Source organism: Acanthochromis polyacanthus, chromosome 4, assembly GCF_021347895.1.
Source record: "Acanthochromis polyacanthus isolate Apoly-LR-REF ecotype Palm Island chromosome 4, KAUST_Apoly_ChrSc, whole genome shotgun sequence".
Lineage (NCBI taxonomy): Eukaryota > Metazoa > Chordata > Actinopteri > Pomacentridae > Acanthochromis > Acanthochromis polyacanthus.
The window spans coordinates 8,845,858-9,058,876 of record NC_067116.1 but is presented as its reverse complement, the minus strand read 5'-3'; the positions used below and the strand labels follow the sequence as shown (position 1 = coordinate 9,058,876).

Genomic DNA, 213,019 nt, shown 5'->3' with positions numbered 1-213,019 from the left:
CCTTTACCAAATAATCTGCACAGTTCTTGCGCTATTTTACTTTTACTTTACTTTACTTCACATCATTCAATAAGCCACATTTTCCATCCTACACTCCTGAACATATTGTGATTGTTATTTGTTTATCATTATATTGTTGTGTATTGTTGCTTATTGTTCCTCTATTGTATGATGTATGCTGCTGTACATGGGAAATTTCCCTGGACACGGGGAGTAAAGGATTATCTTATATCATTTTACACGCTATTTTGAATAATTTTGTTTTTGTTTCTCACCAGTCCGATGGCAGCTTTATTGCAATGAATTTCTTTCAATTGTGCACCAGCTGGTGTATGTTCTGTTTGACAATAAAAGTGGCTATTCTATTCTATTCTGTTCTATTCTAGCCGTAACAAACAGCAATACAGCCTTTCTCTAAACCAAAGATTTTGAAAAAGTTTTTGCTTCACATTGTGTTCAAATATTATAAATATGAAGGTAAAAGCTGTTTCATGTCACTTTCTGTGAAGAAATTCCCAAGACACTCTGTATGACAACGCTGCTCTTTTCAAGCTGTGAAACGCTTTTTAAAAGCATTATAAAACAGCAACGATGCAGTTGTAGGATGGACCAGGGGTGAAAGTAAGCCGGAACGGTCCGGAACTGCGTACCGGCAAAAGATCTGGTGGCGGAACGCCACTCTTCCACCGGTATCTATGGGTATGCCCAGTGCGTAATTAGGCCTATTTTAGGGGGGCTTCAGCCCCCCTAAAATATTCTCAAGCCCCCCTAAATAATTTTATGTTCATTTATTTTTTTAAAAGTTGTTTTTTTTTTTTTACAAAAAAGTGCCAAAAAGTTCCATATAATGTGACCAGAATATGAGTTTAAATACATAATCACATAACCAGTCATTTTTAACTTAGATACGATCATAAATCTTAGTTTCTCTTCACTTCCTGAGTCGGTGCGTCGTTATGCATTAGGAGAACGTGAACAAGAATGGATATGCGAAATGTTTTCAGGAGAGTAAGTATTCATCACTGCTGATAGTAACAATAAGTTAGCTCCAGCCCCCCAGCTAACAGCAGAAAGTGCCATGTAATTAATGAACCAAATGCTCCCTGTTTGACAAATAAAACCTGGCTTGTTCACTCTGTAGGAGAGAACCCCCTGTAAAGGAGGCAGTGTGAGATGCTGCTGTATCTCTGTGCACGTCTTAACTTTGTTGTTCTGCGGTCAAAAGTTACATTTCAGCTCTAAAAGAACGCTGCTACTTAGCTAGCTAGTTAGTCTGAAATGCACTGTGATGGTTCTGGTTGTTCATAGAGTTGGGTGTGCACTCTTTTTTTTTAACCATATATACTATCTTTGGGGTGACTTCCTTCTGGAGCATCAGCTCCAGCATCAGATGCACACAGTGAAACAGGAGCTGAGCTCATTCACGTATGATTATGTGAATAATAATAATAATCACTCCACCACCCCTATTGACCTGTAGGAGTCAGGGCAGAGGAGCAGAGAGAGTGAGAGGGGAGAAACCTCTACTGGAAAGGTGAGTCTAAAGGATTTTACAGGAGAGAGTCATTTGTGATGCAGACAGTCTTGGATTTTCATGGAACTTGATATGAATATGAAATATGAAACATTTCAGTCCAGGTGCACCATATAAGACTTATTTAACTTGAGGTTTTATTTATTAGAGTAATGATTGGAAAGTGGAGATAGCCAAGAGACAGATATATCAGCCAAATTAGCCTGGCCCAAATATATGTCATAAATAAATAAATAATTTTGCTAGTTTTGGACCTAATATGACTCTGTTTTCACTGGTTGGACTAAAGAAGACTAAGACCAGGAGCACTGTGGCTCTAGAGGGAACACTCTCCTCTATTATGACTATTAAAATGGCTGGTTTGGAGCCATGCAATAAATGGGAACCCACCCCAGAGATCATCAAGGCTTCAAAAAAGCCACCAGGGAGTACAACATGGCTCACAAAAATTTATTTTCCCTGTTCTTTCCTGTTCCTGTTTATAGTTGTGCCATTTATTCTGAATTTACAGTCTTTGTTATTTACAGTCGTTGTTCATTCATTTAGTCCTGGGTTTAGTCCATGATACCCTACTCCTGTGATATCCAGTCAGATCTGGTTTAGTCCTGATTTTAGTTCATGTCACCCTGCTCATGTGAGACAGAGTTTAGTGTGTGATTGTAATTCTTTTCAGTGAATAGATAACTTAAGTTATAAAGATGTTTTGTTTTTGCTTAAGCACTTTTTATTGTTTAGTTGCTGATGTGGTCAAATTGAAGCTGTTGTGCATTAGAATCCTCCAAGACAAATGCTACAAGTGGTTGCTGGAATTATGTCAGTTCTGCAGATATTTATGGAAAATGCTGAAATGTGTTGTGCTCATCCAGCCACAGAACTTTCATCCATATTTTACATGAAGAACCATTTTTAATACTGCCTGCCGTTGCAGTTTTGTTTTTGTTTTTTTGCCTTTTTTTTTCGCTCAGTGTTGTTTTTTTTTATTATCCCTCTATAATAAGATTTTAACAAAATGCTCTTAAAATACACCAGAATGCAGGAAATAGGATCAGTAATTTTCAAAATTTTCTGGGGGAGGACCCCCAGACCCCCCATCAGCGTCCTGCACAAACCAAATCTCACTCTGAGGTCTGGTCACAAGTTGGCAGCTCTGAGTGATTGTGTTGTGAGCAAAAGTCATGGACACTATGGTGTAAAACATTTACACAGTAAAGTATCTCTGAATAAATCTAAATCTTAATGTGGAAAAGCAATTTCTCAGTTTTTGTTAGCTGTAAAATTAAATGTTCGCTCACATCCTGTGCATCTCCTGGGGGCTAAGCCCCCCCTGTCCTTAAAACCTAGTGACGCCTCTGGGTACGCCCATAGATATACGCCGCCCGCCTGCCTGCTATCGACCGGAGTTCACATATGGGAGTTCACTCAGCAGTACGCGGGTTCCGGGTAAGATGGCGGAATGAGCGGTTGCATTTTCTGCAGGCTCTGTAAACTTTCTGAAAGTTTTCTTTAAACCGTCCTTAACTAATTTTCACTAGGAAAACAACCAGATACACTGAAAGCAACATAGGTAACTCCTGAGTCATACAGAGTTTTTTTTTTTATACGAGACAACCATTTTTTGCTCTCGTTTTTTTTCAACATCATTGAGATGACTGACGCTAGCAAAGCTGCTAAAACTCAAATGCTATCGGACCATGACTCTGACAGGAGGGTCCTCCAAGAGGCATATGATGATGAGGATGTGGAAGAAATGTTCGACATGGAGGAGATGAATGGTACAAACCCGAAAATGCCTCATGATCATACACCACTGCCCAGCCCAAATCCCAAGAAACAGAAATCAAAGGCTAAGAACAACCAGCCCAGTGAGGTTACTAATGAAACCATCTTAAATGCAATTCAAGCTCTGATAAAAAGATTTGATGAGCAAGACGACAGAATGAAAACCTTTGAAAGTCGAATGGAAGCAAACGCACAAGCTGTGAGAGAAAATAAAGAAGAAATAACCAAAATAAAAGAAGAAATGGTGTCACTGAAAAAAAAAAACCTCACTGAAGCAGATGTGTTTGGAACAAGCAAGATATAAAAGAAGGTGGGATCTAAGACTGATGGGCCTTCCCGAAAAAGAAAAGGAGAACACAAGAGAGGCTGTGATTGGCATCCTGACACGAGTGATCCCGCTGTCAGTGGAGAAGCTCCGCGATTCAGTAGACACAGTACACTACTTGGGAAAGAGGAACGATGCAGCCACCAACAAGATGCCTCGACCGATAATCATACAATTTGCCTTGTGAACTATCCATGACGAAATCTGGAAGAAATCAAGAGAGGTCAGGGTCTGCAGAGAGATGAACATTCAGTTCAAGGAAGACTTCTCAAAGGAGGATCGTGAGGCTCTTGCAAAGCTGTGGCCCAAGGTGCAAGAAGCTAGACAAAACGGGAAGAAGGCCTCATTAAGGGAAGGGTTTGCACTCATTGGTGGATGCAGAGTTGACCGATAAAAAATGCTTTATGAAGCTAATAATAGGGCACTTTGGTTTAACAGACAAATGCTTCTACAAGACAGGAACTTAAAAGTATGGTAAGATATTTGTTTTTATGTTCACAGATATAATTCTCTGTTAATACAAATCTTACCAGTTGGAAGTTAAAATTGTTCAAAGATGTATTAAGAGTTGAATGTTAAATTGCTATGTTTTTCTTCTTTTGTGATATATTATGATGCTGTTAAGGACAACATGTTCATTCCTGCACGGAAAAAGCGAAGTTTAAGCGCATCTTGAACAATCATAATTTCCTTTATGTCATTAAATGTTAGGGGTTTAAAAAATAGTCCTGAGAAAGCCATTTTTCTGTTTTGTAAGGATCAAAAATCACAATGTGTTTTTTTACAGGAGACTCACTCAGTTAAGACTGATGAAAAATTATGGAAACTTCAATGGGGGGATTATGCATTTTTTGCACATGGAACGTCACACTCAGCGGAAGTCATGATATTATTTAATAAATTTTCAGGCACTATCATTGACCATAAATGGGATACTGAAGGTCACTGGTTAATGGTGGTAGTAGAGACAAATGGCAAATGTTATATCTTAATATGCATTTATGGCTATAACAACAAAACAGTTAATGTAAATTTTTATACAAAACTAAGTGAACTTATAAAGGAATGGAAAATGACATTTTCTTCAGATAATGTGATATTGGGAGGAGATCACAACATAGCCCCAGATTCCTGGGGCCTGTTTCACGAAGCAGGTTCAAGAAACTGAGTTTCTTCCGCAACTCTGAGTTGATCATGGCTGAATCCCAAACCACCCCCTACACACTATCCCTACACACTACCCCTCCGTTTGCGTGTTCCCGCGGAGGGTCCTCCATATTAAGGGCCATCCCAAACCGCGTAGTGCGGAGGGAGAGTGGACTGTTCAGCCCTTAAATAGCGAGTCTGCATCGATGCTCACTCTGGACAACTTTTTCAGGAAGTGCAACGTCGAAATGGAGGAGGAAACAAACATATTGATGTAAGTTCCACATGCGTCCATTATTTCTCCCACACCTTTTTCACACTGACAGAACATCACAAAAAGAGTGGTGAAAAAAGATAAAACAAAAGAAACAGATCTTCTTCTCTGCTGACGTTTGATTTAATTGTGCGCCCCCTGACACCTTAAAATTTGAACACAACTGACAGAATTCATTTATTCATTCATTCATTTGTTGGATTTGAAATGCCAGATAATAGGATTGGAAAACATGTGAGTGAAAAAAAGTGGGACGCTTTCGTCTTCTGGAAGCAGCAGCGATCCTTGTTAGTTGCAACCTGTGCCACAGCGCTACAGCCATGCACAGTAGGCGTCTTTGTGTTACCATGGCAATGACGTCTTCCGTTTTCCGGTGAGGCGACAGGGCATCCCATTCCTGACGATCGTATTTATACCCTCCCCCTTCAGTAATAGGTGCCCTCCACAGCTGCGAGTGTGACTTCTTTTGGAGTGACACTCGGTAGTGGAGGGGGAGTGTGTAGGGGGCGGTTTGGGATTCAGCCTGAGATAGAAAACTCTGAGTTTTCGGTTTCACAACGGCTGATATGAGTTGGGTTAATTAACTCGGAGTAGGCTGACCCGGAGTTACGCGCGTGCACCGCAACTCTGAAAAGACAGCATCAATGGAACCCCGATTCGACAAGTCACCATGGAAACGGGGAAGCGAAAGGCTGCGTTTTTGAAATGGAAGTTTTTAACGCGCTCATATGGGGAGTTTGAACATGTTTTTAGAAAGAAGTGCAACACCGCTGCAGCTGCAAAAGAGAGGGAGACGGTGTGGAGAACACTGCTGCCTGGATCAATGTGTAAGTTTAAATGTAGTCCTTTGTAATCGTAATAATATTACAGGGAATAACTGTCTGAATGGTAGCCTAGTAAGTTATTTCATTTACTGGTAGGTGAAATCTCGCGGGGGAGAAGCGCACGGGGCAGCAGCTTAAGATGAAATATAAAAACATTGTTCAAACAGGTCAGACCTCGGCATTATTTCATGGAGGTACTTCGTGTTGATCATGTTTTACATTGTAAAGTAGCCTAAATATTAAGTGGCTGTTTGACTGTGCAGTTGTTTTATTCACACATAGCCTAAATGTCTGCATCCATATCATGTCCTGTTAAATAATTAAGCCTATTTAGACTAACACAAACTTCTGCTCAGCCAACAGAAAGAAAGCAGATGCCTGTAAAACAGGTGGAATAAAAGGTCATGGATACACACACACACACACACACACTATCATATAATCTATCAATAATCATATATATATATATATATATATATATATATATATATATATATATATATATATATATATATATATATATATGATTATTTAGTTCTCTTTTGTGTCTTTTTTTGTCTTTTGGCCCCTTCACACCACAAGAGACCTTGTAATTGTAAGTAGGCAACACTCCAAAGATTTATCCAAATGGTAGTTTAAGTTTACTGAAACATGTCACTGATCTAGGATGAAGAGGATGAAACTGTGTCTGCTGCCTTTACAGAGGGGGTCCAGAAAGGCATAAAGAGGTATGTTACTGATAGTTCTCTTCTCATTCACATTTTGGTGGAATATAGAGTGTGACATTTAGCCTACACTGAAGTATGCACATTCTCATCTTTTTAACAGAGCATGCTGGACAGCAGCAGGATGATCCTCAGCTTCCACTGCACAGACTGACACAGTGAGATGGATGTTCAGGAAACGTTCATTCTGTGGAATTCATGTGCAACTGTATAATTTAATTCCTCTATGTATTCCAGTTATCAGTAAAACAGATTTACAAACTGCATTTGCTGAGAAAAATCCAAAAAACAGATTAGGATGGCAGATCTGGAAATTGAAATACTGGAGCACAAGTTAGAGGGGTGATGGTCACAGGTGAATTATGTTAACTACTGGAACATGAACTGAACTATCTCTTTTATTTGTAGGAAATAAAGAAGACCAAATGAAATGTGTATCATGTCTTTATTTGCTGTGGTGGTGATGATGGTTACTTAAACTCTAAAGTGATTATTGCATATGGTGTCTCTGACTGCTCTGCTGTCCTGGATAGCTGCAGGTGGATGGGTCATCATCTGGGTCTTCAGTTTGTAGGGCAGGGTGTTGCTCTCCTCTAATAGTAATATTATGAAGAACAACACATGCCACAGTAATATCACAGGCCCTCTCAGGGGTCACCCTGAGGAGACGTAGGCTGGAAACGGGCTTTCAGCAGGCCTATGGTCATCTCCACCCGGGCTCTGGTCCTGCAGTGAGTCCGGTTGAAGTTCTGTTGGGGCCTGGTTCAGGGTCAGGGTATGAGGTCATCAGCCTGGGTTGGCATGGTAACCCCTGTCACCCAGCAGAAGGCCATCAAACTCTCCTGTAATGTATAGTGGATACATCAGAGTATATTAAAGGAGGGAGACAAGAGAATTCTATTGTGAAAATCTTTAGCTGCTGACCACGCTGCAGTCTGTTGCTCAGGTTAGACTTCCATAAATCCTGGAGTCATGAACAGACCCAGATCACTTGGCCTCCACATTAGAAATGATGTATGCAGCATCACATTGATCTGGACAGTGCAGAGAATGACAGATGTTGAACTATGATGCAGTCTTTAACATTTAGAAACAGTAGTCAGTCTACCTGTAGCCTACCTGCATTTATGCTGTGAATGGACTTCCTATTCATGATGTGAGGGAGCTGTGATGGGGAAGTGTGCATCTATCATAGTGGGAAATCCTAAAAGAAATTAAAATGACTAATCCCAGTCTGAGGTTGCAGCACAATGTCATTAACAGAATATGATTTAAAATGAATTAACAGATCTCTACATCATTCACCTGTAATCCTGTGAAACTGCTCCTTGATGTTCTGACAGGTTTGTGTCCACAATGATGAGTAAAAGTCGTTTCAGAGCCAGGAAAACTTTTCTGACTGTCCTGCATACAGTTGTCTTACTGTAGTGCTCTGCATCTCTGACATCATATAAAAACTTTCATTTGCAAAGAACCGCAGTGCAACACACAATATCTGCTGGATGTGAGAGCATGACTGCGGCTGGTAATGTAAATGTAAGGACGGATTAGGTTGTTTATGTAGATTATGGACTTGAAACGATTACGAAACGGTACCGCTCAAACCGACAATTGTCCGGAAATGCGAGACATTTATGCTCGGTCTGATAACAATCTACCGACGAATATTTAATTATCTGTGCAGTAATGCTGCTCCTTTATCCACTGGATCGTTAATAAAAGCTGTTCTACGCCAAAACTCGCTCGCTTACTGACTGAATGAATGAGGAAATGAAACAGCGTGTGTGGCTGAAAGAGGGCGGAGAAAGAGAGAAACTCGAGGTTTTCTCAGAGGTTGATGCTAGAGGTACGGACCCGTACCCGTAGCATCTGTACTAGAGGTACGGACGTGTTAAGGTCACTGAAGAGCTGGCGCCGGTTAACTACTATTTGCTGCACATTACAGGCAGTTTACATGAATGACTTTGACGGCGAACATTGTATAATTTAACTAAAAATACACCGTCTCCTCTCACACTTTACGTAGACAATGTAGTTTTTACGCTTTTAGACGCCGTGTATAAATTGTTTGAAGTCCAGTTCCTATTAATTAGTTTACCGCGTTCAGTGGTGGAAGCGGCTGACGAACTCCATTGCAAATGTTCCCATTTAATTTCAGACGCTAATTTACAAGATAAAATTAAGGATGTCGAATATGAAACAAACACTCGTGAATGGTGAGGAGCAGCTCTTTAATTCGGCATGAATTAAAAAAACCCACAAACTCGATTTACTGTGATATTGTGAGATTTGTTTGTGGTGATGTAACTTAGCCATTCAACAGAGTCCGCTAACATTAAAGTGACTGTGACAGGGTCTGTGTTGACAGACGCAGAAAATACGTCAGGGTTTTGTTTAGGTTGTTAATATGTAATAGTCTGTCGCTACTTTTGAAGGTAAAAAAATACTTATAGTTTGCTGGCTGTTAGTTCCGCCATTCATTCCGCAGATTCACCTCGAATCACGGAAGCGCTTTCATCAGCGTCGCCGGCTCATTAATATTTATGTCCGTCGGATTACCAGCCAATCACGAAGCGCGTTCATCAGCCGGCTCATTAATATTTATGTACGGCTCATTAATATTTATGTAAAGGGAAAGTGCCGTATCCGTAGGCCACAGGCTACGGGTACGGGTCCGTATCTGTAGACACTACCTTTCTCAGATAAACCTGCTGCCGACCAGGTTCAAGTCATAGAGTCTGTTACTGCGGTAACTGACCGAGAGTTTAAGTTACCCCTCTTTGTGAACAGGCTCAATGTTACCCTCTGTACTCAGGGTTTAAGTTACCCTCCCTTTCGGAAACGGAAAACTCTGGAGTTTCCCCTTCATTTCAGGGTAAGAAACTTCAAGAGTTTTCAGTGAACCTGCTTCGTGAAACCAGGCCCCTGGTAGATAGGTTACCCCACAGATAATCTCAACCTGTTTTACAGTGGGACACAATATTGAATTTAGCGCACAACAACACACATAATTGATTTACTGGAGATCATTAAATCCAACATCTGTCCAGTATACTTGGCACAACTCTGCAGGTAATGGCCAATGCCGAGATTAGATTATTGGGCTGATTTCAAGCAAGCTATGCAATGATATTTCAAAATGTGACATTTCAGCTTCTCCACTCACGACCATGCATGATAAGTCTTAAATTTAGAAATATCCAAGCATCATCAAAATTCTCCAAATATTTGGAAGTTAACAATGACTTACTAAAAGATGTTTGGATTTTGTGATCAGGTGAAGTCTCTTATCTCGGGAAGTTGAGAAAATAGAAATGAGCGATACTAGTAAATGGGAATGGTTTAAGTTTGAGGCCAAATGTATAGCAATTAACAGAGGTAAAGAACTGTCACACATAAAGAAACAAAACAAAAGATTAGTTCATCGAAAAAATTAACTCTCTAATAATATTCTCAACTATCCCCAGAGATGAAACTGAACTGAAGTTACTGCAGTCCCAGTTAGATGACATGTACACAGCAAAGGCAGGTGGAGCTTATATTCGTTCAACGCGCTAGATGGATTGAAAAGGGTGAAAAGAGTTCAGCATACTTTTTTTGGGACTTGAAAAACAAGACAGACAAAGAGAAACATAAGCAAGCTTATGACAAAGGACGATGTCGTATCAGAAGATAAGAAATTGATCCAGGATGAAATTAGTCTATTCTATAGTAATTTATATCAGTCAACAATTTTAATCAATCAGAATGTGACATTCTATTTGAAAGCATCAATGGAAACATTAAAAAAATGGATGCAGATGACAAACATTTACTAGAAGAGGAATTAACCCTACCAGAAATTGGAAAAATGCATTAAGCAAATGAAAAACAATAAATCACCAGGGATTGATGGTTTATCATCTGAATTCCTCAAAAATTTTGGGCAGACCTTAGTAAATTACTGTATAAAGCTTTACTGGATTGTATTCAGAAGGTTGCTTGTCCCCCACTATGACAACAGGTTTGATATCCTTGCCTACCTAAACCACAAAAGATCTGTTGAGGTTCGATCACACAGCTTTTCTGGAAAGATGTTTATATGGCTGAATATTGATATAAACAAGTTCTTTGTTTAATAAGCTTCAAGGTGATGGTTTATATGTATGGTCTGCCAAAGAACATTTCTAAAATGGTGAACATTATTTCATTATGGGGAAGTTTCATATACATCAAAGTAAATGTACATGAGTGTGCATGCTTCTCTACTTCCATAACATAGCGATTGTTATGGCCAGTAGCAGTCAATAGCAAACAGGTGCGCTTGATTTATGCACTGGGACATTTTCCACAACTAGTCAATAGACGTCAACAAGCGCCGCTTGCGCCGGGACGGGAGCAGCAATAAATTACACCCTGAATTTCCACACGTTCTTGTGATTGGCTAAAAAACTTTCAACAGGATTTACAATGGTTAGCAGCGACGGACATTCAGGGGTGAAAGTAAGCCGGAACGGCAAGAATTTAAAACTACTTTCACCCCTGGGATGGACAAAAAACTTTTGGCTGCACAATACATTAAAATTGATTGAAAATGATGAACTAGCTGTTTTGAATCACTTTGTGTCATGGAATTCACTGGACACATTATATAATAAAACAGTTTTGTTTTTTTTACAAACCAAGACCTTGATCAGAATATATTCAACTATGATAAATACGAAAGAGGTAAAATCTCTTTTAGGTTCCTTTCTGTAATAGAATTCACAAGACAGGTACACTTCAGACTCAAAAGGAATGATTTTCTGAGAATATTTTATTTGATGCATATGAGCCAGTGAAAAGGAACTTTTCTTAGCTGTCTCGCTTGCACATGGAAGGTCAGTAAAGGAAACACAGAACATCTTTACATTTTTCCACATATTCTGTTTTACAAACAATAAAATTTAGCTTCATTCATTAAGGCCATCAATTAACATAATGACTAGTCATTCAATCATTGTAAAGATGCTTTGTGGTTTTTCTCAGGACTGGCTTGGTTTTGGGTCCGTGTGAGATCCAGGAAGAGACCAGGGACAAATGGGTGAAGGGCTTGGTCAGTATTGTTTGAGAATCCAAGGCAGGGATGGGACCTCTGTTGTGGTGTTCCTGGGTCAGACGTAGGCCCTTGAATGTGAGTTGGTGACGCCTACATAAGGGCTCTTGTTCACCAGGGCCAAGTGCAGTAGTGTTCTGAGAAAAGAATCAACAGAGAGTTAGATAAAGTGTATCCCTGCATATTATAACTAAATATAACTGCAGATATTAGAATAAAAGGTGCAAAGTTAATAATTTAGAGTTTAACAAGACATGCCACTGGACAACCTAAGTTTGGTACAGAGAGAGAAAAAAGTATACAACAGGAGTAATACACCCCTGTGCAACATCACTTAAATGTCCAATGATTCAAAATTATATCACCTTTGAATAACTGCATTACTTCTAAGCTGGCGAGCCACACAAGAAAGTCAGTGCAACTAAAGTCAGTGCACCTGTCATGACTGAGACGACATGAGACGTAAATCTTTTATTTTTTCATACAAACACAGTCCCTAGATCCAAAACTGAGAAGGTTCCGGAGTTCACCACTCATTTTATAAACATGTCCATGCCGTTCAACTAACTGGAAACCACAGGTGTAGTCAGTTTAATTTCAGTGTCACAGGTTTGCCAGCTCGTGTGTCAGGTATCACAGGTGTATTCATTTTGTGAACTGTATTTTCTTTCTAGCATTTTTCTAGTTTTTGATTGTTCCTAAGAGGAAATAATGTACTTGGCAGTTTAGAAATAATGCAGTGATTAAGAGGTGATGCAATTTCGAATAATTTGACATCAAAATTGTACTTCAATGGGGTCCTCTCTCTGTTGTGTTCCTGTACATAAGTTGATCACATACACTTATTAAGTACTAAGGATACCTGTGCAATGCAGCTCGACACCATCTAGACTCGATATTCTACTTTAAAAATGCTTTACATGTGCACTTACCGAAGGGGGATAGAAATTACACTCAACAGACTGGATTCCATCGTTTGCGGAAAAAGATGAATCACAGAAAGCATGATGCTTTAGAGAGAGAACAAAGACACAATGAGATAAACCAGGAAACTGAATGACCAACAAACTTTACAATACTACCCTCCTAGAACAATGGAAGGACTGAACCCACATATCCACAAAAAAAATTAAAACTGACTTACAACTGTGCAGATATTAGGAAAACAATTTGGTACAGGACAGTCTTTTTTAAAAAAATAAATAAATAAATAAATTAAAAACCTCAGAACAGCACTAAATATAAACTCCACTGCTGAGTTGCAGTGATTTTTCTTAGCAGTTTGTCTTATGACATTCATAACATTTATATTAATAATTTTTCCATGACATTTATGGGAAATTGCAGAAACCCAGTGGTCTTTGGAGCCCTATTGCTCCAACATTTCAGTAGTACAGTAGAAGCTTCATTCAAACTTTAATGGTTGCAAGGCTTAGGATTTTATTTGACTGAAACTGTGACTTTTATCTGTCAGGATTTTTATGAAATTATAATGTTACTTCTTGTATTTTTTAACCATTTCCAAACAAGTTAAGTGTGTGTGTTGTTTATGCTGGTAAAGTCACACATTAAGTACTAAGAAAAAATTGAGGTTATTTATTATTTTTTAAACTCCCCTCCCATTCAGAGCCAGAACAGCCATTGACTCAGCAGTTTGGAGTCCTTTCTGAAGTCCAGTATCACTCAATGGCAGCCTCCATGGTGCCATGGTGCCCATTTAAGCTCCTGATATTCCACAGGAACTTACCACGGATGCCTCTGGAGCTGTATAAGAATTTCTGTATTAGTCTATATTTCAGTGGCTAACAGCATCATGAGCTCAGTAAAGCAGAATGGAACTGAAAGAAGCCAAAGATGGGATTATGTAAAAAGCTGTTATAGTGTCTTCTTGGATGAAAATGGTATTGTTCTGTATTATTCTGATGCTCTCCTGAAAAACATAGTTCATGCACAGCAAGAGCTGAAAAGCTGAAAGTTGTAGTACATGGTCGTGAAAATTAAGACTCCAGAAACAATTACATCCAATATATATACATATTCCTAATTTATTTGATATGTAGATCTAAAATCTGTCATGGTAATGGCCATTTATTATGTCTGCCACTGTGTCATTTCTCAGGAAATTCAATGCCACTAGTAGAGTTGGTGATTCCAACTTTCTTAAGAAATTCTAGTTGTTATTGCTCCAGCAGTTTATCAGGTTTTTATTATGTTTATGTTTTATAATGAAGAACAACCTTTCCTTTACATGTTGCATGAACATGAAAAAGATGAATACTGCTATTTCTCAATTTGTTTGGACAGAGTCCCAGTGTAAGATAGGGCCAACTGTTTGTCTGTCTTTTAAAAAGCTACCCTAAGAAGGAGGGAAAAGGCTCTAATTTCTAGAAAAGATGTTTTAATCAATTATTAACAATATCAGTAGTTTTTCCCTAATTCTGAATTAAGTGCTACTAGTCTATAGTTTGAGGGTTCTAATGGATCTTTAACCTGATTTCAAATGATTGGCAATGACTAAGTGTTTCCATGCCACTAATATTTTGTCTGAGTACCAAACTTCATTAATATATTATTACTAGAAGGAATGCAACTGTCTCCTAGATGTGCTAACAAGTGAGGTGATTGTAGCTCATTTAAAATGGCTCTCTTTAAATCAAGTAAAGTGAAAGCTAAGTCTAAACTTTCTCTTTACGGAACAAATAGTGATGCCCATTGGAGGGCAAAGCATGGATGAAATACATCTGTTTCCATTTACATGCCCAAGTGTGGCTCTGTCAAGGTTCTGTTTATAGGAATTGTACTTACAGCTCTGTCAGGGCAGAGGGGGGTGCACGCCTTGGGAAGGATTTTAGATCCCACTGGGCAATTAGTCTCCACAAAGACTAATTCACCAGAGTATTGCATCCCTGTAAAGGGGATGTACTGAGAGACGAGAGTAAGAGAGTAAATCAAGAAAAACAACCAGATTAGATTCACAACATTAAGGGCTCTACCTTTTGTCCAGCCCACCATTCCCCAACACATGCTGAAATCAGTTTTACATCAATAAGAGATTTTGACCAGAGAAATTCTTTACCGAAGAAAGCATCCGTCCCACTTCCAGAAGAGTGTAGAGGTGCTGGTGGCTGGTGTTGGCGTTGATTTTTGTCAGAGTTTCATGAGCAATGTTGACACTTTCGGGACTTTCGATTGGATCCAGGGTAGGACAGTCAGGGCATATCAACATAGCTCCTTGTTAGTTTTTGCTGGCAAACAAACCAACACAACACACACCACCCACACACACACACCCACACCACACACACACCACACACACACACACACACACACACACACACACACACACACGAGTTTGGCTGTAAGCACTTTAGCATTTAAAGGTTTCTCTCGCTCATAACCATCATCTTAATTGGATTATATCACAGTGGACTACGTACAATCAAGAGGCTCAGGTGGTAGAGAGATTGTCCACTAACTGCAAAATGACATTTCTTGTCCTGTTATCCAAATAGAACATTTTGATGGTTCTTATGGAATTTTGGTAGGTTCCATCTGTATGTCAAAAAATGTCCAGGCCCTACCCTTCTGTGTGTCACACTCATATTTACTGATTTGGCATCGCCATTTTTTACAGTCATCCCAACAGTGCAGTTTGGCCTTCACTATCTACAGGAACCAGACAGAGAAGAAATTTTACTGTGGATTATTCACCTTAACATTACAGAAAAACAGTACTAAAGATTCTTCATTGACTAATTTTGCATCTGTAACTTTGTGTATCTTGAAGCAGACATTTCTAGCGCCTGACTTGTCTGTAATTGAAAGAAGTTCAAAAAATGTTAATAAACACTCAGCAACTGTGTTCATTTGCTTGCTTTTCAATCTACAAAGAATAAATTGCATAGACAAATGTATAACAGTGTTTTGTGAACATTTTTTTTTTTGCTTAATTTACGCCATGGTTGGCTATATCGCCAAAGTAGGCGGAAGACGAGTCACCTGATTGGTTGAAGTCCGGTTTGAAGCGGAAAAGAAGCCTCCAGTATCCATTTTGAATCGCGAACAAAGGGAATAGGACCGTGTATGATAAAGTTATAATAGAAAGATGCAGTGAATATGAAACGCACAGCGCCACCACGCGCCGCGTGCACGCGCACGGAGCCGATCGTTTTGTGGATTTTTTACCTATTTCGAGACATGTTTTGGCCAAAGTATTATACTGGATTGTTTCCTCTGGATGGCTAAGCTTGGGTTCTGGCCAGTTTTTGTGGATTATCTTCTTTTATGACCAGAAACGAGCGTCCAAACTGCGTCGACAGGTGAGCTGTGCACGTTTACATGACTTGTTGTTTGTTGGATAAATGTGTTTATATTACCCGCTGTGGTAATCACATCTGAAAGTGGTTTATACCGGCGGATTCATGAGAATCTCAGCTTTCTATGTGTGTATAGTGTTTGTATAATCGTGTTTGCAGTGTCCTTCTATTTTAAAAAAAGCGTATACCGATAAAAAAACGGCCCGCCCGCGGGCCGGCGTACTTTAACGGGTATCATTTCAAATAGTTTCTTGCCTGAAGACATTTCCTTAAAGATTCTTTTTTTTTTTGTCCAAGAACAGCTTGTTGACTCTTGAGGTACGTGTATCTGTTCTTTAATGAACATCTTGCTAAAACATTCTTTTTGGATCAAAAAAAATGTTCTTGTATGGCATCATATTTGGTTCCAGTTTGCACCTTTATCTTTCTGAGTGTAGGACTGATAAAGGGGAACTGGATCAAACTTATAGTTATTAAGCAAACAGTTCTGTAGCATTTACACGATCAGTGTCCTCACGGATTTCACAGTCCTCAAAGTGTTTTGGGTTGACGACGTGGCACTTTGTCTCTAGAAGTTCCAACTGCAACTCAAGATTACACCCGTCATCAATCTGTAAACAACAGACGGTAAGAGTGTAAATTGGACTTATGGAGGTATTATGACATTTCAGATGTTCCCAGCTTAGACCTTTTTTCTGAGGCACAAACAGTATTTTTTTCTTTTCATGAAGTGCTGGAACAATGTACAATACTCAATAGCTGTTCCGAAAAATTTTAAGACAAAATAATAAAACATTTATCTGTACATACACATTCCCTGAGGCTTATTCTAATGGTGGTAGTCTGTTGCTAATAGCCTTCATTACATTAATGAGAAATGCTGCCGAACAATAATAAAACGCCAAATGAGTGGTGGCATCTTCTGGATTACCAAGTGGTGTTGCTGATAGGCCTGACACCTCGAAGGTTCAGCCTAACTAGGAAAGCTATATAAGTGAATCTAATAATGCCCTTGATGAATTTAAATTGTATGCATTTCAAGATGAAATAACCTCCATGTGTTTTCTGCCCCTCATGGTGAAGATGAGTGGAGTTACTGAGCAAAGTAGCCTTGTCAATTACACATCACTTATTGTATGTTCAAATACAAATGAGAGAGGACTAGGGAGGCCTAACTTTCAGTGAACTAAGTAAGAATGAAGACATGCCAAAACCACTGTCCTGCATAGAGAAATCAGTGCAAAAGAAGAAGAAAGATACAGAATGAAGAAAAATAGTACACTCATAATAAAGATAAGAAACACTGTAAAATTCTTGAATAATATTTTAAGGTCATTGTGATATGAACCAAATAAAGCTATAATTCAGAGAAGGTGAATGGAAGGTATAAAATACACTTAAACAGACATACTCAAAATCACAACAAAAATTGAATCGTAAATGTAAAGTTAATACTCAGTTAGTGACTTCCATAACCTGTTCCACATTACTGCCAGTGATTTGACTGAGTCTGAACTTGTAGCCATGGTTAATGGTGCTCATTGATATGAATCACTGCCATACGTGCCGCCGCAAAGCTGCTATTGTCACTGCACGATAAGGCTCCAGAGCTGGAGCAGCACCGCACAGCAACACCGCTGGAAAAAGCAGTATGAAGACAGGTGATTACCTTCATGGTGCAGAGGAGTAAGAAAGTGCAGACTACTGACGCCAAGGGTTTTATATAGCCATGGACAGGTTACCAAACTGGAGTGGGAGGGATACAGAATGACAAACAAGACAAGAGACAAAGAGTCAATAAGATAAGAGATAGAAGAGAGGTTCCATGAGGACACTGGCACAGGACAAACATAAAATTTAACCAGAGCCTCCATCCATCCTGATGAGGACTGGAGCAGCTACATTTTTAAACAAAATTTTCCATACACTTCTAAAGACCATGCATATCTTGGCAGTCTTGACATTCCAGTGACTCCTACAGCTCTTTAATTTTCTATGATAGAATCTTTAACAACATGCATCTTATCACAAAAAACAATTGTTGTATTTTGGTTCTTCATAGATTTATTATAGATCTTCTGGAAAACACAACAAAATCTGCAGTCAAAAAATATACAAACAGCAAACTAATGTAGAAAGTTATCTTTATCATATTTTTGGATGGGCATGGTCTTTTAATTATTGTGAATGAATGACAAATGACTGCAGTCCTCTGAGTCAATTTAAACCCCTTGACACCTATTGTTGCAAATTCGCAACATCCTACTTTCATTCAGACTGCAACCGACATAGTGTATCCGTTCCCGCAACATTGGTTGTGCATATTATATACTGTACGTACCTCGGAACCTTTTGCGAGCACTGGTTTCTCGTAGGACCAGTTCTGGAGTGGGACCTAATTATTATATATCTGTTATTGTTATTATGCATTTGTTCTATATGTAAAGATAAGATAATCCTTGATTACTGACAGTGGTCCAGGGAAATTTCCCATGTTACAGCAGCATACATCATACAGTAGAGCAACAATAAGCGACAATAAACAACAATATAATGATGATCATAATAACAATCACAGTATGTTCAGGAGTGTAGGATGGAAAAAAGTGGCTTCTGGAATGATGTGAGTACAAGAAGACTCAAATAGTGCAAGAACTGTGCAGATTATGTGGTAAAGGATGATATGATAGAGTCCAGTTTTGTGTTTAACATCAGCCAGTAATGCTGATGTTATAAAGTCTTATAGCAGATAGAATGAATGACTTGTGAATAGCGCTCCTTCTTGCAGCTTAGGTGTCTCAGTCTACTGCTGAAAAAGCTACTTTGAGACACCACAGTGTCAATGCAGTGGGTGGGAGGGGTTGTCCCTGATGGATGGTGAGCTTTGCCAACATCCTCCTCTCACCCACCTCCTCTATGGAGTAAAGGGAACAGTCCAGCACAGAAATGGCCCTCCTGACCAGTCTGTTCAGTCTCTTTCTGTCCCTTTCAGAGCGCCCTGCTCCCAGCAGACCACTGCATAGAAAACAGCAGGACTCTGCACGGAGTCATAAGAATGTTCTGAGGCAGAGTCCTGCACACTCCAAAAGGACCTCAGTCTCCTCAGCAGGTGGAGACGACTTTGGCCCTTCTTGTATAGGACCTCTGTGTTGTGTGACCAGTCCGGTTTGTTGTTGAGTTGAACACCCAGGTATTTGTATGAGTCCACTATCTCAATGTCCATACCCTGGATGTTCACCGGTGCAGTCTGAGGTGTCCTCCTCCTGCGGAAGTCGATGGTCATCTCTTTCGTCTTACTGGCGTTGAGCTGCAGATGGTTTCCGCTCACACCAGTCCGACAAAGTCAGAGATGACTGTCCTGTACTCCATCTCGTCCCCAATTAGACAACACACCCAACAATGGCTGTATCATCAGAGAATTTCTGGAGGTGACAGCTCCCAGAGTTGTAGTGGAAGTCCGATGTGTACAGGATGAAGAGAAAGGGAGAGAGCACTGTCCCCTGTGGCGCCCCCATGCTGCTGACTACTACATCAGAACACAGTCCTGAAGCCTCACGTACTGTGGTCTGTTGGTGAGGTAGTCGATGATCCAAGCAGCCAGGTGACAGTCAACTCCCGCTCCCTCAAGCTTCACCCTGAGCAGAGAAGGCTGGATTGTATTGAAAAGCACTGGAGAAGTCGAAGAACATGACCCTCACAGTGCTGCCAGTGTCCTCCAGGTGAGTCAGCGATCTGTGCAGCAGGTAGACAACTGCATCATCCACTCCAATGTTCGGTTGGTAAGCGAACTGCAGTGGGTCCAGATTAGGGCTCACCAGGGGGCGTAGATTCCTGAGAATGATCCTCTCCATCGTCTTCATCAGATGAGAAGTGAGGGCCACAGGTCTGAAGTGGTTTGGCTCCCTGGGGTTCCTGGTCTTTGAGACAGGAACCAGGCAGGAAGTCTTCCACAACACAGGAACTCTCTCCAGACTCAGGCTCAGTTTGAAGATGCGGAGCAGCACCTGACAGAGCTGGTCTGCACAGTCTCTGAGGATTCTGGAGCCGATTCCATCAGGACTTGCGGCTGTCCTGGTCTTGATCTTTTTTAACTCACTTCTCACCTGATCAGCTGTTATTGAGAGGCTGGGGGTGGAGGAGGATGACAGGAGACGGGGTGATGGGTGGTGGGGGGTGGGGGGGACAGGGAGAGGTGAGGGGCTGTATGTGGAGTCCAGAGGTGGTGGAGGGTGGGGAGAGGAGGAGAGGTGCTGTTGGTGGTATAGAGCTGGCTGGTCAGTGCTTTGATGAGAGGGGGGAGGAGTGGGAGCAGAGTCAAACCTGTTAAAGAACAGATTCAGCTCATTTGCCTACTCCCTGTCTCCTTCTGCAGCTCCCCTCTCATGGCCTCCGCTGTAGCCAGAGATGGATCTCAGGTCTTTCCAGACCTCCGTTGTGTTATTGTTCTTCAGGTGAGATTCCATTTGGTCCTGTAGCTGGCCTTGTCCGCCTTGATCTTCTTCTTTATCTCCTTCTGCACCCTCCTCAGCTCCTCTTTGTCCCCAGATCCAAAAACCCTCCTCTTCTCCTTCAGCAGGGCCTTCAGTTCTGAGGTCACCCAGGGTTTGCTGTTAGAGAACACAAATTAACAATTTCTACTTATTTTAGTGTCAGCTGAAAAAGCAAATACACACAAAGTTTTTTTTAAATAATTGTAAATAAATTCAGGCATCAAGAGGGTAAATAGGAGCCATTTGATACACTCATTCAATTCAGTCACAAAAACTATAATGAGAAGTTCTGAGGAGCTCAGCAAAATCTGATACAACTAATTATTAACTTGAACAAGTCAGGACAGTCACTTGGAGCCATTTCAAAGCAGCTACAGATCCAAAATCAACAACTGTGTTTAGAAATTGTGTGTAAAAAGTGCAAAGTGCAGTTGTGTCATTGCCATGATTGAGAAGAATACACAAACTATCATCTGTTATTAAGAGACAGTCAATCGGGATGACGAAGAGTCAACCAAGAATCAGTCACCAAAAAACAGGTCTACAATGAATTAGAAGCTGCTCGAACACAGGAATTAGTGTCCACAGTCAAATGTGTTTTCCAGCACCATGGAATTAGATGGTGTTGTGCTAGAAGGAAGACCTTCCTCTAGATGTGGCTCCTTAAAGTTCAACTGAAGTTAGCTGTGGATCACATAGACAAAGAGAAAGGTTTCTGGAAGAATGTCCCATGGTAGATGAAACAAAAATTTGTCTTTTTTTCATAATGATTAGAAATGTTCGGAGGAGAAAAGGTGAGACCTTTACCATCAAGCACACCACACCTACTATCAAGCATGGTGGTGGACATATGTCTGGGGTTGTTTTGCTGCCAGGAGCTTTACACAAAGTATAGGGAATAATGAACAAGAAGTATTACCTCCACATTCTTCACCCCACATTCCTGACCCAGCAGATTTATCAAATTTTCAAGAAGACTCATCATGAATTTCATGTTTTTTGTGATAAAGATGCATGTTTCAATCATTTCATCATAGAAAATAAAGAATTGTAAGAGCTACTGGAAACTCAATACTGCCATGAAATACATGGTCTTTACCGGTGAATCCAAACTTCTATTCATGACTGTACATGAACAGGGGGAATCCTGCCCTTAAGTCATTGTTGGTGTAGGTGATGAAGTGCCTCCTTGAGGGTAACAATGTCTCCTTGCTCGTCAGGAATCATGACACAACCAGTTAAAATATGGAGAGATATTTGTATTTTGCGATCCACGGATTCAGTCATTATGTTTTTCAGTTCTTCTGCACTTTAAGGTTACCCCAAGCAGGTTTTTCATGAGGTTGTAATGTTGAAACAAAGATTAAGGTCAAATGTAGAAAGTAACTCAATGCTCCTCTAGCAGTGCATACCAGCATATTCTGCTCAGGTTGCTGAGCGAGAACAATGTTGTAAGTACAGCTCATTGTGGCTCAAGACACAATTCTAAGTCTGTCAGCAAGAAGTAGGCGTAATGATGTGGGCTGGAATATTGAAAAAGACAGATAATAGGTCCCTGAGGTCCCTGGGGACTTTGGAAGGCACTATAGGTCTCCTTAAACGAAACACAGCAACTGGAGACACATCTACAAGTTCAGTAGATATGAGAGTTATTTAAGTGATAGAAGAGGTCGTAATATGTAACTTCATCTGTATTTTTTTAAATTATGTTCATTTTTGAAGATTGCCTTGTCATGCAACATCTACAACTGATTTTTACATTTATATAACCTACTTAAATTTTTCTGAAAAATAATTTGAATCATTATCATCACCATCATCCCATTGGCGGTGTGATGTGTCCATCTAGTAAATCAGTCAAATATGCTCTCTATATGCTTTCTAATTGAATCTTGCTGTCATCTTCCAAATGCAAAGACCAGTATTATGCCACTGCACCCATAAGCCAATTTCCGATTTTTTGTGTTTTGACTCAGGGGGTTCTGAAGTCTTTTGTCTTTAATGCAGTGTTTCAGCTGTCACTGGTTGGAGTACACAAAGAAACCTCACTGCTGACTAATGTTTTAATGACTCTCTCTCTCTCTCACACACACACACACACACACACACACACACACACACACACACACACACACACACACACACACACACACACACACACACACACACGTGTGTGTCTTGCTATCATTGTGGGGACATACCATTGACTCCCATTCATATCTAACCCCTAACCCTTACCCTAACCCTAACCTTGACCAAACCTTAACCCTAACCAAAACAATGGCTAACCCTAAAGAAACGTTTTTGCACTTTTACTTTTTTCAGTAACAACAACATGGCCAAGAAAACACTGTTTAAACTTGTGGGGACCAAAATGAGGTCCCCACAAGTGACATAGTTTTCGGTTTTCCTACAGTTGTGGGGACATTTGGTCCCCACAATATAGCAAAAACATGGGCGCGCACACACACACACACACACACACACACACACACACACACACACACACACACACACACACACACATATAAAAATAAAAATGTATACTTCTAAAAAGGAACCATCAAAACTACAGCATTTATCAGACCCAGAAACTATGAAAAATAACAAATCTATAAATTTTCACCTTTTTGAAGCTACTTCAACTATTTACGCTGATGTAACGTGCCATACAGTTGGAAAACAGAACTAAAGCCAGGAGTTAAATCATCAAAATCACTTTTTCTACATGTCCCTTTTTAAAATTTTATAAATTTTAACTTAGAAACACGTATATATCTATTCATTGACTCATATGTCAACCAAAATGTATTTGAATTGAAAAACTTTACTTATTGCAGCAACTATTGCTATTTGACAAAAATGCAAATAATTACAGAGCCTCTAATTAACTAGATAATTTTTTAATCGCGCTCCACCACTAAAAACAACGCAAAGCCAGATTTTCTTCTGTGACACTTTCTAGTCAATCCAAGAACGTTTTGGCAGACTCTCTTAATGCAAACAATGCTGTTTCTATGGAGTTATTTGATGTCTGACCTTTATCACCTCCATATTTAACATTTTTATTCAAAATTTACATACTGGTACATTCTATATCTTTCATTTAGTATAAAATCAAAAACAACTTTTTTCACTGTCATTATACCAATTGTAATTAAATAATATCCCTTTAGGGACGCGACACTTTAACACCCAACTTAGGTGAAGTGATAAACATTATCTTGTCACAGTGGCACACATCAAAGGAGCGGTTGCATGAGGCAGCATGGGGCAGGTCTGGGAATCCTGGTGCAGACACAGAAGCAGACAGACTGGTTTGGGCAAAGAAGGGATTTTTGTTTGACCAAAGAAAACCTAATGACACAAACAAGGAGGGGGAACAGGAAATGCAGGCATCCTGACTGGGCAAGCAGGAAAGAGTTGAACTCATATTAACCAAAAACTATTTCAGAAAACAGGAAAAACGACTAAACCAACAAAATCTCTAAACTAACAGAAGACAAATCAAGAAAACCACTGAAGAATTAACTAAACTATCACAACAAAAAGGGGTACTCACAAAAGGAAAAAAACTAAACTGAAGGTTGTAGGCAGGCTCAGGGAATCTGGGTCGGCAAGAAGGGTCATAGCAGGCCAAGGCTTAGGGAGTGGAGCCGGTGACAGGAACAGGCAGGATTCGGGGTGGCAAGTGTGTCACCGATACTGGGCGGTCAGGCAGCAGTGGCCTGAGGGAAGCAGGCTGGAGGCAGTCGGGGACCAGCAGAAATACAGGAATGTGATTCTTTGAACTGGCAGCACAAGGATGAATGAACTGGGCTTTTCTTGAAGGCGGTGATTACAAGCAGGTGAGCCGATCCCCACAGCTGTCTCCAATCCCTGCAATGAGACTGGCTAGATGCAGCTCAGGAATGACAGGAGAGGGAGAAGATGAGTGAAAAAGAGAGATGGGGAGAGAAAAGAGGGACCCAGCAGGGACTGAAGCAGAGATCCTGACACACCCCTTCATGGCAGCAGCATTCTCTGATGGTAGCAGCATCTGTCAACACAATAATGCTCCTTTCACACTGCACACATTGCTCAGGATGGTTCGAGGAACATGAACAAGAGTACAAGGTGTTGTTCTCTAAATTCTCCAGACTTCCAATTGACTGAGCATTTGTAGGACGTGCTGGAAAAACACATCAGAATCTTGAAGACCTGCTGCTCAGAATGCCCTGAATCATCCCTTCATTGTGCTGCTGTAGACCTCGACTGCTGGAGGATTTCCCATGATACACTGAGCACCTCTGGCCTACTGTCCTTTCCTTCACCTTCCTTATATGCGATCGTTGCATTTCACTTTGTGTCTTCTCTTTCCAGCAGTTGATGTTTTGTTTTTGCTCCACCTATCTGTGTGCACGTTTCTGATCTGTAGTCACTGGTCACACCAACCTCCCCAGGGTTTATTGTTGTCTTGTGTTTTATGTTTCTCTCTAATATCCTTTCTGTCTTCCCATTTCCCACATCCTAACCAGTCAAGGCAGATGTCTGCCGTCCCTGAGCCTGGTGAGTCTTGTAAAAAGTAAAGAGTTTCTTGCTTCCCAGTGTTGCCAAACAGGAGCTTGAAGAAAATCATTTGAATTTGTAGCGTGTCTCTCTATACTGTAACGTTGTAAGGTTTTGGATCACTGTTAAGTGTTCTGAGATGACTTCTGTTGTGAAATGACATTATCTAAATAATAATGAAGTTAATGTAATAGAGTGAACACGAGGGCAAAAATGCTGACCATTACTATGAAATGTTTTTTCAGCTCAATAATGTGATTGTATTTTAGCCTTTTTGTTGAAACAAAGAATTCACATACATGCTAAACTAAAAGTGCAAATGCAAGCCTTTATTCACGAACAATTTTCTCTCTGCTTTGGAGTCACAGACAGTCCAACTGCTGAAATGAATTTCTCATTCATAAAAGCTTGTTCATCCTGAACACGAAAATACAGATCATGTGGATAAGACATCTGCCTCTTTCATCAGAACTCAGCTGGACTACAAACCACGGAGGAATCGAGATTCTTGGTCCTTGACATCCAGGACCACCCATGTTAGGCTCAGTGAAGACAGGTGGCTCTGAGAGCTAGGGGAAGTTGAACTCACTTTGTGCTACAGACCCCAGAGACCCCAACCCATTGTTGGTGTCTGGAACTGGACAGAACATTAAGCAGAGCTGTACAACAAATCATGAGAGAATAAGACTCACATTTCAGATCAGAATTTACCGATAAGATCCTTTCTCTTTGATGATTACCATGTTCCTGCACTTTAAAATAAATAGCTACAAAATTCATCTGTTGCTGTCGTACCCTCACTGTATTTGCTTCAGGTGCTCCTGAGCCTGAGATTAAATTAATACATGTCCAGATAATAACAACAGGTAAATAACACACAAGGTTTCCCACATGCTCAGGAAATGGAAGATTGCTCAGTTCCCTCCTTAATATAGTCACACTGCCAAGGAGTTCAGTTCTTGAGAGGACAAATGTTAACTTTTGCACAGTAATGATGGTGAAAGGTTTCTGATATGAAAGCAATTCTGATATCATAGTCATGTGGGACAGTTCAGTTGTGTGTAGCTCACAACATGTCTGAGTCCAGTTAACATTGTCTTTGAAGGTATGACCATCTACCCACTCACCTACTCTCCAGTCATTTCTAGGCATGCACGGCCATGGCATGCCACATAGAAGTCTCAGTGTGTTCTCGTGTAAACCAGATTTTGAGCTCTGCATGTAAACCTCCTCCACTCAGATCCCACACTGTGGATGAGTCTTACAGAGTCAGTCCTTCCACAGCGATCAGTACTTCTATTACTTGTTGGTAGATTTCAGTAGTGGCCCATTGATTTGGAGCAGACAGGTAAACCTTTGTGCCTCACAAACACAAAAACCCTCTGTGTTGTAGTAGATTCCCTCCCTCCTTCAGCAGTGGATTTCATAGGCGATCTGAGAGTCCATGAACAGGCCTGTGTGGTTAAGAAACATCCCTTCAGCCTCTGATGTGATCACAGGCTCCGCCTCCCCTCCTTCCCCTGCAATTCTCCTCATGGTCCGTGTGTCACCGTCCTGTTGTTGCTGCTGCTGTTTGTTGGGGGCCAAAGTGGGACTCATGGTCTGGCCCAGCCCTGAGGAGAGGGTGTGGCTCGATGTATCAGACGTTGCAGGACAACCCAGGTTAGTGGTAGAGACAGCTGTCGGTGGAGCCGGAGGAAGCACAGGCTTGGCCCTGTTGAGGACGTACATTTCATGGCCACGCTCGTCACGGTACTCCTCCAGCTGGGCGAAGGTGGTGGGGCCATCAGAGTAGTCATTCACATACAGGATGCTCTCCTCCTGCAGAATGAAATTCACCTTCATCACTTTTAGAATACAGGTATAAACAATGGAACGCCAGAGAGTTTAACACTTTACAACTGTTCTGTTGTGCACATATTTCAATGTAATCAGGAAAAACGCTTGAAACAACTTTTCTATTTGTTTGTTTGTTTAGGTACTATATGTTTATTATTTCAGTTTTAGTGATTTAAACCAGGCTTAATACTATTGTATATTCTGTAAGGGAGAAATATCCTGCAATGGGGTATACTTCTGTTATTTTCCTGTACCGCTATTTACTGCTCTTGTGGCACTGTGGGGTACAGGGTAGTGTTGTCTGACTGGTAGTGTTGTCTGTCAAAACTTCGTTTTGCTGTACCAAGTAACTGAAATGTAAATGCAGTTAGTGAAATACATTTTTAAAATGCTTAATTTTTATAGTTAATTTACTTTGACATAACAGAATCAGTTGTGTGATATGCAGCTGTCTAATGTTTATAGTCCAGTCACTATCACTGACAACCCCAAACCCACATGTACTGATTGCACACTGACACACCAAGAAAATAGCAACCCAGAGTCGCCATACATAAAACAACCAGGTGCATATTGCTGCTATTTTGCTATATGTTTATCATGCATGTTATATGATTGCTTTAGGTGACAGTGTCAACTTTCTTTCTAATTTTTATACCATATGGAAATTCCTTACTTTAACAACATTGCAAATTATCAAGTTATATAAAAGTTAGTTCAACAAAACATATTATTTTGTGAAACAGTAAGCTTAGTATGATGATAAATAAAATGAACAAAATTGTCTTGTTTTAGGGGGGAAAGTTTGTTGTTAGGATGAGAAAATGTGTTGCTAAATTAGAAATGGAGATAAAATTATTTTTTCCCTTGGTGGCAGCAACATGCTGCTGTAGAGGGCCATCCGTGTCAAATTCTGCGTTGCGCCAAAATCAGGCGTAAACTAACCGTGACGTCACCCGTTGGTTTCAACGCAGAGAAAATGAAGCCTGGATTTTGCTACTTCCTGGTCGCCGTTTTGGATTTTTTGGAGCCAGTGACGTAAAAAGCGTCATCAAACAGTCTGGACCGGAGAGCAACTAGGGGCAGGATTGGCTGAGGACTCTCTTATCCCGCACACATTTTACCGCATAGGCTTCTGTTGCTGTCTATCAAGTATAGCCACGCCCCCTGGCTCCGCCAACTTTAACAATTTATTTAAAATTCAGTATTGATTTATTTTAAGATCGGCCACTTGATCTCTCATTTTGACCATGAAAACTAACGGGGAAAAAATCCTGAGCTGTAGAAAATCAGTCTATCAAATTTATTTTTTCCAAAAATGAATTGGGGTCTATGGAGCAAAAGCTTTTTGGAGCCAACCCTAGCGGACGGCGTGATATTGCAAGTTTTTGACACTTCCGGGTTGGCTTCAATTCTAGAGCCAGATGCTACGTCCATTATATATACAGTCAATGGCCAAAATGATGTCTCCCCTAAGCTGTGACTATCAATGGTTAAAGGGGAACTTTGGTTTTTTCCAACAATCGCTCTTTGTTGTGGTCTGTATCCAATCGTACGATAGCTCGCAAAATGGCGCGAGCTATCACACGATTTCGGAACGAGATTTGCTTTCTAGCGTCCTGACCTTTGGATACAGACCACAACAAAGAGCGATTGCCAGGTAATCTGGAGGTTTTCGTTCACTTCTCATCTCTAGTATGTTGTGGGACATTCGTTGAGACTATCCGAGCCGGTCAGTGTGGGAAAAAAAGCACGTTAGGGCGGACTTTGACGCGGGGGGCCAGCTGCCCCATACTTTTCGCTAGCTGAGCTGCTAGCTGAGCTGCTAAGCTGCCTGCCTGGCTAAATACTGGAGCTATGTTGAAAATTCATTTCTCCATCACTCACATGTATGAAATGACATATGTTCCAACATTTACTTTTGTAGTTTCAAACAGATAAGCACCTTTTCAGCACCATCAGCCTCCTTGTCGCGTTGGTGATGTCGGCTGTAGATCATGGCGACTAGCAGCAGAGCGGTCAAAGCCAACAAGGAGATTCCCACAGCAATGGCAGTCTGAGTGGCAGCTCCCAAAGCACTGAAGGCCATGCTGCCGAGAGCATACAGGGGCTCCCGGCTCACATCGGAGCCCAAAGCAGGACCGTGGCTCCTCAATCGGGGCCAGGCAGGAGAGTACGGTGAAGACACCTGGGACCATGAAGCCCAGATGGAGGAGGAAGAGGAGGAGGAAGATGTGGATGAGTTAATGGCCAGCTGAAAGGTCACCCTGGCCACACCTCCTGCATTCCAAGCTTCACACTCATAGAAGCCTGCATGAGCCACAGTCACATTACTGAGAAACAGCATGCCACTGCCAGTGTCGGGGTCAAAGCGTTCGCCATCAGTCTTCTGCAGACTGACTCTGCCTTCCTCTGAAGGCTCCTCTGCTCCTCCCACTCCACCGCCTCCAGCACCCAATTCCTGAACCAGGCCTCTGGGAGAAAGCACTACTTTACCCTGGGATGCTTTCCTCCAGGTCACCTGCAAAGAGATTCAAGGTGTTACGGTGACTTTTTAATCATCACATCACACACAGTGAATTAGCAAAAATAAACAGACTGCTGGTTTGTGCGGTCTACCTGAGCTGAACATTCCATGGTTGTTTTACTGTCAGAAATGATGTCTGCCTTCATTTTTACAATGTAAGTGATAAAACTAAAGCATTGATCCAAAGTTATTAAAGGTTACCTGGATTTAAAATCACATCAATACAACCAAACTGAGTAGCTGCATGCAGTTTACAGGCAAACCTTGAGTACAAAGCAGCATTTAGCAACAGCACAAGCTCATAAAAACTCCAGGAATGCAGGTGAACATAGAGAAGAACAGACGCATTTCTCCCTGATAACGTGTCTACACACAGTCAAAATGTTTTGAGTCAAAAAAACAAATAAAAAAACTAAACAAGCTGAAAGACTGAAGGGAAGTCAGAGAAACCACTTGAGACACTTGACTAGAACGTTAATACACAGTGTATTCAGGGCAGTAAAACCCTGCCCAACAGTCCCAGCCCACATCTTGATCAAACTGCAGGTATTTAAGATCTATAAATATACAAAAAGGGGAGGACAAGCAGCAAATCTTGCCATGTGTTGGAATCAATCCAGGGCCACTGTGGTACGGACTAGCAACTCCTACTCAACCAGCTGAGTACTGGGGTGCCCTGACTATACACAGTAATCATCAGAATCCTAAAATCAGTTGTTAAAATAAGACGAGGCGGTAAAGGAAGAGAAGGATGAGTGTGATCTGTATTCTTTTTCCTGGTGTTTGTTAACAATGGCTAGTGGAGTTTTCAAGGAACTGAGGAAGACATCTGAATGAAGGGAACTGCAGCTTTCATGAAAAAAATCCACGAAAATCCAAATGATTGTTGGTTGAAGTCCTCAGCTGAAGAAGGCACAACTGAAAAACCCCAGTTACTTGACCGTCTAATGTGAGGTTGGAGCAAAATATTGCTCCCAAATTGTGTTGAAATGAATTATTTTCATTTGAGTAGACAGTAGTTGTGTCATGTCAGCAGAAAAATTTAAAATAGTAAGATTAGAAAGTTAAAAAGATCAAAGAGCAAAGGTCATTAATACGACTATAACCCAATTCAGCTCTGTTCCCATGAGCTGTTATTCACAACAGATTTTGAATTATTTGTCAATTACTGCATTACAGTTCATTTTTTAGTTTGGTTTAAAAGGCTATTCTCACTTAGCCTAGCCGCGCTAGACAACCCACGGCAACGAATTTAATTCTCTGCCAGGGTGGGTCTAGTTACTCTCCATAAGGCTCGAGGCTGGATTCTCCTAAAACTGGCCGGACGAATCACCATGAAGTGTAGAGTCAGAAGGCGGGCGTAACGAAGTGATGACAGAGGCGCGACGATTCTGACAGAAACAACCAGCGCACAATAAACAGTTATCTTTCGACTCGGCTTTGGCCACAGCCCTTAAAGATTTGAAGCTAAAATTCAACTTGAAAGATAAACAAAGGACGGCACTGAAGTGTTTCATTGAGAAGAAAGACGTATTTGGACTTATGCCGACGGGATATGGCAAATCCTTAATATACCAGTTGGCTCCGCTGGTTGGGAAGCTAATGAGACGTAGCCACAATCTAGGAACTACGTCAGCCTATTCGTTGCGCTGATTGGTTGTATACCTACCCAATTGCTGCAGAGTGATTTGAAAGACAACCTTTTAGCCCGCCTCCCTCCCTGTCGAGCGGCCCTAGACCCTTGTGCCTTCAGAAACATGGGTCTAGCGCGGCTAGGCTAATTCTCACTATGTATGTCTGTCAAAATTAATTCATAATTATTGCTACAAGTGACAAAAGTGAGAAAGGCTAAATGCATTCAACCTTTGGATGTAGGTGTTTCAAAAGTATTTAAAATATATTTTTATGAACACTCATTTCGAATTAGGCTATCAGCAGCTGTGATAAGGTCTGTACAGTCACCAGATCTCAAACCAATTACAATAACTGTTACGATAACTCATTCAGCTCTCTGTCTAATAGAGTAACAAGAGTCACAGCTACCATGGTTCAGAAATGTCCAAAATCATTAAACTACATACTGCATAGTGACACAGTAGTCCGTCGCCTCACAGCTAGAACATCACTGGTTTACTTGCCGATCTGGGCCTGGGATCTTTCTGTGTGGAGTCTGCATGTTCTCCCTGACACCCTGAGGTTAATTGGTGATTCTAAATTATCCGTAGGTGAGTGGGATGTGAGTGTGACTAGTTGCTCATTTCCATATGTAGCTCTGCAACACACTGGTGACCTGTCTAGGTGTCCCCTGCTTTCACCCTAAGTCAGCTGGGACAGACTCCAGCCCCCCACCGTGCAACTGATCATCAAGCGGTGTATAGATGATGGGTGGATGGATTATACTACATGATTCAGGTCTACTTTGACTTTTTTTTTTAAACTGTTAGATGTCAAACTTCACCGTTTCTCCTTACCTGTGGCCGAGGGTAACCAGAGGCGTGGCAGGACACCCTGAGACTCTCTCCCAGGCGTACAGCTAGTCTCCTAGGCTCCAGCTGCACTAGAGGAGGGATACACACCAGGCTGTTGAGAGGCACCTCCACCAAGCTGAGGTGGGAGAGGCGTGGGGGCTCGGTGCAGACCAGCCGACGTTCTGCAGAGCTGAGCAGCCGCTGACCTTCCTCATCAATCCAGCTCCTCAGCCAGTGAAGAGCACAATCACAGCGCCATGGGTTGTCTAGAGCAGAGCAGAGGAGGGAGGCTTTTGCTGAAATGCCTTGTTGGTGAACCACTTCAGGTTCTAGTCAGGTCTAACTGTTCTGAAAACTCAAGACTACTTTCATGTTGAAAAGCAACTTGTTTTGGTTCTTAGATGTGCTCAGTTGAAAAGTATCTGCTTGCCTGACTCAGTCTGCTCAACAACCCTTAAGTTAGAGACATGGCAGTTACCATAGTAACAGGCTTCTTTATGAGCTGTATAACACAATGCCAGTCATTGTGTAAAAAACAGTAACTCCACTTTTAAAAGCTAAAAAGACCAACGTGACTGTTGTAGACAATAATAGTCTCACCTGTGATGCGCAACACCTGCAAGCTGACCAGAGGTCGCAGTGACGCAGGGCCGATGGTGTGAAGATTATTTCTGCTCAGGTCCAGCAGAGCCAGAGATGTCAAACCAACTAGAGCCTGGTCTGCTAACATTTCTATGCTGTTGTGCTGCAAATGAAGCTCCTGCAGACGCTGACATAGAGAGATTGGTATATTTAGTCTGTGGTACATTTTGTAAACCTGCCAGAGATCCCATAAATGTGGTTGTTATTGTTCTATGGGTTGTGCTAAATGTGTACTTACAATCAGCATTTTACAGAATTGGACAACAGAAAATTTGCACAAAACAGTATATTAGGTCATGCAGTGTGAGCCTCCTGAATTGAAGAGTTTTGGAGAAATACAAGAATGTTAAGCACGCTTGTGTGAGAGTTTAACTGAACCCTGCAGAAGAATCCTGCCATGCCTCATACTAGCATGGCAGGTTTCCAAGGAAACCCAGAAGACTAAATGTGATAGCAGATAACTCTGTTAATTGTAATGAAGAAAAAGCAACAACTTTTTCCCCTGGTGGTCCTCGTATTCACCTGATATGTCAGATAAGAAGCTAAAAGTGGGAAAGAGAGAAAACATTGCCAAGGAAAACACAACTGGGAAACTTGGATGCTGCTGTGGTCACTGCTCTCTACCGTCATCTGAGGTCAAAGACTTTTCCTGAAAGTCATGGGACCTGTTGATGCCAGAAAATTACATGTGTCCATGAATAAGAGTAAACAATTGAGTTTGCAGAAGTTTTTTGTCCTGAAACTTCCACAAATAAAAATAATATGATGTCTCAATGCAGAACTTTGGTCAGACTTGCCAAGCAATGATCCATAAATAAAGTGTTATCATCCAACAGCAATAGCACTGTTTAATAAGAACCACATGGCACCATGGAACCTCTGTGAAATCATTGAAAAATACAATATGTTGACTTTTTCCAATTACATAAAGTTCTCTTTCCTAAAAGTTGTTTTTAAGTGTTTAAATGGACTGGCCCCACAAGTGATGTCTCAGATCTTTAAAAAGACAGACAGCTCCAGGACAATCACAAGGAGCAGAACCAAGCAGAACTGCCAAATTCAAAGATGCAGAACAACGTTTGGCCAATCATCTCTATCAGAGCAAAGTACATACCTATGGAATTCCTTACCACCAGAAATTAAATCCCAGACAGAATTGAAGAGGTTTAGTGTGAAAGTTAAATACTGGCTCAAGCAGCAGCAGAAGTGCAAACATTAATTTCTTACAAGTCATTGTCAACATACCAGCATTTTGCTAATGTTCAGTGTTAAATTCAACTTAGTTTTCTTTTGTCAGTAATTGACGACTGCAACTGTGTTTATTTATTTATTGTATTATTCACTGTATTTGTTTCACTGCATTTTTAATTGTATTTAGGATATTTCATTGTATTTTAAATGCCTGATCAGGGACAAAGACTTCAAATTAGCCGAAGCTAGACGTCTTATATGCATCGCATTTTCCCTTTTTTGTGGCAATGTTGTATGTATTGTCCCTGCCAAATAAACATTCAAATAAATACATAAATCTTGTCTTTTTGCTTTTCTGAGACAACCACACTGAAGGAAAAACTATCCACAGCTTCACATTGTCAAACAGTGCATATGTTGTTCTGGATTTAACTTTGTACCTATGCATTACACCAAAACAGCCACAGTGTGTCGCTGTTTTTACTTTACATTCAGTCAGACTCACAGACAAATGTTTGAAAAATGCTCAAATTATTTTAAACCGAGAAGTTGTAGGAGGTCCATACTGTTTGATGTGATATATATTGGTCAGCACAAGTTCTACAAATCTCGGTAATAGGTGAGTGCAAAATTGGTACAATGCACAGAGCTATAATAAACACATTACTGGGCAGTATGCCAGGTATAAAATATCCAGAATTATCCTTCAAATTTTTAAAATAAACCCCTTGATGCCTGAATGTATTTACAATTAAATTAAGAAAAAAAATGTGTGTATTTGCTTTCCAGCTGATGCTAAAATAAGTGGAGACTGTTAATTTGTCTATTACACATAGAACAGATACATAATAATAATAACAGATATATAAAAATTAGGTCCCACTCCCACCGGTCCTATGAGAAACGAGTGCTTGCAAAAGGTTCCAAGGTACGTATTGAATGTGCACAAGCTGGCACTGGGGGAATGGGTACGCTATCTCGGCTGCAGTCTGAATGAAGGTGGTATGTTGCGAATTTGTGACAATAGGGGTTAAAATGTTATAGGCGTCATGTGTTCTATTTTTTTATTAACCTGTAAGCCACGGAAAGTGTAGTCCAGTAGGCGCGTGATGTCATTTCCTGCCAGGTACAGAATGCGGAGATGTTCAAGTCCCTGAAACATGTCAGCCGTCACCAGGTGGATATGGTTTCCATTCAGTGCCAACTCCAACAACTGACCCTGATTCTGGAAAGAGCCAGGCTCCACTGCTGAGATGGTATTATTCTGAAGGAGAAGCGTGAGAAGGAAAATCAGCAAAACTCTGTAGTAGTTAGACTTTGTAATAGTTTAGTAACTGCAGCTTCTGTTGCTGTTTTTGTATGACGTTTGTTGTTTCTGTTTTGATCCTATAGTGCCAGAACAGAATGACATTTGACTTTGCTTCATCTTGTTTGGAATTTTGTTTCACTCACAGCACAATATGGAGTGGCACTTATCTCTTTGTTTGCCCATCTGAACATCACAAACTGTAGATATTCAAGAATTCTACAATTTCATTTAGCAAATATTTTTATCCAAAGCAACATACATCTGAGAGTAGATACAACACAAACAATGATCTACTCAGGAGAAAACAACCTGGATAACAGCTATTAAAGAAGTTCAAGTGTGAAAATAGGACTGTAATGTCTACAGGTAGCACGAGAGGTAATAGATTTTATTTTTTAATCAGATATTAGTGATTAAAAGATGCATTCATCTATTTCCACAGGTCAGATTTTCCACATCATGGCCTGTCTAAAGATTAGCCCGACGCTTGGAAAAACCAATAGAGAGAGAGAGATATATATCCATCCAACCATCCTCTACAGGTAAAAGCCAGAAAATTAGAATATTTTCATAAACTTGATTTATTTCCGTAATTGCGAACAAAAGGTATAACTTTTACATTATATGTAATCATTGCACGCAGACTGATGCACTTCAAATGTTTATTTATTTAATTTTGATGATCATAGGTGGCAACAAATGAAAATCCGACATTCCGTGGGTCAGAAAATTAGAATATTACCTGAGGCCAATACAAAAACAGGATTTGTAGAAATGTTGGCCAACTGAAAAGTATGAACGTGAAAAATATGAGCATGTACAGTACTCAATACTTGGTTGGAGCTCCTTTTGCCTCAATGACTGCATTAATGCGGCGTGGCATGGAGTCGATCAGTTTCTGGCACTGCTCAGGTGTTATGAGAGCCCAGGTTGCTTTGATAGTGGCCTTCAGCTCTTCTGCATTTTTGGGTCTGGCATTCTGCATCTTCCTCTTAACAATACCCCACAGATTTTCGATGGGGCTAAGGTCGGGCGAGTTGGCTGGCCAATTGAGTACAGAAATATCATGGTCCTTAAACCAGGCACTGGTAGATTTGGCACTGTGTGCAGGCGCCAAGTCCTGTTGGAACATAAAATCCCCACCTCCATAAAGCAGGTCAGCAGCAGGAAGCATGAAGTGCTCTAAAACTTGCTGGTAGACGGCTGCGTTGACCTTGGATCTCAGGAAACAGAGTGGACCGACACCAGCAGATGACATGGCACCCCAAACCATCACTGATGGTGGAAACTTCACACTAGACTTCAGGCAACGTGGATCCTGTGCCTCTCCTGTCCTCCTCCAGACTCTGGGACCTCGATTTCCAAAGGCAATGCAAAATTTGCTTTCATCAGAAAACATAACTTTGGACCACTCAGCTGCAGTCCAGCTCTTTTTTTCCTTAGCCCAGGTGAGACGCTTTGCGCGCTGTTTCTTGTTCAAAAGAGGCTTGACACGAGGTATGCGGCAGTTGAAACCCATGTCTTTCATGCGTCTCTTGGTGGTGGATTTTGAAGGACTGACTCCTGCAGCAGTCCAGTCCTTGTGAATCTCCCCCACATTTTTGAATGGGTTTTTTTTCACAATCTTCACCAGGGCGCGGTGATCCCTGTCGCTTGTACACTTTTTCCTACCACAGTTTTTCCTACCCTTTGCCTCTCCATTAATGTGTTTGGACACAGAGCTTTGAGAACAGCCAACCTTTTCAGCAATAACCTTTTGAGTCTTGCCCTCCTTGTGCAATGTGTCAATGGTTGCCTTTTGGACAGCTGTCAAATCTGAAGTCTTCCCCATGTTTGTGTAAGCTTCAGAACTGGACTGAGAGACCATTTAAAGCCCTTTGCAGGTGTTTTGAGTTAATCAGCTGGTTAGTGGGTGGCACCAGGTGTCTTCAAACTTGACCCATTTCACAATATTCTAATTTTCTGACCCACGGAATGTCGGATTTTCATTTGTTGCCACCTATGATCATCAAAATTAAATAAATAAACATTTGAAGTGCATCAGTCTGCGTGCAATGATTACATATAATGTAAAAGTTATACCTTTTGTTCGCAATTACGGAAATAAATCAAGTTTATGAAAATATTCTAATTTTCTGGCTTTTACCTGTATACTCCACTTTATCCTCACTAGGGTCACGGGGGGTGCTGGAGCCTATCCCAGCTGACTTGGGCGAAGGCAGGGGACACCCTGGACAGGGCGCCAGTCTATATATATATATATATATATACTACCTGTCAAAAGTTTAAAAATTTTGGAATGCTCCAATTTTTCCAGTTTTTTATTGAAATTATTATGCTTTTTTTGCTGGTTCTTTTTATGATGGGCAATTTATGTTACATTGGTGGATTTCCAGTAAACCTTTTAGGCTTCCATAGTTCCAAAAAATAAAATAGAACCAATCTGCATAGAAGCTCTGACCTATTGACTCAAGAACAAAACATTAATGTTTTAGGAAACATGAGAGCCCTTCTTGAATTATAGCAGAACTATGGCTATGAAAGGGCCGCCTGGACTGAGTGGGAATTAAGTGGCTTAAAGTAATAATAGTTTGCTTGTCTGCTAATCAAATTGCCAGTATGTATTTTGCCTTTTTTTATGTTTTCTTGAAGTGGGGTTTCTTCTTTAGACTTTATCATTCAGATCAGCATTTTTAGGTTCTAGCACGTTTCTATAATATTACAACCTCATCCCCTTAACAGAGTCCTGTACTGAATTTTTGTAAAGTTATATGAGAAAGAAAGATTTCCAGTTGATTCATAAATAGTTTTCAATCATCAGGGACAACTTATTTAGAAAATTGGCTTCAATTAAAAAAATGAGAGATGGAAAAAATTTGAATATACTAAAATTTTTCAACTCATTTTGGTTTACTGTTGATACCGTAGTCTGACTGGAGGTCGGCTACAGGTATAGCCTACCTCCACTATCTATGTGTTGCAGTTTTTCCTTGTAACAGGAAACAACCAGCTCCAGCTACATGCTATCACACTGAAACTGAAGCAAAAGTTTTGCCGAGGGTTTGAATGTGCAGTAAGGCAGCTCTGCTAGTTTTTGTTGGTGGATTATCCATTTTAATCACAGTACTCGTCTCACTACTGCATATGTTCCACTACAGAAATTCCCATCATCACCATTTTGAGTAAACACAAAAGTCACATCCTTAGCTTAGCCCCGTCCACAACAACTGTGAGTGGCTAAAAGAAATACAAACAAATCAGAGTGTTTTCCCCTGTAGCAGAGTCAGACCATTCTGTTCTACAGAATACATGGGATATGTCCATACTTCATTTTATAGTTTTTATCTTTTGATATCAGTGATGATGCATTTAATCGTGCATCCCTAATAATAGATGGATATTTTCATAATGGAAAATTATAATGCACTCGTGACAGCTGTAGTATTACATGTGTGTGACATTCTTAGTTGCTGCATGGAGCACTATTTTCAAGAAGATTTCCACTCTTGCATCAAAACATTTAGTATGAAGCTAAATACACAAAACATACAAATGCAGGCATGGTATAACCTATGGTATAGACAGGAGCTCAGCAGGTCCAAACTTAACACTAAAGAATCTCTGTGTAGATGATATGTGTTTGTTACCTGCAGGTACAAGTAGTGCAGGTGCCTCAACAGAGTGAGGTCCTGTCGACGAATTTGACCAATCACATTGTCCTGGAGGAAGATGGTCTGGATAGAGAAAAGACACAAGAAAGAGGCACAAATGAGGAACTTCAGTCATTATATGTGAATGTACTGAAAGAGATGTGATATCCTGTACTGTGAACTCTTTCAGAACAACGAGGTACCTGTGTGGATGGAGGGATGTGTTTGGGGACATCCCTAAGCCCAGTGGAGCCACACTCAACAGTGAGGCTGTAGCAGCGACAGCCCACGGGGCAGGAGGGCAAGGCTCCACCAGGAGTGTGCAGCGACAGGAGTAGCGTGGAGACAAGAAGTACCAATAATGCAGCCATCACATCAAGAGACCGGACTGAGGAAGAGTTGAGAGCAGTGAACACAAAGGTCAAACATGATCAACAGTATTCTGACTTCCTGTTTGTAAAAAAAAATAAAATCTAGTGTTTAATTTAAAGAAAAGCCATGAAATCAAATTGAGTGGGAAGTCTGTTCTACAAAAAATAGTCTCACTACACCCCATTATAGCTGTAGTAGGCAGAAATCTGGAATAGAAACGATACATGCATGGATGGAAATATTGGCACCCCTGGAATTTTTCCAGAAAATATACCATTTCTCCCAGAAATTGTTGCAATTACAAATGTTTTTGGTTTGCGTGTGATTATTTCTTTGATGTGTATTGGAAAAACACAAAAAAGCAGAAGAAAAAGCCAGAATTGGCATAATTTTACACAGAACTCAAAAAACGGACTGGACAAAATTGTTGCCACCCTTTTAAAACTGTGAGAAAATCATTTTATTTCAAACATGTGATGCTCGTTTAAACTCACCTGTGGCAAGTAACAGGTGCTGGCAATATAGAAATCACACCTGAAGCAAGTTAGAATGTATAAAAGTTGACTCAACCTTTGTGTTGTGTGCCTATGTGTGTTGCACCAAGCATGGAGAAGAGAAAGAAAAGCTGAGAAGAAATATGAACAATCTCTAATTCAATCAAGACCTTTATAACCCATAAAACTGTGGTTAATCTCCCTGGACGGGGACAGAAGAGAAAAACTGACGAAAGAATGGAACGCAGAATAGTTTGAATGGTGGACAAACATCCTCAGTCAACTTCCACACGGATTCAGGCTGTCCTGCAGACTCAGGCTGCAAAAGTGTCAGTTCGGACCACACGTCATCATCTGAATGAGAAGAAGCGCTATGTCAGGAGACCGAGGAGAACCCCAATACTGACAAAGAGACATAAAAAAGCGAGAACTGCAAAACTGTACCTGAGTAAGCCTCAATCCTTGTGGGAGAACATTTTATGGACAGATGAGATTAAGGCAGAGCTTTTTGGAAAAGTACGTCATTCTACTGTTTACAGAAAATGGAATGAGGCCAACAAAGAAAAGAACACAGTATCTACAGTCAGACAGCGGAGGTTCAAAGATGTTTTGGGGTTGTTTTGCTGCCTCTGGCACTGAGTGCCTTGACAGTGTGCAAAGAATCATGAAATCTGGAGACTATCAGAATATTTTGGCCTGCAATGTAGGGCCTAGCATCAGAAAGCTCGGTCTGCGTCAGAGGTCATGCGTGCTGCAGCAAGGACAATGACTCAAAACATGCCTCAAATAGCGAAAAGAAATGGTTGGAGACAAAGCGCTGGAGAGTTCTGAAGTGGCCAGCAATGAGTCCAGATCTAAATCCCATTGAACATCTATGGAGAGATCCCAAAATTGCTGCTGCAAAAAGGCACCCTTCAAATCTGAGAGACCTGGATCAGTTTGCAAAAGAAGAGTGGTCCAAAATTCCATTTGAGAGGTGTAAGAAGCGTGTTGATGGTTATAGCAAGCGATTGGTTTCAGTTATTTCTTTCAAAGAATGTGCAAACAAATTTTGAGTTAAGGGCGCCAACAATTTTGTGCAGCCCATTTTCTGAGTTTTGTGAAAAATATATCAGTATTGGCTTTTTTGTGTTCTTCAATGCACATCAAGGAAATAAACACGTCTAGCAAAAACATTTGTAATTGCAACAATTTCTGGGAGAAATGGTACATTTTCTGGAAAAATTCCAGGAGTGCCAATACTTTCGTCCATGACTGTACAGCTCTTGTCCTGCAGCTTGTGGGAACTTAGTTGTAACTTCTAAAAAGGATGGCCGGACATCGCTCTTGTCGTTTCGTTCACTTTACTTCTGAACACATAACGCATTACAACAGGATAGCATGGCGTACTCTTCTGTTTCTTCCATTAAGTTCTGTTACATTCTCAGGTATAATGCATCACCTTTACGACACTGCTTTTCAGCAGATAGAACTGTAATTTCAAAAGATCAACAGATGCACATTGCCACCTCGTGGTTAGTAGAAGTAACTCTCAAACAGTTGAAACACATTAACTTAAGTGTCTTTAACCTAGAAAACTAATTTTAGCCCTTGAACTAAATGTAAACAACATAAATGACTGTCTCAATGAATTAAAGATATAACACAGCTCTTCCCTCTATGTTTTAAGCTCCACCAGACGGGCATGTGCTTCACAGACAGAGACAGGTCATTCTCCAAATGCATCCTCCTGTCATCATGGACTTTGTTGCTCTTTACACTCTTGTATCCGCTCTGGATGAAAAGGCCTCTGATTACCTAAAATCTTCCATCACAGTCCAGATTTTCTAAAGCCTGAAAATAAAGCAAGAAAAGTCCTTTTTCCACAGATTTCCCCAAACAAGTAGGTCAGGGTTGTGTGAGGTTGGAACACACAGTCAAATAGAACAAATACCAAATTTGTGAAACATTAAAATGCTTCAGCCTCAGTCACATAGCAAAAAAAATATTGGCAGCTATTTTGATCGATGATTCATTTGTGTCTTTTTTCAACCAAAAAGTGAAAATTTATGCATACTCTAGGATTTTAAATCCTCTGTTAGCTTTATGGATGTTCTTAGGTTTAGGGCTTTTGGTCAGACAAATCAAGATGTTTGAAGATGCTCTGGATAACTTCTGGAATATTTTCACTATCTTTCCAATGTTTCAGACACCAAACAACTACCTGAGTAGTCTAAAACATTGAATGAAGAATCAATAATGAAAATGTTAGTGGTAGTCCTTCTTAAGCAAAAAGTACTCAAAACATTTCTAATTCTAATATCATTAACATAGACTTTGGTATTCATATTGACTTCATAAGGGCATCATCAAATCACTGCAATTTCACTTCCTTACATAAATGGAAATATTTTAAAGACTTACCGTAATTGTATTTTTTTGACATTTTGTAGTCATCACTTATTGTCCTCTATTTCATCATACAGATTAAATCAAAGTACAATCAATTCAGCAACAGTCTTCATAAAAATGTTCCCGTTCTGTGTTAGCTTATGTTAAACTGCATGCATTGTTTTTGTTAAAACACAAGATGCTTACGTTTCACATTCTCATACAACAGTAGCAAACTCTTTAGTATCAACATGGATGATACTAATCAGATGACATGGGCTTATCACAGACGAACTAAATGTTAAATTAACGAAAACAATACTTTCTGTTTGCACTCAGTGGCTGTTCTCTCTTCAGAAGATGCACATTCTTTCAGCCAAGGAAAGATTTTGGGTGTAGAACATGTACATTTATATAGTGCAGTATTGTCAAGGATATGTTTAACTATTTAAAATATCAAAAATGTTTTAAATATTTTCAGTGGAGATATTTTATGACTCTGGGAAGCTAGAATGAAATGTAGTCACTGTTTGACGGTTTGAAACATATATTTTGCAGTAGATGAGTCGACAAATCACATATACTGGACATGTTGGAGAAATTTGCAGTTAGAGTACTGCACATGTGGTTTTATTCAGCAGGACTGTAACTATGTTGAAAACTATCATCAACTTAAGAGACAGTGTGACTCACTCGGGCGGTTGTATATTACTCAGCTTTCTCTCAGTCTCGATGGATTTTTCTTGCATTCAGATGGATTTCAGAGGACACAGGAGCTGTGAAATTTTCACTCACATAGCAAGCTCGGCCTGACCTTCTGAGATGACACTATGTCAGTCACATGACAATTATCTGTTTGACTGCAGCAATGTAGGAAGGTCTGGAACTACATACAGACCGCTGTGAAACAAGTACATTTGTGCTCAAGCAACTACCACTGCTCAAAATAAAAAGCATGCCTGTAAACTCTGAGTTTAACTAAATCATTTTACTGCTCACTGTCATTTTCTCTTCCAAATAAGCTGGAAGAGAGAAGTCAGAGTTGTTTGAAACTTGTGTGATAGTGTGACTACACTTGTTTCTCCATTCTCACATATTCCCAGATCTCTGCCATTAACTTAGTGTGTGCACAGTTGTCAATAGCTCTCAGTTTCTGAGTCCTTGTTATATTTTGACTAATATATTAAAATGCCACATATGCACGCTAAGATAGTAAAATGAGGTTCACACGCAAAGTGTTTACAGTCAAGCCATGAATGTGAATGTATGAGAACATACCTCTCTGACTGTGAAAGAATAAAGCCATAACTACCCCTGAAATCTCACTGGCTATACTGTGGCGACCTCAGATCAAATAATTCAAGTTTTTTCACTGAAACTTTGATGTCCAAGTTACAGTAAATACAACTACAGAGTCCAAGTGCAAGTGACAACAACATCAGATGACTGGAGCTATGCATATGACAGCAGCCAGTCAGCTGTGTATCTCATTCACAAACATCACAAAAGTCACAGTTTGTGCTTGTAGTTGATGGAGACCCACACAGACTTCAAAATATTAACAGGAGCTAAAGTTTAGTTTAGCTGCTTGTAAGAATCTTTCCTTTGAGTTCATGCAGGAGCTGCAACTCCAGGGTGGATATGAATGTTTACAAAGAGAGAAAGGTTTGTTAATGTCTTATAACCACAAACAATCCCTGACATGGAGACAGGATGGATCAGAATCTAGCAGTGAATGACACTATGTACTTTCCTTCACCTCAGACAAGTGAGCTTCCACACACGGTGTCACAGGTTATCAGCTACAGGTGACCCACGTGCTACAGCTCTATCCTGAGCCCTATCACTGCTGGATTTTACTATACTCTGAAAAAAATCATTCATTTATAAGGAAATATTTAACTGTCATATAAACTATTTTATTAGGGAGAGTTTTTGGTTCCAAAGCAGGACATTTGCAGCAGTGACATCCTAGGATATGATGCCTAGTAACAATAAAAGAGATTTTTATGAAATGATCATCACAAACAGAATTGCCAGACTTGAAATTATGAGTAAACTATGGATGTTTTGCTTTATGTGAATGTTTTCTCCTGCAGTACTCTGCGGAAGCTTTTCTTCTGACCTATTTCGAATGGTGGTCACCCAAAAAACCAAAACATTAACTGTACCTGTATTAGTCTGTGCACATCAGATCACCGCTAGCAAGATAAGAAACCAAAGTATATTATTAGTTAATTGTTAACTGTCATTTTTACATAATTTTCAATCAACATCTACACTGAAGTAGCACAACAAAAAGCCTAAATTTCAGTTTCAGTTTTTGGTTTCCTGGTGCCACTCCAAATGGCCTCACCTGACTATCCCAGTGAAACATTTCTGGACGTGCTCCTCACTCGCTGTTAACACCACTATGAATTAGCTACAACTCCTCTATTCATCTGGCTCTAAAAATCTCTGTCACCATAGAAACAACTCATGCTATGAGGCATTGACATGCATAAGAGGATCTGTCATCAAGGCCTTTCCTTTGTTTCTTCAGCACATAGACACCTGCACAGCATCACTGCTGCTGTTTGTCTCAGAAACTGTTTTTTGGGGACTGTTGTTATTGCAAGGCTGCTGGATGAACTCTCTCACTGTACTGGCAGGTGCAATATGCAAACACGCACTCGTTCCCATTGACTGCTGTGGACAGAAGGTAAAATAAAGCCATGTTGTGCACAGCCATGTAATCCTGAGAGCTGACATGGTTGCAGCAGGCCACCTCAGCACAGTAACACATCAACACACATCTGATCTAACGGGATCCTTTCATTCTCCGTGCTCACCAACCTGTGCTCAACCGCACACTTCATCACTGTAGGAATATGCACATCCGAACAAAAAAAAAAAATGCAGACTAAGTACAAACGGATCAGCAAGATAATTCCAACGACGTTTCCTTGTTGTTACCTCGCTGAGGGACGCAAAAGACTCCGACAGTGATGTCTGTTCTGCACGAAACCTTTTTACTCCCTCTCTCACACGATCAGTCTGACTTCTGGTGCTGAAAATGGAGCTCCACGCAGCCAGAGAGCAGCCAGCAGCTGATGGAGGTGTCCACGGTGAGGAGGGAAGGATGGAAGCAGAGGCTGTGAATCAAGCGGCGAGCAGCGGACCATCAGGTGACCGTTACTCTGCAGCACTGCGTGGAAAGCTGCGTGGAAAGGCTCCGATGTCTTTGTGAAATCCCCGACATCCAGTTGGTCCGTCACTGTTTCTCCCCAAGCGCCCTCTCATCCAATCACCCCACGCTGGAGGACCGCCGTCAATCCACAACACTTCCCCCAGATATTCACAATAAAACCCGCGTTTTACCAATTCTATCAAATTCACATGAAATATGCCAAAATATTCCTCATGTGATCCTACAGTCAGGAGGAAATTAAGCACGACTCATAGCGGTTGTTGTTTCAGTGCAGACCTTTAATCACACCTTTAAATCCATCAAATTAGAGTCTGATGTCCCAGATTACACTGTAAAAACACTTTCTGCATTTACAGTAAGGAAATGGATTGATACTGTTGGTTTTAGGGCTAAAAAGTGATTCATTCCATGTTTTACAGTACAAAAAAGTTTGAACATCAAAAAAATTGAAAATTTACATGAAAATGCAAGACAAAATAAAGTTTGTGTAATTTACAAATATCACACCATTTTTCTATTATCAGCTCAACAGTTAGTGTATTTCTCATTAAATATATGCATTTTTTTTTTTTTAGCAAAAATTGCAATTAAAGCTGTCATAAATATTCAAGCATATGGCCATTGTTAACACAAAAGTACATCAATTTGACTGCTAACTGTAATTTTTACATGTAATAAAAGAAATTGTCATGCTATTTGTTATATAGCAGCAAGTTTCCATTACTAGTACAACAATATGGACATTTAACTGTAAAAATTGTATTATTTTCAAGAATTAAATGCAAAAATGACAGCATTGTTACACACATTGTGGCACTTTTCCATTAAAATCTGTGCAGTAGTTGGGAAATGTGTTTTTTCTAAAGAAAAAATTCTATCAAAAACACATTTTTCTCCTGATTAATAGATTTTTACCGTCATGTTTTGACAGTTTCTCACTGTAAAATGTACAAATATTTTTAACAGTGTAGGTGCTCAGATTTAGGTTCATCATCTACAAACACATTTCAAACAACCGGGCATTTGTTCAGGACAGGCTGCAAGTCCAGCCAAAGAGCAGAGTGCTTGCTGCAGAAAGGATTTCCAAAATTGCAAGCTTTTCTGACAGGATCTGCAAGCAAGTAACTGCAGCTGTTCACAGAAAGAGATCACACTTTGATTTTCATAGGAGGTGTGTCAGGAGAAAGCCTTTGCTGTCCAAAAAAATGTAGCAAAACCCCAGGGAACATACAAAGAGCAGGCCTTTACCATAAAATGTGCCCTGGATAGATGAATGTGAAGATAGAGACATTTGACCACAGTATACAGGTAGACACATTTGGTGCTTTCAAGACGAAAATCATGTCAGCCACAGTAGTGGAACTGTAGGCTGGAGTCACTTCTCTGCCACAGGAAGAAAGCAGCTTGCAGCTATTGACTTGACTATGAATTCTGAATCATACAAGTGTTTGAAGATAGTGTGAGACCATCTGTCCAAAAGCTGAACTGAAAGTGGAGATTTCAACAGTATGGTGATCTCAAGCACTGTAATAAATCCACAGAGGAATGAATAAATGGATGATGGAATGTATGGAATGTACATATAAGAAAACCTTTAAACATCTTGCAGCTGAAGGAATCTATGCCAGACACTGGCAGACAAGTACCCAAAACACAGACCAGAAGTTACTTTTGCAATTCCAAGGCCATTTAGAATTAGTACTGCCTCTACTTTTCCCACAGAAAATTATTACATCTGTTGCTGTTCTCTTTCAATAAATTATAAAAGCTATTTCCTTACAGTATTGTTTGTCAAGGTGGTGGTTGGTGAATCCAGGCATAGAACACAGAGAAGCCTGACTGGATCAATAGGGCATTCTCAGAGTTGTCAGAAGGACAGGGAAAACCTGCACAGCTGTAAAGCTGGGTTCACATATAATATTTATGACATGTGAACACATTTCTATGCCAACACATGACTGTACACATTGTTTATCAACAACTGCAGTGTTGCTGTTAATCATTCTCTGAACCAGCAGGTCAGGCCAGGTCAGGTCGTGTTTCCTGTGACTGGTACAATGTAACCGAGTACAACCTGCCGGATTGAAAATGGGTAGATGGTTTACCCAGGACGTCGTTTCCAAAGGGCAGATGAACTCAACAGTCACCGGCCAACCATCAGACATGGAGTGGGGCCCCATGTATATGTTAGGTGTAAAGCTGCCATTCCAACTTAACAGCAGCACCTGCAGGGCATTGCAGACGTATTGGCCGTGTCTCTCCTCTGATTAAGATGTACTGCAGGAGAGAGAAGCACTTGATAAGAACGAGGACAATCCGAGTTGCTTTAAACATCCTGGCTTGAAGATCAGCCCATCAGCTAACCTTTAACCATCTCTGGTGGTCTGGGCACTTACACAGAATGCTTAAATCCCGCCTGCCTCAACAGATCTTACACAGTGTTCTGAAAGAGGATACAAGGCCTGTTGGCAGACCTCGTCTCAGGTACAGGAAAGTTTTGAAGAGGGACCCTAACAACTTCAACATGAGAGTATAATGGGACACTTCTCATCAAATTTTGACAGGTCCCAATCAGAAGCTGCCACATCACAAGGGAGCATGACTTTGAACTATGGGGTCCAACCAGAAACTGCCATGTCATAGGGCGGGCTATAGTATATGGTCTAATGAGAGGCTACCACATCATAGAGTCCCTGACTTATCCACATTCCATCAGCCATATTTGCTTTTCTTTTTTTTTACAAAGAAAATGCACAATTTAATAACATTGGAAATGATAATTTTAGAAAAGGATTTACAAATAAAATTCCCACACTATGATCATCCAATGAGGTGTGAGGGGAAGGGTTATTGAGAACCAATGGGAAGAGGAGTACGGGGGCTTCTTCATACAGTGCCTTGTGAAAGTATTCGGCCCCCTTGAACTTTTCAACCTTTCGCCACATTTTAGGCTTCAAACAAAGATATAAAATTTTAATTTTTTGTCAAGAATCAACAACAACTGGGACACAATCGTGAAGTGGAACAAAATTTATTGGATATTTTAAACTTTTTTAACAACTAAAAACCTGAAAAGTGGGGCGTGCAATATTATTCGGCCCCCTTGCATTAATACTTTGTAGCGCCACCTTTTGCTGCAATTACAGCTGCAAGTCGCTTGGGGTATGTATCAGTTTTGCACATCGAGAGACTGAAATTCTTGCCCATTCTTCCTTGCAAAACAGCTGGAGCTCAGTGAGGTTGGATGGAGAGCGTTTGTGAACAGCAGTCTTCAGCTCTGCCCACAGATTCTCGATTGGATTCAGGTCTGGACTTTGACTTGGCCATTCTAACACCTGGATACGTTTATTTGTCAACCATTCCATTGTAGATTTGGCTTTATGTTTTGGATCATTGTCCTGTTGGAAGATAAATCTCCGTCCCAGTCTCAGGTCTTTTGCAGACTCCAACAGGTTTTCTTCCAGAATGGTCCTGTATTTGGCTCCATTCATCTTCCCATCAATTTTAACCATCTTCCCTGTCCCTGCTGAAGAAAAGCAGGCCCAAACCATGAGGCTGCCACCACCATGTTTGACAGTGGGGATGGTGTGTTCAGGGTGATGAGCTGTGTTGCTTTTACACCAAACATATCGTTTTGCATTGTGGCCAAAAAGTTTGATTTTGGTTTCATCTGACCAGAGCACCTTCTTCCACATGTTTGGTGTGTCTCCCAGGTGGCTTGTGGCAAACTTCAAACCAGACTTTTTATGGATATCTTTGAGAAATGGCTTTCTTCTTGCCACTCTTCCATAAAGGCCAGATTTGTGCAGTGTACGACTGATTGTTGTCCTATGGACAGACTCTCCCACCTCAGCTGTAGATCTCTGCAGTTCATCCAGAGTGATCATGGGCCTCTTGGCTGCATCTCTGATCAGTCTTCTCCTTGTTGGAGGTGAAAGTTTAGAGGGACGGCCGGGTCTTGGTAGATTTGCAGTGGTCTGATACTCCTCCCATTTCAATATGATTGCTTGCACAGTGCTCCTTGAGATGTTTAAAGCTTGGGAAATCTTTTTGTATCCAAATCCGGCTTTAAACTTCTCCACAACAGTATCTGGGACCTGCCTGGTGTGTTCCTTGGTCTTCATGATGCTCTCTGCACTTTAAACAGAACCCTGAGACTATCACAGAGCAGGTGCATTTATAAGGAGACTTGATTACACACAGGTGGATTCTGTTTATCATCATCAGTCATTTAGGACAACATTGGATCATTCAGAGATCCTCACTGAACTTCTGGAGTGAGTTTGCTGCACTGAAAGTAAAGGGGCCGAATAATATTGCACGCCCCACTTTTCAGTTTTTTATTTGTTAAAAAGGTATAAAATATCCAATAAATTTCATTCCACTTCACGATTGTGTCCCAATTGTTGTTGATTCTTGACAACAAATTAAAATTTTATATCTTTATGTTTGAAGCCTGAAATGTGCAGCATCTCCGAGAGACTTCTCAGGAAAATATAGCCCAGTCTGTAACCTCTAAATCGCCGAGGTTGGATAACCTTCCTACTTGTACAAAGGTGCTCCTGAAAATAGTGGTCTTCAGCACAATACGGCAGTCCAAAGTAGCAGGATCTGGTAGATGGTACTTCAGAACCACCTTCCCATCAATGGGAAAGCAGAAACTTGCAGAGTTCCTTGTCCTGGAGAGTCATAAGACTGGCTGTCGGGTATTCCGTACTGCCGTTGGGTGCATGGATTGAGTGGATGGAGAAGGCCACAGAAAAGATCACCACTCTTGAAATGTGGTCCTGGTGGAGAGTGAGAGTCAACGACTACAATAAAAGAAGCAAGACTGGAGCATGGTAATAGAAATATTCCATTTAAAATGTATAACTTTTATGTCTTTGCGTATTATCAGTGACAAGATTGCAACCATATTTTGAACTATGAAGACTCAGGTATTTGATGAGTGATTCATGGAAAGAAATTAGGTGCTTTGCCTTGAGTAACCTCAAGGCACCTCAAGAGACTTTAGAATGGGCAAGACACGTGAGGACAAAATCACTGTTGTATACAGTCACTTCCTACATTTACAGTCTTTTTATTATGTCATCTGCTATGTTTTGTATATTTATGTCTATACATTTTGTGGATTTTGTATATTACTGTTCATGTTGAGTTAAAAATTCTGACAATTTTGCAACCAGTCTCAGCTAACTGACATTAAAGTGGCAAGAGACAAGGTTTTTGTGAACTTATCAATATGAAGTAAAGTTGATTGCACAACGTAATGGTAGTAGAAAAATGGCGACATCCATGGTATTTTTTCACCACAGTAATATCATTAGCTAATCTAGACATCTGACATGACTGATGGTGATTGAAACTGAGGTCAAACAGGAGAGACCCCTTAGAGCTCTGGGACTCAAGAAGGCTCAAAAACAAACATTTACTTGACAGAATTCCTACTGGAACAGTAAGTAATAAAATCTGACTACTTATTAATAGAACGTCTGTTTACCTCTTCCTTAATCATAGCACTGAGACTGAGGTTTCAAACAGGTCTCTGAGTTTTATACTGTGACGTTGATCCCTTTGAGCAACGAAACAACGGAAAGTGATCCAGTGTTTGCAGCAGCAGTTCCAACAGTAAGACCACTTGCAAATATGAGGAGGGGAGTTAAAGCATTGTCTGTTTTCATTGTCAGACAAACTGTCTGTGGAAAATGTTTTGCTGCTCCTCTGATAAATAAACTAAGTTATATCAGAACTAATCCAAACAAGGAGAACTGAGCTTACAGTGAATGAGCATTCAGGCTGCCTCCTCCATAGGACCTGTCAGTCATTCCAGACCACACTGTCAGTCAAATGCCCCCCCCCCCCCCCAACCCCGACTTAACAAAACTTTAACGCTTTATATAAAATTCAATATTGATTTATTTTCAGATCAGCCACCTGATCTCTCTTTTTGATCATGACAACTAGAGTGACTATAATTATATAGGCACTCTAATGAAAACTAATGAAAAAAGATCCTGAGCAGTAGAAAAGCAATCTATCGAGTTTTAGTAGTTTTTTTGTTTTGTTTTGTTTGGGTTTTTTTTTTTTTTTTGAGTAGAGCTGGAGTCTGTGGAGCCACAGCTTTTTGGAGCCAGCCTCTGGTGGATGGAGTGATGCTGTAAGTTTTTGACACTTCTGGGTAGGCTTCATTTTAAGAGCCAGGTGCTTTGTCCAATTTTATTATATGGTCTATGGTTTGTACTTGAAGCAAACATATAGGGATAAGAATCTATGGGAATGTCACAGTACATCAATTACCGGCTGAGTTATGGACACAGGGCAGGAGATTAGCATCAACACAAGAAACAAACATGAGACATTACTGACAGAGATAGGAGAAAGGACCAAAGACTAACCAAAACCAGGTATGAATAGGCAATGAGAGCTACTGGAAGTAATACAAAGGAAATTACAAGGATTGACAGAGTGAACAATGGAAAACCAAACTGTGTGAAAGCATGAGTGTAGGTTGAAAATCTGGCAGACAGCAAGGTCTGAGCCAGAGTTTTACTGCGTGGAGTGATACATGGAGGCAGGTGAGCAAACCTCTGCACAGGAATCTGAACTTATTGCTGAATAGGCAGCAGGTCAGTCATACAGAGAGGGAGAGAGGTTAAAAAGAGACTGCCATGTTCAGGGTAGAGGCAGGGATCCTGACATTCCTAGTGACTCCACTTGTTTTATATGCATGTTGAAGAACATCCTGGTCAAAAATAACTACAAGCTTCTTTACAGTAGAACTGGAGGCCAAGGCAATGCCGTCCAGAGTAACTACCTGGTTGGATATCGTTTTCCACAGTTGTATACAATAATGCCCTATGCTTTAAAAAAAAAAAAAAAAAAATATATATATATATATATATATATATATATATATATTTATTAGGTATGTACAAACTTAAAGGCGTCTGTGCCAGCACAGAATCTAGTGGAACTCCATGGCTAACACTAGTTTGAGTGGAAGAATCACTGTTCACATGAACCAACTGGAATCTCAAAAACAGGATTTAAATTAGCCCAGTGCAGTTCCTTGAATTCCAGTAACATGCTGCAGTCTGTTTAGTAAAAGGCTGTGATCAGTGGTTTCAAATTTAAGTCATAGTTTTTTTTTTTATTTGTTTGCAAAACACAATCTTAATAACTTGAACCAACAGTTAGTTTTACAGCAGAATCAAAATGAAGTCAGATCTATTAAAATAAGTTTGCAAATTCACAGCTTGATTAGAATAAATGACAGCAGACAGCAGAGTTGAGTTTAATTTATTTCAACATCATCATCCTCACATCTGGTATAATATAAAATAACATAATGGAAACTGGAAATCTATGAAAGAGTCCATCCACAGATCTGCATAATTACAGCTGTGGGTAACAAAGCTGCCTAGCAGCAAAGTCACCATTCCACCTGCTAATCACTGGCATCATATCCTTGAATGACAGGCCAGTGTTCATCACCACTTCACTGTCTATGTCCATCTTTGGCACAGTTGGCTGCATTGTTTCAGTTCACACATGACAGTCCTACATTCAAGGGTCCTGTAGTATCTGTAACTTGGAAATATTTAACAATCACTGAGCCAGCTGTTCTTCTTGATGATTCTGGAACACATAATTTAGTGCCATTCTCCATAGCAGGACAGAGTCAGAGTCCATACAGCCAAAAAACAAGATTTTACTTTGTACAACCAGAACGACAGTCAGTTTTGTGTTGTAGCAAATGGGCTCTGGTTTCTGAAGTGCCATCCATTCCAAGCAGGTTTTAGTGCTGTAGTTGCAAGCAGATTAAGATTGTTTCTGTGGGAAGACAATGGGGTAGATTTGGCTGTAGTGGTCAACAAAGTGGACCTCCAGGCCCTGGGTGATGTAGTCTGGCAGGTCAGAGAAGTCCTTTCTGTTCTCATTTGGAAGGATGATGCAGGTCACACCAGCACGACGTGCCTAAAAGACAAAGAATTCAGTTCACATTCTGGACTAAATAAGGTGGATTCATTCTAAATTCATTTTAAAATGACTTATCCTGAAACAACCATGTTTCTGCCCTAACAGAAGCGGGGTCTAAGGATTGTCATCAATTGGACTGACATATTAATGACTTAACATTACATGCCAGACTGTCAGTAAATCTACTGTAGATACAGACAGACAGATAAAGAGACAGTAAGAGGGATACAGGTAGACAGACGGTTCACTGCTCCCTAGGGAATGTTCTCCATAACTTTTGTGACCTCTTGACTCTAGACCAGTCATTGCACAAACAAAATCCACAATTCAGCAAGCAATTTGAAGTGATGAGAGTTTATAGATTTCGTAGTCTTGTTAAGGTTGAAGGTATACGCTACTTTTAGTTCATCATCACGGATAATGTGATGCTCCCAGAGTCTGACCTTCTGCCTGACGTGTCCCTTATAAAAGGAACCTCGGTGTGTGTGTGTGTGTGTGTGTGTGTGTGTGTCTCTTGAACATACAGCAATAGTTTTCTCTTTGATTCCTCCTACAGGCAGTATTTTGCCAGTCAGTGACACCTCCCCAGTCATTGCTACGTTCTGACGCACTGACTGGTTGGTTGCCAGAGACAACAGTGCTGTGACAATGGTGCAGCCAGCGCTTGGTCCATCTTTAGGAGTTGCCCCCTACAAAGAAGTGACAGTTATAATAAGGTAGGTAAGAATAAACATTGCTGCCAGCCCTGTATCTCTTTGTTATTGTCACAAAAGGATATTTTCAAATCTACACATAAAGGATATAAGAATCAGAAAGAAAGCGTCTTTTCACTTGTATGCTGTGTAGCAGCAAATACAGAATAAGTAAATGGATACAAAAACAAGCAATTGCAATTAGTATGTATTTAAATTACAGAACTGTATCACCACGGTTACCTCAGGGACATGCAGGTGAAGGTGGGAGTTGACCAGGAAGTGATTGCCTGGGTCCTGGGTCATGAGGAAGGCTCTGGCAAAGGTTGAAGCGATTTTTGCACTTTCCTTCATTACGTCACCGAGCTGACCTGCAGGGATGAAGCCACACCTTCAATATGCCCAGTTCAGCATTCACTTGCATTAACTTGCATTACTGCAAACTGCTAAAAAAAAAAAAAAAAAAAAACAGGCGTACACAGTCTGCAGATGAACACCAGTTATAAATGTTCAACTCAACTCCTGCAGAAAAAGTTCATCCATTATCTATACACCGCCTAATCCTCATTAAGGTTGTAGGGGGTTGGAGTTTATCCTAGCTGACTTAGGGTGAAGGCAGGGGACAACCTGGACAGACCACCAGTCTATCACAGGGCTACACATAGAGACAAACAATTACACTTACATTTACACCTACAGACAATTTAGAATCACCAATTAATTGTGACCGATTGTGACTGTGGGAGGAAGCTGGAGTATCCGGAGAAAACCCACGCATGCACAGAGAGAACAGGCAAACGCCATGCAGAAAGATCCCAGGTCCAGATCAACCTGGGATCTTCTAGCTGCAAGGCGAAAGTGCTAACCACAAACCACTATGCAGCCAAGAGTAAAAGTGACTGATTAAAATCTGCACTGAAGTACTAGTGCATATATCTCTGCAAGGACTTAATGTTTAATAAGCAGCATGTGAAGGTGGAGACGTGAAAATGAAAAGAGCTGCTCTTAATGAAGACCTCCTCTGTTTCTGCTTGGATATGAAAATGTATGAACACACTATGACACAACAATTTACTCCTAATGTTTTATGGGTTCTTTTCACATCCTCATTTGCCTTACATAAACATTGTCAAAATATTTTCTTTTTTTCCATTTAAATACCACAAATGTCCTTTGCTTTATTTCATTGCTTTTTCTGAGGTTTTAGGATTTTGCAGGGCTGCTGTTTTATAGCCCAGCAAAATCTTAAAACCTCAGAAAAAGAAGCAGATATTGTATCAAAGTCATTTTTTGCTATTGTGAATACAATATTCATCACCAATTAATTGTGACCAAAACAATACTCATCTGTGACCTTCCTGACTGACCTGTAACCTCCAGTGTGCCCTCTCCTTTAGATTCTGCTCCTCCTGTAGGGCGTCGGAGTGAAGTCTCGATAAACAGCGTTGATCCTCCTACAAAGCCGATAAGTGCAGGTAGATGATCAGTGTGTTCCATTTTCTATTGGTACTGGTGTGTCTGTGCATAGGTGTGTCTCTCTCACCCAGAGCAGTCCACGCGAGCCCCATAACCACTCCTGGAGGGGTGACATCGTACATCCGATCTACTGTGAAAACAGGTTTACCCACATACTCCTGCAGATTCTCAGGTGTAACAGTCACCGTGGTTTGCTTCCCACTGACAATGCAGAAAGCCACCTTCCGCAAAACCTGACAGACAGATGGAAAAATAGAATAGCAGACAAACTAAACAATATAGGATGCATTGATATGAGAGAGAACTGAAGATAGTCTCTCTGCAGTGAGCCTGCTATTAAAGAGAGAAATAATATTGCTTTAGTCACGTGGAGCCAGTGTTCATGTGCAGTCACCGGCTTCCAAAAAATACCAGTGACTTCAGGTGAACAGCAGAATGTCCGTTTCTTTCTGACCTGTACCAGCCTGTTTCACCCACTCAAGCATGATGTTAAAGCAGGGTTACATTTTTGTTCCATCCAGACTGTTCAGCTGATTAGGACCAAAATCTTTGCTCTAAGTAGCCAACTGAGTGTGAGCCTTGGTGTAAAGCCTGAGCAAAGTCCCTCAGTATTTTACCTTTTCAACTTGTTTCTGCAGGTTCCTAACTCCAGACTCCCTGCAGTACTGCCTAATGAGCAGGCTGAGGGCGTCAGATGAGATGGAAGCCTTCTCCTCGGTCAGACCACAGAGGGAGCGCAGCTGAGGGACCAGGTAACGCTTCACAGACACACAAAAATGGAATTTAAAAGCACTATGTACTATTGAGATCTTTGTATTTGCTCAGTAAAAATGTGCAGGAAATGTAATATGTATTCAGCGGTTATTTGTTGTAAATTGGTTCAGTGAGTGCCTCGTGTAAATGTCTATGTTGCGGATATCGACAGAGTGGTGACACTCTCAGAAAGTGTAGTTAGTTGCAATCTCTGTGAAGCTTTTGCAGTTAGGACTGTACTGGCTGTCTTGTAGCCAGTCAAAAGTGATTGACTAACAAAATTTGACTGAAAAAAATTGACTGACTGGAGCTCCATTTGCATTTGTCCATGTCATATTATCTCAAGCTACAAGATTTAATTGAAGTAAACTATGTGTGCATTTACTTAATGGAAACGACAAATAACTTCATAAAAAATAAATAACTCGTACTTGGATTTGTTTTCTACAACCACACAAGTGCACAGGCAGTTATTGGTGTTACCTCGGCAATGGCTAGTTTCTCCTGGGCCACGTATCCAGACACGTTGATCATTTCCATCCTGTCTCTAAGAGGCTCTGGGATGGTGTCAATCACATTGGCCGTGCAGATAAACAAAATCTTCATTGGAGCAGACAGAGTTAAGTTGCACTTCTAAAACCTGCATATCATGTGTGAGAACTGTGGAACAGCACAAAAAAACCAAACACTCCAACCTTTGACAGATCTACAGGAACATCCAGGTAATGGTCAAGGAAGTTGGCATTCTGTTCGGGGTCCAGAAGCTCCAGCAGAGCAGAGGATGGATCACCTTGGTAACCACGGCCCATCTTATCCACCTGGTAGTTACAGGTTATCATTATTATCACTAACAACAGCACAACTGGCAAAAGGAAAAAAAATTACTGAAACTCTGAGGGACGACTCCCAAGAGAATAAGTTACATGTTATTCTCCAAGACAATAACCAACATACAGGGCTTATCTGAAAGCTTGTGGTTTGGACTAGTGCAGCCAACCCCAACATTATCAGTATGTGCAGACAGCTACGGCTAGTGTTAACTGGAAAAATCCTGATTATTTATCAATGTGTTGAAAGTAAAACTTGTTAGCATCAGTTACTAATGTCAGCATTTAATGCATCAGTTCAGTCACATTTCTTGGTAATCTGATAATGTTTCGATGTTTATCCTACTTTTACTTTAATATCAAGGAAGTGCACAGTTTTCAGCAGCCTGCCAGATTTCATGGTGCCTTCAAAAGCCCTTAGTTTTAAAGGCTGTTCTGTTTCAGCCTGTGAACTGTCACCCTGCTGTTAACTTCATCTGCTTTCAGCTGCTCTCACACTTTGGTTGCATCAAAAGATGAAATTGTTTTCCAAGAGAAGTCAGTGGTTTACAGGATATTTTAGAGTTTCTGTCAGTTTTCAGTTTTCATGTGGAGGGTTGCAGGGCTAGAGCCTATCCTTATCCTGTCATTAACTTCTCTAACACAATGTCTGACCGTCTTTAGTCACTTATTTATTGAAATCTGTTGGTCCAATTAAATTCTCTACAGATCAAAATTTGTCATAGGCATGAATAATTATGGGCTTAACTACAAATATGAGAGCAGAAATTTCATTTGACCGAAGATACTTTCATAAAAACAACTGCTTTTCACTCGCTGTCACCCATAGTGCATCAAAGTAGAGTCCGACATTTCATTTTCATCTCATTTGCAGTTGTAATATTTCATAATCATGTGCTATATTCTTAAAACTGTTAATTTTGAAATCTACAGACGCAACTACAGGAGCAGCACCACCATACCAACCTCATCTATTAGCACCAGAGGGTTCTCTGTCTTGGTTTTCTTCAGGCACTGGATAATCTTTCCGGGCATCGCTCCAACATATGTCCTCCTGGAGAAAGAAAGAGAAACACACACAATAATACACACAGTAATAACTCTGGAAGAATAGAGTGATTTAAGACGTTGAGAACAACCAGCCTCTCCTCATCTATAGTGCTGTGAAAAAGTATTTGCCCCCTTCTCAAATTCTTTTGTTTTAGATATTTCCCCACTTTAATATTTAATATCACCAATCAAATGTAAATGTCATACAAAGATAACCCAAGTAAACACAAAATGCAGTTTTTAAATGATGATTTTATTTATAAAGGGAAAAAAACTATTCAAAGCTACGTGGCCCTAGGTGAAAAAAGAATTGCCCCCTAAACCTAGTAACTGGTTGGGCCACCCTCAGCAGCAACAACTGAAATCAAGTGTTTTCTAAACCTGGCAATGAGTCATTCACATCTCTGTGAAGATATTTTGGTCCACTCTTCTTGCAGTATTGTTTTAATTCAGCAGCACTGGAGGGTTTTCAAGCATGAACGGCCTTTTTAAGGTCATGCCAGCATTTCAATCGGATTCAAGTCAAGACTCTGACTAGGCCACTCCAAAACCTTTATTTTGTTTTTTTATGGCGTTCAGAAGTCGACTTGCTGGTATGTTTTGGATCGTTGTCCTGCTGGACAACCAAAGTGTGCTTCAGCTTGAGGTCACGAACTGATGGCCGAACATTCTCCTTCAGGATTTCCTGGTAGAGAGCAGAATTCACGGTTCCACTAATCACAGCAAGTCATCCAGGTCCTGAGGCAGCAGAGCAGCCCCAGACCATCACAATACCACCACCATGTTGGACTGTTGCTATGATGCTCTTTTTCTGAAATGCTGTGTTACTTTTAAGCCAGATGTAACGAGACACACACCTTCCAAAAAGTCCAACTATCATCTTAGTGAGTCCATGGAATATTCTCCCAAACGTTTTGGGGATCATTCAGATGTGCGTTTCCTTTACATTCTTTTTGGTCAGCAGTGTTGGCCTTAGAACGTTGCCACAGATGCCAGTCATGAACACTGACTTCAGCTGAGGCAAGGGAGGCCTGCAGTTCTTTAGATGTTGTCCTGGGTTCCTTTGTGACCTCCTGGATGAGTCGTCACTGTGCTCTTGGGGTAATTTTGGCCACTCCTAGGAAGGTTCACCACTCTTCCATGTTTTCTCCATTTGAGGATAATGGCTCTCACCGTGGTGGAGTCCCAAAGCTTTAGAAAATGTTTTTCTCATTTGTTCTTTAATTTCTTTGGATCGCTCATTTTGTTGCAGCTTTTTGAGATCTTTTGGCTGATTTCATTTTGTTAGACAGGTTCGACTGAAGTAATTTCTTGATTTAATGGGTCTGGAGGTAATCGGGCTTGGGTGTGCTTGGTACAACTGAACCTGCTTTCCAAAAAATGTGATTATAGCAACAGTTAATTCATTATTTAACAAGGGGAGCAATTATTTTTTCACACGGGACCAGGTAGGTTTGGATAGCTTTTTTCCCTTAAAACATAAAAAAATGCATTTTGTGTTGGCTTTGGTTGTCTTTCTCTGATATTTAAAAGTGTTTGAAGGTCTTAAATATTTAAGTGGGGGAAATATTCAAAAAAATAAGAATTCGAGAAGGGAGCCAATACTTTTTTTATGGTACTGTACACGAGTGGTGCCTGGTCAGTAATGATACTCCTTAATTCAGCAGCAGATAGGAGGTGACCGCTTTAAAACATTTTCTACTGGTTTTTGCAACCTGCACATGCTTGTCAATGATATCTGACCTCTCTGTATGCAGGAGGAAGACGAAGCTACATAAAAAACTTAGAAAAGCACTCAGAGAGTGCAGACCTCCGCCAAGGATAGAGAGGAAAACAGGAAACCCATGCAGTAAAGGATCATGAGCTGGAATCTAACCTGCGTCTCTGACACAGTTCTGTTTACAAATCACCTTCTTAACCAGTTGAGCTATCTGGACGCCTTGCTCCAATTTGTTGGACGACATACTAACCTATGATGTTTTTGTCATATTTTGGATCACATACTAAAACATACTAAAAAATTCAAAGTGATCCAGAATCCAGGATCCTTTCCGGATTGCCACCAAAATTAAATCAGCTCTTCCTCTACATCCCCTCAAAATTTCAAGTGAATCTGCCCAGGCGTTTTTGAGTTATCTTGCTAACAGACAGACAGACACACAAATGCCGGGTGTCACATAACCTCCTTGGCAGAGGTAAAAATGAGACATTCGGCTAAAAGTAAAAGGAAAGCAACTGTGTGAGCCAAAAATGGCTGGACCTGGTTCTGGGTCATGGGTCATATTCTCCTTTTTGTCTAAAACTTTCCCCACCCTACACATGCGAAGTGTCACTGACAGAGCTCTCGACATCAGAGGAAATGGAGGACAGTTTTCCAAACCTGTGCCCTTTAATCTCAGCCACATCGGTCATGCCTCCCACGCTGAACCTGAAGTATTGCCTGTTGAGGGCTCTGGCTATGGAGCGGGCAATAGAGGTCTTTCCTACACCTGGAGGTCCGTAGAAACACAGGATCTTCCCCTGGGTGGAGCCACGGAGCTGGCTCACTGCTATGAACTCCTGCACACACAGAGAGAAAAGAGAGGTCCATTTTTACAAGAAAACGACCCAAAATTTTGTGGATGCAGATCAGTCTAGCTGAACATTTGCCATCAAGGCAAACAAGTACTTCTTCCATTTCCTTTGGCTATAAACTGTGTGGGTATGTGCGTGTATTTGCTGACCAATATGCGTTTCTTAACATCATCCATTCCATAATGGTCTTCTTCAAGAACCTCTTTGGCTCTTTCAAGTGATAAGTTCTCTTCACTGTTGGTACCCCAGGGCATGCTGGTCAGCCAGTCCAAGTAGTTACGGGTTACACTGAAACACATAGATGTTGTATTTAAATAACAAAATTGTTTTGTAACCTCATTGACAATGTGAACAAAAGCCAGAACATTACAACATCAAGACAGAAACTGATATCTCTTGTGTCTTTGTTTTTTTGTATATAGCGTAACTTCTGGTTGCAGCTGTTTTAACTTAGTTTAGAAGCTACCCGTTGTCTCTCATTGGTATGAGTTTTGAGACACTTGTTTTGGTAGTTTCTTTTGTTGGTTGAGGATTTTGCTATGGTGTTTACGTTTGGCTAAGGAGCTTGGTTTTGTTTTTGTTTAGCTAGTTTTTGCAATAAATTACATTACCAAACCAAGAACACCTGTTTTTTGTTACTCTCAGGCGACCATAGACAGCTGTCTCCAAACAGGCAGCAAGTAAACAGCCTATGCTTGTCAGTCGGAAGCAGGAAAAATGTGTAGCGTAACAATCTGAAAGACTTTGATGAACTGATGACCAGACGATAGGGTCACATGTTCAAACAGCAGGATGTGTAGTATGTTCCTGTATGCTGTGGTTAGTACCAACTAAAAGTGGTCCAAAGAAGAACAAGCGGTAAACAAAGACAGGATGAGGGGTGCTCAAGGCTCACTAGTGGACATGGAAACACGGAGGACATGGAAGATCTCCTGTAACACAAACTGCTGAAAACCTCAATGCTGCTATAACAGAATGGTTTCAGAGCACAAAGCATCACAGCGTGCTGCATAGCTGCAGACCACAGTGTCCACACTGACCTCTGTCCTACACCAAAGGAGGGCACATAAGCATCAGAAGTGGACCACGGAGCAATGATAGAAGCTGGCCAGTTCTGATGAATCACGTTTTCTTTTCCATCCTGAGAATGGCCAAATAAATGTGTCATTTATCTCAGGAAAAAATGACAGCTGGATGGACTATGTGAAGAAATCCAGCCGACGGAGACAGCATGATGCTCTGAACAATGCTCTGCTACGAAACCTCGGCTCCTTCATATGGATTTTACTTTGATGCCTCCCATCTACCTAAATACTGCTGCAGATCATGTACATCCCTTGATGGCAGCAATATTCCCTGATAGTCAGGGTTATCCTGCCTGCCACACTGCAAACATTTTACTGGAATGGTTTGAGAAACATCACGAGTGTTGACTCGACCTCCCAATTCTAAACTGGAATGTGCCGGAAAACAAGTCAGATTCACTGAGGTCCCACCTCTCAGCTTGAAGGACTTTAAAGTTCTGCTGCTAACATCTTAGTGCCAGATATCACAGGACACATTCAGAGGGCTGCTGAGTCCAGGCCATGATGAGTCAGAGGTGTTATAGTGGGAAGAGGAGGACCGACTCAATATTAAGCAGGTGGTCTGAATGTTGTGGCTGATGAGAGTAAATCAATTGTAGCCAAGAAAAATAAAAGCTGCAGCAGCTTTGACATCAGTGTTTTCCCTGCAGGCAGTGAGTGCCCTGTACCGCATGTGGGACAAATGACTATCCAATGTGTAAAGGGTTAACTACTTGTTTGTTTACTGTTATTTGTACCAGTGTGAATATGAGAGCCTTCAAGGAGTGAAGGACTTATCATGACATGAAGAAACATTTTCTAGAGGTGATGCATAAATGAAGAAAATGTCACTCCAGTCTGTTTAGTAGTTGTCATTTGGTTCTGGTGTTGTAGCAGTGTTTTCCTCCAGGATTTTTTTCCAACAGCAGCGGCAGGCTCTCCGGGGAGCCGCCCCTCCTGTTGCCACACACACACACACACACACACACACACACACACACACACACACACACACACACACACACACACACACACACACACACACACACACACACACACACACACACACACACACACACACACACACACACACACACACACACACACACAGAAGAGTAGACACTGAGAGCAAGATCTGTAGTTTACCTTAGTACTCGCAAGTACCCGACACAGTGCAAGATTGCTGTGAAGGTGGAGATATGCGGCGGTGGTGTATTTGCGACAATTAAAAAAAGAGAGAGAGAAATTTAAAGGAGCGGCGGCTGGGATTTTAGCAGCGGTAGGCCAAGGCAGCAGAATGTAGAGGAAACCCTGTGTAGTGTTTCTTAAGACAACCAAGGAACATCATAATAACTCAAAGGCTTTGGCAGGCTAATAGGGAAAAAAAAAAAACAGAAGACCAACTTGAACTCTGATGAGTGGTTGTCCAGCAGACCCAGTTTGTTGAGTTCTTCATTGATGACTTCCATTATGTGCTGAGGGACTGTCCTGTCTTTGAGTCTCTCTCTGAACTTCTCCTCAATAGCTTCTTTGTCCTCTTTTTCCAGACCCAGTTCCTAAAAAGAGGCACATACATTTCATTTCAGTGGGTCCAACTTCACAGACCTGTTGCTACAACACAAATCAGGTTCAGCAGGTTGAGGAGAAAACCAATATCTGCTCTGAGATAGTCTCAGCTGTGAAACATACTTTTACCATATTTAGTGATGTCCATGAGAACAATGACATAACTACTATACAGGTGATTAAGGGATGCAATATTTTGCAGTCAAATTGGTCATGTGATTATCTGACAGTACGGAAAACAACAGTCACAATGCATGTACATCGGTTCAGCAGCTATGCAATAAAAACATCTGACAAGATGACTAGGTGGAATATGTTCACTATGAGTATGTTAGGAGGAAAGAAGGACTGGTGTGACATTAAGGATACATAAATTACAAGATAAATGTATTCGAGGTTTTTGAACACCTGCTGCAAGCCTCCATAGAGTCTGAGGGATGGAGACACTGACTGACAGGAGGATGAGACAAAGGACAGTCTGCTCTACCTTCTTAATGATCTTGAGCTGCTCCTGTAGCAGGTATTTTCTGTGGGTCTGTTTGATTTTCTCTTCCACCTGAGAGCAAAAAGAAAGATGATGAATGACTGAGGATAAGAGCTGAACACAGGCTGGTTAAAGCTCATACATGCTTGACGAGGAGCTCTGACCTCTCGGCCCAAGCGCTGTTGCAGTTTACTTAGCTCATACTCCTTCTTCAGCAAAGACAGAGCCTTGTAGAGACGCTTTGGGATCTGCAGAGGAACATAACAGTAGTCAAAGGACTGCCCACAGATGTTTAACTGAAATATTGTGTTCCACATGATTATATTAGTGGTAATTATGTGTACTTCTGATTAACTGTAAGTTCTCCACAACAACTACATTTCAATATGAAGTTTATTTCAAGCACAACCACCCATAACAACAGCAGGCTTTCTCTTAAATATTTTTGTAAACTTAAGGATATTTTTGTGAATGAAGTACGTTTAAATGATCTGCTTTGGAGGTATTAAATTGTGGTGCTTAGTGATGTCATGACACTTTTGTGACTTCAACATGATACCTGCCTAAATAAATTGATACTGAAATGATACGCCGTTAAAAAAAAAAACATATAGGATAACATAATAATAGATTTAACTTAGTGCACATTTCAATGACACACTTTGACTCTTCTGCAGGAATTCAAGTTGCTCCAGGGCCTGTTGTTGAGTCTAAATCCAGTCACACATTTATGCTTTTTCATTTCAGACTCAATAAAAATGTAGCTTTTGTGCTATTAGATGTTTTTACAGCAACACTAGACTGTTGGAAATCATTAGATCAGTGTTGTTGTGTTGTTAAAGCTTCTACACAGCGTGCAGGAGTCTAATGTCCCCTTTACATCATTCATTTCTCTTACAGTTAACCTAATGTGTCCAAGGAGATATCTTAATGAACAGCATTTGATAGACTGAACAGAGCTTAGGGAAGGTCTGTGATCTGCTGACTACATTTTCTAGTAATTGAATCAGTTATTGATAAAAAATATTGCTGCCATGTTCCCCATCACCAGGGCTGACCGAATGTAAACTGATCAACATAACTGATGTTCTTGATCTGCACTCTGTGAGTGCCTAACCGTTTTGGTGAAGTTCATGTGAAGTGTGAAGACTCGTTTGCTTAGACAGATATTCTCCACAATGGTCAGTCAGCTAAAAAGATACAGCTGAGGTTAACAGTTATCAGTGTTCATATAGCTACCAGGGTCCTTTAAAAAGTTCTCTGCCTCACCAATAACAGCTCACAGGAGAAAGATTGTTCTTTCAACACGGTCTCCTTTAGCTTCAATGCACTTTGTTCATCACTGTTCAAGCTTCACTATCCCTTCATGGAGGAAGCCTCCAGATTCTCAATGGCATGAATGACTTCAAGATCACTCTTAAAATGGTCACCAGCAGTTTTCAAAACAGAAGTCAGACGGTGCACTTGGGGTCAGTGAGGTACAAGGAGCAACAGTTTAAGGACACATTTGGCTGCTTCCGCCTCCTGTGCTGTGTGGATGAGAACACTGTCCAGAAGCAACAACAGCCAGCTCCAAGGTCTCCTCTCCTCTATCTTTGATTGCTTCAAACAATACAGTTTTTGCATCCAGTGATAGAAGTCTTTACAAAATATAGATGAGAGTGTCTGTTGGTGAGATGCTTTACTTGTTTGGACGTGTTGGCTCCTTCGGGCTGCATACCTTCAAAAATAATATCTCAGTGAGCTTTGTGTGGGCGCTCTCTCCCTGTCACTTAAGGGTCATTCCGTATGAAATCAACCAATTTTAAGAAAACTTCCCACCTGTTCATATTTCATGCATTACATACCATAGCACTTTCATTTTATACATATCCAATCCTGAGATAGCCAAATTATACCACATAAAATTTCTAATGGATATGAGGATTAGTTTTTGTGTAATGGGTGTCCAAATGTAGCAGTTCAGAAGTTCGTGATGGATAAAATCGCAACTTTGTCATTCTCTGTAACATGCAATTATAAATATAAAGTAAATATTTTCACATTTCTGAGGACTATAGGTCACTGTGAAATGATTCTGAAAATTTCAGATCTCTATCTTTTGTTGTTCAGAAGTTGTAGAAGTCTAGCCTAGCCGCGCTAGACAACCCACGGCAACGAATTTAATTCTCTGCCAGGGTGGGTCTAGTTACTCTCCATAAGGCTCGAGGTTGGATGCTCCTAAAACTGGCCGGACGAATCACCATGAAGTGTAGAGTCAGAAGGCGGGCGTAACGAAGTGACGACAGAGGCGCGACGATTCTGACAGAAACAACTGGCGCACAATAAACAGTTATCTTTCGACTCGGCTTTGGCCACAGCCCTTAGAGATTTGAAACTAAAATTCAACTTGAAAGATAAACGACGGCACTGAAGTGTTTCATTGAGAAGAAAGACGTATTTGGACTTATGCCGACGGGATATGGCAAATCCTTAATATACCAGTTGGCTCCGCTGGTTGGGAAGCTAATGGGTCTTAGCCACAATCCGGTGCTCTAGGAACTACGTCAGCCTATTCGTTGCGCTGATTGGCTGTATACCTACCCAATTGCTGCAGAGGGATTTGAAAGACAACCTTTTAGCCCGCCTCCCTCCCTGTCAAGAGTTCCTAGACCCTTGTGTCTTAAGAGCTGGGTCTAGCGTGGCTAGGCTAACAGAAGTCTGAAAATGGTCGAAAATTTCAAGTCTTAATTTTGGCCGCAATTTTAGGGTACCCCCTACCTACTTCAAATGGCCATAACTTTGAAACTAATGACAATAAAGCATTCAAATTTTGGATTTTCCCATCATATATAATGTACTGTATGTAAAAACTTAGCAAAATGTGAGAGGGTCAGGTGGGGACCACTGGTTGAAATGATATGGAATGACCCTTAAATTAAATAATTTATATTTCACTTTATATGTCTAACTTACAAGCTGTGGACAATCAGCAGCAGTGCCAGCTGCCCCGTTGTTACACAACACAAATACTGCTTCTACCAAACACTGCTGCTCAATTAAAGTATCCATAAACACAAAACAGGACTTAGAGCAGTATTTAACAGCAGGGTATCACCATACGTTTATAGTGTATGTATACTGTGCAATATTAGTTACAACATGACTCTACGGGCTGAGTTATATGAAGCTGTAATGAACAAAATAAAAGGAGCTGGAAACAAAACCTGCTGTTTACCAGTCACTACTTAACCAAGCTAAAAAAGCTTTAAATGGGCAAGTAGCAAATATTCTTTCATGTCAGCTGCTATTACACAGATTTCATGTTCTGGAAATGAAGACAATGAAAGAAACAGCTGAAACTTCAGGACTGTCTCCCACACACTGTATAAGAGTACTAAACAGACCCACAAACATGCAAACTGCTCACATTGGTCTCCTCCAGGACGTCCTGCAGTTCATGTGACTCTGCTCCTGTCAGCGCTGCTCCCATGTCACTGAGGTAAATGGGATTATCAACCACTCTTTGGCCAGCCTGCATCATCTGAAGGACCGACTCTCTGACAGACAGACGGACAGACAGATGAACAGACAGACACAAACATTTTAGAAAGCCTCTATTTAGAGTTAGAAAATTCGACAAAATGAAATGTAGGAAATGCATCAAAGGAAACCACAGTGCAGACTATGTTTTGAACTTTACAACAGAGCTAGGATTTGTTAAACATATCAAACTGTCCTGCAGGCCAAATGTGGCCAAGTCACTTGAAGTGACTGACTGATTCAGAGTCAGGGCTGACCTGTAGAGGGGATTGAGAGCAATGATGTCTCTGATGGTCTTCACTATCTCTGCTGTCAGTGCCTGTAGAAAACACACATCACACACATTAGAGGTATTAGTTTCCTTTAAAGTTAGTTGCAATTTTAGATTATATCTACCACAGAATGAAACCCACTGTCTTCTCAACCCCATGTGTGCTCCACACTGTAATGTGTGTTTTGTACCTTGACCTCTTCAGTGACAGTGAAGTGTTCGTGTTGAACATTGTCCACTTCGACCATTAGGATGTTGGAGGAGGGCAAAGGCTGAAGCTCTGGACTCAGGTCTGCTTCTGAAATCTGACCAACACAGATAAAAAACATTGTCATCAATGTAAAATGAACACACATTACAAACACTTCTTCCACAGTCACTACAATGGCATTAGAAGTGGGACAGGTCCCACAGGACACAAATCTCATAGGAGCAGAAAGTTTGACTTTTACTGAGAAAGTGGGCAGTTATAACATAACCTACATGTTCTGGAGCTTACCACAATGACAAGGATGAAGCCACATGAAATGGTCTTGGCAGAAAATCAGGATTACACATAACCAGCTCAATAGATGTCGAGTGTCATGGCAACGTGATGCATAGTGCGTGATGCTATAACTACACGGCTTCATTCAGCAACATTAGTAACGTACAGCTCAACAGGTTTACAGGTAGAACATATCAGCACTGCTCAGGATCTGTGCTTCTTACAGTCGAAGCTCTTGACCAAGTTAGCTCCGCAGCATGTTATCATAGAAATGTAGCAGGTTAAAAGACAGACATGTTTGTGACACTGGAAACTCTGACTTTAAGTGCAACATACCTGCAAACTGACTATCCTTATAAAACAGCCCTCTGGTTGCCTTCAAGTTTCCACAGCTTCACAGACCACACATGGCAGAACCCTACTAACACTGATGTGCTGGAGCACCTACCTCGCTCCAGTCTTCTTACAGTCAATTGGTTTGTGGTAATTTGATTGGTACAGACCTTGTCCTCGAGCTGCTCTGTCAGAGAGCCAGGCTGCTCCTTTCGGCTGCGTTTAGGTTTGCGTCTTGGTGGTTTGCTTTGGGACTCTGGCTCAGACTCTGACAAAACGGGGGACTCTGGTGCCTCCTCGGGCTCCACCTCCAGCTGTTTAGTGATTCGAATCCTGACAGACCGGAGCATACATATAGCAGAAGTAATCAAGGCACAAGCAACAGTGAGGCATGTAAACCAAAGTCTACAGATTTTCATTAAACCATCCATCATCATGTACCCCAAAATTTAGTGCCACCAGCAGCAGTGTATCTAACCTGCGGTGTCCCATGACGATCATCCTCAGCTTTTCTCCCAAGTCTTGCATCTCATGAATCTGAACAAAGGTCCCAGTACTGTAAATGGCATCTAGAGACTCCACAACATCTGACTCATTCCTGTAGGAGACAGAAACACACAATTACTACCAGCACACAGAGAGGCAGGGACAGCAAGGAAGCATCAATTCACTGATTCTTTATATAGACAGTCGCTAGTTACTCTGTCAAGGAACGCAGCTGAGTCATGTGACAATCGGTGTACGTTTGTCCTTCTGTGAATCCATTGTTGCACAACATTACTCAAAAAGAGACAAACAGATTTGGATGAAATTTTCAGGGAAGGTCAGAAATGACACAAGGATCTCCTTATTAGATTTTGGCAGTGATGCAGCTTATAGTCTGGATCTATGAATTTAAGGATTTCCTATTGAGATAGCAGCACGGCGTCATTGTAAATATGACAACAGGTGAACGCTATAGCTGCCTGCTGATGATCACATGACTGCGATCCTACTACAAATCCACCACTGTGGACTTATTGGAAATGATACAAGGAACAACTGATTAAGTTGTGGGGATGTTTTCAAGTCGCATCAATTCTCGCCGCCCGTTGCATATTTCGGTCACACGATTCGGTATCCGTACATAACTTGCACGTGCAAAACACACCCCTGTACTCAGCGCAAGGCCAGGAAATGAACAGTCTTGGTGGAGTACTGTGCTCTCTGAGTGCTTTTCTTGATCGTATTGCCATGCCGTTGTATAATGTCACATCAGACACAAAGTATGGTATAGCAGTACCAACTGACAGAAAAAGAACTGAACACTATTAGAGGGGACTATAAGAGACTCTATTTTGACCAACCACATATCCCATAGCATGATAGGATACTTGAAAGTTTACCCAGAATACAATACAAAAAGTTTTTCTCTGGTAAATGATCAGAAAACAGATTTTCCTAAAAAAAATAGTTTGGAACAGAGTTCAAATGGTTCTTATCCCTGAAAATGTCAGTTTCTGTCAAAACAGAAAGAATCATCAGATTTTGATCTGTGAAAATAAGCCATGCCAGATCTTTGACAAAAATTAAAAATCTGTGCTCCACTGCGCAAGCCATGACAGCTGCCAACAGCAGTCATGTGACAAAAATCCAGGAACTATTTGGCTGAACTGAAGACTGTTTTACACAGAGCAGATAGAAAACTACTACAGAAACAACATCAAAATCTATAACATGAGAAGCAATTTTTGCAGTATTAGTAACACCTGTAGGAACTTGGAAAGATGTTGTACATGCTGATTGCATGTTTCTTAATTTTTTGTGAAATAAAGAAAGAAATTAAACTTTCTTTTAAAAGAAATATTCATTTCATTATAACTGTCATACACCTTATACTGATGGATAGATGGATAAAGCCAGTAACAGTAAGAATAGCACTGCCTGTATCATCCTAGACTCACATAGCCAGACTTATCTCCATGGTCCTGGCAGCTAACATGTAAAAATGTCACTGTTGGACAGCAAAGGCTGTGAACACATTCTGTGTAGAGTTGAGTCGTCCTGCCTTACTCCACGACACAACTCCTGCCGTTTTTGTTTTTGTTTCCTAAAGGAAAGTGGGTTTTGAAAACAGTAATTTGCAGAAAGCAGAAGGGGAGGAGAATGTCCTGTGAAATATAGTCACTGGCAGGTTTCTACCCACAGTCCACCTGTGGTGAGTCAGACTAGTACTAATCTGGCCATCAGTCATCATAGCAGGAGTGAATTGTCACACTTACGCATCATCTCTCTTCATGAAGACTCCAGCATATGGCTGAGCCAGGCGAACTTTCCTCCTCAGCAGCTCCATTAGTGCTTTATTCTTTACCTGACAGATGGACAGACACATCACACACACATAACACACATATTGGAACACACTTAACAGCATGCTGTAGTTATTGTCTGGGAAATGACCAAAGTGCCAGGCAGCAATTTCTTTCATCAAAAAATTAGCTACCTAAAACAAAATCCCATGTGCTGCCTTCAATGTATTTTTCCACACTTGTACTGACTATGTTTGGTGTTGCAACCCTGCAGTGACAATGGAAGAGTCTCTAGGTGGTGCAATAGATAACATTTGGAGTCAACTATGCTCTCATGGCTGAAAATGTGTGTCACCTTGATATTAACATAAGACATTTATTTACTGAAATAAAATTTCTATTATAGTAAACTCTGGTGCCGCTCTGCACATTGTGTTGCAGCCAATTACTTTGGCATCCACATATTGTGGTTGTAACTCAGGGTTCCAACTGTGAATTTGTCATCTCCAGCCTAAGCTGAGATAATGAAGGATTACATCACTGAGATATCATCACAGAAATTCCCCCAACTGAGCCACCAAGGACATTATACAACTGTGCTTGTTTGTCTGTTTATTAAAATAATGAAAATATGTTGTTTAACTGTCTACAGAGCGTCTCAGCAAAGCACCACTTTGCTGGAGTTCACTTTCAATTTGCTGCTCAAGAGACACGAGAACACATGATGAGAATATTCAAAACTCATTTTATTTGGAGCAAAGTGTCCTAACGTGCTAATACACACACTGTTATGTCTGTGGGAACAGCAAGTGTATCTTTTGCAAAATGTTTGTTGTAGCTGAATAGCTGGAACCAAAAAGTTTGCAGTGTATGACTCATCAGCCCCGGGATTTCAAATAGTTAGAGACACTGTTTCTGATTTAAGCTGTATGTGTTTGACATGTCTACTATCCTTGCTTAAACTATAATTATCATAGCTTATGAAAAGGTTTTATACATAAAATAAAGAAATATATTTGCATTTATCTTGGGGCTGCAATCACTTTTTGCCAAGTGGAAAAGTGCATTATAGAAATTGAATGAGTCCTTCAAAGCAACTTCTAACCAGTTAAACAAATGCATGTGGCATAATCTAGCGCTCAGGGCACGTTAAATAGTGCCCACACACGACAATAAATGGTCCCAGCGGACGGACATCATCCCCTACACTGCTGTAGGGTTGCATCATCCCTGTGCCCTTGAGCCCAACAACAACAGGACAGCACATGAAACGTTACATCAGTCTCACCTCGATGATCTTGATGAAGCGGGGGAATACCGGATTCCTGCTCACAGCGATCAGCGGCACATTGGGGAACACCTCCGGGACCATCATGGGGGTCAGAGCCGTCATCTGGGCTCCGTTGTAAGGTACTCCCCCATCTCCTCCAGACTCCTCTCCCCCAGAGCCGGAGCTCTCCGCGCCGTCCTCTCCAGAGAAGCCTGCACCGCTGGCCCGGTTCCCGTACATCCTGGTCTGGACAGAGTGGGGTCCAGACGTCGGTGTGAGGAGACCAGTGTGGACACGGGGGACAGCCCCAGCCCGCATCCAGCGGTGAGCTGTGCCCAGCCTGCAGCCAGCTGTCATGGCTGTGCTCACTGGGATGCTTCGAGGGGTCCCGGCGCTGGTGTAGAACCGCGGGGGCTGAAGCCGGTTAAGTGCGGAGCTGTCAGTCCGGTGGGGGACAACTCCGGACCAGTTGGGTTTTCTAACAAGAGCTGAACTTCTGTGTAGCTGTCTGGCAGCGTTGATCATCTTCATGCATGTCGCCATGTTGATCTGGAGAATTCTACAGCAGCACGTGATTCACCTTCTTCCGTCAACGTTTGATGACGTACCATTTTTTTTAAAGCTACGGTGTCAACAATACATGATCATTCATTCATTCATTCATTCATTTTTTAAAAACTTTTTTTTAATATGAGTAATGACAACTCTGTTTAAGTGAAACCGAAATAGAAATGAAATATGTAGGAAGTACACATATAAGAAACCTGAATAACATTAACATTCAGTGATATTCTTCACTTTAAACACATGCACAAGCACACGCCACAAGATTTGCAAATAATGTGAAAAAACACAGGATATTTCTCAGATCAGGTGTCAGAAGGAGCAGTCAGGGAGCTCAGCATCCCCCCCATGTGACCTCACGGAGAAGCAGGCCGAAACAAAACAGAGGATGTGATGCAACAACATGCTGTAATGCTAATACTACTCTGCTTTAAAAACATCAAAACTAGAAGGTTAAAGTCTGGACAAGAGAAGGGTTGAGAGCTATGGCCTATTCAGGTTCTTTATTGTTCAGCAAGATATTAACTTCGAAATATGTTTGATATCATGGCTCACTTGATTGTTGGCAGTTTAGCAGGTTTCAGACTAGATCTGTAAAACCAAAAAATCTGAACCAACATCAGCTGAAACCAAAATCCCAGACTAGATTTCTTCTCTGATACATGGTGAAACTGTATCAGAAGAGATTTTGGGTAAATCAGGTTGCAGCTGCTGCAGTGTGAGCCTGGCATTAGGCTTCTGTCTGACTTGATCCCTAATTGCTCTGATGTCATCTAACTGAAAGCCACAATAACCTCATGAGATCAAGGCAACTGCAGTTTTTCTAAGCTGTCATATTTAAAACTAAAAAGACTACAAAAAAACTGATAGATTTTCATAAATCAAAATAAGATGTAGCAGGATGTATGTTTGCGTGTGACCCTTACAGTCGCTGAAGGCTCTGCACTCTGGCAGTGCCTGCTCTGGTCCGCCTTTTAGGATATGTACAGTTCATGACATACAAGCCTAGTGTAGAAGTTCTGAATCGGTCAAAAATCCATCCATCCATCCATCCTCTATACACCGCTTTATCCTCACTAGGGTCGCGGGGGGTGCTGGAGCCTATCCCAGCTGACTCGGGCGAAGGCAGGGGACATGCAGGACAGGTCGCCAGTCTGTCCCAGGGCTCGGTCAAAAATGTCTTCCTGTAATGTAGTAAGTTAAACACAGAAAAGATAATTTTTTCTTTTTACAAATCTTGTCAATTTTGTCTTTTGCCACATTGAAAACCACTGTCAGCGGATGTCAACAATTCCCATAAAAAGCTCCAACTTATACAAAATGCATCTTACATTTCCTCTTCAGAAAACATCGGTGAGCTGTTTTTTTTAAAGGTTTGAAACCTGTATCAAAAACATTTACATTTATGTGGAAGCAGTCTTCTTCATTGGCTACATTGCCGCATTTACACTTCCTCCAGATCCATTAAATAGTGTAAATCATTGCCAAATGTTTATTGTGGTACCTACATACATCTATGTTTGAGTGTATGAGGACAAAGATGAGGTCCCTGAATTATAGTATCAAGACATGTTGCTGAATAAACCAGTTTATTTGGCCACAGACTCTTGCAAATAAATACTATTTAAATTTAAATGTGAAATTTGTAGCTGCTTTCTCAGTCATCGTCTTCCTCCTCCTCTTCTTCTTCTTCTTCTTCTTCCATCTCCTCCTGGGCTGCCTGCTGCTCCTCTAAGGCTTCTTGCAGCATCTGCTCTTCCTCCAGTGTTGGGTCCAGGGTCTCTGTGATGTCTGCTCCGCTGGGATATTCTTTCTGAGGTAGTGGGGGTACAGATGGGATGTACCCTTCTCCTGCATACTTCACACCCCATCCAATGTATATGTTTTCAAACTTCCTGAATTAAGAGACGGCACATGGTTGTTAGTAAAATGCACATGAGGATCCTTTGAGATGTCAAATCATTTCACTTACTTTCCAGTAGCATATGCATACGCCCCTGGCCAGAGATTAGAGCGCAACACAGCCACTGCATGTTGTGAGGTGAGAGCAGAGGACAACTTGGAGCTCCAGGGAGGGGAGTTAAACATTTCTGAGAGACATAGATAACAAAATTCATTCAAGGATGTATGTGTGGATATGACATATACTCACTAAGATACTCATGTGTGATAATGAGTTGGACAAATTATCAAGAACCCTTTTAAATCTTACCACTGTGGCTTTGAGTAGAATCATAACCTTTTTTTAGAAAGTCAACAAGATATTTAGAAATTTTGTAAGAGATAAATTTGTGGCAGAGTTGTTGTATCCATGGGTAGAGTTCAAGTAGAGCAGTGAAAAGCAGAGGATTGTAAGAAAATGAGTGTGTGTTAGACCTGTGTGCCTTATTCTGGAAGGTGTTAATATTACAGATATACACTGATTAGCCACAACATTAAAACTACCACAGAAATCCAGTGTAAATGGTAAATGGTAAATGGTCTGTATTTATATAGCGCTTTACTATACCTGCAAGGTACCCAAAGCGCTTTACAGAATACGTCACATTCACCCATTCACACACACATTCACACACTGATATGAATACATTCTGTTAAGAGGCAATATGGTTTAATATTATGTGAGAATGGAATGTTAATGGCCTTGTGTATTTGTTTTTAATGTATTTTATTTTTTGTGAAAAATGTCAACTTGTTTTTATTGTATTTTATTTTATTTATGCAAATCCTAAACAACAGTGTAATTCAATAAACCAGCTCTGCGATAAATTCTGCTTTTATAAAGCTCCTACGTGTAGAATTTTTGTAATAATGTTGTCTGTAAATTGGTCTATTACTGTGTAAAATACGTTTGTAGGAGGACAGAGGTGACTATTGTGAAAGCACTACTATTGAACACTGAATTTGTGATAGTTGGCATTTGATAAATTTCCTTGCTATATGAAACAACATGGTGGAAATACCCAAAAGAGTTGATTTCAGTAATATCTGAGTTCTCTATTATGTTGATGGTAAAAGAAGGTTAATTGCAAACCACCTGAAAATAACATAACTGATTTATCTTTGACTGTCTTTTAATTCTAAAATCTTGAGAATATCGACACTGGGCAGTCAGAGGGTACAGAAATTTTATTGTGTAAATCAGACTGATGGAGATTTTAGATATGAAATGCTAAAGTGACAACACTAGACTCCCTATTCCTAGGGAAAATTAAATCCTTGGTTGATCTTTAAGCCTCTTACTGGTTTGGTTGGAAAATGTACAAAGTGAAAGGCTGACCTGCATCTTGGGAGAGGGGGGTGAGCAGTGGAGGTCCAACTTCTGGCTCAGGCTCATCGGGCTCCTCTTCCTTCTCATCAGACTCTCCTTCCTCATAGGATTCCTCTCCTGGTTTAACAGTCAGGTTCACCCAAGTACAGCGGCCCTAAAGGTAATTTTTGCACATTAACTGCGCACATATACATACATGAGCTGACAAAATGTCCATGCACATATTCTAATCAGACTAGTACCTGCTGCAGAATATGTTGAACATGATGCACCCAGAAAGACAAAGACTCAACCATTTCGGTGACAGGAATGCCCTCAAAGTCAGGATTCACTTCGTAGCTGTCCCGAGGTGTCTCATCTTCCTCGTCACCTTCTTCCTCCCCAGCCTGATAGAAGCCCTGAGGGCTGACCTGTGTGCCAGCAGAGATCCGAGCGATCTGTGCTCTCAGATAGTTGGCTTCATTCCCAGGGAAAGGTGGGTAACTCACAATTGGAGTGTCTAGCCTACCAGTGAAGAATTTACGGATCTGCCGAGCAACAACTATCTGTGCTGGACTGACCGAAGGGAGCTTTACCCAAGGAAGACCAGGTTCATTGCACACATAGTAAACAAACTTGTTAACACCTGTTCCAATGATCTCCTTTGGTACCACTGGTGGTGGTTTGTAGGTTGACTCAGGCAGTGGATCCATCTGAAAACGAAAGCACCACAAGACCAGATACATGACTACAAGTAACCAATCAGTAACCAATGTACAAAACAGTTCTTTTTACTTCTCTGCCTTGACAATTAAAGGGAGAGAAGCTCAATTAAACAAAACAAGGATGAAAACAGCTTTCGGAATTTTTGCAGCAAACCAGTTTGCTGGATTTTTTTGCCAATTTTTTTACACACTCCTTGTACATTTTAACAAATGGATCTTTAATGAGGTCAGAGAAATGAACTGGCAGTAAGTCCACTATGTCCAAGAATTTACTGGCAGCAGTAACTGTTCCCATCTCTCTATGTTTTTAGATCATCAGAGGTCAGTCACCTTTAGGCTTGCAGAAAATAGGTGGACCATCCTCCCTTGATCATCACAAGTGTGTAACGAGCAACCAAGATTCAGACATTTTATGTTGTTTAGACAAACTTTGATTTTACTCTATAGCTGATGTGAACGTGCACATCCATGCACATGTAGCTGATAGATTTAGATTCACCTTTATTGTCATTGCACATGTCACAAGTATAAAGCAATAAAATGCAGATCGTTGTTATTATACTTTCCTTTGGAAGACTATGTTGATTCCAAATAAGTAGATTCTCTAGTACACTCAGCATTTCCACTTCCTCACCTCACTCTCCTGAGTCTCAGCCTCTCTATCCTCATCTTCAGGTGCTTCATCAGCACTCTGCTCTTCATCTTCCTCACCCTCTCTGCACTCAGCTTCAGCAACAATGTAGTTGCTCTGTGTTCCCAGAATCTTGCCCCACAGTCGACAGCGTGGTAGTGCCTGAGATTCAACTAACTGTTTGAGCGCAAGAAAGATCCGCTGCATCTCCTCTCTGCCCAAACTCACTCCAGCCTGCTCCAGGTTGAAGCCAATCTCACTCACATTCGGAAGAGGTGTTTCAACCTGGTGAAGACCGATGAACAGTATTACATAATGAAAACTCGACTCCATATACTACACAAGAATACACATAAAATGTTGCTTCATGTATCTTCAGGTGAAAAGGTACATAAACAGCAACACAGTTTCTGACACCGGCCACACATGAATAGTCAAGAAAATGGTGCAGATGTGATGTATAATTTCAACTGGCTTCATGAGATGTCAAATGTTACACAAGTAGATCAAAATGCCTATATGCCCTTTAACCAACAAATACCCAATTCAATGTAGTGAGTGAGTATATTTAGCCAGTACCAGTTCCTCCTCCTGGGCTGCGTCTTCTGGCCGAGAAAACAGCGAACACTGCTGCTCAGCCAGAAGCTCAGCAGCTGTAGTCTGTGGAAGGTCTCGCAGAGTGCTTTGCATGTCGTGAAATAAGCCTCTCTTTACATCTCGGCTCATATCCTCAATCACGTCCACTGCATTATGTGGATGCTCAGTCATCACCTTCATCAGTAGCTGGGTGAGGTGGTCATAGCTGGAAGATGACAGAATCACATCGATGAAGGATTCCTGAGAACGGGACTATCCATTGGACATTTCACAGCATATCCACCCAGACATGCTATTCATACATTTAAGTACATTCACACATGTGTACAAAACACTGGCACTTGTCTTAGAAAGTTTAGGTTGTTATGTTTTGGTATAATTCTATCATGACTCATAGCAATCAGTGACCAATGTTAATACTTGTGAAACCAAATAAAGAGAACATTGAATAAACAAAAGTGGTAGCAAAGATTCCTAGCCAAGATAGGTGAAGCCCAGTTTTAATGATATGATGTAGGAGAATCAAGAACCTGATAACCATTCGAGATTGTATCAGGGTCAGTGGAAGTACACAGGTCGACTACAGTGTTATTATATCCAGTTTATGGAGACTGATTGTCTGAAAACTGTAGAATATCCCATTGAGTGTTTTTACTGTCAACCATATCCACTTTCCATTACTGATGACAGAAACCACTTTGTGTTTATCACAGGAGCAGGATTCATGATTTTCAGAGCAGACTAAAGTTTGCTGAAAAACTCAAAACATTTTAAGTGTAGTGCTCTATTGTTAACCAAGTTATAAAACAATTGCAACAAATTATCAATTTTGATTACATACACAACTGTTCAAAAGTTTGGGGTCACCCATGAAATTTCATGTTTTCCATGAAAACTCACACTTTTATTCATGTGCTAACATAATTGCACAAGGGTTTTCTAATCATCAATGAGCCTTTCAACACCATTAGCTAACACAATGTAGCATTAGAACACAGGAGTGATGGTTGCTGGAAATGTTCCTCTGTACCCCTATGGAGATATTCCATTAAAAATCAGCCGTTTCCAGCTAGAATAGTCATTTACCACATTAACAATGTCTATACTGGATTTATAATTCATTTATTGTTATCTTCATTGAAAAAAAATGCTTTTCTTTCAAAAATAAGGACATTTCTGAGTGACCCCAAACTTTTGAACGGTAGTGTATGTGTTTACATAATTTTATTAAGCACCATACAATGTCAAATGAGATGTTTGTCGGATGTGACAGATGGAGCTTTAAAAGAGGCAATATTAGGCAAATCCAGTTGTTCCTAGAGACCCACAAAATATGACAAAAGACCATCCCCTCATTGTTTTCCTTTCTCCATAGATTGAAATGGTTTGTCTGAATCTGATTTGCGTCCTGCTGTGATGTTACCGGCTGGCTTCTATCTGCCCCTCACTGAACAGAGCAGATGAAGGGAGAGGTGTACCTGTGTTATTCTTCTTTACAAGGGTGAGGGTAGTAGCAGTTCATCTGGATTTCAAACTAGACACTGAAATAACCTGTTTGGAGCTCGGCTAAAATCAGAGGTATCATACCCATGAAAGACTGAACCATCTGCTTAGTATTTTGAGCTGAAACCTAAAATAAAAACTTTGAGAACATGAGACTTCCATGTAGTATAGAAAAGAAAGAAATTTATAGTACATGGAAACATGTTTCTTTATTGTGCATATACAGTAACAATAAGACTGAATCTTGAATTATTTTGTTGAAAGGAGGGATAATGTGGAACTTTCATTAAAGGGAACATTCAAGGAGACTTGATTTGGTGATTGTCCATTTTTTACAAGTCCTTTTGCTATAAAACCCTGTTAAATTTTTGAAGGTAAAGCCAAATGTGTCTGAAACCCACTTTCACATTTGCAAAACCTTAATTCTGTTGGCAAAAACACAGAAAAGGGAGCTGTCACTCATTTTGTCACACCTGAACTACTCAAGAACAGATCCAGATCTAAAACCACATGTGGACTGGTCAAATCTGAACTAGGTTTTCCCAGAGCCTGAAGAGTTTTTAGAGCAGTCTGATTTGTGAAGCCCTCATTCTGTTGGTCAAAATGCAAATCAGAAACTGGTTTAACCAGTTGAGCAAAGCTAACAAACATAACCTTGCACAGCAGAACACACGAAAAGCGGTTCTAAACACGTTACTTACAGATTCAGGTTACTCTCTGTGCTGTTTTTCAACAGAAAAGCTTTGAATGAGGCAGCCGACTGCATTCTCTGCTGTCTTCTGTCTTGGGTTTCGTTTGAAGCGTCCATCGTTCAACAGCTCAGTGGCTTTAATGTATTTCTGGAGTTTCACCTCACAGATCGTCAGCGGGGGATAAACACAGACTAACTGCAGTTATAGGGACAGCAAATACGTCCACGGTAACTAGTAGTAACTCAGTATTCGCTCTGTATCGCCCGGGTCACGGATGGAGCGCAGACGGTGTACAAACTCTAAAGGTTGCTATGGTTACCGTAACGGAATGGTCGCAAGGCTCGCGAGAGCATCTAAGAACCTCCAGATATTCGACACCATATATATGTCTATGGTGTCTTTATATGTCTATGTTCAACACCGTGAATATCAGACGAGTCCCACCAGGCCAAAACTGAATACTTCGTTTGCACATTCATGTAAACTGTCACTGAGATGGCACTACCAGTCCAAAGTTTGGACACACCTTCTCATTCAATGCTTTATATTTATTTGCATTATTTTCTATATTGCAGATTAATACTGAAGATTAACAATTTTTTCTTTAGAACATAATTTCATATGTGTTATTTTATGGTTTTGATGTCTTCAGTATCAATCTACAATGTATAAAATAATTAAATAAAAACCATTGAATGAGAATGTCCAAACTTTTGACTGGTACTGTATGTGTATGAGCGCGACACCGCACACGTCTCAGTGTATTTAGATTTGTGCCAATGTGTGTAATTCACATATACGTGCACGGGCAGAAAGCCAGTAATTATACAAATCCGCTGATATCTGTCCGCCCAGTCCAGGTTCGCTATCTCTGCGCATGCGTAAGGCTACATTTTTAACAAGTTGGGAAGCCCACTGTTTCTGAAGCATAAACTGTATACAGTCTATGTTCTCAAGTAGATCTCCTATAGCTGTAGGCACTGTCTGAGGTTCAAATATGTTAAGAGAGACAACAATTTCCACGGAATCTATCTTACTTTTAAAGACTGTACACTGCCTTTATATAGCCTTGTGCCTTTTACTTACAGTGGCAGAGAGCATTGGCTGAGGGAAGCTTTCACATTCAGAAGTGTTAAGTTTGGTTAAGGTCTGGCCAAAGAGCAAGATTTGCACCCGTTTTCCCATGGGTCATTCCAGAATTGGAGGGCATTTTACATTCCACCCTTCAAATTTCAAATAATCCATGTACAAAGATGCAGTTGTTGTGTAAATGTACTTGTCCTCAGACCAAATCTAAAAAAATGAAAAATAAAAACAAGGAAAAAAGAATGTTTGAAAATATTTTTTAGAATACCAAATAAGTCTGAAGTTCCCCCTAAAATGCCATTTTCTCTTGTCCCACCCCTGATGACCAAACTGAATCTCAAATAAAACAGTTAAAATGAAATTTAAATCTAATTTTTTTGTATTATTTTATTCATTGAAGTCTCTTGTAATTGTGGGAACATATATTTGAATCAACATAATATTTAAAATAATAATTTTCAAGCATGGAGTGTGTGTCTCACAACATGCTAGCATAACCTTTTATCATGTAGAAGAAAACAGTGAATCACATGATACACTGGTATTAACATCATCAGTTTTCCTAAAGAATGGGTAGAGCAAAACTGTGTTCTTTCTTCTATTTTTTTATCTTTTCACAACATTGTCAGGATTGAACATCGCACTCACATACTATCAGGATCAGACTAATTCTTCAGACTTTTTTCCATCAATGTGTGTCCTCTTGCTCAACAGTAACAGCTACACACGTGGACAAAATTGTTGGTACCCCTCAGTTAAAGAAGGAAAAACCCACAATTCTCACTGAAATCACTTGAAACTCACAAAAGTAACAATAAATAAAAATTTATTGAAAGTTAAATAATCAAAAACAGCCATTACTTTTGAATTGTTGATTAACATAATTATTTTAAAAAACAAACTAATGAAACAGGCCTGGACAAAAATGATGGTACCTCTATAAAAGATTGAAAACTATTTGACCAGAGTGACATGATTAACTCAGGTGTGTCATTTAATTGACATCACAGGTGCTTCCAAACTCATAATCAGTCAGTCTGCCTATTTAAAGGGAGACAAGTAGTCACCCTGCTGTTTGGTGAAAAGGTGTGTACCACACTGAACATGGACAACAGAAAGCGAAGGAGAGAATTGTCCCAGGACATCCGAAAAAAATGATAGACAAACATCTTAAAGGTAAAGGCTATAAGACCATCTCTAAACAGCTTGAAGTTCCTGTGACAACAGTGGCTCATATTATTCAGAAGTTCAAGACCCACGGGACAGTAGCCAACCTCCCCGGACGTGGCCGCAAGAGGAAAATTGATGACAAATTGAAGAGACGGATCGTTGGAATTGTATCCAAAGAGCCCAGAGCAACCTCCAAAGAAATTAAAGGTGAACTCCAAGGCCAAGGTACATCAGTGTCAGATCGCACCATTCGTCGTTGTTTGAGCCAAAGTGGACTTCATGGGAGACGACCAAGGAGGACACCACTGCTGAAAAAAACTCATAAAAAAGCGAGACTGGAATTTGCAAAAATGCATGTTGACAAGCCACAAAGCTTCTGGGAGAATGTCCTTTGGACAGATGAGACCAAACTGGAGCTTTTTGGTAAGGCACATCAACTCTATGTTCATAGACTCAAAAAGCAAGCATACGAAGAAAAGAACACTGTCCCTACGGTGAAACATGGAGGAGGCTCAGTAATGTTTTGGGGCTGCTTTGCTGCATCTGGCACAGGGTGTCTTGAAAGTGTGCAAGGTACGAAGGCATTCTGGAGAGAAATGTGCTGCCTAGTGTCAGAAAGCTTGGTCTCAGTCGCAGGTCATGGGTCTTCCAACAGGACAACGATCCAAAACACACAGCCAAAAACACCCAAGAATGGCTGAGAGAAAAGCGTTGGACTATTCTAAAGTGGCCTTCTATGAGCCCAGATCTGAATCCCATTGAACATATGTGGAAGGAGCTGAAACATGCCATTTGGAGAAGACACCCATCAAACCTGAGACAACTGGAGCTGTTTGCTCATGAGGAGTGGGCCAAAATACCTGTTGACAGCTGCAGAACGCTCATTGACAAATACAGAAATCGTTTAATTGCAGTGATTGCCTCAAAAGGTTGTGCAACAAAATATTAAGTTATGGGTACCATCATTTTTGTCCAGCCCTGTTTCATTAGTTTGTTTTTTTTAAATAATTATGTTAATCAACAATTCAAAAGTGATGGCTGATTTTGATTATTAAATTTTTATTTATTGTTACTTTTGTGAGTTTCAAGTGATTTCAGTGAGAATTGTGGGTTTTTCCTTCTTTAACTGAGGGGTACCAACAATTTTGTCCACGTGTGTAGCTCAATGTCTAGCTTCTACTGCTGACAAAAAGATATCATTGGCATGAATTAGCAAGGCTCACTGTGATTAGAGTAGGGTTAGCAAACAACAAAAAAACCCAACATGGAATTAAAAATGGTACCATTGATGGGTAAGCTGAGCCAGTCAAGCCTTTGATAGTTTATTACCTACAATTGATGAATATGGAGCAGGAAATTGTAAAAGAGTTTATTTTTCAAAAATTTTGAAGTCCAAATGTCCTCCAGTTCTTGAATGACCCTCACACAAATCATTCAGTAAGCTATATTCTATATGAAAGCACTTGTGTTCTTAAATAGTACTCCACCCATTTTTTTCAGGTTCGTCCTCTACTGTGCAACTTGTCTTGTATAAGTCCAAAAACTTAACTGTGAAAACAAAATTTGTTGCACAAGGTAGAAAAAGCATCAGTTAACAGATGTGCAAATAAAATGAGGAAAAAATACAGCCCAGAGAATTTTAGCTGTAATTCTCAAGTGAGTAAAAGGTTACAGTGAAACTGAAGCTACAGACAACATAAATGCAACATAATTTTAATGTAACATACAGCATACACCTTGTTATCATTAAAATTACATCCCATTTCACAGCAATTTAGGAACAAAGCAACCAGAAAAGCACAAGAGACTGACACTCTCCCTCAGTCTTTGTGTTACTCACTATAGAGCATCATAGTTTAGATTTCAAAACATACTCTAAACCCAGAAAAAAGGGGATAGATTTTTGGCTTATATAATTAGTCACTGAGATTGAGGTGGCATACACAAGGGTATTGTGGATCAGAATCAGTCCATCTCGCATGGCTTCTTCTCCATTCTACAGGACTGTGTGATCATACAGCACAAAAACAAAAAGTTAAAAGACAGAATGCGATCAAATGAAAAGCCTTCAAGCTCAAAATCATAGCACTGGTTGTGCCCAAGGTGAAACGGAGTGTGAGCAAAATTGAGATTCTATAACTTCCACAAAACTCATACAGAGAAGAATTATGTGAAATGGAAAAAAAAAAAAGTAAAAATAAAACCTCACAGTTGTAAGTCAACCATGTGCTGTTCAAAGTCACACAGATACACACCGTTTACTGTACTTGAATGCAGTTGTATTTTTGAAAGGGCAACACCACCAAGGGCTCTGCTTCCTCTTGTCCCCCTACAATGTATAGTTTGGGCTTTAACAAATTAGCTTTTGATTTTATGCGGTATGTCAGTATGAATATTTCCCATAATGCAAGGTATCATCCCATTGGATCCAAAAGCTTTATTGAAACAGAGCTAGTTTTGCGTAGCTTTCTCAACTGCACAAGGAATTACACAAACAAATGTGTTACAGAGACAAAGACCCTTCAGTTTTGACATTTAACCCTGTAACCTGACAAGTCCATCTGCATACTGGAACTGGTCACTGTTTTCATACTCTAGCATGTCAAGAGCAACCTCACAGCTCTCCTTGACAACACGTTCTTGGTCTCCACGGTAACGCTTTAGCACATCAAGACACTCTTCTTTGCCAATGGAGCCAAGAGCCTCAGCTGCCTCATGCCGGACCATGGGGTTCTCGCCGGAAAGCTCCAAAACTGAACGCAGGGCAGGGACCGCTGCAGGGTGCTGCATCTGACCCAGGACATAGCCGATCTCATGACGGAACAGAGCACTCGAGCACTTCAGGCCTGGAGACAAAGATGGGTTTTTTTGTTACTTCTGCATCCTACTTGGACTCTCATTTTACTCATCAGTTTTGCCCTGAAGTAGAGATTTAACCAGTCAGTCACAGTTTACTCTATTCTTTGTTTTCATCTCTGCTGGTTGGCCTGCTGTTGTGGCGGTCCTTGATGTTATTTAGCTGCCACTAATGTGCCACTAGTTTCACCTCCAGCTCCACTGCAGTAGTGTACAATCTCTTCATGGACGGAATGAATGGCATCTTGTTCTGCTCTGCAGTCTAGTTGAGATTGGTGTAGCAGCACATGAAACAATTCTCAACCTTCTGCAGGTTCTCATTGCTATGGCCCCCTGGCTCAAAGTGGATCTCTTGGATAACAGAACAAGGGCTACTGTCAGTTCAAGACTGTGGAGTTTGAGATCGTCCGGACAAGTGGCTCCAGAGAGGCAGCTAAATGACATTATGGACCGCCACAATATCAGCCTGAAAAGCCTGCAGGTAATGAAACATGAGACAGAACCAAGCTACTGATGGGATGGATCAGGGCGTTCTAGTTGCAGTGACTGAAATTGTGAAATGAAATGTTTAATTATAGCATCTCTTTATGACAAGATCTCAACAATTCCTCTGAAAAATCAGATAATGTTGAATAAAGATTGTCAACAAAGTGAAATTGACAGATCACCTGACCCTATATGAAATATAAAAAAATTCAGCAAAAATGATCAAACTTGTTTCTTTCCACTGAAAAGTTTCACAGATTGATTACTGAATAAAACCAAGGTGCAATCTGATAGTTGTCTGTGGCTAAAAAAATAATTTTTAAAAAAACAAACTACGTCGGCCACGCAGAAATCATGAAAGGCACCCATCACTGGTAATGAAAATAGGGATGGTTCAATCTGATCCGCTGGATCGATATCAAGTTCGATCCAGGCCAAAATTACTGGATCGAGCATCGGAGTTTTTTTATTAGAACTCGTTCGATCCGATCCATAAGCCTAATCTATCTCATATATCCTCATCTTCACTTTTCATGACATGCCGTAACACAGACGAGCTGCCATGGTTGCCATGTGCCCGTGTTTTTGTCACGTGAGCAGAGAGTGAACAGAAGCCTGCAGAGCTGGTCATGTCTGCTGTGTGGAATTAGTATATGCGAACGAAGGAGAAAAGTAAAATAGCTGAGTGCAACGTTTGTAAAATGAGTGAATGAGCAAGGGGTGGCAGCAAAACCGGACATTTTAACACAACAAACTTAATAAAGCATCTGCAGAAGCAGCATGGAAAGCAGTACGGAGACTTTTCACAGGCGAGTGCAAAACAAAAAGTGAGCCGCGGCAGCCATCGTTGCAGGAAGCACTACAGAAGAGTACAAAACTCGCTCCAACGCCAAAATATAACACAGACAATTGTCGAGTTCATTTTTCTGGATGACCAACCACCTTGTGTGGTGGAAAATGTGGGTTGTAGTATTTTTTGACCGCCCCCTTCGTGTGAACGCGTACGCCTTATGTTTCACTCTGTGGCCACTTGATGGCTTTTCTGTTGCAAGTTTACTGTTTTTTGTTGTTGCTCTACATGTAGCATGAACTGGATCTTTTTGGTCACCGATTGCAATTCAGTCCACAGATAGCTAAATTTAAAACTGAAGTCAAAACACAAAAAAGACCAAAAGTTACCAGATCTTAAATTAGAGTTTGGCTTTTTAATGACTGCAGTGACGCTGTAATAAACTGTTAAGTGTCACAGCCTACCATCTCCCAGTGCCAGCACAGCCTCCTCAGTGCCCAGGTTACGCAGAGCAAACATGGCACGGTAGCGTTCAAAGAGAGGCAGACTTTGATCCAACAGAACAGAGCGCAGCTCTGACACGTCCTTCCGTTCTGCTGGAGGGGCTGGGTCTACAGAGCAGTACGGGTTCTTATCTGCATCCTCCAGCTGTTTCTCTCCTCCACTCTGCAGCCATTCAAGCCGACGAACAGCCAACTGACATGTCTCTGCAACCTGTAGAGATTTAAGGGATGGGAGTTGTAAATTAGCTCTATGCTATACACTCTATATGTAATGCATCGGTTCTATGTGTCCCATGATAATCGCATGGTCCCTGGTTAAATAAATTAATAAAGTACCGTAATAAAAAATAAAATATTCATTTTTTTTGCCTGATACATGCGTTTTGTTTCAGATTTTCTGATGTGTCTTTGCTTATACAAGGAGCCAAGACTAAAGCACAGCCACAACCCGACCAAGCACAGGGGAAACACATTGGTCTCGTCTCATCGGCTTCTCTAACATTTATTTTCTTGCCGTATCAGGCTTCTAGTGCCTTAATGACTGTCAAAACCCACTATGACATACAGAGATAAGATGTTGCGGTTTTATGCTCACACTTCTTGCTCTATCAAAATTTTTTCATCCATTTTCTATTGAGGTAGTGGAGCTTTCAGTTATATGTGACAAAGATACTTAGAGCAACAGAATGCCACTCTCCATTAGCTGTCAGCTCAGTTATATTGAGGTTATACTGAACTGAACTTTACCTACAATAAATCACTACTGTGAGTTTACAAAGGACAAAAAAATGCAACTTTACATACCCTAAAATAAATATAATCCCTTAAAATTAATCAAACAAAAATAAAAGCACAATTTGTAGTGTTCCTTTGCATATTTTTTAAAATGGGGTTACAATGTGAATATGGTGCACTGTTTGTGTATCTACTATGTGGTAGTCACAGCCTGTTGTGCTTTGTGTCATGCTCCTACCTCTATCACAGGATCTTGACTGTACTCTTTCAGAAGGTCCAGAACCACAAAATCACCAATTGCTCCCAGGGCCTCCCCTACAGAGACACAGAATGTCAGAGACAGGTACAGCACTGTTACTGTAGTTCTCATCTGTATTTGTTTCCTGAGTAGTTTAATTATTCAAGCGAGTGCAGGGTTGATTCAAAACAAGTCCATTTTTTGGCCTTAAGTACTGCTGCTTGCAGTTGTGTTTGTGTTTCATGGGACTAAATCAGGCTACAGGCTACTAAATACAACAGTGCTGAGGCATTCATTTGTGGTCTTTGAGTGCCCTCTACTGGCACCTCAACATTACAGGTTAAATAACAGCTTCTTCCTTTACAAGTATTAAACTGTACATCTTGTTGGTCGTCTGCATTAATAAGGTGATACTAATAATGTGTTCCTACGGTGTATGTGTGTTTGGCAGTGAGTTGAGTCTTTTCATCCCCATACTACCTCAGCACATTTTTACCTGCTTCATGCCTGACCATCGGTTCCTGCTGTGTGTCTCTCAGAACAGCTGTCAAAGTTGGAATCGCCCGTCGGTCCTGCATCTGTCCCAGGCAGTAGGCCAATTCATGCTTCAGCAGGGCTGATTCATCACTGAAGGCCTTGCTGATCCATTCGATAGCTTCAGGACCTGACACACACAGTACAGTTCAAGCTAAAGTTAACACAGTGCAAGACATGACGCAGATTTTCTAAAGCATTCATCTAGAAGACTGATTTTCTGGGGAATATTTGAAAACATGCTACACAGTCATGAACAAAGGTTTACATAAACTTGTAAAGACTGTGGATTTCATGGCAGTCTTGGCTTTCCAATTATTCCAACGACTCTTTAATTTTCTGTAATGGAATGCCTGAAACACATGTCTTTGACAAACACGCATACACACGCATGTCTGGTTCTGCTATTCCCGTGGGGACATACCATTGACTCCCATTCATATCTAACCCCTAACCCTTACCCTAACCCAGACCAAAACAATGCCTAACCCTAAAGAAACATTTTTGCACTTTTACTTTTTTCAGTAACAACATCATGACCAAGAAAACACTGTTTCCCCTGTGGGGACCTCATTTTTGGTCCCCACCAAGATAGCAGAAACAGGTACACACACACAGACACACAGACACACACACACACAGTATACTATAGATCCTCTGGAAATATGGCAAAATATACTCGTTCAAATAACAACTGTAATTATCACTTTTCGTGATGCAGAAAGTTGTGTTAGCCAGATTTTCTTAGTAGCATGAACTCATATCTTCTTGTCACTGATGACAATTGTCTACAGCTGCTGATTTCTGAGTTAATTTAAATAGGGCCCAGCTGAAACACTCATTAGACTAAGCCACAAACACAACAGGGGGAAAGTCTGAGTATTAGAGTAAAGATCTAAAGAAGCAAATCACTAACTTGAACAAGTCAGGACAGTCACTTGGAGCCATTTCAAAGCAGCTACAGATCCCAAAATCATCCATGCCAATAATTCTTTGTAATTACAAAGTACATTACACAGTCGTGTCATTGCCACAGTCCGGAAGAAAACACAAACTATCACCTGCTGCTGAGAGACAACTGGTCAGGATGGTGAAGAGTTAACCAATAACCCCCCAAAAAACAGGTCTACAGTGAATTAGAAGCTGCTCTAACACAGGAGTCAGTGTCCACATTCAAGTATGTTTTACATCATCATGGAAGTAGAAGGTGTCGCGCTAGAAGGAAGACCTTCCTCTTAAAGTGACAACTAAATGCTTGACTAAAGTTTGCTGCGGATCACATGGACAAAGAAAAGGCTTTCTGGAGGAAAGTTCTGTGGTCAGATGAAGCACAAAATTAGCAATTTCACCACAAAGATCAGAAAAAGAAGAAAAGTTGAAGCCTTTAACCCCAAGAACACCGAACCTACTATCAAGCATGGTGGTAGGAGTATTATGCTCTGGGGCTGTCTTGCTGCCAGTGGAACTGGAGCTTCACACAAAGTAAATTGAATAATAAAGAAAGAGGAATACCTCCACATTCTTCGGGAAAACTTAGAATCATGAGGAGAAGGTTGGGTCTTTGATGTAGTTGGGTGTTACAAGATAATGACCCTAAACACACAAGTTTGAAACGAATGCCTAACTTAGGCTAGAAATAAAGTATTAGACTGGCCTTTCCAAAGTCTTGACTAAAATTACATTGAGAACCCGTGGACTTTGCTGAAGAAACAAATCTGTTCACAAAGCTAACAAAGTAAGTTTGACTGTACCAACTCTGTCAAAAGGAGTGGTCAAAGACACAACTAGAAGTTTGCTAGAAGCTTGTAGACGAATATCAAAAGTACCCAATTTTGATCCAGCAGATTCTGTCGTATTTCAAGAAGACCTGTAATAAATCTGTGAAAGAACCAATGTGCAAGATTGTTCTAGTGACAAAGATCTATGTGTTTCAATTACTCCATCATAGAAAATGCAGAGTTGTAGTAGGAGTTTACAGGAAACTCAAGACTTCACAAGTGCATGCAAAGTTTTGCTCATTACTTTAGCTGTAAGTCATTGCAAACGTAATACATAACCAGAACAAGTTCAATTTTAAAATGACGTAATTTTCTGTGAGTGAGTATAACAAGAAACACTGCTGATTTTATTTTTGCTGTTGGCCAGCATCTGACTGGCTTAGCTCAAGTTTTGAATAGGCCCTGCTAAACCTTAAGTAGGAATGGTTAAAACAACTTTGTGCTAATCTAGCCCTGACTACTGTGCCATAGCAAGCACAGGTTAAGCTGAGAAATGCTCCACACTGTACATCAAGCTAAATTAACTATCAAGTTTATTACCCCATAGAGTGAAAGCAATTTTAACACAAGTAGCCAAAATATAGCCCAAATATAGAAAAGTTGCATTGTCTAACTGCCACCTAATAATGAATCTATTAAGGGGTTAAAATGAAAGCCAACACAGTATCAGGGACAGAGTTTATGTAAATAAGATAATATGAATTTGAAACACTAATATGCTTCTTTTGGAAAACTCAACATGGTCATGGAAGTGTCAGTGTTTTGTGAATATTTACCTCCCAGGTTTCTCAGGGTGAATAAAGCTCTGAACCGCTGGGTCAGGTCCTGTCCAGGGTCCACCAGAATCTGTCCTATTGCTGCCACCTGCTCCAAGCTAGCCATACTAGGAGAGACAGACAGCACTGTGTATTACCACTACTCACGTGCAACATTTCCCAGCTTCTACCCAATCTCTTTATTTTAGCTCCCTCTATTTCAACCAATTCAGTTTGAATATTCCAAACTCACGTGCTGAATGAAAATATTGAAATAATTCTATTGCATAATATTAAAACACTTTAAAATAACTGAAAAAATGAAAATATTTTTTAATACATTTGCAGAAAAAAACAAAAAGAAATATTCTCTCTGTCATTTATTTCTATGTTATTTTAAAAGTGCTTTCTAATCAAATTAATAAAACGCTTGCAAGATCAATCATCGGTTGCATTCTTTAAAACAGCTCAGAAAAAAATTGAATAACTGAAAAAAAATTCAAATTGAATCACATAATTTGAATTTGTTTTTATTAAATTGAAATTGTATTCAAATAAGCTTAATAATAAACCTAATGCAATAGCTTTAATTGAATTGTATTCCTCTGAATTTGTGTTTAAACCTCACAGAAAATTCAACTCAATACTTTAGGTTTTCACAATTCAAATGCACTTCATGAAATGTAGATTCAATCTCTGTCATACATGCAACTTGCTGATATCAAAAAAGGTAAGATTTTTCTCCCCCAGATATATTTATTCCTACTCATGGTGTCTGTGAAAGATGGCAAACTTTGATGCCACTGCTTCTCTAAGATGACGATAAAAACTAAACAATGAGCAGAAATTCTATACTTCACATACACCAACTCATACGAAAAGTTCAAAAATCTCACCTCTCATCTTCATTGCTGTACCTTTAAAAGGGGCACTTTCTAAACACCATTTAGTTTCAGCTTAGAAATAAAATGATTTGGTGCCTTTCTGTTTAATTTGAGTTGAGTGCCATCAGGTTAGGGAAAAAAACTAAATAGGCGAGTTTCAACAGCTAGCAGTAAACATAGTTATAGTTATAATGAAGTCTGATGTTTAAATCCTATTTACTTAACACATCCCTGCACTGTTCAGGTGACTAGACATAACCAGTAGTGTGTGAATCCTGCAGTAGAATATTGTAATAGAGTGCTTTGACTTCTGATAGTCAGTAATTTAGCCTTTTGCAGGCAGCTGAAGCAAAGTCAAGCCTATTGCTCTTAAAGTATAAACACCCAGTAATCAGATTACAGTAACACTGACATCTGACCGGAGAGGTCGGATGATTATTCTTTCACTGCTTCTCATCACAACTGTCTGTAGTTCACCTCTCTCCTTAAAATCCTTCATTCGGTGATACAGAACTAATGTTTGGACTCCAGTGCTGTTTTTTTAATTCCAGTTCAAGCACAGAAGATCCATTACTTTAGACAGGTTAATTACTTCAGATGGCCATTATTATCGAATATAAAATGTAAAAATGCTCACGTTAGCCTCCTTGCTGTTTTGGGTAGCTAACTAATGAGGGATCAAGTTACAGAACACAAACTTTACTTCCCTAAAAATCTGAAATGATGATTTGGTGTCAGGTGCAGGCCTCCATATCAAGGATCCACCAGCAGTGACCATATCCTGGAGATTTTAAGGTACACTTTGTACAGCAGCAGGAGGAGGAGACGTCCTCTGTGTTTATATACTGCAGATGTCAACTGGCTGATCGAGCTCTGTGAATCTGTGCTCGATTACTTTTCCTCAGTGATCCGGTTTGTGAAAACCAAATGTAGAGTTGAATTTTGAGGATTAAATTCAAGAATACAGTTTCCATTTAAGAAATACAATCTCAAATTATGTGAATGAAATTCTAATTTTTGTTTAAATTACTCAAGTTGAGACGCACAAATTCAAATCTAAATCATTTCAGTTTAGTTTCAGGTGGCACAAACCTCTGCCCATACATGTGTTTTTCTTATGTCCAGCCAGTTTACCACACTTCAAGTCATGAACAAAAGCCCAAGTTTAGAAATCACAGTTTAACACTGCTCCCAATCAGGGCCAAAATGTTGCAGTTATCACCAGCTGAACCACTAGTATAACCAACCGCAGCATAAATGCATATCCATTGCAAAAGCCTGCTATATTGCATATCAAGTAAACAGGATTGCTTTAGTTAGTTTAATAAAATCTACTGACACTGCCCTGTGGCTCTGTAACCCTCAACCAACTCAACAAATTCATAGTCTAGTTGATCATGTTTTAGTTGATTCAATGTTAATAAGGATAGTTTCATACTGCAACATAACCATGCCATGACAAATCTATTTAAAAGTTCAGATCAAATAACAATACCATTACTAATGCCAATAATAAAAAAAATAACAGCAAGAGAGATCATATTCCTTCCATATTACCATCTCCTCATTGGCTCCCTGGAAAAAGTCAGAATACAAATAAAATCCTTCTCATCACATAAAAGCTGTTAATGTCCACCATATGTTACAGACCTTACAGCACCATACTATCCTAGCAGAGCACACAGCTATTAGACTACAGGCTCATGTGCATTTCCTAGAGTTTCTAAAAACGGAAAGGAGCTTCAGGTTTTTGCTCAGATGTTACTGGCCTCACCTGTCTCAACCCAAACAGTCAAGGCAGATGCTGACCTTGCCTTAGCCTGGTTCTGCTGGAGGTTTCTTACTGCTAAAGGAGTGGTTTTGTTCCTTCTACTATCAACAAGGAGTTGCTACGGGGAGTCACTTGGATTTATTCAGTTACTTTCTACAATTTTGTATGGTCCTGACCTTAAAATGTATAATACCTTAGAAGGACATGTTGGGAATTGGCCCAACATAAAGAAAACTGAACTGAATTATTATTAGTTTTATGCTAAAAGCAAGGAACAAGTGCTACTGCTATGATTCTAATCAGCTAAACACATTGGATACTAGAAACTAAGACGTACATAATGAATTGAGTTCACTTGAGTTCCATCCTGTTGGTGTTGTGACAAGTTGAAGGTGTTTCGTGTGGTTGACAGCCCATACCTCCAGCCACGTTTCAGGCCGTACGGTGTTCCTGCTGGAACTGCAGCTGAAGCTACAAAACACCACTCAGCTGTTGGTAGTGGTTAGCTAACCGAGTCAAACCTCGTCTTTCACCAGCTAAACACTAACCACACCCATACCACGGAGAATTCACAAACACAATATAGGACGGTGAGAACAGTAGCAGCTGGTGGAGAGCCATGCTTACCTTCAGAATGTAGAGATGTTCCGCACCGTTCCGTCTGGGCTCCGCCATAGACCACACCACACACACGCCGTTACTTCTTCTTCTTCTCTCAGGTTTATCGGCCTTTAGCAGACAATCAAGTTCTACATTACCGCCACCGACTGGTCTGGAGGGTAAGGTGGTGATCATTCATCCATCCATCAATCCTTCTTCTTCTTCTTTTTGTTTAATGGCAGTTGGCACGCAACTTTAGGTGCATTACCGCCACCTTCTGGAATGGAGTGTGGGGCAGGAAGGCCCCAGCAGCCCTTAAACCCTCTCTCTTAAACCTGTTCTTTCCATAAATAAAAGCAATGCTCTAGCAACATGTTTCAAAGATAAATTACTCAAAATTTCCCTGACCTCGAATTTAATTTTACTATCACAGACTTTCCTCTTGAATACTCTTCTCTGCTGCTGAAACTTGGGGCAATAAATCAATTCATGTTCAACATTCTCCTCCACTCTACAGCATTCACATTCCCCTGTATTATGCTTTCCAATAATTCTCAGAGTGCTATTCAGCCCTGTGTGCCCGAGTCTTAATCGTGACAAGACATCCTCCTCTTTCCGGCCTAAACAGCTGTGTTCTCCTAAATTCCCCTCTACACTTCTTTGAATGGAGTAATAAAAGCAACCTTTCAAGCAGGTATCCCATTGTCTCTGCCATTTCTTCTTCATTCGTTCTTTAACTATTGTTTTAACTTCAGATCTACTATACTTCATGGGAAAGTCAATTACATTTTTAGCAGCCCCTCTTTTTGCATACTTGTCTGCTAACTCATTTCCATCCACTCCTATATGTGCCGGAACCCACAAAATAATAACTTGCTTGCCTTGTCTCCCTAGCCTATAACTAACTTGACCAATTTCACATATAATATCTTGTCTTGCCTCAGATTTCAAATTTTTAACACTTATTGCTGCACTGCTGGAGTCAGTTGCAATCACAGTTCTTTCTTTTCCATTATCCTCTGTCCAGTTTAATGCCAGCAATATTGCTGACAATTCCCCGGTGTACACTGATAACTTGTCGCTTGTTCTTTTATTAATAGCAATGCCTAATTCAGGAATAACAAAGGACACTCCAACCTGACCTGTAAGTGACCTTGACGCATCAGTATAAATTACCAAATCATTTGAATAAACATAAGAAATATACCCATTAACAGAACCACTATTACACTTCTTTTCCAATAAGCTTAGATCCACCTTTATTTCTGTCAGTAACCATGGAGGAGTAAGAGAAATTGAAACCGTTGGACTTATTTCAAGTTGATCTATTCCGGACTCTTGTGTCATGCTTTCTATTACCCATCCAAAGCTATTAATCTGCACCTTCTCTTTTTCCTGACTTGGCTGCAACACGTTCAACACCGGATGACTTTGTCTATGTCCCTGTAAGTTAGCCCAGTAAGTCAGAGCTAATTGCATCCTTCTAAAATCTAATGGCATCTCTCCCATCTCCACTTGAATGGCATCTACTGGGGTTGTTTTCATTGCTCCACAGCATAACCTCAATGCAAGACTCTGAACAACTTCCAACTTTTTCAGGTTGGTCTTGGCAGCTGAACTGTAAACTACACAACCATAATCTATCACTGATCTGACCATAGCAATATAAATTGCTTTAAGACAATTCTGGCTAGCTCCCCAGTCCCGACCCCTCAAACATCTCATAATATTTATCACCTTCTTACATTTTTCCACCACTTTACTAATGTGCAACACCCATGTTAGCCTTGGATCAAACCATATACCCAAATACTTAAATTCACTTACTTTTTCTAAATTCACCCCATACAGTTTAACATTTACTTGATCAACCTTTTTTCGTGTAAAAAACATTGTTTTTGTCTTACTGACAGAAAATCTAAAACCCCACCTTATAGTCCATTCCTCCACTTTGTGTATAGCTTGCTGCATTTTACTCACAATAAAGTTAATATTTTTACCCCTTTTCCACATTACTCCATCATCTGCAAAAAGAGAACATCCTACATAACCTTCAACATTACAAAATATTTCATTTATCATAACACTAAATAACACAGAGCTTACTACACTACCTTGAGGTGTGCCGTTTTCTACATCATACTTAGCACTAAAATCTTTCCCCACTCGCACTAAAATTTTTCTTTCACTTAAAAAACTTTTCACCCATCCCAACATCTTCCCACGGATTCCCATCTGATGCAACCTTATGATTAGCCCCTCCCTCCACATCATATCATATGCTTTCTCCACATCAAAGAAAATAGCAATCACACTCTCCTTATTCACTTGGGCCTTCCTAATTTCATGTTCCAAAATAACCACAGGATCCAAAGTACCCCTCCCCTTCCTAAACCCATACTGATGGTTTTTAAGTAACTCATACTTTTCTAAAAAGTAACAAAGTCTGTCATTGACCATTTTCTCCATCAATTTACCCACATGGGAGGTCAGTGCAATAGGCCTATAACTCTCAGCTGAACAAGGATCCTTACCTGGCTTACAGATTGGTATAACTACAGCTTCCTTCCATTGTTCAGGCAAATAGCCCTCTATCCACACTTTATTATACAGAACAAGCAAAAAATTCTTACATTTACCACTAAGATTCTTTAGCATACTGTAACTAACTTCATCTTTCCCAGGAGTTGTTTTACCACACTTGCTTAACGCGTCATTTAGCTCCTTCATTGTGAATTCTGTATTAATCACACTATCAGTGCCCCCTACATTCTCAAACATATTAGTATGACTCCCCACAGTCTCCTCTCTTGCTCTCTTCTCCTCTAAACTTAGATTACTACTGCTATGAACTTTTACAAAATGTTTAGCTAACAGCTCTGCTTTATCTGAATTTCTAACAACCGTCTGCTCACCATTTTTCATTACTGGGTAGTTATAACTTTTATAAATTCCTGACATTCTTTTAATTGTTCATCCATCAATCCATTCTCTATACACCGCTTTATCCTCACTAGGGTCTCGGGGGTGTTGATCCTCTGTAGGGAAATTGCAGAGATTCAACTGCTGGAAATAGAATAGAATAGAATAGAATAGAATAGAATAGAATAGAATAGAATAGAATAGAATAGAATAGAATAGAATAGAATAGCCTTTATTGTCATTGTACCAGGTACAACGAGATTAGGATACCAGTTCCCGTTTGGTGTCAAAGCAAAAAAACAGCAATAAACAGTAACAATTTAAAAAGAACAATAAATATATATACACAAGGGCATAAATGCAATAGCAGCATGAGTCTTTCAGGTCCCGAAGGAATGCGAGTGTTAAAGGTTGTTCGGTGGTCGATGTCGTCGGTATTTGTGTGGATGGAGGGGGTCAACGGGTTCAACTGGCTCTGTGATTGTTGACTACAGTGATAGCTCTTTGGTAGAAGCTATTTCTGAGTCTGCTTGTTCTGGTTTTGTGTGACCTGTACCGTCGACCGGATGGCAGCAGGTCAAACAGATGGTTACCGGGGTGGAATGGGTCGTTGATGATGTTGCCAGCTCTGCTGAGCTGAGGTAGCGAGAGTTGGCGATGTCCTCCAGGCTGAGCAGAGAGCAGCCAGTGATCTTCTGGGCCGTGCAGATGACCCTCTGCAGCACTCTCCTGTTTTCTGCTGAGCACTCCGCGTACCACGCCGTGATGCAGTATAGCCCAGGATGCTCTCTATGGTGGCTCTGTAGAAGGTAACCAGCAGCTTCTTCTCCAGGTTGTTTTTCCTGAGCACTCTCAGAAAGTGGAGTCGCTGCTGAGCCTTCTTCACCACCATTTTGGTGTTGGAAGTCCAGGACAGATCATCAGAGATCTGCACACCCAGGAATTTTGTGGAGTGAATCCTTTCCACACAGATCCCACTGATGTAGAGTGGGGGCGGGTCTGCTCTGCCCTTCCTGAAGTCAAAGATGAGTTCTTTTGTTTTGGTGGTGTTCAGCTGAAGGTTGTTGACTGAACACCATGCAGTCAGTCTGTTGACCTCATCTCTGTAGTCGGTCTCATCCCCTCCTGAGATGAGTCCAACCACGGTGGTGTCGTCTGCGAACTTTATGATGGTGTTCGAGAGATGGGTTGGGGAGCAGTCAGATGTGTAGAGTGTGAACAGGAGGGGACTCAAAACACACCCTTGTGGGGAGCCGGTGCTGAGTGTGATGGTGCTGGACAGATGGGGTCCAAGTCTGACAGCCTGGGGTCGGTTTGTCAGAAAGTCTTTGATCCAGAGGCAGATGGAGGTGGAAAGACCCAGGTTCGATAGTTTCTGGACCAGGATCTCCGGGATGATGTGGTTGAATGCTGAGCTGAAGTCTAGGAAAAGCATCCTTACGGAGCTTCCCCGGTGCTCCAGATGGCTCAGCGTGGTGTGGAGCGCTTTAGTGATAGCGTCTTCGGTAGATCGGTTTGCCCTGTAGGCAAACTGGTGGGGGTCCAAGGCAGGAGGTAAGCTGGTCCTAATGTGCTGGCAGACCAGTCTATTCAAGGTACCAAGTTTCATGCTGTTAGCTTAAATGAAAAAAATGAACACATCACTTACAATTTGGTGCAAATCACCTGAACTCTATACAAGAGAGAAGGTAGAGGTTGGAAAACATTGAACACAATCTAATTCAATGTTCCAAATAATGAAGACTGGACTGGAATTAAGAGTGAAGAAGGGTGGACCTCAAGAAGGGTATCAGAAATCCTAAATATCTGTGAAAAGTGTAATACAATGTGGAGAGATTTGAAGGAGCAGTGAGCAAGAAAAGTCAAGGTTCTTTGAGATAAGAGATAAGATAAGATAATGCTTTATTGCTCCCCACATTTATAGCAGCAATAAGCACAATAATAATAATAATAATAATAATAATAACATTTATAGGGACGAAAATTGAAAATGAATAAATACTGTATTAATACACTGTAGACAGCAGCAATACATGGGACCTGCGATAGCGCCCCTTCTTGCAGGATGGAGGTCTCAGTCTGCTGCTGAAGGAGCTGCTTAAAAACCCCACAGTCACATGCAGTGGGTGAGAGGGATTGTCTATGATGGATGTGAGCTTGGCCGACATCCTCCTCTCACCCTCTATGGAGTCCAGAACCACCCTCCTGACCAGTGTGTTCAGTTTCTTTCTGTTCCTCAGCAGACCATTGCATAGAAAAGATTGCCATAAACCATCCGGAGCAGAGTCCTGCACACTCCAAAAGACCCCAGTCTCCTCAGCAGGCGGAGACAACTTTCAAAAAGAACTTGAAAAAAGAAGGTACAGTTGTTTATGTATTTATTTTATTTTCAAATAAGTTTTGCACTCACATTTCCTTATTAATCTCCAAGACTCAAAAGGTCTTGGTCCTAGTTACACAGAGCCAGATCTGGACACTAACAACAGTTAAGTTGATGATCTCGTAAACATGCTGTGTCCTCTGTTCAAAAGTCATATTCATAAGGTCAGTTTGTTATTGTTTACAACATTACTCACTCAGTTTTTCAAGTTGTATTATTCTCTTAGTGTCTGCATTGTAGATTGTTTAGTGCTGTACAGTTTGATTTCTCTTTGTGTTATTGCTACGGTATTTTAATTAATTTTTATGCTCTCTGTACCGATCTGTGTATTGTAACGTTATTCCGCAGTTAATACAATGAGTTTGAAGAAGACAACGCAGCAAAAAGAAGCAGGATTTCGAAGAGGCCATCTTCCCCCAGGCCGCAGGGGGCGCTGTCGGAAGATCCGACGGCCATCTCACAGTGGCGCTGTTTCCAAGTAATAGTTCCGGTGCATTGCAGTGGCAATGTAAGTGTTTTTGTTAGTTGTATGAAAGATTTCGTCAAAGATAAAACCAGTCGATTGATACCTGATTTTACATTAAGGCGCAGCAGGTCGCTGTAACAGAAATCCAGCATGGATATCCCCAATCCCCCGAAGGTGAGCAGCGTTTTCTGGTGTTCATTGAACGTTAGTTAGCACTCATGCCACCACATGCTAAACTGCTAACAGTACCAATGTATTTAGCATTTTTAAAATATTTTTACGATAACAAAAGTCTCTCAATTTCAGTCTAGGGTTTAGCACACACATTTGCGCCTAAGCAGTGTCACTAGTAGCATGAGAATAGTTTGGAAACACAGAAGAAACATTAGTTGTGGTTTAGAGCTTTTCGTTGTTTTAAAGTTAGCTGACTTTGGCGGCTGTTCGCTCTGCCCAGAGGTAAGTACTTAGCCAATGTTTGAAAACAGGATCAAAATACAGTTAAATCTGTTTTAAACATATTTCCATTAATCTGTTCTGACTGACTTTGTGAAAAATATCCTAAAAGATTGGGGGAAGATTGCGTTTGTGGCTAATTTGGAAAAGTTAGCAGGACTGAGACACGAAGCTAACAATTTGATGGAGAGGAGTGCATGTCTGAATGAAGATTTATTAGATAGGACTTAGGAACGTTTCTGTATCACTTTGAACACACCACAAATCCAAACTACATCTACCTTAAAGACACGCACAATCCATACTTATCAACAGTTCTTGGAATTATGTGAAGTTATTTGTTATTTGTTGGTATTAAATATGTGTAGCATCAAACAGCAGTAGGATCCACATGAGCATCTCCAAAGCAAGAGAATTGGGCACATTTTTAAGCAGCAGTGTCTTTATTATTAGCTTTTAAATTATCCTTGACATGGAACCAGAATCTAAGAGCAAGTCACACTGCCCTCATTTTCCCATCAGACAGATGAGCTGTTACACACAGTCACAGTTTTAGCATTTTATTAGTTTCCATTTAGTCTTTTGTTTGTTACTACATCATTTGGTCTACTGTCCAGTCTCAGGTATATGGCAAATATCGCACACATCCCGTGGCTCTGTTGATCACTCTGGTGGGTGTGTCTGAATAAAGCAGTGGGGAAAGTTGATGTAGAAGTGACCAATGTCTGAACTGCAGGATTGTTGTCCCATTAACAGACTGATGAAGCAACAATGTTACATATATATGTGTATATATGTACCATGTGTGGAAAAAAAGCTTCTCATTGGTGGAAAAATTTCTGGAATACTTGAAAAAGCTACAGAAACTCTTTAAAAAGATTGAATTTTTATCATTTACAAAAAAGTCTAGTTCTGTAAATACTATACATGTTTTCAAAATGTAAAACAAAAACAAAACAAGCAGATTACCATAACTTCTTGCTGTATTTTGTCATGTATTTGTTCTCCTTTTTTAAGCATATATTCTGACTGTTTTTTCCCTTCCTTTTTTTTCCCCTGGTGCAGATCAAGAGCTGAGGAATGTGATTGACAAACTGGCCCAATTTGTTGCACGAAATGGGCCAGAGTTTGAAAAGATGACGATGGAGAAGCAGAAGGACAACCCAAAGTTCTCCTTTCTCTTTGGGGGAGAATACTTCAGCTACTACAAGTGCAAGCTTGCCATGGAACAACAGCAGCGTATGTAGTCAAAGGATTAGTCCACCAGGAAAACAGAATTCATACATAGCTATTTATATGATGTTGGAATGTTCAGTTCATTTGATATCCAAGATCATACCTTTCTTGCTATGAAAGAAATGTTCACTATAAAACAAAATCGAACAAATTACAGCTCATACAAAGGAAGAAAGAACAGCCCAATAACCACATTGTGCTATAATATACTAAATATCAGGGAAGCTGTATTATTTTCGGCTTTTAAGTGGAAAATGGTTGATTAAATTGGCCAACATCATATTAATATTGTATATTCTGTTTCAGAGTGGATTTCCCCTTTTGTTTGTAGGCATCAGGAGCCTGTCTATCAAGCAGACACTACTTATCTACACTTACTTACTTCATCATCCTTACTTTTAGCAAAGAGTAGCATTTAATGTATGCTGCTGTGTCAGCTGTGTTGTAGAGTAGGAAAGTCAGAAGCTCCATCCGTCCTGTAGGCAATGTTCAGGACTGTGAGACTAGTCGGAGCTAATCTCTTGACTTGATGCCAGAGTAGGCTGGATATGAAACCTTGATGTTTTTTAGCACATACTGTATTGTGTCCATTGTAGTAAATAATTGAGCACTCATGGCAACTCAAACTACCTTGGTCAGTGAGGTACAGATTCACAGAGGATAGCCCTTCCCCAATTCCCTAACCATAAAAGAACTCAAAAGCAACTGTGGTCATACTCACTGCACTCCAAAATGGTTCTCTAAATATTAAAGGAAACTGCAATGCATTCATTTGCAGATACAACCAACAAACAAGTTGGGTCTCAGTTCTGCAAAGGATTAGCAGGGCGGAGCAGCTCGAAATTACACAAGCAAAACCAAAAGAAGTGAATCAATCCTCCTGAAATGCACCGCCAGGTCTTTATATCCACAGGCCTCGCAAAGCCAGGCAGACTAAGAAACAAATGTTACAAATGAAAACAAAAAAGAGAGCTGCAAGCAGTGTGAAGGTCCTCCAGCAATCACTGCGTAACACAGGCGGTCATTACACAATTGATGATTAAACATTTACAACACAAAGTAAAAACAACAGTCTAATTTAAAATGTTGTGTGGACACACTGTGGCATCCAAAGGCTTACAGATTGATGGTTGACTCATATACTGATTAGTTACAGAACACAGAACTGGGCAACCAATGGCTGATGCTGGTGTTATGTTGTTTTATGTTTCAGACCACAACCACTGACATCTGCCCACAGACTGGCAGAAGTGTCTGCATTAGTTTTTTGTTTACTTGTCTCATTAAGTGGCCGGTCTCTAAAATAAGTCATCACAGCACATCGTATCAGTTTACATTAAAACAAACCACACCTAAAACGTGTAATGTTAAATTTCTTGTCATAAATTAGACTGACTTCAACCTGCGAGAGGCTAGCATCTTCTCTGGGGAAGGTTATTGTAAGAACAGTGTGTACTTGTGTAACAAAACTCAGGGATCATATACCACAACCCAGCCCCAATGGGGGGAAAAAAACTGTTTCTCAAATGGATATTCAAAACCTCTTGGAAACTCGATGACATGAACTCACCTGTTCTGTTTTAAAGTGCGGATCAGTTATCTGTGGATGAAAATGTTTGACCCAGATCACATCGTTTAGAAAAAATCTGGTTTAATCAAAGTATGTTGTCTTATTGTAGTTGTACCAGACTTTGTTTAGAAATTTAGCAGTGACTTTTCTTTATATAGAAAAAAGACAAAATTGTACTATACCAAAAATGTTATTTCTTTTTTGGATCTTCTTTCCTATGCACCTGTGCTCAAATGACTTATTGTATTTTAGAGGAACATCTGCACAACTATGTAGTTGTATCAGATGATTGAAAAACTGAAGAAGCCTGTGCAGTATTTGCATTGTAATGCAGTTCTGGATTAATGAGCCCAATCATGTGAAGAACACCAGTGAGATAGGATGCAGAAAGTAGAGGCTGAATTGTATTAAGTTCAACTGCACTTTACAACTTTTATTTGAAAGAATATTCCCTTGAAACAATGCTAGAGGAATGTGCTGAATTACACAAATAATGAATACACACCTTTTCTGGATCAGATTTTACTAGGTATGCCAGAAAAAACTATTTCCATACTGTTGCCCTCATGATTAATGAGTCAGATACTTTAGGAAGTGTGTAGATATAGAATTATGTACAATTAGATGATCTAAATTAGGTAATTTACATAGTATGTAAAAGGAAACAAGCTCCAGTTTTCTTCTGTGGTAACTTCATTATTCAACACATGACATCTACCAATGATACAATGAAAAGCACACAGTAAGCAACAGAAGCATGATAGGTATACTCCTGTCAGCACCCTGAGCACGTTTTCAGTCACAGAGTGTACTGTGTAAATGGAAGTTCTATAGATTGTTTAACCATAAGTGTGGCAAGCTGTTGGCCAGTTGTCCATCCTGTTTCAAAGAGTACAGCTGAAGTACAGGTTCACTTGGTGTGTTTTTCTGAGTGCCAGAGTCTTTTTTTCCCTCCCAGTTATTCTCAGAGACAAAGCGCTGCACCTAGCATCTGTCATTCTGAGTATTCCACCTTTTCTGTGGAGCTGAGCACTTACAGTTAAAAATCTCTAAAGCTTTCAGAAAGGAACTGGTGTAATCCCTGTTACTCCCTGTCAGGCAGCCTATCGTATGCGGGACTTAGAACCACGGTAACCAAGAAAATGGAAGAAAAGCTTGTTCTGGCTGTATCTGTCTATTATGGACTATTTATATGTCAGACAGAACAGAACAGTGGTAATATGCTGTCAAGATACTGTTTTCATAGAAATCTCTCCCTTACATCACACCTTAGATTATTGTAGCAACTGATTCAGATGATGGGAACATTATGTAACACTGCTCTCTTTTTGTATTTGTTTTTTGTTGTGAATCATTGAAATTACTTTAATATATATTCACCTTTTCCCTTCAAATGTATTTATATGGCATCAATTCACCAATAAATCACTCGACATAATAGGGTCAAGACGTTACAATATTACAGAGAGAAACTGAAGAACTTGCTCATAGGATTTACTCTGACCATTCATACCACCTGCCAGTGAATAGATGCAGTCAGTGGTTGTTCTGGCACCTACACATAAGTTTTACTTACTGATGGTTGAATTATCAAAGACTTGTCAATAAACAGTGTTATACAGGTTTGCATGGAATTTTTCTGTCAGTCTCATAATACCACTGAAATGCATTAAAAGTTTGCTTTTCTCCACTTAGATCCCTCTACCCACGATGGGGAAGAGTATAAGTCTGAAGGTATTTATTTGGAGCCAGATTCCTCAGATGAATTCAGAATTCCAGTTAGAAAGTCACATTTCGTTTTTGCACATTTGTGCTGGACACAACCACATCTGTGCTTGAAAGCTTTTTGGTTTGTTTTGGTTGCATATTTCATTGTCACTTTTTTCTTTTGAGTCTGTGCTGTATTGTTGTTTTGAAGCTTGGCTAAAGATATTTCGGCCATGCCTTTTTGATGGTGCTGAGTAAAGTGCGCTCAGTCCTCCATCTTGAAGCTGTAAGATTTGTTCAGACAAACGGATGAAAGGGCCCAGTACCTGTCTAGGACCGGGCCTCGTTTCATTTGTTTGTCTGTGAAATGGCTCTGCTCTAGATTTTTGGACAGCTGTGGGTTAAGGGCGGCACCATTTCAATCACTAGTATTGGGTTCGTCAGTATCTGCATTGCTGTCTCAGTTTTTGGAAAAATTCTGTCCCTAATCAGCTTTTTCACTTTTAAATCCTTATAAACCTTCACTAGAATAAGACTCCACCCTTAACCCAGAAAAAGGTTTTAAAGGACATATATGATAACTGATTTCTTGAAAATGTATCAGCTTGGAACATTTGTTGTTTTTATGTCTTTTTATGGACAGTTTGATCTTGGAATGTAAGCCATTGATTCTATAACATTACAGTTGTATTGATTGTAATATAATACCATCTCATGAATGTGGGAACATGCCTTTAATCTAACTGTGCAGCTCAGCTGTAGTTTAGTAGACTAAAACTGTTCTGTTTGCAAACTTTGGGGCTTCTCATCGTTTATGATTTTTGGAGATGACTGCATGTTTCCCTTACAGCAGCAGTTGTTTCTGCAGTTTGTCAGTGGTTGTGTCAATGCTGGTTGCATGTCCTAAAGTTAGTTCACTCTTCTGCTTTCTTCCTGGAACATTTCATCTGCTTCCCATATGTGAACCACATTTTATTTGACTTTCAGAGGTCATTTTGAATGAAATAGTTGTTATCTCCAAAATCTCAAATTTACCAAACTTCAGATTTTCACATTCACTGCTGTTTTTGCAGATATGTACAACCCAGGTGCCAAAGATGTGGTTGATATGCCTACTCCATCAATGCCCATGATTGCTCCACCTTCGATTCCTCCACCTGCTACACCCCCCATCGATGAGCTCATCCAACAGAGCCAGTGGAATCTGCAACAGCAGGAGCAGCATCTGCACACACTCAGACAGGTACAGAACATGACAGAAATGATTCAAGGAATGGGATTACGTAAATGAACACGTATTCCAAAAGGAGGAATGGAGTGCAGTGGGTGCTACGTGGATAAAAGGAGGTTAATATCAACAAAAAAAGATTTCTAACTAGAAGTTTTAAACTTGCTTACGTAGTTTATATTAACAACAAAATTAAATTGAAAGAAAATCTAGTAGTGCTTTGCCTGCACTTACTAATCAACCAAAATTAGAGTCCGAAGTGGCATCCCTACTGGTGCAGTTTCACAAGATGTACTTTGAACAAAACCCTCATTAGGCCTCCAAATAATGAAGAGGTGTCTCATACATGAACAAAAATGCTTTTTTAGAGGCCTGTACAGCATAACAGGTTGGAGGTTATCGAGGTAATTTCATTTGATGGTTTTGGTACTATGATAGTGGTTCATGTCTGGATGCATCTCCCTGATAATGTCTGCTGGCTGCCTAACCTGCTGCAGAGCCTTTGTAGAGCAATATAATCCTAAAACAGACACTGGTCAAAACAGTCACATCTTAAAGTCTGATTGTTGACAGTTTTCAATAAACCTACTCATGGATTTCAATTATGTTTCTACAGTTCTTTACTTACTGCAAAAACCCTGCCAAGAATCATCATGACAGAATAAGGTTAAAAATGTGTTGCATACAAAGAGAAAGATTAGTGAATTCATCCTCCACATCACCATGAAAAGGAATAGTTTGATTTTTAATACTTGGTTATATATTGACTAAATAAGTTGCCATTTTGTTAGTAGCATTAAAGGGCACATCTGTGATTTCATTATGCAATCTTGTGACACATGATAATAAAATAAATCTTGAATAAGAAATGCACATTTTTGCAGCTTTTATGTGAATACACAGTGTTATTGATAATTTAGTTATGCTTAACACAGTCTGCAGTTTTTTTGCAGCTTTGCTTTCTTTGGCTGTTGCAGCTATGTTACCTTTAGTTTGCATTATGTGTTACAAATCTTTGTGTTTCTACTCTAATAGTATAGTTTACTCTTTGTAAAATATGTCACTCTCGTGCCAGTAAAGTTGTCCATGACTGTGATTGGCCATCTGTTGCCAAATTCATGACCTTCATGTGAACACGCTGAGAGCTAGATTCAGAAAACCTTACCTGACTTACCAAGTTGACAACCAGCTTCATAAGACTGCTGATCCTGATTGAAGTTATTAGGGTGAGTGAAGCCAGCTAACAGAATGATACTCTACATGTGCTGAACTTGCTTTATAGTACATGAAAAGAGGCACAGAGGAGAGCTGCTCACTGCAAATCACAGCGTCACATAGTGACAGTTGTTCTGAGCTTCTAAACAGGTGCTGAGACGACAGGTACTACTTGATTGGAACGCAGCGCTCATTGGTCCAATCAGATAGGGCAGGAGGCCAACCAGAGGAGGAGCACTCAGAACTACTGGCTGACTGGTGACCAAGTGCTGACACCAATCTAGTGCAGAGACTTTAACATACAAATATACATTTTGTTACCTGAGCAAGGTTAATCACACGTTCTCCTCTGTTGTTCCCAAATGGTGGAACAAACTACCAAACTCTGTGCATTCTGCTGAGTCCCTTTCTACTTTTAAGAGACAATTGAAGACTCAGTTGTTCAGAGAACACCTCGGCACTTAATCCGACTCCACCTTAGGGGTAGAATAGGTCAGGTGGTCCAAAACCCAGCACTTATTTAGCGCTGACAAAGTAGAATAAACAAAAAAAAAAGGGGGGGTGGGGGGGGTGGCAATTCTTCTGTAGCTTGATGGCAACACCTTTGACCAATCGCACTTGAAGCACTGTTGCACTTACTACAGGTTTTTCCTTATGTCTGAATTCTTGCTTGTGTTGTACAGACAAAAGCGTAAAGGAAATTGTAGAATTGTAGAAAAGGGAGTGCAACGGCCTAGGGCTGTGATGTGTAATTCAGTTTTATACAAGAGAGCAACTTTAATTCAGCACTAACCAATGATTGAAGATTTTTTTTAATGTAAAGAGAAGATGAAAGACTTTGAATACACAAATGCAAGAAAACTGATCCAAGTGAGTGAAATCTGACTTTGCTGTTGCCATCTGTTGAACTTAGAAGAACAGACTCGGCACAGTGAATACAGACTGATATATTTCTTATGCTTTTATCCATGTAGGAACAAGTGACTGCAGCCATTGCTTTGGCTATGGAGCAGCAGACCCAAAAACTGCTGTTGGAAACTCATTTGGACATCACAGAGTTTGACAACTTGCTGCAGCCCATCATAGACACCTGCACCAAAGATGCCATTTCTGTAAGCCCACCATAATGGAGATTCATTTAGGGATTCTTATGTAGCATCTTTATGTGTAACTTATATGTTTGTCTTGCTTTCAGGCTGGCAAGAACTGGATGTTCAACAATGCCAAGACTCCACCGCACTGTGAACTGATGACATCACATCTTCGCAACCGCATCACTGCTGATGGAGCACATTTTGAGCTCCGTCTACACCTCATCTATTTAACCAATGACGTTCTCCATCACTGGTACACAAACCTAAATACATTTATGAAAGTGCTTGTTTAACGATATCTCTGATTAGCCTGCTAGGGAGCGTTATGTAGGTACAATTTCACCTGCAGTAACGTGATTTCAGGAGCACATACCTCTGATGTATAAAACACTTGTTTAAATAGTTCTGTCAAATGTTGAGGAAGCATAGGTTTGAGAAAGTATCCACTGTGGATTAATGGACTGGATTCGATTTGACCAAATGGAATATGTTAAATGCATACAAGTATTAACTAATGTTCAGTCATGACATTATACACACTACAATAACAATGATCTTGGATGCATTTTTAAAATCATATCAGTCAAAAATGGCAAACATTCTGTTACAGCTTCCCCAATTTGATTTCCTAAATTTTAAATCATTATAGACTGAATGTCTTTAGGTTTTTGGTTGCTATTCAGAACGTCTTTTTTGGGCAGTGGGAAGTTGAATTTTCACTTTTTACTGGTTCCTTACATTTAGGCTGAAGGATCAGTTGCAAAAATACAATGATGTTATGATAATGAAAAGAAATATTAGTTTCAATTCAAGTGTTGATCTGATTAAAGACAGTTTGTGTGTAAAGGAGCTTTTAAAAGGCCAATGAAAACAGATTTTGTGTCTGTATGGTCTTTTTGTAATGTCTGTTTAATGTTTTCTGGCAGCCAGCGGAAGCAGCAGAAGGATTTGTTAGCAGCGCTGCAGAAAGTTGTTGTTCCAATTTACTGCACCAGCTTTCTGGCTGTAGAGGAAGAGAAGCAGCAGAAGATCACCAGGGTAAACACCAACACACACTCTCAGTCCAAGGCACAAATTTATTTTTAGCAACTTTATTTATTTATTTTTTTACAGATTATAAGAGTTGGAAACAGATGCTATGCAAATGTCAAATACAAGGTGCAGCTATACATTCCAAAACTATTTTGTTAATTCCAGAGATAAATGAATCTGTGAGAGTGAAGGTTTCAGAGAAACATTAAGTCCCAATTAATACTTGTGCTCAATTATTCCAGCTCAGTAATGAGGGTTTCCATTGGAAGATGTGCAGACAGCCTTGCTAGTTTCAATCTCCAAGGGGGAGAGAAGTATCCTGTGTCAGACCTTTTCAACCTGCTTGAGTTCATTTACTCATTGCTGTGCAAATTCAGTGTGTCACAAAAGAAGACAAACTGTTGTTCTGAAGATAAACACAAAAGAAAGGTGTAATATGCAATAGTCAACAGATTATACAGGAGGCAGACACCACCCGTCTGTCCACTACACAGTTAAACTTTAAGTCCCCTGATCATTTTATGAGTCTGTTCAGTTTCAGGGTTTCCTATTGTCAGTGTTATATAGTATAATGAAGATTATCATGACTAGGTCCTGTCTTGAATAGGATTGTGTCAACACATGCTTTGTGTAAGCAGACAACACTGCAGTCAGGTAGTCATCGACACACAAAAAAAATAATGCTAAATTTACACAGCTTTGGTGAATGAAGGTACATTGTTCTGCTCTCTCTAGAAACATGGAGAAGTAATCAACTATCTTGTTTTGATTTTTTTTGTTTTGTTTCTCCCATCCCCCTCTCTTTTCTCAGTTGTTACAGCTTTGGGAAAAAAATGGCTACTTCAATGAGGAGACCATTCAGCAGCTCCAGAATCCTGCACTGGGCCTTGGCCAGTATCAGGTCAGTGAAACAAGGCTTAAAGCTCTAACTTCCTGCTGATTTGCATCTGCATCTTCCTGCTGTTTGCACTGATATCTGAATCGCAAAAACATTAGCAATCCCCACATGAAAATAGTTATGTAACAGTTGCTCAATAAATTGTAAAATTAAACAAAAATACAAGAAATACAATGCAAACAATACAAGAAAGAATTGAGGAGCAGAGTCTGACATCTTGCAATAACAGAATGGGTGAGTTCATACATGAATATGATTGTAGAAGATTATTACCAGTAATATCCTCTATAGTGGCATCACTGTTTGAATTGGACGTCCTCAGAAAGTGTGCGTGTTTTGGTTGAGAAATGTCTGGCTCCGGATTCCAGCCATCTTCCTTCATTCCTTGACTGTTTTGGCCAGTTACCCAGCAGGGCTGCATAGAATACACCTGCCCTTCTGTGCTGTCTACATAAATCTTCTGCACTATCAACACTCATACAAGATTTCTGGTAGTACAGTTAGACAGTAACTGTGTACTGTACTGTCAAACTTATACAGGCTCCCTTTTCAGCATGATTTGACACAATTTTGAAATTGCAGTAGAAACTGTTGACAGCCATGAAAAGTAATGCACTCTATCGGACATGTAAAATCAATGTAAATCAATAATTCTCTAGTCTTCTGAAAGCTCTTTTTTGTGACACATGGCTCACTGATGCCTGACTCTGCTGATGGGTCTTCTTTTTTTTGATCAAGGTCTTTTTATTTGTATTTGCCAGTTTACAAGAAACAAACAAAAAACAGCCACAAAACAAGCTGAATTATAGAAAATAAAAAAAATCAGAATAAACACAGTCAGTCAATGAAACAAAAAGCGAAAACACTGCCTGAGTAAACCTGAACAGCCCCAACACCCCCCCACCCCCCATCCCCCCCGACACCCACCCACCCGCCAGTGGTGGTTGCGTGGCGGCGGAGACGGTCTGAATATTCGGATCCGTTCGTGTGGTTCGTGCGGAGACGGCCCAAATAGTCGGATCCGTTCATCTGGTCTCCAGGGTCCACATTTTGCCCTCGTTTAGTCTTTAGTTAAACTGAAGAATTCCCAAACACCGGTCTTCAGCATCTTGTCTTGTGTTTATGCAACGAAGTGAAGCGTGACTTCAGAGTCCGCAGCCACCCGGCCATTCGGGTGGTGTTTACAAACACGAATGGAGGAGCCGAAATGAGCCGAAGAACACGGCGGGATGAGTCGAATTGGGCCGAAGGCGCAGGGAAGAGACAAGCTCCGAATATTTTCTTCTGGGGGGAGGAGGGGGTGATCACATCGACATATGTGTATATGTTATAGACATATGTGTATATGTTTATGTGATCACAGGACGAGATGAGCCCATGTGGGCAGAAGGCGAAGGGAAGACAGTAACGCTGCATATTCTTTCCGCCCGGTGACGTCCGACTGTGGAGGCGGAGGCGGCGGGGGGGTGGGGTGGGGGGGCGCGCGAATATTCGGATACCAAATTAATATCCGGATAGTGCCGTAGCGAACGAATATTCGGATATTCGGGTCCAGCCATATCTAAAGATGCTGAGTCATGTGAACTAAGAAGTTTGTAAATCATACCTATAACCTGTTTTGTATTAGCCTTACAGTTAAATATACTGTCCAGCAATGACTCAGGGGGGCGGGAGGGAAAAGAAACGCAATGTGATGCTACAAAACTACGCAATTGGAGATATCTATACAAATGAGATCTAGGGATACCAAATCTATTCAGAAGTTGCTGAAAAGAAACAAAATTGTTGTTAAATTGTTGTCTTTGTTAAACAAAGAAATTCCTCTCTTAGCCCAGACGTGAAATGCTTCATCTAGAATTGAAGGGGGAAACATATGATTCTTAATGATTGGAGCCAAAAGACAGAGATTATGAATCCCAAAAGACCTCCTGAACTGATTCCAAATTTTGCTTGAGTGTAACACAACAGGGTTAGAAGTATAGTGAGAGGTTGGTTTTGGAGATGGGAGTTCGCAACACGGGAGAGCTGGCAGGGAGGTGAAGTCACAAGAGGCCCTCTCCAATATTAACCAGAGGGGGGTGTCAGAAAAATTCTCATTCCTCATCCAATAGAGCAGCGCTCTAATGTTGGCTGACCAGTAGTAGTAGTTTAAGAAGTGTGGAAGTGCCAGACCACCCTTAAAATGGGGTCTTTGTAGTATAGATCTTCGAATTCGTGGGGGTTTCCCATTCCAGATGAAACTTGAGATAATATTGTCAATAGAGTGGAAGAAAAATTTTGTCAAGTAAATCGGAATATTTTGAAACAAATAGAGAAGTTTAGGCAAGAAAATCATCTTAATGGCATTAATTCTACCACTTAAAGAGAGGAGCAGTGAATCCCAGCGTCTGATGTCTTGTTTCAAACGATCTATGAGGGGTAAAAAATTATATTTGTAGAGATCCTTATGATCAGGGGTTATCCATATACCCAAATATTTAAATTTTCTTATGTTAATTTTGAAGGGTGTGGAGTTAAAAGAAATAGATTTTGCCGCTGGATTAATTGGCATCATTTCACTCTTTTGAAGATTGATTCTATAACCAGAAATACTCCCAAAATTATCCAAAATATTCAATAATTGAGGGATGCTATTCCGGGGATCTCTGAGGTACAGAAGTAGATAATCATCATAAAGAGAGGCCTTACACTCCTGATCGCCTCGAATAATTCCTTTAATACTGGTATCCTGCCTTATAGCCAGCGCTAATGGTTCTATAGCAACTGCAAATAGAAGTGGTGACAGTGGGCAACCTTGTCTAGTACCTCATTGTAGGTTAAAAAAAGTAGAAATGTTATTGTTCGTGCGTACTGCGGCCATTGGAGATGAATAAAGAATCTTAACCCAAGAGAGAAATTTGGAACCATAACCAAATCTTTCAAGGGTATAAAAAAGATAATTCCACTCCACTCGATCGAAAGCCTTTTCAGCATCCAATGAAAGTACAATTTCTGGAGTGTCTGATGTGGAAGGGTTATACAGGATATTGAAGAGGCGCCTAAGATTAAAAAAGGAATATCTATTCTTCATAAAACCAGTTTGATCTGGTGTAATTATTGAGCAAGTAGTTTGGTAAGAATTTTTATGTCTGTATTGAGAAGGGAAATAGGTCGATACGAGCTACAATAGAGGGGATTTTTATCATTCTTTAAAATGACAGAGATGGTTGCTTCACACTTAGTAGTGGGGAGGGACTTTGTTGAAAAGGATTCATTAAAAACTGAAAGTAAAAGTGGGCTAAGCAGTGTTTTCCGAGAGTGACCGCGGCCCGCGGAATTGCGGATTACCGCTCATCTGTCCGCAGGTTGCTGCTGAAGTCTAATCATTTGATCCTTGTGTCATTTCTGACCGACCCTGAAAACTTAATTCAAATCACTGAGTCCGTTTTGAGCGATGTGGGTAACAAGGAAACGATTCACACACGCTGATCGTCACATAACTCCGCCGTGGCTCTCAGCGGCGAGACCGACACGCCCCGTCTGCCCCAGTTGTCCGACCACGGAGCGCGTTGCTCGGGGTCGCGTCCCGCTCAGGCGGTGGTCGACCCTCCAGACAACACGGACATTTCTCTCCACTGTTTGGTGGAATATTTAATCTAATTTACCTCATTCTTTCAGTGCTCTAACGGATCTGGATGCAACAGTTTCCATCATGGTGATTTGTCTGGTCTGTTGTCCGCTCATTTCAGCCATTCTAATATGTTTCGTGATTCTTTTTTAAAAAAATTGTGTATCAATCAATGATTTTCTTTTTTGTGTTCCACCACAATATTGCACGGTTGTAAAACAGTTTAGCTCCGCTTTGGTGAAGAACATCAGTGAATTAATTGTTTATCATGGTCTTCAGCAGTAATTTTTATTGGTAAATGAGAGACATTAGTATCGTATGTCTGCATCTTCAAACCATAAACAGGAAGTGAATTCGGTGACGTTCGTGCATTACGTTTTCGCTGGGAGCTGCTATGATTGGTGGAACTCACGGGAGGCGGGCCAAAATTGTGGAAAAGTTGCGGTGATTGGACAAAATTGCAAGGCCGCGCAAAATTCGCGGAGATGGGTTGATTTCGCACCATCGCAACATTTCTGGAGGGAATTGTTTGGGGATTGTTTGATTCATGAATGAGAATGTCCTCAGAGAGGAAGCAGGAGATTGGCAAGGGCCAGCAGACCATGTTGGGCTTCCAAAAAAAAACAGAGAACAGGTGTTTACCACTTTTTTTGCTTGCAAACTATGATTTGACATTACTAAAATTTACTGAAACAAATCCCATGAATGTAAACATTTCATAGATTTGTTCAATTACCTTTTATGAATGAATGAAATGACAGAATACAGGAGAAATGCTGCCCAATATTTTTTTGCATGTCTGGACTTGGAAAATATTCTGGGTGCTACCCATATAGATCTAATTTAGCTTTTTTCATTAATGCTCTAAATGATTGTAAATATTTTGTAAGTTGAGTGAAATGATGAAATACAGGGGAAGTCCTGGCCATTTTTTCCCCACATCTGGACTTAGAAAAATATTCTGGGCATTTTGACTTTTTAATTTATGTTCTGATCTGCTGTATAATAATCAATGACTTTTTGTTTTCAGAGCTAGCGGTCACTCAGCCACCAGCAGTCTGAGTGAATAAACAAGACATGATTTACTTACCATATATTGATGTTAGTTTGTTTCATTCCCAGAGCTGCCTGGAGTGCCTTGGTTCCCATAAGTCTATGATCCCGTAGTTAAGGTCTCACACAGTCATTAAATTAGGTTAATTAATATTTTCCCAAAACCAAACATACAGAAAGATGCACAACATCAATGCTAAACATGCAGTTATGTTACAAGCCAGACAGCATACTACAGAGGTTTACTAAGAGACCAGACACACAAACTACTGGTGAAAGTGCAGTTTGCATGAAAATTATGTACTTAAAACTCACATTTTGATGAAATGTACTTAAATACACAAATCACATGACAAAACCAAGTGCTAGAAAAATGTTAAATTACACAAATAAAATGCACCAGAGGCCACCAAAGAGCACTAAAAAATCTAAATTTTCTTGGGGGGGGGCATGCCCCCAAACCCCCCTACATTGTGTGCGCCTCCGTTACGCAAGCGTGGTGCAGGCTGCTTTATTTCTAGTGCAGCCTACTAATACTTCTTGGGAAAACTCTGGCTAAGTATCTCAGAGAAAGTTTTAAAAAATTTGGCCAAGAGAAGATGATGTGTGTCCATATGGGACAGTCTAGAAAAAATGTTATTAAGGAAGCCAGGATCATCCCAATTTGGAGCATAAACATTTACTAAGATGATTGGAAATCCATACAGATGGCCCAGCACTATCACATAACGTCCTGTGGGGTCAGATTCAACTTTTGACATTATGAATGGAATCTTTTTGCTAATGAGGATCGCTACTCCTCTCGTCTTGGAGCTGAAACTAGAGTGATAAGCTTGCCCAATCCAACTCCCTCTCAGCCTACACTGGTCAGCCATACGGAGATGTGTCTCCTGAAGAAAAGCAATATCAGCTTTAAGATTGCTAAGATGTGTAAGTACTTTTTTACGTTTCACGGGGTGATTCAAAGATTTAACATTCCAGCTTACAAATTTCACCAAACAGCCTAAATCCTGCCCTGTAATATTAACATCAACCACTTTGAAATACACAGAGAGAAAAACAGTTCAAACTGCCCACAACAGCGGTGTAGTGCATCTTAAACCATGAACTTATAATATAACCCAATGAAACAGGCCTGGAGGTTTCCCCAATCTTCCCTCCCAAAAAACGTGATGACAATAAACCCCATCCTGCAATAAATCACACATAAATGTGGATACTGGGTACTACTAAATGAACAACAGGGTAGCCCCAGCCCACTCTCCCAAACACAGAAAATACACTAGAATTGCACGACTACGGCAAGGTAAAATTAGAGACAATGCCAGTTGTAAACATCATTGTAGGCATACAATAGGATCTGTGTGTTTTTTGTTAAGATTCTCACCAGTGAATGTCTGTCAAGGCACACAAGAGTAAAGAAAAATGTGAGAAAAAAGAAAATGATACCTTTTCACGTATTGGCACAAGTCAAGTTAATGTTCTTCTGTAAGTTCGGTTGCTGTTATAGCGGTTTTTACGTGGGCCATCGCCTTCTCTGAATCCCGAAATTCTTTGGTGTCCCCATTGTATGTGATGCGGAGACGGGCAGGAAACAGTATTCCATAGCAGACATCGCTTCTGCCACGGAGCAGGTTCCTGACGTCGTTGAACGCGGTGCGGGCTTTGGCAACACTCGCTGTATAATCCGGGAATATGGCGATCGGTTGCCCTCTGTATCGCAGTGGGCCCTGTTGGCGAGCCCGACGTAACACATCCACACAGTCCTGATAATAGTGCAGTTTAACAATAATGACCCGGGGTTTACCATTTGGTTTCCTTGGCGTGAGCCCTCGGTACGAGCAGTCCACCACGATATCTTTCTCCAACTGCAGGACTTCCTGAAGCAGTTTGGAAACTGAGGCAGTGGAGCTCGATCCCGGCTCTTCTGGGATGCCCATAATACGTACATTGCACCGCCGTAGCCTCCCTTCGATGTCCTCATTCTTCTGTCTCAGTTCAGCAATCTCCGTTTTTAGCTCAGCAACTGTTGCTTGTAGTGCGGTGATCTCGTCCGACCATGTTGTTAATCCTTCCTCCACACTGGCAACCGTGGCTTTCACACAGTCCATATTGGAGCGGACCGTCGATCTCAGCTCTTTCAACTCATTTCTAACCATGTTGAGTTCGTCTGAAAGGACACTTTTCAGCTCGGACCTGATAATTAAAGCTATGTCCGCTCTCAAGGAGGCGAGGACTTCTGCTTTCAAGGCTTCAGCATCCATCTTTCCCTCCGGTGGTGTTGGGAGGGGTGGTTGGTCTGACTGGCCAGGTGAAGGCTGCGCCGGTGAATTAGTATTTGTATTTATGGAGGTTGCTCGCCATTTACTTAACATGGAAAATCCAAACTTACAATATCACTGTCCGCAGATATTAAGAAGCAGTATCCATGCGAAGTTTGCCGCAGAGGTGCGTAAAAATGGAGTTTTAGGAGAGTTTAAGCAGGAGCTCAAAGTAGTGTGGCTGTGTCCGAAATCGCATACGAACGTACTACATATTCAATGAGTATATACTGTATACTACGTACTATAAGTATGATTAGAATGCCAACCGTTCACACTGTAGTATACTACTATGTTTCCCATAATGCATTTCAAACCTCCGATGACAAAAACCGGAAGTACGGCTATCAAATATCTCGGCTGAATGCCGGCTTCAGGTCGATTTTATGCTAACAAACAGTCGCATAATTAATGTGGCAATTTCAAGCCGGCACTCCTCATGCAGTTATTAGCCAGATTATGTGAATCGTTTCAATTGTAGTTGCAGGCTACTGGAGGTAGCTGCTACTTGTTCTGTATGCAAAGCGAGCTGCTGCAACTAGCTTCTAGCATTCAGTAGCACGTTGTGAGGCGTCTGACAAATTGAAAACGTTGATCAGAAAACGCCTATTTCTCAAATCTGTGGGGTGATTAGGATGACTACTTAACCACATAAAATAAAATAAAAATCGCCCCGGTCCGGCCACATATCCCGCGGAGGCTTGCATTTCGGTGGATAGCTCGCAAAGCATTATGGGGCGGTTGAGTATGACTAGTGTGGTCACCGCGCATACTTAAAAATTTTCCGGATATAGTATACATCCGGGTATTTCTCGCGTACTCAGTCTTTTCATACTATCCAATGTGAACGCACTACATACTTATTTTGACGTCACATTTAGTATGAGTAGTACGTTAGTATGCAATTTCGGACACAGCCTCTGTCTTACTCCATTGCTAGCTCACTAGTGCCCCCCTTGTTGCTGATGGGTCTTCTGAACATAAAAGTTAAAATATCTGATTTTTGTAAAAGGCAGAGTACCTCTACCCACACCTAAGCCTTTTTTATTGACTAGAGTCCAGCTTTGCTAACTCCTCACTCCCATTAGCTCTTTTTGTTTGTTTCTAGTGTACTCTGTGAATTGTTGATGAATGTGGACATGAACAATGCAATGGCAAAACTGTAAACTCTGGGTAATCAGTGGATTTTCCTATATTGTCAGAAATTTAATATTGCTGTTGCAGCCTCTGTACAAGGAAATATATCTATATTACACAAAGTAATTGAACATATATGAATTATGTTAACATTTTAAAACAAGTTCACACATGTAAGGTTGCTTTTGTACATGGACCCATTTGGCAAACCTGTGTCTGCTCCTCATTGGCTGCTCCACATAAACTGATCTGTGAGCCACGATTATCATTAAATAAGTGTGTGACTCAACATCACTTGACCCTGTGCATAATTTCACTGTATGCAGACATCCTGGCTAGTGAATCCAAAAGTTGGGACAGCACACTGTCAGTGCACACAGTGGCAAGATTAAATAAAATATAGCATTAAATATGAGAAACATCCTCCGTGTTTTAGTAGATTATATTTTCTTGCATTTCCTTCTGCTCAGAACCAACTCCAAAGTCGAGGATTGCCTTTAGACCTCTTCAGAGTTTGAAGTCAATAATTTTGTGACCGTTCTTCAAGAGCGTGGTGACATTTATGATAAAAGATGGACTTTGCAATAGTTCTCTTGGCTGCAAAGTCACATGGACAATGCGTGCCTATTGTAGTGTAAAGAGATCAGCCAGTGAAGTCCACATCCATCGTGAGAACTAGGAATTGACCTTTAGTCATCACTTTGCTTGAGATGCAACTATTTTTGTTACCAAAATTGCAAAAATCTGTTGGTCATGCTCATTTATTTGTGCATGTGTCATATTTTATTTTCTTTCCCTATTTCAGAAACCTGAAGCTTTGTTGTTTTTTTTTAAAATCACACTCATAGAAGCAGTCTGACATTGTATGTACCACTGTCCTGTCTACCAGGCATCCCTGATTACAGAGTATGCTGCAGTAGTGCAGCCGATTCAGCTGGCCTTCCAGCAGCAGATCCAGGCTTTGAAGACCCAGCATGACGAGTTTGTGTCCAGTCTGAAGCTGCAGCAGCAGCAGCAGCAGCCGCCGCCGCAGACAACCCCTGTAGGACAGCTTGCTACTCCTGCAGAACCTGAAAAGCCCCCCCAAATAACTCCAAAATCTGGTGAGACAAAACACACTCTGCAAAACCCAAGGCACAGTCTGGTGCATAAAACCCACTTTTAGGGGTTTTATGACAACAAAACCAGCATGTTAATGTATCAGAAAACAATACAATGCAGTCGTACTTTTAACCATTTGACAGTTCAGCAGTTCGACTACAGTTCATTCTTCCTGAGCAGTTTTGGGAAAGCTTTCATCTTGTGCAAGGTTTTGCCTAATAGGTTTTTGACCTGCTCCACATTGGGCAAGTACATTTATGTTTGTGCTACAATCTATCTGTGTATGTTTGTCTCCAGGAGATGTGAAGCCTCCAATGTCAGGTCCTCCTCCAGGGGAGTTTGATGGAGCTTCATCCAGACCACAGGACCCCAGCAACCCCAGTGGAGCCCCAGATATCCCCTCAAGCAAGCCGGGATGGTATGACCCCCAGCACATGGGCCCCTGGAACCCCAACCAGCCGGTAAAAACCTGTTTTTCTGTGTGTGTGTCATGTTTCTTCTTTTCTTTTCTTTTTTTTTAACAAGCGGGAGCTTGATGGGGTTTTGGACAAAAGTCATCTTTACTTTCTCTTTCTCTTATTTACATTTACATTTACTTGTTTGGTTGATGCCTTCGTCCAAAGCAGGTACAATCCAGATAGGAGTGAGTGCCTCATCACAAGGGATAAAGAGACAGTAAGAGCACATTTAGTGGGCACTCTTTACATATTAGGTAGGCAAAGGGTTGGGTGGCATAGCAGCAAAAAACACCAAAGGAGAGGATGTTTACTAAGAATAGAACTGGACTAGTCACTGATTCTTATTTATTTTATTCTTAATCCCAGTGGAGAAAAAGGTGATAGGGTTTGTAAAATGGTTGATAAAAATTTCCAGCTGTTTTGCTGGAGGCAAAAAATGACAGGACTGTACCTCACATGTCAACAAAAATAGTTCTTAGCTATAAATATTAAAATTTGCAAACACAGTGCTCCAGTGCACATCAGAAAACCTAGAAGGCTTAAATCAACCAGCTTTATAGCTTACAATGTGGGTGTATAATCAAGACTGATGATTTGGGGTCAGAATGTACAACCTCTGTTTTGGAGCTGGGAAACTGTGGTTCAGTTCCTGTGTGCAAAGGACCTCTGCATATGTAAATGCATTGACAGACTCAGGTCTATGCGCAGCCTCAAGAAACTAGGGTAACTTTTGTCCTTCCACAGCCTCCTTTTGACCCAAACCAGCCTCCTCCTCCTTGCCCTCCTTGGAACAGCCATGAGGGAATGTGGAATGACCAGAGGGACCCAGGGAACTGGAGTGGAGGTCCTCCTAGAGAAGGAAGCCCCTGGAGTGGTCCAAGTGGGTCTGATCCAGGTCCCCCATCTTGGAACTCATATGACCAGCAGCCGCCTTGGGGGAACCAGCCTGACCAGCCTCCTTGGGGTCAAAGGGAGCCCCCATTTCCTCCACGCATGCAGGCATGTCATGTGGCAGATGATTACTGTGGTTTTCCCTACTTTGCTCTGATTTCTGTTACAAGTTTTTACTGTATTATTATATTATACTCTAAATTTACGGTTTTTAGCACCATATGTCCTTGTCTGAATTTGACTTCAAGGTTATTTTCTTTTATAACAAGGATATGGCTTTGTTTTGCTCATGTACGTGATTAACTTTGTTGTCTGTGTTGCATTTTTTATAGAGACCTCCCCATTTCAGAGGACCCTTCCCTCCACACCAACAGCCACCTCCTTTCAACCAGCCCCCACCACCACCACACAGTTTTGGACGCTTTCCTCCACGCTTTATGCAGGAGGAATTTGCCCCTAGACACCACTATGATCGACCGCCATACACCCCGCATCGCTTTGACTATGCTCAGGGGGAATATCCCGGAGGTTAGTGCAGAAGAAAGAGTTACTGATTAGTAAAGATCCCTTTCTTTGCTCCTGAAATTGTATTTCATTATTTTACCAATGTCAACCTCTGTTCACCAGACATGCCAGGCCCTCCCCCCCACCACCATCCCAATCAGAGGCTACCTCCACCAGGAATGGGAGCTGATCATCCTCCATGGGGTGGAGGCCAGCACCCAGATTTTGGCCCGCCCCCACATGGCTTTAATGGCCATTCACCACACATGCGCCATCGACAGCATCAGGTTCAAGATGACCCCAGTCTGGTGCCCAATGTGCCCTACTTTGACCTGCCAGCTGGTCTAATGGCTCCGTTAGTGAAAGTAAGCCTTGTACTTCTGATTTTAGGATCAGTGCATGAAGATAAATAGAAGTGTTGTAAAATGGTTTAACATCTCAACATTTTTGATACAAAAAAGTGTGATAGAATACTACCACAGTAGGAAACAAGAAAAGCACTTAGAGCGTGCAGCACTCCGCCAAGACAGTTCATTCCTCAATTTGTGTATTCAGAAATCACGGTAACAGTGAATCTGGCTATTTAATATAGATCGACCCACAAACTAACTAACTTAATAAAAAATGACCTTGCATGAGCACAGGTATGTATTGTGTACGTGTTCATTATGTACAGATTCCAAATTGCATGACTGAAATATGTAACGAGTCGAGTGAATTGATGCAGGTAACTGACACTGCGTTCACTTGTTGTCATGGTTACGGTGACGCCGTGCTGGCTGCTGTATTTCACAGTGGGAAATAATTAGCAAATCCGTGGATCCAGACTATAAGCTGCATAACTGCCACAATCTAATGAGGTGATCCTTCTGCCATTTCTGACGTTCCCTGAAATTTTCATCCAAATTCATTAGTCCATTTTTGAGTAATGTTGCACATGGACAGACAGATTCACAGACAAACGTACACCAATCGTCACATAACTCGGCTGCGTTCCTTGCGTAGTAACAACAAAAATGATTGGACTGTGGAATAGTTTAGTTTGTAAAACAATAAAATCCAGAAAGCTGTGATTCTCCTCACAACAATCTGCTGTTCGAAGGGAAAATGTAATTTTAAACAGGAAAATACGCCAACACATTGGGTCGGACAGAGGCATAAAACATAATTCTAGAAACTCAGTAAGTAGTTGAAAACAAAAACCCTTTAGTAATTATAGGCTGAACATAATTTACTCAGGAATACTTCCCTTTCTTTTGAAAGGCAAATGTGCCAGTACACAAAACACTTCCTATAGAAACCTGAGAGTCAGACTGAATGAGATAGTAATTTAGGCTGTAGAAAGTACCATATAGATTATATTAATTGAAATAGAAATCGAGGTGTGCCCCAGAACCAGCATGATTATACGAGGGATGTCATGATACCAAAATTTAGCAGTATGTACCAGTATCACAGCATTTCCTTGCTTCTTAGGCTCAAAGAAAAAATATATCAGATACATGTATTTCAAAATAAAACTGCATACTTTTATTCTGAAAAAAGCTGCTGCACCACACACACACAAAAACATACAAATACAAATAATGCCGCAATAGCATAAAAACACGCTCAATGTAAATGGCCTAGAGCAACGTCCTTCTGGGCGAGTCTTGCTACTCGACAGCCATCTTTGTAACATTTGTCGTACACATACCATCTTTTAGGTTACAGAGGTCTCCCATAGATTTCTGTTCGGGATTCTTGAAGGGCAACTCTCTCCTTGAACATTTTTATGGCACGTTGTAAAGTTCATATCTGACACTTAGTCACCTTGATTCTGTATACAGATACCGATGTCTGTCTTTGAGCTGCTTAGATAAATTAAGTATTTTCTGTTTCATTCAAATTGTCTGTGGCACCAGTTGATAAAAAGTTATCCCGTCATCCAACTCAAATGCTAAGTATCTCCATATGCAACAATGTGTGTCTGTAACAGTGTGTCTGTTGTTGAGTCCGCACTTTCTGCTTCCACTATTGTTTTTATTGTCCAGTGTCTCCAGAACCTGGTGTTTCTGCAGTAGGTTCAGTACCATCACATCATGTCAACTTCTGCCAACTTATAAGGAACATTTAGAACACTATGAATGTCTTAAGTCTCTGATGATCCTCATTGTACTGTCTACTGCACAGCTTGAAGATTGTGACTATAAACCTCTGGACCCTAAGGACATCCGGCTGCCTCCTCCCATGCCACCAAGTGATCGACTGCTAGCTGCTGTGGAAGCTTTCTACAGCCCTCCATCCCATGATCGGCCAAGGAACAGGTACACGCACCTCAACTGAATATGCAAGACAAATTTAGCATGAATTAAATGGTAAACACTTAGATGGCGCCTTTTAACCCTAACAAAGCTCTCATTTACCAAGTCACATATATACTACCAGTGACAGAGCTGCCATGCTATGTGCTCGCCTACCATCTGAAACAACTTGGGGTCTGGTGGGAATCGAGCAGCCAACCTTTTGATTGGTGGACAACCTGCTTTACCACTGAGAAAACTTCAGTCCACTTTCAAGTCTACTTTTGAATTTAAATCCTTTCCAGTCACTAAAATCAACAACTGATCTTTGCTTGAGTACAAAGACAGGATCTCAGATGTATTGTATAGTAACAATAACATATTTTTCCCATTGCAAATAGGTTTAGCAAGTTTTGAAATGTCAGTTCTCTACAGCGCTTGTAATCTGCCACAGACAATGTTTGTCTTTTGAACTTGTGGTGGGTTGAAAACACAGAAGACTGCCATCATTGGCAATATGTTTTGTAAAGTGATAAGTGGAAATCAAACAGGAAAAACAGATTTCATAAAGGGGTTTGTCAACAATGATTTCATCAACTTTGAACTACGGCTGGACCTGACTATTTGGTCGTTGTGGTGGTATCCAAATATTAATTTTGAGATCTGAATATTTAAAAAATCCCAGCCCCGGCACCCCAGTAGACAAAACCAGAACATGGAAATATTCATGCTGTCAGACTCTGAAGCAAGATCAAATTTCATGAAAATGCGCTTCTTCATTTTGGAGAAGAAAATGAGTGCGGGGGCTGCGCATTTTTGAGACCAGCCGAATATTTGGATATTCGTCATTAATTGGGACCGAATATCTGTAGCCCAGAAATTGCTATTCAGACCTTTGAAGAGAACCCAAACCCACAGCAGTCCCATGATGTCTACTTTGTTGGCCTTTCAGTTTCCTCATTTGTTTTTATCCAGTTTTCCATTTTGTAGTTTCACTATTTTTTATGCTCAATCACAATTTTCCTTTTTTTTTTTTTTTTTTTTTAAAGCTGTGTGATTGTATTTTTCACTCTAAATTAGTTGGAATGACAATGTATCAGCTGCTGCCAAAGGAATGCAGTGGAATTCTCAGATTGTTTTCAATAGTTTTGTGCAGCAGCGGTTACCATAAGCATCTGTGTGATACTGCAAGTGTCTAATAGAAATGAATGAAGAACATGGAATTTACAGCTAGCTGTGGTTTGTTCTTCCACCAGTGAAGGCTGGGAGCAGAACGGCCTGTATGAGTTCTTCAGGGCCAAGATGAGGGCTCGGAGGAAAAAGGGACAGGAGAAAAGAAACAGGTGAGCCTTCTCTTCTTTTGGTTTGTTCACTGGTTCTCTCTCCCACGGATAGAGCTTTCATCATACATTTGGGCTTTACAGTGGCCTGTCAACAAAGGCATGCTAGTTGCTACTTCTGCTAGAAAGCTTCCTCATCCTTTGTGGGGAGGATGTCACTATTTTAAAGACTATATGGTTGCCTGACCTATGTGAACATATCTATTTATATCCTTGTTGCTGTACCTGAAAACCTCCTAACTCCCTCAATGGTCCATTCTTCCAGTGGTCGTGGGGGCAGTCGCTCCAGGAGTCGCTCTCGAAGCCGAGGAAGATCTTCATCTCGCTCCAGCTCTCGCTCCTCCAAGTCCTCCAGATCACGGTCGCGTTCATCTCACTCCCACTCCCGCAGCCGCTCCTACTCACGATCCAGGTGTGCAAACAGATTTACCACACGGATATCTTGATATAAGAGGATACTTTAATGACTATATGTGCATATATCTAAGGCTAGTTATTTGATTTGATCAATTTTGAAGAATCATATTCTGAATCACATGGAGGTACTGTTGAATAGAAATGAGCACTTCCTGTCCACAAGGAGGGAAAACTGTTCTCACTGTGTGGCAGAATGTCAAGTAAGCAGTTTAGAAGAAGAACAGTGAAAGAAGCAGAGCTGATGTTATTCATTGTCTTGAACTTTTTCTCTCTTATAACGGTCTCCTGTAGTGTGACAAACTGTGTCCACATCATTGCAGGTTATAACTTTTTCCATTGGGTGAATTGTGATCCTTATTTAATGACTGTATTTCAGTTTTTCATATTGCAATTGCTGTCTTGCTACAAGTTTTCTTAGCAACACTTTGGGCTCTAACTGCAACTCCCTCCTATGTTTTCTGTAGTTGACCTAGTTATAATGCCACATCTGCTTTTACTATTCATGATCAACAACACATCATGCAACCCCTTAAATAACCTGGAATTTGGTTTCAGTATTGTGTTTTTAGCAGAGAACAAACATAATACCAGTGTTACCACCCAACCTCAAGGGTCAGCTGGATGTAACAAAAATACCAGGTGTTATTCAGTTCAGGTAAAACCGTTTATTGCTCAGTAGCAAACTGAACATAAAAGTGATAGGAACACAAGACTGGCGGATGTTGCCAAATCAAAGAACAGAATATAACAAAACGAAGGCTAACAGAGTTGGCAACTTAGCTAAACACAGACAAAGCAACCAACTCCCCAGCCAAACTTAAATACAGGAGCAACACCCACCACGAGAAACAAAAACTAGTACAAAGAGTGCACAGAACCAGCTAAACAAAACTGGTGCCTCTGAACACACAGTTCACGAAGACTCCAAATACTTAACAGCTTCTTCACTAAGGTGGTGGACTACTAATTGGAGCCTCAATCTCCAGTGAATCTGGAGGCTCCCCACCAAATTAGCAGCCACCAACAGAAGCTTGAATTGTCTGTAGTACCCACCACAAGTATCCACAGACCGAAGGACCACACAGAAAAACAATACACAACTCATAGAGGCACCAGGGCGAATAGGTCACAGCTACAAGCTGCCCCGACTGCAAGTCTTGGTTGCAGTTATATTCTCGTGTGTGGTGATTGCTGGGGTCTTCAGGAGGAGGAGTCATGGTGGTGGACCAATCCAACATGTCAGAAGGCGGAGAGGACCAGGGCTAGAAAGAGGTCTGGAGCTCCAGGCTAATCACTCCTCATAAATGCCAGGTGTAATCTGGAGCTCGGTCTTCAGCCAGGTGTAAATAATAATCCCCCTCTCCACAAGCCATTCAGACACACGGCCACCAGAGGCCGTAACAATCAGGAACTTGAGGAACTCTACAAATCCAAAGATCAGAGTGAAAAGCTGATGAGTGAAGTGTGTGTGCTAACTTGCTACACACATGGTGTCAGATTCAGCAGTTTCTATGCTGTCAGTCATCAGCTTTTTTTCTCTATTTTTCTTGATTTTTTCCTTTTTCGGATATCGCAGCTTGTTAGGAAGCTGGGGTCTCAGACCACACAGTCAGCCACACTATGATGGCCCTGTAGCACATATGACAGCTAGAACCCAGAGCCTCCAATCACTCACCCAAATACTGCTGAGCCCCCCCCCCCCTCCTTGATCATCATTCCAAGTTGTTCAAAGCTAAGAAAGCTGGCCTAACATGCTGCAACCTAACTCTCTTAAGGTCCAGGAGCAGATCCAGGTCATCTCGGAGTCGTTCTCGCTCCAGGTCCAGATCTCGGTCACATTCACCCACTAAGCGACGCCGTGGCCCCAAATCCCGAAGCTCCTCCCCTACGTAAGTTCCCTTACTACTCCTTGATAAGATACTTTTCTAAAATTCTCTTTTTTGCTTTACTGTAGTATGGGTATCCACCTCTCCTGCTCTCCTACAGCTCCACAGCAGTGTTGGGAACTCCTTCCTCCAAACTGGCTACAGACACCAGGCTAGGGGAGGAGAACAAGGGTCATCAGCTGCTGATGAAGATGGGTATGCTCTTTCTTTTTTTACATCATGATGACATTTTTTCCATGTGGAAGTTTTTTCATCCTTCCGTGGCATGGCACAGATTTCCAGATTTTCCACTCTTCTTGTTGTGTCCTCTCTGCTGTAGGCTGGAGTGGTTCAGGAGGTTTGGGGGCCAAAGAACAGGGTATCCAAGACCCCATCAAAGGAGGAGATGTCAGGGATAAATGGGACCAGTACAAAGGTGTCGGGGTTTCACTGGACGATCCTTATGAGAACTATCGCAGAAACAAGAGCTATAACTTTGTTGCCCGTATGAAGGCAAGAGAAGAAGGTATGCAGACTTTTCATTTAAAACTAGAGTTTTACAAAAAAAAATGCATTGAATTGCACCGTATCATTTTTCCTCTGGGACTTAATTTTATATGTATAAAGTTACAAAAAAATCTAAAATATAATTTAACTATTCTCTTCCTTTTCCGTTTCAGTAAATAGGGAATCCCAGGAACCTCCTTCAACTGACTGATGTCAGCAAATGGTGTTGAACAGCGTCTTCTTCTTCCCTGTCATCACTTTCACCAATGACTAGTGTTTCACTGTTTTTCATCCTGGATACTTTTCACCAGTCTAAAATCCTTCCTCTTTTCTCAGAAGTCAGAGTGATGATAACAAAGTAGTAAAGCCTGTGAAAGAGTGCAAAAACTTTGTGTTGCTTTTTGGAAAAGTTTGTTCAAGCAGAAAACATAAGAGTTGCAGATGGAGTGATCGGAACTAACACTGGTAACAACACAAAGCTCCAACATTACAGTCAATTTAAAAGATGGATCACAGCACTTAAATCATATTTCAGTCCTAGTGTGTCTTTTTTTATCAGTCTCTAAATGGAGTGTCACACTTGTACTAAAAGGCTCAGTCAGACTGTACCTCAACATTTATGATGGCTACAGAAGTGAATGCTGAGTGTGAAAGCAGTGATTTTGAAAGTGAGTGGACCCTCTTTAGTATATACATGTTAACAGCTACAGTACGTTCATTTATCTTAATGTGGGGCTTACAGTTATTTTCATTCTTCCACTTCATGATGTCTCCAAAAATTGCTGTCAGTTTTATTTGCAGAAGATTTTGAAAATAATTCCTGTATGAAACAAATGATGTTCAGCCAGGTATTATGCCTTTTTACTGATCCACACGTCTTGCTAGGAAAGTAATTTATGTTGGTTGTAGACGTAGTCCAAATCGGAGCTGCTCACTGTGGGCTTCGTCACAAGTCTCATTGGTGGAAAGCTCAAAGGTTCTGCAAATAAAACTCGAGATGTATATATATATATGGCTAAATATCATTAGGAGTAAGTAGAAATGTTTTATTAGGCTGATCTGAGCCTTTAGGGCAAAAAGAAGAATTAAAAGATATGATGGCTCCTCTTTTGAATCTTTGTGGTTTTTAAATGTGTGTTCTTGTGACACTTTTTCATGTAATGACATTGACTAAGACACAGCATTCTGACATTTAGTTGTATTCAAATAAAACCGTCTAAAGTCATGAATAGGAAATCAATTGTATTTTTGTCCACACACACACACACACACACACACACACACACACACACACACACACACACACACACACACACACACACAGTGACGATATAACCTGAATGAGTGGAATAATGATTCACAAATGTGGACTTTTCTGTAAATTTTAAAATTAGGTTTTTTGTTTTGTTTTTTAACCAGTTTTCAGATTGATTTTGTTCAGTGGTGGCTTAGGAAACTGACATTGTTACAACAAACATATTTAGCAAATACACATAGTAATAATATTAAAAGTATGTACAGTGATGAGAAATGAAAATCAGTAAATACAGAAAATCAGTAAGTACAGTATTGACACCCTGTAAACAACACAATACAAAGTGGCTTGAAAAATACTTGTAAAAAGTGCAAAGATGCAGCAGTGCAAGAATTTCTGTGGAAATTTTATGGTTTGGGATGATATAAGTGCAATTTATGTCACCATCAGCCAGTGATGCTGAAGCTTCTTGCAGGTGTCTAAAGCTTGTTACATGCTTGATGCGTCCCTGAGGTCCGTGCAGCTCCGTGTCGACTAATTACGTTATTTTAGCAACCACGCCCCCTCAAGCGAAAAATATCCGTGTAGTGCACCTCCAAATTTTTCTAAATATGAGGGTGGAGACACGTGGAAAACTGACGGAAGAACAGGAGCTCCTAGCAGCAGAAGCTCAGAAATACAGGCATTTATGCGATTCATCACACAGAGATCATCATGAAAACGGGGTTGATGGGGCTATATGTAGAGTCCGGGTGTGGTGTTGGTGGTACAGAGCTGAGGCCTGAAGAAGGAGCTGGCTGGTCGGTGCTTTGATGGGAAGGGGGAAGAGTGGGAGCAAAGTCAAATCTGTTAAAGTATAGATTCTGTTTATATGAGACAAGAGAGCAACATTTCAGCTTCTATTTCCAGGTATTTACATCTGGATCTGATGCACGACTTCGAAGATAGCCCCTTTTGTTTGAACAAGTATATATATTCTGTATATATTATAGAATGACATTGACTCTTTTAGTTCGCTGCTTTTATTCTGAAGGCTGTAGCTTCCTGCAGGAAGTCTTGCCATTCCGTTTTGAGTGAACTTGTCGGTGAGTGGTCCTGTGTGGATGCTGCTCCACTGCTCTCTGCAGTAGCAGCTGACTCCTTCATCTCTCAGCGGTACAACATGTCGGCCAGCGCGGTGTACGTGCTGGACCTGAAGGGGAAGGTAAGAGGCGTCATCCTGGGGATTTAGCATGCTGCCAGAGGCACAGAGCTCACAGAGCAGTATCTCAGTATGAAGCAGTAGAAAGTGAATAGTTCAGTTAATGAAGTAAGGTTGATGCTGACTGACATCCAACCAGCTGCTGGACTGGGCTCCAGCTCAGACTTACTGCCACAGGACTAAGCCCTTGTGTTGGAGCAGTGCTGGTGGATTCAATCTAAATACTCAGAACTATTTCCTTCCACTGAGGAGGATGACTGTGTACTTGCTGTTGGATGTGACAGTGTTCCTGTGTTTTCATGTCCAGGCTGCTCTCATGACGCCTCCTGTTTCTGCCCAAAAGATTTGGTACCCAGCTGTTCAGCACCTCCCCATTTGTCCCTGTAGGAATTAATAGCAGAGCTACTCCTTTTTACTGCTTCTTAAATTGCAGCAACCCTTATGGAAGAACATTTTTTGCTGGGCAATGATTAATCTTATTACAGCATCTCACAGTAGCAGCAGTCAGTGTCAGTCTGGCAGTTTTTGTAGGGGTGTCCAGGCTTAGGCCGATATATGTCTCATTTTTTTCAGGCCAAAGAGTCACTTTATGGTCACTCACACTTATCGTTTGTAAGACTGCCGTGTAGAAGTACATGGAAACTAAACCACAGTACAATAAGCTTTTCATGCAACCTTGGATTGATTCAAAAATGGGATCTGAAGCTCATATCATAATTACATTATAAACTACATAAGATGCAATACCTATAAAAAGCATTCACCTCCTTGGATGTTTCACCCTTTTGTTACTTTTATACATGAAATCATTAAGATTTTTGACAAGAATTTACAAAAAACACTCTTAATATGAAAGTGAAAACAGATTTTTACAAAATCATGCCAATTAATTAGAAAAATGCATACGATAAAGTAATGGATGAATAGCCATCACCTTTAAAGTGACGTATCTAATCCAACAGAGGTCCAGCTGGTTGGTGCAAGCAGTGCCAAATTAGAGAAATGGAGATCACCTGAGTGTAGTTGATGTCTGTCAAGTGATTGCAGTATAAAAACACCTATATCTGGAAGGTCCAGTCTCTGGTTCATCAATATTATATCTGTACAATTCCTTGCACTGCTGGTGTTTTTTTTGTACTTTTACATTTATTCCACAAACCACTTTTTGCTGATGTAATTTATTTATAGTGTAGTAATACTCTATTGATTCATTTTTCATCTTTCATTCTTGTATATATTGTATATATTATTGTTATTATAATTATTATCTTTACTGTACATATGGTTAGTGCTGCTCTGAAAGATTTTTGCTGCTGTAACACGGGAAATTTCCCCTGACGTGGAGAGTAATACAGAATTATCTTATCTTATCTTATCTTATCTTATCTTATTCCTGCTACAATAGTTTACAATTGTTCTTAGAGTCGCCCCTGAACTCCCCGTATCTTCACCTGTTGGCCACCCCCTAATTCTGAAGCTGCAGCCTTGATCGCAGAATACTTTAAAGCAGCTGTTCTGACATTCTAAACAGTCGACAGGTAGAGGCAGAGACGTTCACACCATCCAGGTGATAAGTCATGCATGGCTTTATAAACAAATGAGAGAACATTTAAACCACATCTGTATTTTACAGGTAGGCAGTGCTGGATACTGGTCTGATGTTTATTTTGGTCTTGTAGCAGTATTTTGCTAAAAAGGTGTCTGTATGGCAACAATAGCTGTAGAGAAACAGTTTCCTCCGCTGAAACAGTGCTGAGTGGATGTGGGTCCAGTTCTATGAGTCCGTGTATCCCTCAGTGTATGGTATCCTTCTAACTGGCTTCATCGTCACAAAGAGTAGTGGAACAAAATCCCAGCAGTGGAACAAAATTAAGATCTCTGAAATCTTACCACTCTCTAGATATCTTAATTTGCAGCTTCAAGGTATCTTTTTTGGTCTTCCTTGGGAGGAATTTTGTTTTAGACAGAGGGATCTGCTGCACAGACAACACATACACTCATACAATAAAGGAAACAACCAGATAAAATAAACACCTGGGTAAAATAAACATCCAGAATAAAAAATAAATAAGTAAAATAAAAGTGCAATACATTATCATATTTGTTAAAAACAAATCAAAGTGCAATGTGCAAACTCAGCATTATATATCTAAAAATACTACAGATACACCCCTTACACTGTTACACACCGTTATCTGGATGACCTGTCTATTTTATGTCACTGTAAAGTGAATATTTTTGAAGAAAAAACAAGCAAAACATTATTGATGTTTCAGGTACTGATCTGCCGGAACTACCGTGGAGATGTGGACATGTCAGAGATCGAGCACTTCATGCCCATCCTGATGGACAAAGAGGAGGAGGGCAATCTGTCTCCCATTCTGGGCCACGGAGGAGTCCGCTTCATGTGGATCAAACACAACAACCTGTACCGTATCTTTAATAAGGTCCTCACCTGGAGGACTGGAGTTACTGGATCATTCTGGTCACCAAGTCAACCCTGTGTTACAGTGAAATCATGGTTGTTAAGAGCCTTGCACACCTGCAGTTTACCTTAAATGATTTCTTCACAGTAAAATGGTTATATTATAACAACAAATACAACATGAGGGATATCAGGGCCTGATTTTTGTTAATATTGCTTGTTATTCTCCTCACAATTTTTTAAATTTGAGTTTGGTTTACCCACTTAAATATTGATTTTTTTTACATCCCATTTTTATCAGATCCCTATTCACCTTAATCTCTGTGTTAGTTGTAGCAACGTCTAAGAAGAATGCCTGCGTCTCGCTGGTTTTCTCTTTCCTTTACAAAATCATTCAGGTAAGATTTTTTTTCTCATATTAAGGCATTGACAATCTTGTATGACTCTCACTGGAGGGTGCCTTCTCTGTTCTCTCCTAAGGTTTTGTTTTGTTTTTTTCTCTATGAATGCTTTTTCATGCAAAAAACGTTTCTGTTAAATAAATACACAAACTGTTTCCAAGTATCAGCTGAGACTGCTAGAGTAATTTTTGCGAACTTGGTTAAGGAACACCTCAGACTGTAGTTCTAGAGCTATGTACAGCCTATACAAGCTGATATGAGCCTCAGCTGCACTGTGACGTCAGCGATAGTAACAGCTTGCTCCATGTTGTCTGGTCTGCTGGCTCCTCAGGTCTTCTCTGAGTATTTCAAAGAGCTGGAGGAGGAAAGCATCAGGGACAACTTTGTCATTATCTATGAGCTGCTGGATGAGCTGATGGACTTTGGTTACCCTCAGACCACAGACAGCAAAATTCTACAGGAGTAAGAATTCTGGGACTGCTCGTGAACTGTTCAATCTGCTGTTTGATCAGAAATGTTATAATCTGCAGCTTCCATGACCGCTTCTGGTTTTATTAGTAGAGGAACAGCTGTGATTCCTGCTTGTAGCTGTCATTTTATCTCTTCACCCTGACAGATATATCACTCAAGAGGGCCACAAGCTGGATACTGGTGCCCCTCGCCCTCCTGCCACTGTCACCAATGCGGTGTCCTGGAGGTCAGAGGGCATCAAGTACAGGAAGAATGAAGTCTTCCTCGATGTCATAGAGTCAGTGAACTTGCTGGTAAGAATACATGACTGTAATGCATTACCTTGGGATGTAGTACTACAGGCTGGCCACTCTTACTTTCTATGTTATAAATATATCTGGTTATGTAGCAGTGAGGGCAGCCACACTGTTTTCTGACCTTCTGTTTTCATTGGCTCATGACTCAGCAGTTCCTCCAGGTTGTCTTGATTATTCATTCACTTATTAATTGTAGTCAATTCTATATTTCAGTTTTGTGTGTTTCATGAGCAACGGTTTAGTAGAAACTGATGTTAACTAAAGTGAACTAATTTGAGCTTTGTTTGGTTCGGAGAGATCTGCATTTGCTCAATGTGGAGACTTACTGAATGTGGTGGGTCACTGCTCTCTACATAATGTGAACATTTCTCAGGGAACTGTAGCTGATGTAGTGTAAAATGTGTCACAACCCTTCAACCTGTTGCTTTCTTTGTAAAATGTGTAGAATCTTAACATGCACTAAGGTTTACAGATCAACATTTTCCTTCTGTTGCTCAAAGACTAGTTCTTTGCTGCACATGGCAGGCCTCCCCGCATGCACGGTCAAACATCTGCAGATGACCCAGAATGCCGCAGCACGCCTGATTGCTTCACTGGCTTCCAGTTGCTGCCCACATAAAATTCAAACTTTGACACTTACATTCAAAACATAGACTGCATATACAGTCTATGATTCAAAACTACAATGAAAACATCTCCCTCCTACCTGAACTCTCTCACTCAGGTCTACAATCCCTCCTGCTCACTACGCTCGGCCAACGAAAGACTCCTGATACAACCACCGCAACAGGGCCAGTCCATAGCTAGACTTTTCTCCTCTGCGGTTCCCTGGTGGTGGAACAAATGACCAATCTCTGTTCAATCTGCAGAGTCTCTCTTAGAGAAAAGACTAAAAACCTGCTCTTCAATGAACACCTTTACACTTGACAGACTGCAAAAAAAAATCGTATTAGCTCTTGCACTGCCTGCAGGCACTATGGTACTATCTTCACACTTTAATTTGTTTTATGGCTCTTATCCATAGTGTTTTTCCCTGACTAGATCCCTGGTTGTGTTGTATCTCGTCTCAGATGTACATCGCAAATGGTTTGTACAATGTGTGCTACCTACATCATTCTCAGCCAGCCTTCTCTCTCTGCATCAGGTGAGTGCCAATGGTAATGTGCTGCGCAGTGAGATCGTAGGATCCATCAAGATGAGAGTGTTCCTATCTGGAATGCCAGAGCTGAGGCTGGGCCTCAATGACAAAGTCCTGTTTGAGAACACTGGCAGTGAGTAACTCAGCCACAAGACACAAATGAGAAAGAGAGCTGTGTTAAGTTTGAGAGCTACAGCTTGTTCTTAAATGATGCCCTTTAAATGTTTGTTAAACTCTTAATGTCACTTTTCTCCTCTGTCCCTGTCTCATTTAGCTCTGTTTGTCTCCACTCTCTTCATTGTCTTCAGGAGGAAAGAGTAAGTCAGTGGAACTGGAGGATGTGAAGTTCCACCAGTGTGTCCGACTGTCGCGCTTTGAAAATGACCGCACCATCTCCTTCATTCCACCTGACGGAGAGTTTGAACTTATGTCCTATCGCCTCAACACACATGTAAGTCAGCGGCAGCAACTACCATTACAGTGCATGTACACTCACAGTAGTGCATGTATACTGACAGTTCATTTCCAAATGATGCTTTGGTGCCCATATCATCCACAGACGTGAATGCTGTCAGACATCCAAATTATCCTTAGACAAAGTGTCATTTGATTGTGGGTCATTAATCATTGTGCGCGGGTCAATAATCATTCCCTGCAAAGAGACCATCTGTATGTTCTGTGTGGCTGTGCTGAGGCATCGATGATATTCTTGTTTTTTTATCACAAAGTTGTCTGACAGCTTCAGAGCTACACACAGTTTATTAACAATGGTTTTGCAGTGTGGTCATCTTCACTCACATTTGACATTAAATCAGAGTTAGAGTAGACACAAAGTTGTCTATTGACATTTCCTGTCACACAACTTCTCTCTATGGTGTCACAAGCTCAGGTCACTGTCACTGTGGGGAAGGGAAGTGTGTGTGAGAGATAGACATGGTTCCAGTGGACGCACACAGCAGCCTGTACTGCAGCCGATCATCTCAGGAAGCAGCAACACAAATGGAGTCAGTGTACATTGAATCCATTTACTACTCTTTTTAAGACATAAAGTTTCCGAAAAGTATACAGTAACAGCTAAGAAAAGACTTCAGTATTTGCTCTTATGTTGGCTGCAGTCCTGCTGATGATGGCCAAACCTGACACATGTGGGTGTACTGTTGAGGCTGCTGGTTTTACCCTGTGAAATGCGTGGTGGTGTAACAACAGATGTATCATCTAGGGTACTTCACCAAGTAATGACAAAAAGATTAGTGTGTCAGATGTTTTCCCTTTCTTCTCGAGTTTAACAGCTTCTGCAGCATGTTCTATGATGTTGACTGGTACCTGTATTTATTCATCTGTTATTTGTGATTGACAACCATCCAAAGTCATGAGCATTACACCCAATATTTCTTCCTGTGGGTGTTAACTATACTGCTTACTTACACACAATCACACTCTTATTACCGATGAGAAAAGACAAAGGCAGAGCCCACCTTTATCACCTGGTGGCCACAAATGCTCTCAGTTTCTCTTTCTGTCTTAGACCCCATGATTCCATATAGAAATAGAAGCTAGTAGTGGTCGATTAATAGCAGTTTTGGAAGTGTTGTCATCAACACAAATGTGCCATGGTATTACATGGGGTTATATTTTTTCTTTATGGGTGAATTTGCAATGATTGTAAAGAAGTAAATAGCACAATACAACACTTAAAAAATATTAATATCTATAATATATGATATTTGTGACATTCTTTCTTATTTACAAATATTTCTTATTTTGGTTATTTCTACTGTGTCTGACATATTCAGGTGAAGCCATTGATATGGATTGAATCGGTCATTGAGAAACATTCACACAGCAGAATTGAGTACATGATCAAGGTAATGAACCAGATCTTCTTTTCATCAGGTCAAAGAGAATGTATCGTCTTTTTATGAATTATTTTTGAGTGAATGCTAAATTTCTATGGCCTTAATAATAAAAATAATTTGTGTACTATTTTGGGTTTCTTCTTTTAGCTGCTATTATTGCTAGTCATCTTTTCTCCCTCTAGTTTCTATTTGTTTTTATTTATACTTGTTTGAATAGTTGTGAGCAGTTTTTCCAAGTGCTTTGAAATATTAGTAAAAATGCTGCTGTATGAGGTGAGGTAATTATTTTTAAAATTATGTATGTTGTATGTGTACATACAGTTGATTTCTATCCATGTCTCTGCTCTCCACTCCTCCCAACAGGCCAAGAGTCAGTTCAAGAGGAGGTCTACAGCTAACAATGTAGAGATCCACATCCCAGTCCCCACTGATGCTGACTCGCCTAAATTTAAGACTACTGTGGGCAGTGTCAAGTGGATCCCAGAGAATAGTGAGATAGTGTGGTCCATCAAGTCCTTCCCTGTAGGTGAACAGCACAGCAAACTTTTAATTAAGAGTCAATATATTGAACTGTAATGCTGCACCATGGCAGTGTTTTGAATATTGAGGATTTGACTATGTGATGTTCTAAATATCATTTGAGTTCATAAAGTGGACATGAATTCAACAAAGTAAAGACCATATGTCATCTGGATATGTTTGCTTTATTTACTGAGTGTTAAGCATACTGTTAAATCAGTAAACACATTCTGACATAGATCTTCACTATATCCTTGTGAATTTCAGGGTGGTAAAGAATATCTCATGAGGGCCCACTTTGGCCTGCCCAGTGTGGAAGCAGAGGACAAAGAAGGCAAGCCTCCTATCAGCGTCAAGTTTGAGATCCCCTACTTCACCACCTCTGGCATCCAGGTAGGGTGGAGTAAAGGTAACCTTTTCTCTGTGGCTGAATGTGGAAGAGTGGTGAAACACTCTCTAATTGTTCAGGAATCACCCTGGTATTTGTGGAACTGTACACTGACCAGCCACAAGATTTAAATCACCTGCCTAATATTGTGTAGGTCTGCCTTGAGCTGCTAGAACACCTCTGACCCATCAGGGCATGAACATGGGACCTCTGTTGTGTCCTGGGGTGTGTGAAACTGGCATCTAGACAGCAGATTCTCTGAGCCCTGTGGATAGTAGGGATTGAAACTATTGCTGGTACATCAAACAGATGCTGGACCAGAGTGAGATTTGGAGAGTTTGCAGGTCAATGCCTTGGGCCCTTTGTTTGTTGTTCCTGAGCAGTTCTTGCAGCACGGCAGAGCCCATTGTCCAGCTGGGGGAGGCTGCTGTCATCAGAGAGTGCCATTGCCATTGGAGGGTATGGTACAACAATGTTTTAGCAGATTGTATGTGTCAAAGGAACACATATAGCACATGCCAGGACCAAAAGTTTCCCAGCAGAACAACGTGCTCTAATGAGATAATTTATGCTATTCAGTTGAGCTCATTTTAGTGTAGTGCAGTGACAGGTGCAGCCACAGGGAGGCACTGCTGTCAAAGAAATGGAGACAACCATTCCTGCACTGACCTGTTATCTGTAGGAAAACCTGATAGAAACATTCCAGGAACAACAATAACATTCAAAGATTAGTACTACTCCTACTATTACTGTCTATTTAAAATACCAGCATAATACCCACAATTAACACAACAGCTATGAGATGTGTAAATCCAGTTTTACAAATTTTTGTTGTCTGGGAAAATATAATTCATGTAAACTTGTAAAAAAAATAAATTTTAATCTCTTGGAAATACAAAATGCCACACAAAGACTGCATTTGGGAGAAGTCATGAAAAGAGGTTTCTATCTACACAAGCATATATGAGGCTACTTCAAAAACTTCTAAGCCCCACAAAATATTAGGAGAAAGATTGTTGTGTTATTTTTCAACATACTCCCCTGTAACCTCAATGCACTTGGTCCACTGATATTCAAGCTTCACTATCTCTTTGCAGAAGGTCACTTCTTGGGCCTCTAGATTCTCTTCAACAGCATGGATGACTTCATCAGGCTGAAAATGACGACCACGCAGCCAGGACTTCAGTTTAAAAAACAGATTGAAGTCAGATGGTGCAGGTGGGGTCAGTAAGGTGGATGGAGCACCAGTTTAAAGGCACATTTGGCTGCTTCTGCCATCCGTGCTGTGTGGACAGGAACAGTGCCTTGGACAAGGTCAATGCTTTCCTTTCCTTGCAAAGAAACATCAGTAAACATTTGAGTGTTTGTAGACAGTCATGCAGATCTTTATACATTGTACAGTTGTGCCCAAAAAATGAGTTATGCTGCTTGTTTCAGGGTTAGGCTGAGAACATTTTGAGGTGCCTTCAAACAAATTGGTTTACTGGGATTACACATATTTTAGCTTCTTCAAGACTTTGAGCATAGCGCTGCTTGTAATGTCTGAATAGAAGAAACCCTTAAACCTTGGCAAAGTGCTGCAGTGAGAACTTTGAATCATATGGAGGTCTGTAATGTTTGACTTATTGTAGTTTTTAGTGCCAGCAACTGCAACCGGTATCTGCTGGGCACTTTGAGTGGACTTGTGCTGTCAGACACGGAAATGGCAGACCAAAGAAGCTGGCCCATTTGCATTATTCATTAGGAGCCTTTTTATGTTGCCTGGGATAGAAAATTTTTCAGTGTCTATTTTGTATTCTTCATTTCTACTATCAATGTATGTTGTAGGTGATAGTATGATGTAAAATGACCAAATCCAGAGTCTGACGTAGAGAGTGTACCATCCAGACTACTGTTACATTTTATATCTACTGCTTGCCATTAAGAAAAATACTAAATCTACAAAGATACTGAGTAATTATGGAATTAATTATTTTACATTGCTAATAGTGAAGGAAAGCCGCTGGACATCACAAAGCCCATCTGCAAAAGGTGTTCTAAAACTGCTGCACAGACTGAGGAAGCCAACACATCCAACTTAATGAAGGCAACTTGCTAGCTTAGGCTCGGGAACAGGACCACGTCTCAACCACAGCTCTTATTACATGGCAGGCCTACTTATACCTGGCTAACCCAAGCAGCACTGTTTTCTCATTTTCTCACTGGCAGACCATGCTTCATGCCATGGCATGATCAAATTATTTCAGCAACAAACAAGTGCTACTTCAGTAAGAGCCCATTGACCATGGATCCTGAACTGCTGATCAGTCTCTCCTCCTCCAGTTATAATATTCTCAACTCTGAACAACTGTTACCGCCCATATAGTCACTGCAGCTGGGACGGTCACTCTCAGCTGCTTCCATTACTTCCAACTTCCAACATCCCTCCATAGCGTACCTGACAGGCATCTCCACCACAGCCTTTCTCCATCATCTTCCCTTTGTCCTTCTTCTCTCCTTCATCCCTCCTTCATCCCTCCGCAGAATAAGGTTTTAACTCATTCAAGTTTCAGTCCACTTCCCACATATCTGCACTTCATGAGCTGTACCCATGAAAATGGCTGCCGCTATTTGGCTACCAAAATAAGAAGTCCACACTTATCTCCCTCTAGACTTCTACCTTAGTCCATTTAAGTCATGGGCCAGACCGTAAATTCCATGAGCAGCATCCAGAGCCCCCAAAATGGGTGTGTCAGACCAAACAATTGAAGCTCATCTGTTTCATATTGTCCTTACACCTGCCAAGCCACCAGTCAGCTTAGTTCCATAATCAGAAACTGTGGGGTTCCATTGCAGGTTTTCGTAAAAATGTGCCACCTAGGAAGAAAACAGCCACCCTGAGTCTCCTTCCCCCAAGCTTCCAACACCATGGCGTCCCAGATCAGCCAACCAGACAGTCTCCACTTCCAACCTCATCCTTACATCCCATATTCTTCCACATCATCTACCTTTTCTCATTGAGTCTCTAAACTCACTCTGTTGTGGCATGGTCCTTGTTAATTAGGAAACCATTTTTATACCCAAACACACCCTTCACGCTGGTAATGTCAACTTAATCATAGCTCACAAGCTGCAAAAAATCAAGCGTGCACAAATATCTGAATCAAGTGGAAAATTATCACCTGGATTCCTGCAGAAGGAGTCAAAATGGATCTTTAATATGTGCTCGAAAGTACTGCTGCACTTGTCCCACCAGTGTATTACAGGGCTACACCTATAGACAAACAATAACACTCACATTTGATGTCAAATATATAAAACTAAAATACAACAAAGCAAAGGATTTAAAAACAAGCAATCAAACAAAGTAAGAACAGAGTAAAATATGAAAGAACCAAATAACTACAATTAAATCAATAAGGAAAAGTCCATACAATAACAGGAAATTTCTTAGTCTGGAGATGATGTTATGGAATGACTAGGAAAGGACCGAGATGCAGACAGAGAAGGCAGTCAGGCTGCGGCACTAAAAGACAAACATGATGATACAGGAGACTGAATAGATGCCAAAAACACAGGTGACTAACAGGCAGAACAGACAAGCTGGAAATAGGTAAGTGAACAAGTAAGGGAACAGGAAGAAACAGACAAAATTGCAACTGACAGGATGCCAGAGGACTAAATATAAACACAACTAATTACTAAACAAGACACACTCCTAGATTTTAGGCCTCTTGATCAACGTCAGTAAATGTTAATCCACTGATGGTACGTTAACTATATTTTATTGTCTTTTCATATCACTTGTACAGTCTGTACACATGTTTTAGCGTGTATTAATCAAATGCCTAACTTGGAATAATGCCATTAGCCTAAACATTGTTCATTACAGTGGCTACCAAGTATCTACAGATGACATACATGTCTGCAAGACTGTGTTTTTGTTTTAAAATCTTACAATACTTTATATACACAATATTTCATAGCCTTAACCCATAAGAACCCAGACCCATTTTTCCTTGAAGGACTTAATGAGTTAAGGTCAGACATAAAACTTTACAGGAAGAGACTGTGGCACTCAAAGTGCTTGTTTCACTGGTGTCACCGTGAGTACTTATGGACTAAATATGCATTGAGACTCCATTTACCTTGTGTGATGTATAAGTAGCCTAATATTTATGGGATTTAATACTGACTTTAGAGTTGTCCAACATCACTGAAGACACCTCCAGACTTGTTTCAGATAGTGAACCCTCAGGAGGTAGATGTTGCATTAGTGCTACTTTTGAAGACGGAGAAATCCTGAGAGAGCAGGAGCAACCAAGGATAGCAGGGAGTACGCATGTTTGGCAGGGCCTTCTTCCATTTTTTCACGGTCAGGTTCTAATCATTACACATACTTGATCTGCTGTTGTAATGGTCAGAAACTATATTGTCTCCATACAATTCATTAGCAGAAATTTTCTAATCTTTTGTAAATTGTCTAAGGTCCTTGTACATTTCGATACCTGTATTGATTAATAACATTTGTTCATTAATGCAATGCTCTAATTTATTCATGAAAAAAAGAGGAGACAAGATTTCATGGACATTCTTGAGCATTTAGAGCAGAGGATGCTGCAACAAATGCAGCAGTCTACCATTTCTTTGCTGAAGCTGGGTGAGAAGATGCTCTCTGCCATAAGGGGGAGCCAACAATCCAAATCAGCAACACTAGAATCAGCAACATTAGAAGTCACTTTGCACTGTTTCCTCTGACAAGAATGTCCATCTCTTTTTTGTTAGGTTTTTTTCCTTGATATTTCTTCTTATATATAACATATACTTTATTTTGGTTACTTTTGTGAGATAACAGTAGTTAGGAATATTTTAAATGACTTTTTTTCACCAGAGACTTTTTCTCAGTCTGTTATTACATGTATTTGTTGTTTGTAAAAAGGCATTGAAACAAAATCCATCCATCCATCCATTGTCTATACACCGCTTTATCCTCATTAGGATCGCGGGGGGTGCTGGAGCCTACCCCAGCTGACTCGGGCGAATAATCAATTAACCTCAGCATATTTTTGGACTGTGGGAGGAAGCCGGAGTGCCCGGAGAAAACCCACGCATGCACAGGGAGAACATGCAAACTCCATGCAGAAAGATCCCAGACCGGGATTCGAACCGGGGATCTTCTTGCTGCAAGGCGAAAGTGCTAACCACTTGCCCACTGTGCAGCCCTGAAACAAAATCAGTTTCTTTTAATGATTTTACTAAAACCTTGTGTACAGTGAAATGTCTTAAATGTCACTGGTCTATCAACTAAAAGAAAACAGTGCACAATACCTAAATATATATATATGTAGTGTATAAGAGAGAAGCAGAGAAGGCAACGTACTGTAGAAACAGAAAATATTTTAAAAATACAGAATGGTTCCAGTGCAGCTCACACATCATAATCCCATAACACGTAAACAGAAAACTCCATATTCATATGTATTACTGGAACTGATGCTCTACACAAATGTTGTTCACCACAAACAGGCTAGAAGCATCTTCTTTATAGTCTCATTTCTCCATAGGAGACACGCTAACCCACTTTTTAGCCTCCTGAAGGTTGTCACCACAGCTGTCCTCACATTGCTTAATCTGGCCATATGCGTTTTTTTTTTTTTTTCACTATGCTTGGCCATCAAAAGGCACCTGATATAATCACCATTACAGGGCCAGTCAATAGCGAGACTCTTCTCTTCTGTGGTTCCCCGTTGGTGGAACGAGTTACCAAACTCTGTTCCATCTAGAGTCTCTCTCAGTCTTTATGTAAAGTCCAAAAACCCAGTTCTTCACTGAACACCTTTGCACTTGACAGACTGCAAAAAAAGATGTAGTTACTCTCAGATGTATGTCACTTTGGATAAAAGCACCTTCTAAATGAAGTTGTAGAATTGTACTGTACATCTGTTGCTGTGCTGTCAGTTTGCCTATGATATGGATGGAGACACTCTTCAGCTGTTGTTAAAAAAAACTTCCCATCTCCATTGACTTCCTAAGATACAAGGTCTTGATGTGTTGAAGAGGCAGTGGTTTTGTTACAGCATTGCTGAAACCATGCACACAACAGCCAGTCTCCACAGGGCAAACTGCGTATGAACTGTTCGTTGTTGAAGCCAGGAAAAGTACCATTCCACCATAGATGTGCTCATAGATGTGTCCCAACACAGCATCCTTCCATGTTCTCAACATGTATAACAATTCAGGAACTCTTCACAGTTTCCTTTTACTATATGTCTCCAAATAAGAACATTTTATATATCATCATCTAATAGTCCTCTGCCTCGTCTTATCATCAATAGTTGATTCATGCTTGATGTGTTTTTGTGGCTCAAACAAAACTGTAACATCTTCAACTACAGTACAAATGCTCACAGGTAATCTATCTGGAGATCATGGTGATCCACCATTTTTCTACTAATGTTTGCTTCTGTTGTGAAATATGCTATTCTTTCCGTTAACAATGCATCCTTGATTACAATAGTTTGACTGAAAACTGACAAAAGTAGTAATGCAAGTTGGTTTACTTGATAGTGCCAAGATTTCAAGAATCCTGCCTGGAACCAGTCTGGGAAGCAAAGCAGTGCTATTGTAGTGGGAATGGCCTGCTTATGGATTGCCCTTGGTCTGTGAACACAAGATATCTTTAGGCTGAGGGGATCTTAATTCATGAATCATATGACAGGTCTGGACCACCTTTGAGTTTTGTGTAAGTCTAAAAGAGAACTGAGAGAGAAATATTGGAAACTTTAAGAAAAAGACGCAAGTTGTTATATACAAAAAAATGATCCGTGAGCTGGAGCTCTGTGGTTAGAATGTTTAATTGCTGCCCTGCTGTTAGAAAGCAGTTAGTCAGTAGGTTTTGTTTAGGATAAATGGATAACAAGACTGCCATTGTCTTTATGTTGGTTTAGCATAAGTGTAAAAATAAACTCCAGAAAGTCAGTTGTTGAGAGTTGAACCACAAACCTTCTCCAGCACAGCAGGGCTCATTGTGAAACCAAAGCTTGAGATGCAGCCTTCAATTTGCCCCGACATTTTCATCACCATGAACCCAGATCCACTTCTAACCCAGCCACACTCACCTCACTGGCTCAACCTCAACTAATGGCACCTTGTAAAGACAGAGACAAGAGCAGAGGCGGGTGGCAGAGAACCCACAGGTTTTTTAAAATAGCTGCATGACTCGGATCAATGGAGACATTATTAGAGAGATGCTGTCATTAGCTGCTACGAAGCCTGCTATTACTAAGGGGTCCCCTGTGATGAGGAGCTGTTATGTGGCCTGAGGCAAGACCCCCAAGGTCCCTGTGGTGTCAAACACTGTACACACACATGCCCCTTACTGTAGTGCATTTTAGATATTACAGTGTATATTAGCAAAAACTGTTGCAGATGTACTACTGTGATTTTAATAGTGAGTATTGTGTGTGTTTGTTAGACTTGGCTTAAGGGGTGAAATGTTGCTGGTACTGTGGTGAACATGTTTGTTAGTCAGCATGAATTGTGCGTGAGTATTTGTGTGTGTGTGTGGTTGTGATTTTACTGCTCGCTGATTAGAGGGCACATCAAGTCATCTTTTTATATGTTCATTCAGCCATCCATTTATCTCCTGGTCTTCACACACTGCTCCTCGGGTGGTAATTGTTGCCATACTCATAGCAGTAGCTTGTACAGTGCTGTGTTCATCCCATTCTTATATGCGTCTTTTTTAGTGCAAAAAACACTGTTTCAGATCTTCCAACAAACGTTTTCTCTTTAAATATGTTTATGGGTTTTGTTCTTTTTGTAAAAGGACAACAACAGTAAGAACACAATGAACATTCTTCTGCATAGATAGATAGATAGATAGATAGATAGATAGATAGATAGATAGATAGATAGATAGATAGATAGATAGATAGATAGATAGATATTGTTCATTAATTCCTTGTTGAAATTCAATGAACAGATATGTAGATTCATATGGAATTCATGTCTTAATGAACTTTCCCCTTGAAGAGTGAAGCAGACAGGTCAGTTATTCAACATTCATCAGTGATTGTCTTATGCCTGTTTGCATAAAGCATTTTTGAAAAACTGCTCATCAATTTATGCTTAAGATTAAGATTGTTCCTTGTACCACATTCAAAGATATTATACAATCTGCTGGAACTAGCCTCTACAATTGCATATTGACCTGATGGCGCAGGTGCAAAGAGATAGGGTCCAAAGGAAAATCGCATCATATATTTTGTTCATATCTTGCAAATATCCATCTAGTTTACTTCAATCTTTGAACAGGATCATGCACAATCTTGCCACTGTCGCCTTTGGGCTTGCTCTGGGGGTCAGGCATATGGGTTCTGTAAAGCGTCTTGAGACGATTTGACTGTATTTGACGCTATATAAATAAAATTGAATTGAATTGAATTGAATATATGGAGGGCCCAACTGACATTTTACATTTGGAGTACAGCGAGAGGTGGAAGCTTAGGGCTCATTTTATATTTTGTTGTTGAGAGGGACTTGCAAATGGTGGAGGATTTTAAACTACTACACTTTAATATTATTACACACAGATACCTTTATTTGTTCTAATAACATTTCCAGTTCATCCTCCATCTGTGTTTTTGCTGAGTTAATTTTGCAATATCTATGCAACATCCAGCAAAGTTTGCTGGAAGATATTTTTGAAACAAGTGATGGATTTTTTAGTTGGACTTATATCTTCTCTGCTGCCGATGTTGTAACATTGATAATTATTAAAATAATGTAAGTACTTACTAATTACTTGGAGGTATGTAAAATGATGTCTGCGAAGGCAGTAAGGATGCATCCACATATTAAATCACACATTGTCTTTATCCCGTTGGATGTCCAAGATCTACTCTCTATTTCACCTTGCAGGACACCAAGGTTACCTCAAATTTGAATCTAGTAACAGGTTAAGGTAGGCCTCCAGTTTCTGTGTAATAAACCATGTCTTTAAAATATTGGAAAAGATGGGATTATTGTTACAGGGATTCTGTAGGTCACATACCTTTATCCATCCTTTGAATCTATATTTGGCTTTTGGTTGCTGTCAGAAACTTTGTGACAGATATGACAACGATGCTTTACACTTTGCCAGGTCATCATTGTAAGTGAGAAATTGTTCTCAAGTGATCTTACTTGGTAAATAAAGAATAATAAAAAAAAAACACTAGCAAATAAAGTCTAGCCAAGTAGACATAGTACAAAAAATAGAGGTAACAGAATTGAAAAGGTTGCTTCTCAATGGCAGAACTGAAACATCATCATCAGTTGCTGGAACTCTGTATGTGAGACACATGCAGGGCTTGGCTTTTTCATCTTTACTATGTCCAGTGACACTCGTTCGGGATTTCACATTGTGAAATAGCAGCATGGCGCCACTGTAACTATGACAGCAAGCGAACACTATGTCAGCTGCCTGCTGACAATCACATGATTGTGATTCTACTACAAATCCACTACTGCAGACTTATCGGGACTTATCCATCAGAAATGATACAAGGAACAATTGATGAAATTGTGGGGGGATTTGCGAGTCCTATCAATTCCCATCGCCCGCTACATATGTAGGTCACGTGATTTGGTATCCGTACATAAGGTACACATGCATAACACATGCCTGTGTTTGTAGGTACATCTGTATGAAATGGCCTCATTCTATGTTACTGTAATTTCTGATGATCAATAATGAATAAATTTCTAAAAAAATGCCGCATTTCTGACAATGCCATATGGGGAACGAACAACCTTGGTGGAGTACTGCGCTCTCTGAGTGTTCTTCTTGTTTTGTTATACAATCTCATTTCCTCAAAGGAACTGTGCAGTGACATGTCATGGCCTGTGAGGTTCTTTTTGACACTGTCCAGAATGATGTTCCACTAATGTTAAGGAACTCCCAGAGCTGAAAATCCTCCTCCATATGGATTGAATAAAAATATCAGCTATATTTATGTGATGTGAATCTTGCTGTGGGAAAACATTTGCACCAAGTGTCACGTCTCTCCACTGCTCTAACTTCCTGACCAACTAGTTCCAGCATTTAATCTTTGGCAAAGATTTAAGAGGCAGTTGCTGTTCATGTCCTTTCTTCCTCGATGTCTGCCTCAATGAATATATGCTGTTATCTGTATCATCTTTATTATATTTGGTGTAACTGACATTTCCATTGTGTGGAAATCCTGTGGTCTTCCTTTCTCCCTCAAGTCTATTTCTTGATCTGCTCTGCATTTGGCTCTGTGATGCTTTTTCTATTGTCTGTCTTTCCCTCTGTGTCACCACTTCATACATGTCCTCTTGTATTGTCCATGTTGATGACCTCTGGCAGAAAAGCCTGAAATCATACTGTGGTTTGAATCACTGTCCATTAGCTGTGACCGTTTTAACATGTGGTTTGCTGCAGTTTGGCAATCAAAAAATCACTAATATGTCATAACTCACTCAGCAGTTGTTGTGCCCCCTGAGAGCATTGAGCAATACTTTAAGATCCTTTCAAACATGTTCCATGATGTAATGGGGGTGTGCCACTTCTTTCTGGTGGTTTTATTAATTTTTGTGAGTTTCTTTAGTGATTCCTCAAACCAGTTGACTGCCCTCTTCCTCGATAGGAAAACACTGCAGCTTTGTTTTATGTGGCACCTGCATAACACAAGGTACCATTTAAATCTTTATATGTACGTATATATAAGACATGGGAGTTTCAAGGATTCTTTTGGTTTATTTTAAATGTTGTTAATTTTCATTGTTTTCTCAGTTTTTCCTCCTGGCAATAATAATATTGTATGTACGTTTATTTCTAACTCAGGGAACATTTTGACATTTCTACCTGAAACTTGAACAGTCAAAAAAAATAAGCCTCCTAGTTGGTTTGCGAAACGTCTCTGGAAAAAATTTAAATTATCGTCAAACTGTCCGCTGGTGTCTGCAATGAAAGTTGGAGGTTGTTTTATTTGTTCATGTTACCTCTTTCAATTGATTGTCAAGCTTACATAGAGCAGCTGTGCTTTTCTATATACTGAGTTTGAATGGAAGGAAATTCTTTTTAGTAGATTTTTCTTGTTCATTTTTTTGTTTTCCCCAATTAAAAAAATATGCTGTTTTGAGTTTTGAAATAGATGAGCTTGAGTGGATTTTTCTTAGTTTTTTTTTTTTTTCTTTAAAGCTGCTGTCTGGAGTTTGAATCGCAGCGTCTCCCAAAACACTGTTGGTCCCTCCCTCCCTCTGATTTCGCCCCTTTATTTGTGCACGCGCGCAGTACAAGAGAGAAGTGCCCGGAGTGCTGCAGCATATGGCCTGTTTTGCTGTTTTCCCCTCTTCTGCATTTAGTACATTTAGTAAATAATAAAGGAATTATGTTAGAATGCTGTATTGAGTCTAACTTGTCCTAATACCAAAATAACATGAATCTGCTAGGACTAACGAGTAAAGTTTCAATATGTGATTACACTCGTGTATCCCTCTCGGTGACGTTGTTTATCAAATTTAGTGCATTTATGCGTGTATATGTGTTAGATTGTTTATTTATTTCTATCTAGAGTTCAGAATTGCATGACTCCTCTGACGAAGAGTATGTCCCAGACGCCCCAACATCTTCCTCCAGAGGTCTATGAGAGGAAGGCGGAGCTCAGGAATAAATTTTCATATCGCGTTATACTAACTTTATATTATAGTATCGAACTAGACTAACACATTTAAGCTTTGTTAAAAAATGATACATAAATTGAAAACAAACGGAAACTCCGGACAGCAGCTTTAACTGACTGAAAAATAATGAGTATACAGTATAGGAGCAGTATAGCACATGCATCCATTGCTTCTGGTTTATAGTTGTCTGACTTATAAAACCTGATAACCTTTGTTAAGACAGTACAATACTGCCAATAACACAAATATACAAACAGTCATAAGCAAAAACCCTTACTTCACCTTACTGGCGGGGAAGGAACCTGAGCTGGTGCGGGAGGTGGAGCGATACCGGCTAGATATAGTTGGGCTCACCTCCACACACAGCAAGGGTTCTGGAACCAGAATCCTAGAGAGGGGTTAGACTCTCTCCTACTCCGGAGTTACCCAAAGTGAGAGGCGCCGGGCGGGTGTGGGGATACTCACAAGCCCCCGGCTGAGCGCCACTTTGTTGGAGTTCTCCCCGGAGAACGAGAGGGTCGCCTCTCTGCGACTTCGTGTTGCGGAGGGGAAAACTCTGTTGTCTGTGGTTATGCACCGAACAGCAGTTCAGAGTATTCGGCCTTCTTGGAGTCTCTGGGTGGTGTCCTGGAAGGGGTACCGCCCGGGGATTCCATAGTTCTCCTGGGAGGCTTCAACGCTCACGTGGGCAACGATGGAGAAACCTGGAGGGGGGTGATTGGGAAGAATGGCCTGCCCGATCTGAACCCGAGTGGTGTTTTGTTATTGGACTTCTGTGCTAGTCATGGTTTGGCCATAACGAACACCATGTTCGAGCATAAGGTTGCTCATAAGTGTACTTGGTACCAGAGCACCTTAGGCCAAAGGTCGATGATCGACTTTATAGTCGTATCGTCAGACCTGCGGCCATATGTTTTGGACACTCGGGTGAAGAGAGGTGCAGAGCTGTCAACTGATCACCACCTGGTGGTGAGTTGGATCCAATGGCGGGGAAGACTGCCGGACAGACCTGGTAAACCCAAACGTGGAGTGCGGGTAAACTGGGAACGTCTGGCGGAGGACCCTGTCCATAGGGTTTTTAACTCCCACCTCCGGAAGAGTTTCTCCTGCATCCCGGGGGAGGTTGGGGACATGGAGTCTGAGTGGTCCATGTTCAAAACCTCCATTGCAGAAGCAGTTGCTAGGAGCTGTGGTCTGAAGGTCACTGGTGCCTGTCGTGGCGGCAATCCAAGGATGCGCTGGTGGACACCAGCACTGAGGGAGGTCGTCAGGCTGAAAAAGGAGACTTTTCGAGCCTGGTTTGCTCGGGGGTCTCCCGAAGCAGCTGGCGGGTACCGGTTGGCCAAAAAAGCGGCAGCTGTGGTGGTTGTGGAAGCTAAAACTCGGGTGTGGGAGGAGTTCGGGGAGGCCATGGAGAAGGACTTTCGGTCGGCCTTGGGGAAGTTCTGGCAAACCGTTCGACGCCTCAGGAAGGGGAGGCAGGGCTTCGCTCAGGCTGTGTACAGTCGGAGTGGAGAACTGTTGACCCGTACTGGGGATATTGTCGAGCGGTGGAAAGAGCACTTCGAGGAACTCCTGAACCCGGTAAACACGTCCTCTATAGAGGAGGCAGAGCCTGAAGACTCGGGGGGATCTTCGTTCATATCCATGGCAGAGGTCACCGAGGTAGTTAAGAAGCTTCTCGGGGAAGGAGTTTAAGTATCTCGGGATCTTGTTCACGAGCGATGGGAAAATGGAGCGAGAGATGGACAGGCAGATTGGTGCGGCGTCAGCAGTAATGCGGGCATTGTACCGGTCCATCGTGGTGAAGAGGGAGCTGAGCCATAAGGCGAAGCTCTTGATTTACCAGTCCATCTATGTTCCAACCCTCACCTATGGTCATGAGCTTTGGGTAGTGACCGAAAGAACAAGATCGCGGATACAAGCGGCCGAAATGAGCTTCCTCCGTAGGGTGGCTGGACTCGGCCTTAGAGATAGGGTGAGGAGCTCAGACATCCGGAGGCTTTTGTCACAGTTCCGCTCCTCTGTCCTGTCTGTCTGTCTGGTTGTCTCCCGTCCGCTCCTCTGCCCTGTCTGTCTGATTGTCTCCCGTCCGCTCCTCTGCCCTGTTTGTCTGGTTGTCTCCCATCCGCTCCTCTGCCCTGTCTTTCCCCTGCAGCTCGGTGCCTGAGTGGAGTCTAGCTTCTCAAGCTGACTCCACTCAGGCAATCAACTATCTCCATGGCTCCCGGACAGCTGACGATCATTCACTAACGACTCACCTCTGCAATAAGTACCGGCTCAGCCTTCCACTCCCTGCCAGAGTGTTAACCAAGAACCACGCAGTTCGGTTTGCTCTCCAGCCTTTTTGCATTATCTGTTTGAGTTTCTACCCTGTTTTTCCTCACGTTTGTTTTCTCCTGCCTCCACGCAGCCAGCTGTCCGGGAACCCCACTCCTGCCTGGTCCCCCTCTCCTGCCTGGAACCCCCTCTCCTGCCTGGAACCCCCACTCCTGCCTGGAGCCCCCACTCCTGCCTGGAGCCCCCACTCCTGCCTGGAGCCCCCACTCCTACCTGGAACCCCCACTCCTGCCTGGAACCCCCACTCCTGCCTGGAACCCCCACTCCTGCCTGGAACCCCCCGCTCCTGCACCCTGGTTTTCCCCTACCTAGCCACCATTACTCACCCCCGCACAATAAAACACTTTCTCCTCAACCAGCCTTGGTAGTGTGGCTCTCTGCTCGGGTCCACCAGCTCAGATCGTGACAGCTTTGTTGTGCAATGTTCCTCTTTTTCAAATGGATTTTAATTCTGACTATAAAGTGAGTGCTCTATTTTATCAAAAAACTTCCTGCTTAAATTTTGCCCATGCAGACACTACATACTATATACACACACACACATACACACACACACATATATATGTGTGTGTGTGTGTGTGTGGGTATATATATTGTACCATATTACATATGTAGGTGTCACACATAGTGGAACATTTTGCAATATTAGCGACCTATGCTACTTTTTAGTTCTTCTTCCAAACAAATTGACTTTATTTACAGCCTCAATCACTGTACTTAATCAGTTATTAATTTTTTATTTTAACAAAGTCTGTTCGGACCCTAGCTTCTGCCCTATATAGCCCCTTCTCTTTCTCTCTCTCTCTCTCTCTCTCTCTCTCTCTCTCTCTCTCTCTCTCTCTCTCTCCTGTCACTGAGACATGAATGCAGTGAGCTTCATTGCAGGGATTGGAGACAGCTGCGTGAATCGGCTCACCTACTCACAATCACTTTGTTCCAATAAAACCCTGGTCCAATCCTTCACACACTGCCAGACCCCGTTTTCCTGCTGGTCCCAGACCTATCTCCAGGTTGTTTCCCTCAATCCACTGCTGCCTGACCACCTGGAATTGGCTACACACCCCGCTTCAGCTTTTCTTGCGGGATGTACAGTAGGTTTCCCCGAGCCTGTCTGCCCCTTTAGTTTGTTCACCCTTTCGTGAATACCTTGTTTTGTTGGTTTGGTTTAGGTAATTCATCTGAGGTTTTCTTAGATTTCCCCTATGTTGTTAATTTAGAGTTTTTGTAGTTTCACCTATTTTCTGAATCTGATTTGGTTAGTGACTCTGTTGTTTCCTTACCCAGCTATCCCTGCTACTGTTTGTATTCCGCCCTTCGTGATTACATTAATCTGCCGTTTTGTTGGTTTAAATAATATGATCCCTGAGTTCGAATTTGTTTGGTTGTCTGTTTAGTTATTTTCTTAGTTATTCCTTCCTGCTTGTATTATTTAGTTCTCTGCATTTGGAAATTAATTTCTGTTCACGTGAACCAGTGTCTGACAGCTTCTATGTTTGCACCTGTATCTAAAAGATGGACGGAGCCACTGTGACCCCTCGTCACAGTAGTAAAATAAACATGTTGCTCTGTGGTGAGAAAGTCCAGCTTGTGTTGTTTCCATGTTTGCTGGTAAACATGTCGCACATTTGTTGTATAACACAACTGTCAGCATTGCCAAGTAACCAGGTGCTGTCAAGTACCATGTTGGATTACATGTTCAAGGTAGCTGAAAATTCACTTCATTCCAAATACTGATTTCTCCTTCACATCTGCTCAACACCTGTACAGCGTAGTGTAACTTTTATATGAACACATGTAATAACTTCATAAAACACATGCATTTGTAAGCCATCTTTAAGCAATTAGTTCGCAAGATGGACCACTGTCAACTTAACCTGTTAGTCGGGCCTCTAGGGACTAACAAATCTGCTCTTTCATTATCTTTTCTTAAAAAACTAGAAAACTACCAATCGACTCTTCTCGTGTCGAATGCTCTGATTGGCTGTTTAAATTTCTACTTTACATCCTGTACCCTTTACGTATAAATAAAAGTCTGACAATAAAAATGGAATCAAATGTTTTTAAAAGTGTGATTTTGCAGTCGAGCCCTGGAACTAAAAGGTTCCAGAGGTATAACCTTTTTATTTATTTTTTTCATTTTCGAGCAGGTGCCTCAGAAACAGGGCTCAGGGACTAAAAGGTTAAGTCCACTGAGGTTATGTTTCCTAGAGCCTCACAGTAGAATGTTATAAACAGAAATATGAGGCAGAAAAAGCTGAAGTTGAGTCGATGTTCCTGACCCTGCGCCATCTCACTGTCTTTGTACAGGTTCGCTACCTGAAGATCATTGAAAAGAGTGGCTACCAGGCCTTGCCTTGGGTCAGATATATTACTCAGAATGGAGGTAAGGACACCCTCTCACACACATTAGTTATTCCTACTCTGCTTTAGCGGGTACAGAAGGGTCAAGTGGCTCTTTCAAGCAAATTAGAAACAGAGGAGACAATCTTGTTGAGTAGAAATAAGTACCAAAAAAAAAACAGCGGTGCTTTTACTTATAGATGAATATGTCTGACAAAGTCTGTGAAAATGGCATGACCACTTCTAAAACAGTTCTGTCGTCCTTTGAAATTTTGCAGTATTCTTTTGTTAAACCCAAGCAAAGTTTTGCGTCACTGGGCAAGTTTGTGAAGTCAGTAGCTGCAGATAATAAAGTTTGTCTCCAGAGACAGAGCTATGTACAGAGAGGACAAAACAAATTACAGAGGAGAGAAGACACACAGTTGATGAAATGCAATGGTGTCATATAAATGTAAGAGAGGAGAGTAGCAGAGACCTGCTCAGCTCATCCTGGGAAGTACTCAAGTAGCCTACACTAGCATAGACAAACGATTGTTCAGTGTCACCGGAGCAGTTTTAACAATAAACTTTGTTAAAAAGGAGCGTTTTTAGCCTAATCTTAGTAGAGAGGATGACTATCTCTCAAATCTAAACTGGGAGCTGATTCCACAACAGAGGAGCTGATCACTGAATCTGCCTCCCATTCTGCTTCTGGAAACTCCGGGAACCGCAAGTAAACCTGCAATCTGAGTGTGAAGTGCTCCATGGATATAATATGGTACTAAGATAAATGCTCTTTAAGGTGCAGTGGAGCTTGACCAATTAAAATTTTGTGTGATAATAATAATGATGCATTTTCTTTATATAGCGCTTTTTCAAAACACAGACACTTCACATAAAAATCATCAAACATTACAAATAGAGGAGCATCATAAAGCAAGTCATAAAATACATCATAAAAATAAGTTTGTACTATGTGTTAAAAGCAGTTCTGAACAGGTGGGTTTTGAGGAGTCATTTCAAAGTGGTCAGGTCTGTGCAGTCACGGATGTGTTCTGGCAGGGAGTTCCAGAGTGTGGGGGCAGGTATGGAGAATATTCTGTGCCCCCAGGTTCGAACGAAGGCTGCGGGAGGGAGTGTGGTGGTGGAGCACGTCTCTGAGGTATGGGGGGATTTGTTATGGAGGGCTTTGTGGGTCAGCTGGAGGACTGAATGTGTTGTGGGAGAGGGAGCCAGTGGAGGTTTTGGAGGACAGAGGTGATGTGTTCACGGGAGCGGGAGTGGGTGAGGAGATGGACAGCAGAGTTCTGGATATACTGAAGTTTATTGAGGACCTTTCAAGATGAACCATAAAGAATGCTGTTGCAGTTAATTCGGGATGTCATGAATGAGTGGATGAGGGTTTCTGCAGCAGGGAAGGAGAGTGAATTGCGGAGGCATGCGATGTTCTTGAGGTGAAAGAAGGCGGTAATCTGGTTGATGTGTTGTTGGAATGTGAGGTATGTAAGAAGAAGGATTTTAAAGTTTATTCTTGATGTTACAGGAAGCCAGTGAAGAGAATGTATTATAGTAAAAATATGACCTCTTACTGATTCCTGTCAGAACTCTGGCTGCAACATTTTGCATCAGCAGGAGGTTTTTTTGGGGATTAATTGGACTTCCTGTTAGCGAGAAATTACAATAGTCCAATCGAGAAGTGACAAATTCATTGGTTAGTTTTTCAGTGTCACTCTGACACAAAAAAAAATCCTGATTTTGACAATATTGCATAGGTGAAAGAAGGCCCACCTAGATTTGTTTTGTGAAAGTTAAAAGACATTCTCATCAGAAATGATGGCAGGGTTCCTCACAGAAGAACCGTAGGCCAAGACAATGCCATCCAGAGTAACTGTCTACTACAACCACATCCTGACGCCCCTCAACTAGCATGTACCCATTAAAACCAAAATAGTTTTCTTCACCACTCTACTCCTTGGTACACCCCTGACCTCCACCAGATGGGAACCTGTGCCTTTCAGTTAGACAGAAAACAGGTTAAACAGTTCATTAGCAACTCTACAAGCCTGCAACAATACAAAGATGCTCTCCCTCACAACAATGCACCTACTACTTTCGACTAATACAGTCTGGCTCTGGTAACACTGAAGTACTATTTACTATAATAAACAAACATATTTGTAAATATATCAGTATTTGAACTTACATATAAATATCTACAGATGTGATGTGATGAATATACACACGTGGACAAAATTGTTGGTACCCCTCAGTTAAAGAAGGAAAGATATGTACCTTTATTGCATGAAGAATAATGTATCAAGGACAGACATGTTGTGTCCGTAATTTAATACAGAACAGTAGTGCTACAGTTGTGTTATTGCACTCAAATAGCTGTCAAGAGAAAAGACCAGTGTTCACAGTATTACTGCACATTAGGAGCTTTGAGGGAGCAGTGTTATATTTTGTTGTTGATCTTCAGGCTGTAGAGAGAAAACAGTTTTAAAGATGTCACTATGGTCACAATATTTTTAAAATGTAACTCTAAACTGTTGTATCTGTTTTGTAAATCCACTTCACTACATTCTCGCCACAGACACAGGTAAGCAAGAAAAACACTCAGAGTGCAATACTCTACCATGACTGCTCAGTGTTTGTATCATTTAAAGATTCAAGATGGAATCTTTAATAAAAAAAATGACGTTGTGCTGAGCACAGGCGTGTGTTCCTTTATGCAGTTTAATACTGTGAGGTCTCATCAATCAGAGTAGCAAAACAGCCATAAAGTATTCTGAATTGTCACAGAATAGCACTTTATAACCATCATAAGCTGTGCTTTGATTGTGGAGAAAAAGCCGAATGGATCCGAGGAAGCAGCACTTGCTGTAGAGGTAATCAGACTCCTCAGCTTTCTTCTGCAAGGATGTTTGACCAACCTTCAGCTCACAGGTCAGCCAGTGACAAAGGTAGAAAAGCCCTCTGGGAGCCCATGTGCACAAATCTGCACTTCCCTGCTCAGCACTGCTCCCAAATGTTTTTGTTCCCTCTCGTCTCGGGGCTGCTGCCAAAGCCCACAGTCAAGGAGTGATTTAGGAATGTTCACACACAAGAAGGGGAATTCTGCATTGGCTGACAGGGACAAATAACCCATATTTTTTATTAATCTCTCAGTTGCTAATTCAGTCTCTTTCTTCAGTTTGATAAGATCCAGTAAAATAAGCACAACGCAGGTTGGCCAAATGACTTTTGCACAATGTTATATTGAACCTTCATTCCATGCTGTGGAGGCCAGGATTGTGAGTGGGTGGATCTCTCTACATGTTACAGAACAGCAGATGGCTGAATATGCATTCTATACTCAAAATGCTAAAGATCTTCTCAAGAAGGGATGAGCAACAATTTGGCAGTTTAAATTGTGATTTTGTTCTATACACTCCCTGTCAAAAGTTTTGAGACACTTTCTTATTCAAATAAATTAGAACCCATCTCAAAACTTTTGGCAGGGGGTGTATATGTCTTTTCTACATATACAATGCTTAACAAATTTATTAGACCACCACTCAGTCTCAGGTGTTTGCCACCACTGCCCTAAATTAACAGTAATGTTAATCACCAAAGTATTGTTTTATGATTCTGTAATGGGTTGCCTTTAAGTCATTTTCATCATAGGTACACTTCAACTGTGAGAGACAGAATGTGGAAAAAAAAAATCCAGGAACTCACATTGTAGGAATTTATTTGTAAATTATGGTGGAAAATAAGTATCTGGTCCACTACAAACAAGCAAGATCTGTAACCTGTAACTTCTTCTTTAAGAAGCTCTTCTGTCCTTCACTTGTTACCAGGCGTGAACTAACCGTGACGTCACCCGTTGGTTTCAATGCCGAGAAAATGAAGCCCGGATTTTGCTACTTCCTGGTCGCCATTTTGGATTTTTTTGGAGCCAGTGATGTAAAAAGCGTCATCAAACAGGCTGGACCGGAGAGCAACTCGGGGCAGGAACAGTCTGTGGGACTGTCAATCAAGTATAGCCACGCCCCCTGGCTCCACCAACTTTAACGATTTATTTAAAATTCAGTATTGATTTATTTTAAGATCGGCCACCTGAGCTCTCATTTTGACCATGAAAACCAACGGGAAAAAAATCCTGAGCTGTAGAAAATCAGTCTATCAAATTTTAATTTTTCCAAAAATGAATTGGGGTCTATGGAGCAAAAGCTTTTTGGAGCCTACCCTAGCGGACGACGTGATATTGCAAGTTTTTGACACTTCCGGGTGGGCTTTAATTTTGGAGCCAGATGCTACGTCCATCTTTATATACAGTCTATGCTTGTTACCTATTAATGGCACCTGTTTGAACTTGTTATCTGTATAAAAGACACCTGTCCACAGCCTCAAACAGTCAGACTCCAAACTCCACCATGGCCAAGACCGAAGAGCTGTCGAAGGAAATGAGCTGTCGAAGAAAATTGTAGACCTGCACTAGGCTGGGAAGAGTGAATCTACAATAGGCAAGCAACTTGGTTTGAATAAATCAACTGTGGGAGCAATTAGTAGAAAATGGAAGACACACAACACCATTGGTAATCTTCCTCAATCTGGAGCTCCACACCAGATCTCATCGAGTGGGGTCAAAATGATCATGAAAATGGTGAGCAAAAATCCCAGAACTACACGGGGGACCTGGTGCATGACCTGCAGAGAGCTGGGACCAAAACAATAACAAACAAAGGTTATCATCAGTAACACAGTATGCTGGCAGGGAATCAAATCCTGCAGTGCCAGATGTGTCCCCCTGCTTAAGCCAGTACATGTCCAGGCCTGTCTGAAGTTTGCCAGAGAGCATATGGATGATCCAGAAGAGGACTGGGAGAACTTCATGTGATCAGATGAAACCAAAATTGAACTTTTTTGGTACAAACTCAACTCGTCGTGTTTGGACAAAGAAGAATGCTGAGTTGCATCCCAAGAACACCATACCTACTGTGAAGCATGGGGGTGGAAACGTCATACTTTGGGGCTGTTTTTCTGCAAAGGGGACAGGACGACTGATCCATGTTAAGGAAAGAATGAATGGGGCCATCATGTATCGTGAGATTTTGAGCCAAAACCTCCTTCCATCAGTGAGAGCATTGAAGATGAAACGTGTCTGGGTCTTCCACCATGACAATGACCCCAAACACACCGCCCGGGCAACGGAGGAGTGGCTCCATAAGAAGCATAAGAAGTCCTGAAATGACCTAGTCAGTCTCCAGACCTCAACCCCATAGAAAATCTGTGGAGGGAGTTGAAAGTCCGTGTTGCCTGGCAACAGCCCCAAAACATCGCTCTAGAGGAGATCTGCATGGAGGAATGGGCCAAAATACCAGTTACAGTGTGCGCAAATGTTTGACCTCTATCATTGGCAACAAAGGTTATATTAAAAAGTATTGAGTTAAACTTTTATTAACCAATCACTTATTGTCCACCATTTTTACATTATGTCTGTCACAGTTGCAGTATCTATATGTGTGTATATATATATATATATATATATATATATAGATACACTTCAACTGTGACAGACATAATATGTGTAAATATATATATATATATATATATATATATATATATATATATTTACACATATTATGTCTGTCACAGGGACGGCTGGTATAAATAACAGGGCTAAGCCCTCCCAGGCCAACACAAAAAAGATGAGAAAATAATTTTTCAAATAACGTACAACAGATTGTTTTAAGTTTAGGTGAAAATAAAGTTAGCAACAGCACCAATCAGTCAAAAGAAAAACACAGAATATCTCTAAATGGGCTTATTTTTTACAGCCCCAGCAGATACAGTCCGCTTTCATTCATTTCGTTCTTGTAAGTGATTGACAGGTGTCATGTCCCGCCCCTGTGATTTACTGATCATTTGGGCTAACTTCAGTCAGCCCACAGGCCTCTGACACAGCGAGAAAAGGTTAAGCTATGGCGGGCGTTAGCATGAACGAGGTGGATTATTTGCTTTCATGTCCATTTTCCTCAATGTCTTTGGAGGAAAAGCTGGAAGTTAAGAGACTGGGATCACATCGGGCGTAGATGTGAGCTTCTTTTCAAAAAAGGTAGGCCCATGTTGACCTGTTAAAGGACTGTGACACCTTGTTTTTGCTGAGGTCATCTGTTGTACTGAAGGCGTGTTTTGCACTACATGTTGCCAAACAGTTGTAATAAGACAGTTGCAGCAGACTTGAAAAAAATAAAATACTTGTGACTTGACTTGGACTTGGAAGTTAAAGACTCAGAACTTGACTTGACTTGAGACACAATGACTTGAATGACTTGAGTGTTATTATTATTATTCACATCATGTTTTCAGTTTGAATGATGTTGTTGATATGTAAAATGCTGGATAGTCGAACATAGGCTTTTAATTTGAAATCGGCTTGCCGTATCAATCAGCCCCTTGGGGAGGCCTCCACGGCAGCACCCACCACCGGATATCAACATGTCAGCCTTACCCAAGGTAATCACCTTCGGGTATCAGGATTTCTATCAAGACGGTAAACGACGAACAGCAGTTTGCAAGACGTGCAATGTGAAAATCACGGACAGTCAGACGACATCGTCAGATTTCATCCGACATTTGAAGACCCATTCGGCACAGTAAGTGCTTGTCAATTTGTTATCAGAGCCCGTTTACATTGTCTGGTTAGTTGGCATTTTAGCTAATGTTAGCTTAATATGACAGTAAGGAGTGGGGGGATTAGCTGCTGCCTTGGGTAAAGTGCGCCATCACACAATCAATAATACTAAAAAACATTTTGTTCTCTTCATAAGTGCTTGTCAATTTGTTATTAATATCAGAGCCCATTGTGTGTGTATGTGTGTGTGTGTGTGTGTGTGTGTGTGTGTGTGTGTGTGTGTGTGTGTGTGTGTGTGTGTGTGTGTGTGTGTGTGAGGGAACAAGAGTGTGTGTGTGTGTGTGTGTGGGTGGGTGTGAGTGAGTGAGTGAGTGAGTGAGAGACAGAGTGTGTGTGAAGGTGAGTATATGTGTGCATATGAAAGTGTGTGTGAGAGAGAGAGAGTAGGACTTTAACGAAGTTTAATATTAGCTGTTATTTGTTTTCATTGTTTGTTTCAACGCAGTGTTCAAAAATCATTTCATTTTGCGTGTGTATGTTATCAATAATTTACAATAAATAATTTTATGATGTTATTACTGTTTAGTTTGATTCTATGTGGTGTTTTACTGAACATGAGTATTTACAAAGCAAATCCAAATTATCTTCTTAACATGTTGGGCACATTAGCCATTGATGTTTACTGATAGTTACTTATATCTTGTCTTTTCACTTTATTAAGATCATATTCTGCAGGATTTTCAAACCAAGATATAATTTTATGTCTGTTGTCCAAAGAGCTGTGTGCAGGTTGAAATAAATTTACTGAAAACAGGTAAAATTACAATAATGTGACTTGACTTGGGCTTGACCTATTACAGGACTTGACTTGACTTGACATAACCTGTGACTTGACTTGACTTGACTTGCCCAAGAAAAAAACTACTTGGGACTTACTTGAGACTTGAAGGTTAAGACTTGAGACTTACTTGAGACTTGCACACGTGTGACTTGGTCCCATCTCTGGCAGTCGTTGCAGTTGGAACACGTTTTGTAGTGGTGTGTGTGTATGTGTGTGTGTGAGTGAGAGAGTGAGTGAGTGAGAGAGAGTGTTGATGTAGAGCACTAAAAAAGTATAGTGTACCTGTAATTGATGTAGCTGTGTGTATCATAGGTGATGTTGCTTTTGCAGCTGTGTTAACCATTTAATCGGTATTATGCATTTGTTAGCCCACCCTACAAATTTCACCACCAGCAGCCACTGTATGTGTATATATATATATGTATATATATATATATATATATATATATATATATATATATATATATATATCACATCTGTCTACCGTGATATATCTACATCTGTCTATATATATATAACATCTGTCTACCGTGCTGAGCTACCTGTCCCACTACCCCCCATCCTTATCCCAATTTGACCCTGTCTCATGTCATGCTTGCTTTGCTTGTTGCGGGTTTGTTTTTTTCAGGTTCTTTCTCAAATTGAATTTCCCAACACTGGAGGTTTTATTTGGTATAACGAACCTTTTTTTTTCATTTTACCCTCTGCTATCCCTACCCCGATCCCTAATGTCTTTGTTTGTTTTTTTTCCTTTTTCCTAAGACAGGGAGCGCGCTTTAGGTGCAGCAGCCTGAGTTGCTTTCGGCAAGGCAGCTCAAACTGATTTCATTGTATATGATATATATATATATATATATATATATATATAAACTTCAACTGTGACAGACATAATGTGAATAAAAATCCAGCAAATCACATTGTAGGATTTTTAAAGAATTCATTTGTAAATAACTTTCTGCCATTCTGTTCTCCCATCTGTCATTGTCTATGCAGTCAGTCTAGTATACTTGCTGCCTCCTTAAGACTGGACTCAGGCTTTGATGTGGTTAGACTGATAATGGGCCACGTAGCGGCTGATGGCACGTGGCAGACGACGTGTGTGTGCGTGTGTGTGTGTTTGTGTGTATGTGTTCATCTATACCGGTGGGGACCCGGTGGGGACTTCAACCTGACTATTGCTATATAGGTGGGGACTCGTCTCACGGTGGGGACCTAAAATGATGTCCCCACGGGTGGCAACAGTGTTTTCTTGGCCATGTTGTTGTTACTAAAAAATGTAAATGTGCAAAAACGTTTCTTTAGGGTTAGGCATTGTTTTGGTGAAGGTCAGGGTTAGGGTTAGGGTAAGGGGTTAGATATGAATGGGAGTCAATGGTATGTCCCCACAATGATAGACAAACATAGTGTGTGTGTGTGTGTGTGTGTGTGTGTGTGTGTGTGTGTGTGTGTGTGTGTGTGTGTGTGTGTGTGTGTGTGTGTGTGGTGTGACATAGTGACGCCACTCCAGTAAACCTGTGGTTTCACTCCTGCACTGTTGAGACTTTTTTGTGCACCACGTGTGGCACAGTTGTGTGTGTGTGTATTTGTGTACAGATGTCTGCATGTATAACTTTGAGATAATACTAGACCTAGAAACTTGAGCTAGCAAAGTGTCTAGAAATGCCCAGTGTTGAAATACACACGTCCTTGTGTGTGTACATAGTGCATGTGCAGAGCACACACATATACAAAAAAAAACACATGAATGTTTGCTTTGCATGCATTCTCACTAGTAGAGATGGGGAGAGGGGCGTATTTAATAGCTCAAATTAAAGACCTCCCGTGAGGTTTTTCAGTTGAAGGACCCATCTTTAAACAGTAAGCTATCAATTACCAGCAGCCGCCAGCCCTACCCCTCTATTACCACATCCAGAGCAGAAATGGGGACCTCAGCTGTCTTCCTTTCCTCCCTTTCATGTTCCCTTGCTCCAAAGCCTTGTAGGAAACCAGTGGTGGTGTTTGATGGTCACAGGACAGGCAGTTAAAGCCGTGGTTAGAGGAGGGGGAGAATGAAGTCCATTCATTGTCTGAGTCGGCACAGTGCAATGCTACAATTAGAAATACACTAACAGACTACAGGCTGCTGCTAGACCCGCTGGCTGCACTGCGGTACACAGCAGGTACATCAAGCCAGTCAAGGCTGTGGTTTGCAGATGTCGTGCAATTTTCCCTTCTAGGCCTTTAGTAAAGAAAATGGCAGTGGGGAAAATTGCTGACTGGTTGACTGACTTTTCCTTCTAAAATTCAGACACAAACCTGCACTGATTATTTTGTCAGCTGCCTTTTCACAACCACTGATGGCACAAGTAACTCCAATGTTATAATTTTACCCAAACTGAATTCTGATGTCACTGAATATGTTTCTGAAAACACATTAAAAAAATAGGTTACTGAGACAAAACGGGTTATGCTGGAAATAAGACAGACACTCGTAGTCTCTTTTTGTGCGTCACTTTGAACTTTTAGGTGTGATGTCTCAATACCTATCTCTCAATCCTGGTGATTCTGACCTGGGTTTCCCAAATCGATTTCTACAGCTTTGTGATCTGTACTCATATGAGGATGTCAAAGAAGGACATTGTCACAGCTTCACACAACAGTCAGAACTTCCTTTCTCTAGCAGTATCTCCTCTCTATTTGAGACTGAGTAGCATTTCTTTTTTTGAGTCAGTCCAACTGGGTTTGCATCCGCAGTTGGTTTGGTCTCGTTGTTTGGATTTACACTGGTGTAACATTGTGATGTATTTTGTTTTTTGTTGTGCAATATGTTGTTCTGAAAGGTGCTTTTTACTGGGGAGCTTGTAACAGTTTAAACAGAGTACCTGCATAGAAGTGCTTCCTCTAGATTTAGTGACATCACATTATAGCAGTCAGTCAGTCAGTATCCATAAAATCCAAACTGCTGCTCTTTGGTAGCATTTGGAGCAGCTACGTGTTCATAGCATATAACTGTTTGGTTCATAAATGCAGATTTTGAGTTAATTCAGTTTTGTATTTGTTTTGTTTGTTAAAGCCAAATTCATTATTTAGTTTAATTTTGCTTTTTTGTGTTTGTGCTAGAATGTAATCATTTGTAGGTAAGTATTAAGTTGAATTGTGCTTCATTATACTGTCTCTCTCTGTGTGTGTGTGTGTGTGTGTGTGTGTGTGTGTGTGTGTGTGTGTGTGTGTGTGTGTGTGTGTGTGTGTGTGTGTGTGCGCGTGCGCACGCACGTCTGTGTGTGTTTGCATTTGCTTCGGTTTTGGGTAGAGGTTAGAATCAGAATGAAGTTAGTAAAAAGTCAGAGTGAAGGTTGTTGTAATGTACTGGACTGAATGTACTGTAGTCAGCAGAAGATTTTAGGTATGTGTGTGCGCGTATGTGTGTGCGTGTGTGAGTGTGTGTGTGTGTGTGTGTGTGCGTGTGTGTGTTTGAGTGCAGCAGCAGCAGCATATGGTATCTGGCATGAAACAGCCCACGCTTAACAGAATTTGGCAGGTAATTTCTGTAAACTCACTTTCACATGTTAGCAGAATTAGAGATATGCCAGCACATTTTACTATACAGCTGTGCTATTGTTTCCAGAATACCCCTGGTTGCTCATAGCAACCCTCAGAAACACTCGGCTGCCATGGGCTTTGGGTCTAATTGCTCTTAAAACAGATCTGATTTAAGGCAAATGAAATCCAGATTCACTGGGCTTTCAGAGGGAACAGTTTCACCACTCCCCTGCCTAAACTTAAGCACACACAACTGTGTTTCCATAACAAAAACGTGTGTGTGTATGTGTGTGTGAGAGAGAGAGACCGTGTGTGTTATTTTTATCATTGCAGAAATCATAGCACGTGTTCTTTAGGCGGCTGAGTGCAGCTTTGGGACTGTTTCTATGAAAAGGCCATTCTGATCTCCAGCCTGTGTGTCTATTTCAACCTGCTTAAGACTGTGTTGTATCCACCTGCATGTCGAGTATAAGAAAGTATGGATGTCAAGTAAACCCTTACTCTAAATTCAGGGATTCCTCCAAAGATAAGCAGCCAGTCAGATGCTGACCATGGCAAGAAGCCAATAAATACAACATAGTTCCACGTGGGTATGCATACCGTACTAATGCGCACATGCATGTGTGTGTGTGTGTGTGTGTGTGCTTCCTGTTGAGCGCTTATTGTACATTTCAAATATTTCCTTTAAAGAACAAGTTAACTCTAATGTGTTTTTTACTTCTAAAAAATATTTAAAGTATCTGTATTATTTTAGCGATAAGTTTTGATTCCAGTCTGCAATTTTCATGGCACTGACATCTCTTCAGTTTACTTCCAGTCAAAGTCCAGTAATAATTTAGTGAAAAGTAAAGTTTTTACAACATTATTAGATAATGCCACAGATATTGTGAGTTAGTAACTAGTGGTGGGAGGTGATATTTGTAGTAAACATATAAAAATCCACGGCTTTGCTAACAAAACCCTGAACAGCTCAACATCTGAAGAAGAGAAAGCACAGACAACACAGGCTGGTAGGACTTGTAAGAAATGCCTACACATGTAGTGGAAAGATGAACTGTTTGACTTCTCTGGCCATTCAGTAAATACCTAAGCCCTTGTCTCTGTGTATTAAAAGACCTAGCGATGAGTGATGTGTTTAACTCGAATTTACTGGCAATAACCTTGAATGACATTAAAAGGCGAGCACAACTGTGGAGTCTACTGAAAGACAGCCGTTCTTTACCGCATGTTGCCATACATGTTATCAAGATTTCACTCTGTCATTGTAGCTGTGCTTGCTCCATGTTGCATAATGGCATGAGAGGAAAATAAGGTAGATGACTTGAATGAGACTCTGACTCTACAAATTACGAACATGGCAGTAAGATACCAGATGACCTCAGCCATTATTATAAATGACTTGAGGTCCCATGGTAATTGTAATCCTGTGTGAATTCAGCTCACAAATTGACATTTTTAAAAGTTTTTTTTCTATGAATAGTATCCACTACTACCTTTGATTTACTTCTGCGTGTTGCTTGAACACAGCAACTCATCTACAACTCTGATCCAACACTGTAACATTACTCTCTGCTAGACACTATTTGTGTCTCTGTGTATCTTTGGAATGTTGCAAAACCTAAAAAAATGTGAATGAAACTTGTGTTATCAACTGTTTTGAAGCGAATAAACTAGGCTGTGTATTGTCATCAGCAGGTGGCAGTACAGGCTACACTGTTCATGGCTGTAATTAACAGAATCTAGAAACAAAACCATACTGCCATAAAACCTCGAAGAAGAAGACGAAGAAAAAGCCAACAAAACGTTGGCCGTCTGTGAGAAAAATTGAAGAAAAATCTTCATGAATTGTTTTCAGTTGTAAAATATAAATATTCTTTTATGTCAACTGGTATCAAGCTTGTTTCATGCTGGCTGAAGGTGAAGACAACAGAAAAAGCTAAACAGTCATACGACTATGTCATGTGAACTCTGGTAGAGAAAGTAAATACAAACCTCAAAACTGACTAAAAGCCATACATGAATACAAAATATTAGAGTCCCACTCAGAATCTGTGTTTTTGATACTATGATTGATAGACCGCAGTTTCAAGGTAGAAAGTCAGTTGGTAAGTGGGTCTGCCAAGCTTTACCTTGAATGACTTTGCCACGTTAGTGAGACAAACTGTAACACAGTGAGAAGACACCACTTAGGGAAACGTGGACTGCACACAAACATTTTCAGGATTTTGTGTGTTAGGGCTGATCATAATGGACCAGACACTGAATGTGTTGTCTTCTGTGATTCCTTAGTTCCTGCTTTTTACTTCATTTTACATTGATTTACCTGTCGAGCATTAAAAAAGACAAAAACTTGAAGTATAAGAGTCTGGTAATGAAAATATTAGCTAAAGATACTTCAGCTGCTTTAATAAGGATAATCAGATATAGTTTAGATTAAACAAATATACGGCACATAGACCTGTTCAGGATGTTTGACTAATTTAAGTAGTCCCACTGTGCATTGTACTCTGGGGAAATGTAGAAAATAAAAAAGAACTAAAAAGATGCAAGCAGGTCTTTGCTGAGCTTTGGACAATAAATTACTATTAGTTCCACTGTTGTCTTCAGTATAAGAAAAGTTTGATGAAGAAATGCTGTAGCATCCCATTTGAGATATATATAAGATACAAATCCAATTTTTATTTGTTTTCTATGTTAGTTTTCACTGCGCAACCACAACATTGTTGTACTTGCTGAACCATATTTTCTACATTCTTTTGACCTCATCACTGTCTTTTGTGTTTTGTTTCAGACTACCAGCTGAGGACACAGTAGTGACACTGGACAATCTGGACCAAGACGTTGTCAGCTGAAGAAAACATAAACATCCATGAATGAGCAAATGGATCAATAGTCAGTCCATACAGCAAATTAAGAAATCTTGTAGTCTCTAGACTTAACACAAATTCAAGCAGCAGTATTTTCAGAAGCGTGCGACCTTTGACACAACCTCACAATACAGTGTTTCTTCAAATAGCAGCCAAACCTTTAGGAATGACTCACAAATTTTACTCATCACTCTTCTGAATATGAATGATCCATTTAAAATCAGTGTTTTAAGCTAAAGCAGTGTTCTGAATTAGGTCAATTAACACCGAACCTTTATTTGAACAGATCATCTTCTTTGGCGATACAGAACAGGAGTTCTTGGAGGACCTGGTTAGCCCTAACCAGCAAGCAAAGCTCACTCTTAGGCTGCAAGTTATTCACTTAAGCTTTAACATTTGAAATCACACAACAATCACCTCTAACTTATTATAGAGAACCATATAATAGTTATAGAACTTGGCAATAACCACTACCTGATGAAAAATGAAAAGATGAGGGTCCCAAAAAAACAGCTCTAAAATTGCTAAACAAATGTGTAACCCAGGGATGTGCTTCATTTCTTTAAGTGCACTTTGTGTATCTTACATCGAATTTTAAATGCAGTTTCCGTATGGTTCTTTAGACCCCCTTCACTTTTTTCATTCTTTATTGTGTTGTAGATTATTTTGTTTTAAATGCATGAAACTGCTAATCGACATCCAGTAGCCCATAAGTGGACAATATGGTTTTGGAAAGGTTTGTGCATTTGTTAAATTTCAGAAACTGAAATCCACCACTATACATCACCACAGGGATGGTATCAGCTAGGAAAGGAACTGTGCCTGATGTGCACCAGATGCTTCCAAAGCCCCTCCAGCGTCAGCTGGGAAGAAAGAGGCGTGTAAATCAGATAATCACTCGGATAATACACTGTGCTCATGATTTTCTAACATGTGCCCACAGATTTGTAAATTGTGTGCACAGATTTGCCTTATGTCTATTGCATAATGACTTCCTTAAGATTAAATGAAAACAAAACTGAGATTATCCTGTTCGGTCGCCCTGATCTGGTCCAGGTCCTTGCCAGCTCCCTTGGTCCACTAGCACCTTATATACAATTGCAGGCTAGGAGTCTTGGTGTTATTATTGATGGGGCATTTAAATTAGACAAGCAGATCAGCTCAGTAGTCAAGGCTAGCTTCTTTGAGCTTTGACTTCTAGCCAAAGTCAAAGCCTATCTAAGAAGGGCTGATCTACAAAAAGTTAGCCATGCTTTTACTACATCGTGCTTGGGCTATTGTAACTCCCCGTACGTCGGCATTGGCTGGTCGGAACTCAGCCGTCTGCACCTTGTTCAGAATGCATCAGCTCATCTTCTATCCAGGACAAAGAAACGCGAGCACATAACACTGGTGCTTTCCTCACTTCACTGGCTTCCGGTTAGGTACTGGATTGATTTTAAGATTCTTTTATGTGTTTTTAAGTCTTTGAATGGACGAGCCTCAGAATATTTATCTGACCTTGTTAAGGTGCATCAACCCTCCAGAGTCTTCGGTCAGCTGACCAGATGGTCCTGAACATTCTCGATCTCTCAACCGTTTGTTCACCTTGGCCTTTGCCAGAGCAGAATCACCTCTACTAGATCTTTTATGTTTTATTTCACTGTTTTATTGTTTTGCTTTTATTGTTTTGTTATTGTCAGTGATTATTTTACTGTAAAGCACTTTGGTTGGCCATAGGCCTTTTCAAATGTGCTATATAAATAAATTTGACATTGACATTGACTTCAGGTCAGCGTACTTAGAAGGGCACATTGTGATCTAGTAGATGCGTTCTTGATAGAGAACACATCGACTCGATCTAATGTGGAATAGCAAATGAGTCATGTACAAAACTTGCAATTCTATCTTTTTGAAACTGCATTCATAACACAACACAGTTTTAAAAAGTGATAGGGTCTGAAATACTTTCTGAATTAACTGTATGCGTCAGTGTTGAAAACTGAAATACATTCTGGGTGATTTTATAACATTGACCTCAACCCTATCATCAACACTTGTCCTAATTAAATAGAATCATTTTTGTTTTGTTTTGCACAGAGTACTTTATTGTTCTACAAAAAACACAGAAATACAAACTTCATCATTATTTTTTCAAAAGGCAGTTTAGTCATTTTGGACTTTCAGTATATGATATGGATAACTGTTTTACAATTTACAGGTTCAACCGGGTTTGTCATGTTTCTGTACACAAACAGCCTCAGAGTAAAAAAATATTTGAAGGATGAAGCCAAGAGATGGTGAATAAGTGCCACATATGAGTACAGAAGAAGCAGGAAAATGTAGCACATCTACTTCAGCTACTGCTGTAGTTGCTGACAGTGTTTTCTTCTTTTCACTTACCACAGCTCTGCATTCATATCTTGTTTACCAGCTGTGCATAAATGTCTGTGGACCTCCTGGCATCCTTTGTTTTTAATACTCCTTTCTTTGAAGATCACAGACAAACAAAAATGAAGAAATAATTCCAGAGTGTTTGCTACCTAATTAACTCAGTAGTAGTAGCAGTATCTCTTCACTCACCAGCTTGTGAAAGCAAACCTGTCCATAGCAACAAGCAACAAGTGGCAGAAATTGCTCCAAAATTTGCTCACTTCCTGCAGGGAATGTAAACATGGAAACAGGAATGAGTTTCTCAAATTGAGACTTTCACCTGCCTAAGATTTTTTGTTTTTTAAATTGAAGTTAAGCAAAAATTTTGTGAAAATGCTCAGGCTCTTTACTTAATTTCATATACATTACAGTTAGTGGTGAGTAGAGAAAGTAGAGTAAAATGATTGAAAGAACTGGTTTAATCACGTGAACACACACGGACTCACTCCCCCACGGCGAAACATCCACAACAACCTACCCCACCCCAAAGATCCCCCCCAACTCCAGTCCCAGTTCTACCAAAATCTCCTTCATCCCTTCTTCTTGCCAGGAAGGAGTGTCAGTCTCCTTTTCTTCTTCTGTGGTCTGAGCTGACAGGACGGAGCTCGAGTTAGCAGTCTGATAACTGACAGACTCGTCCATCTTTTTCTCCTCTTCCTTCACCTAGCAAATGTTGCTGGCTGCATCGGTGTCTGGGATGGGTAACAAAAGATGACTAAGAAATAGGCCAGGTGTTCAGTCCAACACGTGGCTTTATTTTTAGACACTTTATGAATACACCTAAATAGGGTTGTTCATCATTTATACATTCAGTGTAGTATATGAAAAATCTAGACATAGCGCAGACTAATTGTTAATGCTTTATTGTGAGGAGAAGGGCAAGAACTGGCTATTTAATTTCATATTTCACTGATAAGTCTTTACAAGTACAGAGTTCCTGTGTGACAGCCTATCATTGTTTCATAGAAGCAAACTGAATGTATCATATAGCTGTCATTGCTTTTGTATTGTGAACTTGTTTCAGTTCAAATGAAACTCAGTGGTTAGATCTTTATCCAAAGTAACTGCTGGCTGAGCAGCACCACTTAGAGAGTTAAGTTTTTCAGCACTTTCTAATGGCAAATAGATATGATAATATTTATTACTACATAATAAAAGAAATACCAAGCTACCTTTCCAATAAGAATGTTTTTTTCCAAACAGCTTTTAATTTACATTAGTTAGTTTAATGAAATACATGACACACCTGATAAATAAAAACTAGCAGCTGAAATACTAAAAACTGTTTACACTCTCCAGATAATAGGCTCTATTGCATAGCCAACTGAAAAAGAACTATGTAGCTGTTGAAAAAGTAGAGAAAACAAATTAGGCAGATAACTGATTAAATATAAATGCAAGGAAAGATCAAATTACTCTTAATTTCCTATTTGTAATGAAACACGCTACCAGTATTCGTTTAATCATATATGTACCATACCATACCATACCATACCATACCATACCATACCATACCATACCATATCTTTTTGCTATGATGAATATCTGTTAAAATAAAAAATGAAAAAGCAGCTCTATGGGCTACAAAGTGGGCTTATTGTCATAAGATATTTTTCTGTGGCTGCTTTGTTTTAACTCAATAAATTAAGTGACCAAACTAAGTGTTGCTTATTTTTAACAGTTCTATTTATGTAACAGAGTAATCCTACAAAGCTGAATGTAGATCACAGCTGTATTACATGTATTTACTCTTTAAAGTTTATCATATGTTGTCATATGTATTGACAATTGGTACTTCAACTTGTTGTGACAAATCAGTTTTTGTTATAATAATCTCATGTTTTAGGTGTGTGTGTGTGTGTGTGTGTGTGTGTGTGTGTGTGTGTGTGTGTGTGTGTGTGTGTGTGTGTGTGTGTGTGTGTGTGTGTGTGAGGTCACACCCGCAAGCAAGGGCAGGAATCTTACAGAAAGAAGTTTGGATACGGCTACAGTGGAGAAGCTCTGGTGACTCAAACATGCAGTCGTGCTATAAGTACAATCACAAACACATGTACGTGCATCTTCCTAAAAATCATTGCTCAAATTAGACAGTATTTTGCTGAAGTGTTTCTTTTGTAAAGCTTTGTAATTAAGTGTGACTTTGATCTCACAATGAATAGTTCTGTGCTTGAATCAGCTTCATACACTGAAACACAATGTCTTCCCATGGGATCCCTGTTAGCAACATAACAATGATTCCACCTACTCTTGTGTTCATGTTCAAGTCATAAACTTCTGACAGTGCGACACTATTCTCGCATTATGTCATTTTCTGTTTGTAAAATCACGTCAGTAGGAACATATGAAAAAGCTTTAAATTGTTTCTGGACTTTAACATGAAACTGTGCCCTGCCTGAAAGGCATCACAGAACATAAAAGATCCATATTACACATATTGTTTCCATTCTGTAGTTCCTCCATTCTGTGGTGATGTGGACATAGACAAACAAGTAATCTAAGAGTTTTATGTTCATTTGCACATTAGCTAAGCTCTCTGTTTTAGCTGCCGTTGGTGAGAACATTTTTTTTTAGATCAGAACTTTTAGTTGTTAGACAAGAAAATAGTATTTTTAATTCAATTCGGTTTTATTCATATAGCAGAAATTCACAACTTAGCTCACTTCAAGGTACTTCACATAACTTCCAGTATGAGATTATAGATGCAAAGGCAACATCTAAAGATTCAGTTTGAGCTGGCCATTGGTGACATTCCATTAAACAGGAAGAAAACCTCCAGCAGAACCCCAAGACTATGCATTGCTGTCTGCCACAACCGGCTGAGGTGACAGAAGAGTGAATAGAGAGAAGATGAGCAGGGAGAAACAACAAACCAGATTACCACTGGGTAAGTTTGTGATGCCAGAAATCACAGATCAGAAACGTGCAGCTCTGGAGTCAGACATACTTGCAGACATGTACAGGAAGAGAGAGGACAAAGACAAAAAGCACAAACTATTGGAGAGAGAAGTCACAGAGTTAGTGACATGTACTGGTGGCAAATAAATGTGAGGGGTGACAGAGAGCAAAAGAGAGGGGCATCATGGGAAGTCCCGCAGCAGTCGCCGTTCAGTACCATCACTATGCTGCCATAGCTAAGGAGGGTTCAGGCCTATAGCTCCAGGCTTTATCAAAAAGGAACAATATAAGTTTTGAAGCTGAAGGCTCTGTTTCCCATTCTGACTTTAGAAAGTCTAGGAACCACAAATAAGCATGCAGACTGAAAACAAAGTGTTCTGTGCACATTTACTTTTATTTATTTATTTATTATTTAATGCATTTGTGTGTGTGAGAAGCACGATTTTAAATTCTATTCAGATTTTACTGAGGAGATGCTAATATGGGGAAGTGTGATCTCTTATGCTCTTTTCAATAGTTTTTCTGATCTGTCAGGTTAGAAATTTAACGTGTCTAATTTCCAGCAGTAACCATCCCATTACTTATTATCTCTTTAAAAGATTATCTTGTTGAAGAAAAGAAAAGGTTTATGTAAAATAAAGAAGATAAATTTGTTTAATAATTCAAACAGAGCACCAATCATTTTTTGATTATTAGAGGAACATGAAGCATTGCTTAATAACTTAATGAACAACGGCTGAGTTATTCATAGATTTGCATTTATCTTTAACGTTCAATATATTTATCACCAAACTTATCTGTTTTAAAGACATCTGTATCTTGACAAATTGTGAAGTTGTATGTAGGATCAAGGTCCTCTGGATTGACTGTGTCACAGTTTATCAAGTCATGTAACAGAAAATATATTTCTTATTGTGACCTGTCTAGTAGCCTGGTTTGGTCATATTGAAAATATTTCATATTCTGTCGTCTGTTTCGGGTCACTGAGCTTCCAGAGTCTGAGTGGGCTGTCTTGTTGTTTTTCAAGCTTGAGCCCAGTCTTCCTGGGCTATAGCATGTGGAACTCTTGGTGTGGTCTCAGTCTCCCTCTCCCTTTGCTTGTGACTGTGACTGAGTTCTGCTTCATTTGATTTAATTGCTGCACACATTTCACTGCACTGTAAGGACCTATCCCCACTGATGCCACTGATTACCCTGCTTCATGTATTTTATTACCTGGGTTTAAAAATGCTTTTGCTGGAGTGTCTTTTTCCATGTTTGTTACAGTCTGTTGGCTGGGTTGTGATAAATATAGACTAAAGCTTTTTGGTTATTTCCATTTAAATTAATTTTATGTCCTACATTACTGTTTTACTTTGTTATCTTACAGGTAGGGTAAGACTTCAACTCTGAAGCATAACGAACTGGCATTTTGTCTTGACTCAAGGCCAGTTTATAATTTACATGGCACTGTGTGATGGACTTTTGCCATCTGCTCATGTGCAGCCCACAATACCACCTGTTTAAAATCATCTAAATTAATCTGGAGTTTAGGGCACATGATAACTGGTGAGATGGTCACCTCTGTGATGGTGTCTGGTGTCAAATGTAAATGTTCTCTCTCTTTCTTACACTGACGCCAGGTCGATGACCTCTGACCTCAGTTTTAAGTACCAATAAGGTAGAAAAATGGTATAAAGGGCAGATTATTTACCATTTACTTGTATGCTTGCACACCATTCAAGATCAATATGTGGATTACTTCTACGTTAGTACAGACTGCTGTGCTTTGTACATTGCATGAGCTTGTCTGTTTACCTAAATTGGCCTGACCTCACCTGACCTCCCCTGACAGTTCATCATGCCAAAACAGTTTGTCTACCTGTGTGTGAACGGCAAAGCCTTCTCCAACATTTCAAAACTCTCCTGGAACAAAGCACAATTATCTTAATCTTCTGAAAAATGTCCCATCTCATTGTGACATACTTAAGAAATGGAGTGGATGACGTGTGTAAGACACTGCAGCACAATCTGAACTTGAAATTTGGCTTTGCTGTGAGGACATGCCAGGACACATCCAATCACATGCAACCTGCAGCCATATATCACACAACCTGCCCTGTAGAAGTGACAGTTTAATTCGTTACTGAATGAGGACTTCAGGCATTCAGTTCTTGGAGTAGTTTCATTCCGCACAGGTAACACAGTTATGATTAGTGTGGGATCTCTATGTACTGCCAGGAGAGCTGCCACTGCACACATGGCTTTTGTTTCTTCATGTTACTTAGCAACACACTCACACAAAGGTAAACCATTTACATGTCAACAAAAAGTGTTATGCGGAGTAATTCCATGTACACACACACTTAATAACCTGTGGAAAGCAACAACCCAACTGAAGCCTATGGAGCCGAGGACACACTGAGCCCAGCAGAAATAATGCCAACCTAGCAGGAATTAAAAAGAGGAGGTGGTCTAACTTTTGGTAAGATTACATCGTATACATTTTGATTGGGTCTTAAGACGATGAGTTGTGGCTTTCCAGAATAGACGAGGTGTGTTCAGAAGGAATTTGCATAAATATAAAAGACGATTGTTTGTGTAGTTAGTTTAAATGTCAAGATTTTGCTCATGTTTGTTCTTACAGCCTCTGTATTAAATAAACATTATTCACATCAGACTCTGAAAACTACTTGAAGACTCTTTCTTGAAAATTTTTGAAGACTCCAAGTTTTGATCCAAAATTGATTTTTGACTATGTGTGTGACAAAACTGCCTGACCATTACTGGCCCTTAGCAGGCAGACTGAGTCCCACACTACCTTTGTAACCCACACAAGGTAAATGAAAGGAGAGGTGTGTATGCTGAGGTTACGGCAAGTGACTGTTGGCAGACACTTGCCTGGAGCTATCAATTCTGGTCTGGCAGCTTACAGCCATCATCAAGAAGACAACAAACACCAATTGAATCTTGAGTAGAGATATTGTTTTCTTGTGTTTTTTTTTTTAGGTCACAGTCGAACCTTTACATACAGTATGACCCTACAGTTCCTCTAGCATTAAGGACAGTTATTCTCTCTTCTGATCAGAAGTATCATTTACTCACCTCACCTCACTCACCAAAACCTGCCAAGGTTTAATAAGCTAACCCTAGGTCTACTCTTCTCACACAAGGAAAGTGTAACATTATTGATTCATCCATGTGTTTCAGTGACAGTATTCTGTCGTTCTGACATAAGGCACTTTTATGTTCATTTTCCACAGTGCTTTATTCAGTCATGCCCACCACAATGCTGGAGAGAGCCACAGCATGCACACAATGTTTGCCTTTCATGTGAGACTGGACAGAACATCAAGTGATTTGTAATACATACCAATGCAATAATAAACAAACAGCTAATGAAAAAACCAATAGCAGCTAATCAAACTGTTAAATTAACTGTCAGGCTAGTTTATTTTTTCTAATCAATGAAAATTTTTAAATGTGTGATGAAAATTTAACTACTACTTTACCAACAGACACAAAACAATATCATGACAGCTGTGATGATGACTGCTATGTAACACAAGATTTAAGTGCAGCTGATAAGCTATGGCTCTGTGTGTGACAGCTCACCTGTCTGATGGAAAGAAAAATGAACAAAATTGTCATTTGCTTCAATATGTCATTTTAATTTATAATGTTAAAAAACAGTTTTTTTGGGGGATGTATTTATTTTTTACAGTTGATTTTTAAAGCTCTTTAAGGCATCGTGAGGAATGTTCTGCTGCCTTTCACACCACACAATCTATATAATTGTAAGTCTCGGTAAAACATACTGAGTACGTGTAATGATAAAAGTAAAAGTCAATACTTGGAGGCCAATAATATTGTCATATCCACTCGACTTGTCCTCCTTGCCAATGTCTTATTTACTACAATGTCACAAGCCCGAAAAAATACAGAGGGTTGTGTCAGGAAGGGCATCCGACACAAAACCAAATATGCTAATCAATCCTACAACTTCCATAATGGATTGGTCGAGGCCCGGTTTAAGAATGACCGCCATCAGTGCTGTTGACCCACTGGGTGCCAGCAGAAACTGGACTACTGTTGGTTGAAGAAGGAGAGGAGGAAAGCGTGTTTGTAGGCAGAAAGAAGAGGAATGCCAAAAGTCTAGGACTGAGAGTACACGCTTTGAATGTTGGGACTATGACAGGAAAAGCTAGAGAGTTGGTTGACATGATGCAGAGGAGGAAGGTGCGTTCAGGAGACCAGGTGGAAAGGTAGCAAGGCTAGAAGTTCAGGAGCAGGGTACAAGCTGGATAGATTGGAAAGTGGAGTAGGAGTTATCTTGAAGGAGGAGTTTGTTGGCAATGTTCTGGAGGTTAAAAAAAATGTCAGAGTGATATGTCTGAAGCTAGACACTAAAGATGTGATGTTCAGTGTTGTTAGTAGTTATAAGGAGACTTGGTGGTGGAATGAGGAAGTGCTGGTGTGTATACAGAGAAAGAGGTTAGCTATGAAGAAGTGGGACACTGACAGGATTGAAGAGAGTACACAGGAGTACAGGGTGATGGAGTGTAAGGTGAAAGTAGAGGTAGCAAAGGCCAAACAAAGGGCATACGATGACTTGTATGCTAGGTTGGACAGTAAGGAGAGAGAGACTGATGTATACAGGTTGGCGAGGCAGAGAGATAGAGATGGGAAGGACGTGCAGCAGACTAGCATGATTAAGGGCAGGTGAGGAAGATATTGAAAAGGATGAAAAGTGGAAAGGCAGTTGGTCTCGATGACATACCTATGGAGGTATGTAAGTGTCCAGGAGAGGTGGCAGTAGAGTTTCTGACCAGGTTGTTCAACAAGGTCTTAGAGAGCAAGAAGATGCCTGAGGAATAGAGAAGTGTGTTGGTGTGGATTTTTAAGAACAAGGGAGATGTGCAGAGTTGTGGAAACTACAGAGGAATAAAGTTGATGAGCAATGAAGTGATGGGAAAGAGTAATTGAAGCTAGACCAAGGACAGAAGTGAGCATTTGTGAGCAGCAGTACAGTGTCATACCCAGGGGTGAAAGTAAGCCAGTACGGTCCGGCACTGCGTACTGGGAAAAGATCCGGTGGTGGTACGCCGCTCTTCCACCGGTATCTATGGGTATGCTGCTCAACTGCCTGCTATCGACCGTTCACTCAGCAGTACATGAGTGCGCATACACACGTGGACAAAATTGTTGGTACCCCTCAGTTAAAGAAGGAAAAACCCACAATTCTCACTGAAATCACTTGAAACTCACAAAAGTAACAATAAATAAAAATTTATTGAAAATTAAATAATCAAAAACAGCCATTACTTTTGAATTGTTGATTAACATAATTATTTAAAAAAACAAACTAATGAAACAGGCCTGGACAAAAATGATGGTACCTCTATAAAAGATTGAAAACTATTTGACCAGAGTGACATGATTAACTCAGGTGTGTCATTTAATTGACATCACAGGTGTTTCCAAACTCATAATCAGTCAGTCTGCCTATTTAAAGGGAGACAAGTAGTCACCCTGCTGTTTGGTGAAAAGGTGTGTACCACACTGAACATGGACAACAGAAAGCGAAGGAGAGAATTGTCCCAGGACATCCGAAAAAAAATTATAGACAAACATCTTAAAGGTAAAGGCTATAAGACCATCTCTAAACAGCTTGAAGTTCCTGTGACAACAGTGGCTCATATTATTCAGAAGTTCAAGACCCACGGGACAGTAGCCAACCTCCCTGGACGTGGCCGCAAGAGGAAAATTGATGACAAATTGAAGAGACGGATCGTTGGAATTGTATCCAAAGAGCCCAGAGCAACCTCCAAAGAAATTAAAGGTGAACTCCAAGGCCAAGGTACATCAGTGTCAGATCGCACCATTCGTCGTTGTTTGAGCCAAAGTGGACTTCATGGGAGACGACCAAGGAGGACACCACTGCTGAAAAAAACTCATAAAAAAGCCAGACTGGAATTTGCAAAAATGCATGTTGACAAGCCACAAAGCTTCTGGGAGAATGTCCTTTGGACAGATGAGACCAAACTGGAGCTTTTTGGTAAGGCACATCAACTCTATGTTCATAGACTCAAAAACCAAGCATACGAAGAAAAGAACACTGTCCCTACGGTGAAACATGGAGGAGGCTCAGTAATGTTTTGGGGCTGCTTTGCTGCATCTGGCACAGGGTGTCTTGAAAGTGTGCAAGGTACGATGAAATCTGAAGACTATCAAGGCATTCTGGAGAGAAATGTGCTGCCTAGTGTCAGAAAGCTTGGTCTCAGTCGCAGGTCATGGGTCTTCCAACAGGACAACGATCCAAAACACACAGCCAAAAACACCCAAGAATGGCTGAGAGAAAAGCGTTGGACTATTCTAAAGTGGCCTTCTATGAGCCCAGATCTGAATCCCATTGAACATATGTGGAAGGAGCTGAAACATGCCATTTGGAGAAGACACCCATCAAACCTGAGACAACTGGAGCTGTTTGCTCATGAGGAGTGGGCCAAAATACCTGTTGACAGCTGCAGAACGCTCATTGACAAATACAGAAATCGTTTAATTGCAGTGATTGCCTCAAAAGGTTGTGCAACAAAATATTAAGTTATGGGTACCATCATTTTTGTCCAGCCCTATTTCATTAGTTTGTTTTTTTAAATAATTATGTTAATCAACAATTCAAAAGTGATGGCTGATTTTGATTATTTAATTTTCAATAAATTTTTATTTATTGTTACTTTTGTGAGTTTCAAGTGATTTCAGTGAGAATTGTGGGTTTTTCCTTCTTTAACTGAGGGGTACCAACAATTTTGTCCACGTGTGTACGTGTCTACTTTCCGTAACACAGCGATCGCAATGGCCAGTAGCAGCCAATAGCAAATAAGTGTGCTTGATTTATTGCACTGGGACATTTTCCACAACTAGTCAATAGACGTCAACAAGCACTGCTTGTGCCGGAACAGGGCGAGCAATAAATTACACCTGAAATTTCACGCGTTCTTGTAACTGGCTGAAAAACTTTAAACTGGATTTACAGCGGTTATCATCAACAGATACATATGTTAAATAAAAATGGAGAGAAGCACTACAAAACAGTCAAGATTTTTTTTTGTCAAAGTAATAATGCAGAGGAAAATAACCTCTTTGATTAAAAGAAAAGACAGGGACACTGAAGATGGGTTAGGGTTAGAATATCAGAAACTAACTACTACTACTATAACTATTTTAGGCCTCTGTGGAAAATCTTTTAGGTGATGTGTTTGGATGTTTAGTTCCATTTTGAGTGTTTGCTCGTGACCTCATGTCTGTTCTTAGAGCCTTGTATTCTGGATGTTTATCAGTGTTTCAGTTAAAGCAAAAAGTTTCCCGTATTTTCAAGTGTTTATTCCCACCTATTCCACTGGCCTACAGTAAAATATTAATATGTTTTTATTTGTTTGCGTTTTGACTTTGCTATTTTAAAATACATGAAGTCAGAGTGAGACGAGGGTTTTGGTAATAGTACTGGCAAGAAAGTAAAACTTCTTTCACCCCTGGTCATACCCAGAAAGAGTACTACAGATGTAGTATAGACCCTTTATTTGTTTACAAACATTGTGACGTTTTTTGTGGGCGGGGCTTATGCTGGAGGCAAAAGCGGAGCGAGAAGTCAAGCGGGACTGGGAGCTCACAAGTTTTGTGCATTTCCTTTTTGGAAGATGGACAGTTTCTAGAAATCTTGTTCCGTCTCGGATATACTATGCCCAGACACTCTCTGTACAAGACCGTGACAGCTATTTTAGGAAATTTACTTTAGCGGATGGTAGTAGGCTCGCTGACCCATACACCTTGCAGGAGTGGCAAGAGGACTTGACTGGGCTGCCGAAGGTGGAGTGGACGGACATTTACATGTACTTAATTGAGACCCCTTGTGTTTATAGCAAAGAAAAACTTAAAGCATACAAATCACTGGATGCCTATAATTATGTCATAAATGGACACGTCCAAACATTACAGTACATCAACCTACGTCCGGATCTTTGTGTGCTGCGGTCCGAAGTTTTGCCAAGCCAGCGCCAAGGCAAAAAGACTCAAATGTACGACACCTGGGTGATTGTTAATCTAGAAAACAGTACAATTTTAACAGCCAACTGCACTTGCATGGCAGGGTAAGTTTAACACAACAATCTATTATGTATTGATATGATTCTCTGAATACTGTCGGGGTTTTTTTATGAAAAGCTTAAAATATGTGACATTTTCAATTTTATATTACAGGCTAGGGTGCTGTTGCAGCCATGCAGCAGCACTGTTACTTAAACTGTTATGTTAGGATGGGAAGAACGGGGGCTTCCTCTTTTGCCTCCAGCTAAAGCTGTGACATCATTCATGACGTGGGTCATTAAAGGGTCTATTTGCTCTGAGGATGTTGATAGAGAAGTACAGAGAAGTTCAGAGGGAGCTGCATTGTGTATTTGTAAATCTAGAGAAAATATATGACAGGGTGCCAAGAGAGGAACTTTGGTATTGCATGAGGGAGTCAGGAATGGCAGAGAAGTATGTTAGAGTGGTGCAGAACATGTATGAGGGCTGTAAGACAGTGGTGAGATGTGCAGTAGGTGTGACAGAGGAGTTCAAGGTGGAGGTGTGGACTGCATCAAGGATCAGCTCTGAGCCTCTTTTTGTTCACTATGGTGATGGACAGGCTGACAGATGAGGTTAGACAGGAATCTCCATGGACTAGGATGTTTGTAGATGACACTGTGATCAGTAGTGAGAGCAGGGAGCAGAGAGGAAAATCTAGAGGTGGAGGTATGTCCTGGAAAGGAGAGGAATGAATGTTAGCTGTAGCAAGACAGTATACATGTGTGTGAATGAGAGGGAGCCAAGTGGAAAGGTGAGGTTACAGAGGGTAGAGGTAAAGAAGGTGGAGGATTTTAAGTACTTGGGGTCAACAGTCCAGATTAATAGAGAGTGTGGAAAAGAGGTGAAGAAGCATGTGTAGGCAGGTTAGAACAGGTGGAGAAAAGTGTCAGGTGTGATGTGTTCTAAAAGAGTATCAGCAAGATTGAAAGGTAAGATGTAGAAAACGGTAGTGAAACCCGAGAAGTTGTTTGGTTCAGAGACACTGAGGAAAAGCTAAGAGGCAGAGCTGAAGGTAGCAGAGATTACAATGTAGAAGTTCTCTTTGGGAGTGATGGATGGTATCAGGAATACGTACATCAGAGGAACAGCGCATGTTAGATGTTTTGGCGATGAAGCCAGAGAGGCCAGACTGAGATGGTTTGGACATGTACAGAGGAGGGATAGTGAATATATCGGTTAGAGGGATGCTGAATTTTGAACTACCAGGCAGGAGGCCTAGAGGAAGACCAAAGAGGAGGTTTATGGATGTAGTGAAAGAGACTGTGAAGTTAGTTGGTGTGAGAGAAGAGGATGCAGAGGATAGGATTAGATGGAAGCAATTGATTCACTGTGACGACCCTTTAAGGGAGAAACTGAATGGAAAAGAATAAGAAGAAGAGGAATGTGTGACTTTATGGAGGCTGTGTTAATCCCACTTATTGGGGCCGAGAAACAGGAGCCTGATGTGGCATGGTCAGAAATGGGACGAGCTAAATGTCAGCTCTAAACACTGTGATTTACCCAAACAACTGTAATCAGCCTGTTTGTGCTGACGCAAGTGCAGACACGCACACACACACACACGCACACGCACACGCACACGCACACACACCACCACCACACTTTATAGTTGTGCTTTCTCTGTTGATGGTGGCGCAACTCTACTGGTTTGCTGTATACTGTACAATATTGCATGATACTATACACATTTTTTTCTGTGCAATGAAGCTTAATTTACATTCCACATGTGTTCATTTTGAATTTTGCCTACCTGCTTTAAAATTATAAATATTGATAACTGAAACTTGCAGGCACCCTCACCAGACGGCATGTCCTTGTGTAAGTCCCACTTTGTCTTTCTCTGTCATTCTCCGTTGTCTACATACCGAGCATAGATATATCATTTAGAAAGTAAAAACGCTAAACCTACATGGGTTCATGAAGATCATAAGTCATCATCTGTATTTTTCTTCCACCGTCTTTCTTTGCTGGAATCATCGTTCTCTCCTCGTCCTCTTTATCCTTCTCTGGGTTTCTGATGATCTCTCCCCACTCTGCCTTGTCAGTAGAGAATTAGAAGCATATGTACTTTGGGGTTTGTGGATGTCAGAGTGGCGAGGGGATATTTGTGATCTGTTACCACTCATGAACCACATCATGGAGGAGGGGGAGAGTTAATCTATTTGTGCTGAGTTATTATGATTAGACACAAGGAGCATGCAACGTACAGATGATTCCTCCTTTTTTTAAATAAGAGGGTAGGCCTGGTGCTTAAAACAAGTTTCCAAATGCTTTGCTAGGAGAAAGGAGCATAAAGGAGGGCTTTGGTGGAAGAGAGAAAGTAAAAATAGACTGCCCACACCACATAATGACATCTAAAAAATGACAAAAATAGACTCACACACACATATGGTTCTAGACCCCACATGTGGGACCCCACATGTGGCACAAACAGAAGGAATCATTTCCTCAAGGCTGGTCATTATACTGAGTGTGTTTCTGAAACTTGACATACTAAATAAAATCCGCCACAGAAGCCCTGTGGAATATATTTAATGTCAAAAATCAGAGAAGGTGACATTAAGTATACTGTGTCCACAGTCAGCTCTGCTGGGCAATAAAAGCATTTAGGTTGGTTATCATCCAAACCTGATTAAAATAATGGCCTGTGCAGTGTGTGAGTCACTGTCTAAACATATATATCTAAGAACTTAGCATCAGTAATGTTTGGAAGGAAAAACCCTAAACAGACACCAATCATTGCATTTGGTCAATGTATCCACAACAATGTATTTTGTTTAGAAACTGATCTTGACTGTGTGAATTTTAAAATCTACAGACTGGGTTTAAGGTCTTTACTGAGCTCCCTTCAGACCTAAGTCAATTATTTTCTGACGGAAGAGATCAGGTTTGGTCCTGTTACAGTGACTGTAGGTCTCGGAGTGCTTCCATTTTGGCTGCTGCAGATGACTCAGTATATTCAGCATACTGTGTAATGCTGCTGCACTGTGTGATGTGCTGTATATATTCTTACCCTCAATGACAAGTGGCTTCCACATATTTTTATGATGCACTGCATTGTATAGAGAAACAAAGAAGGAAAGAGAGAAGGGGGGAAAGAAGGAGAAAAACACAAGGAGAGTTCTTCTGCTGTTAATATAAACTATTTAAGAAGCACAAACAGATCTATATCAATGTACTGGCACAAAGCATCGCCTATCGCATCAGAGTAATCTGCTAAAGTGAAGCAACTCTCAACAGACAGGCTGTGGCAGAAATGTGTCTGCTAAAGAACAGACAGCTAGGAAACCTTCCCGTATTCAAAAACTTTCAGTAAACATTTGAACCGAGATGGGGATGAGTGTCATCATCATCATCATCTCCAGCTGTTTAGTGATAAAAGTGCTACTATGAATATAGTATGTAAGTGTAGTATATAAGTTCTAGTACTGAATTTCCCTTCGGGGATGAATAAAGTGATTCTATTCTATTCTATTCTATTCTATTCTATTCTATTCTATTGCTGCTTAACTGATGGAGCATTATGCTGTTTTCTTTGTGTCTTATTTTTCTTGTCACACTACTAGATTAGCTTCTTAGTGCCCCTTTGGTTTCAGTGTGAAGACTTTGTGCGAATGTACACACGCACGCACGCACGCACGCACGCACGCACGCACGCACGCACGCACGCACGCACGCACGCACGCACGCACACACACACACACACACACACACACATACATGTTTGTTTTTCTATACCGGTGGGGACTTACCATTGACTCCCATTCATATCTAACTCCTAACCCTTACCCTAACCCTAACCTTAACCATCACCAAATCAATGCCTAACCCTAAACAAACGTTTTTGCACTTTTACATTTTTTATTAACAACAATATGGCCAAGAAAACGGTGTTGCCACCCGTGGGGACCTCATTTTAGGTCCCCACCGTAAGACAAGTCCCCACCTTTATAGCAAATAGTCAGGTCAAAGTCAACACCTGTATAGCAGAAACAAGTACACACACACACACACACACACATGTCTGGTTCTTATATCCCCGTGGGGACTTACCATTGACTCCCATTCATATCTAACCCCTAACCCTAACCCTTACCCTAACCTTAACCCTAACCAAAACAATGCCTAACCCTAAAGAAACGTTTTTGCACTTTTACTTTTTTCAGTAACAACAACATGGCCAAGAAAACACTGTTTAAACTTGTGGGGACCCAAATGAGGTCCCCACAAGTGACATGTTTTTTTGTTTTTCCTATAGTTTGTGGGGACATTTGGTCCCCACAAGTATAGCCAGAACCTGGGCGCGCACACACACACACACACACACACACACACACACACACACACACACACACACACACACACACACACACACACACACACACACACACACACACACACACACATGTTTCTACATGTCACTGGATATAACCTCTGTTGTCCTGCTGCACACAACAGATGATTATGCTAAAATGCAGAGCAGTGTACAAATTTGCTAAACTGTAGAGGGTTACCTGTACAAACAACACAGTGAAATAACAGAATAGGGTAGAATAATATTCATGGATTATTCATGATCCATCATCCATTATTGTGACAGAACAATAGGAAGATTTTTTTTCCTCAACTCTCCTTTAAGATAAACCAGGAATCAGGGTTCTGAGAAATATTTTAGCCATCATACCGCCAGCATGGAGTTTGCATGTTCTCCCTGTGCATGCGTGGGTTTTCTCTGGGTTCTCCAGCAGCCCGATCTCACGAGGATTCGTGAAACTGTCACGTAAATTTTTGTTTCGTTTCGTGCGCACCAACACGATTTCGTCATGTTTTTCGTGCCGCTCACAACGGAATGCACACCAATGTATTTTAAACGGCGGACTTTTCGTGCCACTCAGAACGTATTTCAAACGAATGGGTATATTATATTTTTAATGTAAAAGCGTTGCGAATCCAACGCTATATTTTGCATTACATCATCCCTAACCATAACCCTAACCATAACCCGGTGGTACACTTACCAATTTGCATAGGAATTTAAAGAATGTCCAAAGGCTGCAAACGCGATTCTAAGAATGTCCGATGGCTGCAAACGCGATCACACAAACAGTATACGCCGATGGACAGCTTAGATTGTCATGAATCCGCCGGTATAAACCACTTTCAGATGTGATTACCACAGCGGGTTTCGTTGTGAGCAACACGAAAAACATTTCGTTGTGAGCGGCACGAAAAACATGACGAAATCGTGTTGGTGCGCACGAAACCGAAACAAAAATTTACGTGACAGTTTCACGAATCCTCGTGAGACCGGGTTGTCTCCAGCTTCCTTACCCAGCCCAAAAATATGCTGAGATTAACTGATTATTCTAAATTTCCCGTAGGTGTAAATGTGAGTGTGATTGTTTCTCTCCATATGTAGCCCTGTGATAGACTGATGACCTGTCCAGGGTGTCCCATACCTTCACCGTAAATCAGCTGGGATAGACTCTAGCAACCCTAATAAAGATTAAGCAGTGTAGAGATGATGGATGGGTGGATGGATCATACCATCACATACAAATTCATATTCACCTCTAAACCATATAACTCCCTTATACTGCATACTGCTTGAAGTGTCAGACCACCCCACGCCTCTAGCCTCTAAGGCCCTAGTATGAAAACAGACATTGTCTAGACACAAAACTTGATCGCCATCATCGATATGACATTTTATTTTAAAAAACTACTTTAAGGTTGGACCATTTTGAGAAACATGCAGATGACATAGCAGTTAAAGTAGTTTGTGGTATTGTTCACACCATTCTGACTGAATACTACACAGAAAACTACAAGTATGCACATTAGAGATACTTCCAGATGTGAGTACACTGTAAGGGAAGTGTGTGTATGTTGATGCAATGTGGGGACTAGTTCATGCATGTGTCTTTTTTTAACAGGTTTTTACTCATTTGTGATACAGTCATATGTTCCTTACTGTTGCTTTGTGTGCTTTTTGTTTGTTACGTTTGTTTTGTTGGCTGCACAGTGGATTGATGGTTAGCACTTTCACCTTGCAGCTAGAAGATCCCCGGTTCGCATCCCGGCCTTGGGGTGGAATCTTTCTGCATGGAGTTCGCATGTTTTCCCTGTGCAGGAAAACATGGGGCTTTCTCTGGATTCTACAGCTTCCTCCCACAGTCTAAAAACATGCTGAGGTTAATTAATGATTCTAAATTGTTTGTAGATGTGAGTGTGATTGTTTGTCTCTCTGTGAACCCCTGATAGACCGATGACCTGTCAATGGTGTCCCCTGTCTTCACCCTAAATTAGCTGGGATAAACTTTGTCACACTTTCAACACTCATGCCACAACATTGTTTGAAAACTGTTATGAAGCTACCTGCTAGAGCACTGTCTGAGATGTACACAGTAGTGCCTTTTTTATTTGTAACCAACATATTAACCAACAGAACCTGCAAAATTGTAATTTTAGAATGATGTTATATGTCCTTTAATTGCATTGCCTGCACTGCCTATTTGGTCAGTGTTGTCATAGTTCTGTTCTGGTTCATGGTATCTTATCTTTGTAATCCACTTTATATCAGTTTCTTAATGGTATTTGAATGATCCTCTTTATGAACAGACCCACCAGACTCCTTGCCTCCTGAGTAGAAAGACCACACATGTCTGACAGTGTGATCAACTCACGAAATTCTAGTCTAACTAAAAAGTGCATGTGAATAAAACTACACACTAAATGGCAGTATTCTGTCTTTAGTTATGTAATCATGGCATTTGTGACCCAGTGTGAGTTAGACACAGATTTTCATGCCAGCTACAGACCAAAACAAATCCCTGCATCGTGTGTCAGATGAGGGAGTCACATTCCAAGTAGCAGAAAACTGCAAGAAGGCTGCTGCCAGTGAATCATCAGATGATAACACTGCAAACATTCAGTTATTCAACTGTGAGTGTGTTCTCTGCTGGAGAACTGCAAAAGAACTTGTATGAGCTTTCAGAGTGAGGGTTTTTTGACTGTTGACATATTTGCCAGTTGAAGGATGACAACAAATGTAAATTTTGCATTATCTTTGGAATTCAGTCAAGATCAGGAATGGATGTACAAACTGTATAGAGCTACAAGTGACACAGTAAAAGTCTCAAATGATGGCGTAAAATGTGAGTGAGATTACAACACATTATATTACTGCAAGGATCTGTCAGTGCCTTCATTCTGTACAGTGGAATAACAACCACAGACAAAACATTTCAACACATGGTAGCTTTCCAGCTTGGTGAAGCAATGACTGTTTTGTGTATACGGGCATTTTTCAGTGCTCTGTTTAGGTTTTTTTCAGCTTTGTTTGCAAGTAAAGTCTGTATGGTATACACTGTATAAAATGGGACTGCATCCCAGTGAAAAATCACTTAAATGTTTTGATTCAAACTGTGCCACCTCAATATTTACATCACTTCTAACTTTTCAGTTGTGTATCCTTCCTGTGAACAATCAAAGCAGTACGACTATATTGAAAATACAGAAATTTAAGTTGAAACTTAATGCAACCATCGTGAATACACCTGGTATCACTAACACATATGTTGAAAAACCTGTGATCACTGATACAAAATAGTCTACATGCAGTCCAACATCTACATCCAGTCAAAAGCTTGGACACACTTTCTTATTCAGTGCTTCTTATTTATCTGTATTGTTTTCTACATTGTGGATTAATACAGAAGATTAACATTTTCTTGTTTACAAAACTGAAAACATTTGGGTTTAACATCAAACGATGGATATGAGACAAGAGATCAACATTTCAACTTTTATTTCCAGGTATTTACATCTGGATGTGATGCACAATTTAGAAGATAGCATTATTTGTTTAAACCCACACATTCTTCATGTGAGCAAAAGTACTGGAGCATGTGACTGACAGGTGTGTTTCTGCCCTGGTGTGTCCTATTACATTGATTATTCAAACAATAGATAGCGCTCAGTGTCTACGTTGACATTCAGATTTGGGTTTTGCCTGTGCAGACTGCATCTATAGTTAGAGGTGTAACCAACATGAAAACTGGAGAGCTGTTTATGGGTGAAAAACAATTGTGAAGCTGAGAGAAGATGGAAAATCAGTCAGTGCCACTGCACAAACATTGGCCATAGCCAGGAATTAAATGCATAATAGACAGATAGTCAATATAGAAATCTATAGATTTAAAATCCAGATCTGCCTGTTTTATTAGGTCAGATTGTCAAGTAATTTCTTGCAAATGTGTATTTTTTCTAAAAAATGGATAGAAAGAGTATTTATTTGGAGGTTATCCAATGCATGCATTTATGTGCTGTGTTTCAGATGCTTTACATTGCTTTGTTTCATGACTACATACCTAAATAGTCATGTTAACAAACAGTTGTTATGTAAACAAAATTAATAAGTTGGCATAGAAAAAGGCGACCTGTCCAGGGTGTCCCCTGCCTTCGCCCGAGTCAGCTGTGATAGGCTCCAGTACCTCCCGCGACCCTAATGAGGATAAAGCGGTGTATAGAGAATGGATGGATGGATAAATAAATGCTGTGAACCTTGGGGGAAAAACAGGAAGAGCAACTGCTCACAACACTTCAAATGTTGAGCTTCATCATCCAAGAAAGTTAAACTAACTCAGTGCCTACCCATACCAAATCCACATGCTCCAGGAACAGCTCTCAACAACAAGCAAATATGCTTTCCCTTAAGTGAGATCTTGTAAAAAAAAAAAAAAAAAATTTCAACAAGATCAAATGAATAATATATCAGGCACATCAATCATGTGATCACGCACTACAGTTTCTGGCACTTTACAGGTCTTTAGTTGAGTTTAACACTATGAATGTCCTTTGGGAAACGGTGTCTGAAAAATATGACACCTATAAACACTTCTGATTTCAAATGTAAGCAAGCCATTGCATTTACTATTTTCCCTATCCTTCCTTTCCCACTATCAATCAATCAATCAATCAAAGTTTATTTCTATAGCCCTTTACAACAGCCCAAAGGGTGACCAAACTGCAAACTAGAGAATAACTTAAAAACAATACAGTAACTTAAAACAGGACAAACTATCACACTCACATTCACACCTACGAGCAAATTTAAAATAATCAGTTAACCTCAGCACATTTTTGGACTGTGGGAGGAAACCAGAGTACCCGGAGAAAACCCACGCATGCTCAGGCAGAACATGCAAACTTCATGCATCTTGTTCATCCTTCCTTTGCCTGTCACTGTTTTTCAGCACTATATCAAAATTAAACTGCTATCAAGCCAAACCAGGAAAAACTTTCATGAAAACTACAATTTGGTAAAAGAAAGTGAGTATGGAAGGCTCAGTGGATCGTGGGAACCATGGGAAAGACTGAGAGTAGAATTAGCACCCAGTGAGGGAAAACATCAGAGGACTTGACATAGTCACTACAACAGTAGCACTGAAACTGATGTAATATGTTCACCATGGTGTTGATGTGAATTACTGCTGTTTTGTTGTTTCTAGCACATACTGTTCACATGAGACTAAGTCAACTACTGAAATAAAAATACTGACATCTTCTTAGAATATGTAAAGAATACAGACATCATTAATTAAAATGAATATATTTTATGAAGTTAACTTCCACAACACAGTCAAACATACTTCAAAATATAATGCATTGGACAAAGAGTTGTTTAGTTTCCCACCCTCTGCCATTGGAAGCAAGTACATTGAGCTTTCATCAATGCTATACAGTTCACCAAGGGGTTTACAGGATTGATGCATCCTAAACACACAAGAATTAACCCATATTTATTATTTAAATGTGTACTTTAGAGTCTCCCCCTGATCTATATTATCAGACTGGTAGATGAGACCAGAACAAGTAAATGAAACCCACACTGGTTGTACAGAGTGCAGGACAATCTCAACAGTTCCACATAGAAACATCATATTCAGCCAGCAAATAGAGAAGATAAGACTTGTTTGACTCAGACTTCTGTCACAGCAGCAATGTCTTTCAGTCTTGGATCATAGTATCAGGGTCAAAGTAAGGCACCACAGCCATTCTGCTACCAAGGTGCTCCACATGTTGTAACATAAAGGAGACACATACAAACAGGCAGACTTGGCATGTACTGTTTACCTGCTTAAACAAGGTTCTGCTATTGTTTCAGTTCATTGCTTTACTGCTATCCAGCATCACACTGTAATACATATCATACTACAGGTTTGACGTCGGTGTGTGTGTGTGTGTGTGTGTGTGTGTGTGTGTGTGTGTGTGTGTGTGTGTGTGTGTGTGTGTGTGTGTGTGTGTGTGTGTGTGTGTGTGTGTGTGTGTGTGTGTGTGTGTGAGAGAGAGAGAGAGAGAAAGAGACAGAGACAGAGAGAGAGTGCGTATTTGTGTGAGTTATGAGTCATGCCACACACCAGACAGCAAGAGTACGTTTGTCGTTGGCAGTAATGCCACATGCAGACACACACACATAGAGGGAAATGTAAGCCAGACACACACATATCCTGTAATGGGAGAGTAAGCTCTTCCTCACCACAGAGTGGGCAGTGTTTAGACCTGTGCCACCGCGGACATTCCTCGACGCTGACACTGTAACACACACATCTGGGTAAGACATGCACTGCACCTGTTAAGCAATAATTCTTTGCCTTTTAATTCCATAGTTATGGATGCAGTGACAGTGTGATCATTGAAACTTAACTGATTCATAATTAATTTTGCCACCTTTAAACAGCTGCGGGGATGATGACAATTTTGTCAGCATCACAGTTTTAGTTCATGTGAAAATATGCAGCATTTCAATGGTTTTTGTATTTGTCCCCTCTTTGTCTTAAATAGATCAACAGATCTAGTATCAAAATAAAAGCAACCAGGTAAACATTTCACACAGCATTCCCTTCCCCTTCCACTAATTACATGCCCCTTTTCTCACTCACACAGAACATTTCAAGTTTCTCAGAAGATTCTTTTGTTTTTGTTTTTTTAAGGTGCATTAGTGATTTTACTGATGATGCTTGTCTGCCTGTGTGTAAATGTTCCACTAAAACAATTCCCCGTCACTATTTAGGGGGGTTTGTTGCTGCATGATTCTCTTAGCTTGGCCAAATGTAATTATGATTGAAACACAAACAAACTAGAGCATTATGTTTTGCCCTATAACAGGATGGTAGTGAAATAACAGAGACTTGTGTACATAGAGGTATCGGTCAACAGGCTAAAACAGTCTTAAAGAATTGGGCAACAGTAAAATCTAGAACACTGAGATGGCTATTTCTTTAAAGCTTGTTATCGATCGAGTACATCATTATGTGTTTACTCCTCACATGTCAAAGCCACCTGGAAATAGAGCAACCTATCAGCATGTTTAACAGACTGGTTTGTATGACCTGCTGACCTGATAATAGTCAACACTGTATGTGTTTCCCCACAAGCATAATACTGTTTAAAATATTAGACTATTTATAAAAGCAAAAACTTCATTAACGTGTTCTTTTTTCAGATTCCTGGATTCCTCCCCATACAGTGGAAGTGGATTACATTTATTTTATGGGTTTCACAGCAGAGAAAAATGGCGCAAATATCATCACAACTTGAGCAAAAATGAAAGGAGATAGTCCATAGAAGAGCTACTGAATGGAGTGCTTAACTTTACCTCTGCTAACACATTCCCAAATTTTACTTTTGCCTTTGGCTTCTGTTTGATATTTAGTTGTGTGAACAGCTTTCCATGTCAACGCTGTAAACCAAACAACGTAAACTGAGCTTGTTATGCAGGTTTAGGATCTGAAGTGGCCCCACTGTGTGAATTGGGGAGGATCGGTGTGAATATTATGTTCGCTGAGCCCTGAGAGGTGGGATGGCGCTGGGATCAAAGAATCAGTGCCTCCTGTTTAGTCACAGCCTGATGGAAAACACAGAGGCTACTAGTGTTTATAGGTTGTAATACTGCTGTGGAAGCAGCTTCCTACTGAGCTACCAATAGCTGAGCACACCTGTTACAACTGCAGAGGAATGTGTTTGTTTTCCCTGTTTCTCTGCTTTCACTTGAGGTAACTGCCCGCTGAATCACAGAACAATGTTAGGAATGCACCACTGACACACAGTAGCCATTTACCTGTGAAAGTTACTAACATACGATGAAGTTGCTTTTACATAGAAGCCAGCAAATATTAATTAACCCCTTACCAGTCACCATTTTTCAACTTAAAATGGGATAAAAACTTGCAATGTTTATTTATTGAACTCCTACAGGTGTTTATTTTCCTTCTGGTGAAAATAATGTGCAGCATTAGTGATTCAACCAGCATGTTCCCTTATGGATGGAAAGAGACATTTTTCAGCATACACTTTTATTACAAAGTAATAGACTGTACTACTGCTGTTGTTACTGTGGAATTGGATTTTTTTTTTCAATTTAAAATGGTAGACTGGGCATAATCAGGGCAGTACCATTTTAAAGAGCAGACGAGCTGCCTACTAAGCTTGAGAGGATGCCAAGCTTTCATCAAAGCAAAAGGTTTCTACTTTGAAGAATCTAAAATATAAAGCATTCTAGTTTGTTTAACACTTTTTTGTTTACTACATAATTAAATATGTGTTCTTTCATAGTTTTGATATTTTCAGTATTCATCTACAGTGGAGAAAATAATTTAAATAAATGAAAACCATTCAATTTTAATTTTTCAGTAGATGAGGAATAAGAAGTAGATTCAGTTTGAATGCTATATTTATATGTTCTGCTATCACATGACCATAGTCCTCTATGGACTGCTCTCTGATCTGTAAGTTTCACGAAAAAATATCTATATCTAACAAGAAGCCTTTTTGTTTTCTGTAATGTAATTGTAAATTCACAAAGCATTTTCATATTTATTGATTTACTATGAAAGCTTGTGCTTGTGTGTGTGACTGAGTACACCAATCAGCCACAACAGTAAAGCAACCTGCCTAATATTCTGGTGTCCACTTTGTGCCATCAAGACATCTTTGAACTACTGGGCATTAAAATGAAATCATTGGGGGTGTTCTCTGGTCTCTGACACCAGGACATTGGCAGGTAAATGTGAAGTCAGTTCTTGAAGAAACAGAAAAAACAGGGCAGCGTGAGGATGTCTGTTACATTGACAAAGCACCAATGTGTATAGCTGGATAACTGGATCAGAGCATCTCCAAAATGGCGATTATTGTGGGATGTTTCCAGTACGCAGCAGTTAGTGCCTACCAAAAGTGATCCAAAGAAGTAGTGGAAGGGGCAGGGACTCCCAAGCCTTACTGATGTACATTAGGAGTAAAGGCTGGCTCACAGAAAAGCAACTGTAGTGCAAACTGCTGAAAATCTTAATGTAGTAAAGTATCAGAACTCAGAGCATCACAGTTTGCGTATGGGGCGGCATAGCGGTAGATTGGTTAGTGTGTGTTTGCTTGTGTGTGTGTGTGAGTGTGTACGTGTGTGTGTGAGTGTGTACGTGTGTGTTCACAGCTGGTGAACATTCCCAGACAGCAGGTGGAGTGAAGGGAGAGCAACTACAGAAAACAAACTGACCATCAGGCTTGTTTAATAATGTCAGTGCTGCTCTGAGGCTGAGACCCCGACCTTTTGGATCCATCTCCTTGTCAACCCCAGTCGCCCAAATACACACACACTGACTCATTTCTTCACCTTAATCTAAACCTAACCTTAAACCAACTTGTAATAATTTGATATGGGGACTAATTTCTTTCTCCCCAAAACAGAATCAGGTCACCACAGTGTGATTGTGTGAACAGAGTCATGGCCCAGAGCATACACTCACAAACACACATTCTAATGATCTAGCAAATATGCTGGTCATGAACAGTGCACATATGTTTTCTTTTACACACACTTTGCAAAACACTTGAAAAGGAAGCAGGTGTCATTCAGAGAGGCATTCCTAACATGTTTAAAGCTTCATAAAATTATCCGATAAGAGGGTAGGTTGCCTCCATCACACACCAGCATTCACCTACCTGTTATTCTTTCTCCTCACCCTTCCATTGTGCTAGCTTGACTGAAGAGATTTTTCAGACTTGAGAGCAGGTCTGCTATCAGCCATGATCTATTCAGGGCTTCTCAGTTGCTCCTAATTATCTTCATCATGTTTTGCTAATTATGTCACTTAACATGCGCACCGCTAATAAAACAAATGCAATGGACACTTAAAGTGTTGTGGTGAACGGCTGAAACATACAGGGCTGGAACTAGATATGATATTGTTATTTTGTATATACTCATTAAAAGTGCTACAGAAATAAAGTTTTCCTTATTTCTTCAACTCATTATCTTTTATATTAGATGTTGTATTCTTGTCTCGATGAAGTACCATCATTCCTTCTCACTCCATCCAGTCCCCACAGCATTAGTACTTGCAGTCAGACAGCTGAAACAGACTCTCTTTGTAATCTGTCATGACTATATTGTTCCTTCAGTGCATGCTAAGCCTATTAAAGTCAGTATTCCACAAGTTTAATATTTTCCATCAGTAATTTCAGAAAGTGAACATTTAATCAGGTACAACAAGGATGGCCACAGCCTGGAGAGGACTGTCAAGAAAAGTTGATTCCAGAACTTCGAGAGCTTCACAAGAAGTGGACTTGTCAAGGATAACAGCACACCCATATGCAGGCAAAGAACAAATTGATTATCTACACACCGCTCATTTGTGTCAAGGGGAGACAATAGCAGTTTAAATCTAGTAGTAGTTCACTGTCATGTCCTCCTCCTGTACTTAGCGGCAGCCTCTCCCTCTCTTTTCCCCTCCTTTACTTTTCCCTTTCCCTGTTTGGGGGCACATCAGGTGTGTGCACTGTGATGTCTGTGCTACCGGCCCATTGGACAATCAGCTGCGGTGGAGACTGGCTCAGCTGCACACAATCATCTCATGCCATAAAGCTGGGCTCTACTCTACACTGGAATGTTGAGCAATCGACCATTTAGTCAACTCAGGCAAGTATTCTAGTACTAGTAGTAGCAAATATTTCTTTGCCACTGTCGCCTCAGGGCTTGCTCTGGAGGTTCACACCATTTGGGTTCTGTAAAGCATCTGAAGTGTAATTTGCGCTACATAGATAAAGTTGATTTGAACTGAATTAATTCCAGTGGTCTTAGAGGAATCTATACCTCCTCTTTGCTCCATTTGTCTTCTGACAAAACTACTAGTGGAAGAATTCAGCTAGCTGCAGGGTTTCTTCCTCAGATTTGGTGAAAAAGCAGAAAGAGCTACAAAGACTGGTGGATGTAGGATGTGGTAGTGCAGTTGGACAAACAGAGGATTTCCACTCAGTACAGTGGAGTTCAAATCTTATTTGAAGCCACCAGTGCGTGTTGATTATATGAAATGCATGGATAGTCCTGTGATTTTCTGGTGGATCACACACACACACACACACACACACAATGTTTTTCTATCATTGTGGGGACATACCATTGACTCCCATTCATATCTAACACCTAACTCTAACCCTAACCCTAACCTTAACCCAGACCAAAACAATGCCTAACCCTAAAGAAACGTTTTTGCACTTTTACTTTTTTCAGTAACAACAACATGGCCAAGAAAACACTGTTGAAACTTGTGGGGACTGAAATGAGGTCCCCACAAGTAACATTGTTTTCGGTTTTCCTACAGTTGTGGGGACATTTGGTCCCCACAAGTATAGCCAGCACCTGACCACACATCACACACACACACACACACACACACACACACACACACACACACACACACACACACACACACACACACACACACACACACACACACACACACACACACACACACACACACACACACGCCTCCATGTGCTGTTCAGGTGAGCTCCAACCTTAAGATTCTTGAATATTTCCTCACAGCACATTCCGTCAGTCGTAAATTCCCACGAGCTGGAGCATACTTCTGTCACACAACATTACAAATCATCTGCTGTCTGCGTTGCATGCGTACCTGTGGCTTTGCCTGCAATGCTCGCATGGTTTGTCTGTCACTGAAACCATTAGAATTCATAAATGTCATCAGCTTTATTGTGTGAACTCCCAATATGCAACAGCGCCATGTAAACAATCAGGACCTGTTCTTGAAACAGTGTCATTTAAGGTGAAATCAAGCAAGACTGGGTTGTGAGTGAGACTGTGTTTCCCACAAACATCTTCAACTGGTTATATTAGCCTAAAGAAAATAAAAACAGAAAATCATCATGTGGCCGTACTGACTTTGCACCAGCACTTATTTTTTTTTATTTTACTGTTGAACCAGTTTATGGTGCTATGTTATGTCTGTTGTACATGATTTGCTGAAATCCCATTTTGAGATGACATGCAAATGGTGCAGAAAGCATTTGGTAAGTTGAAAAGGTAAAAAAAAAAAAAATGTGAAAAAGCATTTGCAAAAAATATTCTTCCTTCTACAGAAAACACAACTATATGCAACAAATGATTTTTAAGCATGCAGGATACTTTAATATATGCAACATGCTGCCTAAATAGGTATAAAAGCGTATTTCCTATATGCTGGTTTCCCAGAAATCTCAAACCAGATCCATGCAGTTCATTGGTTTCAAAAGGTGCCTTAGAGCAGACATGTTCAGCTGCTGAAACACTGTCATAAATATCATTAGAACATGTATGCTCTGATGGGAAAAGTTTCAATGTGTCTCAAGTGAAAGCAGCTGGTTAAGTTATTCTGCTTCATTTTTTCAAAAATGTTCTGACCTGAATCAAGTTTAAAGTAAACATGATGCAGTAGTGTTTTATTATATTATGGTTGCTCTGGTGATATTTCCTTGCAGCTGATGAAAAATTCTACTTACATTAACTACTTTATTGACAAATAGAGACTAGTGATAAATGAAAGGACAATACTTGAATAAATGGGTTCAGAAATATAGTGAAATCAGAACGACTGTACACCAAATGACTGTAGTCAGGTTTGTAAATATGAGTGAAAACTTACTCTGTGATTTTTTCTGAAATCATGTAAGAGATATGGAATGTGAAAATATGCCTGCACACCAAACAAATCCAGAAAACAACATAATCTGTATGAAATGAAGCGTTTACTGTTCAAATGCTTGAGTCACCCAGACAATTTCATGTTTTCTATGAAAACTCCCACATTGCATAAGGGTTTTCTAATCATCAATTAGCCTTTCAACCTGCTTGACTTTTTTTTTCATGAAATCAGACAAAAGGTGATTTTTCCCTTTCTCCCTCTTCATGACACAAGACAGTAAGAAAATATTATATAATACAAAAGAAACAGCTTAGATTCTCCTTTCAATCAAGTTTTTTTTCACCTAAAGATCTACCTATGGATAAAAATGCATAAATAAAAGCGTAACACTTGATCAAAACATTTCCAGTCATGCCATCAATCAAATTTTATATAATTTGACATACACGCTACTATGTAAACACTGTCTTACTTATAGGCTGTTGTGTGTCAGTGTCTAACTTTTAAACTTGCTAGCTAACACAATGTAGCATTAGAACACATGAGTGATGGTTGCTGGAAATGTTCCTCTGCACCCCTACGTAGATATTCCATTAGCAATCAGCAGTTTCTAGCTAGAATAGTCATTTACCACATTAACAATGTCTAGAATGGATTTAATGTCTTCATTGAAAGAAAAAAACAGTTCTTCTTTCAAAAAGAAAGACATTTCTAAGTGACTCCAAACTTTTTAATGGTAGTGTGGGGCAGCATGGCTCAGTGGGTAAAGTGGCCGTCTTGTAACTGGAAGGTTTCCGGTTCGATCCTCGGCCCGTCAAGCTTATGTTGAGGTGTCCCTGAGCAAGACACCTAACCCCAAATTGCTCCTGATGGGTTGTGGTTAGCGCCTTGCATGGCAGCTCCTGCCATCAGTGTGTGAATGTATGGGTGAATGTGATGTATCATGTAAAGCGCTTTGGATAAAAGCGCTATATAAATACAACCATTTAGTGTATGTAAAGCACCTTAAGATATTTTGAGATTTGATGCCATGTAAATAAAATAAGATAAAACTGAATTGAACCCATGACTTCTACTCTAACATTTGAGTTGATTTATGTGTTTTGTATGCTTGTTTGTTGTGATTCGTTTTTGATTCATTTGCTCCTAAAGTATCACCAAGCTGTTGAAAAAAACTAAAGTGATGATGGTCAAGTGCTGGCAGACTAGTGATCCCTCATCTGGTTTGCGGTCCCATTGTTTTTAGAGCAATATGATGGGGCTTCATCTAACTGTGGGCTGCAGAGACGCAGACAAATGGTCCAAATGAATCATAACTTAGCTCCAGTTTAAACTTTCCCTCATCGCTTTTTTGTAGCTCCAGCCGACTTTTTCATTTTAATAATAAAGATCATTATAGATCATTTAGAGAAATGAAAATATCTCCTTAATGTCGTGTAATGCAAATGCTATAGGCAACATCTACAATACGCAAGTGATAAAGAGATGATGTAGTCAGTTTAGACAGGATGATTTGGGAGGAAAATCGTTTGGCTGTCACTGTAAATAGTTGAGAGCGAGAGGGAGAATCCTTGCCTGATTTCTGACTGTTTGGCTTCAACTGATCAATGATTAGAAAGAGAGAGAAGATCTTATGTTTAATGAAACACTTGACATATTAGCATAGCACTGTAAATGAGAGACATTCCTGAAAAGTAGAAACATCAGCGTTCTCATAACCTTTGGAAGGATTCATACATGTAACACAAAAATAAAAAAATAAACTCATACCAATACCAACCAAATTTAGCCACAGGAGGAGGAATTAATCATGTCAACACACTAAAAGTCCCCATCACCTGCACTTCAGAAACAAGTTTAATATAGAGTCTGTGGAAAGATCAAAGTTGGAACAAAATTGACTACTCAAATCAATAATATGCTCAAAATAAAGTCTGTCAATTTGCCTCAGATTTGTGATATTATAAAGTCATGATTTGATGTTCCTTAAACAAAACAAAAACGAATTGTCATTGTAATAGAGAAAAACAATTAGCCTGGCCCTGTCTGAAGGACAAATATTCTTCTAAATGTAAGGCAGCATAAAGATGTGAGATTATTATCAGCGGTAGTCAGGCTAGCTACATATTTTTTATGTAACAATTCTCCCTTGGTATTGTATTATTAATGAAATTTTCGCTTTCTCAAGTTTGACTGCAGAACTTGACTGCTCATGATATTTATTTAACTTCAATAAATTTTAACTTGGCTCATTTCATGACTATTTCAGATGAAGGGGGCCCCGAATGGTTTTGTCCTCCAAAGGGGGGACTGAGGGAAAAAGCCTGAGAACGCCTGCATTAGACCATGTACAGTCAGGTCCATAAATATTGAAACATTGACACCATTTTCAGCGCTTTGGCTCTGTAGACCACAACAGCGGATTTGAAGGCTGTCAGAGCTCTGTTGAATCTTGTATTCCGTTAGCTTTGAGCAGTGATGACTTCATGAGCTTCTTTAAAGATAAAATTGTTACGATCAGAGAAAAAAATTGATCTCGCCCTTTCTACAACGGTCACAGATGTATCATCGAGGACAGTTGCTTTAGAACTGGCTGTAAGACCTGATGGATATTTACACTTCTTCACTCCTACGTCTCTGAATCTGAACTAATTTCAACAGTTTCTTCATCTAAACCATTAACATGTCATTCAGACTGTATCCCAACTAGACTGTTCAAGGAGGCGTTACCTTTAATATATTCTTCAGCGTTAGGTCTGATCAGTCTCTCTCTAGTAACAGGCTATGTACCACAAACTTTTAAGGTTGCTGTAATCAAACCTTTACTTTAAAAGCCTATAATGCTTTGATCCAAATGTTTTAGTTAACTATAGACCTATATCCAACCTCCCATTTCTCTCTAAAATTCTTGAGAGAAAATCAAATCAACTGCGTAAACATTTAAACAGGAATAGTTGTGTACTGTTCTCTGCTCCGTACTGGTTTTTGGTCCTCCAAGATTTTGATGGTGATCTAAAAAACAGTCAACAAATAATCCAGTCATTCCTTGTAACCCAGTAACACACCCAGCCTACGTTAAAAGCAGGTACACTACAGATTGATAGCTGTGGCAATAGTCAGTCACCTATGTTGCTAATTATTTTATGAATAGGTTGAATGTAACAAAGATAGTGCACAAATTGTATAGCCATTGTCTTGTTATTTGGGTGTGTTCAGAAAAAAACATGCTAATGCCCACAGAATACTACAAGCATGTTATGAGGACTTATGTGGGACACAGCCTGGCAGATGTATGGAAAAGCGCAAAGTTACTGAAAACATAAGAAGCAGGGATGGGGAAAAAATGTTGATTATGCTGACAAAAATTATGTATGAATGTCACAGCAGGCGAGAGGAGGACCTGGACTGCCAAACACATATGGAAGTGATCAGAGAGCTTTGGACTGGGAAATCCCACTGGATCAATGTCACCATGTGTGTGTGTGTGTGTGTGTGTGTGTGTGTGTGTGTGTGTGTGTGTGTGTGTGTGTGTGTGTGTGTGTGTGTGTGTGTGTGTGTGTGTGTGTGTGTGTGTGTGTGTGTGTGTGTGAAGAATCAAGTTACCACAAAGTGACGCTCCATCGACTGTATAAGACTGAGATTCATTCTTCCTGAGAGAAAGAAATATTGCAGTATATTTCATTTCACAACTTTCTTCGGTTTTAACCCCACCCACACACAGACGCATATACACATCAGTAGCTGCATATACACATGCACACTAACAGCTCTTGCTCCATGTTTCTCGTTTCACACATGCAAATACCATCCATTAACCTTTCACAAACTGGCAGCTGCAACAAAGAATCACATATCTGGACTCATTAGACCCAAGGCTTAGGTGAAAAAAAAAAAGACAAATGCATCTGATTGTCATGAGTGTTAAAACAAAAAACATGAAAACAGGACAAGCAATGGAGCAGGTGGACATTAAGCTGGATTGTCCACCTCTTGGTGCTAACGCTAATGAAGTTATTCTCTGTTGTAAAGGGAAGGAGGCAATCCTCATGAGAGCCAGTTTCATCACAGGGTTCGATGGGTTGCGATGGACTGTTAGTTCTCTTTTCTTAATTGAGCAGTTCTTGGCCAAAAAAAGTCTTGTAGGTATCTTACTGGCCTATTTTCTGTATACTGACAGTATCTTAGCACAACACAAGATGTGTCTCAAATGCAGTAAGAAGGAATCAGCTTTGACAAGGCACCTGTTAACTGAAAACATCCCATTTGACAAACTCATGGAGGTTGTTGAGAGAACACCAACAGCATACAAAACTGTGCTGGCAAAGAGTGGCTACTTTGCAGAATCTGAAATGTAAAACATATTTTGTTTAGTTTTTGGTTTTCTACTACACTTCGAGGTGTGCTAATTTAGTGCTATTCTACTCTGTTGAAAATATTAAAAAAAACCTGGCTGGTAATGCCAAGCCAAGACTGACTGTTGGATCCATAATGATGCACAGACATATTCAATCCTTAGTCCCTCTCCTCTTCCCAGTCTTGCTTTGGTGACGTGTGTGTTGCAGGAATCCCCTCTTGGCTCTCATTCATGTCTTTAGCCAGCCGTTAGCTGTGGTCTGGCAGCAGGGCTCTGTTACATTTCTTCTTTGTCAGAGCTATTGCGCCATAACAAGCTGAGCAGTGGATTTACTGCCAGAGCCTCTTTGTCGGCCAGCCAGGCTAATGGAGAAGAGGCAAGCTCTGGAAAATACCCTGAGTTCTGCTGGAAAAGCCTCCTTGGACACGCCTGTAACTCTCCAGGGACAGGAGAAGTCGAGAGGGCGCCCAGTCTGGCTCGTGTTATGCACTAGTGTATGTGTAGAATGTGCGGCTAAGTTTATGCGTGTTATGAATGTGTGTGCGGTTGAGGAGAGAGGATGTAAGCTTGGGAGAGAAATTAAGTGTGTGTCAAACTCCCCTCTTTGTATTGGGGCCATGGTCCCCCTGGCAACAGTGAAAACATGCATTTTTTTATAGTTAAAATGTTCTTTCAAATTACACATGCTGGGGAGGAGAATATGAGTGAATACGTGCAGTTGATTTACAGTGTGATAGTTTGTTCTGTGTGTCACGTGTAGACACAGCACTGAGCTCATGTGGAATTGATTTGACTATTTTCCCTGAGGAGTGCTGACAGGAATGACAGTGATGAAGATGATGAAATGATGATGGCTTTACAGGTTACGGTCAGTGAGCTCACTTAGTGTCTTGGCTGAAGTGATGAGCAGCAGTGGTTAACACCCTTCAGCCCTGATGCTGTTCTCCTGGCTTGGTGTCCACAGGATGTCCTGCCCGTGCTTTGGTAGGTCCTCCAGCAAAACAGAAGAGGCTCACTCATACTGTAGCCCACAAAAAATGTGGTTGGACTGCATTCTAACCAAAGTCACCATAAAATTCTCCATTCAAGGTAACAAAGTCATTGGTAAAGGCTGTAAGTCATGTTGTGATGCCCTCTGAGTCAGAGGTCACACACACACACACACACACACACACACACACACACACACACACACACACACACACACACACACACACACACACACACACACACACACACTGAAACGCAATTACTACTGCATTCATGGTTTGACGGAAGGTCTGAAGGAAAACATTGTTAATGGTGACTCCAATTTATTGCATTTGTGTCTTATTTTGTCATTTAATTCTATCAGATAAAACATTGTATTCACCTTTTTGAACAGCTAACTGTTTAAAATTTGACTTTCATTTATGCATAAAACCTGGAGATGTCACAGATTTCATCATCAGGTCAGCTTTACTGTGTCGATAGTCTGTGACAATAAATATTACAAAATCTATCATCTAATCTCACTCTATTAACTGCACCTCATTGGTTCCTTTCCTCAACTCCCATCCTCATGTCATAGTCAGAGATGTGAGAAGTGGAGGTGAGGAGTTGATGCGAGGAGAGAGGAGTCAAGGCAGCAGGTTTCTAACAAAATGAGACATCCTCACTTCACAGCATCACTTTAAAGCTCTCTGTTGGATGAGCACAGCACTGTTCCTGATAATATATATAGCATTTATTTTTACTTATTTTTACCTACTGCCTGACCAAAAAAAGGTCATCACCTACTTTTAACTAAGCAAATAGGTAAGAGCCTTCCATTGGATAATTACTGCAATGATGAATATGTATTAGCTGCAATAACTTATTTAACCCTAGCTGATGCAGTGAGGAGCTTCTCATTTCTTAAGCAATGGCATCGGAAGACATATCCTGTGGTCATGGAAAGGATGTTAATCTGCTTCAGAAGGGTCAAATTATTGACCTGCATCAAGCAAAAAAACAACTAAGGAGATTTCTGAAAATACAAAAACCAGGTAAAGAGCCATCTAGCGCATGATTAAAACCTGAAGGACAGTGGTGAACCATCATCTTCCAGGAATAAATGTGGTTGGGACAAACTCTTAGATGATCACAGGTAATCAGTAGAACAGTAGAACTCACGGCTATGTTGAATAGTAAAAGTAAGGGCACTTCCACACACACAATGTGAAGGGAACTCAAAGGATTAGGACTAAACAGCTGTGTAGCTCTAAGAAAACCACTGATCAGTGAGGCTAATCAGAAAAAAAGGCTTCAGTTTGCTACGTAGCATAAAGATTGGACTCTTTATCTCATATCATTTCATACTCTATATACCTACAATAGTAGCATTGTAGGTGGCTTTCTTTCATGAATTTTAAGTCTGAAGCCCAAACTATACAATAACCCTAATGACATCATCATCATTTTTTTAAAACAAGAAATGAAAAGTGTTATAACTATCCTTACAAAGTACATATTATTTCATGTAGAATGCATACAATTGGACAAACTATTTGGTCGTAATAATGTGCTTGGAATTTTCTCTGTCACAGTCTGTATTGTAAAATAAGTTATCATCTGTCTGTGTGTTTTCTGCAGCTCAAACTACTTTATACTAGTGGGTGACACAATGTTGTATGTGATCTAACTATGCAGAGAACTGTGGGACAGAATAGAAAGAAACATGTGCTGGTTGCAAATGTAAAATTCAAATGGATGTTTTAGGCGTCTGAGTACTTTTGGAATACTGCATTGGACAAACTGTGTATTGGGACACATTGAAGGCGAACTCTGTGTGTGAATATTAGCGTGCATCTGTGCAGCCCGTGTCAGGTTCACAGGATGAAGGACCGCTGGCCTTCTTGGTCTGTAGGAAACAGGCGATCATCAGTAGGGAAGCAAGAGGCATAGCAGTGGTTACAGGCTCTGCTCAGGGCCAAGAGGTTATTGGTCAGAGGTCTGGAGGAAGGTGGAAACAAACCAAAGCATTGCTGGAGGATGACCAGGACGTGTAGCTGTGCTCTGAAGTCTCCACAGAGGTAGACACTTGATTAGAATAAATCCTCAGACTCAGGCTGTCAGGAGCTTTAATTTTATCCAGTCATGAAATCAAGTATTACAGCACGTTAAACAGTATGTCACTACAGTTTGGTACGCTTAATTTTTTAAAGATTAGTCTGGTTTGTTTTTCCTGGTGCATTTTCTATTTTTGCAGCTTCCTTGGCTGTTAATTTTTTTCGACAAATGAAAGTGGGAAATTAGATGATTCTTACAAAACAGAGTGGATAATATGTATTGGGGTGACAAGTGCAAGGTACTGGCAGTTTTTCGTAATGTGGTTTACAAATGAATTGTTTTAAGGAATGACAATTTTGCTAATTGCAGGAGGACATCACAATCTGGCGACACCTATCAGCTGACCTAATCACCCTGTATATTCATCGACACACATCGGTTTGCTTACATATGTGTTCCATTCAGAATACACATGAGGAGCTAATTCAAATGGAAGATGAGCGGCAGTAGAGACCAAAAAAACCATGTTCCAAAAGAAACATAACTCAGGAAACTGGTAGTGATCCTGCACTCACTGCTCTACTGCTCACTGAAGAGGGAAGCTGTTGCAGTGTGAATTGCTTTCAAAGCCTGGTTCAGCCTTGTCTAGTCAGCAGATTGTAGACTCAGTCACACAGCGAGTCTTGTTCCAGCCATTTCTACATTCTCAAGTCTTCTGTTGTTGTCATAAGTAACTCTTCTTGTCTCGTTGTCTACAGAGTACCTGGCCTCCTTCTTGCCTCTGTCGACCTCCTTTCACAATGGAATCCCTCTTTGGACTCACTCACTGCTTTGCCTCTCCTCTGCAAGCCCCCTGCCTGCTTAGACTTAGTTCCCTTCTCAAGTCAAGATCCTCTACCTTTGCCTGCTTCAGCTGTCTCAGCTCCCTCGGCCCAGGCTCACCTCATTTCTCCTGTCTGCCCTGTCTCAATTCCTGGTCCTTGATGTTCAACCTCTGCTTTCCACTGACTCCCAGGTTTAATATTTTAATAATTATCTTGGTTTAACTCTACCTTGCCTGAGTCTGTGTTCTGCATGTGGGTTCCCAGCCCAGCCTTAACGGGTGTTCCATTTACTATGATTTCCTATCAATGCCAAGATGAATCTGAGAGCAAAAATAGATGAGTAAATGAAGAACAAGATTTAATTTGTTTGTTTATTAGTTCTGATTTCTGACTCTTCTTTTGCACAAAATGGAGAGACTATGTGTCACCTACTTTAGTCAACAGATTAATATCACGAAGGACAACGAATATAAGCATTGGTGATGCTAAAAAGTGCTGTTAGTGCAAATGATGTAAGACAAGTCCAAAACTTAGTGTGTTAATATATTTATTTTATTGATCAATGCAGCTGCTTATTTCTCACAGACACCTTCACATTAGGGCTGTTGACCTTTACTCTTTGTGTATTTAAGCATTATATTGTAGGTACTATCAAAGATTTGATTATCTCAGATTACACATCAATCGCAAAATTTTTATTCCATATTTTATCTGTTGTTTGCTAACCTTACTCTAATTAGATCAACAGGGTTGCTAATCCACGATAATGTTGATAATGTTAGGTTTTTCTCAAGAGTAGATGCTATATATTCAGGTAGCTGTTACTGCTGACCAAGAGGACAAACCTACTGATGGAAACAGTCAAGAAAAAATTAAAAAGAATTTGATTTATCCTGTTAGTATGCATAACATGGTTGTAGTGTGAGACATTCAGTGAAGGCTGACAATGTTATGAAAATATGAAAAATAGTTTCAACCAGAAACTCTGAAGACACCCTGCTCTGAGCCAGGTTAGCTCTGCAGTATAAGTTACTATGAAGAGCTCGTAGAGTAAAATGAGAGACACTTTAGTGACTGTGAAAACTCTGACTTTAGGCTCAACATACTTGCTAACCCACTAATCTTGCCTCATAGCACGGCCCTCAGGGATGTCTCCCATATGAAATATATCAATGTCAGTGAAACACTCCTTGGATTAAATGTGCTCCTTGTTTGTAGTTTGGATGTCAGCTTGACATCATGATGTAGAATGCCACAAAACTGCCAAAAATAAGATGTTAAAAATAACAGCTTTCAGGTTAGCTGTGCATGGACAACCATGCACAGCTAACCTGCTGCAAGAGTGTATTTCACTCAGGGTGGGGATCAAACCTTCAACATTATGACTGGTGAACCTGCTCGACCATCTGATCCACAGCCACCCAACATATGCTGGAGCATGACAAAATATCAGAATGTGATGTGCAGTTTGCCTTGGACTTTGTAGAGATCCTTCACCTTTATTTTTTTTTTCATTTCTCTTCTATGTTACTGACACAAATATTGTTTACATAAATTTTAGAAGTTTGAATCCAAAATTTCAGGGATTCAGGCTTTTGATTATTTTATTATCTTTTTCCTCAGAAACCATTGTGTATCATGGCTCCTGCACAAATAGAAATGGATTTATGAAACGATACTGGTCGTAGTATGCATTTCATATACATGTTGCACTTGATTATACTTTCAAATATGTTTTGATTTTAGTTTTCCTTCAGTAGCAGTTATTCCACATATAGACAACTGTTGCACATTTGGACATATAGTAGACTTCCATGCATGCAAAAATTTTACACAGTGTCTTTCTTTGACTCTGCAAATACAGGACCTCAATCTCATTTTCATCATTTCTCCACCTTCCTGGGATCTTTCTGCATGGAAAATGCATGTTCTCCCTGTGCATGCATGGGTTTTCTCCTGGTTCTCCGGCTTCTTCCCACAGTCCAAAAACATGCTGAGGTTAATTGTTACTTCTAAAGTGTCCATAGGTGTGAATGTGATTGTTTGTCTCTATATATAGTCCTGTGATAGACTCGTGACCTGTCCAGGGTGTCCCCTGCCTTCACTCTAAGTCAGCTGGGATAGACTCCAGTCCCCCATGACCCTAATTAGGATTAAATGGTGTATAGATGATGGATGGATGAATATAACACAGATAGATGTGAGTTACTTTTCATGTGCTATTCTCACTTGTATTGATCTTTACAAATTGTCAGCATTGCTCTGTCGCATGTTGTTATTCTTTAACTGTAAAGGTGATTTAACTGGAGGAATGGAATGAATATAAAGCAACACTAACTAATCTGGCGGCTTAGTGGGAAATTTAAACCCTGAGTACAAAAACATTTTGAATTCAGTTCGCTAACATGATATAAGAGCTCTGCCCAGCTCTTCAGTCTGCATTCCTTTGCGGCTCTGTGGCACTCTCTCTGCTCTTTAAGTGTTGTTTAGGCATCCTGGTCTATTACTCCTAAACTTAGAGTCATGCTAAAGCAGACCACCTACATGTTAAAATACCTTAACTATTTTTCCTTATTCCCAAAATCCCCCATACAATACTTAAGTCCAGTATTTAATGGCTGCAGTATAAAATTTCCAAGTTGGACCTTAACTACTGGCATGCACGAGTAGCTTTTGATTTGACTGACTGTTGGATGGTGTATCAAGACAACTGAGTATACTGGAATGTGGACTCTTAGATTTCAATAGATCTGTACGTGTTTTGTCGAACATATCACTCTTACATTTGATTTTGAGACACTGAGACATGCATGTCAACACTGGTTACGAGTACAACCAACCTCCCATTTGAATGGCAAGTCACTCAGTTGACTATCTTTTTTATTTCTGTGTACATTTGTATTTTTTGGAAAATAGTAAGAACATTTTCTATGTGTTGTATCAAGGGTGCCTGACTGAACAAACAAATATAACAAAAAATCTATAAAATGCTACATAAAATTCTGGAATCATTGTGAGAAATACAAGTCTTTTACAAAGTACAACCCAACCTCAAATTACAGCTGCAAAAGTGAACTTGACTCCCTGAAAAGACTTTGGTCCAAACCGGAGTTGAACCTGGACACAAACTCTCATCAAAACACAAAATTGCTCAGTATGTGACTGCTAAATTACTAAATACATTGTGAACAAGGAATTTGAGCATTGACCAAACCCAACCAATTATATATGAAATTTAGCTTCCCTAATCCTGGTCCACAGAATCCTGTCAAGTTTTGGTAAAAATATCTGCTTCTTGCTCAGGCAGCCTGGAATTTGCCCGGAGGCTGCTCCCTCTCTCTTCTGTCCTGACTTGGATCAGGTCTGAGGTTGACTGGGTTCTGCCGTTCTGTCTTCCAGGCCTCTAAGCCAAATATTTTCCCCTCCGCAGGTTTCCACTGACGGGCTGTGGGAACCAGGCGAACCAGCAGCAGTGAGACTCTTCTGTGTCGTCTCCATACTGCTGCTAGTGTGTGTGCATACATGCTGGAAAATCTCTCCAAGTCACTTGGTCAGTTTAAACTAATGGGTCTCCCAATTCAACAAAAAGTATTGTTTTTTAAAAATATTTTGTTCAGTGCCAAAGTAACCGACGTTTTTCTTTTTTTTCCAGATATTTTCCATAATGGCTTGCGAGTTGGTGGGTAGAGAGGACAATCTTATCATTGCTACAAAATCCTTATTCATCATGGTTCTTCTTTATGTCAACAAACTGGACCAAGTGCTGAAGCATGATACATGTAACTAGGGAATTTTACTTTTGAAGTGCTTGTAGGTCAATGCCAATCATCATCAGAAGACATCTAAGAATAGTTTCTTTGTAGTTGTGGTCATCTGTTATAATGGTGGGTTAGTTTCAGTTGAGGGAATTAGCTTGCGAGCCAGTCAACTAATATCAGTTCACCCATCAAGTGGCAGCCTGATGAACTTCTAACAAAAGCTGAAACACTTTTTTTTTAACCTCAGTTTGTGTAAAAGACTGAAATCCATGTTAAAATTAGGTACTATTATATATTTTTATTTACATTGCAGAATTAGCTTAGTGATGACATGTTTGATGAAATGTTTGGATATAAATAGTTGATCCGATGACAAGGTGAAGCAGAACGATACGTTGTCTGCAGAGGAGGCAAAGAAAGAGAGGAAAAAATAGAATACACATTTCAGGTTGTTTTTGGAAATCATAGGCACCATGTCCTGGTAACCCTAACCCTCTTTGTAGTTTGATTGAATATAGGTTGAAAAAGATTTGCAAATCATTCTGTTCTGTGTTTAGTCACTCTTTCCACAATGCCCCAACATCATTGGAATTGGGGATTGTAAAAGTCAAATGGAAGCCTGTAAACACCATGTCTTAAGGGTCATACATCACCACGTACAGTCTGCCATGGTGAACAAAGTGGAGCCTTTGATAACATGAGATTTGTCCTTTGTAAAGTGCACATCAGCAGGAAAAGTATATTCCCTGCATTGTGGCAGCTCTCAAGCTGCCAAAGTGATGTCTTCAAACCTTTATTTTTTAATCATTTTCTCTGAACTTTATGGAAATGCAATACAAAATCAGTAATAGCATTGTTCACTCCATGTTCTGAAGGGACATCAACTTTGAGGTTTTTAAAGATGGAAATGTAGTAAAAATAGTTGATGGACTACAAGGATTGTGAGGATGATGAATTTGTCTGGTATTTTGTCGGTTCGTTTGATAAACATTCTAAAGTACTCCACCAAAGAAATGGGAAAAAACATTTATGGAGGCCTCATCACAGAGCAAGGTCTTCTGAGGTGCAGCACAGTGTGATGATAAAAAGCATATTTGCTACAGATAATAATTGTCATAATTACAAGTGTTTTTACATGTTTAGAAGTGTTAGAAGGTATATGCAACATGTGGGAAAAGGTGATGGGAGGTTATTAGCCTGAGGCTCTCTCTACTTCTCTCTCTCTCTCTCATGCACACATCACACACTACATGCACACACTACATGCACACACACACACACACACACACATGTTTGTTTTTCTATACCGGTGGGGACTTACCATTGACTCCCATTCATATCTAACTCCTAACCCTTACCCTTACCCTAACCTTAACCATCACCAAATCAATGCCTAACCCTAAACAAACGTTTTTGCACTTTTACATTTTTTATTAACAACAATATGGCCAAGAAAACGGTGTTGCCACCCGTGGGGACCTCATTTTAGGTCCCCACCGTAAGACAAGTCCCCACCTTTATAGCTAATAGTCAGGTCAAAGTCCCCACCGGAATAGCAGAAACAAGTACACACACACACACACACACACACACACACACACACACACACACACACACACACACACACACACGTTTGTACTTCTATCTTAGTGAGGACATCCATAAGCGTAATGCATTTCCTAGAGCCTTACCCTAACCTTAACCATCACAACTGATTGCCTAAACTTAATCCTTACCCTAACCCTAACCAAACCTCAATTCATACCTGTTCTCTAAAAACAAGTCTTCACCCTCAAACATGGCTGTTTCAAAGTGAGGACCGGCCAAAATGTCCTCACTTTGATAGTTAAATGCAGAAAATGGTACTCACCATGTAGCAAGTACAAGAACACACACACAAAGTGCGCTGTTTGTGGTTTTGTGCATTTTGAACTTTGTAATATCAAGAAGGGTAATTGTTCCTGATACTGTCAGACAGGTCATTGGCTCCTCTCCCTTGTTTGTGTCTTTCTAGTAGTTGGCGGCAGCTTTTCTACCAGTATGTACTGTATTTGTATTACCTGGGACAAAATAATTGGCATGACGCTTGCCAACAAGATCTCTATGTTCTTCCAGCACAGAATTTTCCCTCAGGTACAAATAGCTGCGAGATGACTTTTGACATGTTTTTTTGTGTAGGTCACACATATAATTGCAGTTCCTGAAGCAACGTGAGTGTGTAATATGACTATATGACTGATCAGTGAGCTTTAAATTCCTAAAGTTGGCTAACGTTGCTAAGTGATCACGTACATTATGTTCTTTTTTATCATAGCAAATTCAAGATTCTCAAGGTGTTGAATGATATATATTTTTCATTATTGGAATTTTTAACAACCATATGAAGGATCTTGCAGCAGCTACTCTTCACAGTTGTTGTTGTTTTAATGTAATTTCTTAATCCTGTGCTTAATCTAGCAGGCATTTTATTTATTTTGAGTGAATTAGTGTTGTCTGTTTTAATTGTTGCACTTTTAATGTTTCTCTGGCTGCTGTCTTGCCCAGGCTTCTCTTGAAAAATAGGTCATAGTATCTCTATGGGACCAACCTGGTTAAATAAAGGCTGAATGAAAAAAATATATAAAATTTTTAAATCAACACACATAATGCAATGCATGTATATTTAAATAATGTCTTCTAGACAGCGTTGTATAGAAACTAGTTAAAATGTGTCTCCTATTCACCAGCTGGGCACAGGGAGCAGGATTCAGGCAGAGGAGATGAGAGGAGTTCATGGTTAAGGTGAAGAAACTCAGCAGATCTTGTAAGAAGGTCGATGGAAAGACAGGTGAGAGACATGGAGCAGTAGCTGGCAAGCCGGCAGAGGGAAGACTGAGCTGAGTGAGAGATGACAGCTGGGCTTGAATAGAGCAGGATGTAACACTAGGCGATGAGAAACACAAGGAGCAACAGGCTCCTGGACGTAGTTGGTTGTAGTGTTAGTATCACCTAC

At 40.5% G+C, this 213,019-nt stretch overlaps 6 protein-coding genes and 1 pseudogene across 10 annotated transcripts; 2 read left to right on the top strand and 5 right to left on the bottom strand.

Annotated features, from left to right (window-relative positions):
- Positions 1-11,384: 11,384 nt before the first annotated feature.
- LOC110971481 (alpha-2-HS-glycoprotein-like) lies at positions 11,385-17,650 on the bottom strand (annotated as a pseudogene).
- Positions 17,651-25,343: 7,693 nt separating this feature from the next.
- Positions 25,344-45,227, bottom strand: LOC110971480 (leucine-rich repeat-containing protein 24-like). 3 transcript variants are annotated; one of them, XM_051946949.1, is made up of 9 exons: positions 44,853-45,227; positions 41,325-41,360; positions 38,865-39,049; positions 38,659-38,745; positions 34,775-34,966; positions 32,470-32,638; positions 31,873-32,135; positions 28,820-29,395; positions 25,344-26,856 (listed from the first exon to the last, which is right to left on the bottom strand). In XM_051946949.1, the coding sequence occupies exons 3-9, from the start codon at positions 39,030-39,032 to the stop codon at positions 26,446-26,448; spliced, it is 1,866 nt and encodes a 621-aa protein (XP_051802909.1). In that variant the 5' UTR covers positions 39,033-39,049; positions 41,325-41,360; positions 44,853-45,227; the 3' UTR covers positions 25,344-26,445. The 3 variants fall into 3 exon arrangements, with proteins under 3 accessions (XP_051802909.1, XP_022077522.1, XP_051802910.1); XM_022221830.2 differs by lacking the exon at positions 41,325-41,360 and having other exon boundaries at positions 44,853-45,225; XM_051946950.1 differs by lacking the exons at positions 41,325-41,360; positions 44,853-45,227 and adding an exon at positions 44,733-44,843.
- Positions 45,228-52,369: 7,142 nt separating this feature from the next.
- On the bottom strand, positions 52,370-72,325 carry lonp1 (lon peptidase 1, mitochondrial). The gene is made up of 21 exons (XM_022221486.2): positions 71,743-72,325; positions 70,428-70,516; positions 68,645-68,764; positions 68,337-68,499; positions 67,538-67,651; positions 67,333-67,394; positions 66,963-67,092; positions 63,718-63,801; positions 63,557-63,625; positions 62,908-63,059; positions 60,589-60,727; positions 60,246-60,424; positions 57,782-57,869; positions 56,684-56,806; positions 56,472-56,588; positions 55,853-55,993; positions 55,303-55,468; positions 55,127-55,213; positions 54,003-54,130; positions 53,592-53,756; positions 52,370-53,064 (listed from the first exon to the last, which is right to left on the bottom strand). The coding sequence occupies exons 1-21, from the start codon at positions 72,265-72,267 to the stop codon at positions 52,909-52,911; spliced, it is 2,997 nt and encodes a 998-aa protein (XP_022077178.1). The 5' UTR covers positions 72,268-72,325; the 3' UTR covers positions 52,370-52,908.
- Positions 72,326-73,860: 1,535 nt separating this feature from the next.
- On the bottom strand, positions 73,861-82,989 carry rsph4a (radial spoke head component 4A). Of its 2 annotated transcripts, XM_022221487.2 has the most exons (7): positions 79,696-82,989; positions 77,474-77,696; positions 76,898-77,179; positions 75,802-76,251; positions 75,569-75,713; positions 74,261-74,378; positions 73,861-74,183 (listed from the first exon to the last, which is right to left on the bottom strand). In XM_022221487.2, exons 1-7 carry the CDS (start codon positions 79,800-79,802, stop codon positions 73,946-73,948), a joined length of 1,563 nt encoding a protein of 520 aa, XP_022077179.2. In that variant the 5' UTR covers positions 79,803-82,989; the 3' UTR covers positions 73,861-73,945. The 2 variants fall into 2 exon arrangements, with proteins under 2 accessions (XP_022077179.2, XP_051802912.1); XM_051946952.1 differs by lacking the exon at positions 76,898-77,179.
- A 650-nt stretch (positions 82,990-83,639) lies between these two features.
- dohh (deoxyhypusine hydroxylase/monooxygenase) lies at positions 83,640-94,043 on the bottom strand. Its single transcript, XM_051946954.1, has 6 exons — positions 93,900-94,043; positions 90,639-90,745; positions 88,047-88,214; positions 87,551-87,627; positions 86,539-86,788; positions 83,640-84,788 (listed from the first exon to the last, which is right to left on the bottom strand). The coding sequence occupies exons 2-6, from the start codon at positions 90,742-90,744 to the stop codon at positions 84,478-84,480; spliced, it is 912 nt and encodes a 303-aa protein (XP_051802914.1). The 5' UTR covers position 90,745; positions 93,900-94,043; the 3' UTR covers positions 83,640-84,477.
- A 7,118-nt stretch (positions 94,044-101,161) lies between these two features.
- Positions 101,162-128,785, top strand: cherp (calcium homeostasis endoplasmic reticulum protein). Of its 2 annotated transcripts, XM_051946942.1 has the most exons (19): positions 101,162-101,332; positions 104,595-104,633; positions 105,680-105,849; positions 108,024-108,161; positions 108,245-108,396; positions 109,070-109,181; positions 109,987-110,076; positions 119,081-119,294; positions 119,590-119,753; positions 120,495-120,749; positions 120,974-121,169; positions 121,269-121,510; positions 123,318-123,451; positions 124,684-124,770; positions 125,033-125,179; positions 126,960-127,073; positions 127,171-127,265; positions 127,390-127,575; positions 127,730-128,785. In XM_051946942.1, exons 1-19 carry the CDS (start codon positions 101,230-101,232, stop codon positions 127,765-127,767), a joined length of 2,676 nt encoding a protein of 891 aa, XP_051802902.1. In that variant the 5' UTR covers positions 101,162-101,229; the 3' UTR covers positions 127,768-128,785. The 2 variants fall into 2 exon arrangements, with proteins under 2 accessions (XP_051802902.1, XP_051802903.1); XM_051946943.1 differs by lacking the exon at positions 104,595-104,633.
- Positions 128,786-129,867: 1,082 nt separating this feature from the next.
- Positions 129,868-171,747, top strand: LOC110965206 (AP-1 complex subunit mu-1). Its single transcript, XM_022214141.2, has 12 exons — positions 129,868-130,015; positions 132,289-132,445; positions 132,768-132,835; positions 133,170-133,300; positions 133,455-133,602; positions 134,750-134,876; positions 135,052-135,194; positions 136,537-136,608; positions 136,963-137,121; positions 137,386-137,511; positions 153,821-153,896; positions 167,603-171,747. Exons 1-12 carry the CDS (start codon positions 129,974-129,976, stop codon positions 167,623-167,625), a joined length of 1,272 nt encoding a protein of 423 aa, XP_022069833.1. The 5' UTR covers positions 129,868-129,973; the 3' UTR covers positions 167,626-171,747.
- The last annotated feature ends 41,272 nt before the right edge of the window (positions 171,748-213,019 follow it).

Coding starts and splice junctions, on each gene's coding strand:
- LOC110971480 (XM_051946949.1), bottom strand. CDS start 39,032: ATGGCTGCATTATTGGTACTTCTTGTCTCCACGCTACTCCTGTCGCTG. Junction 38,746..38,864: donor ACATCCCTCCATCCACACAG/GTACCTCGTTGT, acceptor TTCTCTATCCAG/ACCATCTTCCTCCAGGACAA. Junction 34,967..38,658: donor TGCACTACTTGTACCTGCAG/GTAACAAACACA, acceptor CTTCTCCTTCAG/AATAATACCATCTCAGCAGT.
- lonp1 (XM_022221486.2), bottom strand. CDS start 72,267: ATGGCGACATGCATGAAGATGATCAACGCTGCCAGACAGCTACACAGA. Junction 67,093..67,332: donor GCTCTCAATCCCCTCTACAG/GTCAGCCCTGAC, acceptor TCTGTCTGTCAG/AGAGTCGGTCCTTCAGATGA. Junction 54,131..55,126: donor GGGCACACTGGAGGTTACAG/GTCAGTCAGGAA, acceptor TCATCCCTGCAG/GTCAGCTCGGTGACGTAATG.
- rsph4a (XM_022221487.2), bottom strand. CDS start 79,802: ATGGACGCTTCAAACGAAACCCAAGACAGAAGACAGCAGAGAATGCAG. Junction 74,379..75,568: donor CCCCCTCTCCCAAGATGCAG/GTCAGCCTTTCA, acceptor TATGTCTCTCAG/AAATGTTTAACTCCCCTCCC. Junction 74,184..74,260: donor TATGCATATGCTACTGGAAA/GTAAGTGAAATG, acceptor CTCTTAATTCAG/GAAGTTTGAAAACATATACA.
- dohh (XM_051946954.1), bottom strand. CDS start 90,744: ATGGCTAGCTTGGAGCAGGTGGCAGCAATAGGACAGATTCTGGTGGAC. Junction 87,628..88,046: donor GATGGTCAGGCATGAAGCAG/GTAAAAATGTGC, acceptor GTGTCTCTGTAG/GGGAGGCCCTGGGAGCAATT. Junction 84,789..86,538: donor TGTGCTGGCACTGGGAGATG/GTAGGCTGTGAC, acceptor CTTTGTCTCCAG/GCCTGAAGTGCTCGAGTGCT.
- cherp (XM_051946942.1), top strand. CDS start 101,230: ATGACGATGGAGAAGCAGAAGGACAACCCAAAGTTCTCCTTTCTCTTT. Junction 104,634..105,679: donor GGAAGAGTATAAGTCTGAAG/GTATTTATTTGG, acceptor CTGTTTTTGCAG/ATATGTACAACCCAGGTGCC. Junction 121,170..121,268: donor TCAGGGGGAATATCCCGGAG/GTTAGTGCAGAA, acceptor TCTGTTCACCAG/ACATGCCAGGCCCTCCCCCC.
- LOC110965206 (XM_022214141.2), top strand. CDS start 129,974: ATGTCGGCCAGCGCGGTGTACGTGCTGGACCTGAAGGGGAAG. Junction 130,016..132,288: donor TGCTGGACCTGAAGGGGAAG/GTAAGAGGCGTC, acceptor TTGATGTTTCAG/GTACTGATCTGCCGGAACTA. Junction 134,877..135,051: donor CCTGTTTGAGAACACTGGCA/GTGAGTAACTCA, acceptor CATTGTCTTCAG/GAGGAAAGAGTAAGTCAGTG.